At 38.0% G+C, this 209,143-nt stretch overlaps 11 protein-coding genes and 1 long non-coding RNA gene across 15 annotated transcripts; 5 read left to right on the top strand and 7 right to left on the bottom strand.

The window, feature by feature from the left end:
* Positions 1 to 7,155: 7,155 nt before the first annotated feature.
* LOC122829924 lies at positions 7,156 to 9,225 on the bottom strand. Its single transcript, XM_044114848.1, has 5 exons — positions 9,054 to 9,225; positions 8,629 to 8,910; positions 7,880 to 7,943; positions 7,427 to 7,471; positions 7,156 to 7,310 (listed from the first exon to the last, which is right to left on the bottom strand). The coding sequence occupies exons 1-5, from the start codon at positions 9,217 to 9,219 to the stop codon at positions 7,250 to 7,252; spliced, it is 618 nt and encodes a 205-aa protein (XP_043970783.1). The 5' UTR covers positions 9,220 to 9,225; the 3' UTR covers positions 7,156 to 7,249.
* Positions 9,226 to 14,966: 5,741 nt separating this feature from the next.
* LOC122829923 lies at positions 14,967 to 17,861 on the bottom strand. The gene is made up of 5 exons (XM_044114847.1): positions 17,419 to 17,861; positions 16,239 to 16,405; positions 15,487 to 15,915; positions 15,348 to 15,408; positions 14,967 to 15,263 (listed from the first exon to the last, which is right to left on the bottom strand). Exons 2-5 carry the CDS (start codon positions 16,396 to 16,398, stop codon positions 15,194 to 15,196), a joined length of 720 nt encoding a protein of 239 aa, XP_043970782.1. The 5' UTR covers positions 16,399 to 16,405; positions 17,419 to 17,861; the 3' UTR covers positions 14,967 to 15,193.
* Positions 17,862 to 21,614: 3,753 nt separating this feature from the next.
* Positions 21,615 to 26,472, bottom strand: LOC122829922 (protein qua-1-like). Its single transcript, XM_044114846.1, has 5 exons — positions 26,388 to 26,472; positions 25,633 to 25,799; positions 23,314 to 24,924; positions 23,156 to 23,216; positions 21,615 to 22,069 (listed from the first exon to the last, which is right to left on the bottom strand). The coding sequence occupies exons 1-5, from the start codon at positions 26,408 to 26,410 to the stop codon at positions 22,000 to 22,002; spliced, it is 1,932 nt and encodes a 643-aa protein (XP_043970781.1). The 5' UTR covers positions 26,411 to 26,472; the 3' UTR covers positions 21,615 to 21,999.
* A 13,202-nt stretch (positions 26,473 to 39,674) lies between these two features.
* On the bottom strand, positions 39,675 to 43,462 carry LOC122829799 (uncharacterized protein C1orf100-like). Its single transcript, XM_044114650.1, has 3 exons — positions 43,370 to 43,462; positions 41,710 to 41,793; positions 39,675 to 39,939 (listed from the first exon to the last, which is right to left on the bottom strand). The coding sequence occupies exons 1-3, from the start codon at positions 43,459 to 43,461 to the stop codon at positions 39,747 to 39,749; spliced, it is 369 nt and encodes a 122-aa protein (XP_043970585.1). The 5' UTR covers position 43,462; the 3' UTR covers positions 39,675 to 39,746.
* Positions 43,463 to 48,222: 4,760 nt separating this feature from the next.
* Positions 48,223 to 73,503, top strand: akt3b (v-akt murine thymoma viral oncogene homolog 3b). The gene is made up of 14 exons (XM_044115541.1): positions 48,223 to 48,751; positions 52,908 to 53,326; positions 58,821 to 58,946; positions 59,035 to 59,146; positions 60,542 to 60,686; positions 60,827 to 60,958; positions 61,155 to 61,220; positions 62,001 to 62,069; positions 63,100 to 63,222; positions 63,304 to 63,432; positions 64,748 to 64,962; positions 66,754 to 66,841; positions 68,467 to 68,569; positions 69,713 to 73,503. Exons 2-14 carry the CDS (start codon positions 53,281 to 53,283, stop codon positions 69,796 to 69,798), a joined length of 1,440 nt encoding a protein of 479 aa, XP_043971476.1. The 5' UTR covers positions 48,223 to 48,751; positions 52,908 to 53,280; the 3' UTR covers positions 69,799 to 73,503.
* Positions 72,796 to 83,649, bottom strand: pus10 (pseudouridine synthase 10). The gene is made up of 17 exons (XM_044115539.1): positions 83,521 to 83,649; positions 83,139 to 83,405; positions 82,308 to 82,394; positions 82,187 to 82,221; positions 81,988 to 82,102; positions 81,593 to 81,654; positions 81,349 to 81,394; positions 80,620 to 80,684; positions 80,450 to 80,535; positions 79,563 to 79,688; positions 78,318 to 78,374; positions 77,532 to 77,608; positions 76,941 to 76,996; positions 76,720 to 76,837; positions 76,344 to 76,486; positions 75,388 to 75,487; positions 72,796 to 74,824 (listed from the first exon to the last, which is right to left on the bottom strand). Exons 1-17 carry the CDS (start codon positions 83,644 to 83,646, stop codon positions 74,786 to 74,788), a joined length of 1,605 nt encoding a protein of 534 aa, XP_043971474.1. The 5' UTR covers positions 83,647 to 83,649; the 3' UTR covers positions 72,796 to 74,785.
* A 1,318-nt stretch (positions 83,650 to 84,967) lies between these two features.
* Positions 84,968 to 93,515, top strand: cct4 (chaperonin containing TCP1, subunit 4 (delta)). Its single transcript, XM_044115538.1, has 13 exons — positions 84,968 to 85,284; positions 86,777 to 86,829; positions 86,905 to 86,994; positions 87,092 to 87,200; positions 87,962 to 88,226; positions 88,309 to 88,441; positions 89,484 to 89,623; positions 89,729 to 89,825; positions 90,038 to 90,148; positions 91,276 to 91,406; positions 91,718 to 91,952; positions 93,167 to 93,280; positions 93,367 to 93,515. Exons 1-13 carry the CDS (start codon positions 85,167 to 85,169, stop codon positions 93,379 to 93,381), a joined length of 1,611 nt encoding a protein of 536 aa, XP_043971473.1. The 5' UTR covers positions 84,968 to 85,166; the 3' UTR covers positions 93,382 to 93,515.
* Positions 93,516 to 94,849: 1,334 nt separating this feature from the next.
* fam161a (FAM161 centrosomal protein A) lies at positions 94,850 to 102,417 on the top strand. The gene is made up of 7 exons (XM_044115542.1): positions 94,850 to 95,158; positions 95,946 to 96,217; positions 97,867 to 99,069; positions 99,300 to 99,467; positions 100,703 to 100,802; positions 101,792 to 101,931; positions 102,021 to 102,417. Exons 1-7 carry the CDS (start codon positions 95,003 to 95,005, stop codon positions 102,295 to 102,297), a joined length of 2,316 nt encoding a protein of 771 aa, XP_043971477.1. The 5' UTR covers positions 94,850 to 95,002; the 3' UTR covers positions 102,298 to 102,417.
* A 1,078-nt stretch (positions 102,418 to 103,495) lies between these two features.
* On the top strand, positions 103,496 to 118,443 carry xpo1a (exportin 1 (CRM1 homolog, yeast) a). The gene is made up of 25 exons (XM_044114786.1): positions 103,496 to 104,147; positions 104,727 to 104,860; positions 105,033 to 105,134; positions 105,514 to 105,586; positions 105,731 to 105,792; positions 105,889 to 105,933; positions 106,021 to 106,202; positions 106,586 to 106,634; positions 106,733 to 106,852; positions 106,944 to 107,072; positions 107,156 to 107,314; positions 107,991 to 108,173; positions 108,374 to 108,512; positions 109,176 to 109,357; positions 109,446 to 109,602; positions 110,508 to 110,671; positions 110,756 to 110,890; positions 110,975 to 111,158; positions 111,260 to 111,366; positions 112,545 to 112,739; positions 112,827 to 112,995; positions 114,208 to 114,342; positions 114,518 to 114,677; positions 116,078 to 116,174; positions 117,549 to 118,443. Exons 2-25 carry the CDS (start codon positions 104,735 to 104,737, stop codon positions 117,693 to 117,695), a joined length of 3,201 nt encoding a protein of 1,066 aa, XP_043970721.1. The 5' UTR covers positions 103,496 to 104,147; positions 104,727 to 104,734; the 3' UTR covers positions 117,696 to 118,443.
* Positions 118,444 to 119,745: 1,302 nt separating this feature from the next.
* Positions 119,746 to 182,837, top strand: usp34 (ubiquitin specific peptidase 34). 2 transcript variants are annotated; one of them, XM_044114656.1, is made up of 78 exons: positions 119,746 to 120,101; positions 128,013 to 128,103; positions 128,824 to 129,370; positions 130,259 to 130,309; positions 132,140 to 132,289; positions 132,499 to 132,566; positions 136,170 to 136,362; positions 137,397 to 137,458; positions 137,547 to 137,628; positions 137,771 to 137,863; positions 138,838 to 138,963; positions 139,041 to 139,170; positions 140,834 to 140,967; positions 141,832 to 142,544; positions 142,783 to 142,997; positions 143,081 to 143,196; positions 143,533 to 143,660; positions 143,871 to 143,960; positions 144,817 to 144,912; positions 146,087 to 146,169; positions 148,372 to 148,526; positions 149,625 to 149,738; positions 150,895 to 150,994; positions 151,809 to 151,971; positions 152,103 to 152,229; positions 153,075 to 153,225; positions 153,998 to 154,098; positions 154,184 to 154,399; positions 154,469 to 154,594; positions 154,682 to 154,804; positions 155,776 to 155,859; positions 155,951 to 156,037; positions 156,666 to 156,866; positions 156,942 to 157,024; positions 157,686 to 157,726; positions 157,849 to 157,973; positions 158,810 to 158,962; positions 160,080 to 160,184; positions 160,337 to 160,392; positions 161,213 to 161,517; positions 162,349 to 162,512; positions 163,174 to 163,239; positions 163,402 to 163,548; positions 163,704 to 163,760; positions 164,019 to 164,096; positions 164,181 to 164,275; positions 164,355 to 164,527; positions 165,484 to 165,634; positions 166,597 to 166,675; positions 166,756 to 166,809; positions 166,897 to 166,992; positions 167,086 to 167,150; positions 167,220 to 167,295; positions 167,428 to 167,475; positions 167,575 to 167,640; positions 168,252 to 168,332; positions 168,516 to 168,601; positions 169,318 to 169,486; positions 170,331 to 170,405; positions 170,504 to 170,655; positions 170,752 to 170,905; positions 170,990 to 171,034; positions 171,704 to 171,808; positions 172,158 to 172,305; positions 172,786 to 173,090; positions 173,990 to 174,319; positions 175,351 to 175,508; positions 175,611 to 175,689; positions 176,426 to 176,552; positions 177,483 to 177,590; positions 177,702 to 177,806; positions 177,882 to 178,006; positions 178,800 to 178,923; positions 179,000 to 179,079; positions 180,212 to 180,352; positions 180,470 to 180,610; positions 181,228 to 181,384; positions 181,456 to 182,837. In XM_044114656.1, the coding sequence occupies exons 1-78, from the start codon at positions 120,059 to 120,061 to the stop codon at positions 182,184 to 182,186; spliced, it is 10,968 nt and encodes a 3,655-aa protein (XP_043970591.1). In that variant the 5' UTR covers positions 119,746 to 120,058; the 3' UTR covers positions 182,187 to 182,837. The 2 variants fall into 2 exon arrangements, with proteins under 2 accessions (XP_043970591.1, XP_043970590.1); XM_044114655.1 differs by having other exon boundaries at positions 160,298 to 160,392.
* LOC122829804 lies at positions 128,067 to 134,373 on the bottom strand. 3 transcript variants are annotated; one of them, XR_006370430.1, is made up of 3 exons: positions 134,107 to 134,373; positions 128,621 to 128,688; positions 128,067 to 128,150 (listed from the first exon to the last, which is right to left on the bottom strand). It is a non-coding gene; the product is annotated as an uncharacterized LOC122829804 (long non-coding RNA). The 3 variants fall into 3 exon arrangements; XR_006370429.1 differs by having other exon boundaries at positions 134,154 to 134,373; XR_006370431.1 differs by lacking the exon at positions 134,107 to 134,373 and adding an exon at positions 128,765 to 128,852.
* Positions 182,838 to 192,031: 9,194 nt separating the features above from the next.
* On the bottom strand, positions 192,032 to 195,320 carry LOC122829285 (cadherin-23-like). The gene is made up of 6 exons (XM_044113721.1): positions 195,060 to 195,320; positions 194,863 to 194,973; positions 193,590 to 193,781; positions 192,606 to 192,694; positions 192,371 to 192,526; positions 192,032 to 192,227 (listed from the first exon to the last, which is right to left on the bottom strand). Exons 1-6 carry the CDS (start codon positions 195,318 to 195,320, stop codon positions 192,032 to 192,034), a joined length of 1,005 nt encoding a protein of 334 aa, XP_043969656.1.
* Between the last annotated feature and the right edge of the window lie 13,823 nt (positions 195,321 to 209,143).

The raw sequence follows: 209,143 nt of genomic DNA, 5'->3' as shown, positions 1-209,143 counted from the left end.
ACCAGTGTTTACTGTTGGCCTTTATAAACCAACACACAATGACACAAAATATTTAAAGAAACATTGACTTTCTGATGTTTTTCTCTTTTATTCATTATTTAAAAAGACAACAAAATCGACTTATATTTTAGCTTTTCATCAATTTATGTTATTGCCTCAACAAAAACACATTCACTAGTGATTCGATTCTTTTGAACGGCTCCTGAAGGGTAGGACTCGAATCTCAGAAAGTGAGAACCGTTCTTTGCTTTTTATGACTTTGTTTACTGAAAATGCTCTGCTTGCACCACAACAGCTATTATTTTTTATTTAATTGAAAATGGTCTAATTGGGAAATAAATACAATTTATAGAACGGGGTGGATAACTTTTATATGCAATGGTGCAGAAGAGGATTTTTATTTCTGCCACAGCAAGTCAAGTCTAGTTACAAATAGACCTAAAATGTTATTAACAACTTATCTTATTCTTTGATTTGATCTGTAAATAACTCAAAACGCAGCGAGTTGTTCATTGTTTTGTCGTGAAACAGTGCTTCCGACCAATTTCTCGCTTTAGCTCAGATGTTTTCCAGACGTTTCTTACCACAATGCATCTGTAAAACACACGTGCTGCTGAGATCCCAAGGGGACGATTATGTCATTTTTCTATCGTTTACTCCATGTGACTGAGGTTTAAGACAAGCCACACCCTTTTCTCTCACCAGGCATTCCAGTTACTGTGATGAAGGGCAGACAAAACAAAGATAATCCCATCACTGGCCAGTTGCTCTGCTGCATGTGTAAGCATGTGAGCAGCTGCTTAACCTCTGGTCCCTCCCACCACAGCTGGACAGAAACACGCTCATTTCTGCAGACACATATCCTGCTGCCACAAACAGCCTTTCTCCATCCATTCATCCCCTCCAGTAGCAGCTGACCATGATCCGGATGCTGCTGGACAGCAGCTGGATGAGGTTTGGACCAGCAGGCGATGGGCTGGACGACTGGGAGACAGGACGGCTTCCAACACAGGAGCAGCAGGTGTGTGAAGTTACATCATACCGGGATACTTATTATAATAACAATACAGTGCAGCATTTTAAAGTTCACTGCAAAAACACAAAATATTACCAAGTATTTTTAGTTTAGTTTCTTGTTTAGGTATCTTAGTACACTTGAAATTAGACAAAAGTAACTTACGAGCAGAGGTGGGTAGAGTAGCCAAACATTTTACTAAAGTATGAGTAGAGCTACTTCAACACATTTTACTCAAGTAAAAGTAAAACCTCTACTCAAGTACTGAGTCACTGATGAAATGTCAATCATTTAATATTACAAATTACATCATCAGATGATCCAGAATATAAAGTTAAGTGGCAAGTTTGGTATTTTAAGAACCACAATGACAGTAAATCATATAAGTAGCAAAAAATAACAAAATCAGGCAAAATATATTTTTTTCCTGATCAGTTCCTTTAAATAAAAAATTTAAGAAGCTTTAACAAAAACAGCAGGTGTATGTCTGGTGAATATGTTTGTTTTTTATTTATTGGGTAGAGAATCCAGAAAAGTTACTCAAGTAAGAGTAGAAATACTTCATAATAAAATTACTCAAGTAAAAGTTAAAAGTACTATGAAGAAAAAATACTCCTAAAAGTGTATTTTTCTACCCCTATGAGTAATGTTTCAGCAAACTATAGGATCTTGTGAGTTTTGGAAGGAAACCTAATTTTGTATAATTTTTGTTTAATCTATGTAGTATAATCTTAGTTCTTTCTGTATTTTTCTCTTATTGGCTCCCATTAAAAATGTTCTTTTGAATACTTTAGTGATGCGTTTTGATTGGTATTCTTGAATTTGCTTTTTTTTCTTGGAAATTTTAAGTGTTAATGTTTCCAACTTGGCAGATGGAGAATAAAGTAACTTTCTTAGTTTTTCATTTTTCCTCTGATATTATTAAAACCACAAAAGAGTTGAGAATTACTCCTGTGGATGAGCAGCAGATCGTTGGGTCATCCAAACACCCTAAGTAGAGAGTAACTAGTTACTTACATTTACTTGAGCAACTTTTTTTTAGATGTACTTTTAGGAGTATTTTTACTATGCTGCACTTTTTACTTTTATTGGAGTGAATTTATTTTGAAGTATTTCTACTTTTACTTAAGTATAATTTCTGGATTTCCAACCCACTGAATGAACAACAAACATGTTTTAACCAAATATTCACCAGACCCAGACACACAGCTGCAGTTTTTGTTAAAGTTTCATAAGTTTTTTATTTAAAGAAACTGATTTGGGGAAAAAAAATTGTTACTTATCAAAATTATTGTCATTTTGGTACCAGAAATCTAAAACATACACTTAACTTTATAATTTGATTTGTTTGATTATGTAATTTTTAAATATTCAATGATTGATAATTTGGTCATTTACTCAGTACTTGAGTACTTTTTCACTATTACTTGAGGAATTTCTTGGGTGGCTACTTTTTACTTTTACCTGAGTAAAAATATGTTAAAGCAGAGCTACTCTTACTCGAGTAATATTTTTAGGTACCCTGAGCGTAAATGATTACTGGGAGGGAATGGGGATTTAGAGACACTGAAGTAAACAGCAACACAACATGCTGTTCTGTAGCAGCTGGAAGATTGAAGCATCAGCCTCATGTGTGAATCAAACATAAATTCAGCTTTTGTCTTATGTGCCGATGCGGCTTTACATCAAGACAAAATCCAACCACTCTTTCCCAGCTGGCAAATCCCCAGAAACCTTCGGTTTTAGGGCGCGAACATCGTGCACGCATTCAAATCTGAATCCACACAAATAGGATTTAATGGCATCTTGCCACTGAAGACAAAACAACATGTTTTCTAACTTCTACAGAGGGGAAAGTAATCACTTTGAAATAACAGAAAATGCTGATTCTGGTCAGCTGTGCTAATTAACTGACACAACTGACCCAACATATGACACAATGTCATAAAGAAATTAATCTGTAGGTCTAAAAGAGAAAGAAAAAACCTAACAAAAAACAAACAACCTCTCTGGACCTTTTAGAATAAAAATGAGAAATAATTAAATCATGTTTTAAAACGCAGTTACAATAACATGCAGATTGCAGCAGTTTTTCAGTTTTTAATTGCATAGAAAAAACATGCTACTTTTACTACTATTAAAAATACCAGTAATCTTTTATTAGATGTTTTTATTTTTTTTTATTTTTTTTTTTCATTTAGGTTGGAAATTTTGCACTTTCTTTCTGAGTTTTGTAGTTCTTAAACCGGAACAAACTCAAGTCGCTCCAGTTAGTGAAAAATTACATGAAGGTGTTTAATTTTTGTTTTGTCATTTTATTCTATTCTGATTTTATATTTGTGCAGTACTTTAGTGCAGCTCCAACCTGTTTTTAAAGCAAAAATAAAACCTTGACATAGGCAATTATTTGCATCTGCTATTATAATTTAACATATTTAATCAATTAATTGTCAGTTAAATAAATATTTTAACACTGAATTTATCATTTATTTCATGGTTCATTTAATTAATGATTTAATTATGTATTAACTTAATTTTGTCCATTTTGGCCCTCTGTAGTTATAATGCAGATTATAAAGGTTCTTTGTTCATTTTGTTCAGGTTTTAAAAGAAGAAATCCAGTGAAATTATTGCTTGTTCTCATGTGTTACTTTTCAGATACCATCCTCTATATACCTGACAATGTAAAAAAATCAGGATTTTAAATCTAAATCTTTCTTGCTGCTCTTCAGATCAACACCTGGGCTGAGTTGGAGTTAGAAGAGGACAGAGGATCAGAACTGGCGTTGTATATTTGTCTCCCGATCGTCTCCGTTTTCCTGCTGGCTCTCCTGGCTGGTCTGATCTATCAACGCTGCTTCCGCCACAAACTTAGCCTGGCCAACATAATCGCCCTGGACGTCCAGGACGCCGACGCCAACGCAGAGTTTCTAGCCTCCCTGACCAGGAACGCCGAGCGCCACACTAGCACCAGTTCTGACGGATCGGACGGCGTCTTCGTCATGGTTTATCTGCCGCCGCCGTACGAGGAAACGCTCACCAAAATCAGCCGAGCCGCCAGCCTGTCCAGCTCCAGAGACGTAGAGGCGATGAAAATAGAAAACCTGGAGGCGCTGCTGGGCCCTGAGCTGAAACATAACATCCAGACTGTGTGATGAGATCTTAATGTTGGATCTGCAGTTTTGATTTATTAAAAACATATAATTTTGACACGTTTGTTAAAACTGTCACCATGTTGTGACAGTTTGTTATGAGACACATAATCTGTGAAAAGATGGATCCTTTCTCTTCCCCAAGCTACTGCTGTCGGAAGAAATGGAAAAGCAACCAATCAGAGCCAGAAGGCGGGTCTTAGTGCTGTCAATCATCCTCATGTTCTCACTGCCAAATATGCTAATGACTGAGAAACAACTCACTCTTACAGGAAAACTGCCTTAGCATTCACAACAAGTTATGCTAGCTGCAGTGTAGCAGAGAGCAACAGGGGAGGATGAGCAGCGCCACATCAGATTGTGATTAACAGCGCTTAGACCCTCCCCCTGACACTGATTGGTTGTTTCTCCTCATACTTGAGCTGCTATTTTCATCTTAAGGAGTGGAAAAACAACCAATCAGAGTCAGGACGCGGGTCTTAGAGCTGTCAATCAACCTCATGAACACGCTGCTAAACATGCTAATGGAGAAGTAAGAATTTATAGTTAGAGAAAAACGGGGACCATGCTAACTAGCCTTAGCATTCATAACAGGCTCTCCTAGCTGCAGTAAGAGGGAGAAACGGGGAGAAAAGAGGTGCGAGCACCGCCACACAGAGGGTGATTGACAGCGCTAAGACCCACCTCCTGTCTGATTAGTTCTTTCTGGTTAGCTCTGGGAGAAAGTGGAGGAGCTTGTTTTTGTTCACAGATTATCTGTCTCATAACAAACTATCATGACATGGGGACAATTTGTATAAAAGTTGCAAACTGCAGCTTTAACTTCACAATTAAAAAACAACTTTAGAACAAAATGAAATCCGACACTAAGTTTTTGGAAAATATTTATCTGTCTTGCTTCCAGACTTTTGTTTTAGAGCTGCTTAATACTAAATATTCAATATTGAATGTAGTTTTTGTAATATCAGAAAAATGGTCAGGGAAATTTGTTGCATACTGGAAACAAAAGAAACAGACAAAGTTACAAACAAGCAGGAGATGCTCAACTTACCAGATCAAGTTGTTTTTCTAAATGTGTAAATATGAATTGTGTGAAAATGTTTATATGGATATTTTATGCGTTCTAATCTCAAAGGTGTCTTAATGAATAATAAATATGTAGAAATCTCTGCAGTGATATGCGTTTTTGTGTGGGAAATAGTAAAAATAATTGTCTTATCAGTTCAGGCATGACGGGAGAAGCAAGACTGTAAGCAAATACATCCTCACATGAACAATATGTGACATTAATTATGTAAAAAAAAAATAAGTTAAAATGCAGAACCAATGTGCCACAAAATTAATGCAGCTCAAAACCACAGATCCTCAGCATGATGCAACCACCACCATGTTCTCATACCGGGTTCTTAAACTTGAAAGCCTCATTTTGATTCAAAATTCTTTGAGATACAACATACATTAAAATGTAAAACATAAATGCTTCAAAATGGTCTAATGCGGTCTTTCTCAAACTTCGGTCGCCCCCTAGTGGTCCGCCAGGTATTGCATGTATACGACCGTTTATTTGCCGTGACGTCAGCTCAAACTGCGACGCTGCAGCTAGCTTACCAAAGGATTGTGTTAAAAATAATGATGGAGAACTGGCTTAAAACTGGGTTACTCAGAAGTAAAGCTGCAGATTATGGTGGAAAGAAAACAACTCCAGGACTATTATATGATCACAGGAAGCTAAATCACAGCTGATGGTTGCTGATGTATCGTTCACTAGCGACTGGATTCCTTGAACGGCTCCATGCGGTCAGCAGTTCGACTCCACTCGGTTAGTGAGAACTGTTCTCTGTTTTTTATTAATTTGCTTGCCCATGATGCTCTGCTTTAATTTCTACAGCTATTGTTATTTTTATTTAATTAGAAATGATCAAATTGGTGTGTGGTGGCGTAGGGGATAGCACGACCCATATTTGGAGGCCTTGAGTCCTCGACGTGTCCGTCGCGGGTTCGACTCCCGGACCCGGCGACGTTTGCCGCATGTCTTCCCCCCTCTCCTTCCCCTTTCCTGTCAGCCTACTGTCATAAGAGACACTAGAGCCCACAAAAAACAAACCCTGGTGGGGAGAAAAAAAGATTAAATTAAATAAATACAATTGATAGAAATGGGTGGATTATTTTTTTTAGATTTAATGGTGCAGAAAATTATTTTCTGTTAAAGCAACTCAAGTCTACTTTCCTTTAATTCGAAATCACAAATAGCCCTAATTGTTATTCATGCACATAACAATTTTATCTCTATGTGTTCGACATCATTGGAAAGCGTTGACACTTTCAGAATCTGTGAATAACTCAAAATGCACAAGTAGATGGTCTTCATGTTCATGGCTTTGTCTCCAGTCACATTTACCAAACAGCATCACATTAGGATGAACAAAGGAAACAACAATATGTATTTTCATTTCAGGTTGCATTATATATAAATATCTATTATCGTGGGGGCAATTTCAGGTGAGGTGGTCCGTGACTGTTTGTTAAATGGGTTAAGTGGTCTTCAGCCGGAAAAAGTTTGAAAAACACTGGCCTAAAGAGAAATAGAGCAACATTTTTATTGAGCCGATGGAAGCCAGACATGTTTTCAATCTTCTGGGTCACAATATTTCAATAAAACAAGCAAAGTAAATCAGGAAATCTCTGTAGATCCAAGATAAAAACGTGTCACAGGTTTGCCTGCAAATTAGTTTTTATATTTTCTAATTTTAATTGTTTTTTAAAGGCCTCTTATCAGTAAAAATGTAACCTTTGTCTGTAACAACCATCTGAGTTGGCAAACCAAATGGATACTATTTGTGAATTGTGCAAAGAGCCGCACAAAATCATTGGGACGACTGCAAATGGCCCCAGAGCCGCACTTTGGACATCCCTACCCTCAGTAATTGCTTTTACTTTGCAAAACTAATTGAAACATAAACGTTCTTTTCGTAAACACAACACATGGTACATGCTTCATATTTTTTATTTGCTTATTATTCTCAATAATTTGGTAAAGAAAGACCCATCATTCTATTGAGATTTAATGGGGAAACAAAGTTTCTCAGCATTCACTGAAGTACTGGCCCACATTCTTGCAGTCGTCACCTACGAGTTCCCTGACACTGCAAGCAAACAGAGGGGATCACAAAATAAAGCACATATTTTCATTTGTTAACCAAGCTGTCAAAAAAATATAAAAAACTAACAAGAGTAAAACGTTTTCATAAATTAGACTTACGCTTTCCAAAGCTCCTTTGAGTTCTTTGCCATGAAGCCTTTTGTTCTGTTGAAGAAAGTAAAAAACAACAAATATATTTGTCATTTTGTAATGATTCTTCCCTGACTTGCTTAATTTTAACATTGTTCAGTTCTGTTGAAAAGGTATTTATTCCCCTACAGATTTCTTCTGTTTTTTGCTTTTGTTGTCACAATCTAATATTTTAGATCATCCATCCCAACAATATGCAATCCAGTGGAAAAATCTAAATATCTTTGATGATATAAACACGTAATTGTGCCAAAAAAAAAACTGAAGAAACCTGTAAGAGGACAGACATGTTTTTGCCGTTCTTCATATATGTAACTCATCCACCATGATGAAAATATTTAAGAATGCCCAGTTAACCATCAGGAACTTGATATCCCACTTTGCTACAACGTACAAAATAAAAATAAACAAATAAAAACTTACACAAGCTCATTGATGAGCTTCACCACACAGATGATGTCATCAGAGATGTCATCATCAGTTAGTTCTAAGAAAAAAAAACACAAAGACAGTATTTCTTGTTTAAGGTGACACAACAAAACAACTTGAGAAAAACAGTAAAAAATGTTAACAGTCTTCATATTACTCTAAATGTGACACCGAGGCAATGAGCAGCTTAAACTGTAACTCTAACCCTGCCCCAGATAATTATTGTGGAAAAAAAAGTCCAGGAAGTGGGCGGAGTCAAGACATGCAGAGGGGCGTGGCTAATTGTGGGGATGAGAGAGGGGGGCTGTTGTACTATTGCTATGAACTTTGTAGCAACTTTTTCTTTAATCCAAAAAACCAACAAGGGGCAAATCTAAACTTTTTTTTGTGCTGTTTTATGTTTGAGATGGTTTTAAACCTGAATTCAGAGAAAAGTACCGTTTTAGACAGCTTACATTTGACGAAATGAGATATTTACAAATATGCACAAAAATGGCAAAATTTGCACTGAAATTTGAAGATAGAACCCAGTTAATAAAAATAAGTTGATTTGGTCACAACAAACAAAGACCTGTTGGGGCCAGCACTGAGAAGCCTTTAGGCAAAATAATGCAAAACTTTACACAAACATGGCAAAATTCACACTGAAACACAAAGATAGAACCCTAAATAACCTGTTCAGACAATTTATTAGCAAAAAACAGTTTATTTGTGGGTTAGTTACACAGTAACTGTGTGCTTACTGTTGCAGCTGATGCCACAGATGTTGAGTGAGGTGCCGTTGGCGCTGCTGCAGACCAGATTCCCGGGGAGTTGGAAAAGGCCGTAAAGGGTCACATCCACATCATCCTCGTTGCTTTCGGAGGACTTGTCCTTCCCCTTGCCTTTTCCCTTCCCATTTTTCTTGCCCTTCTCCTTAGATCCGCTCTCACTTGAGTCCTCAAGACTCTCTTTTCCCGTCCCGTGGGTCAGATTGGTCATGGCATTGGTGTCAAAGCCTGAAAGACGCTCTGCGTGGCAGACCACTGAAACGTTTAACATAAAATCAGTAACTGATTTTACTGTTCAGTTTTCCCAAATCATTTTTCAACAACAAGCAAACACCATTATGATTTAACTTTGCCTACAATTATTTGTTTCTTATCTAAAAAGAAAATCGGGTACCAACCCTTGGCTAAGAAGTGATCTTCAGTCAGTCCGTTCACCATTACATTGTTCGGTAGGGAGGTGAATGCCACCATCAGCTGCTGCCTCAGTTCACATTTGGTCACATTTCGAGCTCCGACCAGGCTGCATCCCAGCACAACAACAGCAAAAAGCACAAGTGTCTTCATCTTGACACCAAGTATCTTCTCTGACTCTGAGCCTGTGTGTCATGGTGCTTATATGTCTCGTAGGGATCATTGACAGCAAAGAATCATGGGACACCCATTGTCCTCCTGAATAAAGGCCTCTCCCTAAGCTTTCAATGGTGATGTAAAATCTCACAGCTATTTTGCGTTTTAGATCACCAAAGAGGCTTGGGGAAGAAACTGATACATCCACGTGAAACTACCTTTTCTTATTTTTAGGTCACATCAGAGCCAGTTGAAAGGAGACTGAAAACCTGGTAAGATGAAACGATTTATCTTCCCCACGTCACCATAAAGCATTTATCATTTCCATGAGCATAGAGTGGGCGTACAGAATGAAATAACATCCAGAGCACAGCTATCAGGTCAAAACAGTCTCCAAAGGAAGAACAAAAGTTAAAAAAAACAACAAAAAAAGCAGCATAATTAATCCCTGATCATTCAAAGCGCCAGACGTCTGAAAGCAAAATATAGAACAGTATTGTGCCAAAAGAAAGGTTTTGTTGTAGTCTGTCCTGAAAGCAAACCAACAGAGGGTTATCATCAATCAATCAATCAAATTTTATTTGTATAGCACATTTCAGCAGCAAGGCATTTCAAAGTGCTTTACACCAAATCAAACACAAAAACACAATGCAACATAGAATCAACAATCAAAACACAACACCAAGTCAGGTTCCATCAATAAATTTGTAATTGATTATGTTTCAAATACAACTCTAAACAAGTGGGTTTTTAGTTGGGATTTAAAGGAAGTCAGTGTTTCAGCTGTTTTACAGTTTTGTGGACGTTTGTTCCAGATTTGTGGTGCATAGATGCTAAATGCCACTTCTCCTCGTTTGGTTCTGGTTTTGGGGATGCAGAGCAGAACCAGAACCAGAAGACCTGAGAGGTCTGGAAGGTTGATACAACAGCAGCAAATCTTTAATGTATTGTGGTGCTAAACCATTCAGTGATTTATAAACTAACAACAGTATTTTAAAGTCTATTCTTTGAGCTACAGGGAGCCAGCGGAGGGACTTTAAAACTGGTGTTATGTGCTCTATCTTCCTGGTTTTAGTGAGAACGCGAGCAGCAGCATTCTGGATCAGCTGCAGCTGTTTGATTGATTTGTTGGACAGACCTGTGAAGACGCTGCTGCAATATCAATACGACTGAAGATAAACGCATGGATGAGTTTCTCTAGATCAGGCTGAGACATTAGTCCTTTAATCCTGGAAATGTTCTTCAGGTGATAGAAGGCCAACTTTGTAACTATCATGTGTTAAAATAGCTGTATATGATTTCCTTCCCTGCAAGTATATTTGAGGAACAAAATTAGTGATAGTTTTATTTGTTTTTATGTCAGTGTCATGTGTTATTACTGTTACCAGGGAACCCTGAGTGTGGTTTTTTTCCCAGACATAACCATCAAAACTTTCTGAACAGAAACAGCTTGTTTCAGAGTGTCTGCAGGTTTCTGGGTAAACCAATCAGAGTCGATCAGTGGGTGAATTTCAAGTTATCTGAGGTATCGTTGGGATCATCCTTTCCTGAGGTCAGTTTATGTGATGAGGTGGAAAATGGTTGCTGCTCACCATGTAGCGTAGAATCTTCAAATGTTTATAAGCTGAGTTTCCACAGACTGTATAATTGTGCAAATTGGAATTGTGAAAATAAATAAATTGCTTAATGGAAACACGGCAGTTTTGAGAAAAGGTTTTTGCAATAGCTCAGGCGGTTTTTGTCGGCTGAATCAAAATTTGTGTGATTTGCCATGGAAACATTTTTTTGCATCACACAAGTCACATGATCAACAGCTGGATGTTACTATTGGCAGAAAAGAGAAAATGACAGGAAGAAGTAGGAGGATGGTGGTCATGATTTTTAGTGACTTATTGCATGAATAAACTTAATCATGTGTGATTTTAATTGTGTTTCTTATTTAATGGAAACACCGTAGTTGCACAATTTTGTCCTTTTGGCGTTAGACAAAGTTTTCTGCACATTACAAATGTGCACAAAATTTTTTGTTTTTTTAACAGCCACTGTTAAAAAACAACAAATGAGAGGCAAAATTCACAAGAAATGCAAACCTGTGCCCACTCTTTTTAAACAGACCACAATTAAAAACGTGAAGTTGTCATAGAGAAGCAAAGGACAGAGTGTACTAAATGTGAGAACACCCTGAGTGCAGCTATCATGTTAAGCCAGGCAGAAACAGAACAAAAGAAACAGCAACAAAGCAGCTATTTCAGTTGGAGCAGAAGTGTTTCTACTACTTTAATCACATTTTCAAAATGTCTGCCTGTGCGCCTCTGCAAAACTATAGAGAAAAGAATAAAGTTAAGGTGTACCCCGTTTGAAACAAAATACAGCTGGCAGGTGATGCTAGATGTGAACCCAGGAAAATCACATGTTGAATCTGGATTATAATGTGCCTCCAATTTAGTAAACATAAACCTATATAAGTTTGCAGCTTGATGTAAAAACAATGCAGCCTTCCTAAAACTAAAGCCAGGAAGATTTCAAATGCAAACAGAACATGTGATGTGGTTTACAGAGCAATAAAAAGACGTTAATACATTTAAGTACGTAAAAGATATCTAATATTTAATTTATTTAATAAGTGCAGAAACGGCCAATTAGGGTCATTGCAGATAGAAAAGAAAAAGAGTTGTAAATTTTCACCAAAAAGCTCAGAAATTTTTAGATCAATCTCATAAATGTTCTAGAAAACAACTTGTAAATTTCTGAGTTTGTTGGTGGATTTTTTTACATATATATCTACTATGGGGCAATTTTTCTGCCATAATCCAAGAGCAAACATTTTCAGTCTAAAAGCAGAATTTCACATCTTTTGTTCCCTACAAGTGTGCAGAGAGTTTTGCAAGCGAAGATTACAATTAGTGACAATAAAAAAATGTGCATATGAAAGAATTAAATGCATAGGTTTCTAAAATGAGCAGCAGTTTATCTGTAAAATTAAAACTCCAAAAGTTTTAAGTTTTAAGTCTTAAAACTTTTGGAGTTTTAATAAGTACATTCCAGAAATTATTTTGTGTTTTACAAAAGTTGTCAACACTTAGTTAATTTACAGAGAAATAGATTAAACAAGCTATTTTGAGGATGAAACTGGAAAAACTCTATTAATAAATGATTATATCAGGATTATATGTCAGTTTGTTTTGTCCACCATAAAGGCCTTTTCCTTTCTGGAGAGATGACTATTGAAAAGTCCATTTCAAAGATATTTTCCAGTGCTGAAGTGCCCAACCATCCATAAATTGTTCAGAGGTGAATGGGACATTTCTCTTATATAGACTGAAATGTCATTACTCAAAAGTGTGATAATAATACTGGACTCTAGATGGCGCAGTTGCTCCAACGAGAGCTTAGAAAAACGTTTTTCCCGTCATCTGAGGGCCTGACGTTCATACATGACAAACTGGACAAATATGAAACAGTAGCAACAACTAAAAATATGATTGGAATGAGGATTAGAAAGTATTGAATAAAAAAGGACAAGAATAATAGTTATCTGTTTTTTATAGACCCTTATTTGTACCAGACCTGTTGGAAACCTTTTACAGAAATTGTTACAGAAATCAGTCCATAGCTCCCAGTCAAATATCTCTGTAAACCTTCTGGTTTACGTTTTTCAAATAACAGATTTAATCTGTTTTTGCTTTTTGTCTCACTTAAATGTTTCAGATCAAACAATTTTTTATTATCAGTCAAATATAACATCAGTAAAGACAAAAAAGCTGCTTTTAAATTATAATTTATGAAGGGAAAAACTTTTCCAAATAAAACAATTATTTTATTTAATAACTAGTTGTGGCAGTAGTTTCGCTATGCTTATTTAATTTCCTTACAGTTTCTTTCCTTCACAACTAAATTCAATCTATCCCAAAATGCAACCACCTTCTGTGTGAGGGACCAGACTCAAACGAGGACAAAAGGTGTTCAAAGTAGGAAAATTTTCAATTTCATTCTTCCTGAAATAGTTAAAGATTTAATGCCAGAATAAGTCAAAGGATAAGTAACAAATTTGGGCACAATTTAACTGAGATGAACTGAACTCTAACTGAGCACAAACAAAACCGACCTGCAAACAAAGAACAAAAGGCTTCTTGAATAGGGGTGGAGTAACCAAAATCTACCACATGATGGAGGCACAACAAAAGAACAAACAAATACAAAATGAACTAAAGCATCCTATGAAACAAATAAAGCAAAACTAACTTTCACTTAGCACAAACAATAATAAGTGAATATTTAAGTAACAAAATTAACTAATTAAAATCAACTTGAAACAACAAAGTCTCCCCCCTTCGGTCTTTCAGAAAAACAAATGGCTTGTTGCAGGTTTCCTCCTCCAGCGGGTTTGTAATTGCAGCACCTCAAACAAAAGAACAAGTGTAAGTAAACCATTCAGACAGACATTAACGAAAGTGTGCACACAATAGAAAATACATGTCTAAATGAAATAACTTAAACATTAAATATTATAACTAATATAAAGACAAAATAAATACTAGCACAATGTGTTGGTGGTAGGAGGAGCATCCACCACCTGCCTATTTTACGAATTTATTACAATATCATCTGCAAACATAGTAATGCCTGGGGCTTCTCGTTGACTTCCTGTCAATCTCTCCATTACCACTAAAAACAGCGGTGGAGTTGTTTAAATCCTTAAATTTCCTAATGTTATTCAACCCCAAGTATAAGCCAATCTCTCACCACCAACACTTACTTCTCATACAGTGATTCCTCATACAGTCCCATGTTTTCTCTCTTTGCACCAGCTCTACGGTTTTGCCTTTTGTAAACATTTCCTTCTCAGACATCCTTGTATGTTTGAGTATTGTGTAAAATCTGGTTAAAAAGTTAGATACTTTCAGTCTAGATATCTCTTTATTTCTGCAGGTATGCCATCCGGACAAGCAACTTTTTAATCTTCATTCCCATAATCGCTATCTTCACTTCCTCCTTCCTTGTCCTCGGTACTTTCTTATTCACAAAATTTTCTCCATGTTTTGCCTCTTTCTTTTCAAAGGTAAGTTTTAGTGCTGATATTTTAGAAAAACGTACCCCTTAACCCAAGCACATTTATGTCCACACAACCACCTACATGGTCATAGAAATACACATTGTATTCAAAAACGTAGCCTGTCTACTTTGATGCTACTCGATCTAGTCTTGAATTAATGAAGTCTATCACACAATAAGAATTCCACCTTGAGATATTTTGTAGTGAAAAACTGACATTGTGCATGTAGGCAAACAGCTTTACTATATGAAATGCCACACTAGAACAGAGGACTATGCACAGTCCTCTGTTGAATTGCAACACGAACAGTTGCAATTCAAAGTTTCGTGGCAATATTGGAATGATGACAAAGATAGGACTTCGTCCTCTAGTTGGTGGGTTGCCGGTTTGATCCCTGCTCTGTCCACCTCTGTTGTTGTGCCATTGGGCAACACGCTTCGCTCTCCTCTGGGCTTCGTAAATCGCTATTCAAGTTCAGGCAATTTATGACCCAATAAAGATCCTTAAATTGCACAACTAAGATTTCGCTTTGGACGAAAATTCAATGGGTGGTTTTTAAATATACTTTATTGTTCTGTTGGTTTATTTAAAAGTTGTCACATCAATCAATATATCAGTATGTGTTTTAATATTACAAGAACCACTCAGAACATCAGCAACTGACCTCATATGAAACAATCACACAAACTCACACAGCCAAACTTTCACCTTTATTGTCTTTAGTGATTATGTATTACACGAATCATCATCAAATAACCACAGAAAACCCAAAATCAAACTACTCCAATGTTTTTATCTTTATGGTTTAAAGAAAGCGATTACACTGATCAACAATGGAAAAGAAAGTAGTACTTTAGATCACAAGTTGTCTGATGGTAGAGTTACACATGGTGGCAGAAAACATGCTCTCACACAGCCTTAGGAACAATCTTTGAGGAAGGTTTTCCTCTGTTGGAAGCACTGATGGGAGACACCCCTGATGAGGTACCTGTTTAATATAAAAGAACAAGAGTTTGATTAACACAGAGTATTTTAGTAAACATTTTAAAATGTTGACTTTATTTTGGCTTACCAGTGGTAGTTATTGCTGAGGAAGCAGTCAATGTCATCGGTTATGTCATCGTCAGTGAAATCTTTAGAGGGAGAAAGAAACATTAACAACCTGCAAAGTACGTCAAATATTTCCACTTGTCACTGTGTCTTAAACCCACCAGTGCAAGGTTTCCCACACAGATTTTTGGACCAGCGGTACCCAGAATCACAGAAGAGGCTGTCCCTCAGCTGGAAGATACCGTAGTAGCCCAGAGACCAGAGCCTCATCTTGAGATGTGAAGATTCGCCCTCCTCTGAGCTGCTCTCCTTGCTGATGCGTTCATCATCTCTCTCCATCTCTTCCTCATCAAACTTGTTTTCCATGTCATTCAGTGATTCCTGTGATTCCTCTGATTCATGCCTTGAGGAATCGGGTCCATCAGTAGTGGTGGTAGTAGTAACACGAGCAGTTGGAGCAACTGTCGTGGCTTTGGTTGTTGGTTCCCTTCCCTTGGTTTCTGGTAGGGCTGGGGTCATGGTAGGGCGGATACCTTCTACATTGACCAAGCTGGTGCTCAGACTAGACTTCATGCTGATCTCACAGATAACTGCAGCAAACCAGTCACATACAGAGGTACAAAGAAAACAAGGAACAAGAAAAGCAGATTCAGAAGGATGATTCACACAAGTCACTGACGTTCAAGAATTAATGGTATGTGGTTTGTTTCTGTCTGCTGGGAAGCAGAAAGGAACATTTCTTGCAGAAAACACCAGATCTTTTTAAACTCCACACCCTTCTGAACTAAAATAGTCCAATGAAAACTCTTTCTCTTATGATTCTAAAACAAACATCTTCTCATCATGTTTCTTTGACTCATTTAGTAGACACAATCCAATTTCTTTCATGACATTTTTAACAAATACTACTTACTTAGTGACAGGACTTCATCCGTATGCCTCCTAAGCTTTCTAGGCAGGTGGATTTTGGCCTCAAGTTTTTCCTTGAGTTCACATTTGGTGACAGTTCGACTCTCAAAGAGGTCGGGCAGCAGTACCGCCAAAACCAGCACCAACAGCAAGCCCGGCTTCATGTTAGTTCTGTAAGACAAATGACTTTGTTAACACCAATTAAGGATGTTTTGCAGCAAACATTAAGTAAAAAATATTAAATATATAAATAAGTGTCTGCTTTTGATTATTTTAAACATAAAAAGTTAATAACATTGTAATTCACTAATAGCCTCATGATCTTATGATCACATCTTGCATTATTAGAGTAGCATTAAAAAAAGTTTTAAAAGTGGAATAAATCCCTCCCTAGCAGGTGCTGTTTTTGTACTTCCTATTTTCTAATTTATCTGGTAAATGTATTGCTTTTGTTTGGAGGAAGTAACTTACTTTAATTAATATTTTTGTTTTAATCATTCTCTCGTCTCTTTGAGGTTAGCTGGTCATGTGTTGCCATGGACGCGCGCCCATGAGCAGCGCTGACAAGGACCTGGTGTTTTCAATCAGCCTCACTGGGAAAATCCATTGTTTGTGAGGGAGGGGAGATGTTTTTCGGATTTGTTTGGGCTTGGATTGTTTTTGCTTTAGTTGTGAAGTTAGTTGTAATTATGTAACTATATTTCCAGGATTATAGTTTAGCACAAATGTTTTTTCTATCTGGAAATGTAAACGTTGTCTTCACTCCTTAATTAGTCCTGGTAGGAGCCAATGCTTTGAAAGCCAGGTGGTTTAGATCAGAGAGAGACTCTTCCTCCTGTTTGAATGCATGTCCTGCTGTGAACTGGAATGAAATGTTTGCAGAACTGCATAAAGAAAAAGATTCAGAGCTCTACAATTTCTGGATTCTGTCTGATTTTTCATTGCAAACCAACAATGAATTTGAGGAAAAATGCCATAAATAACCTCATTATGGACTGAATTACCAATCTATATAAACCCACATCAATTTTTTCTGTTGACATTTTGGTCAACAGTCTAATCCAAGCACATTAAAAACAGATTATAAGAAAAGCATGCATGTTTTGATATATTCAACATAATGGATCACTTATAGAGATAAATAACAAAATAAATGTATGACAGCTACAAAAGAGAGTCCTTACTTTATTCGTCTTCCTGGTAGACTGTCTCCAAATGGAAGTTCAGAGGATAATAAACCTTCAACAGTTACTGCTTTATATATTCTCCTGCAGACTAACCTGTTTTACTGCCTTCATTTTTTTCTGCGTTGCTTCCCTGAAGGAAGGGAATTCGAAGCTGGATGAAACAATGCACAAACATGAGTGTTTACTGTCTGAGCATCAATCATCCCTCACACATTCTTTAAGACCTTGATGTTATTCTGAGAGCATTAACATGTATCCATGACAAAATACAGAAAAAAAAAAACGTTCTGTTGTCTTAAATAGATTACATATGGACTACTATACACAAAAATCTTATGGCACAAATTGTTTGTTTTGCTGTTTTGTCCATCCATCCATCCATTTTCTTTACACCCTTCTTCCCTAAATGGGGTCGGGAGGGTTGCTGGTTCCTATCTCCAGCTGCGTTCCGGGCGAGAGGCGGGGTTCACCCTGGACAGGTCGCCAGTCTGTCGCAGGGCAACACAAAGACATACAAGACAAACAACCATGCACACACACACTCACACCTAGGGAGAATTTAGAGAAACCAATTAACCTGACAGTCATGTTTTTGGACTGTGGGAGGAAGCCGGAGAACCCGGAGAGAACCCACGCATGCACAGGGAGAACATGCAAACTCCATGCAGAAAGATCCCTGGTCGGGAATCGAACCCAGGACCTTCTTGCTGCAAAGCAACAGCTCTACCAACTGCTCCAATGTGCAGCCCTGGCTGTTTTTTTTAATTCAACATCAAATATGAAGTTCACAATATTTTTGAACAAAATTTCCCAGGTTTTATAAAAGTTGTTTAAAGTATCTTCAAACAGGTCAACTTTGTGTTAAGTATGTAATCTAAACAGCTCAGTACCATCCAATCATACAGACATATTTAGGATACAAATGTAAATAGATTTGTTGGCACACATAAGGACACTAAAATGCTAGAAATCTTTTGCTTACTTTTCCTGCAGTAACATCATCTCACAAACATACAGTTTTAATTTTAAGCACATTCATTATTTGTTCCTTTTACTTATAACAAAAATCTCTTTTTGTTTGTGCTAGAACCACCGTATTGGTTTCTGAAAATGACCAAATGGTGAGAGAGTAGGTAAGCTATTATTTAATGATTTAAAAAATCACAAGTACTTTAATTTTATGTTCATATTCTTTCCATCTATCAATTACAACTGAAAAAGAAGAAAATACACAACTGGAGCCCTCTTTAACAACTTAAAAGCATGTAAAGCAGCAGGTTAAAAATGTATGAAATTACACTGTCAAATTTGTTCCTTCCTCCACAAAGCGACACATAAGCGTAGAAGATTGTTGACCTCACAACAGCGAAGTAATAATGGAGCTATGGCTCAATTTTAAAGTTAACTCAGCAACGCCAGTCGAGTTATTTGCCTGCAAATAGTGAAATACCTGCAAACAGGCCAGGGATTATTTTCACATTATTTTATATTTTGACTGGAGAGCCTGTTGGAGTACAGTGAATTTATTGTCATGTTGAAGAACCCAGTTGGAGACGGTCTGAGTTTTGTAACATGGTCCATTATTCTTCTGAAAGTAGCCATCAGATGATGGTAAATGTGTGGTAGCATGTGGTGTTTAAATGTACGAAGGTGACAAATATTAAAATAAAAACAACCGCATTATCAAAGTCATTTTTCCCATTGTGATGGTTAGCTTTAACTTTAGTAATTATTCTTCACCCTGATGCACCCCACCCCACCCTGTAATGATTTTACATAATGCTTTTTACAAAGGCATTATGTGGCGCAGTTTGGATTTTTGGTTTTCTTCAGGTTTCTTGGTTCCAGAAGATCCCTTCAAGTGGAGCCAGTATTCCTCCATTTACTCCACTGAATGAAAAAGGTTTCAAAAATAACATATATTGTATAAAAAAATTAAAATGCTAACCCTAATCATTACTAGTATAAAGACCCATCCGGATCCGGATCAGTCTTTAGTCCCCTTTAAACCTGTCAGTCTTGAGAAGGTTAATAAACCCCAAGTGTCCTAAATAGGTAACATAAATGAATATACACACACAAACATGGTCACTTTGTTGACCACACAATTAAGAGTTCTGTTTGGAGATTTCCTTTTTGTAGAGTAAAAGGTAACTGAAACATGTAGACAACCAGCTCCTCCTTGTGGTTGGTCCTGTTAGTCTGGCAACAAAGACACAAAATAGCAATAATATTGTTTCCTGCAGTTTTCCTGTAAAGACCAGAGTTTTTGGATCACTTTTTAGCTTTTTATTTGCTCTCAGACTTTCTTTTCGCATAGTGATTTTACAGCAGCAGTGCATTTTTTATGTATACATTTTCCTACATTATAATAAAGGATGTTGGTATTTAAGCCCTTCCTTTTGCTGCCACCATCAGGCCACGGTTGATGTTTGCACTTCTATTTTTTAACTTCAGAAAAGTTAACTAATGTTGTTTTGTTAAGGATAAGAACCATTCATTCGATTTTTATTCACCTTTGGGGGTTTTAACCTTATAGTATAAAAAAAAAAAAAGAAATAGTGAACACTAAAACGTTAATTGATTTCCTAGATGTTGTATTTCCATTGTTATGTACTAACTGATGGTGAGAAATGTCCATCAGGCAAAGACTGCATCGGGTGTGAAATAGTGAAGCGGTAAAATGTTAAAATAATTTTTAGTCACAAGACAACAACATAATTAGTAAGCAATTCACACGCGTCTGTATCGTAAAACAACAGACAAGATAATACTTAGAAACAAGTAGAATCTAAACATACAGGTGTTTAGATTGAGGCGTTTTCAGATACTGTCATGAACTGTATTTTGTTCCCTTGAGTTTTTCTGCAGTGATGTTGTTTTTGTGTTCGTTTTAGGTCTCTTTCTGTCCGCCACCGGGGCTTTATTACCCACGGCTGTTTTTTGTTGTTTTGATTGCTTCTCTGTGTATTTCAGTTCTGCTGGGATCCCCAGTGTTTGTGGAGTCGTTAGTTAGCTGCATTTGCCTATTCGTGTTGAAGTCAGCAAATTTCCTGTAAGGTGTCTAGTGCTATTAAAACCGTTTCTGCTTCTATCTGCGCGTTTCTGGCAGTATTTCTGCAGCAAGGATGACCCATTCTGACAGAAGGGCTCCACCATGGAAACGCAGAGACCCAAGGCAGAGAATTGCTGGAGAGGTGAAGGCCTTGAGTGAGGCTCTTGCTAGGCTAAACCAAGAGTCTTTTCGGGTGTTGAGCCTGGCGGTGCCACACCCCGGATTTGGTCCCCGATGCTACCTTCGTCCAGGGGGGGCACGATCTGAGCCGCCGGTGAATCCGGCCCCTGGTCGCGTCCTGGGACCACCACCTCTGCAGCCGGTCCCTAAAAAGCGACTTGAGCTGCCGGAGGGCCCGGCCCCTGGTCGCTTCTCGGGGACCTCCCTCTCCATTGACGGCTCCAAAGACTCGCCTCTGACCACCGCCTCGGCTGCCGGCTGAGAGGGTTCCAGAGCCTCCAGAGCTCCTAGAACATCCAGAGCCCCCAGCGCTTTCCCCTGCAGGGTTTCTGGCGCTCCCACCTGCAGAGCCACCTCTCGGAGGTGTGCTTCGAGAGGCCCGGCGACAACCTCGTTTGAGGGCAGCCCATGTAAGATATGGGCTCCCGTCGCCGGATTCGATTAAGGTTTCTTTGGCTGTTCAAGCTCCTTCACCGGGGTCGGGGAGCTCCTGCTTCTATCTGTGAGTTTCTGGACGTATTTCTGCAGCAAGGTTGACCCATTCTGACAGATACACTCTATTTTGGGTTGCAGTTGCCACTAAATACATCTTGTATTAACTTGTACCTGTGACGTTGTTGTTATATATGCGTGTTTGTTGACATGGTTTCTCAGTTTTGTTTTCTCTCTCTCTGCATGTGTATAGGCAGACTTCCATGGTATTGGTTTGTGTTGTCTCTATGCGTCTCTCTTCTACTCTCTTCTTACCCTTTAAACATTTTCTCCACCTTTCTCTTTCTATTCTGCTTTTTGTGTGTTCTGCTTGTGAAGGTAAGTCTGTTAGACCCTCAGACCATAACTCATGATTCACATGTCCTCCATCTGTTCCTTTCCAAATAGATGTCTTTATGGGGTTTTTTTCACTGTTATTTCAAAGATTTTTGATGGTAAATTGCATTTTAAAAACTTGACAATGGAGAACAATTTTGGAGAATTTTTATTATAGACCTAAAATGTTACACTTTGGATAAAGAACACCAGGTCCTATTGGTGTATCTAAAACGTCATCAGTCACCAAAATGATAGATAGTAGATAGTAGTCTTTCTAGTAGATTGTAGATAGTCAGATAGATAGTTACACATTTTCACCTTTATTACAAAGAGACTGCTATAAATCCGAAGTTGTTTAAATCACTAGGTTTAAAAACTTCTACAGTAAGCCCTAAATTCAAAAACCTTTTTATTATCTTTAAGAAAATGATTGATGAAACGGTATTGCTGTGATAGTCAACAAAAAAAAGAGCAATTCTTCCAACCCGCAGTGGAAGTACACCTGGTGAAAGAAAATGTGCTCTCATAGACACTTAGGAGCAATCTTGAAGGAGTGTTCCTGCTTCATCGTCACAGTGGTGAGAGCGAGACCTCTGAAGATACCTGTGCAATTAAAAACAGATATCTTAAAAACTATTCAAAAAGAAGAACAAATAGATTATTAACAGCAAGCCTTTTGTTTATTTTGTATGTAATAAAAATAAAGGTAGATACAGAATATAGATAGCATTCAAAATCATCTAAAAATTCTGCAGCAGTCCTGTTTTGCATAGCTAATCTGCCTAAGAAAGCATAACCAGACAAATTTTGAAAAAGTCCAAAGTGGGCGGAGCCAATAGATGCAGTGGGCGGGGCCAAGGGACACAGTGGAGTGTGGTCCAGTTTGGGGTTGAGCGGAGAGAGGAAGCAGGATGTGGTCAGGACAAGAGTAGAACTGTTGCCAAATTAGCAACTTTGTCACTATATTTAGCAATTTTTCAGAACCTGAAGTGACTTTAAAAAAAACAAAAAACTGGTATTAACTAATCTAGCGACATTTTATTAGTGTCGTTGGAGATTTTAATGCCAACAACACTTTGCAGCACTGCTGCAACCCGACTTGGTCCTGAGCAAGCAGTGACTGCTGCCATCAGCCCCTCCCACTTCCTGTTCTGCAGTATACCAATAGTCAGAATGGAAGAGAGCCATTGCACTCTGTGTCCGCAGTGTAAGGCCATCAATTAAAGCTCGTTTAATGCTCATCTGGAACTCATTAACGCTCAGTTCCAGATGAGTCTGGAACAGATTAACGCTCAGTTCCAGACGAGTCAGGAACTGATTAACGCTCAGTTCCAGATGAGTCAGGAACTGATTAACGCTCAGTTCCAGATGAGTCAGGAACTGATTAACGCTCAGTTCCAGACGAGTCAGGAACTGATTAACGCTCAGTTCCAGACGAGTCAGGAACTGATTAACGCTCAGTTCCAGACGAGTCAGGAACTGATTAACGCTCAGTTCCAGATGAGTCAGGAACTGAAGGAGACATGTGTCTGAATGAGATGTTGTACCAAGCATTACCGCTGGTACAACTGCTAATTTTAGCATAGATACAAAATCAATGACCAAGTGTATTAGGGTACTGAAAGACTATTGGACTAATAAACTACGGAACAAAAAAATTACAGACGGATGTACTGTATTTTGGCTTACCCATCAAAGAATGCCTTCAAGAAACACTCAATGTCATCTGTTATGTCATCATCGGTGAAGTCTTAAAAGGGGGAAAGAAACATTTCATAACATTAACATCTTTAGTAGGTAGTGAGTTGATTCTTTGTTTTTTATTTGTTTCAGTGTAATAAACTCACCTGTGCAGGATTTCTGGCAGAGATTTCTGGACAAATTGTTACCGGAATCACACAAATAGCTGTCACTCAGCTGGAAGATACCGTAAGAGGCAGAGGCTGCAGTTCTCTCATAGCTCATGTCTCCACTTTCACTGCTGTCATGTCCCTTCTTTCTCTCATGAGACTTTCCTTTGCCCTTTCCCCTTTTTTCCCCGGAATGGTCTCTACTATTGCCGCGGGCTCCACGTTTTCCTCTGTAGTTTCCAGGAGCTGCAGTTGAATTTGAGGGCACTTCTTCAGTTGTCTCATGGCTGTCTTCATTGCTCATGTCTCCACTTTCACTGCTATCATGCTTTTTCTCTTTCTTATAAGACTTTCCTTTGCCCTTTCCCCTTTTTTCCCCGGAATGGTCTCTACTATTGCCGCGGGCTCCACGTTTTCCTCTGTAGTTTCCAGGAGCTGCAGTTGAATTTGAGGGCACTTCTTCAGTTGTCTCATGGCTGTCTTCATTGCTCATGTCCTCACTTTCACTGCTATCATGTCCCCTCTTTCTTTCATGAGACTTTCCTTTGCCCTTTCCCCTTTGTTCCCCGGAATGGTCTCTACTATTGCCGCGGGCTCCACGTTTTCCTCTGTAGTTTCCAGGAGCTGCAGTTGAATTTGAGGGCACTTCTTCAGTTGTCTCATGACTGTCTTCATTGCTCATGTCTCCACTTTCACTGCTATCATGCTTTTTCTCTTTCTTATAAGACTTTCCTTTGCCCTTTCCCCTTTTTTCCCCGGAATGGTCTCTACTATTGCCGCGGGCTCCACGTTTTCCTCTGTAGTTTCCAGGAGCTGCAGTTGAATTTGAGGGCACTTCTTCAGTTGTCTCATGGCTGTCTTCATTGCTCATGTCCTCACTTTCACTGCTATCATGTCCCCTCTTTCTTTCATGAGACTTTCCTTTGCCCTTTCCCCTTTGTTCCCCGGAATGGTCTCTACTATTGCCGCGGGCTCCACGTTTTCCTCTGTAGTTTCCAGGAGCTGCAGTTGAATTTGAGGGCACTTCTTCAGTTGTCTCATGGCTGTCTTCATTGCTCATGTCTCCACTTTCACTGCTATCATGCTTTTTCTCTTTCTTATAAGACTTTCCTTTGCCCTTTCCCCTTTTTTCCCCGGAATGGTCTCTACTATTGCCGCGGGCTCCACGTTTTCCTCTGTAGTTTCCAGGAGCTGCAGTTGAATTTGAGGGCACTTCTTCAGTTGTCTCATGGCTGTCTTCATTGCTCATGTCTTCACTTTCATTGCTGTCATGTCCCCTCTTTCTCTCAGGAGAATTTCCTTTGCCCTTTACCCTTGAGTGGTTCTTTCTCCTTTCATGAGCTCCCCGCTTTCTTCGGTTGCCCAATACTGAAGTTGAGTTTGAGACCTCTTCAACTTCCTCACTGATCTCAAAGCTATCTTCATCGCTCTCGTGCTCACGGTGTTTCTCCATCTTTCTTTCCTGAATCATGTTTTCCTCATAACTATCTGTCTCCTCTGAGTGGTGCCTTCCTCTTGAAGAGGCTTCTCTCTTGTGTCTGCTGCCAAAGCCCTTTGTCTTTACCAGGCTGGTGTTCAAATTAGAGCTCCTGTTGACCTCACAGATAACTAGAGCAACCCAGTCATGCAAGGTGAAGAAGACAGCACACAAAGACAAAAGGAAAAAGAAAATAAGATCAGAAGGATGGTATTTAACATGACTTTTCCAGCCCCTTTCAGATCACCCTTTTGCACACACAGACCAGAGGCAACTCATGATCTTCCATTGTCTGTCTGATTTGAGAAATATATTCTTTGGTGGAAACCCAAGAATATGACAACATGTTGATAGCATATAACAACTTTTCTTGTTTTTAATCGTATGCAGTAGTTTGCCAGTGTTAGGATTGCGACATACAAACAAAGAAGTCAAGAATCTTTGGTTCTCCAATCACAGAAATCATATAAAGGTCGACAGATCAACTTTGTAAAAAGATAAATAGTGTGGGTCTGTGGATGTGTGTTTACAGAAGAACAATGGTCTGAAAGGGGCAATTGTTACATAATGTATATTTTTATTTGGTTAAACGTGTTTACTAAATGTCATGTCACTGTTTGGTGGGAAATATAAAGTAAGCTAACATGTCTTGCAGACTTGTTTCCCCAAAGTAAGAGAACCCTATTAAAACAGTTTTATGTGGAATTAGGAAAGCATCTTTTCATTGCTTTTTCAAATGCCATTTTTTTCCTAAATCTGTTTTTCCAAGTGATTTTTGCTTTGGATTAAATGTATCTTAACCACAAGTTACTGTCATGAAATATAACTCTATAACTTACTTTCTGCCAGGATTTCTTCGGTAACTCCTTCTGGTCCTCTGGTTTTGTTGATTGCCGCTGCAAGTGTCTCCTTCAGCTCGCATTTGGGGACAATGCGACTGTCAGAAAGGTGGGGCAGCAGTGCTGCCAGAACCAGCAGCGCCAGCAAACCCAGCTTCATGTCACCTCTAATAGAAAAAATAAAGCTTGTTTTTGAGTACAAGGAGCGACACATCACTTCTTGTGATTGAGTTTAATTTTAAACAAAAAAACATTGTGAGAATGGCATGAAATACTTTATGCATTCAGGGAAAAGACATTGGGAAAATAAAGCATCAATACTCTTTAAAAAATAGGAAGTTTTCAAAAGGTTCTGGCATATTATAAGCTATTATTTTTCATGCATTACCAAGAAGAGATATGGCTAAAAGTTATATTTAGCTCAACATTTTGTTGTATTTCATGTTAGGACATACCCTCTTTAATATATTATATTAAAATACAACTTTATTTTAAGAAAACATACATAATGTGATAAAATATAATATAAGCGATTGGTACAATGTTCATACAGTACAAGTAATAATCTAGAAACGTCCTTCACTGATCAACAGCTGGAAAATTCAAATATTGCAGATAAATGGCAGTGTGCACACAAAGGTAAAAAATATAAAAACAACACAGCAATACTAGAGACGGGACAGGAAGGGCAAGTTCACAACATAAGAATAATAATACAGTGCAGTTATTAATAATAAAAAGAGAAGATTTCTTACTTTATTTCTGCTGCTAGACCCATATTCAGATGATGAATCCAGAATATGAGAAACCTGGTGTGTGTTGTTGCTTTTTATATGATCAGTGCAAGTTGACCAACCTGTTTAACCACCTTCAAAATATTTGCATCACCTCACCAAAGGTAGGATGTTTTAAAAGGGGAAGGAGGAAATGAAATCAACGCTTTCTTTAATGGTATAAAAAAAATTGACAGGAACTACTTGAAGTCTAACATGGCAGAAATAGTTCATTCAATTAGATTCTCTTTAAAGGGGAGTGAATGCTGCAATCTGCTGGAGGGTTAGATAGGAAACTCTAATTTAAATAATAATTAAACTTGACTGCATTATTTGAGAGCCAGGATTAATTTTGGACATATGTAGACGAGGTGGGATCTGTCTGTGAACTGCTGCAATGTAAATGAACCGATTTAAAAACTGAAAATGAATTACTTTTTATTCATATCAACACATAGACAAAGCATCACACTGCCCTGTTTTGAACTGAGACCTAATGTCAAACTGAGTTCAAATGTAAAAAGGATGCAAAAGTTTTGAATGCAAATTTCCTCTTTTGAATTTTGCTGAAAGAGGGCAGTAAATCTATTCAGTGATCTTCTAGTCGCCCACAGAGCTCCCAAGCCCTTCTGGAGGTTGTTCAAAAGTTAATATTCAAGATTTTTAATTATTCAAGCATCCTAACCCAATGCTGTTTGGTTTACAAAGTGCACGGCAAAATGGTTTGAAGGCATGTTTGAATCGTGTTTAAAATATTCCTTAAACCTTTTTAGGAACCTTTTCTTAAAGACTGACCTTTGCTCTGTCTCTTGCTGCATATTCTCGACATTTTTGACACATTTGAAGTCGGAATGCAATGAGCTACATGGGCGATTCACATTGTCTTTTATGTATAGCTTTTAAATATTTCTTTGTGAATATGGCTTTATATTATCTATTACAGCTTGTCTTAGTTCTCTGATTTATGTCAAAATTTTTCTGTTTTACTTTAAAAAAATATGCTCTGCACCATTGTCAATGATCAGTCCAACGACTGCGTGACACGAGACAAGAAAAATGTTTTGTATTAATGCAAATCAACAGTCTATTTTTTCTGAGTGAGAAAGCAGAAAATTAAACTGGTTTGACTGGATTTGTTTTTGTTTCCTTTTCTTTTTTTTTTTTTTTTGCTGTGTCATGTGAAAACCTTTATCTCACAGCTAACAAGCGTAAATCTTTAAAGGAAGTTTTAGTTGTAATAGTCTGTAATCTAATGTATCTAATTAATAAAAGGAGCAAATTATTTTACATAATCCAGGATTAGCTTCTAGGTACAAATCGGACGCTGTGTACTATTGTGTCAGTTATTTTCATACAAGGATTAGATTTCTTTTTTCTGTTCATGATGTCTGAAAAGCTCACCCAAAAGTACAAATGATGGCATTTGGAGTATAAACATGCTACAGGCAGAACTGGAACATCCGACAGTCACCGGACACAGAGGACGCCTTATGCATTAGACACAATCACAAGGCTTGTTGTCTGGTGAAGTTTGCACAAGGCCGGGTTTTCAAATGCTACAATTGTGTTTCACGTTGGGCGGAAAGTCCCCAGTAAGTGAAGACAAACAAAACTACAGCTACTTTCATGAAGCAGGTCTTGATGCTCCATTTGGATTTTTTTTGCTGAGATCGTTTTGTTTTTGCTAATTAAATACAACTTCAGTCAGAGTGGTTTAAGTCCCCGGAGCGCCTCAAGTTGAGCTGTAAACAGCAGCGCACTGTTTACAGCTGTAATAATGGATGCCGCTGTTTAAAGTTATTCTATGCTTAAAGTATCGTCACAAAATCAAAGTAGCGCGAAAGATAATAGTACATAGAAAGAACAAATAATACACTGCAAAAACAAAAAATCTTAACAAGTATTTTTGTCTAGTTTCTAGTGCAAATATTTTAGTACATTTCTAATATTTTCTTCATTTATTAAACACAAAACAATTATACACAATAGAGGAAAATATACAAACCAATAAAATAAAAGGCAACAGAAAGAAGGGAAAAAAATCTGATATCTGCCTCTTTTGTCCCAAGAATGCAATAAAACAGGGATTTACATAAAAAAAAACATCAACCCAAAAAACAATTTGTATGGATTCACATTATGTTACTTCAGATTTCTTCAAAAACTTTGATCCGTCTCTTAAATATGTATGTTGATCTGGCATTCTTCATATCACTCTCCAGAATAAAAAAACTAACTTACAAATAACTTTTCAGCAGCAAATATGAGTTTGTTTAAAGTCAGTAATTCTTTAATATTGATGAAAACGTAATAGTTCCTTTGGCAGATTATTTCACTTATAAAAAATATTTTTCCCATGTTTTTAATGAAATAATCTGCCCTTGGAACCAGAACGTTTTCATCAATATTAAGGAATTATTTACTTCAAACAAGTTCCTATGTCTTGCTGAGAAGTCAGTTGTAAACTAGTTTTCTCTTATTTCAAGCGTATGAAGATATTTGCACTAAAAAAAACCAGACAGAAATACTTGGCAAAATTTTGTGCTTTTGCTGTGTAGCGATGGCGTTTCGTAGAGTATTGACTGCAACTTCTGTAGGGAAGTCTAGCCAGAGCCCAGAGTCCTGATGTGATCCACGGACACAGACTTCCTTCATAAGTTCATAATTATAATCGTCAGCCATTGTTTAAGTCTGTTGTTTGTTTGTTTCTGGTGCATGTCTCACAACAAAGACAGAAAAGTCGGATAAAATGCGACATGACCGTTCTGACTGCGTACGCTTTGAAAACAACCGGATGTGTGTCTGATTTGGTGCGACAAATGGACATATTCCCTTCACTTCTCATCTCCCTTCAGTTTTCTGTCCGGGATTTCTTCCATAAAATTTCAACACGCTGATATCGTTGATTTTAGTTTGTAGTTTGGCAATGACAGAAAATGAGACTGACAGAGCATGAAACTTGTTCTTGATTTTATATTTTCATTGCTTATGGTTGAGATTTTAAGTTTTTTTTAAAGACTAAACTTCAGCAGCTTAGGACGTGAGATTTTCATCAAAATATATTTTTAATTAAAAATAAAAGCTTCTGGATATCCCCTGTCCTCAAAGTGCCAATTGAGGGCTTGTGTTGTTTTGTTCAATGCCGTTTGACTAGCTTTCAGTCAGCACATTTTTGCCACTAATCTGAGCGGAGCATGACGATACCAGCTATTGGTTCACATGCTGTTCTTTCCATTCAGAACAAAGAAAGAGTGAAAAAAAGCAATCACCAGAATGAAATCGGACACGACCTGTACACACTGTGCGTATCCTGGGATTTTTCTTAGAGTACAAAAAATAAAAATAAGAGCAGAACCAGAAGACTTGAGGGGTCTGGGCGGTTGCTATGACAACAGCAGATCTTTAATGTGCTAAATCGTTCAGTGGTTTGTAAACTACCAGCAGTATTTTAAAGTCTATTCTCTGAGCTACAGGGATTCTCTGACTGACAGGTTTTTTCTTTTTGCTTTTATGAGTTTCAAATGCCAAAAAGTCTTTTTTTTCTTGCAAATGTTCAACTTTTCAAACTCAATTAGTAAATTTTAACAATTTTTCTAATGGAAAAAATGTCTTGTTATAAGTTAAATAATCTACCAGAGGAACTATTACCTTTTCATCAATACAAAGGAATCATTGATTTAAAACAAGCTTCAATTTCCTGCTGAGAACTTACTTGTAAGTTCGTTTTGTTTTATTTCAAGATATTTGCACCAGAAACTAGACAAAAAATACTTTTTTTGCTACCAAGTTTTTTATTTTTTGCAGAGTAATTTGCCTCCAAGGAGCAACATTTTCAAGCAATCCTTAAATGGGGCCTCGAGAAATGTTTGTACTTTTTGCAACCTGTCATAAAAACATATTGTTGGATCTATTAAAAGCACACAAAATCTAAGCTTCAGTATAAAAACCAGCAGCATTTTCCACCCTGTCATGATTTATTAAGCAAAAAGAAACTTGCGTGTAACAAGCTGGATGTACCTGGCAGGTGTGGCGCCTGGAAGAACAATGGCGTCATGCCAGCCATTGAGCTCAGGGGCGGACAGGTGGCGGTTTCAGTTTGTTTTGCAGTGACAATAGCCGGGCACCTGCTCAATCATGAACTCATCTGTTTACCAAACTAATCATCCTGGAATCAAACCAGAGCTCCTCTGTCAGCAGGAAGGCCTAATCAAAGTCTAAGCCTTCACCTTTTAATCAGCTGAAAGCAGTCACAATGTAGTTCGTAATTAAATAAGAACTTCCTTTATATTTGCTGTATTCCATAAATAAACCAGGAGTCTTCAAAATAAACAGTAGTTTATTATTTAAAGCTACAGGCTTCTGGAAATTCCCCTGTGAAGTCTTCATACCTTTACCTCATCCGAAGCCGTCACGTTGGTTTAGGTCACATTTTGCAAACTCATGTTTCTGATCTGCTCTAAATTTAGCCACAGTAGCTCTGTGCCAGACATTGTTCATCTGCCTTGGCGCAGCAAGCAGCGAAGAATGCAAAGGATCAAGTTTAGTTAGTGAAGGTGTGGTTTAATGTTTACTTTTCCAAGAGCACAGCTGAGATGGAAAAACAGAAAATAACAACGAAAAGAAAAATTATTAAACGAAGACAGCAGAAACCTTCTTCGGTCATCTTGTAATCATAAAGATCAGCACTAAAAAAGATTATTCTTGTTATTTTAATGCAAATTAAAACAATAAAGACTATTTGCTTTCTGTTTAATTTATTTAATGTATTTTCTTTGTTTGTTTTATTTATATATTTTTAATTTTATCCACCAACATCGGTATGAAAGTATTTGCTGGTTTTTTTGTTGTTATTTCTGCTTTTTGTTTTGCCGTTTACTTGTTGGTCTTTATTATTTTAGTCACTTTTGCAGGTCATTACTTGGATTTTTCTGTCTGCTATTCACTGTTGTGTGAAAAATGAGAAACAAATTCAACTTCAATAAAAAGAACAAATAATTTTCTGCATGTTTTTTTCTTTGAAACATGTTTTCCAACATGCATCAGTAAAGTCGTCACACTAAAACATTTGAAGTGGGTTTGATTTGAAAATGAAAGTCCAAATGCTGCCTTGAAAATGTGATAGTGTAATTTGTAAATTACACTATTCAAAGGTCAAATTACATAAGATTTATCCCTTTATCTCCCCAATGTGTGACAGGTGTAACATTTCTGAAGGCACTCTGTCTCATGCTTTTTGGTCTTGTCCTTCATTAACGGGCCTTTGGTCTAAAGTGTTTGATTGGTACTCCAAGGCATACAAGACTCCAATACAACCTGAACCAGGACTTATAATTTTCGGATGCCCTCGGGTAGAAGGGACTATAACCGCTGCAATGCGGCAACCGTTAGAACTGGGACTGATTGTTGCCAAGAGACTAATCCTGAGGGACTGGAGGTCCTCTGTTCCCCCTTCATTCCGCCTTCGGGTGACGGACATGATGTCTATTATACAGATGGAAAATGTAATTTAAGTCAACAATGTCATGAGTTTGGGTTTGGACGGCCAGTGGTGAGGATGGACGCGGCAGGATCCAAGTATGGTGGAGAATGACGATTTAATAGACTGACAGAACACAAGAAATCCAGGCGGCACAGTGGCAATAGCTCTGACTCTGGTAGCAACTGGTAATTTTTCAGGCAGCACAGATGAGCAAAAGCAAAACGCTCTTAACACTGGCAGCATTTGAGGAGTAACAAAAGCACAACACAACAGTAAGACAAGAACCTGAACAGGAGACACAGATGGGTGTAAATACACGGGAAGGTAATCAAGGGAAACAAGGAGCAGCTGGGAACAATCACAGCAACTAAATGGACACAGAAAACCAAATCACCACAAGCAAGAAAACTGAACTGAGCATCAAGACCTGCTGTGTGAACGTAGCCTTTGAATGTAAACCTGATGACCAACTACAAAAGTCATATCATGACTCTGGTTGCAAGGCAGTCCAGTGAGATCATGCTTTCAGCAGCCAATCAGGGATGTGTAAACAAGGTGGTGCGATGTGACTCAGCACCAATCAAACAGGATGCGCAAACAACGCGGTTATGAATTTCCTGTACCCCATGAAAACCAGATAACTCTTCGTCACATTCCTCGCATATTATTTTGTTCTTGTTTAAGTTCATTGATTGCTTCAAAGCACGAGCAAAGTTGCGCATCTCATGATTCGCTTCAGATTGTGCCAATCAATGTATTTCATAGATTGGACAAACTTTGAAAAGTTTGAACAAAACCACCTGGTGGCAAGTGTTAGATTGTGGCGCCTGCATCTAAATAAACCAAATGAAATCGAGAGCAATGGTGTTTTTGGCAGAAGAGATCAACAGTGAAGATAATTACTAGCAAAGCATATTTGATGATCACCAAAAACACAATTTCAGCTCATACACCAGTAATACTGACTGTCATGCATGAAGGTGGAGTGGTGATCGCTTGAACTTGGTTTCAGGACAAAGTGGACATGGAGACGTTGGTCACGTCTCCATGAGAGTAGCTTTAGAGTGAGACTTTAATAACAGCAGTTAGTGAGTAAACCTTGAACAGATTATACCACAGTATTCTATCAATGCATCTGATCACTGAAGCTGACAAAGGTACTAAAATCTGCAAGTAAACAACACTGTACAAGGCTGATAAAGAAAGTATTCAACATATTGTAATGGTCCTGTCAGAAAACTTTTTGATAAAATCCATTAAAAGAGGGTGATGTTTCTGTTTTACTACAACCACATTGCCATCCATCCATTTTCTGTTCACCCTTCGTCCCTAATGGGGTCAGGAGGGTTGCTGGTTCCTCTCCAGCTGCGTTCCGGGCGAGAGGCGGGGTTCACCCTGGACAGGTCGCCAGTCTGTCACAGGGCAACACAGAAAACAGACAGGACACACAACCATTCACACACACACACACACACACCTAGGGAGAATTTAGAGAGACCAATTAACCTGACAGTCATGTTTTTGGACTGTGGGAGGAAGCCGGAGAACCCGGAGAGAACCCACCATGCACAGGGAGAACATGCAAACTCCATGCAGGAATCAACCCCAGGACCTTCTTGCTGCAAGGCAACAGCTCTACCAACTGCGCCACTGTGCAGCCCCGGGTTGTCATATATTGAAATAATGAAGTATGATGCACTCTTCAGGACCTGTGTCAATTCTCTGGATTTGTACATTTTAGGGCTGTTGTAAACGAATATTTTAGTAATCAATTAATCTATCGATTATTCTTACGATTGATTGAGTAATCAGATAAAATAAAACATTGGTAAATCTAACATAACAGCAGTGTTACTGTCGGATATCAACATCAGTCCAATTTTTCACATTTGAGCTTCCCTAACAATAACTTTTCTGTAGTTTAGAAAATTAACTCGTAACTATAATAGCTCACTTTCTAAGTTTTTTCTGCGGATTTTTCTTCAACCACCAGGGGGCTCTTTAGCAGGAAGTGATTCTTTGGAAGTCAAAATTGGAATTCAAAGAAGAAAGTGTTAATTTTCATTTAGAACAAGCACATGCTAGCAGCAGAGATGACAAAGAAATTTCTTCAAACTCATATGATGCAGCTTTTAAGTTGAGGGCTGTCGATCCGGCAGTACAGGAAGGAAATAGAGCCACTGCACATAAGGTCGGCGTGAACGAAACCATGGTTCAGCATTACAGACGGAGAGCTGCGCCTTATTAAATCTAGCAGATTTATTAGAACGCTGCCCTCTGCTGCAGAAAACCGAGAGCGGCGGAGATACCAGCGGCTTACGCCCGGTGCGGCTTATATATGTACGGTTCCAGTTGTTGTTGTTTTTTTAATTGTAGGTGCGGCATATAGTATGGTGCGCTCTATAGTCCGGAAAATACTGTAATTTAACGAAGCTTCAAAGCAGATAAATTTTCCTCGAAGAATTTTAATAATCGAGGTGCTTGAATCACTCGAGGAATCGTTTCAGCCCTAGTTCTGAAGACTCCTTGAGTTTTATAACTCAAGGAGCAACAGCTTCTTGATAAAGAAGCTGTTGTTCTTCAACAACAGCTTCTTTCACAAAGAGTTTATTCACACAAGCCGTGTCTAGTCCGTTTCATTACAACTCTAGCTCGCTTGTCTAGAAAGTCCAGTTTGTTCTGGGGAGGCTTGATTACGCATTCAAACTCTGATGTGGACCAAGCCTAAAAACTTCGGTCTCGGTTCGGTTGAAGTGAACTTTGGTGTCGTTTAAATGCTTTTGTGACCAACAAGCAGACTGGAGATCCTCCAAAACCAGGAAGCGAACTACAGTGCAGGGCATTCTGGGTAAATACAACGAAAACAAATGCGCTAGCAGGAGAAACGGCTCATTGTCTTTTACCAAAGACAAAAGAGAAATTCTACAACAAAATTTATTCCAATTGCGCTCAGTGTCTTCTTCAGAGGTTTTTCTGTTGCTTCTTTAAGTGGTTCTTGGTGCAGCGGCACCACTGGCGAGGAGGCAGAGCAAGTTTTTCAAATGGTTTGGTCTGTTTGACACAGGGCAGGGTGAACAACACCAGCTGAAAATGTAACAAATACTGCAACTTCGTCCCAAATCAAACCAAGTATACTGAAATATTAGGTGTGAAAACAGGGCAAGACTCCTTCCTGCAGTTTCTTTTGCAGATTTAAAATGTGTGCTGCATCGTGCATCTTTTCATGCATCTAATTTGTTTACATTTGCACACATTGGATGGATGTTGGTGAGGTGAGGTGTGCTGGGACAAATCTTGGTATATTTCACTGAGGTAGACGCAGTTGACCCAGGTCGAAGTGAGAGAAATGATTATTTAATGATGAATCACAAATGCACAATCCAGGCAGCACAGGTCAGGAGCTCAAAACGCTGGTAGCAACTAGAGATAAATGCAGACGTGACACAACAAACGACAGAATAGACGAGGACCCGACAAGGACACAAGAGACACAGGTGGATTTAAAGACATAGAGGGTAATCAGGGAACAAGACAGCTGGGAGCAATCATGGGGTAGACAGGAGAATACAGACTCAACTGACACAGAAACCTAAATAAACACACAGAAAACTCAAATCCTTACACTGACACCTTCAATGTGTTTTATGCTTTAAGACAGAAGATTTCCTACACTTATTTTAGGCTTAATGCAATGTGAGCTGGGACATTGTAGAGTTGTTTGATGATTTGCTCAGTTTTATGACTGTCTCTTATGGGGCGTGTTGTGGTGGTGCAGGGGGTTTAGCACGCCCCACGTTTGGAGGCCTTAGTCCTCGACGCGGATGTTGTGGGTTCGACTCTTGGTCCCGACGACCTTTGCCGCATGTCTTTCCTCTTTCTTGTCTGCCTACTGTTGGAAAGATACAAGCCACTAGCGCCGCAAAAACTCTTCGGAGAAAAAAAAAGAACTCTTCCTTATGACTTTTGATTATGAGGAAATCAGAACTCAAAGTAAAAAGAGATGCAACTTAAACTACTACATTCTCACATGCTCTTTTTGAAGCCATATAAAGCAATGAAGATTACTAAGTGAGAAAATTATTTGGCAAACCTTTATGTGCATACCAGTCATTTTTTGTCTGACTGAGTTTCTGAGGAGAAACTCGTTTGTCAGGGTCAGGCTTTTTGCTGCGTCACAAAACAAAGACAGCTTAATCGATGCCATAAATCTTAACAAGATGTACAAACTAGCATAATCGCAATCAAATGGGTCTTTGTTTGGAAAATAACCAAGCTTGATAGCATAAATTTTATTTGTTAGTGTGGAGACCTCAGACATTGTGGAGCACTTCCTTATGGGCACTTTCACAATGATGAAAACTGATATTTTGCTCGACAGCTTGCTTCCTTGTTCCTAGATTACTAAAGACGACACAGACCTAGAAAGAAGACCATAAACGGTGTATTTTGCAGAATATGTTTTATGTTTATTTAACCTCTATTTTAAATTAGCTTATACTTGTTTTTCAATATCAGTAGGCAAATGGGTAAATAAAACTTCACACCTGTCCTGAAATGGCTTATTAAAGGTTAATTATTAGATCCGATGAATGAGCTTTCCATTTGATTTTTCACTACCTTTGCAAGGTGATTAGCATTTTTATCAGTGATGGTACTTGCTTGGTTTGATCTCCTGCAAAGTCACATCAAGAATCAAAACGTTACAAAGTCGGGGACCTCGCATTGGAGATTTGTGTAAAAGTCTCGTTGTCCATCATTGAATTACAACATCCTCAGAACATGACACATACATGACAAATAGAAAATAAATAGAAATAAACTCTTTAGTTGTTTGTACTGTGTCTAAGTTTGTTTGCACTTACAACAAAACCTGATTTTCTTTTATTTCAAACATTTTTTGTGTTGCAAAAGCAGCTGTAGTTTGTATTTTTGTTTTAAACCAAAACTTGCTTTATTTAACCATAAAACAAAAGAACAACTTTTTCTTTCAAATAAACGGATGAGCCTCTGGAAATCCCCTATCATTATGGCTTCGTCTATGTTCCTGAGTTAGAGTTATCCGACTGGTTTTAGATTAGATTCTGCACATTCATGATGCTAATCTGCACTGTGAACCTGGTCACATTTACTCTTTGGAAACAACGCATGCTGTTCCCTCCTTCTGGAAACCACAACCTCAAAGAATGCAAATGATCAACCTCAGTCACTGGTGTGAAGTAGATTTTTCACACAAACGATGCTGCTCTCAAAAAGAAATTACTGAAGGAAAACAAAAATGGAAAGCAGTTTTCCTCTTTGTGAGGCAGACACCCGCTCTACGTTTTAAGACTAGCTAGTAGCTGACCTTATCCTGAGCCATCTCTGTGGTTGACTGAGGTCCAGTCAGACGAAGCAGGTGAGGCAGTGACATCAGGACAAGTAAAAGACTAACAAGAGAAAATGTATTTGTCCAGTTGACTGTTTTATAAATTTGTTTTCTACATCATTTCAGCTTTTATATGGTCAAAGTTGCTACATTTAAGGGTTTAAGGGACATACATTGGAGAGGGGCAAGGTGTGTTGCACATAAAACAGGCAGTTGGTGAATGCTCGTTGCTGTCTCTTTACATTAGTAAACGTTTGATTACAGATGTATCACACAGTGAGTCTAATATATCTAAAGAATGGATGTGATGTGTTGAGTCTTTCTGATAAATGCACATGGTGAAGCACAAAGCGTAGTCCAGAACTTCCTATAATCAATCATGTGATTAACTTTAAATTCTCTATAAATATGTTAACACAGCAAATGCAAATCCAGTTCCATTTTTACCAAAGTTGGTTTATAGAAACACTTTTTCACACCACGAGTCAGGTGATTGACTGGTGCAAACGACAAAGGAGCCAACAGGAAGTGGTTGGAGGATCATGGTGCAGAATGTTTTTAATGACTGACATTTGTAATGGCAACGCAGCTCATGATGATTATCTTTGGAGATTTACAAAGTAAAACAGCAAATTAAATCTTGAGTTTAAACGCTTAGCAATTTAAGAGCTTTTAATTTATTTCAGCTAGAGATGCTAACTCAAGTTTAATAGCATTCAACCTGTGACTGGCCCATTCTTTGGTTTTTCTGTTCCAAAACAAAAATGCAAAGATTTTATATATATATATATATGTGTGTGTGTGTGTGTGTGTGTGTGTGTGTGTGTGTGTGTGTGTGTATATATATAATGCTTTTCTGTTTTTAAAACCTAAATAATGAGGTGCTTTAACTTTTCAATTTTTGATTGTCAATTAAAAAAACAATGGGATGAAAAGTGTACGGATCTACCAGTAAGAGGATACTTTGTATTTTTTGAATCTCACATGAAAGTGAATATAGAAATGACAAATCGCTTTTTCATTTTAGAATTCCATTTGGTTAGTTAGGAAAATGTTTGGTTTATGTTAAAGTCACTCAAACCAAAAATCACCGTGCAAGTTCGTTCTCCGTTGCAGCCATCTTATCTTGTAGATGAAGAGAAACTCTGCCTTAAATGCAGCTGATTGGGACAGAACGGGATTAGGACCACTGGGGGAAAAAAATCAGAAATCTCAGGAAAAAGTTAGAATTCTGAGATTAAAATCAGAATGCTGAGGAAAAAATCTGAATTTTGAGGAAAAAACTGAATTCTGAGGGGGGGGGGGGGGGGGGGGATCAGAAATCTGAGGGGAAAAAAATCTGAATTTTGAGGAAAAAACTGAATTCTGAAGAAAAAAATAAGAATTCTGAGAAAAAAGTCTAAATTTTGAGGAAAAAAAAAGTTAGAATTCTGAGATTAAAGTCAGAATTCTTTTTTTTTTTCTCTCAAGTGGCCCTAGCCCTCTTCCGTAGATTGGTGTACCACAGACATTCACAGTAATTTAGAGAAGCCTGAATATCGTATAAATTGTGTATGTTTATACAATACAAGTATGCTTTATTTTTGATTACTGGTAATCTGGTTAATCGTTTTTTTTTCCTGAGAAAGGATGAAGTGTAACACCAGTTTGAAGAGACGGGTGGATTTTGAAAGCTGCTGCTTTGTGAAACAACTTGAAGAAAATAAACTCAATTCTTTTGCTGTTTATTAAAGTCAGAGATGTTTTCTCTTTTTCAGATTACAGTTAAACTCCTTAAAGGAGTTGAATTTGAGTTTTATCAGAACAGAAATTTCAGAGGTGACGGCATTCTTATCAAGGATCTTAACAGATGTATTCGAGCATAGACCTCGACATTATCAAGTTTATCTTACATTTTCTGTAATTTCACTCGTCCGTTTTATCGGACTATGCATGTTTGCGTCAGCAAATTCTGAGATAAAATCATTCTTATTCTTGTGTAAAGATGTCGATGTGAGTTAATTGAAAAAGAATGCAAACAATGACTGTGCCACAGGTGTTGTAAAAAAGCCCTGCAGCACTGCACCTTTTTTTCCACTGATTCGCACACAGAACCACACTAAAACCTGAACAGGTGCCTTTATTGTGACATTACATTAAACTTACAAATGCTTTGAAATAATTCAACCAAATATGTCTTTAATTAACTAAAACATAACGAGATGAAAGGATGCATTCATTTAATCACATTTATAAGATGAAACAAGTTCTCATTCTCCATTTCCTTCTAGTCGACAATGACACAAAGGGCTCCCTCTGGTGGGCGTTCAACCACATTGCATATGAACGTAAGAAGAATATTTAGTAGCAATGAAGTAAAAACACACCAACCAAAAATAATTAAAGTTATAATTTTGTTCTAGAGATTGCATTTTTAATATTTAGATTTAAATTGTTTTAGTCTGTTTTTTTTTTTGTTTTTTTTTTTGTTTTTTTTTATTTCATAGGAGTGAAGAGACTATGATTGAGGAAAGAAAGCAGATTGAAGTCCAAAGTGCTCCTGGTAAGTTGTCTGACAGTGGCGCTGTTTCCATGCATCGGGATCTTGACGGAGGAGACTCAGAGCCCTCAGGGTCCGGACGTCGAAACTTGGCTGAAAGTACGGAGACTCAGGAGGCTGGACCTTCTGGAGACAGCTGGACCTTTCAGTACTTTAGGGGTTTAAAATACATTGTATGTGTTTTTTAGTGGCGTTAGTGCAACCTATAAATAAAGTTTGCAAAGGTCACTAGAGACCAACTTGCCTTCCTCTCCCCAACATTTGCAATCAAAGTAATCAAAGTAATATGAATTAATTGCACTACGTTTGTGCAGCTAAAATTTTTGTGAGTGATTATTAAAGTCTCCTATTTAAAATCACCATCTCAAGTAGCACATTTCCCACATGGGTGTTTAAAACATCTATCACTCAGTTAATATCATCATTATTGTCATTATATTATATTGTATAACCATAGAGAAAAAAATCTCAACAGAGGTGTGCCACATTAGATTAAAAAAAATAAGGCAGTATGGAAAGTTTGGCGCAGGTGGAGACCGGTGTCTTTGTGACAATTTCGAAGAAAGTCTTCGAACCCAAAATCAAGGAAAAAGGGCGAGGCAGCCATTTTTCCCACACTCTACATTGTTTGTTGTTAACAAAAATTTTCCACATCTGTCCTTGGTGAACTCGTCTAAAACGCAACGTGTGATGACTTTACTTTTTTCTTGTAACAAAATCCAAGAATAATAAGACCAAACTCCACCTCTTGTAACTTAACTCCCTTCTGCCTCTATTTTTTTTTAAAGTCCATCTAGATTACCATAAGACTGGTATATCTGACTCATCCATCCTATTATTTAGATTTTAGTGCTGTATTTGATTCTTACTATGGAAAAGTGAGTGGGACTTCCTGGCATCTCAAATCTTAATAGGTTACTATTACTTTATAATGTCCAATCTATCTATTTATTTAGTAAAGAGCCTTGAGATGTGTTGTGAATTGATACTTTACAAAATAAAACTAATAAAAACAGAGCACAATAGACAGGATCGATGCTAGTTACAAATACTACCACAACAAAAGAGGGTAAAAATAAAAGATAAAAAAATGTTAAAAGGTAAACATCAAATTATACAGACCATATAACGGTAAAACCAGCTGACCAAACATACTGGAACTCTGACTGGGTTGCTAGGTAACTGTCTGGGCTTTGCTGGGGTTGCTAGGTAATAGGCAGTGCCTGCTGATTTGTGATGTTACATTCTGGAGGTTTTTGAAATGTTTCAAAAAGGATTAACTTATTGCCAAAAAATGGCTGGGTGTTTTTCTCTTTTTTTTTTAGGCATTTGATCTGTTTTTAGAATCATGGAACATGAACAAACCAAAACCTGCAAAATGTGAATTTAGCATAACATATCTCCTTTAAAACTGCCTTTGAACAGAGCCAGGACTCATAGGAAACCTAATTAGTTATGATGGATTGGTATGTCTGAGTTCAAACTATTATGTTCTTAAAATATTAAGAACATCATCTTACTAAGACTTAAATACTACTGTGGTCCAATCACAACACATTTCATAATAAATCAGCAGGAAATTGTATAAACTACACACTGTAAAAAAATGCATTCTTTTTTAATATTGTGTAAAAAAGAAGATAATTATGATAAATATAGGAACTGATCAAATGTGGCCTTCATTGGAAAGCTGGAAAAACTAGTATTGAGATTTGTCTTTATCATTACTAATCCAATTTAATTCATTTTATTTTTATAGCACTTTGGAAGGTACTATACAAATAGAGTTTATTATTTTACTTATTATGCTTACTATACTTATTTATGGTCCTCTTGACTAACTGTCAAATGTAGAAAAAATATGTTTTTGTTGTACAGCTACAACAAATCAAAATAAGATAAATATTTCTTATGTTCTTACCCACAATCCTTTGAGTTCATGGTATGGACTCTTGCCACTTGGCCTGGATACAGACCACGCACATCTCTTCCCAGACATGATGTTCTTCAGAGGAAGAAAAAACATATTTCCACATAGCAAGACAAGAATTTAATTTTGCTCAAAAGTGGCCAAAATGTAATTTTATGTTATTTTTGCAAATGCTCTTAAGTTCACCACCACACTGTCTGAAGGACATCTGAAATCTTTCTTGATATTGGCTTTTATTTCCAGTCAATAAGAACAATTGTGTCACTAAAAAATAATTTTAAAAAAAGTAACAAGCATGCAGAGGATAACAAACATCAGCACCTCTGTTTTCACCCATCTGTGATTTGTTAGATTGGTGTCATTACAGAAAAACTGGAATCCAAATTTAAATTCAAACTATTTCATTCAGACTGTTCTCAATATATAAAGAGGACCTTGGAAAAGTGGTGCAATCTGAGAAAAATAAACCCACTAATTTGATCAATTAGAACTTTTTGAAACATGCTAGATGAATGCAAAAATAACCTTATAAATTTTGAGGAAAGAAGATTTGAAGCTCTATAGCTGCAAAGGTTTACTCAACATCATTTGAAAACCTATAAGTCAAGTTCTTGTGTGCATTGTCAAAATAGATTAGTTACTCCAAAAAGGCAACAAAACACACCTCTCCTCAAACATGCTTTAAGTATGTTAAATGTCTGACTTAATGTATTTAAATGCATCAAAATGTAACATTACTAAAGTAATGCCTATCAGGCTACATTTCTATAGAGTTTATCTTTATCTACTTTCTAGTTTAAACAGAAGTAGAAAGCATTTTTATTTCTTGAAAATAAAGGAAAATTACATTTACAGTAAAACTTTTGCGCCATTCCTTATGAATCAAACTACTAATTAAACTGGTCACTGTGATGATAAAATATATAAACTTGAGAAAATGTATTTTTTTGTAAATTCTACATTACCAGCAATATAAAGCAAAATTTATTGGAACAACTGAAAACAGATATTACAGTCCGCGTTTAGACTGTTGAAATCATGTGGAACTGCAAGGCGGAAGGCGCTTTGCCGCCATCTAGTGCTGAGTGCGTGAATAACAGCTGGTTGTGATTTTACCGTAATAAACTGTACTTGAAATACGGTCATGGTGACAAAAAAGAACATTTAGAAACTTATTACAAAATTGTTAATTATATGTGTTTTATTAATAATACACATCTGAAATAAAAAAAGCTCAATTATATTGTCCTTAATGTAAATCGCGCCTACAACTGTAAATAAATACCAAGAAGTTAACTTTGAGGACTCAAAATGACTCTCAATTGGACTGTTTCCACAAATATAAGGTTTTTATTGTGTGTAAAAAAACAAACAAACAAAAAAAAACATTTAAATTTAAATGTTTATTTTAATAGGAAAAAAATATTAGCAAAGTTTTTTTTTGTTTGTTTGTTGTTTTTTTTTTACTTTTTCTTTTTACGCACCATCTATTTGTTACTTGAGCTATTTTCTCTGGCCGTAGCTTACAAAAAATATGAGCTGTTTGCTCAAAATAGCTTTAGAAGCATATATGCCTTCGCAAATTCCTGTTTGCTCGTATTACCGTAATAACTTCATAAACAGTCCCATCAGTTTCTTAGTCTCCACTAACCTTTTGGGCAAAATTGCGGTCCAGTCGAGTTCTTTGGAGTCCTGAGACTCTCTGAACTCACGCAGCCTGATAGCGATGCCAGATCCAGCCATATTTGACCACCGGATGACGTCAAATCACTTCCGGATCTGAAGAAATTCACCAGCAATTCAAGGATAAGATAAATGCAGCTCACTCTGGGGATCTTTCTAAGGAAGAATGAAAAGATTTATGAAACACTGTGATTAATATTGTAATCCTGTGTGCGCGAAGGTGTGAACTATTAATGACTTAATGACTGATAAATTCACAAATATGAACTTGACACTCCATAATGGCGACCGTATTTCATGCGCCTAAACAGCTAATGCGATTTCTACTCTTTATGTGTGTCAGATGTCTACAACGGCATTGTAGATAGGAATACGGTAAAGTTCTTCTAAAAAAATAAAAATAAAAAAAATACATATTTACATTAATCTTAGAAATTTTCTAGAAATAGTTTCCGAGTTTCAAAAGTCAAAAGTTTTCGACATTTCAAACCCAGAAATTGTCAAGGTTTTTTGATATATTTTTTTAAGCTTAATTAATCTGAAAATTTCAGTTTTTCTAACTTGTTTTAGACTTTTGAAACTCAGAAATGTTAACTTTAAAAAAAAATATTTTAACTCTGTTTTTTTAGCTTTTTTAATGGAAATGTACTCCATTTTTGTTCTAATACACTCTTGTATGTAATACATCTTATTCCTGATAGATAGAGTCTGCCAGGAATGCTAACGTTAGTTAGCATGGCAGATAACAGTTTTCCTGAAACTGTAAGTTGTTCCTCCTCCATTAATACACTGAGAGGTGCACAGGAGCCCGATTGACAGCACGTAGACCCTCCTTCTGGTTCTGATTGGCTGTTTTTGACCAGCTCTTGTACACTTTGTGACCGTTTCTTCAGATGGCAGCAGCACTGGAAGGAGCTGAAGCAGATCTATTTTTTCATTCTTTATCTGTTTCATTCTAAACTATCCTCTTCATGAGATTGGTTTGGGAGAATAGAGTGTCTTCAGGCAGAAGCTTCTTCGAATTTGCTGCAATGCAGACCGCTACAGGAAATCTTTCCTGCCAAAAGTTATCACTGTCTACAATAACTCTTTGAAGAATTTGAATTAACATTAGTTACAAAAGCATTTAATTAACTTCCAAGTTCAATTAAGTAGTTCTGAATTTGAATTAACAAGTATGTAAAAACCATATTGACACTATATTTAAAGGGATTTTAATCAGCATGTTATTTCTGTTTAAGGGTTGGAAACCACTCTCTTCATGGGGAGGCTGTCAACTTTTCCACACAAAAGAAATCAAGCTAAATACTTTGTTTTAAATGTAGAAAACTTACCTGCAAACATGAAGATCACTTGGTCTCCTCTCTTCATTTAAGAAACCTTACACTCGGCATCGCAAGCTGACACTGGCGACGGCAGCCTCTCCCTCACAAACAGGTAACATAATAACGTGATTCACTGAATGCATGGTTGTTCTACGTTTTAAAATGAGAAGCCACGTCAATGCTGGTTGTTTTTTTCCATTTGAAACATATTAATTTAACGTGTAAATAAACATCCTTGTACTTCTATACAAACTGAGGATTTTGTATTGACTTCCGTTAGTTTTAGTAACCCTAACCGTTACTAGCACAACTCTGGAAAAAATTAAAAGACCACTCAAAAGGATCAGTTTCTATGATTTTACTTTTTATAGGCATGTTTGAGTAAAATGAACATTGCTATTTTATTCTATGAAGTACTGACAACATGTCTCTGAAATTCCAAGCAAAAATTTTGTATTTATGTGCAGAAAATGAGAAATGGTCAAAATAAAAAAGATGCAGAGCTTCCAGATCTCAAATAACACAAAGAAAACAGGTTGATATTTATTTAGAAACAACAATACTAACATTTTAACTCAGGAAGAGTTCAGAAATCAATATTTGGTGGAAAAACCAGGAGGTTTTTAATGCAACTAGGTGCAGTAGACTCTTGTTGCACTCAAAACATCTGATTTCTCTCAAAAACAATCTGCTTAATTCCCCTATAAAATGCAGTTTTGTTATTATCTATTCCTGCAGAGGAAAAATATATACTTATGTAAAGATATATGCCTCAACTGTCATGAAGTGGTGATGTGGATGGTGAGGCAAATGCTGTAGACCCAGGTTGAAGGAGAGGAAATGAAGCTTTAATGAAGAAAATCCAGAATAAACACAGTTCACTACAATCCAGGATACCAGGCAGCACGGTTGAGCCGATACCAGGGCTCAATGCTGGTAGCAACCAGTTAAAGGAAGGAAGAGACAGACTGGGCAAACAGACGACTGAGACAAGGACCCGACGAGGAACAAAGGACACAGGTGGGGTTAAATACACAAAGGGTAATCAAGGAAACGAGACACACCTGGGAAACATTCAAGGGGAGACAGGACAACACAGAGACTCAGAGACACAGGAACCTCAAATCACAACATCAACATGAAATATGACTATGGGTAAATATTGACTACTGAATGAAAAAGTATTCATATTTAGGTTAAATGAAGATTATAGTTACAAACTCTGTTATCCCAATGAACAATGGTGTGTAGTAAAAAGTAATCACTGCTACATTATTTAAAATTTGGAGTATTTACCTAAGGTCTTTATCCAGTGTTTTATCATAACCATAATTAACTAAGTGAAGTCTAATCACTAAATTATTCAATGAGAATGGTATTATTTTTTTCAGAATTATTGTTTCTTATTGTTGGTAGAGCTGTTGCCTTGCAGCAAGAAGGTCCTGGGTTCAATTCCCGGCCTGGGGGTCTTTCTGCATGGAGTTTGCATGTTCTCCCTGTGCATGCGTGGGTTCTTTCTGGGTTCTCCGGCTTCCTCCCACAGTCCAAAAACATGACTGTCAGGTTAATTGGTTTCTCTAAATTCTCCCTAGGTGTGTGTTGTTTGTCTTGTATGTCTTTGTGTTGCCCTGCGACAGACTGGCGACCTGTCCAGGGTGAACCCTGCCTCTCGCCCGGGACGCAGCTGGAGATAGGAACCAGCAACCCTCCCGACCCCATTAGGGAAGAAGGGTGTTCAGATAATGGATGGATGGATGGATTGTTTCTTCATTGTTTCTCTATTTTAAGCTCCATAATTAAGAGGGGGTTCTGTTTTATGTTTAATTCTGTTGCTTCATGGACCAAACATCTGTTGTGAATTTATTTTGTTAGAGAACTGTAAGTTGTGCATAAAAGACTGAAACACTGATGTTTCAGTCACTTTGAACTGCACATTTTGAATGTGCAGTTCAAAATGCCCATTCAAAGGTTCAGAGAAGGTCACATTAAGTTCACCTGTAGAAGTTCATAGCTCCTTTTAACTTTAAGTTTGAATTTGTAAACAACTCAAACATAGATTTTGCTTTGAAACACCGTTTTATTACAAGATGTATGTTACACCCTGGCAGTTATTTCACAGACTATAATTGATTAATGCAAAGCAGCAACAGCATCACTCCCACAGCCAGACTGGGATGAGGATCCTCAAACAAAAACACCCATTCATAAGGGAAGCTGGGGAGGAAAAGAGGAAGGCGGGAGGCGTTGGGGGTAGTTGCTATACATTTAGTCAAATCTACATAAGTTATTTTAAGCCGGGAGTTCATTGTGCTTATGAGCCAAATTGACCTGAGACATCAGCAGATCAGAGCAACAATAAAATGAAAAGAGGGCAGAGAAATAAAACTGAACTGGCTCATAAAACCAGCAGGGAGACAGACAGAGAAAGAGAGAGAGAAACAGAGAGAGAGAGACAGAGAGAGAGAGAACAAAAGCTGGGGACCAACAAAAGCCCTAGATGCCATGAGGAGACAAATGGTGCCTTCACGTGTTAGCTGTAAAACTGTAAACCGTGGGATAAACGTTAGGATCCGTTTAAACACTGTGGGGAACTAACTCATAATAATGTAAAAATATTTACAAAAAGGCGTCCAAAACTTCTTATATGACCAATAACAACAACAACACACCAAGGATCTTTTCTTAGATTTTGATAATTAAAGTCCATCCATCCATCCATTTTCTTTACACCCTTCTTCCCTAACGGGGTCGGGAGGGTTGCTGGTTCCTATCTCCAGCTGCGTTCCGGGCGAGAGGCGGGGTTCACCCTGGACAGGTCGCCAGTCTTTCGCAGGGCAACACAAAGACATACAAGACAAACAACCATTCACACACACACTCACACCTAGGGAGAATTTAGAGAGTGATAATTAAAGTAACTTCACCTATTTTCAGTATTGCAAAGTCAATTTATTTTATTAACTCCATTCATTTATATAGATTAATTAATCAGATACAGATGTTTTGAAGCTCTTATTTCATTTCATTTTGGTGATTTTCCACTTGCAGAATATTACATCAGACCAATAATAAACATTTTAAATACAGAAATGTGAAAAGTATGCAATGCATATCACCTGCTTAAAGGTTTAATATGAGGAAAAAAACTTAATCAGAACGTAGAAATATTGTAAAGTTTTATGAAAGATTATACAATTTGAACATCAGCAAAAGCTATTTTTTAAAATGCATCTGTAATAATAATTTAAGCATAAATAGATCTGTTTGGCATACTAATACTTTGGGAATTTGATTATTCACAAATCTAAATGGACATCTTAGCATATTTTAATTTTTTTGTAGAATAATTACAATTGCAATAAATCTATTACAAAATTAACAGAATATTCTTTAGATCTAAGTTTTCTTGTCATTAGGTTGCAAACTTGCATGTGTAACATAATCTGTCTGAAAAACCTCATGATAAAATTGCTCAAGTACACGTAAGAAGTACAGCATAGCAAGAACACTCCCCAAAATTAACTTTTTGCAAACAGTAAAATAAAACGGAGACAAAAATAGTGAGTTTAAGGCTTGTAAACACAAGATATTGATCTGGCCATTTTGGTCCTCTCACTTTTAATCTTAAATTTAGACCAGGAAGTAATTGGATTAAGTCCAAATCAGCCCTGTTTTGGAGCGGCTTGGGTCAACGGTTGTGGAAAAGCTCAAATTTCCGACAACATTTGAATGCAGCGGGAGTCCTCCCAGTCGAATCTGGCAGAACGTGACGACGTGCCGACTCGGAGCCGAGAAGCGAGGTTTCCTGGCGGAGCAGCAGAGGGAGCAGGAGCCGAGCGGTTCAGTCAGTTTTTGGCGCAAACCCTCTTCTCTTCAGCTCAACACCGGCGGCTATGGCTCCATCGCTGTCCTCCTGAAGAGACGTTACTCCGTCGGATGCTCCACTAACCGTCGAGGAGGGAAAGAGGAGGGAAGGAGGAGGGAAGGAGGAGGAGGGGGCATCCCTATCAGTCTTCAACTACCAGGTGAAATAATTGCGCCGGTTTAATGTAACATGTCTGGGATTTGGAAGGAAATTATTGAGGAGAGTAGCTGGAAGGGAGGAGGTGGGAACTAGGGTCGTCGTCTTTTTTCCCCCCTTTCTGTGGGGGTGCAGATTCGTCGGGTAGGGGCAGAGGTTATCGCGCTAGCTAACGGCGGCGGCTCACGGACCCCTGCTTTGGCTTCGTCATCCGCCAAGCCTGGGAAGCGGTGCCTCGCCGGGTGATGCTGTTACGGGAATGCATAGCGGCACCGTCCGTCTGGCCTCGGCCCACCTCCATGATGAACGATACACCCCCCATCCCCAGCCTCCACATTCTCTCTTCAACGCCCCCCACCTCACCCGTAAAAAAAAAAAAAAACACAACACAATATCTGGTGTTCATACTGAATCAATAAATAATACCAACAACGTTATTTAATGGCGGTGATGGAAAAACACCAGGACCAGAACGGATCACGCGCCCGCTTCAAACTGACAGTTAGCCAGTTTTCTTAGCTAGCCTGGCATTCAGCTATCTAGCCGGCTAACATTAGCCCCCCTACCCCCCAACTAGCATCCCTGGCTAGTCTGTATCCTCCATCCGAGCCATCACAGGTCGTTCTGGTTCACACCAGGGTCTCATATTTGGTTTCCCACCGCCCACAACGGTCTCGTATCGCAGTGAGAGCCACCGCCACATATTTATTCCCGTTTGGCCCGTGAAAATATAAAGGAGCACGCAGAGCGGATGTTGTTATGTAACAGATAATGACACCACACGCCCTTGAAACAAAAGCTGTTGTTTCAGTATTTTGTGCGAGGTGCGGGAACCCAGTCATGGGCAAAGAACCGGGGACCACATGGGTCGCTTGTGGTACCGGTGGGCTGCGAGTCTGAGCAGTCTCCAGAAAGACAACGGCTTTTTCCTGTCTGTCAGCCATTGTTTTTGTTGTCATTGGGGTATGGGGGGTGTCACGTACCCCCCCCCCCCCATTCCAGCCCTGGTTCTTCCCATTGTTGCCTCTTGTTGTTGGTTTGCTTTAAATGAAAAATACATGTATCGTAACACCCTCAAGCTGAATGTCCAAAGAATAATAAAAAAAATTAATGTCACAATATGGAAAGTTTTCCAGTCATATTTCTTGAAAATCCTTGGAGGAACAGGGCCTATAGAAGCCTCAGTTGTGATGCATACGTAAATGCAAACTGATATTTGTGGGGGAAAAAGAGCAGAAAAATAAATTTTACGGGTCTTAGATTTATATTCTAGCATTTTAGATGCATAAAAGAAGTCGGTAAGTAATGTTAAACATTTCAGTCCATCTGGATATGTTTTGGTACCGATTTTTGGGGCAAAGATTCGATTCAAAAACAATTTTCAAGTCAAAACAAATATTCATAATGATTTCTGTCAGTGTGCAAAACAATCCTCATGATCTACTCTGGTCTTCTTTGCAAAGAAGACCAGAGTGAAGCTTTAATTCATGCATGCATCCTCCGTTTTCCTTTTACAAAGCCACACCATTCTGCAGACGGTGTTCTCCATGGACGACTTTGCATTTTCCATCCGGAAGTTTTTAGCCATTTAACAATCTTTGTAGTTTAGTAAAGAATTGGGGAAAAAAATTGCATAAGTCCTCATGACATTCTGTGTTCATGTCAACCTTGAACATTTATAAGAATTTGCTTATTCCAAATGCTATAATTTTACTCAAATTTTGACTATTATTCAGAGGTGAAGTTGTGTCTGTGGCTAGTTTGACAGTCTGCGATTCTGTTGAGATCCTTTTATTATGTGCTGGGTTTTTTTAAACATCATGAAAAGGCAAATATCCACATTTGTGGACAATAAATATCATTATTGCACATTTCATCAGACAATGGATTGGTTTTATTTTTTGTATTAAAATCGATTTTTGGGACCTTTTAGATTGAGTCTGAATTGTAGTAAATGAGAATCGAGACACTTATGTGAATTGATTTTTGGTCAATATAGTTAATCATAATTTACAATGTAGGTCCATGCCAGGGATGAATTGTGTGGTCTCGGTCTTGGAAGACCTGGCTTTGACTCCATGATATGATAAGACAAACCTTCATTATTCTCTTACTGGTTTTTTAAAATTTATCATTCAAGTATTGCTCAATAGTTGAATTCAGTTTAGAGATTGTCTTTCAATGTATGGCTGCATTTAATAACTTAAATATTTGGTTGATTCCAAGAATAAGGTCTGAACAATATGGTTGAAAAACCTATAAGGAAATTGAGGTCTGTTAGTGAAGAAGAGATTGGGATGGAAAAATAAAGCAGACAGGGAGGAACCTGAAGTCTCTGTGGAAGGAAAAGTGAGTTGTTATGACTTTATGCTTATATTTATTTGCAATAAATAGCACAAATGATGGTAAAGTGTGGAGTTATGGCTTCACCATGTCCAAATTCTGTGAAGTAAAACTTCTATTAAGCACTTTTGTTATTCAAATCTTGATTGATTAATTGATAAAATAGTCAACAGATCAACCTGACACTGAATTGATAAGTGAAGTAAAAAGGGGTGATTTAAATATTTATTTAAATTAAAAAAATAAAAAGTTTTTCAGCATCTGTACCAACCCATGTTTTGGAGCCCAGAATTTGTTTTCCAAATTGCGTGCACTGAAAGCGACAAATACTCTCTCATTCATACAACAGGTAAAGAAAACGACAGGAAAAAGTGGCAACAATGTTTGTTGTTCCAAGACATACAGTGTGGTGAGATTTAATGTTTTCACCATGTCGACAAATCATAACATGAACTATAAACACTGCATCAAATTCATGGTTAGAAATCACTGCATTTTCGTCTTCGTGGTTCCTTTTTCTTCTTCTCTTCTGAGGGAACAAACCTGTGCATTATCGTCCCCTGAGGAGGATGGAGTGAACAGTGGTTCAACTGAGCTATAAATAGTATGAATATGGGTGCATAAGTGCCAGCGCACTTCAAGTGGCCTATGGATACACAGAGGTACAATATGTCAGGCCTCAAACAGGAAATGTTTACAAATATCAGGGAATGTGCAACACATTGGGAAGGAGAAACCGCTGAGGAATAAGGTTGCAGAATATATAAAAAATGTGTAACAGAAATAATATTGCTATAACAATATCAATTATGATTAACTTAGATTTTTCTGGCTCGTCTCTAATCAGATAATCGATAGATCAGTGCTATATTGTATTGATGTTCAGCCAAGCAGAAAGGGCTGCGCTTTTCAAACGATATGGCTGAAAAACATACCAGGATAAAAGCGTTTTATTCTGGTCGATATCAATAATTATTGATACGTTTTTTTGTTATGAATATCTGAAATACGACCAAACTGTTGATGTTATCGTTACTGTTTTAGCCACAGTTTTCACCCTTTGCCATTTTTAAGCAGTTAGGAGGCACAGAGGCAAAACCTGAAACTACTGCTGTGCAAGTTACTCAACAGGTTGTTGCTAGGTAACCAAAGAGTGAGTGAGTTGTTGCTAAGTAACCAAAAAGTGAGCAAGTTAGCTGATTCCTCCAATTTTGCTTAGCTGGCCAGGAGAGATGGAGGAGCTAAAGCCTTTCCTCTGCCTCCATTTCCCAGAATACTGTGCAGTTCTGGATCGGAGTTCACTAAATGTTCTATATATTGATTATTGAATCTACTTATATTGATGTAGTGTCTATCATAATTTATTGTCCAGCCTCAGGAAAGAGGTAAACTGAATGGTGGAAAAAGTGAAAGTTTGAGAAGTAAAGACAGAAACAAAATTTGATGTAAACGAAAATGGACGGTACTATAAGAGAAAAGGACGGGACAAGAAATTTGGAAAATGTAAGCGAGAGAAAGAGAAAAGGAGTGATGCTGAAATGTTTAAGGATGTAGAGGGGAGTAGGAAGATGCAAAGTCTGAATGGGAGCAGCAGAGAAGTGGTTAAAGATGAAAGCAAAGAGAAGGTAAAGGTCTGAAGCAGTGAAGGAGGCAGGAAGTGTGCTACAGCTCTAAACAATGAGTTCTTGCTGGCTTTATTTGCTGTACAAAGGAAACTATCCACTGACCTGCTCTGGTTTTTTTTGTTTTGTTTGTTTTGGGGTTTTTTTTTTTCCTCCTTCCCCTCCTCTCCTTTTTCTGCTGCTGTTTCCTTCCAGGCTGACTCACGCCAGGAGAGCCTGAACACACGGAAAGGTTTCCGAGACCACAAGAGTCAGGGACACTGTGGAACAGAGCTGAAGAAGGAAGGTGTGGAGAAGAAAACGGAGAGAGGGAGAAGGATAGACGACAAGGAGAGAAAGTGGATTTGTATCTGTGCTGAGGAGAACAGCAAGTGACAGCTGGAATACGAGAGAGAGGAAAAGTTTTAGAGAACAGCAACCGCCAGTAATCAAGGTGATCCATCGGAAAGGTCGAGCTGACCTCTAAAGTTCAGAAGAACCAAGCGTCCCTGCAACCCCTCCAACTGCTGTCACAGAACGGTCACCACACTGGGAGAACTGGAAGAACTGGTGTTGAGGAGAAGCCACCATGAGCGACCAGAACGTCGTCAAGGAAGGCTGGGTCCAGAAAAGAGGTCAGGCTGTTTTCATCTTTTCTCTTTTTTTCTCTCTAGATTTCAAAAACATCAATTGTTGTATATTTGAGCTGTCAGATGGAGGATCAAGATAATTCACTGTTTATTTTATTTATTTGTATTTTATTTTTGGCTGTTTTATAACCATTCCATCTGCAAGTCAAAAAATAAAAGCACAATGCTGAACAAACACAAGACAAAATGAGTACAGAAATGGATAAAAAAAAGTACTTTCACTTTATTATACATAAAGCATAATCAAAATCATAGCAGCAGAATCTTTTCCTTTTAATTTTCTGAAATATCTCCAACCAATTCCAGTTAGACCTGTAGACAAACTCATGAAAGAAAATATAATCAAACTTTGTAATATTTGTTTATTAAATTATTTTTATAAATATTTTTAAAGAGTGAAAAACACAGTTTTAAATTCTCACAATCATTACACAGCTGAATCCCTCTAATTGAAGTAAAATGGTTTTAATATTCATTCTGACCTTTACATTTTTTGAAATAAATCTTTCTCTTACTTCCTAGTTTGTTTCTTTAATTTCAAACCACTTTGAGTTTATTGTAGGTTTAAGCTGCGTCTAGTTTATCATCTTTCCCTGAGACTCACAGCATCAGTTCTACCTCCAAAAAATATTGGGTTAATGAATTTTATTGAAATCGCATTAGCCAGCCACATTCAGCGGATGGCTCGTTCCGTCATTACTGTAAACACGAACCGTAACATGTTTTGACTGAGTACCGCGTACACAGTACTGCTGCCCCATATACTCAGTAGAGCACCAAATGTGGATTAAGATGGTGCTGAAAATAGTCCCTGCAAGTCAATTTCATGTTTTATGTAACCTTTGATTAAAATTGTGATCCATTTTTGTTTTAAAATCAGCTGTTATGGTTTTTCCTTTTTTCTTTTTTTTTTTTTCCTCCAGTAAAATTTTTACTGATGTTTGTTTGTATTCAAATGAAAAAATATGTAAACTAACCGTACATAATGGTTTTAAGCTTTAGCTGTTCAGTCAGAAGTTTCTCAGTTCATCAGCTGGCCGATTATTGCGGACAATCAATTTGATTGGCTGAAGACTGCATTTGTTGGTTGGTTCATGGATTCACGTCAACAGCAACTTGTCAACCACCAATTTCAATTGAAGACACTTCTGCTAATGCGCTAATAGTGGAGCTAATATTTTATTTAGCGCTTTGTTTAAATGTATTTTTAATTTTTTTTAAATTTCATTGTGCTTTTTTTGTGCTCTGTGACATTAAAATGAATCCTGAATTCTGATTCTTATTGTTTTTTGCTAACTAAAAACATTTAGCTTCTCTTGAATACATTTTTCCTGATGAATTCTAAAACTCTAAATTATTTTATTATTACTTTATTCCACTGTAAACCTTCAGTTGAATAAAGCCTGACATCTGTGTTGAATATTTGCCTGTTAAAAACTCTTAAGGTAGTTAATGTTTTTAGGCATGCTCTTATTTTGAAGTGGATGGAAACTGTTCACAAAGCAGTTCCATTTCCTTTCACCACTTTCTCTGGCTGCAAATGACATTTATTCTAATATGTATCCATTATGCATTGCAGTAGAACTGCAGTTTAAAAGCTTTAGAGCTTTAGCATTAGCTTCGGCTAAATAGCATGTTGATATAGCATTTTAGCAGAACTAATGTTTATAATTTCTACATCTTAGTTATTAGCACAACTAACATTTTTGTTAGCAGTGCCCACTCTGGTTTTTATAGTCTGCATTTAATGGGATTGCTCTGTTGACATGTAGATAAACGACCCACACTAAGTTAGGAAATGAACCAGAAACACTTCAGGACTTCTTAAAATCCCCAACAGATTCCTTAAAACAAACTGTCATTCTGTCAGAATAAAAAAAAAACCCATTATGCAGAAATATTCAGTAAATTAGGATATTATTAAAAATAATATTTCAAAAACCTTATCACCAAGTGAAACGCATTGTATTGATTAATTACACGTAGATCGATGATTGAAAGACTTTCTGATAATTTTTTCCACGTACAGTTAATTAAAATTTTATGTTTTCATTAATAATAATATAGTATTATTTTTATTGTCAAAACAATAACAAATCTATTTTAATACAGACATCCTTCCATAGCAAACGCATTTTATTTTGGAGATGATTCTGACAAATTTTGTTCTTCCTCTGACTTTTTTTATTTATTTATTTTCCAAACACCATGGTACATGACCCAAGGACTTTGAATCTAAGATGACCATTTCAGATGGTCACCATCTCTGCTGAAATATAACAATAATAAATTCTTCAATCTTACAAATCAGAGTTGTAGAAACTACTGTTGGCTTTGTTAAAGCAAAAGCAGAGCTAAATGGGTTATATGAAGAGAAAGATTAAATCAACTGAGTTGCATGCAGCTTTGTGAAAACTTATTGAAACCAAAGTAAGATTCTTCTTTTTGCATGAAACTGACTTAACTTTGTGTACAAGATTGCAGTTCTGAGACCATACGGTGGCTTCAACAGAGGCCTGGACAGGCACTGTGCTGCTGGCTTCTCTTGTTAGTCTAAGCTGATTAGAGATGCACTCCATTTGTCTAAATGAATATTGCAATTTAATTTACTCTATACTTAAGTGTCAGCAGTTCAAAGACTATATTTATTGAGTGCTTTCAATTGATGGTCGACTTTAATCCTACTGAGAGGAATAAAATACAGAAATTAAAACAAAATATGAGGCAAACAGAAAATGGGCACCTGCTAAATTGTTGTTTATTTATAAGCTCTTTCGCACTTCTATGCTGAAATAACCACCTTCTTTAAATAAACTATTTCAAGAGTCAAAGTCCAGCATTTAAACTCTTGTTTAAATCAAATAAATAAATATGGAAACATATATTTTCTCCTGTCATTTTATTTGTGAGGTGTATGTTGTATTTGCATAACTTGCTACAAAAGCAGTCTAGAGTAGTAGGGCTGCTACTAATGAATATTTTAGTAAACAATTGTTCTACAGATTATTCTGACAGTTAATCAGACAAAAAATAAATGGACACATAATGCAGAATTTTTATTCAATAACATAAGCATTTTTAAGACAATATTAAACAATATAAATAAATAAGAAAATTATATGTATTTTTTTGCCTAATCTAATTACATAATCCTTTATGGTTGATCATTAGTAGCAAAGGATGCATCTGCAGCTAAAAAAAAAACAGGATTGATTTTAGCACCAATACAGTGTGCAGCTAATCTGTTTTTTAAATGTCGTGACAGATAATCTGTAGGGGGAAAAAAAATCAAACTCCTATGCCTTCTCCCGGTGCTCCCAGTACTAACTAGAATCAACCAATCAGATTCAAGAGGAGGGTCTTAGCAACCCAAATAGCCTTTGGTTGCTTAGCAAAGACCTGTTGAGTAACTTGTGCAAAAGATATATATAAAAAAAAAGAAGTGGAGGGAAAATTATGGATAAAACAGGAAAGTTCACCAGTTTGTTAGTATATCAGATATTTAAAATGAAAAACTAATCAATAATTATCAGTATTGACAATTATTGATATCGATTGATATTACTACTTGCATTGTGATAAGTTTTTCAGCCATACTGTCCAGACAGTTTTGATCTAATGAGTCGGTACACTCCAGTTGAAAATTAATCAATTATGAGATTGATTAATGATTATTTCAATAATTGATTGGCCTGTCATGATAACAAATTTTGCTAGAAAATAAATTGTTCCAGAAATTATTGCAATAAACGATAATATTGCTCTTTTGAGACCATTTTTAAGAATACATTCTCAAAGATCACTAAACTTTAAATTCTAATGAACATTTAACATTGGAACTGGAAGGTATTTTTAATTTCCAAAATAAATAAGCAAAACAACAGAAATGACAAATAAAATTAATTATGAAGTCTCTGTAAACAACAAACTTTCACAAAAAGAACTAGTTGAGACCAAAGCACCAGACTGAAAACTTTTTGTTGAAAACAGATAAACGATAAATTATGCAAATGAAAATTATTGAGCTCGTTTTAATTTATCATGCGATTAATTAATGTATTGCTTATCGCGACAGCCCTCATTATGGATTAATCCGAATAGTCATTTCAGTGCTGTATAGTACTCTGCTAATGATAAGAGTTTTTCAGAAGCACAGAAAACCACCAAGAGACCAGTTGTCCTACTGAGGATATTTTCTATTGAAGTGGTGTTTTTATTTTGTATTTATTTTTTGCTAAAAACATCAGCTTCTGTCATGAAGGACGTGTTTTCCATCCCTCTCACTCCTCCGTTCTCTGTCGGTGTAAAGAACAGCACTTCCAAACAATGGTTGTTTACCTGCCAGAGGGCCAGCGCTGAAGCTTTGGGCTGCTCTCTAGCCTGAGCGGCTCTTGGCTGCTGGAGTTTATTTCCCACACTGCTTTGTGTGTTTGTGTAAGTGTGTCCGTTTGAGCTCATTCATTGAAAGTTTTTTGTTTTTTTTTCTGGTCTGAGCTCATAGCTGTTGGCGCGGAGTTAGGAGGAAGTTTCTCTGTGGTGCTATGAGCCTACAGAGGATGACCTAATGCTTAGGTTCCTTCCTCTCTGCTCCTACAAGTCCCTCTATTGTTTTTTTGCACCTCTGTGGGTTGTAGTTTAGATGTAACTCTTGTCAAACAATGTCCACACTTAGTTTTGTTAAAAGAATTTAGAAATTTGATCATTTCTCTAAATGCTGCTAATGGAAAACTTCATGTTTTGTGTCTTTTGCTGCTTTTTTTCTTAGTGCAAACCTGATATTTCAATAGTTTGCAGAAGATCCCGGTGTCAGAAATACCTGACAATTACTGGAGGCTTGAAAATATGACTAAAACAAATGCAATAAGTCTGTGCTGCAATGGACAAGAGCTGCATCTTACAATCATTATAGTAATAAATTAATCTATTGATTATTCTGACAGTTAATCAAATAGTCAGATAAAAGTGACACATTCTATTTTCTTATTAAACTACAATATTTGAAATGCATTGCAAGATGGACATAAACAAATAATTCAATCCATTTTTAAATAAGAAAATAAACATTTCATTGCCTCAAATGCAGTAACAGAATTCTTGTAGTGAATGCTGGAAGAGTATAAAAAAACACCATTTGATGAATTTTGGCAAAACGTATTACAAAACGTATATATTTTTTTAAATCTTAAATGTGTCATAAACATACTTACAAACATTTTTTTGCCTGCTAAACAAGGGAGAATTGTTCCATTTTGATCACTAACTCATTGATTTGTGCTTCGCCTGGCCTAATTGAATTGATTGGACTCTTCATATTTCTTTTTAAGCTTAAGTTTTCCTTCACGTGAACCTTTTTTTTTTAATTAAATGTTTTTCAGTCTATTTTTAAAATACTGTCCGTATTACTAGAAGCATTGGACAGAGGTACAGAACACCCAGGAATATTGGTAGGTGACCTTTCTCTCTTTGTGTCTCCCTGCAGGCGAATACATCAAGAACTGGCGACCACGTTACTTTCTGCTCAAGGCAGATGGCTCCTTCATCGGCTACAAGGACAAACCGCAGGACTCGGACCTGGCCTATCCGCTCAACAACTTCTCTGTAGCAAGTAAGACATGAGCAGGCCATGCCACCCTTCAACCTCTGCATGTTAGGATCGGTGTAATCCCGAAACGTTTCTCTGGGGGGACTTTCAGAATGTCAATTGATGAAGACAGAACGACCCAAACCAAACACCTTCATCATCCGCTGTTTGCAGTGGACCACCGTCATCGAGAGGACTTTTCATGTCGATACTCCTGATGAGAGGTTAGCTTTAATCCTCGCCTTTACTGTGTTCAGTTTATTTGATGAAAGTTGATACATCTAGCCTCTTTTGAACCTTAATCCATTTCATTAAAGCTACAGTGTGTAACTTTTATTAAAAGTATATATGTATACATTAAATTATCACTATGTTGTGATTGTTATGAAGAAGTTTTATTGATATGGCACTTTTTCAGCAATAAGGCAGTTCAAAGTGCTTCACATGCATTAGACGAAATTGTTTATTTACTGTGATCTGTGCCTTGCTAACTAGCCTAAGCATTCCTGGCAGACTTTATATCAGGAAGAAGCTAGCATGATTGATGGCGCTAAGACCCGCCTCCTGTCTCTGATTGGTTGTTTCTGGGAACACGGAGAAAAGGCAGAGGAGCTCAATTTTATTTCCACAGATTATTTAATCCCAAATTTATGATGTAGTGACAGTTTGAACAAATATGTAATATATATATTTTTTATAAAAGTTATGCACTGCAGCTTTAAAGGGCAAAACGTATTTCATTTCTAAATTACATTGAAGTGACAAGCCTCTTATACTTGAGAGTGGCTTCATACATTGCATTTTGGGAGATTGTAATCTGCTGTGAAAGAAGAGCTACAGATTCAACACTTTCAAAATACAAACTCAGCTTTTGATGAACTGTGTGATGTTGAGACCTCTGGTGGAGGAAGATGCTGATTGTCCAAGGAGGCCAGCGCCTGCAAATAAGAGCGTTGCTGCTGTATACAAACTGGTGTGATGGGAAAAATAAGTGTTTCCATTGTAGTTTTGCAAAATGCACCAATTTTGATACGGCTGAAGACCATCTCCTTCAGTCGCAAAGACTTTTTATCGAAAAACATTAGTTTTTTTCTAAATTGGCTGGTTCCCATTTAGCACGCTCATTTTCATAATTCCAATTTGCACAATTTTGTGGTTAATGACAATCCAGCTACTGGTTTTGAGTCCACTCAGAACCACTAGGATTTTTTTATATGTTATTTTCTTTGTAGTTGTGTTAGGGATTTTGATGAATTTATAGGACGAATGGAGTTAGTAATTATTCTAATGCTACGTGTCTGGATGTTATTTACAATTGGCATAACATGGTTTTAACTGGTAATTATTGAGTTGGTAAGTGAAATATTTTGTTAAATTGAGATAAGGTGTAGAACTAAACACAAATACTTGTTATCTTCTTGCTACTCCTTTTCAAACAGAAAAGTAGTGCTAAGCTAATTATTTTGTCCTTGCTTATGTATGCATATGTTATCTTATTTTTTTAAAGCCCATTTGAAATAAATAAATTAATTAATTAATTAAAATGAAAAGAATCTCATTATCTATGTTACTTCAATATGTTAAGGATTTCTTTTTTAACCTTTTACTGGCGGCATTAGGGACGAGTGGGCCGAGGCCATCCAGATGGTTGCAGAATCGCTGGCTAAACAGGAGGAGGAAGGTATCCTGTGCAGCCCCACTTCCCAGATTGAGAACGTTAATGAGGAGGAGATGGACACGTCCATCAGTCACTACAAACGAAAGGTACAACTTTAACAGAAGAGACATCAGAAATGTCAAACCTGCTGGGTGTGGTCGATCGGCCGAAGCGTGTCCGCTGTTAAATGTGCCGAAGCTTAAAGTTTTGATGACGTTTCCCTGATTCTCTCCTGTAATTTGTCCAGACAATGAATGACTTTGACTATCTGAAGCTTCTGGGCAAAGGCACGTTTGGAAAAGTCATTCTGGTGAGGGAGAAGGCGAGCGGCACCTACTATGCCATGAAGATCCTGAAGAAGGAAGTCATTATAGCCAAGGTGTCCTCCCCAATTCTATTGTATTCTTGGACAAATCCATCATTACTCATATTTGATCTTCTACAAATACTTCCTAAACAGCAGCTTTTAGAGCTTATTAGTGACCATCTTTTTCAGTTATATCTGTATTTATTTGTCAAAGATTTGTTTTTGTCTGGTAACTAATCACTTCTCTTTTAAACCTTTCTTATCACAGGATGAAGTTGCTCATACGCTCACGGAAAGTAGAGTATTAAAAAATACTCGGCATCCATTCCTAACAGTAAGTATGACTGAAGAAAAGTCAAACTGGATTACATCAGCTTAGCTTCATTAAGCTTGGTCCAAAGAAGCTAAGAGGCGACCTTCAGTCTAAGTTGTGGGGTCATTAATCCCTGAATGATTTGTTCAATTGAACAAATCAAATGTATTGTGCTTTTGCTTTCAACCAGATGATAAATAACTTAGAGATTATAAAGTTGAACACTGCACCTACCATAAGTGTAAATTTAGGTCTCGTGCTTATTAAATCCACTAGACACTTGAGGAGAAAAATAGACTGTTCAATCTTAATATGTTAATTATGGTATTAATGCCACGATTGCACAAACAGGACTTTGAAATTGGGTCAAAATATAAAGCTCTGGAGAAACTGAAGAGCCCACTGCCCTGAACCTCATTGAAAACTTCCTGGTTATTCCTCCAAATCTTGGTCTCTGAGCTCTTCCTGAGTTAAAACATTAGTGTTGTTGTTGTTTCTATTTGAGGTCTGAAATCACTGCATCATTTTGACCATTTCTCATTTTCTGCAAATAAATACTACATTTTTGCGTGGAATTTCTGAGATTTCAGTTTTTGCCATTTAATTGTCGTACAACAGAACCCCCCAGCCATTCCCAACATTTCTTGTTTTTTGTTTTGAAATTTAATTCCAAATGGCATTAAAAAGGTGTTTAAAAGTCTTTAATTTCACTTTCTGAGACCCGCAGATACCCTGATACACCATGACTGCAGAAGGACAAACTGGTTTTAGATGTTTACTGTCTTGTGTACTGTCTTTCAGTCTTTGAAGTACTCATTCCAGACCAAGGACCGGCTTTGCTTTGTAATGGAATACGTCAATGGAGGAGAGGTAATATACTGCTGAAATGCTTTGTAATGTATTGATTAAGATCAAGGTTGAGAGTTTCAAAAGAATTACTTAAGAGGAACCACCCTGTTAGGAGGTGCTGACTAGTAAAAATAACTAAACAAATGAAAGTCATTTGAAATGGCATTAATATAAATTCGGTATTCAGTAGCAAAAGTGGTTTTGGTTTATTAATAAAAGTATAAACATGATCTTTGGGGAAAAAAACAGTTTAATTTAAGGATATCATCAAATAACTCAAATCATCAAGTACCTTCAAAGAGTCGTTGTTGATGGCAGGAAGGGTCTCATAGTTATACAGAAAAATGAAAACATAAAGAATAAAATACAAAAGTAGATTAAAAAGAGCTTTTTTTGCAGTGACAAAGGTTAAGAAAAATAAAAGAGAATTAAATAAATAACAACGATATGTCCAACATCTCACATGGTGTCAAAAACCTGGGGAAAAAAAGATTTAAAAATGGATGGTGAAGAGGCTCGTTTGATGTGAAGAGACAGATTGCTCAATAGTTTAGGAACCAGTTTGAAATTAAACAGATTTCTTCAACAGGTAGATAAAAAAGGACATTTACAAACAAGAGGCCAATAGTTCTCATAACTTCCTCTCCACAGCAACTCTGCTCTTGCTGTTGGGTGATACAGAGTCTCTAAGCCCAGCAACAGCTTACTAAAGTAATTTTCTGTCATCCATGTCATTTTTATTAAACATTTTCAGAATGCTGAGGGTTTTTTTTTTTTGTATAGTTTGGTGGGGATTGGTCCTGCTAATACCAGAAAAACTGCACAAAAAAAACCGCAGGAGTACTTCATCAGAGCAGCATCTAAAAAAAGAGACCATTAAGTTAAAAATACATCTAGAAAGGAAAAGTTTTATTTATAGAGGTGTTTGGATTTTTGTGTTCCTCTGTATACAGAGGATCTCCATGACCACAGAGGCCTGTGTTTACCTTTTTTTTTTTTTTTTTTAATTAAAGTGTGTGAACTTATGTAGATTTTCTTTTTTTTTTTGCAGCTGTTTTTCCACTTGTCTAGAGAGAGGGTGTTTTCAGAGGACCGCACTCGTTTTTACGGCGCCGAGATTGTTTCTGCTTTAGACTACCTTCATTCTGCCAAGATCGTCTACCGTGACCTCAAGGTAAAGTGTCTACAATCTGAGATGGGAAAACAAAACCTTAACATTTTAAAAAAAATTTATTTCAATCTTATCCTCCTTTAGCTGGAAAACCTCATGTTAGACAAAGATGGCCACATCAAGATCACAGATTTTGGCCTGTGTAAAGAAGGGATTACGGACACTGCGACCATGAAGACCTTCTGTGGAACACCGGAGTACCTCGCTCCTGAGGTCAGAGCTTCCAGAGACTCAAATGATTCACAACACACACACTCAGGTTCACTGTATTTATTCTAACAAGAGAAAAAAATCAACAGCTTCTGCCCCACATTTTACAGGCGGCAACAGAAAAATGGCGCTGTGGTATTTAGCTTAAATTTACATCATTAATCCACATGACTAATCTCATCTTTAACATAAATGACATTGAATATAGGCCTGTAGCTATAAGCAATAAGTTTTTTGAATGAAAAATTTTATTGAATGATAAATTAAAACAAGGTAAATAATTTCCATTTGCATGATTTATCATTTTTCTCTTTCTCCAGAAAAATCGATGAGTAAGGTCTTCATTTTGTTGTTATGGTCTCAACAAGCCCTTTTTTGTTTTTGCAGAGACTTCGTAATTCTTTTTTTTTGTTTTTGTTTCTGTTGTTTTGTTTATTTATTTTAGAGATGTAAAATATCTTCCAGTTCCAGTGATAAATGGTAATTGAAATTTGAACTTTATTGATCTTTAAGAATGTGTTTCTGCATTATTATGCCACCACCATTATATTACTTTAAAATGGTCTCAAAGCGGTATTATTATCATTTATCACAATAACTTATGGGACAATTTATTGTCCAGCAAAATTTGTTGCCATAACAGCCCTAATTGAATATTTATGTTAAGTGCAAGAAATAAAATACATGTAACATAAAAAAAAATTACACTATTGATAACTGAAGCATTACTTTAAAACATGCCTGCCAAGAAAATGGAGTTGGTTCTTGCCTCTGCCCCTATACATTAAATCAAATACAATCAATAACTCTAAACAAACCTCAGATGAATGGTTCAGTTAACAATTGTAAAATTAAACGTGTTTAAACATTTAACGCATACAAAACATGGCAAAATTACACATGAAACCCTGTATATACTTAAATTTTGTTTAAAGTATATGCTAGACTATAACACTTGTAAAGAAAACAGAGCTGATCCTAATATGTACCACAGTTGCCGGCAGCAACAGAAAAAGGGGGAGGAGCTGTCAGTAACTTGTTGCTATGGTAACCACCAACTTGGTAGTTGGTGGTTATTGTTTTGGTTTTGACAGTGTTTCTGTCATTTAGCAGAAACCCCCTGGTCCTTGTGGACCTGAATAAAGCGAACTCTGTCTCGGACTGAGAAACCACAACAGTTAGTAACTAGAGAAGAGATTCATGTCATCAGCAAATGGTGTAATCTTGGACATTTTGCTGTAAAATGTCCAAGATTACATGGATATAAATGTCATTTTCTTACCTGAGAGAAACGGAGGTATTTCTTTCTCGTCATCAGGTTCTGGAGGACAACGACTACGGGCGGGCGGTGGACTGGTGGGGTCTGGGCGTAGTTACGTATGAGATGATGTGCGGCCGACTTCCGTTCTACAACCAGGACCACGAGAAGCTGTTTGAGCTCATCCTGATGGAGGAGATCAAGTTTCCACGGACTCTGTCTGCTGATGCCAAGTCACTGCTGTCAGGGCTGCTGATCAAGGACCCCAACAAACGGTACACGCACACGAGCAATAAATCAGTTAATCGCATAATAAATTAAAATGAGCCGTTAAAGAGATGCTCCCCTTTAATGTTGCTGAAAAGACGCCATTTTCAAAAATGCTGCAAACGTTTGACACAGAGTACAAAGTAGTTAGTCTGCACTATCTGCCGCTTTTGCCTGATTTCCTTGTCTAAGCTGAGTGGTTATATTTTTTAAATGTAATTTTGGTTACAGAAACCTCATAAACCATCTTGATTATTTTTGTTTTGCTTGTTTATTTTGAATATTTAAACTTTTTTCCAGTTCCAATGTCGAATGTGATTATTATTATTGTATTAGTTGAAATTTGTCTCAAAATGACAATGTTATTGATTATCGCAATAATTTCTGTGACCATTTGTAATCCAGCTAAATTTGTTGTTGTGACAGGCCTCTGCAAACACAAAAACCCAACCTGCAAACACTGTTGGTGGTTTTTGATCAGCTTTAAGCAAAAGAGCAATCACCAATGCAGGAAAACTTTCCCAATTGGTTCTGAAAGCGGAAACTAACTAGCAGAGGTGGGTAGAGTCCCCAAAAGCTGTATTAGTTAAGACCAAGATTGGTTATTTTATATTTTTACTCGAGTAAAAGTTAAAAGATATTACTCAAGTAAGAGTAAATAGGTATTTGGTAAAAAGTCTACTGAAGTACTCCGTAACTGATCAAAATATCAGTCATTTAATGTTTAGACATTACATTGTCAAACAGACCAAAATATAAAGTTAAGTGGAAAATTTGGTATTTTAAAGACTAGAATGATTATAAATAGCATTATTCCAAAATAACAAAATGAGACAAAAGAAACTTTTTTCCAAATCGGTTTCTTTCAGTAAAACTTTAACAGAAACTGCAGCTTTGTGTCTGGTGAATTATTGGTTAAAACAAGCTTGTACTTCATTTTGTGAAGTTACATACAGTGGGTAGAGAATCCAGAACTTTTACAAAAGTAATATTAGCAATACTTCACATTAAAATTACTCAAAGGTAAAAAAGTCCAAAAAGCTGCTCAAATAGACGTAGCCCAACTCTGCTAAGCAGTGCTGATCTTTGATTCATTTGGTTTCAGCTTGGTCACAGACCAGGAAGCTGAAATTATTGTCTTAAAATGTGTGAATTCACAAATTTATGTGAATTCACATAAATTTGTGAATTTATGATTCAAGGTGATCCTAATCATCTTGACTAGAATCAACAGAAAATGACCAGGTGGTTCTGTGTTTTTTTTCCTCTTCTTCCACTCTGCAAAAACAGAAAATCTTACAAAGTAGTTTTGGTCTAGTTTCTAATGCAAATATTTTAGTACACTTGAAATAAGACAAAACTGACTTACAAGTAAATTTTCAGAAAGTTATAGAAGGTTGTTTTAAGTCAATCATTCCCACTGTTAGATTACGAATCTGCCAGTGGGAGTAATACTTATTAACTTTTTAAGCTAATAAGTTAAGAACTTATTATCTTAAAACAAGCTCCTATTTTTTGCAGCAAAGTTACATGTAAGTCAGTTTTGTCTTATTCCAAGTGCACTAAGATATTTGCACTAAAAACTAGACAAAATTACTTGGTTAGATTTGGTGTTTTTGCAGTGCGTGAGGCGTTTCTGTCTCGGGCGAAGAAGCCGGTGTAATCTGCAGCTCCACAGAGGGAACCGGCTCACCCTGACGAGTTATTTTGGGATCAGTAGCAGGTTCCAGTGATGGATATGAGGCCACATTTGACGTCTGACGTGGAGTTCTTCTTCTTCTTCATGTGTTTGCTGTCAGGCTGGGCGGCGGGCCGGATGACGCTAAGGAGATTATGAGGCACAGCTTCTTCGGCACAATCGATTGGCAGGACGTGTACGACAAGAAGGTGAGCGCGGCGTTTATCCGCCACACGTCATCTTAACTTCAGAAGGAGTTTATGCAACATAGCAACTCTATTTTTGGTATTGGGGTTACCATATTTCCCAAAATTAGTCTGAGACAGAAATAGATGTGAAAAGAAACAAAATGATCTAATCCTTGTCTTTTTTTTTTCAATCCCTTTTCACCCTCTGTTATTTTTCTAAATTATCTGACTTTATGGGGAATATTTTAAAATATCCTGTTTTTATGCAAACTGTCGATATAAAAGTCACAGATGAACTTGACAAACCCGGTTAGGAAAACACGACACAGTCGTCAGGATTTTATCTCAAACGGACGTGTAAATAATCACAGAAAGCCCAGGGTTCATCCGGGTCATTTAATTCTTGAAAGTGCTTTGATTTAAATTAAAGCATTGAATTAATTTGATGTAATTAACAAGTTTCCAAACTTTAAAGGTTTGGGAAGTGCTTGATGTCTGTACAAGGTCCTTGGAAGTGCTTGATATTCAAACTGCACAGTTTCTAACGTTTGATTAAAAACTTAAAATTGGAAACGTCCCTCCAGATATTTTCATACACCTAATAAAAGAGAGCTTTTTTTTTTCATTGTCTTAAATCAGACAAGTCTTCTTATTTTAGGGTTGTTAGAATTACCAAAGTTATTTCTATTTGATAAATTCCCCCCAAAATTTGGAGAGAACTTTTATTTTATTTTTGCAAGTCCTTGAAAGTGCTGGATTTTTAAACTGCACAGTTTTGTAATAAGATGCAATCTAGCGTTTAAATTTGGAAAACATTCACATTATAATGTCATTATTATTTACATTATTTCAATTTGGAAAACATTATTTAATCAAAACCAGCTGTTTTCATACACCTAATAAAAAGACAACCATATTTTTTCATATTTTTGGTCGGATTTAACTGTCTGAAGTTAAATCCGACCAAACTCTTCCCGTTTTAGGTTATTTAAACTTGCCAAAATTATGCTTATTTGATAACTTCCCAAAAACATTAGCAAGAACATTTTTTGAATATTTATTATTCCAAATGCCTCAATGACTTATTAATGGAGCATCTTTTCCAACGGTGGACTTTGTAGATGCAGAGCTAATCAGAGATGCTGCTTTTTATTTATCATTTTCTGAACATGCTGACCTGATTTACATGAAAACTATTTTATATATATATACATATATATACATATATATTTATGTTATATAGTACCTCTTTAATTTAAGCAACAACAAAAAGAGAGATGTTTTTATATATATTGTTTTCTGTTTTTCAAGGATGTTATCTTTTTTTCCTTTGACCTCTTCATATTAAGAGAAAAACAAGGGTTATTGTGCTCTGTTGGTACGTTAAGATGTATTTTAGTCTGATTTTCTGTCTTAATCTGAAATAAATGCCTTAAACGTATTTGCCTGGGGTTGCTTTTAAATATGGTAAAATAGCTAAGCATTTACTGTAAACATAAACCGAATTTGGTCGTTTCGTTTGGATCTTTTCCTAGGAGGACATTTTAGTAACTGAACCTCAGTGAGTTTTAGTTGAATTCCCTGAACCTAAAACCTCAACAGCTCTCCTTCACTGGTTTCCTTCACTGGTTTCCTTTCCGGTCCAGCTGGTCCCTCCCTTCCAGCCGCAGGTCTCCTCAGAGACGGACACGCGCTACTTTGACGAAGAGTTCACAGCACAGACCATCACCATCACTCCACCAGAAAAATGTAAGCACTTGGAAAATGTTTCTTGTTTTATACCAGACTGCCTTCGTCCAACAGGTACAACGGAAAAGGGATCTTTTCAAAGTTATGATCACATACGAACACTTTAAGAAAGATTTTGTGACATTTTGATATTATAATATTTAACTTTAAGTAAATTCTTGATTATATATTATTATCGTCATCATCTGAATCCCCGTGTGTTGGTTGTACAGACCCATTCAATAAATTAGAATATTATTTAAAAGTCCATTTATTTCAGGAAGTTTATAAGTGAAACATTATACAGATTAATTACACCCAGATGAAACCCTTTATTTTTGTTAATTACAATGAATTTCCACTTGCAGCGAATGAAAGCATGACATTTGAATTACAATATTACAATAAAAAAAAAACTACTTTTAATAGAGGAATGTGGCCTTAATGAAAAGCATATATCATGTATGTTTTCTTTTAAAACATCGACACAAAGCATTAAATAAAACAAAACTTATTTAAAAAGTAAAAATTAACAAATATTAAGTACGTAAGAATTCATCCTTCTTATTATTATTGTATTGAAGAACCGTTGGCACATTAAGACCATAATTATTCATACTCATGGCATATTTATATTTAAAAAGATTTCCATTAAACAGAGTTTGTTTTTTTCTAAAAGAGACCGAGACAAATCCCCCCCCCCAAAAAAAATAATCAAATTATGTAAAATTTGATTTAAAAAATAAACTATTATGTGTTTAGTTTCGATTTATATGTTGTCTAAAAATATTCTAAAAAGTCCAATTATTTATAGCCTTCTCAATAATCAATAAGTCCAATTTCTGATCAGTTTTTGCTGGTGTTCTCTGGTATTTTAGTGATTTATCTTTAAGTCTCATGATCTGTACCACACAGATTCAAGTCCGAACTCAAATCAAGTGTCGCAACAAAGGGTGTGAATATTCCTACTCATGTTTTTTATTTGTTCTTGAGGGCCTTTTTTTTTTTTTTTTTTTTTTTTTTCAAACAATCCGTTTTCTCAAATCACTTTAGGAAAGCGTCTGTGATGCAACGAGTTGAAGACGTGAACGGGTGAGAATACGTTCTCGTATTACTGTACCGATCCAGCTGATTTCTGCGTCTGTTTTGATCTACATTTTTCAGACGACGAGGACGGGATGGACGCAGCGGACAACGAGCGACGGCCTCATTTTCCACAATTCTCCTACTCAGCCAGCGGGCGGGAGTGAGTTGAGCGCTTCGTCCCAGTCAGCCACCGTCGTCCCCGGTCGTGGCCATTTTGAGGAAAACGCGTAGCCATTCTAGGAAAAAAAAAAAAGAATTACCAGTCTCCCCTTTTTCTCTCCCCGTCTGCCTCGTCGCAGACGTGAAGAAGTCTTTTTAGGGACTTTAAAAGAAGTTTTTGCACAGTGGGATAGACTCAAGCTGGTCTCCCCACACTAAAAAAAAAAAAGTCTCCTACATTTTCAGCGCTATTTACTGCAGAAGGCAATGTTTTTGTTATTTATTTTTTTCTCTCCATCGGTTTTAAGTTGTTAAGCCCATTCTCTTTGCGATTATCTTTTTTTTTTTTTGCCCTTTTTTTTTTTTCTTCTTTGACATTTTTGCACTTGGTTTCGAAGAGCCGTTTTAGGGAACAAAAAACCAAAAATGTTGCCTTATGTGTGCAGATGTTTCGTATCATGCAGACAGGGTGGTTTTGTTGTCGTCTGTCGTTTTGTTTTTGTTTTTGTTTTTTGGGAGAGGGCAGCCGGATTTTGAGTCTTGAGGAAAAGTGCATGGCTCATGTTTCACTCATTTCTCATTCATCTGTCGTGGTGGCACACATTTCTAAAACCATGGCGAAGAAAATCAGCTAAAAAGTAAAAAAGCAAAAAAAAAAAAGAAAGAATGAGTGTACCATTTCCTTCATCGCTGCAGTCACTACTTTTTTTTTTTCTTTAATGGTTCCTGATTCTGAAACACTAAACTGCCGCACAGCTCACTCAGGCGCTCCAGAGCACAAGCAGGTTCAGACTCCGCTCTGCGCTCCAGCTTTCCACAGACTTTGCCACTCTTCGGTTTCTCATCTTCGCTGTAGGACAAGGGCAAATGTAGTTTAAAGTATGTGTGTACTGTATGCATGTGGGATGCGGATGCTGTCAAAGCACGCACACTTATAAAACACACACACACACACATTACAAACACATTACAAACACGTGTATTTTCTCCTCCAGCTCTGACTGGTGTGGACAGCGACCTACTATTGTCATTGTAGATTAAATAAAAGGACTAAATTACCACTAGAAAAACTCTGGAATCCGAAGAATGATTGAAAAGCTGGGATATTTCTGAGCTCCAAAAGTCAAAAATGGTTGAGAAAAAAGTTCAGACCTTTTGAGATTAATGTCAGAAAATTTCTAAAAGAAACAAGAAAACCTCTGAATTTCAAATGTTGAAAATTTGCAAGAAAAAAAAAGACATTTTTTTTAAACAATATGGGAAATTCTGAGTTCGTAGAGTAGAAAAGTTTTGACTTTTTCAACTTTCTGAGTTCAAAAAGTTGAAAATTTCTATCAAAATATACTCTGAAATTAATTTAGAAATTAATCTAATTGTGAAGTTGAAAGTTTATGAGCTACAAAAATGGAGTTCAGAAATTTTCAAGAAAAAATTTCATAAAGTCAGAACTGGAACTTAAGGAAATTTTTTTGAGTTTCAAAAGTCTAAAACCTTCGACTTGTAGAGCTAAAAATATTTCAGTTTTTTTCTGGAAAATTTCTGAGGTAAATCTAAAAAATTCTAAGTTTTTTTGTCTGGAAATGTATTATTATTATTATTATTATTATTATTATTATTATTATTATTATTTTATAGTGGCCCTAATACGCTGGTAGGTGTTGGCGGTTAAACTCCGGAATAAATCAGATGTTTTGCGAAAAACGGTTGCTGTTGTCAGGCTCACCAGTAGGGGGAGTTCTCAAAGAGCCCATTGAATTTAAATGACATTTCACTTCCATCTTAAAGCGAATCTTTCAAAACATAAGCTTGTGTTCTTATTACCACAGAACTGGTTCAGTTTAAATTAACTGTATCTAAAATTTGACTTTTTAATACTTAACTGTGTCTCATGGCTTCACTGGCTCACATAGCGGCTTGGTCAAACTTAAGTCTGGTCAAAAAAATTAGTTTTTTTTATTATTATTTTAAAATATCTAAAATATATATATATATTTTTAAAATAGAAAACTCTTTTTATTTAAAAAAACTGAAGTGTTCAAAGCTTCTGAATGTTACAGAAAACTAAATGCTGTTCCATCAGCAAGAAAGCACGTCCTTGTGTCCGACCGTTTTCTTAAATACTCAAATCTCAATGTGTCAAATGTGAAATGTTCAGAAGTGTTCGAGAAAAAAGGGAGCTTGAAAAGTCAAAACTTAAGTAGAAGTAATTCAGAAATAAATTGGACATTAATCTTAAAAAAAAGTTCTAGAAAGAAAGTCCTGGAAATTTTTGACTGTTTTCATTTTCTAGCAAATTCTTCACCTTAAGCCCAGAAATTTTTATGTTTTTCTATTTGAGATTTTAAGTTTTTGGCAGAAATGTACTTTGTTTTTTTTTTTGGGTTTTTTTTCTCTCTCTCTCGTTCTCTCTCTCCAATGGCTCCAATACACTGTTGTTCAAATTAATTATTTTTTTTTAGTTCTTCAGTGTGAGTTTTCTTTATTAATAGGGTTTTGCATTATTATTCACTCTAAAAAAAATAAAAAATCATCAGATCTGATTTATTCCAGGAATTATACCACCAACGCAAAAACCGTCAGGGTTCCCACACAACTCATGAATAACACTAAATATTAGTTGCTGAATCGATTTCAACGGAGCGTGGAATCCACACAACATCTCATGAACAGGCAAATAACACACATAAACACACACACAGAAAGTCTGATGTTAATATAAAAAACAATATAGGTGTAGAGAAAGTTAACTTTATCACACAGATGCAGCAGGAAGCAGTTTGTGTGTCCTGGTCCATCGGTGCCGTCAGTATTATGAGAGATTTATTTACACACGTGTACAAATCTGAGTATCTAGGAATCGCATATAACGAGAAAACTGAGCCGTGAGACACTCAAACACCAAGACTGTGATATGACTGCCAGATAAAATGTCTCTCAAAACTTCTTGATGTACATATGCAATGCCTTTTGTTTTATTTTTCCTTTTTTTTTAATAAAAAAAAAATGAAAAATTATTTTATGTTCTTATAGACAAGGTGAATAATGCAACGACTGAAAACAAAAAAAAAAAGGACGGTGTTTAACCACTAATTTTATTATTTTTTTTTAAATGAATAAATAAATTTACTTCCTATCTCACATGGGGGACGTTTTCATGGAGATGTACCCCACCGCCTTCCTGTCATCGTCGTCGTGGAAACGACCCGACTCCTGAACCCTTGGAGGACATCACTGTACCCATGGAGTCTGCACTGAACTGTTTTCTTCACCATCTCTGGAAAAAAAAAAAAGCTAAAAGTGGGACCTTGGCTGACCTTTTTGTTTTTTCTTTTCTCTTCTTTTCTTTTCTTTTTTTTTTTTTTTAACAACGGTGGTTTGATCAGGTTGTTGCAAACTCACCGGTCCTCGCTCCCTTCTCTCCCATTTTTTGTACCGTAGTGTTCGTTTTATTTATATTTGTCATTCTACACAGTGTTATCTTGTATGTTGTAAAAAGAAAAAAAAAAGAAATTGAAAAAGAAAAACAGGCACGTCTTCAAAGTCTCTGAAAGGTGATGATGGATTAACTGAATTTTTTTTTTCTTCTATTTTTGGGATCATTTGCTTGTTTGTTTTCTTACCAAAACATTAGGGCAAGAACCCAGTAGTGGACTTGCATTGCCGTGTTAGTATTTATTTTGAATTAAATTAAAAGAAATACATTTCAGGTTTTTCTTTTGTAGTTGTGACTTCTTTTATTTGGGAAAATCTTTGTCCATACCCAGCAGACAAAAATAAGATTATTTGTTTATTAGTGTTTTCCTCCATAAAAGCAGAACAAATGATACATGTAGGCGAAAAAATTAAATAAAATACATTTGAAATCATGAAGATGTTATTGATTCAGAGCAGGGGTGTCCAAAGTGTGGACCTGGGGCCATTTGTGGCCCTTGGAATGATCTGTTTCGGCCCCCGACGACAAGTCAAAAACTAAAATTTGGCCGCAAAATGGAAAACAATTGATGACCCCAAAAATCTGGAAATGGTTGTTTTTTTACGGTCCAAAGTCCTTTTGATCTGGATTTTTAATAATATACAAATTTCATAAAAATTTGGTTTGTCATTCAGCGTTAAAAAAATTACAGTAAGCTAATTGTTGCATTTTTAGTTAAATAAATTTTGTATCTCTCCAGTAGTTTAAATTTGCCAGGTTTGGACCCCACGTTCTTAAATTACAGAAATAAATCTTCAAATCAGTGAGCTTCAGGGTTGAATAAGATAAAATAAATGTCAAACAAAAATTTTATTGGGTTGTGTTGACATTAGATCTGTTTGGCTATAATGACATGAATTATTTGAGGAAGTGATCAGCTTTGCAGTGCCATCACACAGTGCCTATAAAAAGTATTCACCCTGTTGGAAGTTTTACCCTTTTATCGCTTTTATAAAAATCCCTTTGAACATTAAAGTGAAAATTGATTTCTACAAAATAGTGACCAAAATATAAAACATAAAATACCTGATTGCATAAATTTCCACTGCCTTTGAAGTGACTGACCTAATTCGCCAGAGGTCCAGCCAATTGGTGGCAGCCACAGTCCCTCAATGAGACTGAGAGGCGACACCAGGTTACCATGACTACGCTGAGAGTTGTAGGTGCCGCTTTTTTAAATTGATATATGAAAAACAAAACAAATTCATTTTAAAGCAAAAGTAATGGAAGACATTTTGATAGTGCACCTGTCACAGTTAGACCAGGATCTTTATTACATCCTTTAATGGACTTGGTTACAAAAATTTCCCCAACTTAAATACATATGACAACAGAACCAGACAGGGCTGTTAAACACATAATGTAATCAAACTGAAGATGCGTTCATACGTGACGTCGACTCAAGCAGAAAAGCTGATCCAGAGCTGGACAGATGGACACCAGGTTTCCAGTTCCAGATATTCCAGCAGCACCTACAGGAACCAGTCAGTGCAGAACCAGTCAAAGCCGCGGCCTCTCGTTCACTCTGGTATGGGTGGAGGCCAGTCCACATCCACCGACTGAACAGAAACACCAGTTAGACTCAGCATTAACACACATTATTAATATTTTTAACCGTTTTGCACTTTTTAAAATTTACATTTGCTTCTAAAAACAGACCAAGCACTATTTTTTGGCAATAAGTTGATGTTTATTTGTGTCTGGAAAATGAACCGATTCAGAAACCTTCTGAATGTCACAGCCTGTTACCTAGCAACCACAGTGGAGCTCTGCCTGTCACCTAGCAACCCAAGCTGAGTTCCAGCACATTTGGTCACCTATGCCAGAAAACACCAATGTTTTGTTGTTGACTCTCCATCCAGAAATCGCTTGCTGTATTCTTGTTGGCTGTGCAGGAGGCTCTACTTCTGCTTTTCTAGGGTTGTTTAATTGCGCACCTATTTGCAGTCATTTTCACGTGGGAGTGTAAATGTTGAGTTGGGGGCGTGGCCAGCAGCAGCAGTGACAAGATGCCCTAAAACAGCTCATTTTGTGCATAAAATATAATAAAAATGTTTTGTATAGCCCTTAAACATATCCTATCCTGTTCAGGGAAGCATTTTATATGCGTTACATTCCTCACCTCCACGTCCAGCTCCAGGATGTCTGTGTCGGTCTTCAGCAGCTGACAAAGATTCGGTTTAGTGCGCCCAAAATCTCCATGGACAAACTCCTTGATGTAGCTGTTTGACCGACATTGAGGAACTTTAAACAACAACTTCGGCTACATTCACATTGCAGACTGAAGTGACTCAAGTACGATTTTTTTTTTTGTCAAATCAGTTTGGGTTTTTTTTGTCGCGGTTCTTCACACTTCCAAATATATGGGATTTGAAGCTGATCTCCAGTGTGAAAGGTAAATGACCTGAAAGTGTCCTGGATGTGCAGTAAAAGGCGCAATAACGTCACACAAGGAGAGCGAGCTCAGTGTTTTGCCAACCGCCATAAAAAAGAAGAAGAAGAAGAGATCAGTGTTTACTGAAGTAAACAGACGCTAATGGAGGAGCATATCTCACGATTTTGACGTTGTTGTTCGACAACCCAGTACATTAACAACTTAATCCTCATTACCATCCGCCATGTTGTTGTTTTTCTTCCCGCGGATGCAGAATAGTGACGTTTGTCGTGTATCAACGACGATCAGGTCGACACCTGAACGTATCAATCTGAGCATTCAGGTATCTGATCTGGCCATTCAGATTCAGGGCACATTTGACAAGATCGGATCGGACATCCAAGTTGCCTAGGTCGCATTCGGAAAAAATCCGACCTGTGTTATTCAAACTGTCGCGTAAAGGTTGGGAAAAAACAAACAGAATTGTTTTTTGACGTGTGAGTGTAAATGTTGAGTTGGGGGCCCTAAAACAGCTCATTTTGTGCATAAAATATAATAAAAATGTTTTGTACAGCCCTTAAACATATCCTATCCTGTTCAGGGATAGGAGTGGATGTAGGACTCCACTCCACATGATATAAATATGGTTGTGACGTCTTCAGTCTATCATAGTGTCGGTCGGGTCAGACTTTAAGTGAGGATACGTCCCAGCCTGAGTTTTCAATCCGAGGTAAAAGTGATGTGAATCCACGAAGCGGACGTTCATGCTGTGGATGACCCTCTGCCGGATTGCCAATGCCCGCCGGTGCAAAACCCTCAGAGGAGTCTTCTGATCCAGAGTCAGATCCTGCTAACAGAAAGTGAAAATCTTCTTTTCTTGATTGGCTGTTATTAACACAGAAGCCGATAACAGTAATATTAATACGTCACTTCAACTAACGCCATGTTTGTCTGACTACAGTTATCCTTTTTAGAATCTGGCTCTTTTACTTTATTTTGAGAAGCATACATTTCATATCACGATGGGATTAACTTTACGTTACCACGATGAATTCATCAGAACCGACAGAAACTGAGCACCTTGATGTCGTTAATGAAGGAAATGTCTTCATTCTCAATGGATTTCTGAGTCCAGACCAGCGCCGTGTAAGACTTTGTCTTTTCTTCCTCTCCTTCCTTCATCCGACTCATGGCTTCTCTGCAGTTTACAAAAACACAGAAAAGAGAATGGCTCTACCAGATACTCGTACTGTGAACACTGTAACATCAAGAGAGGAAATATAAGGTACCAGTTGTCTTACCTGGTTACAATCTGCAGATCTCTCACTCTGATCTTATCTGAGGATTTGTTTATCATCTGAAATCAGATGAAAAGTATAAAAGTATGTCATCAACACAGCATAGCTGCCGTTTACAAGAACTTTCCACAAACTTTCAAATAAAGAAATCAATTCGAAAGGGTTTGGATATTCCAAAAACACCAGAGCAATGTGGATGCACGTGCAAGTTTATTCCAGTTTACACTTTGAAGTGCATTTCAAATTAAAAGCATACAAAGAAAACAAATAACTGTTTTTAGAAGGAGAAATATTCAAAATTAAGACCAAAAAAACTGCAAAATGTAACCAAACGTAGAGCTTGTGACAGTCTGTAACGACTGAAGCTTTCACACTGTAGAAACTGACAGGTTTTTATGTTTACAAATTACAATTTTATTGATAAAGTGAAATTCACATTTGAAAGTAAGTTAAAACTCTTTAACATTAAAATGTGTGCAGAAAAGTTGAACTGCCTTAGAAAGAGACAAAGAACTAAAATTAATAACAGTCATTTCTAAAAAGAAAAAGTAGAATTTCTTTTTTAATAAAATACACTTATTTGACATTCATCACCTCCTGCAGCTGCTTCATTTCCACTTTGCTGAACCGAGATCTGTGTGGGTTCAGCAGCTCCATGGCAAATGGACGCCCTGCCAAAGAAAAAAGCAACAAAATTTAAAAAACTAGAACAAATTATAATTATGTAAATTGGAGTTTAGCAGCCAACATCATTATCTCTTGTTTTAGTCCTTGCCTTATAAATATTGTTGTAATGGAATTAAAGACATCCAAATACTACATAACATTATAATTTTAACCAATAAGGAACTTTGAGTGAATTTATTAATCCATCCAATGAAAGAGAAAGTCTTTTATTTTGAAGTTTATCTGTTAGATGAAATGTAAACCTTCAGTCATCACTGATTTATTTTCACAGTGAATTTAGCACTGACTCTACTAAAAATGAATGTAAACTTTCTGAACTTTATTTTGAAAGGCCATGAGAAATACCGACTTTTTTGATAATGAGTGAAAGACGTCAAGTTTTGTTTTGAAACGTTTCCCAGAACTTTACTTTATTTTGAAAGGCCAACTTAATACCTTTATTAAAACAATGCTTGTCATTCTGCCAAAGAAAAATACAACAAAACAAATAAATTAATACATATATTGTCAGAAAAAAGGTTAAACGTATGAAAATTATGGCCATTAAGTGTCTAAAAACACAAACTGATTAATATAAATGTGTTTTTATTATAAAATCATGCAAAAATAAGATTTCCATTTCTGTTTCGTTAGCTAGTTTCATCAGGAAACTCGAAAAACAGTTTAAATTCGTTCAGTCAAACAAAGTCTCACCATTTCCAAGCGTTCGGACATCCACATCCTCTCTGCCCGAGGAGGAGAAATTAAATCCTGCCACAAAAAGAAAACACATTTTATTTTTCCTAAAAAATTTAACAGTTTTTTGAGGAGTTGATGTAAATTACTTAGAGAGTTAAGAGCACAGAATTAGACCCTTTGCTGTTTTTGTTTTTCAGGACGCTTTTATCGTCCAGCTGCAAGCAAATACCTGACTCAAATAATCAGAGATTAGTTTTAACTTTAAATTTCTCCATCAATTTGTTTCTTTATGACTTCAGCGAACATCTAGAGCAATGTTTCTCAAACGTGTTCTGGCTGAGGACCACTTAACCCGTTTAACAAACACTCACGGACTACCTAACTTAAAAATACCCCACAATAACACAACATCTTAATTTAATTTTATATATATTCAAATGTTGTGTGCCTGCAATGAAAGTAAAATGTTCATCTGTCCAACGACTTCAAACACAAGGGCAATTAAATAAGTTGTTGTTTAATACCAAGTGTTGTGTATTAATAACATTTTAGGGCCATTTGTAATTTAGAAGCACAATGAAAGAAAAATAGACTTAAGTTGCTTTGCCAAACACAAAAATCCTCTTCTGCACCATTAAATATCAGTGATTCTTGAGAAGAGGGACAAAACAGGTCCTATGGATAAAGCACAAAATTTGAATAAAATATGCACAAAATAAAATTTCATATATACAATTATCCAACAAATTCTCTCAATTCTATTTATCACTTGTGTTTAATTAATTTAATCATTTTTAAATAAATAAAAATTATAATAGTTGTTGACGTGCGAGTAAAGTCATAAAAAACAAAGGACAGTTTTCGCCAACTGAAGCTGAAGTACTACCGTTAACGGCACAGAGCCGTTCAAAAGACCCGAATCGTCCGTGAACGACACATCAATACTCTCAGGAGGACTGACTGAGCTTCCTCCGATCATATAAGTAATCCTGACGTTGTTTTCTTTCCACCGATATCTTCAGCTTTTCTTTTGAGTAACCCGGTTTTAAGCACCTTATCCATTATTATTTTTAAACATAAGTCGTCTAGTAAGCTAGCTGTAGCGTCGTACTTTGAGCTGACGTCACGGCAAATAAACGATCGTTTGCCTGCAGTACCTTGTACGCCACTAGGGGGCGCCCGCGGGCCTCTAGTCTGATCTAGAACACAAATCTTTGGCGACATAATCTGGTGAGGTTTGGGTTTAAAATGTGGACTCACCGTCAGCTCTGAAGGCAGAGAGGATCGGTGCGGCGATCAGTTCCTCCACGGAAGACTCCATCCTCCTCTCCCCATCGATCACCCAGGGAGTCTGAGGCAGGCTGCGGCAGAACTTGTTGTACCTCCCTAACCGGTGGGAACACGGGGTTAAAAAGTTTTCCCACCGTAAAATTCAAGAATGTTTCAACCATTTTAAAGATAAGTTTTCAAATTTTTCCAGCACAACGTTTTGGAGGTAAAATTAATAAATCAATCAAGTTTATTGGTATAGCACATTTCAGCAATAAAGTACAACATACAGTCAACAATAATTGAGGAAACCAGTAACAAACATTTTGATGGGTGCCATCACCAAAATCATTTAAGCATTCTAAAATGTTCATCTATGTTTAATTTATTATGTTTAAAAATCAACTCTAAACAGCTGGTTTTTTACTCTAGATTTAAAGGGACTCAGTGTTTCAGCTGTATTGCAGTTTTCTGGACGTTTGTTCCACATTTGTGGTGCATAGAAGCTGAATGCTGCTTCTCGAATTGTGGTTGTGGTTTGGGGATGCAGACCAGAATACCTGAGAGGTCCTGGAAGGTTATTATAAACAATACAAATAAGCTAAAATTAATTATTATATGACATTTATTATGGTTATTGATTATGTTTTGTGATAGTATTCTACAGCAAGGACAAGATAAACTAAAATATAACAAAATTTTATGGTTTGAAATGTCTGGTCCGAGAACAAAATGCCAAACTAACAAAAAATCCCCCAATTTCAATAATGGTGTTTAATATATATAAGATAATTCAACCTTTATTTCAATAACATAGAAATGAAAGTAGAAATGAGACAGTAAATAAGTAAAGAAAGGTTCTTATTGTCTTGCTCTACCTGCGATGAAGACAGAGACGTGAAGACACTGGATGTCCTGAGGGGTGCAGCTGCCGCTCGGCTCTGATGGTGGACAGGGGTAATGCCTGGAACAAGAAAGGAAACACAAAAAAAGCAATAGATGTTAAACAAAACACCTTGTAGAGACAACCCATTTCAGCGTTACTTACTCTAAAAACTTCACATCTGATATCTTCTCCAGAGCTTTGACCACAGCCATGCGGGTAAACACCGACTGTAGAAGAAAGGAAAAGTAGATGAAGAGGCACCAAACACAGCATCGGTGATGTACAGAAACTGGATTCTGGTATCAGTGGACCAGAAGTTAAAGGGGACCTATTATGCAAAATTCACTTTTTTATGTTTTTTACCTGTATTTGAGTCCCAACTGCTTCTAAAACAGCCCCAAGTGTTAAAAAAAAGCCATTATTTGATTTCAAAAACCACACATGCAACTGGCACTGCACCATTACCTAGCAACCTCAGCCTGGCCAAATTCTGTTGCCTAACAATGCGAGCAGAGTTCCAGCACGTTTGGTTAGCTGGTTTTACTGCTGTATTTGCTGTACAACGGCTGCTGGAAAAGACAAGTATTTTGTTGTTGACTTGCCATCCAGAAACCACTTGCTGCTTGTTGTTGGTTGTGAAGGAGGCTCTACTAATGCTTTTCAAAGATGTGAGTTGTATAATTGTGTATCTATTTGCAGCCATTTCTGAGTGTAAATGTTGAGTTGGGAGTTTGGCTAGTAGCAGCTTATTTGGATTTAAAGTGACAGGAGGCCCAAAAACAGCTCATTCTGATCAGACTAAAATCTCGTTATCTAAGAATGACTTTGTGCAACAAATGTGGTGAACATCCTACCTTATCCTTTTCAAAGAAGCACCTTTAACATCTTTACCTGTTTGTTCTTGGTGGGTTTGAAGCAGTCAGGACAGCATTTGGCTCTGCAGGATGAAGAGGATTAAAAGCAGGCAAAATAAAAATCTGAAACTTGTGTGCAAGTATGAACTGATCACTATTTTATCTCCGTTCAGTCAAATTGATTTGTTGTTCTTTTTTTACGGCTGGTGTCTCAGGAACTTTGATTTCCATTTTTACTTAACGCTGCAGGAATGTGACAGGTTTTGGAGTTGAGGACTCACAGGAAGTGGCAGTCAGATTCTGTGTCTGGATGAGTGAACTCCACACCGACCTCAAACGGACTCTGAAACAGTAACAGGAATGACCAATAACTGAACACACGTTTTGAAAATATTATCTTCCGTGTAGTATTCATTATTACCCAGTCGACGTATATACAATTACAATACAATACTTGAACCTTTTTGAATTCTGCATCTAATTTATCACATAAAATCCCAACAAATTACGCTGAAGTGGAGCAACTTCTGTTGTTGTTTTGTACAACTTTTTGTCTTCTGTTTCACTTTTATTTTTCTTAAATTAATTCATTATAATTTTCGGTCCAATATTATTTGAATAGATTCTGAGTTTTTGTTTCCACAGGCGGTGATTTTTATGATTGGATCTCACCTACCTTGCTAACCACAGCCACGCCCTCCAGCTGTTTTGTGACCAGACCCTGCATGATCCACTTGAAGGCCTCCTTCACCTGGATGACATCATCTTTATCCAGCACTAAACCTTTCTGTCTGTAAGACCAAACCAACTCAGACTGTCCAAAACTTTGGAGACATTAATGTTCAAAATGTTCAACACAAGATCAATTCTTTCACCTGACTTCCTTCTTCACATGGAGCCAACAGGAGTGCTGAAGAGGTAAAGAATAAAACTTTAGCATACGATTGTTTTGGGATGGAAGAATAAATAGAATGGGTTTGACTAAGATGTACTGACCTCACGCACACAGAGCTGAGCCGGCAGAGAGACGGACAACACAAGGGTGTCAAACTCATAGTTTTGGGCCTTCACTGTTTCAACAATCTGTTGAAACGCAGCAGCTGATTTTAACTTTAGGACAGTATGAGAATTGATCACATTCTAAAACCTAGTAACAAAAATAAAAGATGCAGTATGCAAATTTCATAAAAAAAAACAAAACATGGTGATGGTTTGGTATGAGACATAATCTGTGTAAAGATCGATCTCCTCCGCCTTCTCCATGTGCTCCTACTTAGTGCTGTCAATCACCCTCTGTGTAGCGCTGCTCATGCCTCTTCTCTCCATTGCACTCTGCTAGCACAACCTGTTGTGAATGCTAAGGCTAGTTAGCATGACCACAGACAATGTTTTTTTTTTTTTTTTGCAACTGCAAGTTGTTTCTCAGTCACTAGGACATTGTACAGCACATTCGTGAGTTGATTGACAGCGCTAAGATCCTCCTCTTTGCTCTGTTTGACTGTTTGTGTTTTCAGGGGCAGAGAAGGAGATCAATGTTTTCACTTATAACAAACTGTCACAACATGGTGACAGTTTTAACAAATATGTAAAAAAAAACAACAAACATTTAAAAGTTACAGACTGCAGCTTTAAAGTGTATTCCTTGTAGTCAAAAATGCTCTGGGAAGTGGCAGAAATTACAAAATAAAACTCCGAGATTAAAGAAAAAACAAAAGAAAACACAATATATTTGAATTGTGTTGCCTAATAATGTGCAGTTAAGCACACAAATGTTACATACTGCACCTTTAATTAAAAAGTAGAGAGTAATTTTTAACAAATGCAAACCTTTATTGCCTGATCTGGGCCACATAAATCCTGCAGGATTCCCAAACATACGACACACACACTTGACTCCTCCTTCTTCTGCGTTACCATGGCAGCAGCATCTGTTTCTGACTGGACCGCCTCTGTGGGATCCAGTTTGGCCTTTTTACAGGGAGGGTCTTCAACAGTTTGAGACAAATCAGTATCATGGGGCTTGAAGTCTGCTGAATCCTGTACTTTGTTGTTTTCCTTCTCCATAATGAAAGTCTGAAGCTCTTTAAGAGTCTCCTGCAAAATATGAAACAATCAGTAGACTGTTGCTTTGGTTAGCTGGGTTGGACACACACAACAATGATTTCCAACAGAAATAAGCTGAAACCAGCAGAATCGGATGCAGCCCTACATGCTGTGCTTGTCGATAAGCAGCCTGGACGCTCACACAGCAGAACCTGAGGACACAGCGAGCGCAGCAGCCGGCTGACAAAAGCTTCTGAACGATGGGTTTGTCCTTCTCCTTCAGCGGCAGCATCACTGCTGGCTGCAGGAGAGAAGAAAGCAGAGTGGTGAAGATGCTACAAGAGACGTTTCACTAAATAAATTCAATACAAATATCAATTCCTCTGCATTTTCTGACTCAGATATTGAGAAAGGAGAACTCTTTTTTTTTTTTTACTGCATTTGGATTAAAGTCTTTTGAAAGGTTTTCAAAACTGGATTTGGTGTCAGAAAGATTTCTAACACAGAGGTTTTGGTCTTCTAATAGGGAACGGAGATTTCAATTAACAATAATTAGATTTTTCTGACTATGTTTTCTATTCAAAAATCAAAAAAATTATATATACCTTAGGTCTTCTCAAAGCATACATGGTTTTAAGGTGCTTCTTAAGATAAATTTTTATCTGATGGCATTTAAGTCTTTGTGATTTTTAATAATTGTGGTAAATTATTTTATTGTTGTCTTAATTATAAATAATGTATTTACTGATTTCTATACAGCACTTTGGTGCAGGTTGAACTTTTTAAAAAGTGATTTATAAATACATTTGGCACGGAAAAATAGTGAAATAATTTTATTCAAGGAAGTACTTAAACAAAATTGCTTGTACCAATACGCTAATATCTGAAAAGCTTTTATTTTGCACATAGCAATGGGTAAAAACGTCAATCCAGGCCTTTTGTGTAATTTTTCTCTCACTTGGCAATTACTGCATTACTTTGAGTTGGTCTCTTGCAAAAAAAATTCGAAATACAAAACATGATCAGCAATATACTTCCAACATAAACAAATAGGGTGAAAGTAGTGACTCATTAGCGCATTTTCATTAATACATCAATTTATTATGTCGTTGGATGACAGCAGGACCCAACCGTGTTTACATTATTCCTGCAAAGGTCAGAAGGTAGTTTTATTGCTTGATCTTATTTGTTCATCTGCTTCAAGAGAATGACCACGTTCAAAACTCTGATAATTAGCAAACAGTAAGTCTTGGAAATTCACATTTTTTGAAAACTGGACCGTATACTTGATAGCAAGCTCATGATGAAACCTCTGAAATGAACCTACCTTATACGGAGTTTATCTTGGAGAATAAAAAGAAACCAAACAGCGTTTAGTTTTCAGTGAAGTGCAGTTTTCAGCATGTCTGCGTCTACAGTCCAAACTAATCAAGCTGGATGAGCATCACGGGCAAATATCTGTCTTAATGAAAGGTTTTTAACTACTTTTGAGGCATATTTTTATTTGTAAGTATATACATGTGGAACAAATATGTCAATAAAATAATTTAAGAGCAACAAAAAACATTATTTTTGTTTATCACTCGACACTTACTGCCTGATTACGTCATCTTCATGCGCCGGGGATTTGACAGCCGGATCCTCCTTCTCTCTGCAGCAGCCGGTGACTCTAGAAGTTTCTGACGGCGGACCCGGGGAACACGCCTCAATCCAAGTCCATCCGAGGCCGAACCGCGAGGTTTCACCCACTGGGCCTCATCCATTCCTCTCTAAAGTGTACCGTTAACATTTCCCATCGTATATAAAAACGAAATGCCCGAAGCCATGGCGGTATCAAAGGTATCAAGAGGAGGCCATAACAAAGGAGGGGCGTATGTGGACCGAGACAAGCCGGCCCAGATCCGCTTCAGCAACATCTCTGCGGCCAAAGGTGGGCTGAAATGTTAAACATATGTTTGGACCTGGTTGTAGTGTTCGGTTTGTACCTCACCTCAGCTCGGTTCAGGTTGGGCCGGGTTCGGCACCGTTATTTTGGGTCTAACGGAAACTTCCTCCGGGCCTGAAATATCTTACGTGTTCCTCATGCCGAAGTGAAAAAAATCTCCTCAGGATAAACGTAAATAAAGTTAAAAATATTTAGGTCTTCTTAGATTGGATGAGTTTTGATTTGGTTCTGATCATCATGACTGAAAACGTTACCTTAGCTGAATGACTGAAGTGCATTCTATGTATTTTTTATTAGTATTAACTCGTTTAATGTTGCATAATTTTGTTTTTCAGTGGGAGAATTTAATTTAGATTGTCATTTTAAATACACTTAACGCATCAATCATTTTAAAGGTTTTTAAATCGCTTTTCATACAACAGAAAATGCAGCACAAAATGCATTGAAACCAAAGAAACCTCTTTCTTCACCCTGGTACTCAGTTTTAAATATTGTAATTCTCTTGAGTAAGTAGTTTTGAATACATTGTTTTAGATCTTCTAATGATTGTTTTGTTGTATTCACTGTAGATCTTAATATTTCATTTAAATTAACTATTTGAGGTCCTTCTAGGAATAGGCGTTAATAACCAATGGAAAGATTGTTTGATATTAGAAATGCAAATTTTTCAATGTCTTAACTATTTGATTCCAATTTTTAGTGTCCCAATTAGATTTAGAAGCAATTTTTAATTCAGAAACTCTGGAGATTTTGTTTAAATTATGTGACTAATGAGGAAAAGACTGAAAATAATACAAAATTGATTTAAAGCAATTTTACTTGGCTTCGTACTGAATCAAATTCCATCAGTTAATTAAAATAAAAGTTTGGAAATTAAATACTGCAACTTAAATTACCAGTATTAGGTTAGCCTTACTGCATCGGTTTTTCTTGAATAAAAAAATATGAAAGAATTATCATAATTATACAAAAAAAAAATAGGTCAAGTCAGTTTATTTACTTGTATAGCATATTTACAGCAGCCTCAGCTGATCACAGTGCTTCACAACAACCACAAGTAGATAAATGATAAAGTGAAAAAAAAAAAAGATTAGTAAAAATAAGACAATTATAAAATTGGCAAAAAAAATACCAAAAACTAATAATATGAGTAAATGTCAAGACATGCTTTCAGTTGCAGTGATTTCCCCAAAAAACTCAAATAAGGGAAGTACTAATATCCGCCTTATTTTCTTAATCTGGTGTTGATAGCCAACACCAGATTAAATTAAAAGATTAAGCAAACCAAAACCGATTTTTGAATCGATTCAGAATTCCCTGAACTAGGAATTGTGATTCTCTAGAGAGCTGATTTTTATAATGTTTTTCTTTTCTGCATTAAAGAAATCATAAGGGTGAAAAATTCTCATGATTTCCTTTAAGAAGAATATTTTTCCCAGCTTTCTCTGTTCTGACTCGTCGTGTATTTGATTGACAGCTGTTGCAGATGCCATCAGAACCAGCCTGGGACCCAAAGGAATGGACAAGATGGTGAGTCGGACATATTTTCTTTTACAAGTGTCTTTATTTAACGAGGTTCATTAAGCGGAGGCGTTGTTGTTTCAGATCCAGGATGAGAAAGGCGATGTGACCATCACCAACGATGGAGCCACCATCCTGAAGCAGATGCAGGTGCTTCACCCGGCTGCCAAAATGGTGAGACGGAAACTTTGCTTTGTTTGTGTTTTCATGGTCCGACAACAAAAAATTAATGTCCTGTTGGAGTGAAACTAAGCCTGTGTGTGTGTGTCAGCTGGTGGAGCTGTCCAAAGCCCAGGACATTGAGGCTGGAGATGGCACCACCTCTGTGGTGGTGATTGCTGGAGCGCTGCTGGATGCCTGTTCCAAACTGCTGCAGAAAGGTAAAAACCTCAGAACCGAGAAAATCCTTGCTGCCACGTTTAGATGTTTGTTGCTGCAACTAACAGTCATTTTAGTAACCGGTTATTCTGATGACCGATCAGAGGAAAAATTGGCACATTTTGCTGATTTTTCATTTCAGAAATATGCAAATAAACAATTCAATTCCTTTCTGAATAAAAAAATTAATAATTTATTGCCTAAAATGTAATTATGTAGAATTTTATTAGTGTATGTTTGATTATTTGTAGCAACAAAAAAAAATACACCTAACATCAACATCTGTGAAGCTCGGCCCTTTGGTCGACTTAACATCTGTACTTTGTAGAGTTGATCTGTCATGTTTTGGATTAACTGATTAATGAACAAAATATGCTTAATTTACAGATTTATTTATAGTTTAATATATTTCAATGTGCCTTCTTTTATTTTATATTCAGTCTAGATATTTAAATTACTAAGCAATTTCCCTTTGAGAATCAATAAAGTATATTTTACTCTCTTCTGTTAAGAGATATTTTCCTGGTTAGAACATTTTTACAGACAGAGGTCTTTTTTTTGTCTTAAATGCAAAATTGTTATATTTTTTGTTCCATTTTGATTTAGTTACTGCTTTGAGTGTGGTGTTCTTTCAGCAAATTGACTTTTGAGTCTGTGTACTTAATCAATTACTAAAATATTTGATGATTATTCCAATAATCGATCCATCGTTTTTCTTTATCTTAGTTGTTTTGATTCAGCCCTCTGCTCTGTGATTGGTCAGGAATCCACCCCACCATCATTTCGGAGTCGTTCCAGAAGGCGGTGGATAAGGGCGTGGAGGTCCTCACCGCCATGAGCCGCCCGGTGGAGCTGAGCGACCGCGAGACGCTGCTCAACAGCGCCACCACGTCGCTGTGCTCCAAGGTGGTATCGCAGTACTCCAGCCTGCTGGCTCCCATGAGCGTGGACGCGGTCATGCGAGTCATCGACCCGGCGACGGCCACCGGCGTCGACCTGCAGGACATTAAGATCATCAAGAAGCTTGGGTGAGTTTCCTGTCTGTCCGTCGGTTTGTTTTATTTTAACCGTCAGTTTTGCCAGTTTTCTTACTGTGCATGTTGTTTCCAGTGGCACCATTGATGACTGCGAACTGGTGGACGGACTGGTGCTGACGCAGAGGGTGGCAAACACCGGCGTGACCCGGGTGGAGAAGGCCAAAATCGGCCTCATCCAGTTCTGTCTGTCCCCTCCCAAAACTGACGTGAGTTTAAAAAAAGTAGCTGAGATTAAAATAATTACTTTTTAAAGATGGTAATAATCTTTAAAAAGGTTCTATTTGTGTAGAACCTTTTTAAACAAATGTTACAAAGTGCTTTACATACACAAAAGTAAATAAAAACATCATAAGTGACACAAGAAACACAAAATGTATATCAAATCTATTAAAATGCATAATTAAGATGACAATAAATAATAAAAATACAAATGGGACTCAAAAATCAAAGTCATTATTAGTTTTAACCGATCGGTGCATCAATCAGTCGACCAGGAATCAGAATTGGCCCATTTTCCTTTACATGAGTGTTATTGGTAATTCGCGGCTCAAATACAGAAAAATCAAAAAGTGTTTTTGAGTTGAATAAAATTGTGGTCAAGGTTGCACATCTTTTTTAAAGTGTTAGGATTTTTGGGATTAATAATTTCTATCTACAATAACTGGAGAATTTTGAATTGATATGAGTTAAAATAATGTTTTTAATTTTCCTTTGGTATTGATAAACTATTTTTAACTTTGAATTGAATTGAAAGTTCCCAACTTTACTTCTTTTGCTATATTTAGCAACTTTTCAGACAAAAAAAAATTGTTGGCCAAAATCGAAATTAATGGCAGATTTTTTTAAGGATTGGAGTTAAAATTAGAAAAAAGACCAATTTATATTGGCTTGAAAAAACCAGATTGGTGCAGTTCTAATTTTCTCCTTTTTCAGTGCTTTATGATCAGATTTTCATATTTCTATAAAGAAATTGCTTTGAGTTACATTTTTCCTCCTGGACAGAATGAAGGTGTTACACTTTCATTTTTTTTAAATTAGCAAAATTGCACAAAAGTAAATGTCTATATGGCAGATAAATGCTAAAACAAAACAGCTTTTTGTAGCAGAAACGAAGCAAAAAGTTCATTAAATTAGCATGAAATACTCTAATCAGAAAGCAAACCTTCAGGTTATTCTCCTTAATTTTAAAACTTCCCTTTTGAACATCTGACGAGAGTTTTTTTATTCCTGTTTTCTTTTGGTTTGCAGATGGACAACCAGATCGTGGTGTCGGACTACGCCCAGATGGACCGCGTGCTGCGGGAAGAGCGCGCTTACATCCTCAACTTGGTGAAGCAGATCAAGAAAGCCGGCTGCAACGTTCTGCTCATCCAGAAGTCCATCCTCAGGTGCAGAAGTTAAAAACAACAAAACACAGTTTGTGGGTTTATGTTGGGACGTTGTGCTCGTTTCCCAATCATGCACCACACTGACTGTCAGTTGTTCTGTGACAGAGATGCCCTGAGTGATCTCGCTCTGCACTTCCTCAACAAAATGAAGATCATGGTGGTGAAGGAAATCGAAAGGGAAGAAATTGAGTTCATCTGCAAAGTGAGTCTAAACTCTTCCTATAAACCTTGGAGTTTACACATAATTACATCTATTCTTCTTCTGCTACCTACATAGACGATGATGGCGAAGAATTAGTTTAACTTTGTTTTCATACATCTAAGGAGGCATACATTTTTTTTAATTTGTTCTTAATATATTCATTGTTGAATAAAGCTTCTATAAAATAATAAGTCTTTTTATTTTTGCCACAGACTATTGGAACAAAGCCCATTGCCCACATTGATCACTTCACCGCAGAAATGCTCGGCACGGCGGAGCTGGTGGAGGAGGTCAGCCTGGACGGCTCTGGGAAACTGGTCAAGGTCTGATCACTAAAACAATCCTTCATGTTTCAGAATGAATTCTCAATAAAAATGGCTCCATGTTGGCCGCCATTTTGTTGGGGAGTGAAAGGTGGCAAACAAGAAAACAGATCATCACACCGAGTTCTGTTTACATCTGCTTCATTTGGGCCAACGGTGGAGGGTTTTCGGCGCCCCTGCATGACAAAGATCAAATATTCTGATTTGTGATTTAGCAACCTTTCACTTCCCAACAAAATGGCGCCCAATTTGGCACCATTTTGTTTCCTTAGTGCAAAACATCCACACAACATAATAATTAACTATTAACATAATTTATCCCTTTACAATTACAGCACTGTGTTCTACATGTGGTGGATTGTGAAAGTTATTTTTTTAGATTTGCAAACCCATTCAATATTATTGATGGAGTTTATTTCAGTAACTCCATCACCTAGTGAAACACAGCATACACATTAACTAAGGGTGCATTCAGGCTAGATAGTCCGGTCGACTCGGTTTGATTGGGGACTAAAATTGCAACATTTGTTACATTTTCAGAACTGTAGTTTGCATTCACACTGCACTTTTTTAAACGCCTAAAACTAACTGAAAAACCTGTTCCCCCTGACGCCTGTGGGGGCGCTGCACCAAGAACTACTGAAGGAATCGACACAAAAACTCTGAAGAAGACCAGCGCAAATTTCTTCTTCACAAAAGTAAACAAAAACAGATTAGTGTTAGATTTTAGCGGTTGTAGGATTTCTTCATTGATATCCATTACTGGTTTGGACATGGCCTGTTAGCTGCTAACGCTAGCGACGGTCCTGCAGGTGCCGTTACTACGTGGTGAGTCTGTCCACTAAACCAAGCTATTCAAATGCGGGATGAGCAGAAATAACTAAAATGATCGCAGCGCCTTTATTTCTTACCCCATTTCTATAAATATGGCTTAAATTAAAGGTGAGAAAATCACTGATCTGTTAAGCACTCTCTTTTGATTTAATCTATAAACAGTTTGGTTTCTATCAAGATGCAAGAGAGGACGAAGCAAATACCTCCATCCTATTTGATGAATATGTTTAAACAAATGAGGCAATTGGACCCGAGTTCTGCTTGTGGTGAACCTTTGTAATCTCTTGTTGCAGATCACCGGCTGCAGCAGCCCAGGGAAGACGGTAAGCATCGTGGTTCGGGGATCCAACAAGCTTGTGATCGAGGAGGCTGAGCGATCCATCCATGATGCTCTGTGTGTGATTCGCTGCTTGGTCAAGAAAAGGTCAGACATTTTATTTTAATCATTCTCATTTGTAGTCCTGGTTGGTCTTCAGTTTCCCCCTCTGACAAAGGCGCTCCTGCTTTGTTTCTTGCTGCAGGGGCGTAACAAACAGAGGAACATTACAGTAGAAAGCTCACCTTTATAAACGCCTGGTTGTTTTCTGCAGCTTGGCTGGAGAGCATTCTCACAATTATAACAAACCAAATTAAATTCAAATCTTGACAAATTAACAGAAACAATTATGTAAAGACTACATAATCAGATGTCTCCTGGTTTTGTATTTCTGTTAATAATTGTTTTCATGTCTTTAGAGCACTGATAGCCGGAGGCGGTGCTCCAGAGATTGAGCTGGCCGTGCATCTGGCCGAGTATTCGCGCTCCCTGGGAGGCATGGAGGCCTACTGCGTGCGGGCGTACGCCGATGCTCTGGAGGTCATACCCTCAACGCTGGCTGAGAACGCCGGCCTCAACCCTATCTCCACGGTGACGGAGCTACGGAACAGACACGCACACGGAGACAAGACGGCGGGCATCAACGTCCGCAAGGTTAGCATGCTCTACTGCAGCTGTTTACACAAACGGATCCACTCCAGACTCGTGTGTCCAGCTACACAGAGGGACATCGACACTGCAAAAGAGGCATTTGTACTCAATGATGTAACCCACTGTTTTTCAGCCAGGGGGCGCTGTGGGGGCCTCAGTTAGTAGGAAGAAATTCATCAAGCTGCTTTTTCCCAAAAGCAATCAAGAAATGGAAAAAATTCTGACAAGAAAAAGAGCAAAGAGCAGCTCTGCTTTGGAGAACTCTGCTGCTAAAAATCAAAAGAACTGTTGAAATAAAATAGAAATCCATGTATTTAATTGTTAGGTTCATCTAACTCAAACTGAAAAAGAAGAGAGAGATAAGTGAGTTTTAGATTTACTTGCAGGGAGAATGGACAGGAGCGTGCTTTAGGTACAGTCTCGTACCCACTCTAAAACAGCTCCTTTTATTTCATTAGGGTGGTTCTAGTTACATAGCATATTTGGTTATCTTGAGTCACATAGCATAGCTGCTTCTTCTGCTCTCATGAGTCACTGGTGTGTTGCACCTACAAGCTGCCGTAATGTAGAGTGCAAAGTTCAGAGTTCTTATTTACTTCCTTCTGTAGAAATGATGCAGGAACTGATGATCCCACAGAACAATGAGGTGTCTTGTGCATCCGTGGTCTCATGTACGTTTCCTCTGTCTATGGTTCATAAGCTTCGACCCTTAATCATCCATTGTTTATTCTGCCACGTCAGTTATCACTCTTGCTGCAGACGATCTGGTATCGGCTCCCAATTTGACGCTTCGATGTCTTCCTGCAAGCATCTCTCACAAGGCACACATTCCAGAAGCAAACAGACATAGAGTATTTATATTTATTAATTTAAATGTATCATTAATATAAGATATTACATATTTTCTTAGCAAAAAAGTGGATTGTGATTTAAAAATTTTATTATCTGGTAATAGTCGTAATATATTATCTGATTGAAATTTTCCGCCACACAACTCATGTCCATCCAAACTCAGAAGGTCTGAGGCAGCATTTATGCTAAATTAATTTATTATGGAATAGTGAATAAAAAATAATTCTAAAAGTTGAATGTTTCTACATTTTGTAACAATGTCCGTGGGTTGGCACAGTAGATCTCCAGTCAGAGGTTAGTGCTCTCTGTGGGGTAAAGTTCGTGAACCCCTGTTGTGACTGACGTGTTTTCTGCTCGTGTGATAGGGAGGAATCTCCAACATCCTGGAGGAGCTGGTGGTTCAGCCTCTGCTGGTTTCCATCAGTGCTCTAACTCTGGCCACAGAAACGGTCCGCAGCATCCTCAAGATCGATGATGTGGTAAGATGTAGTGTCCTACTTTAATATGTCAGTCCTCTGTTAAAAAAATGTATCCAATACTTCATCTGTTTCATTTTGTGTTTCAGGTGAATACTCGATAAGTCTGTCCAGTGAGGCTTTGTGAAGTCGGTTCGTTCTGTGAGGGATCAGAAGACCTGAACATCTGTTAGCTCAGATTTCATCTTTAGTTGTTACTTTGCCTAATTCAAATAAAAAAAGGCTTTTTTTGTTGACACTCCAGCCTTGGTTTCTTATTTATTACCAATTGCAAAGAAAGGTGAAAGGTTTAGATCAAATATGTTTATTTTAGATTTTCATGACCGTCATAACATGAATTTATATAATCACAATCTGATTATCAAAGAGGAAACATAATTTAAGTGTATCAACATTACAATGTTCGAATAAAGGCAAACGCACAACGAATAATGCACAAAATTTGATTGTCAACAGATCAAAAAAATGATTTTGTCCTGGGAAAAGAATGCAAAAAGTGGTTATTCAAAAATTTATGCTTTGTATTTAAAAAAAACTGTTTGTAATTTTCATGCCCCAATCAAAAATAAAAAGCTTCCATCTGTTTCATCAAAATAGGATTCTTCATAAAACCAAGAAAATAATGCCAACCCTGACCATCATGAGGGAAAACAGTGTCTTCAGTCAGAGGCTTATTCAACACGCTGCAGTACAGACGGCCTCAAGAGACCTTACCTTCCAATAGCCATCTTTATCTACAATAACTCTTAAAGAATTAATGAGTTACAACATTTAATTTCCACACTGAGGCCACAACTGGCTTAAATCTTGCTGGTGGCCTAACATTTGAAAATATGTTAAAAGATATTTTCATTTAGTTTTTTGTTTCACGGCAGTTTTGTAAAATCCCCAACATTCTGGGGATAAAACACTCCATGGGGTATATTCTATGTAGAATTTTAAAATGCATTGTTTGAAGACTAAAAGCCATTTAATTTTATCATGTATAACCAAATAAACTCTTTAATGTCTAGTGTTGGGTATTAACTATTACATTTACATACTTTACTTTTTTTGAAAAACAAAACACAAAAAAGTATTTTTACTAAGCTCTACTTTTTACTTTTACGTGAGTAATTTTGTTATGAAGTATTGCTACTTTTACTTGAGTAAAATTTCTGGATTTTCTACCCACTGATTGAAAAACAAACAAAAATTCACCAGACAAAGACGCACACCTGCAGTTTTCTAAGTTTTTTACAGAAAGAAATTGATTTGGAAGAATTTACATTTTGCTTTATTTTCTTATTTTTTCTTACTTGAATTTAAATTATCATTTTGGTCCTTAAAATACCAACATTTCCACTTTAAATTTTGGTCCACTGAGTGTGTAGTTTTTAAATATTAATTGATTGATCATTTTAATCAGTTACATAATACGTTTTATTTTTACTAGAGTAAAAATAGGTTGAAATGGAGCTATTTTTATTCAAGTACAATTGTTGGGTACTCTACCCACCTCTGTAAACGAATTTGGTTTAAAAAGGTGAAAAAGATTATTCACGTTTTATTACTTCCTGATATGTCGTCACTTCCTTCGCAACCAAGCTTCTCCGTTGCTAGGCTCACTTTGCGCTGCCTCAAAGCCGAATCTGCTTGATTCTTCTAGTTTCCATCGTCGATAACTTAATTTAACATAAACAAATTTAGCTTTCAAAGTAACTTTAACAAATTTGACCAACCGTTATGGCGAATCCTCACCGTACGAACGTCCTGGTGACTTCGTGTCTGAAAACGCCGGTTGACCCGCACACCAAGGCTCCTTTAGCTTCATACGAGCGAGAGAGAGTTCTTCCCTACTCGGCCACGAGCCACCTGGACAACCGGGACTACGAGAAGGAAGTATGTGCGGTTGGAAAACGTTAATATAATTGTTATTTATTGTAAATGGTCATTAAAAAGTGTCTATTACTAATCTAAAATTGTAAAAGTCCTTGAGGTTTTAATATGTAAACTGACTGCAGGTTTTAAAATCACCTTAAATTAACTAATGTGTCAACAGCATGCTGTTATTATAAGGGTAAAATTATTTTTCAATATATAATATCAGAAGGGGCTCACTAATGTACTACCTGAATGTTTTTTTATATTTAAAGATGTGATTTTTAATGCCAGACTAATAACAACTTAGACTGAACCTGGTCTGACCTCATGTGGGCCATGGAAAACACTTGATCTCCATAATTAGTTTTCCTCACTATTTTTGGATTTCCGTCATGGATAGATTACTAGAGGTCACATTCAGTTGATAATCCCAACCTCTTGTTTGTCCTCTGGTTAAATCTGCCTTTTTTTCCACGCAGGTTGCTGATGTCTGATTATAGGTTGTAGTAACAAAACCAAACACCTGATTAAGGCTGGACATCAGCTGAACTTATTTAGACTAAACTGCCTTTTTCCGTTTCACCATCTGGTCCTTGTCACTGTTGCAGTGGGATAATAGGCTTAGTCCTGCAGGAGATCTTAGTGTCACTCAGTGGTTGCATTGCTCAAACGTTGAAAATGTAGTCCCACAATTTAAAAAATGAGACTCATTTAATTTGAAATAAGAGGCAAACATTTTCATGCTGCAAGTAATGACCTTTGATGTGGGTTTGCAATGTTTTTTTGAGATATTTTATGATTTCAGTTGGAGTATGAGGACTTGGGATCGGATTTCTGTTATGAGGACTATCTGGGAAAGGAAGACCCTCGCATGGGGGGTGGCCATCATAGAGCAGCAACAGACTACCTCGATCTGAGTAAAATCTTCTTTTCTAACGAGGAATACTACAGAAAGCTGGAGGAGCTCAAAAAGGCCCATCTGCGCACCATGGCTGAGCTGGAAAGCATGTATCAACAAAAGCTGCAGCTCAGGTCAATGGATCCCTTAGATATGGCAACGCTGGAGCCAGGGCACAGGTACATTGTCTATTCTTTCGCACTTTTAAACAACTTAAAATAGAAATTCTTTGTTTATTTGCTTTATTTTGGTAGACTAATGCTCACGTAACAGAAGAGTTTAAACAAGACACAATGAGGGCTTTCTCGCTTTAAGTCTAACAGTTCATCTGACACAAAGTGCAAACTGACCTTAGAAAAGTATTTGTTCCTCTTGAATTTTCCAACAATGTGTGATATTACAACCACAAACTTTAGCATATTTTATGGAGATTTGATCTGATGGATCAATTCCAAGAAGTCCATAATTTTAATGTGGAAATAAAAGTACAAATAGCTACTCTAATGACTAATTGAGTGATCAAGTGAAAAACAAATTTGATTTATTTTGCAAAATTTTTCATTTCACCCCTGAAGCTTAGTTGATACAATATTGAAAATACACAAAATGCAAATAAATAATTCAGTTTATTTTTTTTTATAAAAAAACATTTATTGCCAAAAATGCAATAACTTAATGCAGCTACAGCTAAAAAAATACTTTTAACATCAACATGTGAGAAGCTCAGGCCTTTCTGTTTCACTTAGCATCAATAAAATATATAACTGATATGTTTACTATTTTTAGTTGAGCTGATTAATAACTGATAGCAAAAGGAGCTTAATAGGAGATTTTCTTTCTTTTTTCACATAATTTCAACTGGGTGAAGCTAAAACTATGTATTCTGCTTGAACATATTTACAATTTATTTTAATCTTAAATGCATAATATATATATTGTTTTTACAGTTTTGACTTAAATACTGCTCTGAGTGGTTTGTACTTTCAGCAATAGGCCCTTCTTAGTCTGTATACAATATGCAGTTGACCATTAATCAATTAATAAATTAGTTCATGAAAATTGCAATTATCAATTCATCGTCATTATTCAGATTAATCGTTTTAGCCCTAATCAGATGGAAATTTATAAAATGCTTTAGAAAATATGCATGTTTTTTCATTGTCATACTATTGCTATTATATTACCACGTAGAATCTTTGCCATAGTTGAATATTAACTAGTTACGTTTACTCAGTTACATTTAATTTAGTAAAATGTTACAAAAAAGTTACGTTTTTGAAGCAAATGTACTTGTAGGAGTATTTTTACTTTTACTTTGGTAATTATCACTACTCTTACTTGAGTAAAATTTCTGGATACTCTACCCACTGTGAGTAGTTTCACCGAATGAAAACAAACATGTTTAAAATTCATCACACCCACAGTTTTTGTTAGTTTCATAAGTTTTTTTTCTGAAAGAAACTGATTTGAAAAACTCCCACTTTTGCCCGATTTTATATTTTGTTACTTATATGTATTATTGTCATTTTGATCCTTCAAATACCAAAATTTCCACCTAACTTTATGTTTTGGGCCGTCTCATTATGTAATATTAAATGACTGATAATTTGATTAGTAACTCATTACTTGAGTTGACTTTTTACCAAATACGTTTTTATCCATCCATCCATCCATCCATCCATCCATTCCGTTTTTACTCGGGTAAAAATATGTTGAAGTAGTGCTTATAGTAGTACAGTTTTGGGGGACTCTGCTCACTTCTACCAAATAGAATATCAGAATAATATTCAATTGCCGTATTAAAATGTCTCTTTTCTTTTTCCATCAGGCTGCTCTGGTCAAATTTAAACCCTGTAGCTTCACATCATCCTTTGAGAAAGTCCCACTCAGCTGTTGAGCTCCGGTGGATCTCTGGGCAGTCAGACTCATCCGACGAAAATGAAGCTTGGAGTAACACGGTGGAAAAAGGCCTTCTGTTCTCTCCTAAAGAGTACATCAAGAACATGTGGAAGGACTTCAAGGTTCCCTCCAACAGTCACCGCATCTCCTCCTCCTCACTGCACAGCATGCCTGGAGACCTGAGGAGGCTGAGGAGGAGAAGGGACAAAAAACAGCAGGAAGAGGGCAAACCCAACGTGACCGTCCCAAAACCCTTCAACATGACTCTGCGTGAAGCTGAGAGGCAGAAGCATGGCGTAAAGTCCCGCTCTGAGGTGGAAATGGAGAACGTGGAGCTGAAGAGGCAGCTGGAGGAGCTGACAGAATGCCAGAAGCAGTTCCGTGCCAGTCCCGTACCGGCACACGTCCACCTTCCGGTTTACGAAGAGATGCAGGAGCGCAACAAGGAGCAACGGAAAAGCATGCGAGATCGAGAGACGCGGCACCTTCGAGCCATTCAAAAGCCTTTCAGCTTCCTGGAGAGGGAGAAACTAAAGAAGGAGCAGAAGCAGCTGCAGCAGCAGCAGCAGCAGCAACAAGCCAACCGCGAGAAGATGAAGCCTTTCAAAGCCAAGCCTGTGCCAAAATCCGTGTATGCAGCCGCGTCAGGGGATCAGGTGAAGGAGGATGAGTTGTATCGCTCCATCAAGATGCACATGAGGGCCCAGGAGTTGCTGCGGAGTTCCTCTGTGCCTCCCAGCATGCTCACACGGCGCCTGAATGATCGGAAGAAGCCCAAAGACAAACTGGGTGACGACTTTACCCACAAGCCTCAGATAAACAGAGAGGTGCCTGACTTCAACGCCAGCTACAGACGCTTCCAGAAGCAGCTGGAGAAGCGGAAGGACGTGAAGACAACCACGGCGTGCGAACCCTTCGAGCTGAAGACGTCCCAGATCTCCTCGCACCGGGAGCGCATCCTGGCCGACATCGAGAAGGACCAGAGCAGCCCGCGGTTGCTGCGCTGGCCTCACATCAGCCCCGGGCCAGCGCGGACCCCCAACTCAAGCCTCTGTTCGTCCCTGTCGGGAAGTCTGGAGCTGCTTCCTGCCAAAGTTACAGACGCTACTAAAAAGCGTCACGAAGCCGTGAGGTACCAAATTAGGACCCCAAAGGACTCCACTATAATAGTAGAAATAGTGACAGGCTCTGAACTCCGATGACCCGTTTAGCGGTCCTGAACAGACCCCACACCCCTGCCCCAACACCTGCTGTCTTGTCCTAAAACAGCTTCCCGCCCAGAATAGCTTCCCCTGCCCTTCCTCTTGCCAAAGTCATCTCCTCCGAACCTTCCTCCATCTGTGACTGCAATTATTTTTGTAGAAAAGCTCTGGAGGAGAGAAAAAAAGCAGAGGAAGAAGAGGAGCGTTGGAGGGAAAAGCAGAGGGAGAGAGAAAAGAAGCTGCAGAGGATGGTTTTAAAACGAGCCGAAGCGAATGACCCTCATCTTGCTCTTTCACAGACCAACAAGAGCAAACTGAAAGAGTTCAGGTGTGCAGAGTGGCTTTATCTGTTTGATTAAATATTACTTATCAATCAGGCAATCAATCAAGTTGAACTGTAATGTGATTCCACATTACAGTTCAATCAGTCAAGTTGATTGATTCCCTATTCAACTTGAGTGATTGATCTGTAATGGGATTGCACATTACATCAACCAGACAGTTGAAAGTGCTTTACACTGTGAAAACATTAACACATCATACTGTCACCAATTGTGAAAACCAGTAACAGGCATTACATTTTGTCAAGTGCCATTGTTAAACACATTACTACACATCAGATTGTTGGTTAATGTTTTATTGATTATATTTCAAAATCAACTCTAAAAGAGTAGGTTTTTCAGTCTAGATTTAAAGCAACTCAGTGTTTCAGTTGTTTTGCAGTTTTCTGGAAGTTTGTTCCAGATTTGTGGTGCATAGAAGCTGAATGCTGCTTCTCCATGTTTGGTTTTGGGGATGCAGAACCAGAACCAGGAGACCTGAGGCGTCTGGAAGGTTGATACGACAACAGCAGATCTTTAATGTATTGTGGTGCTACACTGTTCAATGATTTGTAAACTAACAGTATTTTAAAGTCTATTCTTTGAGCTACAGGGAGGCAGTGTAGGGACTTTAAAACTGGTGTTGTGTGCTCTATCTTCCTGGTTTTAGTGAGAATGCGAACAGCAGCATTCTGGATCAGCTGCAGCTGGAGAATTTATTTTTTTTAGTCAGACTTGTGAGAACACCGTTGGAGTAATCAATGCACATAGTGATAAAATCATGGATGAGTTTCTCTAGATCTTGCTGAGACATTAGTCCTTTAATCCTTGAAATGTTTTTCAGGTGATCAAAGGCCGACTTTGTAACTCTTAATGTGGCTCTGAAGGTTCAGGTCAGAGTCCATCACTACACCTAGATTTTGGGTGATTACTAGTTTGTAGTTGTACTCCGATGCTTACATAATAATGTAAATTTGCCGGTCAATGAACTTTATTATCCACAGAATCACACTGGAACTGTAAAACATGTTAAATATAAAAATAAAACACAATAAATAAAAGGGAAATAAAAGCCACACACAACCAAAATGGAATGGCTTATGACGTCTCTGTAAACAAAATTGCCCTTCAAAAAATATTAATCATCAGAGTAAAAATTATTCAGCTCACTTTAATTAGTCATGCGACTAATTGATCCATTGCTTATTGCCACAGGCTTATGGTGAATTTTTATTCCTCACAGGACACAAGACATTCAGCGTAAGAAAGAATATCGGCAGGAGGTCAGAGAGATGCAAGAACGAGTGCAAGGAAGGCCACTGCTGCTGGAGCAGGTCACACAGGTGAATGTCAGCACAAAACAAAAACACACCCATCGCTTGTGTCAGTATGCATTTACAAAATACATACTAGTTTCAATTTCAATAATGACAATATCTGCAAAGGTTATTATAACAAATAATTAGGGTTGGGCGATATGGATTAAAAAGAAAATCAGATTTTTTTTTCCTACCAAATCTGATTTCCAATTTTAAAACTTCTTTTTCTCGCTTTCTTTTCTAAAAAAGAAATTATAAATGACAGAAAATATTTTGAGAAAGCAACGTTTGTTTCAATCATTCGTTCAGTGAGTTATACAGCAGAATGTTACACCTAGACTGCAAAAATTACGAGAATATTGTTATAATGTGGGCAGAACAAAGATACAATTTTACCAGAGGAGCTTATTAAAATTACTAGAAAAAAGGTGAGAAAACAAATTGTTATGTTTTCTGTTGAGTTTTCATAAAATTACTACTTCGTTCTCAAAATATCACAACTTTATTCTGGTAATATAAAGACACTATTCTTATAATAAAGTATTTAGACTTTATTGTTATGTAACTTTATTCTCATATTATTACAACTATATTCTTGTAACATTCTGACTATTTTTGTTCAAAATCTTTCTTTCTGTTTTTCATTGTTTTTCTCTCTCTTTCTCTCTCAACAATTAAAATTTCAACAAAGCAAAAACAGGAAATGGAAAACATAAATAAATGAAGTCCAACAGAAAATAACTAATTGTTCTGCTCAAAATGGAGCAGGAAGAAGTAGTTGCTTATCTAGTCTCGCTCCTGAAGTTTTCTACAATATCTAAATCAAAATTGTAACGTAAATACTTAAACATGTAATTGGTGAACACATTTTTAGTCCTTGATGTTCTTGTGTGCTGTTTAAATAGTGATTCCACAGATACACAACATAAGCATTAAAAAATGACTTTCTCTACATAAAAACTTTAGTTAACAAGTCATTAATTTCTCCTTTTGCAACCTGTTCATGCTAATAGAAGAATGCTAAGCAGGCAGCAGAGAAGCATTACATCGAAACCCTGCATGGATGCGATGTGGACGAGGACTTTATAAGCAGCAAGGCGGGCAAATCAGCACCTGAGCGCAAAATCTCAACAACCAGTGACAATAACCAGAGGTGAGCATTTAATCATTCCTGATTAAAGACTAAGAAGGATAAAAATAAAAAATATTTCTGTGTGCTGATTGTTTTTTGTGTTTTACTAGTGATCAGGGGGAACCCGACTTTAAAACCGTTCACTACAGAAAGGTCTACCTGGATGATGAAGACATTAATTGTGCTTCTGATAATGACGAAGAACAAGAGGAGCAGAAAAGTGATCAGGCCTCGCTGAACCACCGCGAGAGTGAAGATGCCAGCGGTCACCATGGTGATGATCCACAGTACTCTGACGAAAGTTACAATTACTCAGACGATCATGAGAATTTCTCAGATGGCAGCGAGCATGATGTTGATGATAGACAACAAGAATTAGTAGACTGATGACTTTAAGATGCATCAAACATGAGGTGTAGACAAATGCTGTTCTTCATTAGCTCTGTAATAGATAAGAGTTGTAATTGTAATTTTAGGTTGTAAAAATAAACATGAATTCTCCTGCCATTGTGATTATTTCTGAAATCTCTCCCTTGTTTCACTTTTCATTCATCTCAAAAGTTGGTTGCCTAATTGTCATTTATATGCTGGAGGATACATTTCATAGCCATACATCATATCTCTTACACACACCTTGAGAATTATACCTTGCAAAAACAATCCACCCATCTATCTGTAGGTTCTTGTGCTTGCAGGTTTTTTGGGTCAAAGTTATTGAGCAAGAGGTGAGCATGTCACCAGTTTGAGACAGACGCATAGGACAAGCAAATATTAACACACGCTTTCCTAATGAACTGTTATGCAAAGTGAAAATATGTCACTTTATTAGTTCCTAAGGTTGGTAAACTTTGCTTTGGAACAGTAAATTACAGAATTATGAAACTTGCCAGTCAGATTAATCAATCATACTTTTTGTCACATCTTTCTTATTTCCTTTGTTGCTTATTTGCATGGGGACAAATGGGTATAACCTTAGCTAATTTGCAGTGCATGTCCCCAGTTGTAGATTTAACAACAAAAAACAATTTTGAAAAATAAAGCAACATAGCAAGCTAAAGTCTCATACGTAACATAAGATTAATATTTAGTATCTGTTAAAAACAAATGCTAAATTTAACTGAAGTTGGTGGTTTCCTAATAGTTTTTTAGGTTTTGATTTCCTGGTAACACTATGATAATCATCCATTGCTATTTATGACATTTCAAATATTCCAAAATGTATTCATGCTCTTCAACAAAGAATGACTAATTTCCAACTTTACAATCATTTCGAGCGATATAAAACGTCCAAAAGGATTACAGCAAATACATATTTGGTTCAAATCACATACTAATTTTAGTAAGTATCCTTACACGTATTGATTTTAGGTCAAATTCACATTTATTATATAATACAGTTTTGAAAAGAAAAATAAAAAGAAATGTATCACATGTTGAGCAGTGCACTAGCAAATCTTCTCTTCTTGGTAAGCTCTTGCTCATGTCGCACCATATAAAGAATTTACAAGCGACAGATGAACAACTCCACCCCGTGTGACACACAGTGTGACGTTAATAGCGAAGGAACCAATCGCGTGGTTAGTGGGCGGGAGCATGATCCAAATTTTACGCGGCGCGCGGTGGGCCGAAAGACCGAGAATGAATAGCCCGGTCTCAACCGGTTCTAACCGGTCTGCAGTTGGAAGCATGAGCTTAGAGGAAGAGCACTTTTCCACGACCTAAAACATCTCTGCAATCGTACAATGTGCAAATTGGAAAAGAAATAAAATTAGACTATTTCACTTCGTGATTATGACTCGGAATATCGCTCCAACTGTGACTCCGTGAAATTGTTGCTGTTAGCTTAGCTCAACGATTTATTAGCCAGCAGACCTAAATCATCAATGACTTTTCCATTAGCAGGGGTACTAGCTGTTACAGCCGGATGTAGTTGCCGATAGCTGAAAAGCGGTTTCTTTTTCATATTGACTGAGGAAAAGAAAGACTGTGCGATATTGGTAGTTTTAAAGTAAGTCGAAGGATACCGCGGAAAGCCATTTTTAACTAGGCGTTAATCTACGAAAGCTAGCGTTAGCCTTTAGCTAGCAAGTGCTAGCTGCAGTGTAGCATCAGTGGTTGCAATGAGATAACGCTACATACTCTTCAACGTATTAAGACGCTTAGCATTCCGGGCTCTAGCTACAGGATCATTCAGTAACACTACAAACGTTTTACGACAAGTGGACTGTACATACCAGGTAAGTAAATCCCGAGCATCGCCTAGCTAAATAGTTAAGTTCGCGTGGGCTAATATTAGCATCCGCGAGTTTCGTAATAAAACTTTTTGATTTATTTCTTGTTATGTCGTGATAAATAGAAAAGTCAAAGAAATGCGGCTAGAGTTTAAGCGACCTTTTTTTCCTGGTTAAACTATTTTTATTCTATAAAACACGTCCATGCTTTGGGTTTTCGTAGATACCTTTCTGTTTCTGTGCTGCCAGACGGGGGCGCCGTTTCCCATTAGGCCATTTAATCATTTGACTGTCAAATCTGGTTACTTTAGGCACTCAACCCACAAAGTGCTACAACATTTACCTTTTCGTCTCTCTTACGCTTCATTGTGTTTGCTTTTGGATTGCAACATGTCTTTTTAAGACTTGAGAAAGAAGATTGAATTGATTTCTTCCTCCTCCAAGTTTTATACATATACACATGTACATTTTATTCTAAATTCCACTTGTAAACATAGATACATGTATTTTGTCTTTTGGCACTGTGAAGGTGAAACTGAGGTTTTGCCAGTCTTTATCTAATCTAGATTTTCCTAATCTGCACAGGAAGCTCTATGCCAGCTGAAATGACCATGTTGGCCGATCATCCAGCCAGACAGCTGCTGGACTTCAATCAGAAATTGGACATCAACCTGTTGGACAGTGTTGTCAACTCTATGTACCATGACATCGGTAACCAGGTGAGGGTCATTTTCTTCTGTCAGCATTACCTTTGTGTGGGAGGAATAACGAGGTTCTTATGCAGACTTGAACAATAAATTTTTTTTCACAGAATTTGACGTGGTAATAAAACAACCAGAACTGATTACTGCATTTCCAATCTAATATTAATCATTTTTTTGTTTTGTGTAGCAAAGAGTGGCTCAAGAAGTGCTAACAAACCTGAAGGACCATCCTGATGCGTGGACGAGGGTTGACACCATTCTGGAATTCTCTCAAAATATGAAGACTAAAGTATGCACTTAATATATTTTGTACAAGGGATATTTACAATAATATGTTTAATTTTTTCCTTCCCAGTGTTAAGATGGAAGGTTGTTCTCCAGTACCCTTTCCCATGCTAAATTCAGTGTTTTATATCTGGATTTTTATGTTTGTTGGTTTTGTGGAATGTGCCCTTCAAGAGACTGATTTCCTCAGTTCTCTGCATTTGATAGCAATGGCTCAAGATTATGTATTAACTGTAAAAAGGGATATCAAACAAAAGGTGGAAATTGTGTGCAGATTTTACTTTAACATTGTAGGTAATGAAAATCTGCTTACTTTATTCGCTATTTACTGGATCTCATGGTTTTAGACTTGGTATAAAGTCATATCTCTCCGTTTTCCTCAGTACTATGCACTGCAGATTCTTGAGGCGGTCATCAAAACACGCTGGAAGATTCTCCCAAGAAATCAGTGTGAAGGTAAATTTGACTTCTGATGTTGAATAAATGCAGTTGAGGCACCATAATGGGCTTGACCACCTCTGGTGTTTGTTTAGATCTAGAACACAAGTTATGTCTGCGTTTGTTTGGTGAGCATCTGCTAATAAAATGTGACTTTTCCAGGAATCAAAAAGTATGTTGTTGGGTTGATTATCAAGACTTCTTCTGATCCTGCAAACATGGAGGTAACATTGTCCTAGTAAAATCTTGAACTTTTACACACATAACGTATCGGTCTTTCTCTCATTATTAATTCTGCAATTTTGACATTTGTTTTGCAGAAAGAAGGGGTGTATATTTCAAAGCTCAACATGATTCTCGTACAGGTAATGACTTCAAATCTATGGGCTGACACAATAACTAACAAGTGTAGAATGTTGATGGCAGTCGACTCTTTGTTTTGGTCTATTTAGATCTTGAAACAAGAATGGCCCAAACACTGGCCCACCTTCATCAGTGATATTGTTGGCGCCAGTCGGACCAGCGAGAGCCTCTGTCAGAACAACATGATCATCCTGAAGCTCCTCAGTGAAGAAGTGTTTGATTTCTCCAGTGGCCAGATGACACAAGTGAAGGCCAAACACCTCAAAGACAGGTTACTGATTTAAAAAAAAAAATTTAAAGTGGGGAGTCCTTTAAAGACTTTAACTATTGGTTCAGAAAAAGAAAACGGATGAACAAATGTTTAATCATAGGCTTGAAAACTGCATTTCAAGTTTTTGTTATTAAAAAAGCTGGGGTTCGTCTAATGATGACAAAATGTCAATCTACATTTTTATTCAATAAGCCTTGTTGAATTTTGTAGGGTCATTTATTGTTTAGCCATTTATAGTCTTAAGGATAAAATTGTATTCTGTCAAAGTTTTCCTGATTATTAAACTATTGATTGTTTGGATAATATCAACACTATTTATTGTAAGGTTACTTCTTAAATGATTAATCTTACTGTCATTTTCTCTCTCTTTTTTTTTTTTTTAGCATGTGCAATGAGTTTTCTCAAATATTCCAGCTGTGCCAGTTTGTAATGGTAAGACTGTCAAAAGTCTGGAGACTTCTCAGTATTTTTATTTGTTTCGTTTCTTTCAGAATAATCAATGATTGTTCCTCTGTTGTTTTTCTGTGAAGGAAAACTCCCAAAATGCACCTCTGGTCCACGCCACCCTGGAGACTCTCCTGCGTTTTCTAAATTGGATTCCTTTAGGATACATATTTGAGACCAAACTCATCAGTACTCTGGTCTACAAGGTAAACAAGCCAACATGAATGAGGAAATTCAACTTTCTCCTGGGTCAGGTGATGTGTCTCAGTGTGACCTTTTCCTTCTTTACTCCTTCAGTTCCTGAATGTTCCCATGTTTCGCAACGTGACGCTGAAATGTCTGACGGAGATTGCTGGAGTGAGCGTCAATCAGTACGAGGAGCAGTTTGTCAACCTGTTCACCCTCACCATGAGCCAGCTCAAACAGGTTAGCCCCTGTTTTGCCATTTTTCTGTTCACTGACCAGTTGTTGTACAACTAAAGTGAATACTTGTGCCTTTGCTTGCCTAGATGCTGCCACTGAATACCAACATCAAAGTGGCGTATGCCAATGGGAAAGACGATGAGCAGAATTTCATCCAGAACCTGAGTCTGTTTCTCTGCACGTTCCTCAAAGAACACGGGCAGCTGATCGAGAAACGACCCAACCTTCGTGAGACACTCATGGAGGTAGAAAAGCTGAACCCTTTCTGTTCTTAAAAAAAAAAAAAGAAACTAGATTTTTTTTCATTTTTCCTTCCCCTGGTTTTAATTTAATTAAAAAACATAAGCTCAAGGGTATGATTCACATTAGTTCTGCTATATTGTGGTTAAGCGAAATCTCCCTCTGCTAGATGGGGATTAACCTTGAGACTACAGTTTTTATTTCTTTATTTTTTTTTAAGTTTTGTTGCTCGTGGGCTCCAGATTTTGTTACTCGAACCAAAGCAACAAATTTTCCCAGTGCATAAAACTAAAACTAAGGCTACACAATATATTACAAATATATCATCTTTACAATATCATTATGCACAATATTCATATCGCAAAAGACTGTTTGCAGTGCAGTAGTTGTTGGGAAATATATGTTAAGAGTTTCTTATGTTTATGCTAAAAGCTCACACTGGATATAAGTGACATGACAAAAATGCTAATATTCAAGTAGAGTAAGAAGAATATTTTACCTCATATTGTCATTGTAATATTTACACATTGTGCAGCCCTACTTAGAAAAAATAAATTCCAGCAAACCCTGTAAAGGCTTTTTCTTGTTTTTCTGTCTTTGCTGTTTGACTATCCAAAGAGATTAAAGATTCAGTGAAGTAATCGCTTTTAATTTCTTCCTCCAACTCTTTCTGTTCTCCAGGCCCTGCACTACATGCTGTTGGTGTCGGAGGTGGAGGAGACGGAGATCTTCAAGATCTGCCTTGAGTACTGGAACCACTTGGCAGCAGAACTGTACAGAGAAAGCCCATTCTCCACCTCAAGTACTCCTCTGCTGTCTGATGTTCCTCCTCGAAGACATCTTTACCTGCCTGTGCTGTCCCAGGTGAACATCATCTTATTACTCTGATGGCAAATCATATTTGAGAAGCATTGAATCCTGTTTTATTTGATTGTGTTTCTATTTACCACTACATAGATGTTTTGTTGTACATAACATGTGCATGTATTAAACAGCTTACTGAGTCACTTGAATGAGTCGAAGGCAGTCACAGATTGCTGACATCAGTCCGTTTCTTCCTGCAGGTGCGTTTGCTGATGGTGAGCCGCATGGCCAAACCAGAGGAGGTGCTGGTGGTGGAGAATGATCAGGGCGAGGTGGTCAGAGAGTTCATGAAGGACACAGACGCCATCAATTTGTACAAGAACATGAGGGAAACTCTTGGTGAGCAGTTAGAAGGTTGATGGTCAAAACTGTGTTGTCAGCCATATTAATGTAGCTTTCTAAATGTTTTTCTAGTATACAAGGAAAAAGTGCCCTTTTGATTTTTTTTGTTTATTGTTGCCATATATTTTCACTGTCACTTAGGGCTACTGAGTTTTATTATATTCACAACAACAACTGTACAGAATTATTTTCTTAGTCTTAAACTAAGGCCTTGAAACGTCTCAAATTCATTAAGAAGTAGTTTTTAATGTTTTTCTTTATTTTTTATTTTTATTCCAGAGTTTTTCTGTCAGGGAAAAGTTTGAGTCACCTGTTGACATCTTCACTGCGTTCTGTGACTCGATTCGATTGAGGCTACCAGTAACCTGCTGCTAGCTAGCGCCTCTTTCATGGGCACCTAGCTGGGTTCAGAGTTTTTGCTAGGCTTGATACATATTGATATTTATGCTATGCTGGCATAAATATCAATATGCAGCAAGTTCCCCCAACAATCCCCAATATTTATAATTTTTTTCAGTCATAATTTTCATTCACAGTGACATTAAAGGTCTTAAAGTCTTACATTTCAATTGCTGAAACCTGCAGATACCTTGAATCAAGTCTGCATCCTGTCACACAGTGTTGTTTTATTTATTTCTCCCTGCGTCTGAATCTCTGCAGTATATCTGACACATCTGGACTACGCAGACACTGAGCGAATCATGACAGAGAAGCTCCACAACCAGGTGAACGGCACCGAGTGGTCATGGAGGAACCTGAACATGCTCTGCTGGGCCATCGGATCTATAAGCGGGGCGATGCATGAGGAGGACGAAAAGAGGTTCCTGGTTACTGTCATTAAGGTGGGATGCAGTGAAGAAACTCTATTAAATCATAACTACATAATGTTGCTACCAGTTGTTGACAGCATTTGTAACTTTATCTGTGCAGGACCTGCTTGGCTTATGTGAGCAGAAAAGGGGTAAAGATAATAAGGCTATAATAGCGTCAAACATCATGTACATCGTGGGTCAGTATCCCCGTTTCCTGCGAGCTCACTGGAAGTTCCTCAAGACCGTCGTCAACAAACTGTTTGAGTTCATGCACGGTGAGTCCAAATGGCGTTTTACACCAATCTGCATATTTATTGTTAGATTTTAAAAGTGTCCACGGCCAGGTGATCAGGCTGGCTTAAATAAGCTGTAATTTTCCTATTAACTTAAAGGTTATTGTTTATGATGCGTAAAGACTCATAATTACTTCAAAAAAATTTGTAGATCTTTATTTTTCACCACCAAAAAATGGAGATCGCCTTTTTTTTTTTTTTTTCACCTGCGCAATGCATGGTGGGTCCTTGATGAGGTTATATGTAAAGTTAGAATCAGGATCAAAATATTTTCTCAAACATATTAGAACGGAGCGTTACAAAGGCTTAACAATGCTACATCACTTAAAAATATCCATTTATAATCTTTCCAATTTTTTTTATTTTGTTAGCTCATGCTAATACAGAAAAACAATACATTACAAACTGATCATGTCTGTTTATTTTCTTACATCTTGTTTATCACGGCACATAAAAACTTAGACATTTTGCAGGCCTCTGCCTCCACAACTTTAACAGGTCGAGTTAGAAACTGGATCTTCCTGTCAGATTAGTGTTTCCAAGCAGCAGCTTCTTTGGTTTAATCTCTCTTCTTCCTTCGTTTGGTCTTCATCTTTATTCCCCCTCATCACTTCTGCGTTGCCTTCTATTTAAGTTCACTCCAGTTTAAATTTAAAGTGCTTCTTTTTGCGTATCGCACAAGTTTGTAACATTTTTTCATATTTATAAAAACTAAACAGCCTACAGTGTTTTTACATATTAAATTAATGTTCTTCAAATAGTCTTACTGTTGCCACTAATCGTGGATCCCTTTAAAGTATGAAGAGAACATTGTTTGCATCTGTGTGATTTTAACATTTGAGTTAATTTTTTTTTTTTTTCTTTCTTTTAACGCTCTTTGGCTGCAGAGACTCATGATGGCGTCCAGGATATGGCTTGTGACACGTTCATCAAGATCGCTCAGAAGTGCCGCCGCCATTTTGTTCAGGTTCAGGTGGGCGAGGTGATGCCCTTCATCGACGAGATTCTCAATAACATCAACACAATCATCTGCGACCTGCAGCCTCAGCAGGTCAGTCTAAAAGCGTTTTACACCAACAATGTGAATAAAAATACAGGATACATCGAGTTCAACCTTCCTTTGCGTTGTCTGCAGGTTCACACGTTTTATGAAGCCGTGGGTTACATGATCGGCGCTCAGACAGATCAGGCGGTTCAGGAGCTTCTGATAGAGAAGTATATGCTGCTCCCTAACCAGGTTTGGGACAGCATAATCCAGCAAGCCACCAAGGTGAGAACATCACCAGGAAATCATTTTTATTGAGGGTTCTGTGGCACAGTGTGTGCTGCATCTAAAATCTGGATTCTGCTGCAGAATGTGGACATTCTGAAGGATGCAGAGACGGTGCGCCAGCTGGGCAGCATCTTGAAGACCAACGTTCGGGCCTGTAAAGCTGTCGGACATCCCTTTGTTGTCCAGCTGGGTCGAATCTATCTGGACATGCTCAACGTCTACAAATGTCTCAGTGAAAACATTTCCTCGGCCGTCCAGACCAACGGTCAGCTGACATTCACTAACCTTTGTTCTCATGTTTTTGGTATTTTTATTTGGTAATGGTGATTCATTCAAACTGTTTTTTTTTTTCTCACATCTGTGTAGGCGAGATGGTGACAAAGCAGCCTTTGATAAGGAGCATGAGGACAGTAAAGAGGGAGACGCTCAAGCTGATTTCAGGCTGGGTCAGTCGCTCCAGTGACCCACAGATGGTGAGGCTGCTCTTTGTTTCCTCAAAGCGTCATTTTTTTAAATTAGTTTTTTTTTTTTCCTTTCTTATAAAACAGTTTATAGAGAAAGGCATTATTCTAAATGTTTAACTCAATGTTTTGTTTCTGTCTAAGAACACAGAACCTAGCGCAATATCAAAACTGTATTTTAGCAAAAAAAAAAGTGTAAAAACCCTACCAAATGTAAATTTTATGTATTTATGCTACTTTTTTAAGCAGGATGAACCTGCTTTAAAACAGCTGTATTCAAACTTGGCCTGACATTTTCTGACATTTCCAAAACAATCCTCCAAATTAGTTGCACACAAAGACTTCTGGTTTTACAACCATTTAAACACACCTGATGAGATTTGGTGACGTTTTATTAAAAGTGCAGACATAAGTCTGATGTTTTCTTTTGTCCTTTTAGGTTATCCATAGTTTTGTACCATTTATTTATATAACTCTTTAAAACTCAAAATGTACCATATTTATCACAAATAAACCCAGCATGGTAGCATTTATAACAATGCTGACACTAGAAAAGCTTATTTTGGTGTCTTATCTTTACACAGGGACCAAAAGTTTGCATTTAGAGCTGTTAGCTATGGAGCTATTTTTATTTTAGCACGTTTTCATGTAGAAGTTACTTCTAAAACCCCATGTGGGGCTTAAAGTCAAAGCAGATATATTTAGCTTCAGTGAAAATTTTAACTTCTGCCCATTTAGAATGTAAATAGTTTCTTAAAAAGCTAAAATATATTTGGATTCTTAAGAAGAAATGTTTTCTCCCATTGGAAATAGCCATATCTTGCAAGTCTCCTGTATTCTGGTTTTGAGTATAATAGGGAACACCCCTGAATGTCACCCTGCAATGCATTCTGGGAGTTTTAGATCTGTCTTGCAGGTTCATTAAAACAGTTTTAAATGAGGTTTAACAGTTGAGGCTTTTTTTTGTTTTGTATTTTCTCCCTGATGACATTTCACCTGCACTTCTCTTTAAGTTGCAATACAAATCAGTAACAGATTACATAACTCTATTTAATCTGAAAGATTGGAATGATGCAACATGGCACAGTAAAATAGACAAGTGTTTCAAAAATATACACAAATAAGATGTATTTAAATGAATCAGAAGTGGAACTGAAAACACTGATGATGTTTGTTGGTCTGTGGTTCAGGTGGGAGAGAACTTTGTGCCCCCCCTGCTGGAGGCCGTGCTCATCGACTACCAGAGGAACGTCCCGGCTGCAAGAGAACCTGAAGTCCTCAGCACCATGGCAACTATAGTCAACAAGTTGGGAGTTCACATCACCAGCGAGATCCCGAAGATCTTCGATGCAGTCTTTGAGTGCACGTTAAACATGATCAACAAGGTCTGCAGAGGATTAATGCTCTGAGCTCAGTTCTGTTGGAAACTCTGCTGACCTCAGCTCTGTTCTGGTTTTCTCCTTTGTTGTCAGAACTTTGAAGAATTCCCGGAGCACCGAACTCATTTCTTCTACCTGCTCCAAGCTGCCACCTCCCAGTGTTTCCCAGCCTTTCTGGCCATTGCTCCAGCCCAGTTCAAACTGATTCTGGACTCCATCATCTGGGCTTTCAAGCACACCATGAGGAACGTGGCTGACACAGGTAGGCCTGCCGCAATAAATTATCCTGGACGATAAATTCTCCCAAATGTTACCATAAATGATAAAATTGTTGTTTTGAGACCATTTTCAAGTAATAGAATGGTAAAGGCATGATAATGCAATAACACATTCTCAAAGATCAATAAACTTTAAATTTGAATAAATATTTAGCACTGAAACTGGAAGACATTTTAAATATACAAAATAAGAGCTATTTGAAACCAAAACGCCAAAGCGAAGGCTTGTTATTCAGTTTTTGGTAGAAAGGGGGGAAAAAAGAGAAACAAATCATACAAATGGAAATTACTCAGCTCATTTTAATTTATCAGGCAATTGATTATAAAATTACGACAGGCCTAGACACGTGTTGGCTGTGGAATCTGCTTGATTAACTTTAGCTGCCACATAAACTAGAGCTGAATGAAACAGAGATGTCCAAACTATATCTAATAAAAAACTCACTGAAATTGCTTTTTTTTTGTAACCTTCATGCCAATAAAATAATCATGTTATACTGTAATTAATCAAATGCACTTTTTAATTTTTAATTTTCTTTCTTTCTTGAAAGGGGGATGTATAAACTCCAGCTGTTTTTGCATACTTGAACTGTCAAACTCTTGGGCTCAACTGGGGAGAGAAGGAACACTTTCCATATTTATTCAAGTTTGGTAGATTGTTTTGATGCACCAAAATCTGTTTTTGAGTAAAAGTCACTGGATAAACGTGGTCCTATTTACTATTAAATTAAATTAAATTAAAGGATACAAAAAATGTAGTAATTTAAAAAACAATAAAAAAAATCAAGATGTTTTACCTAACATTTTTGTGAAGAGATTTTCATTTGACCTCAATAATTTTGCCTCAATTAAAAATAAAAATTCTCCAGCTGGATCAACAACCCGAATAGGTTGTTTCCATTTATATCATATTTGAGTTGCAGTGAGAGGTCACAGAAAATTAGTCCCAAAAACCACAAAAAAAAATTCCTTCTCTCCTTTGGGTTCCCCCTGAAATAAACACATAAATGTAGACAACTTAATAACTAAGCTTTGGTTATTGCTTTTTTTTGTGTTATTCCGTCATATTCTTCATCTGTAAATGACGATTAAAAGGTGGATCTGCATTTGTCGTTTTTAGTGATGGATTTTTGTTGTTCTCAGATGAATGGTAACACAGTCTGCTGGTAAAGCTTTGCTTGTTTGATCGCCTCCAGGCCTGCAGATCCTCTACACGCTCCTGCAGAATGTTTCTGCAGAAGAGGCAGCAGCACAGAGCTTCTACCAGACCTACTTCTGTGATATCTTGCAGCACATCTTTTCTGTGGTCACCGATACGTCGCACACCGCAGGTAAATGAGGCTGACCATGATGTATGTTCCTTCACTTTCTGATGGGTTTTCATTGTAAAGTTTTCCTCATATTAAGATTTGATTACTTGTATAAACCTATTACCCAGTTCATTCAGGATAAGATTACGTTTTTAGTTGTTTCTCTAACTGACGAGCTGCTTCTTTCTGCCTGTAGGTTTGACCATGCATGCCACCATCTTGGCCTACATGTTTAACTTGGTGGAAGAAGGGAAAGTCAGTGTTGCTCTGAGCACCACCAACCCCACCAACAACCAGCTGCATGTTCAGGAATACATCGCCAACCTGCTCAAGATGGCCTTCCCTCATTTACAAGAGTAAGAAACCAAAGAATCACAACTCTGCTGCACATGCTGGTGTCTGAAACAAACACCGTTAGACTGGGAAAAGGAAATAAAATTCTATTTTCATCCAGAAGGTACCAGCTCCTCTGGAATCAATTTGGCGACATGATGATGTATATTTTTTTTACTTTTGCGTTCCCTCGCAATAAATTTGCAAATACACCTTGTTTTGTTTTGTGTACAGTCTCAGTGATGACAAATATCAATTTAAAATTACACATACAGGTCTAGAAAAAATTAAGAGATCACTTAAAATGATCAGTTTCTCTTGATTTTCCATTTTCTGAGGTTTGTTTGAGTAAAATGAACATTGTTCTTTTATTCTATGAACTACTGACAACATGTCTCTGAAATTCCAAGAAAAATGTATTATTTCTTTGCAGAAAATGAGAAATGGTCAAAATAACAAAAAGATGCAGAGCTTTCAGACCTCAAATAACGCAAAGAAAACAAGTTCTTCATTTAGAAACGATAATATGAATGTTTTAACTCAAGAAGAATTCAGAAATCAAACCAGGAGGTTTTCAACGAGGTTCAGTGCAATGAGCTCTTAATTTTTTCCAGTGCTATGTAATAATTTAAAGAGCCTCAGTGAAAACATGTTTAAGCATTCTTATCTTTTTGATGCAGTAAAATGGTTGAACATCAATCTATTAACTGCATATTCAAACTGTCAATTTCAATGTTACACCGTTGAAAATAACTCAGAAATAGTCCAAATAGTTTGGATGCATTTCTTCCTTTCTTTCAGAAAGTTTCTGTCTTAGAGAGAGAGAAGCTTCATGTTTGGCCTGTTTGTTTTGCTTTTGTCTATTTACACGTAAATTTGTGTTTGTATCAAAAAAAGATACAAAACTTCAGATATCTCACAAACAAGATATTAAGACATGTACTTCATATTGTAGCAGAAAGACTTTCAGTATTCAAGACGTCACATGATACGATTTGTAATTGCGTATTTTTGCATGGGAAAATAAAGATTTCCCATGCTCCCTAGTGGGCTATATAAGCTTCAGTACATCTAATGGGTTTTAATTTTTGACACCTCACTCTAATTACTCTGCTTTTCAACTTGTCATTATTATAATTTTTTTTTGTATTTCTCACATTTCTGTTGAATTGTATATAAATTTTTTTCGTTCAAGTTAACATCTAAATTTGGCTTTTGATAAAAGTATTGGAAATAAAATAGTTCACTTCTGCTAATTCCTGATTAACTGCATTCATTATTGTGATAGGATGGTTTTTAGTAGATATACTTGGATAAAATGTCAGATAGACTGTAAAGAACATGTTACAACAAGATAAAAGCATTGTTTTGTTCCTCTTGGAAATGTTTGTCACTTGAACCTGATGAAATGTTGTGTGTGCAGTGCCCAGGTGAAGGTGTTTGTAACCGGTCTGTTCAGCCTGAATCAGGACATCCCAGCCTTCAAGGAGCACCTAAGGGACTTCCTTGTGCAGATCAAGGTCAGTGAAAGCTGCGTATTGCAAATGTATTTATACCCTTGGAACATTTTGTTGTATTTTATCTTGTTGAAGCTAAAAACTTTAATATTATATCGGGGTTTAATGTGATTTCTTAACCACAGTTTCCTCTTGAGCTGTTGGGATCATTTTCTCCTTTCACTTCACCCAGATATCTTTTTAATTTTAAGCAGTGGTGAAATATTAAACTGCTGCTGTGAAAGTTACTTAGTAGTTGCTAGGTCACCACAAGTTACTCAGCAGGTTGCTAGGTAACCAAAGAGCATTGAATTAGTTGATTCCACCAACATTGCATAGAGAATATTTAACACAATGGCAAATATCACAATACTATAATAAAATTTTAAAATAACCACAGGCGTTGATAATATTGGTATTAAAGTCTCAAAATCTACAAAGTAGAATAAAGTTTAAAAAAAAAGAAAAAAGTTAAATAAATTCAAACATAAATAGGTAAAATAAAACTTTGTACCTTTTAGTCTACACAAATATGAGTTTCTTAAAGTGTTAAATATACTTTTAAGAGTGGGCGTGCTGTGGTGGCGTACGGGATAGCGCGACCCACATTTGGAGGCCTTGAGTCCTCGACGTGGCCGTCGCGAGTTCGATTCCCTGACCCGGGGACATTTGCCACATGTCTTCCCCTTCTCCTTCCCCTTTCCTGTCAGCCTACTGTTGTATAAGGGACACTAGAGCCCACAAAAAAAAAAAAACACTTTTAAGAGTATGGTTGTGAGAGGTGGAGCAGCTAAAGCTTTTCCTCTGCCTACATCTCCCAGAATGCTGAGCGGTTTTGAACAGTGAAGTTATTGAAAATTGAGACATATGTTCTATTATTTTAATCTGTCACAATGTTCACCTTGTATGTTCAGTTTTGCATAAAGGTTTTATTAGAAGCTTTACAGTTTTAAAGCCAAGCTCTTTACTATTTTGTTGTTTTCTTTGTTTTTTTTGACTCATCAAAACATAAATCATAGCTCTGGGATAGTAAAAGCTGCATTAATAAAAGAAGTGGATTTTTCTTTTTCCTTTTTAGTAGAATATGTGAAGATGAAAACAACTTCAAATTGCATCAACCTTGTAACATCTAACTCAAAACCAGTTTCAGACCAATTCTTTTTGGGTTTAGATTGTCTACTGAAACATGCCAAGTAGTCTGATATTGTCCTCTCTTTAGAAACAAAACACCATTAATATAGTTATCTATTGGCAAGTTTTAACTAAAATCCAGTTGGAAAGAAAATTGTGAAAGAATAAAAGCATAATAAAATAACTTACTGGATTCCAGTAGCCTACTCTTCTAATCTAGCAGCTGGATTTCAGCGGTTCTGATCTTTATCTCTGGTGGCCTAACAGGAGTTTGCTGGTGAGGACACGACGGACCTGTTCCTGGAGGAGCGGGAATCGGCTCTTCGCCAAGCCCAGGAGGAGAAACACAAGCTGCAGATGTCTGTGCCTGGCATTCTGAACCCCCATGAGCTGCCAGAGGAAATGTGCGACTAAATCACCTGCAGCATAAAAAGAACAAGCTCAGAGGCGCGAGGATGCTTCTTCATGAATGATTTTCTTTTCAAGTGTTTGAGGTATTTGAAATTGTTTGGAAAGAGAATTTGGGGCGATGGGAAGAACCCTGGCACTCGGTTGTTTGTCGACCAAATCAATGTTTATATGTAAATGAGAATCGCCGTCAGTTTTGGTATATTTTTTTCCCTTTACCATCTTATTTTATACAAAGGTTTTTGTGTGTAACATGCCGTCTTTTGTTTATTAAAGCTTTGATTGGCAACACGGTTCTTTTACATCTGCTTGAAGTTTCAAAAATTAAAGGTTAGTTTTAATCCCTCAACTCGATAGATTCCACTCCTGCTCTTTGTTAATATGTAAAATATAATGTTAAGACATTTGCCATGTTAATGTGAAAGATTGCTCGGTTTCAATGTGCTTTGTGCACTGAATAGAATGAATGTGATGCTCAAGGATAGCTTGGTCCTTCCTTTTTTTTTGTCAGTGTGATTATTTTTGGTTTTTGTTTCTTGCTCTTTTGTCCTTAAACAGGTTGGAGCTCTGCTTCTGCTATTGGGTGTAACTGAAGGTTGTGTGCAGATCATCCTGTTTGCAAACCTTTCCAAGTACAATATAAAGTTGGCTATTTTTACAAAACAACTGTATGCCTGTTCTTCAAATTATAATGTATTTTTGAACCATCCAGTGCCTTGAGATTACAATAAAAAGCAGCTTGATGAAGTTTTAACATTGCAGAATTTTGCAAAATTACAAAAGACAAATGAAGTTTTCTTTTTGTATATTTGGGTCAATGAGAACCAAACTAACCTGACTTTAAATCCACAGAGACTCGAGGGGAAGATGAGCTGAAGGCTTCACCAAACCGCTGCAGTCAGATTTATGTAAAAGGAGCCCCGAGCAAGTAGTGTCATACTTTTTAGTATAACAGTTCTTTTTCATTAGTTATGCAACATTCTAATTTTCTCATCTATGTTTTAGGTTAACTAAAAGCCATAATCATTTCTGATTATTCTAATAATGTTTTATATGGGAGTTATCTTTTCAGAGTTGAATTATTGAAAAAGCTCTATTTATATAGATGTAACATGTTGTGATCAAACAGAATCAAGTTGAAGTTTGATGAAAACAACTACAGACCCTGAAGTCAACTCTTATTTGCCTTATTTGATGTCACCAGAAGTAAGATGTATAATTTAAAAATGTTTAAGAACAAAATGGGGGGAAAAAAACAATTAAAGCAATGTACTCATTGCTTTAAATGTATAGGAGCAGAACCTTCTTTTAATTGTTTAAAAACTTTTTTTTAATTTCTCAATTGAAACGTTAAAAACAAACATATCTCTACGAAAATATGACTTATAAATGCTTATTTAAAAATGTCTTCCTGAAGACTTTTGCTCAAGCCACACTTGTTTGCCCTCATCATAGGGGAAATGTATATATAGATATATATATATATATATTTTTTTTTTCTTTCCCAGGGTTCCTATATATCTATCTATAGATATATAGGATCTATATATAGATATACAGGTCAGTCTGCTATATAGATATATCTATTTATAGAGATGTATCTCTATATATAGATATATCTATATATATCGATATATATAGATATATCGATATATATATAGATATATCAATATATATAGATATACCGTAAATATATATATAGCAATAGATATAGATATATCAATATATATAGGAACCCTGGAAAAAAAAATAAATATATATATATATATACATTTTCCCTATTCAATTGATTTTTTGTGTACCGTAAATATATATATTTTGTTTGAATTGGATTTTTGTTTCCTCGTAAATTAAGTTAATTAAAAATGAGGAAAAAATAACGTTTTTTTATTTAATAAAAAAAAAAAAACTTAAAATCTTTTTTTTAATAAAGTTGATAAAAAATTAGGGGGAAAAAATACCTACGATGTCCTTGAGATCGCCTGACAAAGTTTAAGAAATATCGCGAGACCAACGAACCTAAAACGAACCGACGAAGATAGCACGGAAACTCCCGAGCTTCCTACATGCTGTATCAACCCCCTCCCCTCCTTTTTCAACATGGCTGCAGAGTCTTCTCTCAACTAACGCTCAGATTGGTGACTGTGTCGGTTTCTACCTTTCAGTGCCTCTTACCTTTTCGGTGTTCATCATCTTCACTCGGATGCAAAGCACGTCCTCCGCCCCACTGTTTGATTTCATTGAGTGGAGTAACCTTCGCCAATCACTCCCTGCACTGGGCCTCTTTTTTTTTTATCTCCAAAACAACTAACAACAGTTTTCAGTGCAATGGTTTGAGTAAACACACTCAGTTGCCCTCTTCATGAACAATGTGTGAAAACTGCGCCGAGCTGGTGGAGGTTTTAAATGAATGTAAGTAGGAATCATTTTGTTGGTATTTTGCTGACTGAACTAGCTGGAGGATGTTAGCATTGTTAGCATGGTGGCTAGCTATATATAACTTTGTTTTCTCGATTAGCTTGCTTTTCTATGCATGCATATTAACCACTTCGACCTCAATGTTGGGACATCCAGTGGACATATTTTGTAGTGGCTGACACTCGTGTTTTCACATCGGTCTGTCTCGGTTTGCTATGAATACCTTGAAGCCTTTCTTCCTTCCATAATTGCAGTTAGTTTGGGGCCTGTCTGTCAAACACCTCCCTAAAAAACAAGCTCGTAAATACTCTGGAATCACTATGTGTGTGTCATTACAGTAAACACTAAAGTGTTTTTGTCCCTTACGAACAAAGGTGAATTTAAGTGATATAAATATTGTTAGAAGACGGATTTACGAGTTAGCAAACTGAGTTAGCAGCTTGAGCTAGCGAGCAGGCTGACTTTGTTTGATGTGTTTGTCAGGTCAGTCTGCTAGCTGTCCACTCCGCTGCCACCCATTGTTTTGCGAACCGATGGGTTCGTTGTTCGGAAAGGCATTAGATCTCTCTAAAATGTGATTGCACCACCAGCTACTGACAGTTAAACGTAAACAAACATTGCTTGTGTTTGTTTCGGAGAGTCCGTGAAATGTTCTGGGAGCTAACGGCGACTAAGCTAGTCAAGAAATTTAACGGCTGCAATAAGGCGCAGACTTTTGTTATAAACACGTCGGTAATCCTCCATAATTTGGACAAAAATGTTTACTTAGTTCTTCTTTTATATTATAGTTTCATTTCTTGACCGTTATGCCTTTGTTTTTTGGGCAACTTTGTTGGTTTATCCCATCCCAGATCTGGCTAATGTTAATTTAAGTCATGAATACATAATGCCTTTTATTGCTGACATGTAACTATCGGGTTTTTGCGCTTTAGGTATCCTCAGCCATTTTTTAATTTGCATAATGGTTTTGGAAACCGGTTTATATCATGAACTGGTTGACATTTTGGGATTTTCCTGTCTGTGATAGAGGCTATTGTGTCTGCTGGTAGTGATTTAGGGAAATCTTCTCCCAGAGGCTCTGTTTATTAGACCTGACCATTGAGAATTTAGTTCAGTTAATTTATATAACGCCAATTCATAACAAGTCATCTCTAGGCACTTTGCAAAAAAAAAAAGTAATTTCAGTTCAATTATACAGGCTTTCCAGTTGATCTTACTTATCAGAAAGTTCATTTCCATATTCAAAGCAGTTTAAAAAGTTTTCTGTCTAAGTAAATTATGCTTCTATTGCTGAGTATTTCAATTACAATTTGGATTTTCCATATTTTCATGGCTGTTTTTGTTTTATACAGTCATCACAATGTCCCCAAAACTCTCTGTAACAGGGCATGAAATGCAGGGAACATAGAAATATATTATTTGCACACATGGCACTTACAGTACAATGATTTACCCATTATTATATCAAAGCAGTTCTTTGCTACTGTGATATTGTACTCTTCTATATTGTGATGATTGCACCAGCTGTTAAGTGTTATATGGAAATAATAAAGTGCAGCTGAATAATAATAAATAAGTAAACACAGTAGTTTCAAGTTTGGAGTTACAAATGAACCAGCACATTTTTAAATATTCTTTAAAAATCAAAGTGAATATTACAATAAAATTAATCATTATAAAAGCAAATCATAATGTTTTCAAATACAATAATAGATTGGAAAACATATCCTGGTATTTAATTATTTTGTTGCTGCGATACACCTTTAGGTTGACTTGTAAGTAGGTCTGCACAGTGTATCGTCATCACAATATCAGTGAGTGCCACTATCCTGTTTTTTTTGGACACTTTTGTTCCAACACACCTGAATCAAATGAACGGTTAATGACCAGGCTTTTGCAAAATTGCTGACAAACCAAGGATGTAATTCAGCTTTTAGATTCAGGTGTATCGGCGTAAGAATTTATTTGAATGCCTCTACACGCCTGTGTGTAATAATCATATAGTAAAGGACTGTTTGGATTGTAATACATCTCGTCTGATATATTCCAGATCTTTAGTTTTGCATGCTGGTGTAGTATTTAGCCTATTGAACATAGTTTCACAGTAGTGGATATTCACTTTCCACCCGGATGACGTCGCTAAAAATGCTAACTGTCACAGAGTGAGGGAGGCACAGACTAAAAGGAGAGGAAATAAATATTCACTCCGTGCAACATGTCAGTTTTATTATTGAGCAGCACTACTTGCTAGTAAGTATCGTAAGTATTGTGCTGATTGATAATGTTTGTTTATCTCTAAACCTAATAATATAGAGCATTAATAAATACCTGGATATTTGAAAATACTATTTAATGTAATTACTGTACACTGTTGTGGAGTACCGTTGTTTATTGTACCTTTGTATACAGAATTAGTTCATTTTATGATGAGCCGATTAAATTTTTAGAACAGTAGTTGATTTTGTGTGTTTCTGACTGTATGCAGTGAGAGTTACTGTTCCCCAAAGACATTTTATAACAGTTGGAGATGCTGTTTCTAACCTGCAGAAGGTGAATCTGAGCTTATTTCAACTTCAGATTATCAGTTAAGCAGTTTTTGGAGCTGAGATAGAAACTTGACTTTTACTCAGTTTTATTTTGGTGGTTATATTAGGCCATAAATCAGTGTAGAGTTTGCAAACAAAAATAAACAGTGGATTTTAGGTATTAGTAAAGGATGTGGTAGCCTTTTTTTTAGTTTTTCAAGGTTTTGTTGGTTCTAGTGGCCTTTATTTGACAGTCAGACAAGAAATCGGGTTAAGAGAGAGAAAGGGAAGACATTCGCCAAAGGTAATTGGGCCAGGACTCAAACCCGTGACTGCTGAGTCAAGGACCAAAGCCTCTGTATATGGGTCGCACATTTCACATTTTTTTGACTGATGGAGTCAAAAAAATTCTTTCTAACCCAAAATTACATATACAGTCAGCTGTCTTTAATTTGTATTCATTTCGACTAACAAGCCAAACAGAAAATCCACAACTTGCATTCATACATCAAGCCATTGAATACATAGAATAATTAATTTCTAAGATAGTTAGTTGTAGTTGCAGCCCTAAATCGTTCTGTATTATTAGTCAGGATGGAACAAAAGATTCAGATTAGTACCGATTGACTTTTTGCCACCTTGTTAGTCTGTAAATGTAAATCTCCTCTGAATGTTTTGGCTTATTAAACACCCGGTTTTACTACATCACAGGGAGATACAGCGTATAATAACTGGAGAAACAGAACGGTGGGGGTTTCACAGTGGGGTGCCGTCAGCTGCGACCGCTCTGTCAACAAGACTGGCAGCTCCATATGCTGTGTCTGAAGGTGACCTGTGACCTTAGATCTGCAGCAGCAGCATGTGTTTGTGAGAAATGGAGCAGGAGAATCCAGTTTAACAACATGCAGGATTGTTTGTATGCAGAGTTGCATGTGACTATCACTTCACAACCGGCAATCTAAGTAATATTGTGATTAATATCTGTTTTATTCGAACCAGCTTTCATACATCTGTGTGTTTAAATGAGAGACATTCTGATGGATTTACTCTCACAGTCTGTAAACAATGCTAACACAAAGCTTTGGAGATGTAAATCCAGCTTTGACGTGAAATAAAAGTGAAACTTTTCTCACTCGGTGCCTCATGTGAGCCTAATAGATCAGAGCAAAAAACTGAAATAAATTTCTGCTAAAAAATGAACAGCTTCTGGTTTACAAATCACTTCTCTTTAATCAGTTTAGTTGATTTTGTGAAATAAATGGATTAACAGTGCAGCTGCTGTATTTCTAAATCTTGTTTGAGTTTGTTCTGACTTATTCAGGACTCTGTGGGTCAAGAAGCTGGGACAGGAATCACAATACAGACGTAGTATACATGACAAATATACACTAACATTATGCATAAACATGTGTCGTTAGTCAGGTGATTTTATGTTCTCATCTTGATTAGAGATGAACCAATCTGATATTAATCTCTGTAGTGGCAACAATGTTGGAAAATATCTAGATTGGCTATCTGTGACAATGTGCCTCATCCATAAAGGCAGATCTATTCAGTATAAATCTATGCTTTGAGCTCTGACCGGTGTGATGCTTTATTATTTTACATTATATTTATAATTTCTTATTGCACTCTCTGAACTATTTAAGATTTGTTGCAGTTTATTTCTACACGTTTGATCAACATTGTCAACGGATTGTTTTTTTCTTTATCATTTATTTTACATCAGCTGTTTTACTCCCAGTTGCACTGACTGGACAAATTAAACTTGTTTTAAAATGTTTGAGCAAACTTGTGAAGCTATTGGTGTAGTTAGGTTAAAAAAAGAGTAACTTTTTAAATGCATTCAGCTCTGTTTTTCTGTATTGGATCAGTATCAGCTGATACTAAAGTTCACATATCTGTATCAGAAGTGAAAAAGTGGATCGGTGCATCTCTAATTGTGACCAATAAAACGCTCCGTCAGTTATTTGCATTGATGGAAAAGATAAAAAACATTTTCAGTTTTCTCCTCAAACTTTATTCCAACTCCAGAAATGTCACTAAAATGAGCCTTAATTCGCTCCCAAGTCCTTTCACAACTCAGTGCTTAAAGACATTCATACAGAGAGTATGAATGTCTCTTTTTCTGTCTTAATCTTTTTTTTTTTTTCCAGATTTTCAATATGCAGTTTGAAGGTGACGTCAGTACATCCTTTACTGGGAAACAGAGCTAATTTTTAACAGCCTAAACTTTTGGATGTTTCTTTTCTTCCTGAAACGAGTTCTTAGGCTAGTTCCAGTACTTTCTAATTGCATTTTTTATTGCAGTATTGGTTTTTCATGTCCAATGTTTCATAGCATCTGGACAAAAACATATAATTACTTCAGGGAAACAAGTCTTGGACAACTGTTCATGCTCAATGAACTTTCCAACATTTTGTCTTGGGCCAAGACTCTGATGCATTTATTTTTATTAATTGATTAAATGGTTAAAAATTGAAATATGTAAACATTTTATAATTTTTTTCTTTGTACATTACATTTTACGGGTGTTTTTAGTAATGCACAAGCAACGTTCGCAAATAGCTTCACATGGTTTAAATTGTTTTTTTATAAAATTACATAAATCTTGTATTAATCAAATTTTTATTTCCAATTATTAATTGGTAATCCAAAAAATAATAACAGATCAGCCCTGCACTGTACTGATAAGTCAAGCAGAAAGGGCTGAACTTTTCAAATGTTGACGCCAGAAATATTTCTTTAGGCTACAGATGCATCTTTGCTACAAATGATTGAGCGTACACTAAAAGGATGCTGTTGTATTTCATTTCAGGCAATAAAATGTGTAATTTAACAAAGGATTCTGCTTATTTGCATCTTTTAATGTATTCCTGACGAGTTTTCCTCCAGTGTACTACAAGCCTGGTGGGCCACCAGGCTTTACCTGTTTCCCCACCAGGCTAAGCAATGCTTGTTTATTTTAGTCTTTTTAAAATGTTTGCATTTTTTAAGACTTTTTAGTTGGTGTTCCAAACACGTCCAAGTTTTCAATAACGCATAATTATCTAGTGATCAAATTTCCTGTCAACTTGAAACATTTTTTAACTCAAAAACACAAACTGGTGGCTGGATGAATGACTGCCCTGCCACCCAACCACCAGGCTTAGCCAGTTTTCTGGGGGAACCTTGTCTAATGTTACTTTATAAAAAGCTTGAGTGAAAAATGAGCAGAATTAATTGTCCTAGACTAAATAGCATCTACGATGGTTTCACTAATACTTAAACATCTCAGAATGTGAGTATTTAAGATGCCTTTATTGAGATCTGTAATTTCTTTGTGTATCCCTCCACTCCGTGCAACACCCGTTAGCCCGCTCCAGGAACTCCTAATGGGGGGGCTTGAAATTCTTGAGCAGCATGTGATGCGGTTCGTACGACGAGCTTCTGCTCTCGCTTAGAGCTGGAAACGATCCCGCCTGTGGGACCAGGGTGCCGGGTCGAACCCTGCTGGTTCTGTTTCACATTGGGAGTCTTTGGTGGCAAATTGAGGACGATGATTCAGGGAGGTCACTTGACTCCGTCAGGCTGGGTGGGAGCTTTGTGGAGCTGCATGGAGGCCAGAACAATGACTGCAATTTGAGACGCGAGCCACTCTGGTGCCATTAAAAGCCGTTGGTATGACTAGAACGTGATTTAAAAAAAAAATTGTTTTTATTGACGAACAAGAACGTATAAAGATGAACAAAAAGTTCACGTCTTCATCTACGGATTTATTACAAATAGGCCTGTCGCAATAAATAATAAGTCAGTTAATTGCATGATGAATTAAAATGAGCTCAAAAGTTTATGTATGTGTGATTTATTGTTTTTGTCTTTCTACCAAAAACTGGACGATAAAAGTGTTAAATATGGTATTTATGTCTCAAGTAATCCATTTTTCTGAAGGACAGTTTTATTTAGAAAGACTTCATAATTCATTTTATTGGTTGTTTTTGTTAATTTAGATGTTTAAAGATGTCTTCCAGTTGCAGTCTTTGAGAATGTGTTCTTGCATAATTATGCCACTACCATTAGTTATCATTTATTGCACTAACTCCTGGGACAATTTATCGTCCAGCTAAGTTAGTTATTTTGACTGGCCTAGTAATAACGGCTAAAAATGAGTTTGCAGCTGATGCTAGAGTGAAGCTATTCTCCTGTGCCTGTTTAATTTTGTTAAGTTTAACCAAATTTACAGCTCACTATTCTAAAGAGGCTTGCATTAGATGCAGGTCCAAGATTTCTGGGCTGTAAGGAAAGAAGGTTTAACATTATCTGAAAATCTCCACATCTGGCAGAAGAAACAGATGCCTGGAAGTGACATTAGTAAGAGATTTTATCTGTTCTGTGAAGGACTCAGATGTTTAGAGAACATTAGCGAGCAAAAAGCGTCTCGAGGGCCAAGAGACACAGCAGACGGGTCAGGGAAAAAGATGTATAAAAGTTTAAATTAGAGTTGGGTTGTAATAATAATTTGTAATGAATAATGATGCAGAAATCCCAATTTTATGGTCTTTTCAATCTTGTTTACTCTCTTTGACTTTCTGATGTTGATTTTTAGCGACTCAACTCAACAAACATTTTGTACGTATGTTACACTGGTCAACAGCCAAGAAACTGTCTGGGATTTTTCAACTGTTTTGGGGTAATTTTGATGTTCTGAATGCAAAAATCACATTGGTTTTTCTCAGTCATGTCAACGTCTTGAACTATGGATGCAACATTAGCATCAAAATGCATGACTTGTTCTCGCATATGGAACTGATAATGTCACAAAAATGTCATCAATTTAGTCAGAAGATCAGATTTCTCTAAATCAAATTAGAATAGAAACCTGACCTGATTTAGAAAAATGCATGTCTTCTTTGGATTTAACTGTGCAAAATATTCCTAATTCTGTTGGGGAGGGGGGGGGGGGGGAAACAGACAAATTCCAAAAAATATATTTTGTAACCCAGTGTTATTTTTAATTATTTTAGATCTCTGTCCTCACTGAAATGGTCCTTTTTGGAGCCTTCCAACAGTATTTCTGTGTAACGGGTTAGAGTTCAGGGTCAAAATTCTCCACCTTTGCACTTTTTAATAAAAGTGATGCTGTCATAACATCCATACTGCTCTGTCTCTTTATGGTGTTTTTTTTTTTTTTTTTCAATTGGCATTGCAGCATATAGATGGTAAAAACAAAACTGAATTTAATGTTTACATTTATGCAACACTTAGGAGGACAGCAACTTTTTGATTTTTTTTTTTTAGGGTGTTTTCATTAAAAGTAAAAAAAAAAAATCTAAAACAAGTGCTTTTTTTAAAAGGTTTTTGTCATTTGGTCTCTAAGTTGTGGTTTGTGTTTTTTCCTCAGTATCTGATGCAGATGGCAATGAAGGAGGCTTCCAGCTGAAGAAGGAACATGCATTGCGAGTGCTGGGCTACATCAGCTCCTGGTCACAGAGGTCAGACTTCTTACTGCTGGCTGAATCCGATCGGTTCTGCAGGGAGGCTAACATGAAAAAAAGGGGGGAAAAGTGTTTTGAAAATGAAAAGAATAATAAATTTTTTTTTTAGGATGTTTTCTCTAAATAGAATAAATGTTTCATTGGAGCAAATCCTGTGTAACAGACACATTCTGGTTATCAAAATAAAAGCACTTCCTGTTCTTTTCGTATAAGTGACCTCTCCTACTGCTCTGCATGTCTGTTAATTTTTAAAGACATGCAGTGTTTCCTAAAAATATGCCTGTTTAAAAAAAAGCATCTGAGAAGTGTGCAGTTTGTGTACGTTCACTGAGATTGATGAAATTGCCCAGTCTGTAGTTACACTAACTGTAACTGCAATCTTTTATCTTTGATAGATGGATAGATAAAAACTTTATTTCAGACTCCAGGTCCAACCCAAAAAAAAAAGAAATAACCAGATATTCATATCCGCAATCATGCAAAAATAAGATTTAATAATATTTAACATAGTCACCTGTACCATTGTCTCCAGAGCTGGAAGATTGTTTCCTTTTATGTTGTTCCTACTTTCTCTGACTTCATCTGCAAACACATTTTTATATTATTCAGCTAAATTTTAGTGTTCTAAAAGAGTGAAGGCAAATTAGATTACCAGTACCAGTCAAAATGAAAAAAAATATATATCTTTTTTTTCTTCTTCTTCTGTGTTGTTTCCAGGCAATGTCTGTGCTGCTTCAAAGAGTACAAGCATTTGGAGGTTTTTAATCAGCTGGTGTACGCCCTCATCAACCTGGTCATCACTCAGATCAACAGCCTGAGAAACCAGCTTTGCAGTGCCCAGAACCTCACGCACAAAGGCTCTGGGACCGAAGAGGGCAGGCCCGACTGGGCCGCAGGAGAGTCTGCACCCGGCTCGCTCCCCCAGCCGGCCTCCCCCGGGGAGGACGAACCCGTCAATGTGGAAAGGGACTCTGCTGAAGAGGATGCCAACATACCCGACCCAAGCCAGAAGAAGACTCAGAGCCACGAGCAGGAAAAAACCTGGCCAGATGGAGCCCAAGCGAACCCGCTGGGACCTCTGGATGGTGGCAGTGAGTCTGGGAATGGGGAAAACGCTGCTGGAGGCGGAGGCGACAACCTGGATCCCTTCAGCTCTTGGACCACAGAGGAGAAAGAAAAACTGCTGCTGTGTGCAGCCAAGATTTTTCAGATCCAGTTCCCTCTCTACACGGCCTACAAACACAACACACACCCCACCATAGAGGTGAGAACAAACCATAAACACAACGCGTGTTGGAATTTAATAAGAAATCCCTGATATTTACATGTAACTAACCCAAAAGTCCTACTGAGCTTCAACGTGCGGGAAGAAAACGATAAAGGAGTTCGTTGGCATTTTGCTTTGAATATGGCCTCTCCAAATGAACGTTGAATGTATTTTGTAATGCAACTTAATCTTACCATGTTTTCCTTAACAAAACTCAACTCAACGTGAACATGAAAAGCTAAAAACCAAACACTGACACACAGTCATTGCTTCACATTAAACAAAGTTCCTGATCTTTAGAAAGTCAGAACAGGCTTTTATTTTGTGCAGGTTTTTTATGTTTCATACATTTTGGTGTTGAGCATTTTTTAAAGGAAGATTAAAATGCTGATTTAAATCCCTTTAAAATGATTTAAGAGGAAGAGATTCTTGAGTTCTTAAAAAAAACCCCATCTTGAACAACTAATTATGTTCTGTTGAACCACAGCAGTTTGTTTAATTTGTGATTTAATTTGTGTATTTTTGTTGGCCAAAACTAGTTTATATTTATCTGTTTTATATTTTCTTTGACGCACTAAGCGTATTGTGTGATTTGTATGCATTTATATTTAAATATGTTTTTTTCTTCTGGTGACTGCTTATAAAGAAAATTTAAAAAAATATCTTTGTTTTATAGTTACACGTTTGTTTGACCAAATTTAAAAAAATCGTCTTTGAAATCATTATTGAGGTATTTAAAATGTATATCATGCCAACATTTCTAGCAAGATTTCCCAGGCCATGTAAAAAAGTCTTTTTAGAGTTAGTATTTGCCACTCATGTTTTATTAACCTGCTGTTGCCATTCTTGTGTTTTTTGTTATTATTTTTTAAAATGTTTTTCCAGGACATATCCGCTCACGAAAGCAACATCCTGGGCTCCTTCTGCGACATGAATGTAAGAACCTGTTACTTTTTCTTCCTCAAATTTATACTACTATACCTATTAGTTTGGAAACTTCTGAAATAAGGGCACTTAGTGTTTTGTTTTGTTTGTGATTTATATATATATTTTCACATGTTATATCTGTTATTCACTGTTGGGATGAATTTTATGGGTGCGGTTCATAAACTGAGCTGCAAATGGGAGATTTGTTTTGCTGTTTTAGCCAGATTTTCTAAACACCAGCTGGTGTCCCAGGACCACACAGTTAGTAAAAACGCAGCTGCTTCTACAAATTTTACATTTGGTCCAAAATGCTCATAATTTAGTAGTTTAATACATAAAGTATTTAAGTTAATACCTGCTGTAATTACTGTAAATATTTGTAACAAATATCACCAGTTTTGTTTGAATCCCATTCAGTGTTTTTAAGAGATGTCAGGTTTACAAACAAGTTTTATTTTGTATTTTCCCACAATTTTGATCAACAGCAGCAGTTTCTTGTGTCATGCATATTTTTCATTCTGCGTTTGATTTAGACATTATACTACGAGGCACAGACTGTTAGTTTTCTGACGTTTGGCCAGAGAAACCTGAAACTCAAAGTACTGAGTGTCCATATTTGGACATTGTCTAAAGTTTCGGCTCCCAGTTTATTAACTCTGTTTTGTTTCATGAATCAGCAAGATTTAAATTCGTCCTGTAAGCTATTAATTCTACTTTTTATGAAAGAGAGCCTTCCTGTTTTCTGTTTTGAGATATGTGACAAATATTTGTGTTTTCAGATGATTTAAAGATGTTTCTTCAACTTTGTGGATGAATTTATTTCTTAAAATCTGAATTCAAGATTATACAATTAATTTTTTACCACTACAATATTAACACAAAAATGTCCCTAAAAGGTTTTATTTAAATAGTCAGAACTGACTGACATCATAGTTTTCATTCTCATTTCTGTTGTTTTTGGGTCATTGAGTTGTAGAATATTTTGCTTTGTTTGGTTAACTGTTGCAGAAATTTTTCCTCCCATTGTTTTGTCAGTGAAAACAGTGCAGTAAGTGTAATGTAATCTCTGTGGTAACAAGGCTTCCTTGATGGTCCTCCTGTTGCTGCTTTGTTTCCATCTGGTCAATATGTTGCAGGATCAGATTCAATTCAGGAGTTTTTTTCCTCCCTTTACTGCACTAAATTATCTCGTGTGTATTTTTTCTTTTAGCTGTGATTTTGTTCATTTAGCGTGACATGAAAGTAGTTCTGTGAGCAAAACTTTTTGTTTCAAAACGACTATTGATCCTCCCACCTCCATTTCCTCTGTAAATATTCCTCAGCTTTTCTGGAAATGATGATCTAAAACAGACATGAGATATTTTAAAGGTTTGTGAAAAAGACAAACTTTTATTATGTTTTTGACTTTGGCGTTGGTTTAAGACTGTCGAAATCAACTTTGTTCTCAACACTTAGATTAGCATTTAGCATCATCTTACAAGTCAAGTTTATGTATATTAAAACAAAATGAGCATTTCAAGGAGAGTTTTCTACTCCGGTTAGATATTATCTGCTTATAACTTTTTAACAAAACTTTGCTTCAGAAATCCTAGAATAACTACCGTATTTTCACTTTTGAATCATTTCTGGATAAAAAAAAAAAAAATGTTTTCTTTATGTAGAAAGGAATTGTTTTCAGAAATAGGTTTGAGCCAAAGCTGTAAAAAGCTGTACTTTTTTTTTGTCATACTTATAGTAAACAAAATGTGTATTTTTAAGGCCAATTTAATTAGCTGGTCATTTTTGTTTGTTAGGATGCAAAATGAACATATTATGACTCTACTTTGATTTTTAATTCAGGACGTGGAGGTGCCGCTTCACCTACTTCGCTACGTCTGTCTGTTTTGTGGGAAACACGGCCTGTCCCTGATGAAGGAATGCTTTGAGCTGGGCACACCAGAGAGCCTTCCCTTCCCCATCGCTCATGCCTTTATCACAATTGTCTCAAATGTGAGTCAGATGTTCTGTTAGTTACATTTACTAACATTTACTTACTCATTTACTGAGGAAAATACTCACTCTAAATTAAAATAAAAGGAGCCTATTTTCTTTAATTAAATTTTTTTCCAACAACCTCCCATTTTCTCATGCTATTACTAATTCTGTATGTGACATTATGAATAATTAGTATGTTTTTTTTTTTTTAAATCCTCCCACAGATACGAATATGGTTGCACATTCCTGCAGTTATGCAGCACATCATACCCTTCCGCACCTATGTAATACGGTAAGTTACAAACATGCTGATTCACTTTCATTAGAAAATAAAAGCACACTGGACAGTTTTTGCATTTTTTTTGACAAGCTGTAGTTCCTTTTTGTTGGTTTAACATAAAACCTGTTTTCCCTACAGACTGAGATGTCATTAAATTATTTAAAAGATCCAAGTCTTTTTGTTAATTTTAGTAAAGTTTATCTGTGGAGGTACCCAAGACTTTTTAGCTTCTTACAGTTGATTGTTGGCGTAGGATTGTCTGCTGCTGTGTACGGTGGCAGACGGGTGCAAATTTACAGCAAACTGCTAAACATGCAGCAAAAGAATGATACAAAGTCCAAAACACAACAAACCAATGCAAGAGAGAAAAGCTGCGAACAGAAAATGTTGAAATCTTGACATGGATGCAAAAAAAATAAATAAATAAATACAATCTACAAAACAAAAGCAAACTAAGACGGTGCAATCACAGGAAATGGAAGAAAAAAGGAAAATGCTGCACATGGTAAAAACAGTAATTATGAAACACTGCAAACTCCAGACCACTAGGGGGAGTCGACCATATGGAGAAGGTCTCACAGTAAAGACGGGATATCATAATTTAGTGGGATATCTAGAAGTAAATTGGAGGAAGAAAGAAAAGGCACACTATTTCTCTCTTTTTTTTTTTTTTTTTTTAAATAAAATTATAAAACAGCAACACAATTACGTGAGGTATATTACCAACTCCACAGTCCATTAAAAGTATTTCTGTTTTGTTGACCAAGTTTGCAGCGTTTCACACTTGCTGCTGTTTTTGCTATTTACAGAATTTTCCCTTTTGCTTTCATTTGTTGCAGCGTTTTTTGTTTGCATTTGTTTAGAGTATATATATTTGCTTCATCTTCTGTGATTGTTGCATTTTTTAATTGCAGTTTTTTTGAATTTGTGTCTTTCCCCGTTTGCTGCATGTTTCCACTTCTTGGCCTCTGTAACTGTGGCTGAAATCTTACTGGACGAACTGTCACTACTTTTGTTATTTGGCAGCTACATAAATGATTGAGCTAAGATTAGGTTTACTTATTCTGATGATGTACAACTTTTATATCTCTTGGTATGTTCAGAAAATCACAGAGTGAGTAATGCAGAATTATTTTTTGGCCTGAAATGTAAACTTAATAGGCCAGCATTCAACTGAAACTCGGTGAGGCTAAAAAACAGAAAGAAAATCACTGTATTGTCTCACTGTTTGCAAAAGGACAGATTTCCTTATTGGTCTGTTGAGCACTGAATGGTTGTAAGTCTTAATTCTTTAGACATACTAAGCTGCAAAGGCAACATTTAGATTTCATACTCTTTCCTAAAAACCTGAGACTCTCAGGAACTGCTGACTCCTGTTAATCAGAACTGAAAATATGACTACCGGTATTTATGCAGCTTTCCTATAAAGGGCAATGATTACTTTCAGTGTAAATAAGCATTTCCTTTCTTTATTACTTGATGCTATGTGAGTTAACACGTTTTTTTTAAAGGTAATAGTTGTTGTAAGTCATTTTAAACGCTGTTGAATTACCCTGTTTTTAGCTGGTGCTTTCCTTCTCCAAAAATTAAAGAGCTGACCTTTTTATCGAATGCTGCATCCAACACCTGCTCTGGCCAGAATTTCGGCCGATCCGATTAGCGACTCCATCAAACCTGATTTAGGAAGTCCTGCTTATTGCACTTTCACATGATTTTAAATATCAAACCGGTTTGTTCTCTGGAACAGACTTGAACTGGTTTATAAAATGAGCCCCGAGCTTTAACAACTGTTCCATCTGCGACGTCTTTCTCTCTCAAATACCAGAGAGCCATTGGTTTGTTGCTAGGAAGAGTTTCTGTCACCACGACAACAGTTGCTGGGCTTCAGTCAAGTTTTGTTTTGTTTTTTTCTTTTCCTGGCAGGCCTGGTCATGTGACCCATACATATGTGCCTCTCCTGCATGTCACAGGGAAAATAATAAGACGGAAATGTTTTATGCGGCTTGCTTGAGGAAGAGGAGATGCGTTCAGTGAAACAGAAACAAAATGGCCGTCCAAACCAGCAACATGTGATTACCCTGGGACTGAAAGGGAGTGGCAAAAACTAGATGAATAAATGAAATGAGCATTGTTGTCTAATTCATAGACGCTGCTGCCGTCATTCTCTGTGGGTACAAAATATTGCTAAAAAGCTAAATAATTGTTACATTTACATTCTTGTTAGACTATTTATTTGGTTTTTATATATATAATGTTGTCTTTATAGAGCAACACAAATCTAGCAAGTTCATGTTAGCTGGTTAATTATTCAGATTGGCTTCATTGGATGTCCAGTAGACAAACATGCTGTCCTTAGCTTAGTTGCTAAGCTAATTAAAGAGTACTTTTAAAAGAGAATTTTTTTATTAGAAGTGTTATCTTCATAGGAGTGATGGATGGTGCTTTTTTTTTTTTTTTAAGTTTTTATGCCATGTGTGATTTTGCTCTTTATGACGGTAGATTCTTCTAAACTGCAAAATGTTTTGCTTGTCAGAAAGGAAGACGTATAGTAGCTTTTCAACCAGCTGATTGGGACCGTGCAGAAACAGGTGGGGACGGGGCAGGCTAGCTTTACGCTGTTCAGGGCTGCAGCTAACAATTATTTTAGTTATTATTTTTATAGGATTTTAGAAAAACACTTGGAGATCCATAAAAAACAAATAGTTAAATTCCTTTTTTACATAAGAAAATGTAAATCTTGTTGTCTGAAAAGCAATAACGCAGCGTTCTTTTAGTAAACGCTTCATCATTTGTAGCAAAGGACGCATCTGGATCTTAAAAAATACTTCAGCATGTGGAAACTCACGGCTTTCTGGATTAGCTGATTAATAAACGAATAGTAAAAGATGCTTAATAAAAAAAAATTTTTTTTTACAGCAATTTGATCCAGCTGAACCAAAAATGCCTTTTGAGGAGTTTTGGGTAGAACATATTTACAGAAGAAGGTTTTTTTTTTTTATTGTAAATTCAAAATGTTAAAATTTTTTGTCCATTTTTTGTTCATTAGTTCCCTTAGATTATTATTTTTAAATCTGTATATTTCAGTTAATAATTAATAATTATTATTAATAATCATTTCATCACCACTAATCCGGTGAATTGTTTCAGCCGTGGTTCTATAAAGCTGGACAAATTCTTGGTCACTTTGTCTGACCATCACCTTAAAATGGAAATTAAACCATAGAGATGGTAAACACATGAAATGTAAGCTGTTTTGAAACTGTAACTTTCTGCTTAATGTAATTTCTTTTTAATTGTGTTTGGTATATTGATATATGACTTTTATTGTTTTTATTTCCTCTTTGGTGACCTTGAGTGCTTTGAGAAACGCCTTTAGATGAAAAGTATTATTATTATTAAAACTTTGGTTTGTTTGTATATCAGTTACCAGCACATTTCTAGACAGAATTTAATAACTTTTCAACTTCTATGGTAGAACTGCTGACCTTATGACCTTGAAGGCAAACTATACAACAAACCATTGTGTCTTTGTAGTCTGCACATAAACTTTCTCCTTTGTGCATTTTGGATTATCTATGTTGATAAGCAGGACTGAACGCTTTTTGCTGCCTGCAGGTACCTGTGTAAGCTATCCGACCAGGAGCTGCGCCAAAGTGCCGCCCGCAACATGGCCGACCTGATGTGGAGCACGGTGAAGGAGCCGCTGGACAGCGCGCTGTGCTTCGACAAGGAGAGCCTGGACCTCGCCTTCAAATACTTCATGTCTCCCACTCTCACCATGCGGTTAGCCGGACTCAGCCAAATCACGGTGAGTCACGCGGCGAGCAAGAAAGAGATCCGACACACAGTCACATGCGGGGTCCGACTCAGGAAGGCCACAAGCCTGACGAAGACACAATCCCATCAAAACACCGAAGTAAAAGCATAAATAGAGACACGGAGTAATTGATTTTCTTTGTACTTTATGGTAATTAATATTGAGGCTAATAAAATAAAGTCTACTGGCGTCACCCTCCATGACGGACAAATGGAAGAAAACTGATTACCTGATTGAAAGAATTATGACTTTTTCTACTACAATATCATCTATGGTGGAGCAATAAAAAGAAAAATCCTGATGCAAAGTAATTAGATGCTCCAGGATTTTAGCCATGTGACTTTCATCCATATTTTTATGAATATGTGATTTACTTAGAAATGCAGTAATCAGAGATTTCGCAGCTAATTTATCACCACTGGTTTACACTGCAAAAACATAAAATCTTACCAAGTATTTTTGGCTTGTCTCTAGTGTCAATATCTTATTTAAAGTATATTACCTTTAAGGTATAGGAGGTTTTTTAAGTCATTAATTTTGTAATATCGATTAGAAAAAGCACTAATTCCACTGGCAGATTATTTCACTCATGGGAAAAATGTCTTCTTCTTAGTGAAATAATCTATTTACATTAAGAACCAACAATGATGGGGAAAGTTTTAATAGTTCTTAAATATATAGTGCAAGACAAGCTTGTTTAGTTTTTAGGGTTAATTCAAAAGACGATCCAAAGAAGGAAAGACGGAAAATAAAGCACTGCATATAAAAACAATGTTTAAATACACAAAGTAAAGGCATTGAAGAAGCAAATATTTCAAGCAGTTCTTTTGTTGGACTCATTGATACATGTGTATTATAATGAAGTAACATTCTCTTCTTTTTAAAAAGTAATTTTGACATGACATGCTCATCCACAGTCTGTGATGTAATGCAGCATGTAGTTTGGTACAAAGTGATCCTGTCAGCAGAAAGCTTTATTTTATGAACTCCAGGACTAATTTGTTATCATGCCTGATTCTCCTCAGAACCAGCTCCACACATTTAACGACGTGTGCAACAACGAGTCGCTGGTGTCTGACACAGAAACGTAAGTCGGCCATGACACCTAGACTACCTGATCACAGGAAGTATCCTTGATGATTCCTCCTCAACAACATTGTTTTTCATCTTTTTAGGTCCATAGCAAAGGAGCTAGCAGACTGGCTAATCCACAACAACGTGGTGGAGCACATATTTGGACCCAATTTGCACATTGAGGTCAGTCATATAAATTAAGCTCCTCCCATATGTAAACAGTTGCCTGATAATTATATTCCTCCTTTTTATCCTTCGTGGGTTGTCTGCTCTCCTCTGGTTGCATTTTCCCCAGTGCTGCACATGTCTCCCATTTATTTTCCAGATCATTAAGCAGTGCCAAGTGATCCTGAACTTCTTGGCTGCGGAGGGCAGGCTCAGCACGCAGCATATAGACTGTATCTGGGCTGCAGCTCAGGTGGGGAAAAACAGATTCTCACACCCCTCTGCTGCAGGCAACCCGAGGGCTGCCTGCAGCTTCTTAGTAACGCAGCAGTAGTGCTGTGTGGCTGTGGATTATTTAAATCACAGGTGTCAAACTCCAGTCCTGGAGGGCCGCTGCCCTGCAACTTTTAGATCTGCCTCTGCTGCACCACACCTGAATAGAATAATTAGGTCATTAAGGCTCTGGAGAACTTTTCTACACAAGGAGGAGGTAAATAAGCTGTTTCATTCCCGTGTTTTGTATCTGTTGCACATCTAAAAACTGCAGGACAGCAGCGCTAGAGGACTGGAGTTTGACACCCCTGATTTAAATGTAGATTTATTTTCTCAATGATTGAAATAAGGTTCAGCTAACGATCATGTTCGTAATCAGTTGTTCAATTAATTGAGTAATTGGATTTTAAAAAATGGTGCATTCTGCAGACTTTTCATGGAACCACTTAAGGATTTTTTTATATATATAAAACATTGAAAATATCTTAAAAATGCAAATAAACAAATAATTCAATAACTTTTTCTAAAAAGGAAAATAAAAATTGTATTGCCTACAATGCAACAACATAGCAAAGAATGCATCTGTAGCTAAATAAAGACCTTTCTGCTTCACTTACTATCAATACAATGTAGTGCTAATATCTTTATTAATGCTTTTTATATTAATAACTGCATAGCAAAATATGCTTAATAGGATAATTTCACAGAATTTGTACCAGGTAAAACTAAAACTGTGACACTTGAGGATTTCTGTAGAACATATTTTTTTTTTACAAATGAAGAAGGTATTTCCATATAAAATGCAAAATGTTTAGATCTTTTCTGCAGTTTTGACCTAGTTACTTCTTTGAGAGTATTGTTTTTTCAGCTAACACATTTTAGAGTCTGTTTACTCCTGTTAACGATGAATTGATTCCCAATTTAGTTTACAGCTTTCTTTTTTTGCGCTTTCAGTTGAAACACTGCAGCCGCTACATCCATGACCTTTTCCCGTCGTTAATAAAAAACCTGGACCCAGTGCCTCTCCGTCACGTCCTGAACTTGGTGTCAGGCCTGCATCCCAGCGCCCACACGGAGCAGGTACTCTACCGGCATAAATGCACTCTGTAAGCTGCTTTAAAACGGTAAAATCCTGATGCATTCCTGTCCTCCCCCAGACGTTATACCTGGCCTCCATGTTGATAAAGGCTTTGTGGAACAACGCTCTTGCAGCCAAGGCTCAGCTCTCCAAACAGAGCTCTTTTGCTTCGCTGCTGAACACCAACCTCCCCATGGGGAACAAGAAAGGTCAGTCTGGATCCTTGTCTTCAAACAGCGATGATTCATTGGAAAAATATTCTCCTCTCTTTAGCCTTTTACATTTTGCCACATTACCACAAATTCCAATGCATTTTAATGAGATTTTATGTGTTGGACCAACGCAAAGTAGTGCTTAATTGTGAGATGAAAGTAAAGAGGTGCATGTTTTTCTGAATTATAGCTCAAAATTAAATCCAGATCAGTCAGAACTGGCTTAATTATTGTTGTTTTATTTATTTCAAAAGGGGCAATGCACACTACAAAATATGCCACAGTTGGGCTGGTTTTGATCTGCAGAGCCTCAAGCTAATGCAGTACATCTCAGTGCAATAAAGACAAATTATCAGGTGTCTTCCATCAAAAAATGAGAATAATTATGATTTTTCTTTTTTAAAAATCTTTTAAAAACATATCGGTTACATATTTAAACAGAAGAACAAAACATATAAAACAAAAGTTTACCACAATACAATCAATACATAAAAAATACAGAGTGAATAAAAGAATTGCAGGAATTTGCAGATGAAGTCAAACTTTGTGTTATTTAATCCCTGTATAGATACAGCTGCTGTTTGTTAGACAAAGTTCACACAGGAGGGAAATGTGACCCACATTTTTTATGGCAGTTTGATCTTTTCACCCCCCAAAAAGTCTGATCTCAGCCACTTCCTGATGTGGAACAAAATCAAATTTGCACATGATGATTTTTATAGCGTCTGCAGTCCAACTGGTCGTGTTGCATTTCACCCAACCTTTACCTCAGTGACGTCAGACACTGATCATAATTCTGTGCTAGAAGAAGCCAGATGTAGTTATCAGGATGGAAACTAAAGGAAAATTACAAAAAATGAAATCATGAAAAAAAGGTGTATTGTTATCTGGTATTAAAAGTTGTGATAACTATTTATTGCTCCTTTTTAAGGTAATTGTGTAGCTGTGACTGCATGGCACATGAATCATACCCCTAAAAACACAAGCACTGCTTTGGAAAAAAACCCCATCTCTTTAGGACATCAGTCTCTGTAAGAAGTGTGATTTGTATCACTAAACTACACATAGTAACTGCATTTAACCGTATTTTCAGATTTATTGATATCTTTGAACAAATAAACAATTCTGACTATACAGACCATTTTGAGGGATTTTAAATATGAAGAAATTTAACACGATAAACTATAAATGTCCACCCCTATGAAGCACAACACAAAAAACTAAAATTTCAACAAAAATATGAATTGAGCATCAAGATCTGCTGGGTGCTGCTTGAAATGAGAAACTTCTGAGTGGTTCTAAAAAGTAACAGTGAAGTTCAGGAATTGAAAAGATGAATATTTTGTTATGGATGATAATGTAAGCATCCTTAACGAGCTTTAAGGATGTTTTTTTATTTAAGGAAAAACCGTAAAGCTCTAGTTTGATCGAATTCAGAATAAATGACTATTTGAGTTTTTTATTTTATTTTGAAAATGATAGAAGCATAAAATCACACACATGAACAAGGAATGCAAAAGACACATATTTTTGTACTACAATAATCTTTACATGCTGTAAAAAGCGAGGATGGTTATTGCTGACCTTTAAGTTTGACCAAATCCAGTTTGTTTTTAAGCATTTTTTTCTAATTTAAGTTGGTTATTTTCTGTGTTTTCAGGTTCTCCGGCTGCCAGTCCAGACAGCAGCGACAACAGCGACACGCAGCACAGCGGCGGCAGCGACATGGAGATGGACGATCAGATGATGGTGCCCAGCAACAAGAGGAGCCAGCAGCGGCTTTCAGATACTGAGGTGAGCCTCTAAACATGTTGCATCAACAATTATTTTAGTAATTGATTATTTTGTCGATTGTTTAATCAGATAGAAAATCAGCATATTCTGCAGATTTTTCATTCAACCAACTTAATAATAGAAATACATTAAAAGATTCAAATAAATAAAGAAATAAATTCCTCTGTGGATTGAGAAAATAATCATTCTGTTGCCTGAAATGCAATAACAGTTTCCTTTAGTGTATGTTTGATAATTTGTAGCATATTCTAACATCAACATGTTTGAATAGAATATTAATACAGTGAACGGTTAATCTTTTTATTTTTTTTGATTAGCCGATTAATAATTGGACATCTAAAGGTGCTTAATAGGAGAACAATACAAAAATGTTTATATTTTGTGTACAATTTTGGTTTAATTACTATTTTTGAGTCTGTATGCTCCAATTAGGCCTGTCACCATAAAAAATTTTGCTTGACAATAAATTGTCCCAAAATTATTGTGATAAATAATAAAACATTTTTTGAGATTGTAATAAATTGATTAATTATTCCATTATCAATTTACTAGTTTAGAGACTAGTAAACTTTAATTTTGTAGAAGACAAATTAAAGTTTGTTCTCACAAACTTTTAAAAATATATATAGCAAAATATTATTTATATTTTAAATAACAACAATAAATAGACAACAGAAATCATAAGTAAAATGAATTGTGAAGATTCTGAAAAAAGAAATGTCAATAAAAAAAATTGGTTAGCGATTATTTGAATGATTGATTCATCACGATTATTCGTTTCAGCCCTAAATTTAACTGTCTTTCACTGAAACAAAAGCTCTGAGGTGTTTCCATAGTAACGGGATGTTTCTGTCGTTTGTCCAGGAGTCGATGCAGGGAAGCTCCGACGAGACGGCCAACAGTGTGGAGGAGGGCAGCAGCGGCCCCGGCAGCAGCAGCGGGCGCAGCGAGGCCTCCAGCAACGAAGCCGCCTCCAGCCGCGCCAGCCAATCAGCCGGCAGCCCCGGCAGCGAGCTGCACTCTGACGACATGGCCGACAGCGAGGCCCTGAAGGAGGAGGAGGAGGAAGACGAAGAGGAGGACGAGGAGGAGGACGAGGACGATGATGAGGAAGACGACGACGAAGGGAACGCGTCCAACGCCGAGGACGGGCAGCAGAAGGAGGGGCACACCGAGACGAGGAAGAGGAAGGCTGGGGAGGCGCTCGGCGAGGGGTCGGGTCACGGCGTGGGCTCCATTGGGTCAGGGGGAGGAGCCAAAACCAAAGTCCTCCAGTTCAGCCCGGAGACATCCGCTGTCATGGTAACGGCGGCGTCGACTTCTTTAGAGGGCCGGATGCGGCTGCTGGATGCTTGCTCTTCGTCTTCATCGGCGCGGGCCGAGGCGATGGAGCCCCAGCAACAGCCGGAGGACATCGGCCCCTCTCAGATGGGCCAAGGGCCCCAGGAGCCGCCCTGCCTGCCCAGGCCGGGGGACTTCCTGGGAGAGGCCATGAGCAGCGAGCTGTTCAACTGCCGCCGGTTCATCGGCCCGCAGCACCACCACCACCATCACCACCACCACCACCACCATGAAGGGTAAGAGTTTCTGTTTCTTATTCAAAACTCCAAATAAATTAAATAGTGAATTGAAACTGCCTACTTTTGTTCATTTTTGTTGTCGCTCTCAAAGTGCTGTGCTGGAAAAGTTTGAAAACTTAGTGTTAAATACTTGAAAAGTTTTGTTGCTGCCTATTGTAACCGAGTTACTTAAAGATTCTCTCTTCCTTGTAATTTCCCTTTGGGAGCAATAAAGTATGATTGATTCTTCCACCAGTCCCATGGCGGAGGACATGCTGAGCGCTGATGACGTCAGCTGCAGCAGCTCCCAGGTCAGCGCCAAGTCAGAGAAAAACATGGCCGACTTTGACGGCGAGGAGTCGGGCTGCGAGGAGGAGCTGGTCCAGATCAACTCCCACGCTGAGCTCAGCTCCCACCTGCAGCAGCATCTCCCCAACCTGGCCTCCATCTACCATGAGCACCTGGTGCAAGGTGAGGCCTGCTGAATGAAACGGTTTATCCAGCTGCACACCTACCAGAATTAAGGGTTTGGTTCTCTCTGTGTGATTCTGCAGGTCCAGCTGTTCATAAACATCAGTACTCCAGCCACGCTGTGACCGACATCAACCTCGACAATGTTTGCAAGAAGGGGAACACGCTGCTCTGGGATTTGGTGCAGGATGAAGACGCAGTACGTATTTTAATTTTCTCAGAAACAAAGAGCAGGAATGACATTCTGAGATGATGCTCCTGGTTTGAAAAAAACAAACAAAACATTACCATTAATTCATCCTGTTAGGGCTTTTTAGCTGGTTTTTAATCTTAAAGATCCAGATCAAGAGATATTTGATCCAATAATTGATTGAACGGGGATTAATTCTCTGAACAAAATTACAAGATCATGCTGCTTAAATTGCCTCATTTGGGTAATTTTGTCTGGTTTGACATAAAACAAATTGAAACAGCCTGCAGCTTGTTGATTTTGAGGAATTAGTTGGTTGTTCTAATTTTCTTCACATCTGTTCAGATTCATCTCTCTGAGGGTCTGATCAACGAAGCGGAGAAGCTGCTGTGTTCTCTGGTCTGCTGGTTCACCGACAGACAGATCCGAATGCGCTTCATCGAGGGTTGCCTTGACAACTTGGCCCATCATCGGTAAGCACGACTCAAACTCACGTAATGCAATACTTCTTTTTTTCCCCGATAAACATAATGAAACTTGTGCTTTTAAACTAGACATCAGTAATTTTGCTGTTTCTGTCTTTAGCAGTTAAGTAAAACAAAACATCTTCCCCTGAACTCTTCCAAAGTTTATTCACTGTTTGTCCCTGGTGGATTATTTAACTTCTTCTTCATTCCTCTCAGGTCCGTTGTGGTTTCCTTGCGCTTACTTCCTAAACTTTTTGGCACTTTCCAGCAGTTTGGCTCCAGTTACGACACCCACTGGATCACTATGTAAGCAACAGAGCCTTTATTCAGGCGCCATGGCAACGCAGCAGCACAATAATAAGCTTTTTCTTAGCACATGTTGTTTGGTTTAACCAGCTTTTGTTTGTCGTTGGTTTGCTTTTTTTCATCAAAGTCCAGCAATATAAAGATTAAAATACTTTACTGTTTTGCAAATTGACTCATCTTTTGAAAAGATTAGAATGTAAAAAAACTTTAGTCTTCCTGCATGGAGCTCCATAGAGAGCAGACTGACTTACTGTATCTGCGTATGGCATAACAGCAGCAGTGCAGCTCAAAGGAAAGCTCTCCAAAGGGTTGTGAATACAGCCCAAGAAATCATTGGCTGCCCTCTCGCCCTCACTGGAGGACTTGCACAGCGACCGCTGTCTAAAGAAAACACAACGCATCACAAAGGACACTTCTCACCCCGGTCATTCTCTGTTCACACTGCTGCCTTCAGGCAGACGATAGAGAGCAATCAGAACCAGAACCAACCGTCTCAGAGACAGTTTTTACCCTACACCAATAACAGAACTAAATGCAATCTAAAACAACCATTAATCATCATGAATGATGTGTGTGAGAATGTGGCTATTCTTATTTATTAGTTTTTTTATCAGTTATTTGTTATGTATTTCTTACATTGTGTATAAAGTGTGAGACAGTTATTTTTAAGCATGTGCACTGACTGACGGCACTTTGTAAATTTCGTTGTTCTTGTGACAATGACAGTAAAGATTTATCTCAATCTATCCATATATCCATCTATCCATCCATCTATCCATCTACCCATCTATCCATTTATCCATCTATCTATCTATCGATCGATCGTCTGTGCTGATGCAGTTGTTGTGTCTGTTAGGTGGGCTGAGAAGGAGCTGCACATGATGAAGCTGTTCTTCGACAACCTGCAACACTACATCCAGGAAGTCCGAGAACACCAACACAAGTTTGCTCTGTGAGTCTGCCGGGGGTGATTCCCCCAAACCGGACTGGGTTTGATTAGCAAAAAAATAGCTCTTTGTTGTTAGGAGTTCCTCTTAACTTAAACTTTAGAGGGGAAAAACTGGTTTGATCCAGAACAGCCTGGAGCCAGCAAGTAAGGGTTAAGCTAGCTATTGTTTTTATGCCCATAATATGCAAGAGCAAACGTATTTTATTTACTTGCAGTTTTCTTTTCTACATATCTGTACTGATACTGGTCTTATATTCTGTTCCAAATGGTCAATAAAGGATCTTAAAACGTCTTAAATTACAGTTGATAGAGCCAAGATCTTAGCCTAAAAGTTCCTGGAGTCGTAGCTTAAGAGTGATTCAGTTGCTGCTGAGTGACTTTAAGCAAGGAATCAACAGTGTTTCCTAGCTTAGTGTGACCCTGCGTGCTTGACCCCGTTGCTAGGTGTGATGCTGTCTTCTAGGGACTGTGATTGGTTGATGTACTAAACAAAATAATTTTGTATTTATTTATTTCAAACAGGTAAAAAAAAAAAAGAGAACAAGCAATCAGACAGAGAAAAACATGCACATACATAACTAAAAACAAAATAATTTGTTTGCTATCTTTCCTATAATAAGACACACATACAAAAAAAACAAAAACAAATAGACCCACAGTAATCAGTTGGTAGAAATTTACCAGTCATTGAATCTAATCTGGATTAAGACAAGAGTCATGATGATGAAGCTATCCAAAATTGAATTAATTGCCACACAGCATGAACATGTTTAGTTGCACCTCATTTACATCCTCATTATTTTGGTTCTCCTCTTTACCCCTAGCATTTATTATGGGTTCTCTTATTTCCTTATTAATTATTATTATTGCTTTATGAGTAACTTTTATCTTACCAAAGTAATATTCTAAGAATGTTATAACAACGTCACTTTTAGTCTCAGGGTTCTTTGAGAATATTGATCCGGATCTTTTTCCAGCTCATGAACACAAAATAGGATGAAGCTTTTAAAAAGAAACCATATTTTTTGCGACATAACTGGGCTTATCTGCAGCCCCCTAAAGCTGCAAAACTCTTTAGTTATGCTTGCCTCAGATGTGGAAATTTGTTGTGTTAGTTGTTTAATTAAGTCTCCCGATGCTAACACAAATTGCTCCTTTTCTTCTTGTGCTATTGCAGGTACAGCCACAGTGCAGAGGTGCAGGTCCGCCTGCAGTTCCTCACCTGCGTCTTCTCAACGCTCGGATCACCAGACCACTTCAGTAAGGCTTTAGTTTGTGTTTTGATTAGACTCAGCATTCGTTTTCATGCGATAAATGTTTAGTTTTTTTAGCTGTAGGTGCAGAATAGGAACATTTTAGAACATGGGAACATTGTAAAATGAAGGGCTTGTAGGTTTTTGGTTTTTGTTGTTTTAAAACCAATAACCATGTTAGGTACATCATAAGTTTCTGTATTTAGTTTCTCATCATAACCCAGTAATACAAGAAAAGTATTGAAATCCATTTAATTGTAAATTTTTTCATTTAAAACCAGAAGTTTCTAACTTTGTTTCCGTCTCAATGGGATTTTATATGGTTAGACCATTAAAAAGATGTGCAGTTAAAAAAGCGTCGCTTTTAAAATTTTTCTTTACAATTAAAAGTATGGAACATATTTCTATTCACTCCTCTCAGTCAAGTTTTTGTAGAAACATCTTTACTGCATTATGAGTCTCTTGGAAAATGTCGCTGACAGCATCTAGGTTTATCTTTTCAAATAAGATAAACCTCAGACAAACTGGAAGAAGATCATCTGTAAATTGCATTTTTGAATCCTTGCCACAGATTCTCAACTAGATTTCAGTCTGGACTTTAACACAGAAATATGCTTTGATCTAAACCACTGATTCCTTTCTCTTGCTCTACGTTTAGAATCGTCTTCCTGATGGAAAGAGAATTTCTCTCCAAGTTCCAAATCTTTGTCCTAGATGTTACATTTTGGTTTTATTTGCCCAAATTATCTTCATTCACGTTTGCTGTTTCCACTAGATGACTTGTGGCAAACCCCAAACAGGAGCCTTCCTTCCCACCATGCATTTCACACTACTTTATGTAAATGCAGAAAATCCACAAAATAAACTTTGTAAGTTTCTGGTCTTTGAACATAACCGAGATGTTTTTGCATTTAATAGTTAATTAAAATGTGCCAAATAAGCTTTTTGATAGAAAAATATGTCAAATGGTTTCTCCCGCGTTTTATGTGGGCATTGGTGCGTCTCAAGGAAAAGCAGATTTTATTGTAGCTTCACAATAGGATCCTGAGTGTGCATGTGGTTTTCCTGAATCTTTGGACAAACAATGGCACAACACTGGATGTTGCTCCACGGAGAACAATGCTCTGGTTGTCTGGGTACGTATGTGTGGGAGAGAGGCTGATGTAGCATTTAGGATTTAAAAGAAACATTGTTTTCCTTTTCTGCTGGGCAGTCTGCAGAAACCTCGACTTGGACATGAATATTTTATATAAACAAACCGCTGGCTGCTTGTTTCCACTGACTGCAGCACAAAACTTCTTTCAGAAAGACAGATGTTGGTTTGGGGATTCTTTTTAGTCTCTTCTTGCATTTAAATCTTGTTTGTTAGTTATTTTTCTTCTAATTAATTTGTATATAAATTGTATATTATCGCACTCTGATCCAGTTTTCTTATGGTGCGTTCACACCGAACGCTGACGCTTCAAGTTTGACGCGTTTGCACTTTAAGTCAGATCCCTGGTATTTTGGTCTAGACGCATCAAAATCGCTCTAGGCGGCATCGAGAGGAAACTCCTTGGCATACGTGTTCCTCAAACTCTTCCGCCATCTTCTGCATATTTTATCTAATTAAATACGTTCATTTACCGTTTTTTTTCTGGATGGACTTGCATAGCTCAAATGCGGGGAAATATTTTCAAATATTAAAAGTTAGAACTTACTCGACATTCCAACTTCCTCGCTGGTCCTCTTCCAAGCAAGGTCCTTTCTATTCCTGTCTCTGTAGTCAAAAATCTCGTACCGGTAGGTTATTATTAAGCAGTGACAATTAGTTTATCCTCCATAGTTTTATTTTTTTCTGAGAATATGGCGGAAAATGCCCCACTATGTGCTGGTTGACGCTCCACCTTTAAGCCGTTAAAGTTCAGACTTTTCAGCTCCAGCGTTGGACGTGCCTCAAATCCTCAAAACACTAAAGGCTTCAAATCGCGTAGCGCTTAATACTCCACGACTCCACAAAGACATTAACTGTAAACCAGGTCCGCCTGATGCTCAAAACACGTTTGTTGTGAACACACCATGAAGTGTTATTAAGGATTTTCCTTAACTGTTTTACTGTTGACCAAACAGAAATCGCTCCATGGTCTTCTCAGCATGCAGAGTCTGAATTGTCTTCATGTAACGGTGAAATAGATGAAAGTGTTGTCGCGTGTCTGTCTGTCTCTTTCAGGACTGAGTCTGGAACAGGTAGACATCCTGTGGCATTGTCTGGTAGAAGACGCTGAATGTTACGATGATGCGCTACACTGGTTCCTCAATCAGGTTCGCAGCAAAGACCAGCACGCCATGGGCATGGAGACGTACAAGCACCTTTTTCTGGAGAAGGTATGCATGTTGCATCGAGACGTAAGAACAAACTAAATGTCTGATATTTTCTCTTTAACTAGGGAGATTTAGTTGTTGATTGTTTTGGTGTGTTTGTTTGTATAATGGCTTGAACAATTAATTGTGACAAATCGATTATTTTAATAATTCTCAGCTAGTTTGCTAATTAAGTATGCAGACTCAAAAATGAATGAACAGCACACTAAGGGCAGTATTTAAGCAAAAACTATAAAAATTTTTTTTGACTTTTTGCATTTTAAGTTGAAAAAAATCCCTTTGTCTGTAAATATGTTCCACCCAGAACTCATAAAGTGGCAGTTTTAGCTATGCTAGTTTTAGGCATAGCTAAAACTTGTGAACACGCTGCTAAATATGCAAATGGCGGAGAAACAATTCACCGTTTCAGGAAAAACGTTTATCTGCCATCATTGTTGGCCATACTAACAAGCATTAGCATTCACAATAGGTTTCAAAGCGGAGAGATAGGAGGGGGATGCAGGGTTTGAGCAGGCCGCACACGGGCATGATTGGCAGCGCTACAGCCCTCCTCCTGGCTTTTATTGGTTGTTTCTAGTTAGCACTGGGAAAAGACAGAAGAACTCATACTTTCCCCCCATGTCATACTGTCACGAGTTTCAACAAAGATGTAGAAAAATGTTTGGGTTTTTAAAAGAAAAGTTACATGCTGCCTCTTATTGAAACATTGCAGGTGTTGGTTAAAAGCTGGAATAAAAGGGGCATGCTCCGGTGGCGTAGGGGATAGCGCGCCCCACGTTTGGAGGCCCTCAGTCCTCGATGCGGCCGTCGCGGGTTCGATTCCCGGACCCGACGACATTTGCCGCATGTCTCCCCCACTCTCCCTCCCCCTTTCCTGTCAGCCTACTGTGGTATAAGGGACACTAGAGCCCACAAAAAGGACCCCCTGGTGGGGGAAAAAAAAAAAAGAAAAACCTGGAATAAAATAAAATGGAGTCAGCAGATAATTCCAGCCCAACATGTTCTCAGCTGGATGGATTTTATAGAGCGCTGGAGCGGAAAGCCACCCTGCTCCACGGGGACGGCAGCTGTTTGTTAATATGCGCTGATGTTTGTCTCCAGATGCCTCAGCTGAAACCAGAAACCATCAGCATGACCGGGCTCAACCTCTTCCAGCACCTCTGCAACCTGGCTCGCCTCGCCACCAGTACCCTGGACAACGCCTCCAGCTGCGAGGTAAGCCTGTTTATTTGTTTATCCAAGTGTCTGATATAATACTGACTATTCTTCCTGGGGTCCACACCAAACGTTGCAGTTAAAATCCTTTACAAACTTTACAAAAGTGACATAATCCCTAAGACATAATCAAAATTAAAGTACACACAAAATTCAAATCAACTGCTTCAATGACTTACAAACATTATGAAAAGACAACAAAATAACTTACACAAACTTTTTCAACCATATCAGAATTAAATTAAAAACAAAGATAAAACTCTCTCAGCTGTATTTGGAGTTGAGATTATTCCGAAACGCATTTATGCTGCTTTTTGTGTTTATTCCTGAGGGATCAGGTTTACCTACTGGAGGTGGAAAGGTAATTGCATTTTCAACTCTGCTCGCCTCGTTCTTCTTACATGGAAGGATGCTGCTCCACCCACAGAGCCAAAGTGGATAAAAGACCCACTACATAACTTAAAACTAGAGAAAATCAAGTATGCGATCAGAGGCTCTGAAAATAGATTTTATAAAACCTGGAAATACTTTGACTTTTTCCAATAAACCTTCAACAAAGGTTCAGGAATAGCTGACCATTAACATTTTTCCATGTTCCCATAAATCTTGACATTGCTGTTTTGTATGATCTTAATTTATTTTTTTTTGTTGCATACCTTGTAGTTGACAGTATTTGCAGGAATTTGTTGGGCAATTTTTTTCTTTTCTTCTTCTTTGTTGTAATTACGTGTTTTTTTGTTTTTATTCAATACAAAAAAAAAAGATAAATACAACAAATAATATCAAACTTTAAATTTAAACATTCCATTAAGTCAATACTAAATCACACTGCATTATAAAGGTTTTTAAGATGTATTTATTTTTAATTTACATGATCAGCCATCAGTATAATTTCAGAAGGCGACATATTTCAAAAGGACATTTCTCTGCACACAGCGTTGGTTCAGTGTAAAAGCAATGATAGAAATCCGTCTAGTATTAAAAGCATGTCTACTATAGGTTGGCAACAACTGTGAGAAAATGGTTTATGTGAAGCCCAGATTTTATGAAAAGAGAAAAGAGGAGCGTGCTGTTCTTTTAAAGCCCCTCCTCACTGACCTTGAATGCCGCCGCTGCGTCCCTGATGATGCTAATCGCCTGCTGTGTTTGTTTCCAGCTGTGTGGGATGGACCAGCTGTGGGGAATCGCGCTGAGAGCTCAGTCTGCTGACATCTCCCGCGCCGCCATCCAGTACATCAACTCCTACTACATCAACGGTCAGTTTTTTAACAGAGAACTGGTACAAGCTCACCTGAAATGCAGATGTCTGTGAATCGGTTGTGTTCATTTGCAGCCCAACTTTTAAATTAAGTTCTGCTTACAGAAATGTTAGATGCAACGCAAACTGATCATCTTTTCCCACCTCTCTGGCATCTTTTTTCACTATGTATTATTTATTGTGATAAATTTCTCACAATAAACTGTTTAAAAACCCCTGAAATGGTCTGTATTGTCAGGTTTGATAGTTCTACGATTTTCTTCACCTTTTGTTCAATGAAGACATTAGTAAATGTCAATAAATTTGAAAACACAGGTGCAGTGTCCAGTTTTGTGATACAAATCACACTATTTTCTGTGACTGGTGTCCTAAAGAAGCACACTACAAATGGAAATGTTTCTTTTTAAGTGCGTTATTTTTGTTTGCTGAGTTTAGACAGAAATATTTTTCAGTTTTCTTCTATCAAGCCGAAAGTAATAAGAAAACTGGATGCATTTTATTTAACAAACACTTAAAAATTACTTATTTGAAGTTTTGACTCTACAATCCGAATCCTACAAAAAAAATCTTATTACTTTATATTTTTCAATTAAAATAGTTAATTCTTAGTTTTTTGTTGAGTAGGTTAAAAAAAAAATCAACATTTTGGGTGATTTTAGTTTTTTAAAATGTTTTTGTGAACCGATTATTTTGGTACACATGACAAAAAGTTTGGACATCCCTGATTTTAAAGCAGGAATTTCAAATAATTTAACAAATCTCTCCAATTGATTTTGAAGATTTTGAAAATCTTTAACTTTATGTGTTTGCAGCTGGTAAGACGGGCTTGGAAAAGGAGCAGGAGTTCATCAGGAAGTGCATGGAGAGCCTCCTGATGGCCTCAGCCAACCTGGAAAAGGACGCTCACTCCAGCCTGACCAGCATCGAGAGGGGGCTGCTCATGCTCAAAACACACCTAGAGGCCTTCCGACGCAGGTACACACACACACACACACACACACACACACAGTTTAATAAGGATCTAAAAATACCACATTAAGGATAATCCAAACAGAAAAAGCTGAATTTATTTATAATGATGTTATTGTGTGTCCTCTCTGTGGCAGGTTTGCGTATCACCTTCGGCAGTGGCAGATCGAGGGGACGGGAATTAGCAGCCATCTGAAAGCTCTGAGTGACAAACAGTCTCTGCCTCTCAGGATCGTCTGTCAGCCTGCTGGCCTTCCCGACAAGGTGGGTCCCTGCACAGCCAGTCAGCTCCTAGAAACATTCTTAGCATTATGTCACAAGTCAGAATTTCAACATAAACATTACCTGCGTTCCCATTGACCACATGATTGGGCTAATTGGAATTACAAAAATATTTTTGCTCAATAGAAACATGCCAATTTAAAAAAAAAAAAAAAACTCACATTTTTCCATAGAAAGTTTTTGCGCCATGATGAGGTGATTTTATTTATTTTTATTTTTTTTGGATGTTTCAAAATTTGTGCATTTCACAATGGAAACACTTTTTTCACATCACACAAGTCATAATCCACAACCAGATGTTGCTACTGATGGAAAATACGAAGAATACGACAGGAAGTGGTAGAAAGAGGATGTTTTTTAATGACTTGTCAAGTAAACAAACCTATTCATGGGATTTTTAAAAAATTGTTTTTCCTCTTTAGTGTCATTGTGACAATATGTTTTTTTTTTTTCAACATTAGTGGAATATTGACAAAGTTTTGTGCACATTTGTAACATAAATGCAGGTATTGTTTGTAGTAACTCTCACAAATACAATTTTAAGTTTTATTTTCCATAAGCAAACACCACTTTTAATTTGTTGATTGATTTGATTTAAGACTCACTCTTACATGTATGTCTTGGAAAATAAACATATTTCCACCACAGCTTACAACTGTTCATGCGACAAGCAGCCATATTGAAAAGCATAGTCTGCCGTATAAGTCATAACTGGGTGTAGTTGGGGTTGCTCCCAGTTTCCCAGTGGGAAAGCTGACTTCAGACGGTGTTCTCCCCCTTCTCTTACATTAAGTGGCCTAGACTCAGCTGTTTTTGTTGTTTTACAGATGACCATTGAGATGTATCCCAGTGATCAGGTCGCTGACCTCCGAGCTGAGGTGACCCACTGGTACGAGAACCTGCAGAAGGAGCAGATGAACCAGCAGGCCCAGCTGCAGGAGTTCGGTCAGAGCAGCCGGCAGCAGGGAGACTTCACAGGTCGACTAACCTTTGGTTGAGCTTATTCAATTGTTAAAGAGGAACTATTATGCAAAATTCATATTTTGCACATTTCTCTACTTTTCTTTAGATCTCTATTGCTTCTAAAAACAGCCTACCCATCCATTTTTTTTGTATGTTTAATATTTTTTGGTGTCTAGAAAATGAAGTGTTTCAAAAACCTCCTGCTTGTTGAGTGACAATCAACAGGCACTGCAATGTTACTTAGCAGCCCGTTTGGTCAGCTGGTTTGGCCGCTGCATTTGTTGTAGAATGGCTGTTGGAAAAGACAAGTTTGTTTTGTTGTTGACTTGCCATCCAGAAACCACTTCCTGAATTCTTGTTGTTTGTGCAGGAGGCTCCACTTCTGCTTTTCAAAGATGTACGGTTGTGTAATTGTGCATCTATTTGCAGCCATTTTCACACACAAGCGTAAATAAATTCAATTCAAATCAACAATACTTTATTGATTCCTGAGGGAAATTAAATAATGTTGACACAAACTGTGAGTTGGGGGGCGTGGCCAACAAACGCTTATTTGGATTCAGAGTGACAAGACGCATTAAAAGGCTCATTCTTAAAAAAAAAAAAAGCTCATTCTGAAAGGAACTGAAAATATGGAACTCTAAAATCTCATTACACTTTACAAAAAATGTAATGATCAGGTTTTGATTAGCCCATATACCTACTCTAACCTGTTCAGGGTCACTTTTAAGCTGCTGCCATTAGCGTCCCAGCAGCTTGTGTTTTACATCTGTTGTGTGCCCTGCAGGTGGTTTGATGGGACCAGTTCGAATGATCTCCTCTGGCCACGAACTCACTACAGATTACGACGAAAAGACTCTGCATGAGCTGGGATTTAAAGACATGCAGGTGACTCGTCACAGCGGTTTACAGAAAACATACTCCCGATTCCAGTTGACTCAATCCCACGTCATGTTTGTGTGTCCGTCCGCAGATGGTGTTCGTCTCTCTGGGAGCCCCACGGAGGGAGAGGAAGGGGGACGGCGTCCAGCTGCCGGCCTCCTGTCTGCCTCCCCCTCAGAAGGAGCACATCCCCATGCTGCTGCTCCTCCAGGAGCCACACCTCACCACGCTGTTCGACCTGCTGGAGATGCTGGCCTGTTTCAAACCTCCCAGTCCAAACACAGAGAAGCTCCAGGAGAGCCCAGAGGTCATTCCCCTCTCCATTTATTAAATTTGGTGCTTTTCCAGCTTGTAAACTTGTGTGTGTTTAATCCAGAGTGCACGCTGCGAGGAGCTTCACCTCCACGCAGAGAATCTGTCCCGTCGGGTTTGGGAGCTGCTCATGCTGCTTCCTACGTGTCCCAAGATGCTGCAGGCCTTCCAGAACATCTCAGACGAGACGGTTAGTCACAACAACGAACATATCGTTCCCATGAGTCAGTTCCAGACAACAACAAAACACTAAAACTCACTTTTTCTGTACTGGCAGAGCGGGGAGGGTCTTTGTTGGAAGGAGCTGCTGAGGATCAAAAGTCCCCACAAGCTGCTGTACGCTCTGGAGATCATCGAGGCGCTGGGAAAACCCAACAGACGCATCCACAGAGAATCGACTGTAAGAGAAACACAACCCACCTGTCGCTTTAAAGTCTGCAAGTATGCTGCAAGTATTTTTGGTCAAGTTTCTATACCAAATATCTTAATACACTTGAAATAAGACAAAACCAACTAAGAGTAATATTTCAGCTCGATATTCGAGGTTGTTTTAAGTCAATGATTCCTTAAAATGTGCTAAATCAGTACTTGCCCATTGGCGGATAATTTGCATAAGTAAAATAATCTTTCAATGGAAAAGTACTTTTTGAATACCGTAGTATTAAGGATTTACTTACTTATTTAAAACAAGCTCAAAAAGTTACTAGTTTAGTCTTGTTTCAAGTGTATTAAGATATTCGCACCAGAAATTTGACCAAAAATACTTGATAAGATGTAATATTTTTGCAGTGAAAATAATAAAATGCACTGAGGTTAGCACAAGTCCAGGTAGACCAGAGCTGATTTACAGTATAAAGTCAATTATTTAGTTTGATTTCTATCCATAAATACTAGTTTACTATTCAAATAAATTACAATACATTAATTTTGGGGGGAAAGCAAATTAAGTAACTTTGTGTTTTATTCATAGGCATTCATGTTAGAAACCGAATACCAGTTATATGAAGCTTAAATAATAAGATAAATTCAGTTTGCTAAATGAGCCAGTTGCTCATTACTTGAGACAAAATCTTTATTTAGGATCCACAAACTATAAACATTCAAGCCCACTTTTTCTACAGAGGATCCAATCAGTTCTTTGGTGAATTTTTGATCTCTGGTTTTTAAAATTTGATTTCCTGATGTTTCCTGTCCTGTCTCAAGTTTACACCTTGCAATATTTATTTCTTGCTGTACTTTTTGATGGTGTGGATTTTCAAATTTCTCATTAAATATTTAAGAATGACCTTTAAAACACAAACTTCAGACTCTGAATCGAAATGGACATTGGGAGTGACCCTGTTTGACTCTGCAGTCTGTGTGTGTTTTCAGGGCAGCTACAGCGATCTGTACCCAGACTCTGACGACTCCAGTGAAGATCAGATAGAAAACAGCAAGAACACCTGGAGCTGCAAGGTACAGTAAACAACCGACAGTAAAATCAGAACAACATGTTGAGTATTTGATGGCATACCTAATGATTTATACTCCTCACATCCTACTCCAGTTTGTTTCATCTGGAGGTCTCCAGCTGCTCCTGGAGATCTTCAACTCTGGCATCCTTGAACCCAAAGATCAGGAGTCCTGGACTGTGGTGAGAAATCCTGTTTTAGCTTCACCCACATGTGATCTGAGTTATTTTATAACAGGAGTTTGTTGATGAGTTCTCACAGTATTACATCTTAATATTGCTACTATATCCCACATAACATGCTAAGCTAATGCTAGCATGTTTGCACTCTTTTTGTATGACCTGTTGATAATCCATCTTGTAACATATGGTAATATGTTAAAGTTGACCATGTGCAACATTCACAGAAAAAACGTTTCTCCTCTTTTTTGTTTTTTTGTTTTTTGCTTTGTACATCCTAATTTTTAATGGAAAATGTTTCAGCTGCTCTCTGCAGTTTTACACCTGGAGTTTACAAGTCACATGACATGTCTAAGAGCATATGCAGCTAACAGGTTCTACTTTCTGATAATAAAAAAAAAATCAATTGAAAAGAAGAGATTTGGATTGTATGGAAAAACCCAGACTCATCCGAGTTTTACTAACTGAACAAACAAATTTAAGACGAGCGGCTCGAAACAGAAACTGGAGCGATGGGCTCAGAAATTCTTTTAAAACTTTTATTTATTTCTGATGTTTCAGTATAAATGAGCTGGACTTGTTTTCTCTGACTGCGTGTTTTCCTCATGATGTCCACGCGTTTTGCCTGCAGTGGCAGCTGGACTGCCTCGCCTGCCTGCTGAAGCTCATCTGCCAGTTCGCAGTCGACCCCGCAGACCTGGACCTGGCCTACCACGACGTCTTTTCCTGGTCCGGCCTTGCCGAAAGCCAACGCAAACGGGCGTGGCCTGGAAAATCCCGCAAATCCACCGTGGAGCATGGAAAAGGCCTGCACATCCCGCGCCTTACAGAGGTACATGCTCCCGTCAGCTGATGGATGCTGAGGAGACTTTCTGAATCGCTCACCGGATCATTCCTCTCCTCTCAGGTCTTCCTCAGTCTCGTTCAGGGCACCAACCTGATTCAGCGGCTCATCAATGTGGCCTACACCTACGACAACCTCGCACACAGGTGAGCAGCAGCTCAAGAAATGGTTCAATGAGTCAATTTTAAGGGGAGATAATTATGTGAAATTGACATTTTCTTTTGTTTTATATCATGTTATACCGTTATTCCCTCATCAAACATATACCCAGAGGGTTGTCTTAATTCTTTCATGCGTATTTGAGAAATCCTTTAATCGCCATGGCAACAACTCAGCTGTGCAAAACATCTGGATGGACCTAGCTCTTCGTCAGAGCTGCAGTTTCCGAGCTTCCGCCTTACAGAGCAGCCCTCGCATTAGACTTCTCCACCCAGCTCCTTCAGACTAGCCAGCAGCAAGTAGCAAACAGCTGGTAGAACTGCACATCTGCTGAGCTCATGATAGGAGCCACTTCTCAGTGCCACACTGATAAAAACCTTGTTAAACAGTTAATAGAGGAGCCTTGTTGTGATGACTTCCTGAAGGCAGAGTTTCAGAAAGATGAGGAGTTTTTAAAGAGACACAGGCCCAATTTCAAGACGTTAAATCACCAAATCAAATTTCTTTTAAATTATATTTGACATATAGCATTTTTATAACAACTCAAGGTAACAGGGTTACTTGATAGTTCTATAAAATACATAATGCCACTCCTTTAAGTTTTCTAATTAGATGAATAATAAATTACATGTTCTGTTTTTGCTTCAGAGTCCTAAAAGCTCAGTCTGACCACAGGTCGCGGCATGAAGGTAAGAGTTGATGCCTCCTAGCTCCAAACAACAAAGATGTAAACCTTAAGAAGTCCTGATGAGTAGGAGTGAAAACAAATCTCATAGTTTTTATCGTGACGCTGTGGTTCCTGTTGATGCAGTGACTCACTACTCGATGTGGCTGCTGGTGAGCTGGGCTCACTGCTCATCTACTGTGAAGTCCAGTCTGGCCGACAGCGACCACCTTCACGATTGGCTGAAGAAGCTCACGCTGCTGGTACCTGAGGTGAGCCGCTTGTTACGGTTAAATAAGAACTGAATCTTTTGTCTTTGAGAGTTTGATTAAATCTCATAACAGTGTTCCTGAGAGCAGAACATCCTGCTCTCACTCCTCAAGGTGACCTTCACATACCGACAGTTAGAGCAAGGTTCCGAGTAACACCACTTTATTGATGTCTAGCAAACACTCTTTGCTAAGATAATCACTAAGTTAAGTGATTAACTTAGCAACAACACATTTTGACAAGCCAACTTTGCGGTACCGTAATTGCATTATTTCTGTAATTTCATACCTGCTCTTGCAAGACGCATGTTTTTCATTTTAACGTGTTGAAACACTCTTAAAATACTGTAAATTGTAAATAAGTTGCTAGATATTGAAAGCTCCAGTTGTTCTGGAGAAATAGGCGAAATTATTTACTCACAGGACTTTGTATAATTAAAATAAGCAAAAATATCCAGGTGGAGATTTGAGACTTAGACCTCAGAGGGTTAAAGCTGGAATATGCAACTTTAATAAAAAAAATTTTTTTTACGTATTTGTTGAAACTGTCTCTGTGAGTCAAGCTAACTCAACCAATCAGAGAAGGCGGGTCTTAGCGCTGTCAATCATGGCTGTATGGACGCTGCTCACCCCTCCTTCATTACATAATTCCAACACCTTCAATCCATCCCAATTTCTCCTGGATTATTATTTTTTTAAACACTTTTGTTTAAGTGTTTATGGACATATTTATAGTTTTTGTTTCTTATAGCAGAGCACAAGCCTGCTATAACACAGTTAAGCAACAAGATAAAAGTTGATTTATTGTCTTTTGTTTTGTTTTTATGTTGTGTTTTTAGCCGGCTGTGAGGCACGAGGCGTGTAACGGTCTCTACAAACTCTCTCTGTCTGGTTTGGAGGGTGGCGAGTCCATCAACCGATCCTTTCTGCTTCTTGCCGCCTCCACGCTGCTCAAATTCCTGCCTGATGCTCAGGCTCTCAAACCACTACGGGTGAGTCTACCACACACAAACACCTGGAGATGTTGGTCCAAAAAAAAGGAGCTTGCAAGCTACACTCTGTGTTGGTAGTCCTCTGGGACGATGATTTGACTCAGTTTGAGCTTTGCTAAACAAAATCCAGTTGGTTTCTTTGAGACATTGTTTTAAGGGGTAAATGCCAGAAAAACTGGGACACAGTTTCTTGAGCAAAGATGGAGAAGATTGGTGGTTAGAACTAAAGACTCACCAGTTAGAGATAAGCCCGTCATAACAAGCAATATATCAATTAATCCATGATAAATACAAACTTGATCATTTCAATTTGCATGTTTGTTGTTCCTCATGTCTTTCACTCTTTCTAACGAAGACAAAAATTCTTCGTTCTGGTGCTCTGGTATCAACCAGCTCCATTGTTTGATAAACTGAGAGTCGAGGATCCATTTTGTTTGTTGTTTTTGTTTTTATTTGCTTTGGATTTTTAAAATGGCTTCCAGTTCCAATGTTAAGTGTTTGTTAAAAATTCAAGTTTATTGATCTTTGAGAGTGTCTTCTTGCATTATTATCCTGCTATTCTATTGGCTGAAAATGGTCTCAAAACAACAATTTTATTGCAATAACTACTGGGAGTATTTATTGTCCAACAAAATTGGTTATTGTGATGCACCTAACAAGAGATCTATGACCTATTTCAGTTCTCTGCTTTTTAAAAGTCTGACCTGCTGATGCAGGTTTTTGCCAGTTTTAGGAACTATATGCAAATTGTGTTCAAAATATTTCTTTTCAGCCTTCGTGTTGTGAGCTGTCCTTATTCATTCATATCAGAAGCAGAGGAGTCAATAGCCATGCTTCCATTTGCCTAAAAATTGCGCAAATTACAATTACAAAAATGTATTTGGTCAACAGAAACGCACCAATTTCGAAAAAACGTTTTGCGCTAGAATGAGGCGATTTTTGGCTTTATCAAAATAAATGTATTTCACAAAACTACTGGAAACAATTTTCCATCAAATAACTATTCCTAATTTAATGGGAACACCGTAATTGCAATTTAGTTTTTTTTTTAGATGTTAGCAGATTATTAACAAAGTTCTGGATTGTTGTGAGCTCTACTCACAGTTTGTATCTGCAGGTGGAGGATTACGAGGAGGAGCCTCTGTTGCGGACCGGCTGTAAGGAATACTTCTGGCTCCTCTGCAAACTCATCGACAACATCCACGTCAAAGATGCCAGCCAGGTGGGGACATCAGAGCACCGTCCTCATGTTCTTACACAGCTTGTTGAGACGTGGTTTCATCTTCCTGGTGTTGCTTTGAGCTGCTGCTAGTATTGGTCTGTTTGAACTCACAGAAGGTCTCTCCTTCTCTGTCGCTGACCGGCACGATGCAGACCACGCTGCTGGACCTCGACGCTCTCGCCCGGCACCTTGCCGACTGCATCAGGAGGTCGGACAGCTGCAGATGGATGGTTCAGTAACACTTCATTTGAAGGGGTGTGCGAAAGACTGACATGACACGGTCATAAACATGAAGGAATCTTCATGAATGTTTGACTCTTGTTTACGAAGCGTCACTCGGTTAATAATGACGTCACTTCAAAAGCACAAAATCTTACCAAGTGTTTTTGATCTGGTTTCTACTACAAACATCTTAGTTTTGTCTTATTTGACGCTTACCGTCTTACAAGTAACTTTTTAGTAAGTTCTAGAGGCTTGTTTTAATTAAACAATTCCTTAATGTTGATGAAAAAGTACTTAATTTAAAAGACATTTTCCATATTTTAATTTACCTGCAAATAGAACAAGTACTTTTTCATCAGTATTAAACAAGCATATATATCTTCCTGGGAAGTTACTCTTAAGTTAATTTTATCTTAATTCAAGTGAACTAAGACATTTACACTAGAAACTAGACCAAAAAGAGTTTGTAATTTTTGAGATTATTTGACATTATAATGATTATATTTTGTCAAATAATTAACATTATTTGATAAATAAAGACATTTTTATGCAAAGTTGCATTAAAACTTGCATTAAAAAAGTCAACTTTGCATTAAAATGGTCATTATTTACTAAATTACACTTCATGAAAGCAGTGAAACATTCAAGAAGAATCCTATATGTTCATTACAGAGTCATGTCAGTCTCATGCACAGCCCTTCAAATAAAGTGTTACTGATATTTCTCTGCATATACTGAGTGATGTGTTGACTTTTGGTGAAACTGCAAAGCAAACTGATTGGGCTTGGTTTTCCTTCCACGCCCAGCCGGGAGATCCTGGACCAGCAGGACGGGAACATCGAGGACGACGGGTTGACGGGCCTCCTGCGTCTCGCCACCAGCGTCCTCAAGCACAAGCCGCCGTTCAAGTTCTCCCGCGAGGGACAGGAGTTTCTGCGGGACGTCTACAACCTCCTCTTCCTCCTGCCCAGCCTGGCCGACCGGGCTCAGCCCAAGTGCAAGTCCCACTCTGCGCGGGCGGCCGCCTACGACCTGCTGGTTGAGATGGTGAAGGGCTCGGTGGAGAACTACCGGCTGCTCCACAACTGGGTCATGTCGCAGCACATGCAGTGTAAGAATATCTGCTTATATCTGCCCCAACAACACCGAGATGATTTCAGGTGTATCCGCTAAAGTCGTTTGGGTCCTTTAGGCTGTGCTTCCACATGGATTTAGCATCCTGGGACATTAGAAACAATCATTTTTGTAAAAGGGTTCCAGAGCAGATAAATTTCAGAACGGTAGTTTGACGTTTTCCTGTGGTCATGTGAGCTGGATCTTTTTTTAAATAATGAGGTTGTAGCTCCATTTCGCTCTCTGTCATGTATGCACTTCGCAGCAGGGTTGCCAGGTCTGACAGTTTCCAGCCTAAACAATGTAAAACCCACACAACTCCAATAGAGAAACCAGCTCAAATCTCAACCCTTAATAAAGTTTTCGTAAAGAGCACCTGATTTTTATTACATCTTATCTTATAACTTATATTCTATCTTATATCTTTTGTCTTGTATCTTATTTCTAAGACAAAAGATAAATCTTGTCTTTTATCTTGTATCTTAAATTTTTAAAATCTTTTTATCTTTTATCTTTCCTATCAAGCTGCCTTGCTTGTTTGTTGTGTTTTTTTTCAGTCGCCCATCCTACAGGTGACGCCGTCATGGTTTACGCAGTAAAACCTGCGTTGCCCGACTTGAACCACAATTTGCACTGTGCGCCTCTTTTTCCTTTTTTTCTGCTTTCTTTTCTGTAGAAAGATGTAACATTGGTTCAAAAACACGTCCAGGAACCGGAGCGGGCTCCAAACCACATCAGTGAAGAAAGGCCTTCCAGTGTCTGAACTGCGCTCTTGCAGAGTAAATAAAGTTCCACGCAGTGATTTGTTGTTTACGTTGTTTCCTTCCAGCTTCTCACGCCCCGTATAAGTGGGACTACTGGCCCCACGACGATGTCCGGGCCGAGTGCCGCTTCGTTGGGCTGACGAACCTCGGAGCAACTTGCTACATGGCGTCCACCATCCAGCAGCTGTACATGATCCCTGAGGCCCGTCAAGCCGTCTTCACAGCAAAGGTCAGACCAGGAGCTGCAGCACCAGGAGCTGCTCAGCAACATTTAAACGGGTTTCTTAAAAATGGTTGAATTTCTGTTAAGTTCTCAAGGCGGGGAAAGTGCTTGATTTCCACACAAAGTCTTTGATATTCAAATGTTATTCACAGTTGAAATCAGATATTTTGCTAAATGCCAGAGGTGAGAACATTTTTACAGATTTCTTTGTATTTTTGTTTAAGTATTTAATTTATCCTAACATGTGTTGAATATTTACTATTCCTAATGTCTGAATGACTTGAGGAATAAATGTTGGTTTATATTTTATATGTTAAAAGTTATTGAAATGGAGAGATCTTTTGTTAAATAAGTGTTTTGTTCTCAAACCACTTGGTCGTATAAAGTGTGTGAGTGGGAAATTTCAAAACATAAAATTTTGTTATAGTTTAACGTACGTTATCCCTGGGGCAGAATGTTGAAGTATTATCACAAGACATTAGTAATATCTACAATAAATGTCTTAATGTGAATTGAATCTCTTTTTGTTAGTTGTTTTATATTGTTTTTATATCCAAACTGTGTTCTTGAGTCTTTTACTGTGAAACATTTACAAACCCTGATTTAAATTAATAACCTTGTGCAAATTTATTGTATTTATTGTTTTTATATGTGTGTATGTGTGCAGTACTCTGAAGAAATCAAACACAAAACGACGCTGCTGGAGCTGCAAAAGATGTTCACCTATCTAATGGTAAGCTTTCCAGATACAACTTCATCACATTCTTTTTTTTCACGTCACAACCACAAGCTTGAACATATTTTATTTTAAATGATAACCAACACAAACTTGCATTTAATTGCAGAGGTGCAGTTAACCTCCATGTTGCTGCTGTTTATCTGTCTGTGTGTTCAGGAGAGTGAGAGGAAGGCGTACAACCCTCGACCTTTCTGTAAAACGTACACGATGGACAAACAGCCTCTGAACACCGGCGAGCAGAAAGACATGACGGAGTTCTTCACCGACCTCATCACCAAGATCGAGGAAATGTCCCAGGAGCTGGTGAGCAACTCTGCCGTGTCCTCAAATACAAATACAGTCTTTCTAAAGAATGGTTCTGTGACGTGAAATGAAGAAAATACAGAATATTTAAGACAAAGTTAGACAAAGACACCATGACTCTTTTTTAAGTTGTTGCCGTTAATTATGTTCTGCAGAAAAACACAGTCAAGACTCTGTTTGGAGGCGTCATCACCAACAATGTTGTTTCTCTGGTGAGTCAACAACTTTATTTTAATCATTTTGTTTTTACTTGTTTTAAATAGACTCTTATAAGGTGATTTGAAGCAGTGCTTTAATGTCATGTTCCCATATTAATAATGGGTAGATTAGATACCCAATCTAATGTGTTTCCCAATATTAATATAAAATCTGTGCTTTTCTACAAACAAAACTTCAGAGGTTAACTTTTAAAGCTTCAGCTAAACACAAGACGGTGGAAGACGCTGTAAATTATTTTGTTTTTCTTGCAGGATTGTGACCACGTCAGTCAGACTGCAGAGGAGTTTTACACAGTCAGATGTCAAGTGGCAGATATGAAGAACATCTACGTGAGCTTTGGATTCTGCTTAGGGTTTCTAAAATCCAAGAACTGCCATCGTTTTCCAATTCTCTGCTCTCGTTTTATTAACTAGGAGTCTCTGGACGAGGTGACCATCAAGGACACGCTGGAAGGCGACAACATGTACACCTGCTCGCAGTGCGGCAAGAAGGTCCGCGCAGAGAAAAGGTGATTAAGAATCCAAGCACTTCCTGGAATAAGAGATAAGCGACTGTCGTCTCACCGCGATCCATCTCTGGTCCCTCAGAGCTTGCTTCAAGAAACTGCCGCGCATCCTGAGCTTCAACACCATGAGGTACACCTTCAACATGGTGACCATGATGAAGGAGAAGGTGAACACACACTTCTCCTTCCCGCTGCGCCTCGACATGACTCCCTACACGGAGGACTTCCTGATGGGCAAAGGAGAGCGCAAAGAGGGTTCGTACCAAAATGCTCAACAAACCCAATCTCTGTGTTTTTGTTTTGACCCTTTCCTGTCTGAATGATGACAACCTCATCTTGTACTCTTCCTGTTTTCAAATGTCCATATAGAAAAAACTATTTGTGTTTTAGACTTTAAAATATAGTTGTTATGTTTTGCTATTTTCTGATGTTAAAAAGTGAAACTTGTTCCTGACTTTGTGTTTTTCTGCCTTTAACTGTTCCAGTCTCGTCTCTCCCTTATCAAGATATTTTTTCTTTTTACAAATTTTAACAGTTTACACAGTTTACAAAGCAGCTAATATTATGTTCACGGTATTAAAATAGTAAGTTGTCAATAAATTCAATAATACACAAATCTTCCTTTATTTTAACCTCATTTATTTGAATTGCTTGTTTTGTTTTTAGCCCATTGCGATTCCAAGATAAAAAGAGCATTATATAAAAAATAAATGTGTTGTTATTATTATTATTATCAGCCAAACCTAATTAAAGAGAACAATATAAAACTGCCTTAACGAAGGTTTTTAAGTTTCCAAGCAACAGATTTATCTTGCTGTTTGTCTCTAAACTCTGAGGATGCAGATGTTTCGTTTTCTCATAATCTTCAGCTACTTTTACCTCCTAAACCCCTTTTTACATTTTACATTTAAATCTATTTCCAATCCTCCTTTTTTTGAGACAATCATAGATGATGTAATTAGCATCCTCTTTAAACGTTTTTATCATGTAGTCTACTTAAACCTTTTGAAATTAAAATACTCCAACTGTAACTCTCACACTTTAACCTCCAACAGTATTAGATTGTCGATAAGAATTGCAGTTTAGATTACAATAGCAAACATTTTGGAGAAACATTTCCTGTTGTTGAAGTTTAAAAAGACCCCCAAAAAAAACTGTTTGGACATTTTCTGCAGATTTCTGTTATGGATGCACTTCGATTTGTGCCCCAGGTTTTCGGGAAGAGGGGGAGCAGAGTGTTACGGAGAGCTATGAGTACGACCTCATCGGCGTCACCGTGCACACGGGCACGGCGGACGGCGGCCATTACTACAGCTTCATCAGAGACATCGTCAACCCCCACGCCTACAAGAACAACAAGTGGTGAGGGTCGACATGCGCATTAACGTAGCGCTCTGCAGCTTTTAGAGACGCACCGATCCGATATTTATATCTGTATCAGCACGATATTTGAAATCAATTCTAGATTGGGGATCGGTGGTCCTTAAAGGCAGATCTGTTCAGTCTGATTCTATGTTTTCACTGCAAAAACACAAAATCTTACTAAGTAATTTTGGTCTAGTTTCTAGATAAAATATCTCAGTACACGTGAAATAAAAGAAAACTAACTTAAAAGTAACTTTCCCGCAAGAAATAGGCGCTTGTTTTATGTAAATAGTTCCTTAATATTGATAAAAACAGGTTATTTAACTTTTAATATGAAATAATCTGTGAATGGAACAAGCAGCTTTTTCATCAATATTAAGGAATTATGTACCTAATACAAATTCCTGTTTCTTGCTGAAAAGTTACTTGTAAGTTCGTTTTGTTATTCCAAGCAAACAAAGATATTTGCACTTGAAATTAGACCAAAAATACTTGGTAATATTTAGAGTTTTTGTAGCGTTATGCTCTGAGTAATGACAAACTTTCTGAACTGTTTGAAAGAAGGTTTAATGAAGTTTATCTATTGCTTTTGTCAGTTTTAGTTCATTATTTCTTTTGGCTGTTTTACTCCTAATATGCACTGACTAATCAAAATAAAGTTTCGTTTTTACATGTTTGACCAACACTGTTGGTGTATTTAAGTGTGCCGTTCTGCTGCAGCGTTAGCAAACTAATTTGTAACTCAGCGCAATTATTTGTTTAGTTATCTGGGTTTTTAAAAAAGAAAAGAAAAAATAAATTTCATTTAAATTAATTTATGTTTATGTATTGGATCGGTATGTGCTGATGTAAAACCTCAAACATCGGTATCAGAAGTGAATAAAGTGGATCGGTGCATCCCTGATCCTGATGAGTTCCAGGTTTTACATCCATCTGTGACTCTGTGTGAAAACCTGCAGGTATCTGTTCAACGATGCAGAGGTGAAACCCTTCGACTCGGCCCAGCTGGCCTCTGAGTGCTTCGGAGGAGAGATGACGGTACGAGATGCAGCTGCTTTACAAATTAAATTGCTGCTTCCCGCTGACACAGTTCATATATTCTGTTATTTACCCACCAGACGAAAACCTACGACTCTGTCACCGACAAGTTTATGGACTTCTCCTTTGAGAAGGTAAGAATTTATTTCCTGTTTTGATTTAATAATTTTTTTCTGTATGTAACCGATCTAACAGCATTTATATGTTAATCTGATGTGCAGACACACAGTGCCTATATGCTGTTCTACAAGCGAGTGGAGCTGGAGGAAGAAAACGGAAAAGATTTCAGTTTCGACGTCTCTCCTGATCTACTCGAGGTAGCCAGTTATTGTCTTTTCCATGAGGTTTGAAATTGTAACTCACGTTTATGACGAGCATCACTCACTCAAATCTCTCTGCGACGCTTTCAGTGGATTTGGCATGACAACATGCAGTTTCTGCAGGACAAAAACATCTTTGAGCACACATATTTTGGGTGAGTCTCGTTACTTTTATTGCATTACCTTTTGCTTCAATGTTTTTTAATTTCCCGCTGTGTTTTCAGATTCATGTGGCAGCTGTGCAGCAGCATCCCCAGCACCTTACCAGACCCTAAAGCCGTCTCACTCATGACTGCAAAGGTTAGAAACTGTTCATCTTCCTTTCAATTCATTTTTACTAAAGTAAAATTTTATACAAAACGTCAAATGGCATCAGAAATTGTATATATATATTTTTTAAAATAGCTTTTATTTATGTTCTTTCCTTTGCAGCTCAGCACATCTTTTGTTCTTGAGACCTTCATTCACTCTAAGGAGAAGGTAACGTTTGCTGCAGTGTGGATGAATATTCAGTTTCTATTCAGAATAATTGCTTGTTGATACAGAATAAGTTAACTACTATTCTTCCTCATTATCCAGCCCACCATGCTGCAGTGGATTGAACTTCTAACCAAGCAGTTCAACAACAACCAGGCAGCCTGCGAGGTTTGAGCTCCAACATGATTCTCTGTTAACCTTCATCTTAAGTTATTTACTTATTTATTCTGCCTTATTCTTTTTCTCATTCCCATTTCTGCCCAAAGTATCCGTGTGACCCTAGATTGATTAAAACAAGGAATATTAGAAAACGGGGGATAAAAATATAAGTAATTGTCAAGAAATTATTCTATCCTACATATATTAAGTAATAACATATTTGTTGTTGTTCTGTGTTTTGTTTTAGCCTTTAGTTTATCCATTTTATTTGATTTTTCTCTCACTTTTTTGATGTTTTATTTTCTGTTTTTGTTGTTTGTTCATTTTGCTTATTGATCAATTCCACTTTTTGCTAGTCTGTAATGTTTGTTTTTCTGTGTGTTGATTTTATAAATCCCTCATTTTTACAACTTTGTGTGTCACCTAGTTTTGATATCTTATTTTTACTTACTGTAACATTAATTTCCCTTTGGGCCTTTTCTTGATTACAATACTTAACTATACTTGTGTACAATTATAGTTACATAATTAACTATTATATACGAGTAATGCAACTTGTTTTACACGATCAAATATTGTACCTACATGTTCAGTTGCTTTTTTTTCTTCCTGTGTTTCAGTGGTTTTTGGATCGGATGGCGGACGATAACTGGTGGCCGATGCAGATCCTCATAAAATGCCCCAATCAGATCGTCAGACAGGTGTGCAAGAATAGAAATGCATTCAACTGAATTTCACAGGCCTTCATCTCAGTGGGTTTTTTTAATCTGGTTGAATAAAAGTTTAATAAAAATAAAAACATCGGCTTAGTAAACAGCTTAGAATCCCTAGACAGTTCCATCTGGTTCTGAAATTTGTAGAAATTCCCAAACTTTGTGTTCCAGATGTTCCAGAGGTTGTGCATTCATGTCATCCAGAGGCTGCGGCCGGTTCACGCTCACCTCTACCTGCAGCCTGGAATGGAGGACGGGTACGTCTCAGCGGACCGATCCGTTTTCACTGTAGATTCTGCAGCTGCTGTTGTTTCCTTGTAAAGACGTAAAGTTCATGCAGACAGTTTGTGTTTTGTTTTCACACCTGAGTTTGGTAGATTCGATTTGATTGGAGACCAAAATTGCCACATTTGTTACATTTTCAGTTGATGCTTTGAAAAACCTTTTCCTCTTCTCGCATGTGGTGGCGCTGCACCAGGAAACACTGAAGGAAATGCCATCTCAGTTTACATTTCTTCATGAAATGTAAATTAAGATGGAGATTTATCAGATTTTAGTAGTTGTAGGATTTCTCTTTCGTCTTTGGTAAAAAAAAAAAAAAAACGAGTAATTTCTCTTTCTATCATTAGACAGGCGCATTAGATTTGGGTGTATTTACCCAGAATGCCCCACACTATACCCTGCTTCCTGCTTTTGTTCACTTAGCAGTTTTGTAGGCGAACTGGACTTCACGTTTTTAGTTCGCATCAGAGTTAATTTGTGCGTTCACATCTCCCCAAACAAACTGGACTTTCTACTTTGATTAAAGCAGACTAAAACAGTGCTGGTGTGAATGCATCCTTAAAGTGTGGAAAATACTTTAAACTCAGCAGTTCATGTTTCTCATTTAGTTTCCCAAAGTATTTTTGCATTGATCGGTTTTGTTGTGCGTAACTTTCGGTGCACCCCTCTCTTTTCTTTTGTGTACGTTCAGCTCCGATGACATGGACGGCCCCGTGGAAGACATCGGGAGTCGATCCTGCGTCACTCGATTCGTCAAGACCCTCCTGTCCATCATGGAGCACGGCGTCAAGCCACACAGCAAACACCTGACCGAGTACTTCGCCTTTCTCTACGAGTTTGCCAAGATGGGGGAGGAAGAGGTTCGTTTCATATTTATTCTGGCACTCAGCCCACATGCGAGTAAATGTTTTCTCTGCCTCAGCACAACGGCTCTGAATCAATGGGTTAATTATTCTATTTTTGATCAAACTCTCTGGGGAGACGATTCAGCTGAGTTTATTCAACTGGGGAAAATACCTGAAGCATGCAGGAGTAGTGGGTCAGAAAACACAGCTGTAAAGCAAATTTGTGATTATTATTCTAGGGCTGCAATGATTATTTTACTAATTAATTATTCTGACAGAAAAATTAATTGTATTAATATATAGTCACACTCTGCAGATTTTTCATTTTAACTTTTCATGTAATATTAGAAATACACTAAATGATGCAAGTAAACGAGTAATTAAGTTGCTTAAATAAAAAATAAGCATTTTATCGGCTAAAACATCACATTCCTTTAGCTTACGCTTGATCATTTGTAGCAAAGAATCCGTCAGCAGCTAAAACCAAACCAACGTCAACATAAGAAAAACTCAGACTTTTCAATACATTGTAGGCTGACCTGTTGATTATTTTTTGGATAAACCAATTATTTTGAGGAATTGACCCTTTTTAGAGTCTGTATGCTTCAGTTGTCAGTTAATCGATTACTAAATTGCAATTATTTCAGTTATTGATTTATCACGTCTAATTGCCTCAGCCCTGTGCTATTCTGTAATGGTACAGAGGCTCATTTATAGATCACTTCTGTTTTCCAAAGAAGTTTAAAAGAAGCAGGACAGAAGATGTTTTACCCGATGAGAGTCTTCCATAGCTGCTGTTGTCAATATTTTTCAGATCTGAAAGCTAAATTCCTGTTTCTGTTTTTCCCGTGTTGAACAGAGTCAGTTCCTGTTGTCACTACAAGCCATTTCCATCATGGTGCACTTTTACATGGGAACTAAAGGTCCAGAAAATGTAAGTTTACACACAGATGACTGCTTGTGTTTGTGGTGAAAACTGCACAACCAGCAGGTAATTATAATGGGATCAAACTGAGCTTTGTTCCTCCTCAGCCTCAGGTTGAGGTGCTTTCAGAGGAAGAGGCAGAGGAGGAGGATGAAGAGGAGGACATCTTGTCTTTAGCAGAGGAGAAATATCGTCCAGCTGCTCTGGAGAAGATGATCGCGCTCATCGCTTTGCTTGTGGAGCAATCTCGGTCTGAGAGGTTCGACTACCTTTCGCAGATACGATGGAGCGAATATTAATCTGTTCAAAATACATCAATCAAAATAAATCATGTCTCTCTCCTTTGTCCCTCCAGACATCTGACTCTTTCCCAGAGCGACATGGCGGCTCTAACTGGAGGAAAAGGCTTCCCCTTCCTGTTCCAGCACATCAGAGACGGCATCAACATCAGACAGACCTGCAACCTCATCTTCAGCCTCTGTCGCTATAACAACCGCCTGGCTGAACACGTAGGTTTTTGTGTGGCAGCAGTTTTTTTTAATCAGCAATAAAATCATTTTAAAAAACTGAGTAATGGTTGTTTTTCTTCTCAGATCGTGTCGATGCTCTTCACCTCCATTGCCAAGCTCACTCCTGAGGTAACAACTGTAGATGAGGAAGATCCTCTGGTTTACAGGGGCAGTATTATGTAAAATTGACCTTTTTCATCATGCTTTAATGCTATTCCCTCAACAACAACACACCTGGAGTGTTGCTTTGATTCTTTCATGCATGTTTGAGAAATCCTTTAATCGCCATGGCAACCATTCAGCTGTGCAAAGCCTGGTTGTATCTGGCTCCTCTTCAGAGCTGCATTCTCCAAGTCTTGCCTCACAGAGCAATTCTTTCCTACTCAGGACCTTCAGACTAGCCAGCAGCAATTAGCAAACAGCTGGTGGAACTGTGCAACAACTGAGCTCGTTATGAAGATATTTCTCACTGAAATGGTGGCAAAACATTGTTAAAGGGTCAATAGAGGAGCCATGTTGTGATAACTTTCTAAAGTTTCACAAAGGACAGTTTTTATAGAGACAGAAACCATTTAAAGGTGTTAAATAACAAAATCTAATTTCTTTTAAATCATATTGTATGTAAGAGCATTTTTATAACAACTGAAGGCAACATAGTTACTTGATTGTGCTGTAAAGTATTACTATGTTCCTGAAAAATATATACTGCCCCTTTAAAATAATTTAAACTTGCTCAAGAAAGAGTCTTGACCATGTCTCCTTATAAAAGGTATAAAATGTTTTCCTCTTTCCCGTCAGGCTGCCAATCCTTTCTTCAAGCTGCTAACGATGTTGATGGAGTTCGCAGGCGGACCTCCGGGGATGCCCTCCTTCGCCTCCTACATCCTCCAAAGGATCTGGGAGGTAAGTAGAGCCAATCGATCTGATCGGTCAAATTACTCAGTATGGTGTTATCACAGTTCCTGTAACATGACGCGCTGCCGCAGCGCCTGCTCTGAATGTTTGTCACTCAGTGCAGATCGCCTGCGCCATCGTTCACACAAACTGGATGATTGGGAAGATGTTCTTCCAGAGCAGCTGCCCCTTCGCTGGCATTTGTATAAACCTTCTGAGGGATAATTTTATGACATTACGTCTCCAAGATACGCGTCGACTATAAATGCCCAACCACTGTTTTGTCTCGCATACGTTCAACACAAACTTTGAAAAGTGCGACTAAGCCTGAATGTTTCAACCCTCTGCTTCCTAACAGGTGATTGAGTATAACCCTTCCCAGTGTCTGGACTGGCTGGCCGTCCAGACTCCCAGGAACAAACTGGCTCACAGCTGGGTGCTGCAGAACATGGAGAACTGGGTGGAACGCTTCCTTCTGGCGCACAACTACCCCCGAGTCCGCACATGTGAGAAACCCTCTGTGATAACCCAAATAATAAGCATTAAAGTTATTAAAACTATAGAGGCAGCCACCATTTTGCTCCCATTTATTTTCAGATAAATAAAATCTTAGTTCTCTAAAGTCAATAACAAAACACTAGACTTTTCCAGCAGCCATTAGACAGCAGTAAAACCAGCTGACCAAACTTGCTGTAACTCAGCTGGGGTTGCTAGGTAACGATGCCCATCAATTGTGACTCAACATTCAGAAGGTTTTTCAAAAGGCTAATTTTCCACATATTTTAAGCACTTGTGCTGTTTTCAGAAGCAGTTTAGACTCAAATTGAAGTGTAAAAATGTCCAAAAAGTGAATTTTGCATAATAGTTCCCTTTTAAAAAGCAATAAATCACAATGAATCCCAAAGAATTGCTGGAGTTGTTTTGGTATTTAAATAATTTACAGTCTTAGTTTGAGGTGAATCTGAGTGGGTCTGTCTTCCCTGCAGCTGCCGCGTACCTCCTGGTCTCCCTCATCCCCAGTAACTCCTTCCGCCAGATGTTCCGCTCCACTCGCTCCCTCCACCTGCCCACTCGCGAGCTGCCGCTGTCTCCTGACACCACCGTGGTGCTGCATCAGGTCTACAACCTGCTGCTGGGGCTGCTGGGCCGGGCCAAGCTGTACGTGGACGCCAGCGTTCACGGGACCACCAAGCTGGTCCAATATTTCAGCTTCATGACCTACTGCCTCATCTCCAAGACGGAGAAGCTCATGTTCTCCGGCTACTTCATGGACCTGTGGAACCTCTTCCAGGTACTTTATCATTTAGCTGCTCATCCAGTTTTCAAATCTTAGTTAAATTTGAAAATAAAATATTGTTTAAAAACAGCTCAGATATGTAAACGTTAACTGTATCACTGTGTGTGTGTGTGTGTGTGTACTTTGATTAGAAAGCATCTTGTAGTGTTATATTTTTAGTTTTATTTTATTATTGTTTATCCATTTTTCTAACCCGTCAAAGGACTGTAGATGCGAATTAGTTTATGCTATAAACTGATTAGTTCATCAAATGTTGATATTTATGTTTGAGCTGTACATTTCTAAATAATATTTATTACTGATTACATGAATAACCAATTCATGTAATCAGTTTACTCATCAACAATTTTAATAATCGATTAATTATTATCTGGAGAAAAAGAAAAAAAGAAAGGCAATTTCCTCAAATAACATATTTTGAGGAGTAATTAAGCAAAAACTGAACAAAAAAAGCAACAAAAAGATGGAAAAAAAAAACCTCTCTGTAAATATATTACATCCAGAACTCAAGTTCTTTTTGCTATAATATTATTAATCGGTTAATCTAAAAAAATAATCAACAGATCAACACTTCACTGTGTTAGGTCGACCAGAAAGCGCTGAACTTTTCACATGTTGATGTTAGAAATAGTTTTTAGCTACTAATTTTAATGCTGTTACTGCATTTTAGAAAATAAAATATTTATTTTCTTATTCAAGAGAAATTTAATCTAGTCTTTATTTGAATCTTTTAATATTTTTTGTTGCTAAATAATAAAATCTGTAGAATGGGCCGTTTTTTTGACTTCCTGTTAATCAGTTGTTAAAATAATAATAGTTAATGTAATTTGCACATGAACTTGTGCTGTAACCGGTTTTGGTCTTGTGGGTTTTTTTGTTTTTTTTTTGTCCAGCCGAAGCTGTCGGAGCCGGCCATCGCCACCAACCACAACAAGCAGGCGCTGCTGTCCTTCTGGTACAACGTGTGTGTGGATTGTCCTGAGAACGTCCGGCTGGTGGTGCAGAACCCCGTGGTGACCAAGAACATCGCCTTCAACTACATTTTGGCCGATCACGACGACCAGGAGGTGGTGCTGTTCAACCGAGGCATGCTGCCCGCCTACTACGGCATCCTGCGGATGTGCTGCGAGCAATCGCCCACCTTCACCCGCCAGCTGGCGTCGCACCAGAACATCCAGTGGGCCTTCAAGAACCTGACGCCGCACGCCAGCCAGTATCCAGGGGTGAGGAGGCAGAGGAACCGTTATTATAACTCAAACAACTTGGAGTTCAGTTTTTAGAGATTTGACTTTCTGGAACTGATTTTAGTTCTGATGTGACCAGCGGGGCGACTCTCTGTGGTTCTTTCTTCAAAATAAATTGTTTCAGAGAGTCCTGCTAATGATAATAATTTGATGCTGGTCTGTTAAAAGTTATTTGTAAAATTGATACAAAAAAGTAACTTTACAAGATACTCAGCATTCCTCATTTTAACTTGTTTTTCATGGAGTAGTTCTCAAAAAGTTAATACTAAATACTCCCAATATTATGACTTTATTCTGGTAATAATATGATTTTATTCTCATATCATGACACTTATTGTAATTTTCCTACTTTCTTCTGGTACCACTATGACTTTATACTCATGTTATTTCGACTTTATTCTTATTATATTCCAACTTTAAGACTTTATTCTCGTGACATCACAATTCCTATTATTATTTCAACTTTAATCTCAAATTATCTCGACTTCAAACTTGCATTATTACTTTATTCTTCTCATATTGCAACTTTAATCTTGTTGTTGTTTTGACTTTATTATTATTTACAATTTCTTGTATCACTACGACTACTTTTGTATTAATTTGACTTTAAACTTGTACTATTACAGCTATTTATTACAATTTATTTTATTAGTCCAACTACTCTCAGGATATTCAGAATTTATTCTGATAATACTGACTTTATTGTCACATTATTTTGACTTTATTGTTGTATCATATCTTTGTCTTGTTTTAATCATCTTGTAATAATGTAAATCTCTTAAACTTTTCTATGCTGCCTTCACTGTTTGGAAAATTGAATTTTCTCTTGTCCACCGTTAAATCGCCTGTTTCTTTTCTTTGAGTTTCTCTCTACCGTAACCGGAGGTGAGATACTAGCAGACGATGACTTACCAAAACCGTCGGGTTCATCGGATCCTTTGAGAACTAACGCAGATGATGGAAGCATGGAGGGAAAGCGGACCTGTGCTGATTGTTGTCGCCCCCTGCAGGCGGTGGAGGAGCTGTTCAACCTGATGCAGCTGTTCGTGGCTCAGCGCGTCGACATGAAGGAGGAGGAGTTGGATGACATCAAACAGTTTAAGAAAACCACCATCAGCTGCTACCTGCGATGCCTGGATGGACGCTCCTGCTGGACCACCCTCATCAGGTCTACACACACACACACACACACACACACATAGAGAGAGAGAGCAACAGATGGAGGAAAAGTCCATTCTGAACCTGTTTCCTGTGTGCTGCTCTCCCCCAGTGCCTTCAGAGTTCTGCTGGAGAACGACGAGGACCGACTGCTGGTTGTGTTCAACAGGGGGCTCATCCTGATGACGGAGGTAGGATCACCCGCCTCACTTCCTGTTGACACTCAGCATGTTTTCATGGCATCACAGTGTTTTAGGGCTGCAACCAACAATAAGTTAGGAATTGATTATTCTGACAATCAATCAGATTTTTTTTTTTTTTTAATTGGCACATTTTTTTTATTTACCCTGCTGTACATGATTTTTAATATTGTTATACAATAATAAAAAAAATTTAAAATATGCAAATAAAAAAAAATTTAAATGAGAAAATTAACATTTTATTGCATAAATGCAGTGAGATATTATTCCTTTAGTGAATGCTTGGTCGTTTGTAGCAAAGGATGCAGCTAAAAAAACAAAACCTTACTTCTAATATCAACATGTGAAAAGCTCAGTCGCTTCTGCTTGACTTTCCATCAACACAGTGAAGAGCCAAACTGATTTATAATTATATTATAAAAGGTTCCTCGTTTTTCTGCTTACTTTTACAGACTTGGGTAGAATATATTTATTGAAAAATTATTTTTAATGCTTTTTTTTTTTTTTGCACAGTTTTGGCTTAATTACTGCTATGAGTGTTTAATACTCTGAGCTAATGGTTAATAATTGACTACTAAATGTTATTTTAGTAAGCGATTAATCAAATTAACCATTAGTGTTTACCCAAAAATTAGTAGTACTTAATCTAGAGCAACAGTTAATGTAAATTGTTTTGAACTGTAGAGGTTTTTTCAGAGTTTTATTTTCTCCTCATGCGTCCCTTCAGTCCTTCAACACGCTGCACATGATGTACCACGAGGCCACGGCGTGCCACGTCACCGGAGACCTGGTGGAGCTGCTCTCCATCTTTCTGTCCGTCCTCAAATCCACCCGGCCGTACCTGCAGCGCAAAGGTCAGACCACCTCTCCTCTGGACATGGGTTTAAACAAAAAAGGTGAAACTAGAGAGATGCGGTCGAAAAACGTGGACCTACGTTTGTGCACCTAAAAGATGCAGAAAGGTTAGATGCACCAGTGCAATCGCAGTAAAATTGAATAGAAATTATTGTCTCCCAAAGGGAGAAACTCAGGTGGAACATCAAGTATAAAGGATCACACAAGAGTTTTAAAAATGTTAAAAATAGTTTGGAAAACAAGATTTTCGAGTAATGTAATGGTAATAATTCAAGAACACATTCTCAAAGGTCTCATGAATATTTAGCACTGCATCTGGAAGACATTACAAAATAAACAGAATAACAGAAACAACAAATAAAATGGATACTGAAGTCTCTGTGAATAAAATTGTCCATCATAAAAAGAGTCACTAAACCGAAGCTGCTTCTTGTCCAGTCAGAAAAAAACAATACATCATGGAAATTATCATTGCAATTTATCATACAGTTAAATTGTTGCTTATTCCAACGGGACTAGATAATATACTGTACAAGGTTAACAGAAAATACTGTGCAGTTATTACAAACAGAAATATCAGAGTTGCGAGCCAGAATGATCATTGAATGTTTAAAAAGACAAACTATTTACAATACAGAATGTCAGTGCAGAAAAACAGAAGTTTTAATGGAAAAGTTATTAAAAAATGAGTAAGAACAGAGGAGGTGATTGATTGAGTGGATGTCCACAATCTGACATTTATACTAGATTCCTGCTCTCCACCTTCAGTAGAAGATCTTGGTGTAAAACTCGGTAAACGTTGCCTCAGAATATTGTCCAGTCACGTTTTCTCCTTCATGCAGAGTTTATCAGGTGTCTGCAGTCGACCCGCTGATAAATGTTTCTGAGATATTCAGTGTTCACAGCAGATTTCTCTCTTCTCTCCCCAGATGTGAAGCAGGCTCTGATCCAGTGGCAGGAGAGGATCGACTTTGCCCACAAGCTGCTGACTCTGCTCAACTCGTACAGCCCTCCTGAGCTGCGGAACGCCTGCCTCGGTGATTTCACCTCTTCTTTAAAACGGAGGCCTTCGAGTCAGGAGCCGTGCTTCTTTCTGGCTGTGGAGAGATTTTTTTTTGTAATTTCACGTGTTGCTGTGTTTGTTCCAGATGTGCTGAAGGAGCTGGTGCTGCTGAGTCCACATGACTTCCTGCACACCCTGGTGCCGTTCCTGCAGCACAACCACTGCACCTACCACCACAGCAACATCCCCAGTGAGCAGCTCCCCCCCCAACACTCATTAGTTGTTTGGTTTGAGCTAATAATAATTAACTTTTGCCCCTGTTTAGTGTCGTTCGGGCCCTACCTGCCCTGCAGGGAGAACATCAAGCTGATGGGGGCCAAAAACAACATCCGCCCTCCCAGACCGGAGCTCAACATGTGTCTGCTGCCCTCACTGGTGGAGAGCAGCAAGGTGCCTCCGTTTTTTTCTCATTCCAATTTAGTACAGGACTGTAGGCCTGTCGCAATATATTGAAACAAAGTCAATAATTTCCATTTGCATCATTTGTCGTTTTTCTTTCTTTCTACCAAAAACTGGATGACAAAAGTCTTCAGTCTGCTGCTTTTGGTCTCAGCCAGTTTCATTGTTTTTGACTCATAATTTTGTTTACAGAAGCTTCATAATTAGTTTTGTTTGCTGTTTCTGTTGTTCTGGTTATTGATATTGGCTATTTCAAATGTCTCCCAGTTCCCGCGGTAAACGTTAGGATTTAAAGTTTGTTCTTTGAGAAAATGCTCTGGCATTATTGTGACAATCCGTTATGCTACTTGAAATTGGTCTGAAAAAAACAATGTTATCATTTATCGCAATAACCTCTGGAACATTCTGTCATCCAGTAAAATTTGTTTTTTTTTTTATATGTATATTGTTTATTTATTTACACATTTACTTTTTAAGAGGAGAGGTTATAGCAGGTCATAGCAACAAATGATAATTTCCAGAACAGGTTGATGTAATCGAGTATGATTTAATTTTAATTAAGAGGGGAAAGAAAGTAAATTTAATTAATTGGTGAAAGCTAGTATATTAACTAATTACATACATGTATGATAATTCATTGTTATTATTACTCTCACTTTATTAATGGGTTTTTCAAAATAACCAAAAAGCAAAACAAAAGACCTGCTGGCCTCCCCATCCTCTGGTCCGGCTGCTGGTCCGATCTGTTCAGGGTGTCGGCGTTAATCTGCTGTTTCTCTTTCAGGGTAAAGACGAGGTTTACGACCGGATGCTGCTGGATTACTTCCTGTCTTACCATCAGTTCATTCACCTCCTGTGTCGCGTCGCCATCAACTGCGAGAAGTTCACCGACACGCTCGTCAAACTAAGTAATCAGTGACAACAGCAACGCTGGCAGAAATACTCCTGAATTTGTCTTAACCCTGTTCTTTCTCCCCCCCCCAGGCGTCCTGATAGCGTATGAAGGACTCCCTCTTCATCTTGCTCTCTTCCCCAAACTGTGGACAGAGCTCTGCCAGTCTCAGGTACTCTGAACAGCTCCCACCAGCCGGGTTTCCATCAACGTTTTTCCATTTATCGCTTTAGAAAAGGTTGATAGAAATGGTCAAATTCAAATAAATTCTTTATTTTACATTGGCTGAACAAATTAAAATTGGGTTGTTTTTACATTTGACCAAGTAAAATAAGCTGAAGTGTGCCGAGCAAAGTTATCAAATAAGTTTGTGATTCAGTGCATTTATGTCTGTGTTAAAAAAAGGAAATTAAGAGAATTCAGCACTGATTTTCTGTATTGGATTGGTATCGATATCAGTATAGTTAGCTTTCAGATAACTGTATCGGTATCGAAAGTAAAAAAAAAAAAGTGGATCAGTGCAATAAAGTTTTATTTGAGGAGGGATATGAAGCAGGTATTTGTCAAAGGTCAATAAAACAATTGTAAAATGTGCAAAAAGAAAATGACAGTTTTAAAAATCTGAATAATCAGTGGAAAAAAAGTTTTTATAAAAGAAACGTTTTAAGTCACAGTTTTTCAGTATCGGATCGATATCGGCTGATAATAAACCTCAGATATCAGTAGAGGTGAAAAAGGTGGATCGGTGCGTTTGTTGTTTTACTCTAAAATAAACTTTTGGGTGGAATTATTGCTAACTTTCATTGTTTTTAGTTGGGGTTTTTTTTTTCCAACTCGTGTTTGTTGTGAAGCTGGACAATAAATCAATAACAGTATATATCTTGATAGATATGTGATTATTATCAATGCATCTGAGAGAATATTCAATATGTAGAATATTCACTCAACGCTGATCCAGAACCGCACAGCATTCTGGGAAATGTAAGCAGAGGAAAGACTGTTTGGTGGAAACAACTACCTCGCTCACTCTTTGGTTACCTAGCAACAACCTGCCAAGTAACTTTGGTTACCTAGCAACAACTTGTTTAGTAACTTCCACAGGAACAGCTTAAGGTTTCCCCTCTGTGCCTAAAAACTGTTTAAAAACAATAATAAAAACAATATGGAGCAGAAATTGACCAGTATAATTCAGATATTTAAAACAAAGAAGTTAATCAATAATTATCAATCGACTGATATGAAAGGCTCTTATCGGGCTACGTCCAGACAGTGAAGAACGAATTCATCTTTCTGTTTGTCTTCAGTCCGTTTTGGCTAAAACCTGTGTGAAGCTGCTGTGTGACGACCCGGCCTTCAGCGAATACATCAAATGCATCCTGATGGACGAGAGGACCTTCCTCAACAACAACGTGGTCTACTCCTTCCTCACCTGCTTCCTGCCCAAGGTACCGCCCCGTTTCCATGACGACGGCGGTGGCGCAGCTGGGAATCTGGATGTTCTGACACGATAATCCGTGTGTGTGTGTGTGTGTGTGTGTGTGTGTGTGTGTGTGTGTGTGTAGATCCAGGTGCTGTCCGGGCCCAGCTGCTCCAACCTGATCAGTGTTTTAGTGACCAACCTGCTGACGGAGCAGAGCAACCTGCAGCCGGAGCTGGCGCTGCACCGCGTGGAGCTGAACAAGACCAGCAGCCTGCTCAATGCTGTAGGAACACACACACACACCCACACACACACACGGAGCCAGAGCTGCAGGGAAGACGTGACGTCGGGGTCACTGAACGACCTTGAGATGTCTAGATTCTGACCTCAGTGTTTAACTGGGTGGATGATAAAAACGCAGGAAGAGGAAGGAGAGAAAAGTTTCTCCTGTTACTTCATTACTTAGTAACTTCACTTCCTTCCTTCCTTTTCTCACTCATTTCACTTCCTTAGTTACTTTCCTACTTCCTTCCTTCCCTGCCTTCTTACTCGCTCATTTTACTTCACTCACTTCCTTACTTCCTCTCCTCCATAGTTACTTCCTTATTTCCTTCCCCCTTAATATCTTCCTTTCATCCTTCCTACCTCCTCCCTTTCATTTTTCCTTCTTTCAGTCTATATTTTTTCCTTTCTTTCTTCCTTTCTCTCACTCCACTTACTCACTTCTTTCCTTCCTTTCTTGATTCCTTACCCACTTCCTCAGTCACTTCGCTTTTTCTTACTTGTTTCCTTTGTTCCTTTCTTCCTTCCTCACTCACTCCACTTCCTTACTTCCTCCTTCTCTTCTGTCTTGTTGTCCTTAAATCCTCCTAATCTTCTTCTTCTTCTCTGGTATTTCAGGATTTGAGGTCGTTGGTTTTGCTGCTCTCCATCCAGCCGCCCCCGAGCATCGATGCCGCCCTGTGCCCCGCCCTGCAGGAGCTGCTGGGTCGCTGCCGCCTCTGTCTGCAGCAGCGCAGCTCTCTGGAGCTGGAGGCCAAGGATCTCAAGTCCAAAGGTACAGAACCTTCGTTTCGGCCCGACCCGATTCGGACCGGTTCTGGTCGTTAATCTGTTTCCTGTTTGCAGCCGAGGATGAAGGAGCGACGCCGGTGAAGCGCCGCAGGGTGAGCAGCGACGAAGACAGAGCTGCGGACGCAGCCGCGCCGCTCTGCATGGCGTCTTCCTCCTCTTCCTCGGCGCTCCCCGTCTGCGGCGACCCGAAGCCCGACCAGCAGGAGGCGCTGACGCCCGCCAGCACCTCTGACACCGAGACGCGCGACTCGTCTTCCCTCATCGACCCCGGCACCGAGCAGGACCCTCCGTCTCCGGAACCGACGGCAGCCACTTCCAGGAACATGGACTCCACTCTGAAGGAGGAAAAGATGGAGGTGTCCTCTTCGTCATCCTCCTCGTTCTCCTCCTCCTCTTCCTCCTCGCTGCTGCAGGACGCAGGCGACGGGTTCGTCCAGGTGGAGGATCCCGAAGCGCCGCAGCCGGGTGGCACCGCCGAAGAGCGGGAAGAGGAGCGGGAAAGAACGGAGCCGCAGCCGCCAACCGCCACCGACGGGGAGGCGAAGGACTCTGTGGCGGCGGCGGCGGCTAACATTAGCGGTTCAGCTCCGACGCTCCCGGAGGAATCCACCTCGCCGTCCGCCATCGGGTTGGTCGGGGACGGGTCCGAAGGCGCCGGAACCTCCCAGGTCATCCTGAGCGGCGGCGCCCCCCCACCCGACATGCTGGACATGCTGCACAGGACGGTGGAGGCCACCATCACCATAGTTACCAAACTGTCCGTCAAAGCGACGCCTTCCTCGTGATGTCATCAAGCCACCCGGAGTCCTCCGACTCCTGCATCGCTTTCTTCTTCTTCTTCTTCTTCTTCTTCTTCTTCTTCTTCTTCTGCTGTTTCGTTGCCTTCTGTCGGATGACAAAATGGACGCCAGACGCAGAAGGAGACGCGTTGTACGAGCTGCAGCACATTTTCTTCAAAGGGCAAACGACAAAAACAACTGAAAAGGTTTAGTTTTTGTGCGTGTTTTATACTGAATCGAATTTGTTTTGGAAAGTGATTTTATTTTAGGTTTGCTGTAACGGGGAAAGGTTTACACGACTTTTGTCTCCTCTGTATGTAATTTAATTTTATTGCATTTTTACTGTGTATAAAAATGGTCGTCCTCTGTGCCAGTTTTGTACTTTATGAATGAGGCAAAAGGAAAGTTGCCTTGACTTTTTTCTGTGGTTTAAATATCCAGAAACTAAGTTTACCTGTAAATTAAGAGAACCACAAGAAACTTGATTCTGTAAAGAATCCATTCTAGTTATTGCCTGAAGGTGTATATGAAAAACTATCAAAGTATATATATATATCTTTATATATATATCTATATATATATATATATCTATATATATATAAATATATGAAAACGGTGCTTTATTTGACTGTGGTGGAAATAAAGCCCCCATGTTGGACCAGCTGGAGCTTTTATTTTCTTTTACTGAAGTACATTCCACAAGTTTTTTATTTTGCTTCTTCTGCTGTGTTCTGATCTTCTCTGATTTTATTTTATTAGAAAATAAATTAATAAAAACAGTTTTAATATGAAGAATTATGAGCTGACATTCATCTGGACTTTTTTTTTTTTACTGTAAAAATTCAGACTGAACCGTTTGGAGTTGCATCAGAAAGTTGGAGCAGCTTCAAAATATTTTTATTACTGCAGCCGCATTTTAACTTCACGTCTGACGGCGTTTTAGAGCCAAAAACATTTCTGGCAAAAAAAAAAATATTATGTTGTAGGAAAAAAACAAGAAAACTTCTGAGCTCAAAAAGTCAAATATTTGTGGGGAAAAAACCTCAAATTTTGAGATTCTCAGAAATTTTCTAAAGCATTTTGAGTTTCAAGTGAAAAAAATGAAACTTTCATAATTGATCCCAGAATTAAAATTTTTTCTTACATGTTTTCAACTTCAAATTTCCAAGTTTTTTATTTTATTTTTAATTTCTGAGATTAATCTCACTACTTTTGAATCTCAGAAATTTTTGATGCAAATGTAATATTTTTTTCTATTTTTCTACTTTAATACGCCGTCGTGCATATTGCTTCTTTTGAGCGCATTTCACTGCTTTAATGTTTGTGCAGGAATCAACATTTTAATTCCTGCACAGCATTTAGAGTCCCGCAAGAGAAAATCCCTTTATTTTTTTTTTTTATTTGATTGTAAATATCGACCAACATCAAAACTCATAAATACAGGCTGTGGCCTAAGATGATCATTACCATCCAATATCAAGGCAGGCATCTTATTAGACAATATCTGCTTTGACCACTAGGTGGCACTAAGGCTCTTTTTTCCCGTGGTGAAGAATCTCGAGCAAAACTGGACCCAAAAATGGATTCAACTCGGACTGAAAGGTTAAAACTTTAACCTGGTCTTCTGCCTACAGGAGCGTGAAATGTTTGTTGTATTTAGTCAACAAACATTTGACTAAATGTTTGTTGAGGAAAGAAGATGAACTGTTAAAAATCATGACGCTAACAAACCTTTTCTTTCCCAGAGTCGTCATATTAGTCGCATCCAGAGCTGCAGGACACATGGAGGAAACGGCAGCACTGGGAGTTCAGAGGTGAGTCGGGCCGAAACATCAAGACTGGGCCAAGAACCAGATGAAGACATTTACATTTTTAATAAGTACATTTATAAAAGGCAACAACTAACATTTTTTACTAAAATGATTTGGATGAAAAACTGCCGCATCTTATTAGACAATATCTGGTTTGACCACTAGGTGGCACTAAGGCTCTTTTTTCCCCTGGTGAAGGTTTTATTTAACCACTTGTCTTTTTTATACAATGTTAGAAATACATTAAAAGATGCCAATAATAAATAAATTCCTTTTTAAATAAGAAAAAAAAAACATTTTATTTTCTAAAATACAATAGCTTAGCATTCCTTTAGTGAACGCTTCATTATTTGCAGCTAAAAAACAAGTGAAAAGCTCGGCTCTTTTTGTTTGATTTAATCCTTACGAAACTTAAAATATTAGTTTAGTGGTGTGCACATTTTGCAACAAGGTTACTGTAGCTTTTTCTGCTTGAATTCATTTGAAAAAGGTTTGAAATGATGAACCTGAGTTTAACTGATAATTAATGACGGAAAACCTGCAGCTGTTGATTATCAGGCATAAAAGCAGAACTCATGACTCAGACCGCTCTCAGGAACACTTTAATTTATTTGTTCATATTTTACACAACAGAAACATCAGCCCCGGCTAAAATATCAGTCGGTTTCTGCAGCAGGTGAAATTTGCATCAACATTTTGAAAGCTCAGTGGAGGCATTTACCATGAAACTGTGAAGTTATAAAGTAAGAAATAATCGCAATTTAACATTAACACATGACTTAAATTACAGTTTATGGTTCCCCCACTTTAAATGAATTGATTTTTTTTCTTCTTTCCAAACATCTTTGGAAAAAAATGCCAAAATATCTACAAACATGTTTCCAACATTAGTTTTCTATTCTTTAGCATAACTCCATACACTAACCTGACCCTTTATAAAAGTCTGAGAAAGCTATAAAATGTGATTTACTGAACTTATTTACACCGTAGAATAATGTGACAAAGATCTCAAAACTGAAGCAGCAAACTTTATAAAAAAAATTGCATTTCTTTCTGTCTCCAAACATTTGGTCATGAGTAAATATCCTCGTTTGAATCAAAACTCAGAACGTTTATCTCCATTTTAAAGACAGACTGAGACCAAAGTTGAACTTCTGTAAATATAAGATGACTTTATTTTTACACTAATACAATCATGTACCAATCTAAGCTTTTATATCTTATAATTACTGCACAATAGTTAGAATTCTCTCTCAAGTCAGAGATATAAAAACTAAATAAAAAGTTTAAAAAACAACATGAATAAAAACACACAACTTCTTAAACAACGGGATAACTGAGCATTATCAAACATCTGGCAGGTTCAAACATGTCAAGAAGACAAAAATATACAGTTTTATTTCCTATTATATACTATTCTTCCCAGTGGTAAATTAGACAGTATCTGCTTTGACCACTAGGTGGCACTAGGGCTCTTTTTTTTCCCCTGGTGAAAAAGATTTCACAGTTTTACTGAAATTAAATTAGTAGAAAGCAAATGGGAACAATTTAGGATCCAGTGAAATTTCCTTTGACAGAAACTTTTTCAGTTATCTCTCACCTCCTTCCAAAATGTATTGATTTTTGATTGGTTGATTGAATCAACCAATCAAATTTGTTCAGCACATAAATACAAAAGTATAAAACAAAGTCACAGAACAGCCAGTATTGGAGCCTTCATAAAAGACTCCAAGACAAAAAAAAAAAAAAACCAGAATAACATTCTCATCGTGTAACATCAGATTATTGATTAACGTTTCATTTAATACGTGAATTATCTGTATTATGAGTTAGAGATCAGCCATATCTTGATTTGTTCCTAACAGTCTAAGATTGTTGTTCTGGTGCATGAAGGCAGCACTGAGTCTTGGTTTGATGAACCGTCCTCATCAGGCAATCGTCTCGTCAAACCCAAACATGGATTTGTTCACATCTGTAGCACAAACAAATGATTAGCCTTTTGTTTAAATGGTTTAATTGATAAAATATTTCACTGAAACATTTCAAAGATGACACCTACGTCCAACCGCAATGAAATGGACCGTCTCCGCTCTTTGTTTTGTTCCATCTTCCTGAAATGCAACAAAACAGCTCAGTTGAAAACAATGTTTGTTTTTTAAATTTTGTTTATTTGATAGGGACAATAAATAAAGAGCATCTTCTGATCACAGTGTTAATAATACTGTTATTACAAAGATTTAACTGCAAAATGGTATTTATAGTTGTAGCGGCTAAAATCCTGTATTTTAGGCTACCGGTTGTTGACTGTTGAAGCGTTGGTCTTACGTGTGCTCTATTAAGAATTCCGGATGCCAGTCTTTGTTTTGTTTTATAATAAAGTCGTTTATTGTTTGCATGTTGTCCATCGCTGCTATTTCCATTGCAAATTCACTTACATTCTGACATCGAACCTTAACCAAAAAACACAGTAGAAAACTGTTGCCCCTTCTTATCAACAACACCTGAACATAATCATGCTTGTCCTTAAATAACCCATCCCCCATTAGACACAGAACTCAAAATGAAATACGCCCCCTGGTGGCGATAAACACAAAAAAGGCTAAATGGCTCCTACACGCCAGCCCTTAATTGCGTGTGGCAGTAGACGTAGCAATTATCAAACTTAAATTAAAGGAGCCACAAATAAATATATGCCCAATTATACATAACAGGCAACCCAAGTTTACACATTCACTATTCTACCAGTTTAACAGTTCGTAGCTTCACATAACAGACAAATTTTTGTCACAGGTCTTTCAATAATGTTTGTTTTTGTTTGAAGATGAACCACTCGCACCAAACCCTTTTTATCTGGAAAAGTTTTAATAACTTTCCCTAATATCCAAGACCCTCAAGGTGTAGTGGAGTCCATAACTACTACCACATCTCCAGGAATGAAGCACCTTTTTTTCTTTATCCATTTTTGTCGTTCTTGTAATAACGGTAGATATTCTCGAATCCAACGTTTCCAAAAGAGATCTGAGATGTAAGTATTGCCTCAGCTTCACAAAGCACAGTGTGGAATCCTTCATCGCCCAACATTTGTTGACGAAGCACTGAATGTAAAATCTTTCTGATCATTCGAATGAGGTGCTCCCAAACCCCGCCACAATGTGATCCAGATGGTGGGTTAAAACTCCATGTAATCCCTTTGAGTGCCATGGCCTTCTCAATTCTTCCATTATTTAGAGAGGCTAGAGCTTCTCATAGTTCTCTTTCTGCTCCGATGAAATTGGTGCCATTATCTGATCTCATGTGTGAAACTTGACCTCTTCGTGAAATAAATCGGCGCAGTGCATTAGTACATGAGTCGGTATCTAAAGAGTACGCCACTTCAAGGTGTACGGCCCTGCTTGTCATGCAAGTGAACAGTACTCCATAGCGTTTTACAACACTGCGTCCTCTTTTCACATCAATAGGCCCAAAATAATCTACACCAACATTTGTGAATGGTGGTAGATCAGGGACCACTCTTTCCTCTGGCAATTCTGCCATCTGTTGTTGACCAGTTTGTCTTTCATATAGCCTGCAGAAAGAACATTTCGCTATGACCCTTTTCACAGCTGAAACTCCATTTGTTATCCAAAATTTTTTTCTTACAACTGAGAGGACATCATTTCTACCTCCATGACCAAGCTGCAAGTGAAAATGTCGGAGGATAAGGTTGGAGATGTGCTGGTCCTTTGCCAGAATGAGAGGATGTTTAATGTTCTCGGGGATGGCTGCTTTACTCAGCCGGCCTCCAACACGCAGAAGCCCATCTTGCAGCACAGGGTTCAGTTTGTAAATTGGGCTGCTTCTGGATATTTCTGAGTTGCGGGATGTTAATGCAGCGAATTCATCAGGGAATCTTTCCTTTTGGCAAAAGGAAATTATGGCTGTCTCAGCTTGCGTGAGCTCTTCTAGAGACACACTTTGATTTCCCAGAGAGTTTTTGAGAGTTGCCATTTATTTTGTCAATTCCAGTGTTGATGTTTCAGATGTGATTGAATTGGCCAATTTGAATTCCTTTCTTCTTTTACTCAGTGTCAGCAGAACTCCCCTTAACTTGAGGAACCAAGCAACTGCAGACTTCAATTTTTGCCAGTCTGAGAAGAATGCTATTAATTGAGAAGTTGCATTTGAGTTGATGATCATAGCATTGATCAAGGGAGTCTTCTTTAGTTCTGGGTCATCAGTAGTCATACTGAAATCTATAGGAGACTTGGGCCATTTATCTTCAGGTTCCCACAAAAATGTAGGACATTCCATCCATTTTTGGTTCAAAAGGCTGTCAACTTTAAACCCACGGGAAGCATCATCAGCAGGGTTTAAAGATGAAGGCACGTGTCTCCACTGCTCAAAGTCTGTATTATCCCTAATGATTGTTACTCTGTTAGCAACAAAAGTCTGAAACCTTCTGTCTTCATTTCTTATATATTTTAGAACAGATGTGCTGTCAGTCCAAAAGCAAGCCTTCTCCAATGGCAGCTGAAGCTCTGACTGAAGCATGTTATTCAGTCTAACGGCCATAACAGCAGCTGTGAGCTCTAAACGTGGAATAGTCACAGGTTTGAGTGGAGCTACTCTGGCTTTGCCAAACAAGAATGATACATGAACTCTCTTGTTGCTGTTCTGCATTCTAACATATGTAGCTGTACCATACCCTCTCTCACTAGCGTCAGAGAAGTGATGTAACTGAGCATCAACCACTTCTCCAAACCCTTCAGGTTTGATGCATCTGCGGACTTGGAAGTCAGCCAATTTTTCCAAGTCAGTCAGCCATTGGTTCCACTGTTTTTGAAAGGTTAGAGGTATAGGATCATCCCAGCCCCATTTCATCCTACATAACTCTTGTAACAGCAGTTTGGCAGGAATTAGAAGAGGAGCTAGGAATCCTAGCGGATCATAAATGGAGCTGATGGTAGACAACATACCTCTTTTAGTGGAAGGCTTTTCTTTGACTTTCAGTTTGAACTTAAAACTGTCTGTCTCTGTGCACCATTGTAAACCTAGTGCTCTGTCTACCGGTAGCTCATCACTGTTCAGATTCAACTCACAAAGAGTTTGGGACATGAGTTCTCCTGGGATACATTGGAGCACTTCTCCAAGTAAGTGGACAGTCATACGGTATTCCTCAAGGTCTTGTTCTAGATTACCTTGAGGCCACCACATGAAGCGTAGAAAGTCCACATGGTCCTCAGACACCTTAACCTGGTGGAACATGGATTTTATGTCTGCCATTAATGCCACATGTTCCTGCCGAAACCTTACTAGAACCCCCACCAATGAGCTAGTTAGGTTAGGGCCCTGTAAAAGCTGACTGTTAAGTGAGACCCCTTTATACTCTGCTCCACAATCAAATACCACACGCAGCTTATGTTTTTGTGGATGGTATACACCATGATGTGGTATATACCACACCTTGCCTTTCACTGCTGTCAGCTGATGTTGTGGAACCCTTTCTGCATGTCCACAATTAATGGCATTAGTCATAAAGTTTGTGTATTCTTTATGAAAACTTCTGTTCTTTTTGAATTTCCTTTTCAAGTATGCGCTGCAGAGCAACAGAAATGTTGTTTGGCAGTTTGGCAGTTCTTCCCTTTTGAAAGGCAATTTCAGTTTGTAATGTCCATTCTCTAGCTGTGCAGAGCGATCCATTATGTCTAGGAATTTTTGTTCCTCTCTTGACATTTCCTCTTGTTCTGTAAAGGACTTCTCAATGAAGTCATAGTTGTATTGACTCGTCAGAAGCTCTTCAATTTTATCAACTGTAGTTCTGTTGACATAAACTGAAGGGTACCCATTTTCAAGATCCTTGTAACCTTCTGCTGAAGCATTTATAACCCATCCTAGGAGGCTTCTGATTGCATAGGGCCCTTCACCTCTACTATTATCAATCAATCAATCAATCAAACTTTATTTGTATAGCACATTTCAGCATCAAGGCATTTCAAAGTGCTTTACATCAAATCAAACACAAAGATACAATGCAACATAGAATCAACAATAAAAACACAACATAGTCAGATTCCGTCAATAAGTTTGCAATTGATTACGTTTCGAATACAACACCACCTCCCAAGGTTCCATTAGTTTAGATGCATTTGTGCCCACTAATAAGTCTACACCAGCCTGTATGCGAGGAAAATTAATGTCCTTTAAGTATGACCATTTTGACAGCTCCTCCTCACTGATGATATTGTCGGTGGAGACTGGCATTTCCTTTTGTGTAAACACAATGGGAAGCCTATAGAAATGGCTTCCATTTATTTCTGAAATCTCCAGCCCTTTAATGATAGAGGTTGTCATTGTTTTACTATGACCCATTGTCCGGAGATGAATCTGAGCCTTTCGATCTTGAATGTTGAGTTCATTAAGAAGTCTTTCAGAGCAGAATGTATCAGTGCTCCCTGGATCCAGAAAGGCATACGTTTTAATGATCTTAGTTTCCTTTGAACTTTTCACTTGGCCAGTCCCAGTATGACCACAAGTAGAGGAAGTTTTACAGCCCTTTGCTGCCTGATCCAACTCTTTCTGATGGGGATTTTCCTTCTGTCCAATGTGCAAAATGCTGGGATGCTTTTGATTACAGTGTTTGCAAGCGATGCGCTTATCGCAGTTCTTGCTTAAATGTCCTGTATCCAAGCAACCAAAACATAAACCTTTGTTTTTTATAAAGTCTAGTTTTTCCCTGTGTGACTTTTTTCCTAATTGTCGACATTGTTCCAATACATGACCATCCTGTTTACAATACAGACAGGATGAATAATTTGATTTGTCAACAACAGTTACTTCATTTTTGAGAGACGGCATGTTACAGTCATCCTTAACAGAAACATGGGTGACAAAACTGTTTCTTTTAAACTGTGACTTTATTTGAGGTTTGCTAGGTCTTATGATTCCCTTAGCAGGTTGTAAGTCTTGTATATCTCCAAAAATCGGATCAGAGATGATCCTAATCTGGTGTTCAATAAAAGCAACAATATCTCTGAAACCTGCTCTTTGACTAGTTCTCTCAAAAATCTCATTTGCTTTTGTTCTCCATTTTTCTCTTAGCTTAAAAGGAAACTTTTGAACCAAGATTTTCATGTTAGCTGGGATGCTTAACTCATCCAAATACTGCAGTTCCTCCATTGCATTGCAGCATTCATGAAGGAACAGTCCAAATGCCTTTAATGCTTTAGCATCTTCACCTTTAATGTTGGGCCAACCAGTGGCCTTTTCCATGTAGGCTGCAGTAATATTAAATTCATTGCCAAAATGTTCTTTCAGGAGTTGCTTGGCCACAGTGTATCCTCTTTCTGCAGTCATGTGAAGGCAGCTACGTATCAGGTCTCTTGGTTGCCCCCTGGTGTACTGTTCAAGGTAGTACAAACAGTCTTCTTTACAACTGGATTTTGCTTCCACACAATATTCAAAGGCTTTCATAAATGAGTTGAACTGTAAAGGATCTCCATCATAAATGGGAATTTCTCTGTGTGGCAGTAACTGGCTTGTTTGCATTTGAACCAGAAGAGTTGTTATGTCATTCTGCTGTTTCAATACATTGTAGAGGTCTCCTCTACAATAGTCATGATTTAAGCTTCTTATACTGACTACTGCTGTCGTTGCAATATTGATACGTTTAACAAACGGTTTAAGAAAAAAACAACTAAACGTTAGAAATGTGCTGCAAGCTAAGGAAAGCTTACATTTAATAATTATTTATCATAGTGATTCCTCTCATGGTTAACCGGAAAAACAAACAGACACTTTCTGGAGATTTTTGGTTTATCCACGTACTCCTTTTTAGAAGTTATGTTACAAAAAAACTGTACAAAAATACATTAAAAATATAAGTATTTTTCTACAGTTTTGGTTTCATTGCGATGCATCAGGACCATTTTAGATCTATACAAGAGGAGGAGGAGATTTCCATCAAAAACTCAGAAATTGTGACACTAATCCCTTGGAAAACTTGAACATGTAAGAGTTTGAAAAGTCTATTTTCTGCTTTTGAAGCTGAAAGCAGTGTGAGGCTCACCTTTTAAATACAGAAAGAGTCAGAACCAGAACCACTGAAACCAGGCCAAGCAAAACCCCCAGAACGATGAGTACAGTTGGGTCTGAGCTGGAGCCTGGAGGCTCTTTTTCCGTCTCCACTTCAAACTGAACATCGTTTCCCAACACCTTGGCCAGCGCCGCTCTCACCTCTTCAGACTCGCTCTGCAGTTTCCTGGAAAATCAAACAGACAACTTGAAGCTTTAAAAGGGATCTATTAACCAAAAAAACACATTTGACACTTTTTTTGTACGTCCATTTGGGTTTCTGCTGCTTCTACAAACGGAGCACATTTGAGTCAAAAATTAAACTCCTACTTTGCGACTTCCTGAGGTTCAACAGCTCCATCGTCATCAAAAGCGACTAAGCTGACCAGAGTCTTGACCGACGCCCTCAGCATTCGGCTTTCTTCTCCATCAGAGCTCCACACCTGGGTTATGTTCACCGTCCAGCCCAGAGTTTTACCTAAAGCCCTGAGAGAAAACAAATCCACGATATGACAACAGGAATGGATGAAACACATGAGAAAATAAACTTTATTCATGAACGTACTCCTCCAGCTCTGGAATCTTTTCCTCCACAATGTTTACCGGCTTATTCAGAGAGATGAACGTCACGTCGCTGCTGCCCTGAACCACAACCTGCGACAGGAAGGAGGGATCCAATGAGAATGTTCTGCTGGTCATCAGCACTTAACTCAGAGTGGAAAAAAATGTCCAATGACCTTTGCACTTCTCAGTGCAGCAATCTTACATAAAAAGCACCAAAGCATGTCATCAATGTGAAGACCTGCCTCAAAGGGCGAAACGAATGCAGTACAAGGTGCCTCATTACGTGGATGAGTTTCCACTTGTGACTTTTACCAACATGGACGTCTGCAGCCTGCTAAACAAAATGGAACAACTCCATGTTGTGGTTTCTGCCATGAAGCGGACGCTTCAATGCCAGGCTGTGGTCAGTGAAGACTGAAGTCACAGCGGACCTGTGAAGTCAGGTGTTGTCCTGGAACAATGCACTGATCAGGTGTTGCGCATGTCCTGCACATCGCCTTCAATTCTTGGATATGGATGATAAAATGGGTTGAATATGAGCAACGGGGCAACTTTGAACAAGTATTTTGAATGTTATCATGGTTCTTATCCATGAAAGCCCTAAAAAGGTGTTTTTTCTGGCTGATTAGTTGAAATAAAAATGGTTACAGGAAAAGGTCAGTGAAAAGTTTTAATTAAAAAACTGTAAGATGTTGATGTGCAGCAGAATTTGTGCTTCAGTTCAGTAACAAAAGAAACAAAAAAAGACGATGCACACTCCAACTCTCAGACAGATCACCAGCAGAGCAAACGTTTAAATTAGCTAATCAACTACCGATCACTTATTAATAACTGCAAAATAATCACCAGGCCTGAAAATGTAAAGGGACTGAATGTTCTGTCTTTTGAGTGGGAAATGTTTGTGTGATTGTTGGTGTTGAACCAGTAAAACCTGTAAGGGATCAGAAGCCAACTGAACAACCAACATTCAGGTTTAGGCTTTTACCTTCACTCTGCTGGTAGCAGAAAGTCCATGAGGATCTGTGGCCTTCACCTTCATTGTGACGTTTATTCCACCCAGACCTGCTGCCGACACCAAAAACAGCAAACCTGAAGACGACTCCAGTTCAAAGAAGGAGTTTCCTGCTGGCAAACTGTAGACCAGACGACTGCTGTCTCCAACATCAGGGTCCGAGGCCTGAGGGAGGGAGGGAGGAGAAAAGGAAGGAAGGAAGGGAGAATGGAAGGAAGGAAGGGAGAAAGAGAGAGAAAGAAAGAAAGAAAGATCCTTAATGTTGCTGTAGAAAATGTATTCAGATAAGGTGTGTTTGTCGGATTAAAAGTACCTTTTGAAAAATAAGCAGCTATTATACACACGTTTAAATAAACCCAGATTTCTGTATTAAAATGTCTTGTCCTGTCCAACGTTTGTCCAACGTTTGTCCGTTTGTAACTGGTTCTCCAGTAACTTTTGGGTTTTAAACACCAGTAAGACAGAGACTTTGATTGTTGCTCCCAGCCACTTGCATCCAAAATCAGCCAAACAATTATCTCTTTCTGCCCACGAGCAAAATCACAGTTAAAAAAATCTAGGTGACACATTTGACTCCAAAGGGACTCAAAGTCTTTTTTCAGGCTTTGACCTAAGGAAATTATTCTTGTTTTTGTGTCTGGATTACTGTAAAGGTTTCTGAGGATATTCAATGAATAGTGTGTATATTGTGTACAGATGAGGAAGACGTGCTGAACGTGATCCTCCGGCCAGAAGGAGGCGCTGTGTGTCGTCAGGTAGGACGATAGAAAATGGTTTAGGGATGTTAAATATCTGCAGCCAGATTTTGCAGTAATGTATTAATCAACCTATTTGTACTTTATTTGTGTGTGTTGGTGCTCTGGTTTATTTCTCTCTCTCCACATATCCTAATAATACACACTGATATACTGGTATGCACTTTTGTTTTTATTCTCTTTCCCGTTCCAATTTTAGTTGGTCTATATCTGGTTCACATAAATAAGATAAAAAGGATGCAAATGATCAGAGGATATTTCTGCTCTTAACATAAAGATCAAGAAACAATGAGCTTCCTTCACATTCCTGACAATGTGACTGCAGATTGTTGACACATTAACCACTTTAATGGAAGGAAGGTTTCAGGTCAAAGTACAAAGCCATGTGTTTATGGCCTTTACAGGAACTGTTCCTGCAATCTCACTGGGTGGAGATAAACATGTTCAGAAGCACATTTCCCAACCAGCTGATGGGAGCTGGGTGTGTTTACCTTCACTTGGATGACTGGGGTTTTGTACGGAGAGATGCTGAACACAGAGGCTTCATAATCGTCCGAGGAGAACTCTGGCGGCTCGTTTACGTCCTCCACCTGAATTCTGACCTGAGAGATGCAGAAAGTCCATTTTGTTGGTATGAAAGCAACAATGAAGACAGTTTGTGATGATAGATGTGTGATGATGTTGTTACCAGAGCCACTGCTGATGTGGGAGGCATCCACGTGTCCACAGCCTCCACTTCCAGGATGTACCACTCCTGCTCCTCCCTGTCCAGCTGTTTTGTGGTAAAGATGGTACCACTGCCGTTGATGGAGAACAGGTCTTTGTGTGTTCTCAGTTCGTAGGAAACCTCGTACAGGTCACTTCCTGCGGAGGCGAGGACCTGCCCCACAGTGACCCCCGGATTCTGGTTCTCTTTCAGGCTGAAGTTGTAGGAGGAGCTCAGGAGCATGCGCCTTCAGAACTATTGATCCTGATGTTCACCACCACTAGAGCTGCAGATGGGACCAATTTTGTGGATGCACACGACATTAGAGGGTAAAAAGATGATTCTTTTACTTGGCATTCAGAGCAATGGACATCAGGAGGCATTCATTTCTCTGTCTTGAACTTTGAGATTATTACTAGACCTGTACAGTAAGGTCACAAATTATAATGGCTTATTTGGATTTAAAGTGACAGGAGACCATAAAATCATAAAACTCAAACAGTAACACAAGAACTTATTTTTTCTGTGAAGCACCTTAAATTACCACGTGTATAAAAGTTTAAATGTTTTTAGCTAAGCTGAAAGTGTTTATGCACAAAACAGAATCCATGGATGGAGTAGATGTGACTCCAACAGGTTGAGGGTCATTTGTTGAAAAATGTAACTAAAAGATAATTATTATGGCTTTATGGATCTGATGGTCTTTTTACGTAACGTTTTTATTCTAAATGCTTATGAACTCTCACCAAATTAACCTCAATACACACCTGAATACACACCTGAATACACACTTCAGGTTGCATGTTTTCTGCAGATAAACAGGAGAATGTCTCTCCAGTGTCTCTCCATTTGTTGTCTTTGGTATAAAACCATTATATTGTCTCCTGTTGTCAGATCACACTCTGAACCTTATTCAAAGTTTTAATTTTCAAGTAGGGTTCAGAGGCATATTTAAGAAAAAAGAAACCAGACAGTCTTTAAATGATCGGACAGCGGATGACATTTTTAAGGGAATTTCAGGATTCAGTTGTTGCCTTTCTAGTTTCTTGCTGTACAAGAAGCACAGATTCAGTTTCACCAGTCTTACTGCTTTATATATTTCTCCATAATATTCCTGCAGCCAGTTTTACCCGTTTACCTATGATAAAAATGTTTGATTGTTTGCTGGTTTGAAGTTACTGCTGTTATATTGTTGGTGCACCATGAGGTGTGTGGATAAAGTTCAGGATGTCTGCAGCCTCAGGACCTTCACAGTTTCAGCATTAATGCCTAAATACACAAGAAAAACTGACCTGTTGCGCTGAGCGGAGGTTTGCCATGATCTGTGGCCTCGGCCGTCTGGACCAGTCTGGTGTCTTCTGTTACATCAGCAAGGTCAGAGGTCAGTGTCACTTCTCCTGTTTCGCTGTCTAAGGCCAAATGTGGCGAATGTCCTTCAGAGAAACTGAAACCAGAAATAAAGATGTAAATGCAGGAATATATATTTTTAAAAAATTGTGTGTTTGGTTGAAATACAAGGTTTTTATAAGTTGTCAATTTAATTTTTCAATGTTTTCACTAATACGTAGTAGTACAAAGCTGTTGAATGGATGGCAAATAACACATGATTTTCACATTTTTCAGATAAAAACTTATAAAAACGCAAAATGCTTTTTGTACATATGAAAGGGACACGTTGGAGAACCACCTTTTGGAGTAGTCGAGTCTTTTGCTGTATGTTTCTATCAGCTTCAACACATTCAGGTTTTTCTCCATCAGATTAGAAAGTTTCTATAATATCAATGTTCAGCCTTGATTTTACAAAGTAAGCCTCAATTTTAATCTTTTCTTTTTTGCCTTTGCGAAAAACAAAAAAGACCCTTTAAAATCAACTTTGTCATATTTTGTGTTTGTCTGTTACTATAGATCTCTGTAAACTGCAGTTTGTGGTGGTAATGTGAGTTTTGAGCGAACCTGTAGGTGATAAGCGAGTTGTTTCCGATGTCTTTGTCGGTGGCTCTGAGCGTCAGCAGCAGCTTCCTCTTCTCTGCGTCTTTCACCAGGATGCTGGAGTCGCAGCTGCTGGAGCTGAACTCGGGTTTGTTGTCGTTGTCGTCGTCCGTGATGCTCACTCTGATGGTGGTGATGTTCTAGAGCGCAAGGTTTGACTTAAAACATTGTTTTGCAAACAAATGTACTGAATAGCTGCTTTAAAAGGGATCCATTATGCAAAATGCACTTTTCATGTTTTTGAACTTCCATTTAGGTCTGAGCTGCTTCTAAAAACAGCCCAAAAATATCAGTCTGTTTTTTAGTAAAGTAACGGTTTTTGCTTCTGGAAAATGGGTCTTTTTTTAGTGAAACAACTTCTAATTGTTAATGTCAAAAGTATCACTGGTGTAAACAAAGTGGCCATTGGAGAATTTCAGTCTGAATTGGCAGACTCCTGTTTTGCTGCCTCAGACTTCCTCCAGACTTCCTGTTGAAAAAGGAAGTCTGGAGGAAGTGCTCCGATTACAGAGGGGTCACACTCTTCAGCCTCCCCAGTGAGCTCTATTCAGTTTTCATCTACGCGATTAGAAAGTGCAAGAAGAACAGTTACGATGGTAGGAAAACCCACCTTGTCCAAATCAGCGATGTTATTAGCGAGGGAGTTCACCAGATGGAAGACGTTGTAGATCGACTGATCGAACTCTGGAGCGTTGTCGTTCACGTCTTCCACCGTGACGGACACCACAGCATCAGCCGTCTTCAGAGGGTCGTCTGTCTGGGCCGCCTGCAGACACACAGTCATCTTTCATACACACTGAGCTCAAAGCTACACTGAATCCATGTCATGGTTTTCTTAACTTGTAATATATTTTTATTCTAAATATACAGATGAAAGCATAAGTGTTCATATACACTGCAAAAACACAAAATCTTACCAAGTATTTTTGGTATATTTTCTAGCGCAAATATCTTAGTATACTTGAAAACATAAAATAAGTTGCTTATAAGCAACTTTTCAGCAAGATATGAGTTTGTTTTAAGTCCATGTATTTTCTTAATATTGATTAAAAAGTACTAGTTCCACTTATGTGTGGGTCATATCATATTGACAATAATACTGGTAAAAAAAACAACTTGCTTTAAAACTTTAGGAAAGATGTATAACAAACTTTGTTTAGTGTTGGTAAAGCAAAAGGTGAGGCTGGAAATGTCTGTGACTGATGGAAGAAATGAAAATGAACAAGTTCCAGATCATTAGGAATCGTCTACAAGCTTTTACTTTTTGCAGGGTTTTTCCATCCATCCATCCATTCATCCATCCATCCATGGATGGATGGATGGAAGGATAGTTTTGTACAAAATGTTTGCGCTCTAAAAAAACATGAAGGAGAAACACTTCTTAACATTTTATAAAAGTAATGTTCTGTTAAATCACAACAGTTTAATTTGTGTATTTAAGTCTTTTTATTTATAATTGGTAGCCAAATTAGCTTCCATTTCTATTTATCTATTTTGCATTTTATTTGACACATTAAATATATTTTGTACATATTTATATATGATCATAATGACTGTTTATAAAGGAAAGTAAAAACATTTCCCAAAGAAAATAAAAACATAAAATGTGGACTATCAGAAAACTTGACCCAGTTCCACCAGGTCCGTCAGGAGGAATGGACCAGAACTCCAGCAAACTATTGTCAGAGGCTTGAGGACAAAAACCATGAATAGAGTTCAAATGCAGTGAAAATGTAAGTAAACTTCTGATCTTAAACACATTAATAAATAAATCTGACATACTCCTTTTCTCCTTTTTGTGGCATTTAGAAAATAGAAATAATTCTGGTAATTCTGACTGACCTAAAACAAGAGACGTTTGCTGTGATGTAACTTCACAAAGAGTATTTGTGTCTTTTTATTTGGTGTATGTAAATTTATGGCTTCAGCTGTACACTTGTAATATCACTAATGATGTTCGAGTTTTCTTCCTTTTCTTCCAGAGGCTGAGAATAAACAATAATACCTTGATGTTGACAGAGATTTCACTGCTGACCATTTCCTCCCTGTCAAACGACGTCACCACAGATAGAGCTCCGGTGTTGGCGTCGATGTTGAAGTTTGCTTGGTACTCGGCAGGAGAGACTGAACAAACGTACATATTTTTAAATGTACATGACTGATCAATATGCTCAGTCTCTGTTTTATGGTGAACATGTCTGAACTGCAGGTTTTCTGTACCTGAAGTGATGCTGTATGTTATCGTCATGTTGATTCCAGTGTCTCCATCTTGGGCCTTTATTGGTTCTGGTTTTATTTCACTGAGAACCCCAACCTGAAACACAGTCAGTCTGTTCTTCAGAGCAAATCTTTCAGTTTGAAATAAATTTCTGCTTTACACACACAAAAAATTAGTTAAAACTCACTAAATGAGACTCACCTGGTTCTCTAGAACAGCAGCCTGGTAGAGACTGTGGCTGAAAAAGGGATTTAAGTCATCAAAGTCTTCTACTATAATCTCAACTGAGGTTGTGTCATTGTTTCCACCACTGTCCTGCAACAACAGGAACAAAGAAAAGGATGGCATATTTATGATGGAGTTAAATAAATCAGACTGTATAAATATGTTGTATCTTTGTGTGTGTTCTTACCCTGGCAGTGACAATAAAACTGTATTTTGGTACTACGCTGTAGTTCAGAGGTCTCATTAAGATAAACGCCCCGGAGTTTGTTAAGAAAAAGTCTGCTGTTTCTGGAGTCTAGAAGGAGAACGATAACATCAACATTCAGTGATATGCAGAACATTTGTAGAAAACCAAAACATACTTAACTTTTAATGCACTTAATAGGCTTAATTATCAGACAATTAGAATGGAAAATACAATGATTTGATAGTAAATGGCTAGAAAATATTAGTAAAAATACTAGTCACCGTAACGCATGGTGGAGCAAAACGTTGGTGTCAAATGTTTGTTTATGTCATTTAATTGGCTCTACAACCTTAAGAAAATGAAAAGGTATGATGTTTTATTAGAGAATTTATCTTTTAAGGTGCCAATAATGCTGGAAATAATAAAGACGTGGAATTTTGATTTTTAGTTGTGTTACCACCCCACGCCACTAGAGGCAGTAGCAGACCAAAAAGATGCAGATTTAGACGTACGAAAGCTACAGAATTAGTTAAGAACTAGGAGCTACATTGAAGTAAATAAGAGACAGATTTTCAGATACATGCTGAAAAAGAAAAACAGGAACTCTTTCCTAAAGGTGAAGATATATCACAGATTTAAAAAATAAACTAAAAACGGAAAACCGCGGATAATCATTTCCGGAGCACAATGGCCCCATTTAAGGTATGAAATTGCCATGTGCTCCGTCTCCTCCCCTTTCTGTTTTTTGCAGCGAGGTTCTTCTCCCTCCCTGATTGTTTTCAGTCTTTTCAATGTGTAGAAGAAGAGCACCTGTTGCTCGTTGTGTCTATAGGGCTCAGCACTGCCCCCTACCAGTGAGGAATGGTATTTTCTGACTTACCTTGCGCACTTTCACTGCATATTTATGGCCAATCAGAAAGACTAAATACAGGTCCTTCTCAATATATTAGCATATTGTGATAAAGTTCATTATTTTCCATAATGCAATGATAAAAATTGAACATTCAAATATTTTAGATTCATTGCACACTAACTGAAATATTTCAGGTCTTTTATTGTATTGACACGGATGATTTTGGCATACAGCTCATGAAAACCCAAAATTCCTATCTCACAAAATTAGCATATCATGAAAAGGGTCTCTAAACGAGCTATGAACCTAATAATCTGAATCAACGAATTAACTCTAAACACCTGCAAAACCCCAATCATTGGTAAGACTGCCGATCTGACTGCTGTCCAGAAGCCCATCATTGACACCCTCAAGCAAGAGGGTATGACACAGAAAGATATTTCTGAACAGTAGGCTGTTCCCAGAGTGCTGTATCAAGGCACCTCAGTGGGAAGTCTGTGGGAAGGAAAAAGTGTGGCAGAAAACGCTGCACAATGGTAAGAGGTGACTGGACCCTGAGGAAGATTGTGGAGAAGGGCCGATTCCAGACCTTGAGGGACCTGCTGAAGCAGTGGACCGAGTTTGGAGTAGAAACATCCAGAGCCACCGTGCACAGGTGTGTGCAGGAAATGGGCTACAGGTGCCGCATTCCCCAGGTCAAGCCACTTTTGAACCAGAAACAGTGGCAGAGGCGCCTGACCTGGGCTACAGAGAAGAAGCACTGGACTGTTGTCAGTGGTCCAAAGTACTTTTTTCGGATGAAAGCAAATTTTGCATGTCATTTGGAAATCAAGGTGCCAGAGTCCGGAGGAAGACTGGGGAGAAGGAAATGCCAAAATTCCAGAAGTTACACAGTGTCAAGTACTCACAGCTGCTGGTGTTGGTCCACTGTGGGGTTTTTTTATTACTTATTTTTTATTGAACATTTCTGAACACATACAGTGGAGAGGCATCAATACATTCAACTTCACACACAATGTTGGACAACCGTGTCCATATTTAGCTGGATACAAGAGTGGCATTCTCCTGCCTGTAGTCGCTCCATTTTTCCCATTTAACATCAAACTTGTCCTCCTGCAGTCTTAGTCTATATGTGATTTTCTCCATCGAAAATCTCTTCCACAATGCTCAGCCACTGCTCCACTGCAGGAGGGTCTTGTCTATACCATAATTTTGTGATGGTTTTCCTTGATGCAAAAGTAATATTTTCAACAGATATTCATCGTCCTTTTGAATTACATCGTGTGAGGCATCCCAGGTAGAGTGTTTTACATGATCTGGGTACCATATCCCAATATGATTTTCAAGATAAGGCTAACATTATGCCAGTATGTGGTTAGCTTTTGACAAGACCAGAATATGTGTGTGTGGCCTACATCAGTCTGGCCACAGAGTCTCCAGCATGGCTGTGAACTGGATACCATCCCGGACTTGATCTCTGGTGTTATAAAGAATCTAATCATGTTTTTCCAATTAAATCCCTCCACACACGGGAGCAGGTGGCCATGCACTGCATTTTACAAATTTTAAACTATTCCTCCTCGCTTATGTGCTCCTTCAATTCGTCCTCCCATTTTTCTTCGATGTACATAGTAGATGTCTTCCTGCCTGCCATCAGTACCTGGTAAAGTGCTGAAATAACCCGCAATTTATTCCCCTCATAGGCCTTACAAAATATCTCTATTATTTTACTTACGTTGGTTTTTATCTCTTTCTCATAATAATCTTTTATTTGCAGATATCTATACTGGTCTGGATCCTCCAGTTCATATTTTCCCTTTAAGCTATTAAAGTTCAGCAGATTGCCCTTTTCAGTCAGTTTACACAATGCTGTGGCACCTTTATCTGCCCATTGTTTGAAACCTGTATCATAAATACCTGGTTTAAACCTCGGGTCCCAAGCAAACCAGCTCAAACTCTTTGTTTCTTTCTCTAAATTGTAATTATCAATCACTGTGTTCCATATTTCAATCGTAGTTTTAGTTATTGAATCTAGCTTATTGCTTAGTTTGCCTAAGAGTATTTTATGTGCTATTAAATTTTTAACTTCTATGTCTTTTCTACTTATTTCCAGATTTTTCCATTTTGAAACATAGTCATCATTGCACCAACATACCAGGGGTCTAATTTGTGCGGCCCAGAAATATTCTTTTAGGGCTGGTAAACCCAGGCCTCCTTTATCTTTTGGGAGCTGAAGTGTTTTATATCTGACCCTAGGTTTCTTCCGCTCCATATAAACCTTGAAATCCATCTGTCCCATTCTACAAATTGTTTATGCGGGATAGTCAGTGGCAGGGACTGAAACAGGTATAACAGTCGTGGTATAATATTTATTTTAATTATCTCCACTCTAGAGCTAAGATCCAAGCCAATGTCCATCCATCGCCCCAGGTCTTTCTTAATATTGTGGTTTATTTCTAAATAATTTGCATCATAGAGTTTGTCAATTGTTTTGGTTATGTTCACCCCCAAATATTTTATAGATTTTTCATTCCACTTAAGTTTATAAGTATCCCTTATTTTCTGCTGCGGGGAGTAATTTATTGTTAGGACCTGTGTTTTTTCCACGTTAATTTTGTATCCAGAGAATTTCCCATACTCCTCAAGCAAACTTACTGTTTTTAAAAACATTTCATTTGGGTTTTTTAGATAAATCAAAATGTCATCTGCAAACAGCCCAACTTTATGTTCTTCCCCTCCTATTTCCACTCCTTTCATTTCGTCTTCCTGCCTAATCATCTGAGCCAATGGCTCTATAAACAGAGCAAAAAGACTCGGAGAGAGGCAGCATCCCTGCCTTGTTCCTCTCTCCAGAGTAAAACTTCCTGACAGGTTGCCATTTATTTTAATCCTTGCAGTTGGGTCTTGATAAATTGATTTAATACAATTTACAAATGTTTCATTAAATCCAAATTTTTCTAAGACCTTATACAAAAAGTTCCAATTAACACTGTCGAAGGCTTTTTCCGCATCTATACTTATCAGAACTGCCTGTTCCCCTCTTCTTTGCAGATGGTCTATGATATGAAGAGTTCTCCTTATATTGTCTTGTGTTTGTCTTTCCTTTATAAAACCAGTTTGATCCTCATCAATTAAATCCTGCATTAAATTTTCCATTCTTTTAGCTATGATAGAGGAAAACAGTTTATAGTCTACATTTCGTACCGATATCGGTCTGTAGTTGTGGCAGTATTCTTGGTCTTTACCTTCCTTTGGGATTACGGAAATAATGGCTTCTTTCCAAGAAGGAGGCATCTTGCCAGTCCTGAGACTATAATTAAACGAGTCATATAACAGTGGTGTTAAATGTTTTTGAAGGTTTTATAAAAAGAAGCCCCTAAACCATCTGACCCTGGTGACTTTCCTGTTTTAATCCTGCCAATTGCCTTTGTAATCTCTTCCTCTGTAATTTGAGAAGTCAATGTCATATTTTGTTTTGTGCCTATTGCTGGTAAATCCAATTTTTCCATAAAATTACTCACCTCCTCTTCCCCTGCCGATGGTGGCTGTGCATATAAAGTTTTGTAATATCGCTCAAATGTTCTTTGTATTTCTTCTTGTTCATATAAGATTGTATTGGATAGTGGATCTCTTATTTTATGTATGCTACCTAATGTTTGTTGTTTCTTAACGCGCCTAGCCAAATTTTTTGTAGCTTTCGGTCCCCCCTCGTAGTACATTTGTTTAGTAAATCTAACCTTTTTTTCTACCTCCTCCCATAAACTCTCATCCATTTCTTTCCTGATTTCTTCAGCCACGTTGTAAATTCTCATGTTGCAGCGTCTGCCGTGTCCTTCCAATTCCGTTAACTTCTCTTGTAGTTTTCTCTGCTGTTTTAAGAGCTTCAAAATGGCGGCCTTCGCTTCCGTGTTGCTCTCTTCCAGCTCTGCTATGCGGCCCTGCGCCTCAGTCATGTCCTCTTGTTGTTTCTGTATTTCCGCGTCATTCTGTGCTACTTTTTTCTTAATTTCTTCTTTAAAGCCCATAAATTCTCGCTTCATCTCCTCTTTGAATTCGTCTTTGAATTGTATGAGATTCTCCTTCACCTCCTTTTTAAAGTCTCGGATTTCCGCCGTGATGTTATGTAGCCCCTCCAACACGGCCTGTAGCTGACTCGAGTCGCCGCTTTCTTCTTCCATTTGCTCAACGTCGGGGTTGTATACTTCTGCCATTTTCTTCCTTATGCTTCTCTGCTTGCGTCCTCCACTCATTTCGTGTCTGGTTAAAATTGTATTTTGACTAATTTTCTTGGATTAGGGAGGGGTTTTTTTTCCTTCGACAAGGGAGCTCGAACTTATGCTGCCATCTTGCTCAGTGTGGAAAACTCCCTGCTGGAACCTGTGTCGTGACATCAGAGACGTTATTAGAACGCATCACGCCGCTTCGCGCATATTCATGACCGTTGACTTTCAGTGTGCTTCACTAGTAGACACTTGCAGCTCTGTTCCAGCACCTCACTAAAATGTTGAACTCTTTGTGTGTACGCAGCGTTGATGACAATGTAAGTACATAATTCCTTCGTCTGTTTGTGTTTACTACGCGCTGTTAGTTCGGTAACTGTGTAACCTTAGTTACCGCGAGCTCCAATGTATTCAGACGAGGAAATGCCGAACTAACGTTCATTTCTTGGTTTACCGTTACAAGAATAGTTCAGTTTGAGAGCTGTTTAGGAGTACTCCGAATTGTAGTGTTATTTCTACTGTTCTGAAGATGTTTAGGACGGTAAACTAGCTTCCAAATGTAGCATCGAGCGTTTATGGAGCCGTTATGTTCGAGTTATAATAATTTTCTCGACCATACGGTGGGAAGAACCGCTTCTGCCATTCGTGGTCTTTATGCGCCACCCTGTGGTCATTAAGTGTACTGCATCTATATGCTCTGTATTAACACTTTGAGTGCCTAGTTCTCACCTATATTATCCTGTTATTACTTGCTACTTGCAGTAATTCTGTTCCTTGTTACATTAATGTTACTGAGGTGTTACATAATTGCAATTACAATTATATATATTGTTAATGTAACTGGATATGTATATTTGATTCCACCTGAAACCGAATATTCTGCATACATTATAATTTGTATATGCATATGTGGAATTTAGATGTACAATATTCTAATTACTCTTTCTGTATATGTTTATCTTGCAGAAACCACACACGTATCCATACACACTCACACTCTCACATGATCATCAATAAAGTCCGTAATAACACCTAAAGTCGCAGCTGTTCTCTGACCGGAGCACATAGTCAGTGAGGGAGCGACTAGCTATCAACGTACACGTCCGTCACAAGTGGTCCTTCGAGCCGGAGTAAGCTCCGCCCACTGCGCTATGGCGACCTTCCCAGGTGAATACGGAGAGGACAACATCCAAGCCCGTCCTCAGAGAATGAGACAGCTCCCACGGCATCTTGGGGACTACGAACTCGGTTTCCCAGCCAAACAGCTGTCCCCCTTTGATCAACATCTCCATCAGCCGACCGTGAGTCAACCAGCTAGACAGCTAGCGTCTGCCGACTTCATCACGCCTGTTTCAACTACGCAAAGTGCAAGCAAAGAGGAGCAATGGCATCGTATGGAAGCACGCCACAATGACCTAACCAAACAACTACAGGAGTTGCAGCTCGCAATGGACAATGTTAAACGACTGTCCTACCCACAAAGTGCTCCAGTGTATCAGCCACCCTATCCTCCACAGTTCACTAGCGTGCCAAAGCTAACCCTGGACAGTCCTGCTAGCAGCCATTGGTCAACACCAGTACACAGCCCCACTCGCTACACTACTGTAGTTGATGGAGAGCCCCCACAGCAGCCAATGTCACAGCACAGCTCCCCATCACGACAGCCTAGTCTTCAACTGCAGACCGGGGAGCCAGGTACACAAGACCAAGCCATGCTTAGCCAGCCAGTTCATCAGGCCTCGGCACAAGTGCAGTTGATGACGGATGGATTTCCAATCCCATCTCCGTACCCCATACTCCAAATAGACAGAATGGACAACTGCTATGGTCTGTGTCACAGCCCATTATGCCTCAGGCTCCGCCAACACAGCCCATTAACCATCTACCTCCTGTCCAACAGAGTAACCCTTTCCCTCATCCTCCTTTCATATATCAGTCCTACCCTCAGTACCCTGCCTATGCACCTGCAGTTCAACACTACCAGCATTACCCATCAGTCCTGCCAGCTACACAAATGACTACAATGCTAACGCAAACACCTAACAGGCAAACCGTCCTACCATCGGAACCTACAGCTCCTGGCATCTTGGAAATGGCCATTGCCTCCTCCTACGGCATTCCAAAGCCCAAGCTTATCCCATTCAGCTCTGGCAAGGAGAGTGACTTCATAATGATGAAGAAGGGACTGGACAGTGTGCTAGGTCCACACAAGCACCTAACCGAGGACTACAAGTACCAAGTGCTCCTCGACCTCCTCAAACTACCAAACGCCTATCAGGTGGCAAAGAGGTATGTCAACGACCGAACGCCATACACCAGTACTATGCACGCCCTTGAACAGCGCTACGGTCAGCCGCGCCAGCTTGTCCAAGGAGAGCTGAAGGCTATCCTGAACTCTCCCCCTATCAAGCCAGGTGACGCACAGGCCTTTGAGGACTTCTCATATGCTGTCAGCACTTTAGTGGGCCTGCTAAGCACTATCGATGGTTCCTCTCGAGCTGAGCTGAGATGTGGTTCTCATGTGGACACACTGCTGAGCAAGCTGCCCGCCACCTACAGAGACCGCTTCGCAGAGTATTGCATAGCTAAAGGGATCATCCGCAGTGGCAGTGACCGGACATACACACTCCCTGATTTTGCAGATTGGCTGGAACGCAAAGCACAAGCTATTCAGGTGGCAAGACGTGCTACAGAAGCATCCACACCTGAAGTCACTCAGCCCGAGCGCAGGCACAAGACCGCTAAGAGCCAACCACTTAAGTCTGCTACTATCTATGTGACTAACCAGCCTGAGAACTCAAAGCCACCACAAGGTTCTGCTATCTTCCCAGCCAGTTCTAATCCCGGCCAAGCATCCAAGAAGCGAGAGCGCTTTAAGCCCTATTGCCCTTACTGCTCCAACCAAGAACACTACCTCAGTGCCTGTACAGAGTTCGCTAAGCTCAGCACAGCTGAGAAAGGTACTTGGATTAAAGAGAAGAGTAAATGCTGGCGATGTGGGCGTGGACATAAGCCGGAGAGCTGCACATTGAAGAAGCCATGCTCCACCTGCAATGAGCAACACCTTCTTGTCCTGCATGAAGTGGCCACCAAAGCCTGCCAGAGCCTTTTCACAGTTGCTACATCTTCCAGCATGGTGTACGTCAGCCAGTCCAGTCACTCTAGCCGCGTCATGGTGAAGGTCGTCCCTATCCAGCTGCACAGCAGAGGCAAGACGCTGGACACTTACGCCGTACTGGATGACGGCTCTGAAAGAACCATTCTCCTTCCTGCCGCTGCCAAGTACCTTGGCCTGCAGAGGGAGAATGAAGTTCTGTCGCTTCGCACTATAAGACAAGATGTAGTGAAGCTTAATGGAGCGTCGGTGTCATTCGAGGTATGCAATTCTAACAACACTCGAGCGAAATACACCATCAGTCATGCCTTCACCGCAGATGAGCTCAGTCTTGCAGAACAGTCCTGCCCTGCAGAGATACTTAAGAGGAGGTTTGACTATCTCCGTGGAGTTCCGGTGCGAGGCTTCAGCTTAGTACAGCCTTTACTCCTCATCGGCTCTGATCACCCACACCTGATCACTCCTGTACGTCCGGTACTGAGAGGACCTCAAGGCAGTCCAATCGCCGTGTGCACTCTGCTGGGATGGACCATACAGGGACCGACCAACTTCCTGCATGCCCCCTCCACAGAGACGTCATGTCTCCAAGCAGCATTCCAGTCTCCCAATCAAGATCTACATCAGCATGTTGAGATGCTCTGGCAAGTCGACACCCTGCCGTTTCGTTCTGAGAAAGAAGCAACACGCTCCAAGCAAGATCAGCTGGCTGTCAACACACTGGAACAGCAAACTGTCCGTGTCACTGTAGATGGTATAGCTCGCTACGCCACACCTCTACTTCGCAAGTCAACAGCCCCTAAGTTACATGCACTTCCACTAGCAGTGATGCCCTTGCTACGAGCCACAGAGCGACGCTTATCCGGCAACCCTGATCTGGCTAAGGTCTACAACGAAGAGATCCACAGGTTGGAGAGAGCTGGATACGTTGCCAAAATCAGCAGCGATGAAGCAAGCCAGTCAGAGGAGTCCTGGTACATCCCGCACCACATGGTTCACCACAACGGGAAAGCCAGAGTGGTGTTCAATTGTTCGTTCAAGTACCAGCAGACTGCCCTCAACGACATCTTACTTCCTGGACCTAACCTTGGAGCCTCGCTGCTCAGCGTGCTCCTCAGATTCAGAGAGTACCCAGTAGCCATCAGCGGAGACATCCGTGGGATGTTCCATCAAATCCGGTTACTTCCAGAAGACCAACCACTCCTTCGTTTCCTGTGGCGTGACATGGAGAAGGATCGTAGCCCAGACATCTACGAATGGCG

Source organism: Gambusia affinis, linkage group LG04 (assembly GCF_019740435.1).
Source record: "Gambusia affinis linkage group LG04, SWU_Gaff_1.0, whole genome shotgun sequence".
Taxonomy (NCBI): Eukaryota; Metazoa; Chordata; class Actinopteri; order Cyprinodontiformes; family Poeciliidae; genus Gambusia; species Gambusia affinis.
This window is presented reverse-complemented; position numbering and strand designations above follow the sequence as displayed.

What these genes read in the sequence shown, in the direction of transcription:
- LOC122829924 (XM_044114848.1), bottom strand. Translation starts at nt 9,219, where the DNA reads ATGAAGACACTTGTGCTTTTTGCTGTTGTTGTGCTGGGATGCAGCCTG. An exon ending in AGATCACTTCTTAGCCAAGG is followed by an intron (nt 8,911 to 9,053) that starts GTTGGTACCCGA and finishes TAAACGTTTCAG; the next exon opens with TGGTCTGCCACGCAGAGCGT. An exon ending in TCAAAGGAGCTTTGGAAAGC is followed by an intron (nt 7,311 to 7,426) that starts GTAAGTCTAATT and finishes GTTTGCTTGCAG; the next exon opens with TGTCAGGGAACTCGTAGGTG.
- LOC122829923 (XM_044114847.1), bottom strand. Translation starts at nt 16,398, where the DNA reads ATGAAGCCGGGCTTGCTGTTGGTGCTGGTTTTGGCGGTACTGCTGCCC. An exon ending in GTGTGGGAAACCTTGCACTG is followed by an intron (nt 15,409 to 15,486) that starts GTGGGTTTAAGA and finishes CTCCCTCTAAAG; the next exon opens with ATTTCACTGACGATGACATA. An exon ending in CTCAGCAATAACTACCACTG is followed by an intron (nt 15,264 to 15,347) that starts GTAAGCCAAAAT and finishes TATATTAAACAG; the next exon opens with GTACCTCATCAGGGGTGTCT.
- LOC122829922 (XM_044114846.1), bottom strand. Translation starts at nt 26,410, where the DNA reads ATGGGTCTAGCAGCAGAAATAAA. An exon ending in CGAAGAAATCCTGGCAGAAA is followed by an intron (nt 24,925 to 25,632) that starts GTAAGTTATAGA and finishes GGGTTGCTCTAG; the next exon opens with TTATCTGTGAGGTCAACAGG. An exon ending in TTGAAGGCATTCTTTGATGG is followed by an intron (nt 22,070 to 23,155) that starts GTAAGCCAAAAT and finishes TTAATTGCACAG; the next exon opens with GTATCTTCAGAGGTCTCGCT.
- LOC122829799 (XM_044114650.1), bottom strand. Translation starts at nt 43,461, where the DNA reads ATGGCTGGATCTGGCATCGCTATCAGGCTGCGTGAGTTCAGAGAGTCT. An exon ending in ACCGCAATTTTGCCCAAAAG is followed by an intron (nt 41,794 to 43,369) that starts GTTAGTGGAGAC and finishes CTTCCTCTGAAG; the next exon opens with AACATCATGTCTGGGAAGAG. An exon ending in ATGAACTCAAAGGATTGTGG is followed by an intron (nt 39,940 to 41,709) that starts GTAAGAACATAA and finishes AAACCCCTAAAG; the next exon opens with TACTGAAAGGTCCAGCTGTC.
- akt3b (XM_044115541.1), top strand. Translation starts at nt 53,281, where the DNA reads ATGAGCGACCAGAACGTCGTCAAGGAAGGCTGGGTCCAGAAAAGAG. An exon ending in GTCGATACTCCTGATGAGAG is followed by an intron (nt 59,147 to 60,541) that starts GTTAGCTTTAAT and finishes TGGCGGCATTAG; the next exon opens with GGACGAGTGGGCCGAGGCCA. An exon ending in TCGTCTACCGTGACCTCAAG is followed by an intron (nt 63,223 to 63,303) that starts GTAAAGTGTCTA and finishes ATCCTCCTTTAG; the next exon opens with CTGGAAAACCTCATGTTAGA.
- pus10 (XM_044115539.1), bottom strand. Translation starts at nt 83,646, where the DNA reads ATGCTGCCGCTGAAGGAGAAGGACAAACCCATCGTTCAGAAGCTTTTG. An exon ending in GCGTGGCTGTGGTTAGCAAG is followed by an intron (nt 81,655 to 81,987) that starts GTAGGTGAGATC and finishes TTACTGTTTCAG; the next exon opens with AGTCCGTTTGAGGTCGGTGT. An exon ending in TCCTGGAGCTGGACGTGGAG is followed by an intron (nt 74,825 to 75,387) that starts GTGAGGAATGTA and finishes GTTTCTGTTCAG; the next exon opens with TCGGTGGATGTGGACTGGCC.
- cct4 (XM_044115538.1), top strand. Translation starts at nt 85,167, where the DNA reads ATGCCCGAAGCCATGGCGGTATCAAAGGTATCAAGAGGAGGCCATAAC. An exon ending in CAACATCTCTGCGGCCAAAG is followed by an intron (nt 85,285 to 86,776) that starts GTGGGCTGAAAT and finishes TTTGATTGACAG; the next exon opens with CTGTTGCAGATGCCATCAGA. An exon ending in CGCTGCTTGGTCAAGAAAAG is followed by an intron (nt 91,407 to 91,717) that starts GTCAGACATTTT and finishes TCATGTCTTTAG; the next exon opens with AGCACTGATAGCCGGAGGCG.
- fam161a (XM_044115542.1), top strand. Translation starts at nt 95,003, where the DNA reads ATGGCGAATCCTCACCGTACGAACGTCCTGGTGACTTCGTGTCTGAAA. An exon ending in ACCGGGACTACGAGAAGGAA is followed by an intron (nt 95,159 to 95,945) that starts GTATGTGCGGTT and finishes TTATGATTTCAG; the next exon opens with TTGGAGTATGAGGACTTGGG. An exon ending in AGCAAACTGAAAGAGTTCAG is followed by an intron (nt 99,468 to 100,702) that starts GTGTGCAGAGTG and finishes TATTCCTCACAG; the next exon opens with GACACAAGACATTCAGCGTA.
- xpo1a (XM_044114786.1), top strand. Translation starts at nt 104,735, where the DNA reads ATGCCAGCTGAAATGACCATGTTGGCCGATCATCCAGCCAGACAGCTG. An exon ending in GCCTTCCCTCATTTACAAGA is followed by an intron (nt 114,678 to 116,077) that starts GTAAGAAACCAA and finishes TTGTGTGTGCAG; the next exon opens with TGCCCAGGTGAAGGTGTTTG. An exon ending in ACTTCCTTGTGCAGATCAAG is followed by an intron (nt 116,175 to 117,548) that starts GTCAGTGAAAGC and finishes GTGGCCTAACAG; the next exon opens with GAGTTTGCTGGTGAGGACAC.
- usp34 (XM_044114655.1), top strand. Translation starts at nt 120,059, where the DNA reads ATGTGTGAAAACTGCGCCGAGCTGGTGGAGGTTTTAAATGAAT. An exon ending in TGGACTTCTCCTTTGAGAAG is followed by an intron (nt 166,810 to 166,896) that starts GTAAGAATTTAT and finishes TCTGATGTGCAG; the next exon opens with ACACACAGTGCCTATATGCT. An exon ending in TCACCTGCTTCCTGCCCAAG is followed by an intron (nt 180,353 to 180,469) that starts GTACCGCCCCGT and finishes GTGTGTGTGTAG; the next exon opens with ATCCAGGTGCTGTCCGGGCC.
- LOC122829285 (XM_044113721.1), bottom strand. Translation starts at nt 195,320, where the DNA reads ATGCTCCTGAGCTCCTCCTACAACTTCAGCCTGAAAGAGAACCAGAAT. An exon ending in CCACATCAGCAGTGGCTCTG is followed by an intron (nt 194,974 to 195,059) that starts GTAACAACATCA and finishes TGCATCTCTCAG; the next exon opens with GTCAGAATTCAGGTGGAGGA. An exon ending in GAACCTCAGGAAGTCGCAAA is followed by an intron (nt 192,228 to 192,370) that starts GTAGGAGTTTAA and finishes TTGATTTTCCAG; the next exon opens with GAAACTGCAGAGCGAGTCTG.